General features: G+C 41.5%; 5 protein-coding genes across 8 annotated transcripts; 3 read left to right on the forward strand and 2 right to left on the reverse strand.

Annotated features, from left to right (window-relative positions):
* Positions 1–64,713: 64,713 nt before the first annotated feature.
* Positions 64,714–71,529, forward strand: CIMIP1 (ciliary microtubule inner protein 1). The gene is made up of 4 exons (XM_075438752.1): positions 64,714–64,792; positions 65,368–65,449; positions 66,502–66,600; positions 69,026–71,529. The coding sequence occupies exons 1-4, from the start codon at positions 64,731–64,733 to the stop codon at positions 69,176–69,178; spliced, it is 396 nt and encodes a 131-aa protein (XP_075294867.1). The 5' UTR covers positions 64,714–64,730; the 3' UTR covers positions 69,179–71,529.
* Positions 71,530–96,789: 25,260 nt separating this feature from the next.
* Positions 96,790–123,853, reverse strand: LOC104328794 (serine/threonine-protein phosphatase 4 regulatory subunit 1). Of its 4 annotated transcripts, none has more exons than XM_075439012.1 (20): positions 123,773–123,828; positions 123,606–123,650; positions 116,398–116,518; positions 115,982–116,088; positions 115,366–115,508; positions 114,926–115,072; positions 112,418–112,525; positions 111,256–111,321; positions 110,543–110,701; positions 109,819–110,012; positions 109,042–109,478; positions 106,952–107,184; positions 105,808–105,900; positions 105,095–105,280; positions 104,639–104,800; positions 103,917–104,017; positions 102,674–102,794; positions 101,846–101,980; positions 100,949–101,090; positions 96,790–99,997 (listed from the first exon to the last, which is right to left on the reverse strand). In XM_075439012.1, exons 1-20 carry the CDS (start codon positions 123,777–123,779, stop codon positions 99,843–99,845), a joined length of 2,862 nt encoding a protein of 953 aa, XP_075295127.1. In that variant the 5' UTR covers positions 123,780–123,828; the 3' UTR covers positions 96,790–99,842. The 4 variants fall into 4 exon arrangements, with proteins under 4 accessions (XP_075295127.1, XP_075295126.1, XP_075295128.1 ...); XM_075439011.1 differs by having other exon boundaries at positions 116,398–116,530; XM_075439014.1 differs by having other exon boundaries at positions 99,866–99,997; positions 100,998–101,090; positions 116,398–116,530.
* On the forward strand, positions 123,830–145,581 carry RAB22A (RAB22A, member RAS oncogene family). Its single transcript, XM_075439015.1, has 7 exons — positions 123,830–124,219; positions 126,036–126,115; positions 130,824–130,905; positions 134,868–134,939; positions 135,042–135,148; positions 136,990–137,099; positions 138,464–145,581. Exons 1-7 carry the CDS (start codon positions 124,184–124,186, stop codon positions 138,559–138,561), a joined length of 585 nt encoding a protein of 194 aa, XP_075295130.1. The 5' UTR covers positions 123,830–124,183; the 3' UTR covers positions 138,562–145,581.
* A 3,684-nt stretch (positions 145,582–149,265) lies between these two features.
* On the forward strand, positions 149,266–183,895 carry VAPB (VAMP associated protein B and C). Its single transcript, XM_075438436.1, has 6 exons — positions 149,266–149,591; positions 165,286–165,438; positions 173,309–173,412; positions 175,604–175,684; positions 177,113–177,289; positions 179,495–183,895. Exons 1-6 carry the CDS (start codon positions 149,534–149,536, stop codon positions 179,651–179,653), a joined length of 732 nt encoding a protein of 243 aa, XP_075294551.1. The 5' UTR covers positions 149,266–149,533; the 3' UTR covers positions 179,654–183,895.
* A 5,677-nt stretch (positions 183,896–189,572) lies between these two features.
* On the reverse strand, positions 189,573–207,653 carry APCDD1L (APC down-regulated 1 like). Its single transcript, XM_075438963.1, has 4 exons — positions 207,509–207,653; positions 195,065–195,194; positions 194,010–194,568; positions 189,573–191,724 (listed from the first exon to the last, which is right to left on the reverse strand). Exons 1-4 carry the CDS (start codon positions 207,543–207,545, stop codon positions 190,960–190,962), a joined length of 1,491 nt encoding a protein of 496 aa, XP_075295078.1. The 5' UTR covers positions 207,546–207,653; the 3' UTR covers positions 189,573–190,959.
* Positions 207,654–288,358: the final 80,705 nt, after the last annotated feature.

A 288,358-nucleotide genomic window follows, 5' to 3' on the forward strand; every position in this document is an offset into this window, starting at 1 on the left:
GTTTGAGGTTTGCCTGAGCAGTACACCTTCAAACCATGCAAGATTCAACTATACCTGTTAGCTTTCCCTGCCCTTTTGTCTTAACTTTGTGTGAAATACTTCGATAAATTCTGTGGCACTACCTATACTTCCAGGAAATCTTTCAGTACAGGCACCCACAATAACAAAGCATCACTTTACATAGCCTCAGTCTATGAATACATTTGAGAAGAGAAGTTTTTAAGAGTTGAGGGTCTCTCTTCTCAGGTGTTAATGTTTCATCTTTGAACTGTTACTGGGAAGCCTTCATCTCCCTAAAGAACAGGGAGATTTGGACTGCAATTTCAGAAGGCGCTGAGCATGAATGTCTGAGAAACAAGTCTTCTCAGGGTCTCTACATTTGGCACTTGCTAATTGAAAACATGAAAAACTATTTACCTTTTTTAAAGTCTTGACCAAAACCACCATTTATCATAATAGTCAGCTTTCATGATAAATGTCACAATAGTTAAAGAATGGCTTAGTCTGAAAATCTGGAACAAATTATATTTAGGTGGGCCAGTTCTAGAATATTACAGTTTCCATTATTGTCATTTCACTGTTACTGCTCCCTAAGAGAGTTTTGTCACTCACCTCAAAGGGACTACCCACTAGAAACAATGCAAACCAGACACTGATACCAGGTAGACCACATTCTCTACTAGCATTAATGTAAGCTCTGTTCAGAAAAGCGTTCTCTCAAATTCTCATTTGGTTTTCCCTTACTTCTCTGCTTCTCTGCACACAGTTGCCCTACTGCTTTGGTAAAGCCACGGCCTCATTAAGGACAATGGCAAACATGACATTGACATCAGTAAAACAAAGAGGTACTGTCATCAGAGAGGATGGTAGCACATGAAAACAGCACATAGGAAGAAGCATGGGAAAGATAAATCTTTCTGAGTAGGCGCCTTTGAGAATAGATACCCATGTGGTACAAAGCAGACACAAACACTGTGATTCTGCTGAAAGATGTATTTTGAGGGCAATAAAGGATATGCACAAAGGGAAAGAAAACAGTCCTACAACCAGCAACTATTACGCCTTAACACAAAGACATGGGGTTGAAAAAATAAGATGAGAATTCAGGTTGCATGGATAGCAGAGATTAATATATATAGGAAAAGACTAAAGTGGGATTTGTTCCTTTCTTTGTGATTTCCAAAGTACTTTTTAAACTGCTGGTCCATAGAGAGAGAAAATACAGCTGAGTTAAAGACCTCAAAAGCCTGATGCAGCTGTAGAAGCTCTTATAAGGAAGCTTACATCCAGACAAAATGTCATTTCTCCAGATGGACTTTTGCACATGCTCAAGCTCCTTCGTAAACCCTACCTAGGATTTCGGAAGAAGACAAGTGAAGACGCTCTCTTGCAAGGGCTTGGCTAGCAGTCAGCACGGCTCACGTACCTGCCAAGGGTGCCACCGCGTGGACGGTGAATAATTGCTCTATTGATAAACCCAGGCTGTGTTTCGAGATTAAGCAGTGTTCAGCCAAACTGAGTGACAGACACACGGTTTAACAGTACTGTATTTTGCAGGTTAGATATTTGAAATTATTTTAATGATCAGTATTTTAATTCTATCTCTGCAATTTCACAGCAGATTAGTGGAGTAAAATAAAGTGAATTTCATGTACAATAACCAAGCTGAATGTCTTTCCTATCTTTCCCAGCCCAGATAATCTTCAGAGAGGACAAACAAGCCATAAATCAGGTGCTGAAATACAAGTGAGTTCATTTCTCTACTCTGGGCAAATCACAATATATTCTGTGGTTCAGACTAAGATGATGATAGCAACACTCTGTCCTACTGCCTTCATATGTGAGAACCAAAGGTTTCTCTGCTGCTATATTAATATAGGTCATGTCAGTGCTAGAAAGATATGAAGATTCGTAGTGCAAGAGAAGAGTAAAGGTATGAATCAGAGAAAATAACATACGATTCAACTAACCCAGCATCTGCTCAAGTATTTTTGCAAAGGAATAGCACCCTATCTCTAGCAAGAGAAGGAAAAGGATAGAAAGAAAGTAGAGATGCTGGAAAAAGTTTCACCTCAGGAAAAACACAGCCATCTGAAACTCCTGGTTTGTGAGTGCAATGCAGGAAAACACACTAAATGACAAAGCAAGAATTTCTTTATCTGGACTTCAGATTCGAGGACCAAGTGTCATTTGCATCGTTTCCAGAAGGAACTATGTATAATACAGTCATAGCTAGTTTTTCCACCATCGCTTCAAAGGCGCTCGCTCCTTCAGACCTCTCTTGTGGAACACAAAGTGGTATAAAGAAAAGGGTCACAGTCTTAACCGAGAGCAGACAGAATTAGTAGAGCAAAATGCAGCAGCTATAAAACTTCTATAGGAAAATGGCATCCCATGGTTTGTAGATGCCTTCTTGATTTACAGTTTGAGGATTCCAAGTACTAAGTATGGTCTTAAACTAGCGTAAACCAAACCCTCGTATTATCAGCCTGAAAAACACATATCTGAGCAGTCATGTATGACAAAGGCATTTTGTAATGAATGTTTACATACAGATCTTTCAAAAGAGCTCATCTCCCTTTCAAACACCTAAAGGAGAGCCAAATTTCCAAAAAGGCTTCATGCTATCTGATAAAGTCAGCATTTATTGACATGTACTCTTTTAAAAATCTGGACATTTATGTGGGTTCCTAAATGGAATACAAGTTCTTTATCTAAATTTTGTCCCTCGAAGTACCGTATTTCTGTGGTTCAGATATAGTGGGAGCAGCACAGCTATCTGTTACTTCTGCATTCTAATTCTTGCCTAAAAGCAGCATACCCTTGATATTTTAGACATCTGTTTAAATGGACCTAACATGACTCTCTTAAATTGCCCCTTTGGAAGTGGATGTTGTCACCAAAACTCCTAACATCATGTCTTTGTATTAACCCAGCCCTTCTTCTGTTATCAATAGAGGGACATGGTGAATATTTAGCTACATCAATGTTTTCCATTCCTGCTCTTTCTACATATTATCGAGGTACTTAGTGGACAAGGACAAAAGATTCTTATTCACAAATCTGGCAAGCTCAAGATTTTGAACTACAAAGAGAAACATAGCTCTGTACATTCAAAAAATGAATTGGAAAAATGCCCTGGCTTTCCTTCCATTTCTGAAAGTCCCTTTGTTTCATTATCGCTGCATTTCTAGTGTCGGAAGTTTATGACCTATCAATCAACAAAGTATTAAGAGTAACTATTACGGACATATTTATTTGAGAACCATGCGCAGTTCTTGGCATCATGTATAGCCTTAGCCTCCCTTTGAGCCCACTCATTCCTCTCCGAGCATTTTATTCTTGAAAGAATGGCCTACTGTCAAATAAGTCATTTAACCATTGACAGAATGCCTGCTTCTCTGATTTTAAATTTGTAATCTGTGTAGGAATAATTGTTTGATTCAGGCACTTATGTGGGCAGACAGCTTCATCCAATGAATCGCTAATGGAGAGTGAATTTTAAGCATGAAAATCAGCAGACACACCAGAGTTCGGTCTGGTATTTATCCCTAAAATGAGGGATAGACTCTTTGGCTCTACCGCTAGTCTTGCCACAGGACAAAGGGCTCTTGCAGCTCATGGTTTCATTCAGCAACATTTTTCTTCTAACTAAATCCTGAGATTATTCCTCTTTCCATAAGAAATGCAGAGTTAATTCCTGGACCTAATGCAAGTAGGGCCATAAATTTCAAGCAGGGTATGTTTTCAAGATTGGCATATGATTATCTGATTCTTTAGCCCAGAATAGAGTGGAAGGAGTGAAGTCTGACACAAAATCTCAGATCTGAATAGGAAAGAAAGAAGTAACTAAGATACCAAAATGGGATTTAGCAGATCTAGTTTCAGATTTCCTGGATGATATAAAGAAATAATTTAATCATTTTTACCTTTATAATCCCTCAAGTCCCCATTTTACTTTCTTTGTCTGTTTTATTTATGAAAGTTAATTAAATCACAAAGGCAAGAATTGTTTTTACTACACAGGAGGACAGCACACCCGTAGGTATTCCTTGTCCTAATACTAACTAAATAATAATAACAGATCATAATAAAGATATAAAATTAGATCCTTCTCTCCTCCTGTTTGAATATTCTGAACTTTGGCAAGTTTTAATTTTGGATTTACATTTTGCAGTTCCAACCCAGATCTTAATACTGAAACTCTGGCAATGAATTCTCATTCAATGAGAAGGGCAGACAAGAGAAATTTAACAGTGACTGAAACAAATTATGCAGATCATAATGGAAACACACAGAATGGGGAACAATGGAGAAAAATAAGAGTTCAGGAAAGTTGTAGAAGAAAAAAAAAGGCAGGATATTAAGATAGGAATGGAAACAAACTTTAAAAAAAAAATCCAGAAATTGGAAAGAAATTTAGAGAACCAAATGATGGATCTGGGAAAAAAGAGAAATCCAGGGTTAACAAAGAATCTTGATTTTTTAATTTTGCCTCAATTAAAGTGCCATGAGTGCTTGGTTTTCACAAGAAACAGCAATTTTTTTCATGGGAATGAAAACCCAAAGTACAGAAGAGGACTTGCCAACATTTTCAGTATTTTGCTATTCTCCTCCGCAAAATGAGATACAAGAAAAGACATGGCCAAGCATTGCATCCCTTACCTCCAGTATCACTAAGACCCCTGATCACCAAATCAGAAATTCTGACTCTCCATTGCTGAGCTAAAGAGCTGCCAGCCAGAGCTGCAGACATACACCTATGTGTGTAAAGGTTCAGGTAAGTATCTAGCTACAGTGCTAAAAATACATGTCTCTGTACCTGACTCATATTGACTTCAAAGTAAATTTTAAAATCCAGCTAGTTTCTTTACCTGTTTACTTAAGCACCCAAATGTGACCCTAAAGCTCTGTGTAAAGAGGCCAGACATCTCCTGTGATGATCAGGCATAGATAGAGTCATACACACCAAGTAGTGGTTTACTACTAATGCTGCAAACTGCACATCAGTATACAGTTCCCGCCCTGGTTTTATTTGAACCTGTTTTCTTGAGTGTAGTGAAGAAAAGCTTTTTGCCCATTCAATTCTTAGCGTTCTGTTTCCTTTCAGTCCAAAACTATCCTCTGCTCCCACTGAACCTAATACAAAGCAACTTTGCACTGCTCTGGCAATTGTTGATAGCATAGCACCTGTCAGAGTAGGCAAGTGCAGCACATGTAACTTGCAAAGTCAATGTCCTAGTAGACTTTATAGATTTTACACATTTTGTAAATTGTATCTTTTAAAGAATACCAACACTTATATACTGTAAGTAGTGCATTAAATATTTAGCTTTGCTTTCTTTGGGTTTTCTCCCTTTGTTTTACCTCTGTGACACTAGCCCTCCTGCCTCATACTCCACAACACTGCAATTCGCTCAGGCTGTAACAATATGTTTGCAATGCTTTAGGAGAGAAAGAAGAGGGAGAAATGGGGAAAATGACAGCAGCAACAAAGCAATGTCACCTCCTGTGATTACAAGAGGCAGAAGATCAAATATGAACTTTAATAGTAGCAAACTCAGGACCAGACAATAGTTGCAAATTGTGCCAAGTGCTCAGCACACTAATGTGCAGCAATGCTCAGAAATTAATCTAAGCAAAAGCTGCTACAGGGGGACGGGGGGGGGAACCCACCAGAGTGATAATGCATCACGGAGAGCTGTCACAATAAATGAAACTACTGGAGCAATTAGCAGACACAGTACTAAGCACTGTGCCACTTTCCCCATTTTAATTGTACTTCATCTTAGTTAGAAGCTAAATTCAAACTGAACTCTGTTGGATATGGCAGGATTGACTCATTTTGAAGAACACAATGGCCTAACAGTTAACTACTTTTCTAATAAAATAAAGAGTAGGAGTTTGAGCAAAGAAAAGTGGGAAGAACTGGAAGAACTGGGAGTAGTGATAGCTCAGAAAAAATTGCTCAGGGTTCATTTTCTAAAGGAAACCCCTACAAAAATCTATAAAATACCTCACATGCTCTCTATTAAATGCTTTCTTTACATTTACCTCACCTAAGACACTGTTGAGAACTCAGCTGTTACTATGGACTGGGTACAGGATCACCAGTAATTTTTATTGTTATCATTTCCTTGTTGGCTCAGAAAGCCTACATCCTCTTATCCCTCCTGGAGAGTGAGCTCTTCGCAGAATCAGGCATGGACCCGATGACAACACCACTGGGGCCAGAGGAAGTCTTTGGGAGATCCATGAGTTGACGTGGGTACCTTTCTAGTAGGAAGGCAGCAGCACAAATAAATCCATTGGAGTGCAGTGGGCAAGCAACCGAAGGCAGTAACCTTGCATTGTAGCAGGTATGTGCCTAAACCCTCCCCCGTTTCTATCTTCATTGTACTTGGCTTGCTTTCATGACTCACAGAAGTCAGCCTGCCCTGGTACATCCCCAAAAGCGCAGACACTGGACTTCAGCAACCAGAAAAAAGAGAAAAATGCATTGCAACAAGTGGATGAAATGTTCTGTAATGAGACGTCACATTGTTTTTGAGGTTGCAAATGTTGTGAGACAGAGCTGTTTACTTCACAGTACCTACCACTGGGTATCCTGGCATTTTGTTCTGCCTGTGGGATTCTTTAGATGAGTGGATGTGATATGCAAACTAAGCCAGATTGTTCTGAGGAACCAGATTCAGATCCATATATTTAGAGGAATTCCTCTGCAAAGTATTCTTCCCAATAGGCATCATTCTGATGAGGAGATAGTTTTTGCTTTTGTCATGTGACAAAATTGTTGCAATTTTTAAATCCAAGATTAACAATTCTTCTTTTTCTTGACACTACATTCCACTTTTTTTAGTTTTCAATGAGTTTTAATAACAGAGGAGCAAAGAGAAAAGAAAGAATATTTTGGCGCACACTGATTTCTCACACAAAACAATAACTGTTTTGGTGTCCAGAGATGTCAGCTCCATGCTCAAAGATAATTTCACTTATTTTTTGCACAAAGCTTGCGGAATTTCCATTAGCAAATTAAAAAAAAAAAAAAAAGTACTTATATGAGACCTCCCACTGAATAGCTATTAGGTATACATACATAATGTTAAATGTTCACATACACATCAGCATGTTTGCTCAGGAATACATCAAATGAGAGAGTGACCAAGGATGAAGAGCCAGAACCTGATATGTCTACTGTGAAGTTCAATGAGCTTACATCTTCTGAATATTAAACCCTTCTTGCTATCTTTTTCTTCATATTTTTTTGCCATTAATAGGGCTTATTTTGTCACTAGACCAATAACCTCATCATACTCTCTCAGCTGAGAAATGTAGGTTGAAATATTGTGGCTAACAGCACAGAATGATAGAACAGTTTGGCTTGGAGGGGACCTTTAAAGGTCATCTAGTCCATATACTGTCCAGCTCAGTGTGTAAAATATTCTGGTGCTATTCAGGATCAGAGGTAGCTTTCCTCCTGTGAGTGCTGGAAACTAGCTTTAGAGATTTTTTTTTTTCCCATGACACTGCATGCTTATACTAATGAGTCTGGTATATGTGCACCTAGACTGAGAGCAGACATCTTTTTCAGTCTTACAGTGTGAACTACTCAGCCCAGCAGAAATAAAAGTGCAATGAACAGGTGTGGGAAAGTTGGAAATGTAGCTTGCACAACATACACCTCTACGAATCAATAAACAGGGATTATAAGTACAGCATTCTGTCTTCATATTATGAGGAGGAAACCACCACATCTACCACAGCACACAGCCAACACTTCATCCAAAAAGAACATCTCTACTTAAGAAGTTTCCGTCCACTAGAGACACATAACTGTGGGCCTGCGCATTCTGAGTCATTGCCTGACACAAGAACCTCCTCATTTGGCTATGTGGCACATTCCTGTCTAACAACTGCATATCTGGTTCTGAAGAACAGCTGTGTTTCAGCTTTGCAAAGACTTTACACTACCTTAGTACTCTTGGGCGTGTGACAAACCATTAAAGGAGACAGTGGTTCTGTTTATGCACATTGTCTCTTCAGAACAAAGAAGGGGCAACACGAGACCAAAATCCTGCAGAAAAGCAGTGTGGCTAGAACTGTTGTCAACATAGTTGGACTCTAATCCTCTGCCTGCCATCATTCCTCTGTAACATCTTTGGATCACTACTGCATCCTCATGTGCTACTTAGAATGCACGTTCTTCAGGATTAAGACCTACTCCCATTTTCCATTTCACAGTTCCTGGTGCCAGAGGCCAGAAACAGTAATAGTATATAGCTCTTGTACAAACCTTCATAGCTATATATCAAAGGAACAGTAATAAGTGTTTCATTTTACAGCTACATGTTGATCATACAATAAAGAATTCATTACTCATAGAAAGCTGCATTTCTCATTTTCCCGTAACTCATAGGAAAATCTGTTCACATATAATCCTCCTATATGTAATTTACAAATGCAGCATGTATCTTAAGCATGGTAGAATATTCAGAATAAAAATACTGTGCCTCAGCAGATCATTTCTCCCTGCTTCCCATGCAGCCTGAAGAAAACTCCTAATACATGAGCTATGCTGGGACTTATAGACACATGCTGTCTGCCTTCATTAATCATTATTGTCCTGCTGCTTCAGGCCTTAGTTGTGCTTGTGGATTTCATAAATAACTTACTTCATGGAACCATATCTCTTTAAAAATAAACTCTACTAAATGTATCACAGAAATAATTACAAGTATAAAACTTGTCTTATGCCACAGGCCAGGTCTCCAGACCTGCTGCATGTGCTCAGTTCTGTCCAGTCAACAAAGGCAACCAAGAGCTTCTGCAAGTAAACAAGCTCAAACTGATTTAGTTCTGCCTACAGAACTTTTTCTTCTGTGTTGCATAGATCCATTAGACTTGATAAAATGGAATGCAAGCTTTAAACTGTGGTTCTGTGTGTGCTCACAGAGAATATAGGAAACAATAAGACTACCTACAGAAAATAGTATGGCAGCCTTCCTGTTCGTGTTCTATGACCTGCTGGTACTGATGAGCTAATTTTCTGCTGAAACAAGCAAGAAAGAGATGGGTGTGAGTCATCTGGGTATGCCTAGGATGGGAATAACTAATTACAGTAACTGTTGCATGCTAAAAATGCAGTTATGTTGGAAATACTAGGGAAAACCAATGTCTAGATATTAAAGACAACCAGCCATGTGAGAGAGAGAAAAAAGGAGTCATCAAACTTCAAAAAAAAATGAGGCTAGATCATCATCACTAAAAGATCTTAAATCTCATGGAACAGTAAAAACAAAATCTATGATGGGGCTAGAAGAGCAGGATGGGAAGATTCACTTTGCTTTTCATTCCACACTACAAATCCTGAAATGGTACCTTCCATTGGCAAAGAAACATTGTCCTTCCAGGCAGAGACTAACTGTATCACAATAAACGTTGGTAGGTCACATACTTGTCAAAGGCAAAAAATGCCGCATAATGTTTGAACTCTTCTGGCTTTTTGAAGGAGAGAACTCTCTCAGCAATGTGCGAACACCTAAACCCCAGCCTTAACAAGGTAAACCATCTTGGGTAGATTATGATAAACTATGAGTCAAACTACAAAGACAGACTGCTAAAATTTCTTATTTTATACATTACAGGGATGAACTTTGTCCCATAGAGAATACCAGATAGTACACAAGTAAGCATAAGTAGATACTCTGAATGCACTCCGCTAAAATGGAGAAATTGCTTCATGCCTCAGGGTGTTTTGAGGAACCTGGCTTGACCACAGCAAACAGTGTTGCAATCATGAAGCTGTATTCATGAACCCTGAAAAGCTAATTGCAGATCTACCCCTTTTCTTTCTCCGCTCACACAAATGAACTGTGGAAGAATTAAGGTCACGAGGTATTTAAAAACCAATGCCCCTTCCATAAGCTGCAGCAACTTTAAACTCTTGTCTAAAATCTGCAGCTGAGGAGAAAATGAAGAAAACTGGAATGTACTTATAACACAATCTACAAATGCAGCCTGCAAATCCAGAGCAAAGAAAAATATTTTTATGCCAGATACATCTGATAGTCCAGATGACCAGACAGGTCTCATGACAGCTCTTTTATTGAGGAGGACTATAGGGGATTTGAGAAATAGCCTATAATACTTTTTTAAAATGAATTTACATATCTTCATCATATCAGATCAGATCCTGGAGTCTTCATTCAGTTTTCATTCACTGAATCCAATGTGAATGTGCCCAACAAAGCTGAATAAAAATCTCACAGATAGCTGTACAACTCTCTCGCAGTTTAACTTTTACAGTTTACCTTCAATATTTAATTCAAATCCCTTTCAATTTAAAAACCCAACTGGTAGAACTGTTCTACATTCCTTTGCCAAAACAAAGGCACTTTGCTGGAATGATTGTGTTAGTCTGCAGTTTCCTTTATTTCCATTAATATGTTGTTTATAGTAATGAACAGTTGCAAATGAAAATTCGAGTTTCAGTCCTGAAGTTGAAAATATTTTTAAATATAATAAGTTTCCTTTTTTAAAGGGTTGCAAGGTTTGTTTTGGGTTTTGTTCTGAAAGTCAAAAGCACTGAAGGGATGAGCCATGGAATCACACGAAATATATACTGTAATTCTAAAATTAGTACAGTCACAAAAAACCCTCGAGATTTCCCACAGAAAATAACTGCTGTCAATAAACTAGTCGTACTGTACAGTTCTGTTCACCAGTCAAGCTTTCCGTATACATAGTTGTTGCCAAAGACATAAGCATCTCAATTCTACACATAATATCCATTCTACAGAGCAATTCACATAAGTAGGGATTGCCTACATCTGAGTTCCTCCTGTATCCAGGTTTCTCCTGGATATTTCTTTTCCATGGAAATTGAAAATTTTGGATATTTGTTTCAGATTTCTAAATGCTTGGCAGTAGCAACACCAAAGCTCTAGCTCCAACCCTGTTGCCAGACGTCTGGAAATCCAGACATGTGGACAATGTGACTTCATATCAATGCTACTGCACAGGCACAATGGGTCCAAAAGCAATCCAGCTTCTCTCAGTCAGACAATTTGTACAAAGCATGAACAGAAGGTCTGATTTTTTTAGGAAGGACTGGACACACTGATCATGCTTCACATTGTGAGTGCTTATACATTTCTGCCAGTATTATAATAGCTCACCGTACACTTGGTAAGTGAAGACACATGCTTTAATTCATTATGACACTTGTGTATGGCTTCATCTTTCAATCCATTCCTTTACATATTCAACCCTTTTCTAGTTTTTAATGAAACACATTAATAATCTTCTTTTCTTTTGAAAGATTTTGTACTAAATTTTCTGCCAGGTTCCAACATTTTATACCACTTTTGCAATTATAACTGATTACCATGTTCTATTTCTCTTTTGCAAATGCATTGAGTTTTCACTGACACTAGCTGGGTACGCACACAATATGAAAAGAACAAAATTGTAAGCCAGGTGGAGAAATGTGGCTATGAAGCATAAGAAATGGTCTCCACTTAATTTCGTTTTGGAAATTAGACTTGAGGCTATAAACTCTATTTCTTGCAAATACAAGTAATATTTCCAGAAAAACTCCACGAGTTAGTCATCCAAAATTGATGCTGTGCAAATGGGAGCCTCATAAAGCATACCCTGCTACCTCTTTGAAGTCAGTTGGAAGGGAGGAAGCATCCTGTGCAAACAGAACAGCATTCCAAAGATTTTTTGACAGAAAAATGGAAACTAGGCCTGAACAGACAGGACATAATCTTAAACAAAAGCATATTTAAGTACCATATGACAAGGAATATACAAGATTAATAAATTTTTCTTGTCTTGTGCCTGCTCTGTGAAGTTTGGAGTGCATTTACAAAACAATGAACAATAACATGATTGTTATTTCGATTCTTTTAAGCCTTAGTTAATAACAAGTATCACCTGTAAGGACAGCAACTCCTTGTCTTGGATGTGATGAGGACAGCCACAAAATCAGAGACCCCCTGGACTAAAATAGTCCTTACCAGCACAGTGTGAAGTATAAGCCACGATGAGCAGGAAGAGTGAAAGTTAAGCTTGCTCAGCATAAGCCAAAGAGACAATGCAATTTATTTTAATAGGGCATCCTTCCTTATCCCAAGTATTAAACAATGGTTCATGGAGGTACAGAATTAAAATGACACTGGCAGAGAAGAAGTGTTTCCTAGGGACTGTCAGAGAGAAGAACTGGCAGAGTTCAAAAAGAGTAAAATAATAATAAAAGAATATCTTCCATAAAGTTAGTATGGATAGACCTCTACATGAAGGACACAAGTGAGGAAGCAAAGGAAAAAATGGAGGAATTCAGAGAACTGGGGGGGCAGAGAGAGGGGTCACCTGTCACCAGCTTTGAGAGCAAGAGATGGAATTCCAAGCTTCTGATATTTTAAGGCAGAGAATGATGAATCCACTGTGACTGAGCTCTCTGAAGTCAGAAAGCATGCTACCAACCACATTTGGGGCAGATGATGCGAAGAACATAGAAGGAACATTGCTGACTGAATTGCAGCATATTCAAATGAAGAGGTCAAACTGTATTTCTATCACCATGTGAGAAAGACTGTAATAGACAAACTTCTGCTCAGGAAGCAGCTTTAAGGAAAATAATTCACTGCATCCCAGCTGTAATACACCTTCCTAAGAAGTTAATGTCTGATAAAAGGTCACAAGAAAGGATTATAGTCTAAACAACAAAATCCATATAGGAAAAGGAAATCTACTATCCATAGATCAGAAGTAGTATCTTCTTTCAAGTGGGAACTACCTGGGCTTGATCTTGGCCTCACTTACATCCCCAGTAATTGCATATGCAAGCATAGTTATACAGATACATAAATGAGAATATGACTTATTTAAATTACTTAAGGGCTGTAAGTGTTGATTTTTTAACTTCTTTGATCCAACAGATTGCACAAATGGCACGTGAAATAAAGCTAGCTCAAATAGATCCTATAGATACACATAACATTATGGATGGGAATAATCTCACTGAAGTCAGAATAGAATCATAGAATCATTTAGGTTGGAAAACACCTTTAAATAGAGACCAACCATAAACTTAACACTGCCAAGTCCCACTAAACTATGTCCCTGAGTGCCACATCTACACATCTTTTAAATACCTCCAAAGATGGTGACTCAATCACTTCCCCAGGCAGCCAGTTCCAGTGCTTGATGACACTTTCAGTGAAGAAATGTTTCCTAATACCCAATCTAAACCTCCCCTGGCGCAACCTGAGGCCATTTCCTCTCAACCTATGCTTGCTACTTGGGAGAAGAGACCTACACCCACCCCGCTACAGCCTCCTTTCAGGTGGCTGTAGAGGGTGATAAGGTCTCCCCTCAGCCTTTGTTTCTCTAGGCTGAACAGCCCCAACTTGCTCAGCCTTTCCTTACAGAAGAGGGGTTCTAGCCCCTGATCATTTTTGTGGCCTCCTCTGGCCCCATTCCAACAGGTCCATGTCTGTTCTGTGCTGAGGGCTCCAGAGCTGGATGCAAGACTCCTTGTGGGGTCTCACCAGAGCAGAGGGGAAGAATCCCCTCCCTCGCCCTGCTAGCCAGCTTCTATTAATGCAGCCCAGGATACGGTTGGCCTTCTGGGCTGCAAGCACACACTACCGGGTCATGCTGAGCTTCTCATGAACCAGCACCCCCAAGTCTTTCTCCTCAGGGCTGCTCTCAATCCATTCTCCACGCAGCCTGTATTTGTACTTGGGATTGCCCCAACCCATTTAAGCATATGCTTTGCCAGGAGTCCGGGTTGCAAGTAAAGAAAATTAATCAAAGCAGTTTAAAAAAAGTAAGTTTCTGTGTTTTATTATGACAATGTGCTTCCAGGGTGTATATAACTGATCAGTTTGGTTAAACAGTGATATTTACTTAAATTCCACTGTATTTTAAATCTAACACCTTGCCACTCCTAAAATCACAATAGGATCTCAGTTAGTGCGTTCCTAAATATAAATACTAGGCACACAAGCAACAGTATTCACTATTGATGTTAATGCATATTTATTTAAAACAAGTTTTGAAAACCGAACAATTTCTTCCTTCAGATTTCTGTTGTCCAGAGAATGCAGAATAAGACAATACAGATTAGCCATTCAAAGTTCATCATTCCCTCAGTATCTAATTGCCTAGGACATCACCACAAAGAAGTACTAATTCTTCCTGCTAACCATCCAGAACCTAATTTGACTGACACAATATTTTACCTCTGAATCATATAATTTTTATCACCATTATTTTCATACCAGCACAAAACATCAGATATCAACAAAGAAGCAAAGAAGGAACACTTCCAACAAGAGAATAAAGAATGATTCAGAGTGGAGGGGGTTTTAGACTGGCCCTGTTCAGAGCCTTGTGAGCAATCATTTTATGTTAGTAACATGAAAAACTCTTAAAGGTCAGATTGATCGTCAAATGTCAGTTATACTCATTCCATTGGACCGGTTCCTGAGATTCCTGACTCACTTTTTAATCTGGCAAAACCAAAGTCCCAGAATAGAGAAAAAACTGTGTTGGCAGCATAAATGTTGGACCGAGACTGAAGAACTGGTTTCAACTCACTCCTTCACGAACAGAATTCCTGTCTTGTTTCGGGAGAATCACTTCACCTCCCTTGCCACTGATGTCCATCTACAACCAGCAACAATCATATATCTTTTGAGTTCCTGGTAGGTACCTGTGCAGCTCAATTTGTCACGCCTGTCAATATAAAGCAATACAGAAACTACTAATATCCATGGGTGAAGTTATTCATACGGGAGGCATACCAAAGTACCACTGCATTGGCATCTCTACTGCCATTGGCAGAGCACAGATACTGGGACTGATGGGCATTTGAGTTGACACAGCACAGCTGTTCATATGTTCTTGTGTTTCTACAAGGTCTTAAAAACATATGTTTAATTTTTGATTTTAAATTCTCATCTTTGACCTGACAATGCACTGAGCAACTCCTACAAACAGAAGAGCTTAACTCCCAGCAGGTTCACCAAGACCTGAAGACTTTCGTTTCAGCTACAATCTACTTCCAAATTAACCTCTTGTTTAACTAAAATCACACTGATAGAACAGAAAACAACAAAAATTCAGGTCTGTAAGATGACGGTGTCTTACAGGAAATACCACACCACACTTTCAATCAGGAAAACATGAAAACGCTGACTCTGATTTTCCTGATTTCTCTAAGACCACTGAAATTATATTTGTTTTAAATGAGAGTGCAAGTAGAATCAGGTCCCAGTTATTAAAGACAAACCATCCAATGTGTACCTTTATTACCTCTAACTGAGCACCGTAAGTGACCTGACTGAAGTTTAGAAAGCCCCACAGTATTCAGTTTCATGGTTGAACTTGTCATTCAAGTTCTTTCATACAATGAGTCTGGACAGGTTAAGAAACATACACCAATATCTGAGACACCACTGCCTGAAGGAGAAAAGTGTCCACTGTACAGTTACATAAATCCAAAGTAGTCCCATCGTCACTAACTGATACATAGCCACCTTTAGTGAAATTATTGCTATTGTGTTTCCCACGGAGAACTCAAAGTAAGAGCCAGATGTCTCTTTCTTTTCTGTAAAATCAAATCTAACTGAAGTGACAGCTGAATAACAGTAAAGGAGCTATTCTGAAAACTCTCATGTGCAATGTATGGAAAACACTTCCTTTGTTTGCAGGTGTTTGGAATGCTTTCTCACATGGACTATGACCAATAATTATGCCACTGTGAAACAAAAAGATGAACAAAAGTACACAACCCTCACCCACCCCAAAGTACAATTTTACAGCTAAGAAAAACTTTTATTACAGATGTCTCCAATGAAATCACTAGAATTTTGTCACTGTTACACCAATAAAGTTAGCACAGAACTACCACCAATTCCTCTGGAACAGTAAATTTTTAGCAGGTACCAACTGTAAGAATATTAAATATGACCATTGTATACTTCAATATAAAGTCTCCAAATTTCATTCAATGGTGTTTCATTTTTGTTTTTTCTTGTACTTGAGCTTTAACCATAAAGTGTAAACATTTTACATGGCAGTAAGCAGGGGCACTGATCACTGATGTCAGGAACAAGTTGCTAAGCCTGAAGTGAATTAGTCACCCAAGGCAAAGATGTGTGGGGTTAGCAACCTCACTCAAACTCGTTAAGAAAATGTGCAACATAAATAAGAATTGAGGAAATAAGAAATTATATATCCTGTTATAACTGCCTACCTCCTCAAACAGTAGGCCTTTTGAAGAGAAAGAAATATGTAACCTGGGGAGTAAACACCATGGGTTTTTTCCTGGTTTTGTAGATATTCTAAGCTCAAAAGATTAAGAGTTTGTTGTCCCCAAAATCCTTGTTTGTGTAGTAGATAAAAAGCATCCAGATGTCACCAAAAATATCTGCCCTGTTCTGTAGACTGTACTGTACATCACTCTCATATGCTGCCGAGTTTGACATCGATTCAACAACCCAGCAACAGATGGCTGAGTTCTATGCTTCCAGTGTGATAGTTTAATTCTTTTTTTAGGAGATATTGGGGCAATTCTTTTCTGCATTTTATTTAGACTAGAAATTAAATTCATTCATTGCAGAAATATTTACAATACAGAGGATGGAAGAGCTTGGTTATGAGGATTTTTTGTTTTGTTTTAAATTCTGAGAATTTATTACAGTTTTCTTTTTATTTAAACCTAGCAGCCAAAATTCATTGTGGCACTACCCTTCCAAGGACTAGAATTTATTTTTGGTGTGTAAAGCAACCTGCAAATTTATGGGTGTTATATAAATAAATAATCCAGTACCATTTTTGTAGCTCTAAAGCATGTTGGCTTTTTCAAATCCACATGAAGAACCTGGAGTTGGGCCCAGGGTATTTGGAGCAACAACTTACATATTGTTGCATTAGTGCAAGACAATTCTACAGATTAAAAGACACCGAAAACAAAAAAATCCTTGAACATAGTGGTGGCTGGGGTTTTTAGTATGGATGGAAATACCTCTTCCATGAACAATGTGTTCTGGGCTTTGTATTTACGGTGGGGGTTTGGTTTGTTCTGGGTTTTGGGAGGTTTTTGTTTGTTTGTTTAGCTTGGTTTTTATTTCCTTGCAATTGCCAAAGGGTTTCAGGATATCACAAGAGGTATCTGTTTATAGCAAATCATCCCTTTCTGCAGAAGACTGGTAAAACTTAGATCCTTAGATTTTACTTTTTTGTTAGAGCTCTGACGCAGCAATCTGATGGCTTTTCAAAGGGCTTAAGTTCAGCATTAAGTTTCTTGACTGAAAATACTGCCAAAACCGTGATCTACCCATCCCTTTTTGTTCCAATTTGAAGGAAGTGACATATCTGTTGTTTTTTTTCTAACCAGATCTTCATCCCACAGAATCTTCTTCATGCTATTTGCACAGTTTCACCTTTAAACAACTTATTAAGGCTTCTCCTGATGGAAGGCCAAATTTTCGTCTAATCTTACTTCAACAGAGTTCAGTAGAGATACTCCAGAAAACAGTTTAGCCTATGAACTTCTAATTAGCCTCCTACCAAGAGCCTCCTTTCTCTATGCATGTATTTATCTCCAAGAGAGCCTAATAAGGAATTACCTTAACATAATACCTATTCTTCACTATGGAACATTCTTTGCAGTAGATTAACCACTGTTGGAAAAGAATTGATGTGAAGAATGTAGCTCATGAACATCAGACATGATTAGGAGCCAAACAAAAGGCTTTCAGAACAAAATATATTCAACTCAGCCAAAGCCAGGAAAAAGTGCTACCATCGCAGAAAAGAGGATGAACACAAATGGAAGAGGAAAACAGGATTTCATTACAAGTTTGAATCTCTCTAGAACCCCAAAACAGGTTATAAGAATTTAAAATAAGAAAGGGTTAACAAAAGATTAGGATTTTGGAAGATTTAGGCTTTACAGTGACAGTTGCGACTTGTGCATCTCCAATTGGTTATTTTCATTAACTGCATTGCACTGAAGCCATCACATCCTTGTTGTATAACCTTAGAGATTTTCCTAAGAATCATTTAACAACAATTCACACTGGAAGGATCCATTTCAGCATGAATGGATTTATGCAGAGGTAAGAATTTAGATTTCTCTTCATTAATTTCACGAACAAAACAGAAAAGCATACTTCACAGAGATATCAAGAGGATAAATGAATGGACGCTGATGCCAATTTCGCCTAGCAAATGCTGAGAACCTGATTCTTTCATAACTTACAACAGTGTAAAGCAAAAAGAAATACAATAGAGTTTCAGAGATATAAAAGTCTTTTGGTATTTTTACAAGAGCTATTACCTAAGCAATGATATGTGAAAAAGTAATAAGAGATAATTACTAGCACTGTAAAAGACGTTCTGAGTCCATTTGCTCTTGTTATAAATACAAAAGGCTAAGTTTGTTTTATTTATTTGACTATTTCCCTTCCAGAGTACACACCTGAAGGACCAAGAGTGCTTTCTGCTGAGCTATAAGTTTCTCACAAATTAATTTTCTCCTTAGCAATATTCACTGACCAAATTAGAAGACTTGCCAAGTTTTCTCTGGCAGGTAATGTTGTTAAGTACTGTAAATCAGTATTTCGGTGCAAGGTTACTATCACAACATGCTTTTCTAAAATGTTTGTCAGTGTCTTGCTACAACTCTGCCTGATTCTTTTAAGGAAAAAGACATACCAACATTTTTATAACATAAGAAATCAGACTCAACAGAAATTCAGGACTTAATCCTAGAGATTAATATTCCTACTGGCTTTAAAGAGAATGTCCATGTAAGTCCCAATGAGCTGAGAATTATGATGCTTTATACTTTGTCAGTTTATGTCTTTGGAAGACCTAGTATTCAAATCCCAATTTTTCCACAGATTTCCTCTGTGATTGAAATACATCTATTAGGGCCAGCTACACAAGCTACTATGGTATTTAAACAGGGAACAAGGGAGGGAAGTATTTCTCTTAACTAGTCCCATCTAAAAGTTAGTGCCTGCTGTACAGATTCCCTCGATAGTCAAAGAACAGAAATAAGAACATCTGGAAAGAGTCAGCCCAGATAAGGCAAGGGATGCTTTAAAATATCACTGTTCCCAGCTCTCTGCCCTTGACCTTAAGACACCATTTTGAAACTAAAGACACCACCTCATCCACCTCTGTTCATAGCCTGGTGTATCAGTTTAAAGTGTGGAAAGAGGTGTTTTTTCTTTTCAGTCCAGTTTCAGCACAGTAGCTTTGGGCTACTAAACAGACAAAAAGCTGGGAAGAGAATGTCTAAAACTGCCCTGGTAAGAGTCACTCGAAAACTCAGAACTAAAACTAGAAACCTAGTCAGTATTCCTGAGAGTGTATGTGTTTCTGTACCTCATTTCTAGAAGTATAAAACAGAGGTGACAGGTCCTCTCTGTCTCACAGGAGCTGTATAAATGTAAAATGTTGAAGAGGGCAAGGTGCTGCATAATACAGTAATGATAGCTGTATGAACATCAAAGTCCATCATTTTCCATTTAGAATCCTATTACTGGCAAAGAAAACTTTTTAAAAAACTTTTTAAAAAGCTTTCTTAGTAGAAAATGCATGAAGTATTGAGATTTTTCCCAAGTACTTACAACTGCAAAAAAAAAAAATTCCAACTAGCTGTAGTCAGCTGAGGGCTATTGTTGGCATGGCTCCTCCACTCAGGTACTGGCACCAGCCAATCTTCAGGTACAAACACAGTATCTTAAGCAAAGTTTACTGCCTTCTAGAAAACGTGCATGATCCTGAAAAGATCGCAAATGTTTTAGAACATTTGAGAAATAGCTTTTTCATGCTGACCTACCCATTATCTGTGACCTCTTCGAGGAAATGTTCCTCTTTCAACCGCATCAGATTATCTACCTGGATCTGAAATCCCTTCTGCATCATAATTATTGCTTGAAAATTAACATACATTATATTTTAGGCTTAACTAAGGGCTTTGTTTCTGTGAAGATTTTCAAGCAGCTTGTATGTACAGAGACATAAGTAATTATACATGTAATTTGCTTGCATTTCTGCACATACCTTTGTCTCCAAGGCCAAATGGCTCTTTTGTGAGAAAAAGACTTGAAAAAATCTGAACATTTATCATCACCATTTCTCTGCCACCATTCTTTCAGGGGAATTCCCAAAGCATGAAATCCATAAGCTACGCAGAATTTGGGGGCTCCAGCAATGTAAAGGGCTTCTGCCTATCTATCCCATGCTTCTACAATGAAAGCTTTTCACAAGCTTCAGTGTACCATGTTACCAGGAAACAGAAAGCAGAAAGTGTTCCTACATTTTCTTAGAGCGTAGTGCTCTGTTTTCCCCTAAGTACAGTGCTTATGTGCATTATAGATGGGCTTCTACAGGAAGCAGGAACATGAAAAGGAAGAGTGATGATGCAGGTGTTGTTGTGAGTTCATGTAAGACGGTATCTATATTGTCTAATTTGGGGCATTCCATTTGGAAGCAAAGTCAGGACTGCAGGTTTCCTAAATTGCTTTCTTGAAGCTCCACTTTTTAGGTTACAAACCCTACAATATGAGTCTACTTTTCCCAACTGACCGTACAGTAACCTGTGTTCTTCTCTTTCTATGTTAGATACCAGAAATGAGATGAAGTGATAGCCCAACATGTTAACAACCCCAAAATCTTCAAGGGCAACTCATTCTCTTCAGAAAAATAGCTTTCAAAGTAAATGTTCATTAGAACTCTGGTCAAAGATGGGACATCTCCAATACAATTCAGCCTGTTTCCTTTCAAGGTTTAAAAAATAAATGTTGCTATTATGTTCTGAGTTATTTGGTATGTCAAGACATAATATGGCCCGTTTCTAAGAGAATAATTCTGAATCGGTTGATAAGACAAATAAAACAACTCTCTACCTCCTTATTACATAAAATGGACCTAAAACATTTCAAGGAAGTAAAGACAACATAACACATTGCCTGGAGACCTGCAGGTAAACCACTGTTTCTAAATAATTTCAATTTCTAAACAACACACTTTCAATATCTACCGTAATTCTCAGGCTGCATTCATCTGTTTCAGAAATTCTTTTACTCACTTTCAGTTTAAAGCTCAAACTCCCTGTTTTTTCTGTAGTCAGTGTTGCTTCTGGCTCAATGTCATACTATCTTACTCAAAAGCAGAATAAGACGTGAAAAACAACTCAGTAATTAACAGCAATTTGTATAAGAGGTAAAATATGTTTGTAGTAGGGGTATAATGGAATCATTATTGAAAGCTATCTAAAAGCACTACATAAAAATAGAGAGAAAGATGTTTGACCTCAACTACACCAATTTCACAAATAAAGCCTCAATAATAGCTTGCAATTACACTTGGCTGGGCATTGTTTCCCAGACACGCAAGGTCTGCATTACAGGGCCAGAAGCAATGACTCACTCTGCCAGCTGCCGTGATGGCACAGGGCAGCTTGTTATTCTGTCACAATTTGTTTTGTGCATGTTGTAAAAGCTTCTATACATCTGATCCCTCAAGAAAATATTTTCACTATATAAAAGCCAGAAGGTAGGGAGTTTTCCCCATTTCTGAAACATCATTTAAATTTAATTTTTGAAGGTAGAAAAGAGAAATCAAATTATCTTTTACTCAAAGGGCACATTTTTAAAGATGTGACTGAAAAAAAAGAGGTTGAATGCTTTCCACCCAAAGGCAAGAAACACATGCATTCAATGTTATGTGTACATCTGCATCCATCAGCACTGCAGGCTGTGTATCACTCTGCAGTTCTGAATTGTAAAACAAGCAGACAATGCTAAAAGGCTGTGCATCTTTTTCTATACCAGTACTTGTCTAGATCCTCAGCTGTTCAAATTTTCACAAGCTGAAAGCAGAAACTTGAAAGCTAGCCTACCAGTTCTATAATCAAAGACTGGCTAAGACAGCCTATTATTTGTGTCAGTAAAAGACTTGAAGTTAACGTTACTGTTCAAAGCCCTTGATTAGTCCAACCATATGATCACTGCCATGTTTTAGAGACTGACTTACTTGTGTTTATGCCTTTTTGCCCTCGTGGTATATCTGCGATCTTCTCTTGTTTAACAGGTATAACATTGAACATACTTGTAGCAAAAGGCACAGCTTTATTTGCAATGACTCTGCAAAGGTTTGGAAATGAACAATCACAATTTTGCAATTAACTAAAGCTTTATACAACTTCTCTGAACATCATCATTTTTGACAGTTTATCTGAGTTTCTCATAGATTGGCTTACCTCTTGAGGTTTCTAGGATTCCTCATTTCTGAAGTTCCTGGAGATAAGCCTGTCTCAGCTTGCTGACATTACTGAGTCTGATCCTGATAGTACCCAGACTTTTAGAGGAGCGATCTACGTTGGACATATTTTGCAATAGCTTCTTAAACATTCAGAGGGAAATCAGCAATATTTCTTGTTGCAAAGTGATAAGATCAGGGTCTTAGTTTTCCTGACATGTATCATCTGGTTCTTCAGCCTGATCCTTGCAATAAGAAAGTAAGGCAGTAGTCAAACTCTTCAGAAACACACTGCTGTTTTCAGTAGTTTTTACTATTTCTGATTTCCCACTGACATTCTCTTCAGATCACATGCAGTGTTCACACCTCTTCAATACCGTAGAAAAACTGAATAAGTGAGTTCTAGCAGAGTTGAAAAGCTTGTACTTTAATCTTTCTAAACAGGGAAAATCACAGATAAAAATTTCCTGGTTGAGGATATAAACTAGTCTCTACTTGCCTGAGGTTAGGACAGATGGTCCCTTTTGAGTGTATCATTCCATGACTGTCTGCTGTAGGGTTCCCTTGCAACTTTCTTACGTGGGACTAGTCACTGTCAGAAGTATGTATTGGACAAGATGGCCGTAGCCATCGTAATATAATAGTATGCTTCTAGTCTCAGCTTTATGATTAATTTCTTTGTAGCTTCATCTGATATGCCATCCTCTCACATGATAATAAACTTCAAAACTTTTAGCTGCCACAGGAAAAGTAAGTTTGTTCTCTAGAGTTAGCAACAATATTTGTACAGAAACTGAGGTTGGGGCATCATTTAACACCAGTTTCTTCACTGCCACAAAAAAACAATACGTGATGGGCAAGTCATATCTGGGCTTTGAAGCTTAAGTTTCTGCTTAAGTTCTTCAGAACCAGGGAACCTGAAGCAATAGTTTTGCAGATTTAGGCAAGAGTAGTATGAATGTTCCATCCTGAAACCCGTAGCTAAAGAAAAGAATCTTGCCTTACTTTCAGTGCACCTTCTATTTATAGTCTTCAGATGAAAATGCAGAGGAAGCAAGATGAGGAGGAATGGTTCTCACATAAAAGGACTATTGTACCACTGCAAAGTTGCATGTGACCCAATTCTGAGCACAAATCATCAGGAAAGAGCAAAGACAACTGAGACGGCAAATTCACAGTCTGAACACTTCAGAGAGTTTCCTGAAGGTAAGAGAAAGAATAAGACAGAATGAAAAAGAGAAAAGGACAATGAATGAAATTACCCTAACATTGTTTGATTGAATTCTAATAGTGAAGCATTCAGACACATCTTCAGTTAAACTAGGAATACATGTTGAAGAATCCCGTCTGGTTCACAACAGCTGAATGAACCTGTGCCAGTGCCTCACCACCCTCAAAGTAAAGAATTTATTCCTTATCTCTAATCTACATCTATCCTCTTTCAATTTAAAGCTGTTACCCCTTGTCCTATCCCTAGGTGCCCTTGTAGAAAGTCCCTCTCCAGCTTTCTTGTAGGCCCCTTCAGGCACTGGCACGCTGGTCTAAGGTCTCCCTGGAGCCTTCTCTTCTCCAGGCTGAACATCCCCAACTCTTTCAGCCTGTCCTCACAGCAGAAACAGGTGTTCCAGCCCTCTGATCTTTTTTGCGGCCTCCTCTGCACCCGCTCCAGTAGGTCCATGTCTGTCCTGTGCTGAGGGCTCCAGAGCTGGAAGCAGAACTCCAGTAATACTTCTTGTAATGTATGCATGGCTTTCTGGTAACAATGTTCTCTCAAAGATTTTACAGAATTTTAAAAAGCTTTAAAATGTTGGCCCATTGCATACCTGATAGATACGATAGATGACTGCATACCATCTTAGCATTGACTGTCTTTGAAGTGATATGCAGAGCCTAAGATAAAATAGGTGGCTTAAGAAGAAAGAATATTAAAAAAAAGATTTAAGGTTTTTTTGTCAGTCTTTTAGCTATAATACAACATGCATGTACTATTCTAATTGTACCTAGTTTACACCTCCTTTTATAGCAGAATATTATTCTGCAATTTATCAAAGACATCAGAGAGGCTACACGTAAAACTAAGTCATAAACACTCCCCCAAACACAACACCATAAAGGACCTTATGGTATCAGAATTACAATCTAGTGGGCAGTACTCTGCTCTCTGTGGTGTCTGCAAAGAAAACCACAAAACTTGTAACATTTGTAGTCTTTCATTCTGAATGGATGTCAACTCCTTCATTCACAGGCTCATTCCTTCAGGTGTCCCTCACTTACGCACCACTCTGAGCAGTTGCTAGGAAGCTCTTGTCATCTGCTGAGGCAGGGCCTCATTGACTGGCCAGGTTCTGTTAAAACCGTGATGGGAAAATGGACCATGCCCATTTGCATCAACACTTGCAACAGCACAGGTGCAAACGTATCAGGCATGTAGTCATTCACGTGATTTACAAACATCAGGACAAACCTTTTGTTAAACCTCATTCCAAATTTACCCTTTTACCTTTTTGCCCTCTGTTGTATTATTGGCTGCTACATCTCCTGCCAGATTGACCCTATAAATCAGGTAAAATTTCCCCGCTATTTATTTAACCACACACTAACATGAAAGCAGAGGTCATCCACTTATACTTGGGTGTCACCCATGATGTTGGCTCTGACATCATGGTGGATTCAGGAATTTTACAAAATACTTGGCAGTCGAAAATCTGTTTTTATCTCAAAGCTTTACTAAATCACCTGGATGTGGTAAAACATGCACTGTACGGCACACTGCAAGTTGCAGACGCGTTCTTAGTTGCACCTACAGACCAAGACCCTCAAACAACCACATTAAGATTTCAGATAGAACAAAAAGGTTGTCATATCACCAAACACCCTGGTGATAAACTCTGACTGCACTTCAAACTACTTGCTTTCAGCTCATAATTTCATGCTTAATTCACATTAACACTTCCCTGAATTTCACACTGGCTACTAGAATACCAGTGCACAAAGTGGAAATAGGGAATAGTATATGAAGACTGCAGACATTTACATCTATGTAAAGATCAATACATAATGCTTTTTATGAGATAAGAAGTGCTTTATTCCTCAGATTTTGTGCTTCATTTCTAAGATGTATTACTGCATGGATAAAGTTTAAGATATTGGCTTTACCCTTTTCAAGGACTATGGAAAGAAGGGCAGTTACAATTGCCTATTAACTGTCCACTTCATTTGACTGTAAATCATGGTGAAAGATTTCAATTCTATATATTTAAAATAGTGGAAAATATATATGACTGATCACAACTTTTTGTTAGATTTAAGCAAATTCTTCAATGAATGTGTTAAAAAAAAGATCATGATTTATTCTGCCTTATAAAAGAAAAATAACTTCAGCCAACCATTGCAGTTATACTGCTCTCATAGCTGCAAAAACATTGAAATGCAAAACAAGTACTGATTAGGAACATTTTCATTTTGAGAAGAATTAACTGTTGTTTCAGCTTTAGAAGAAAGGCCTGTAGCCCACACTGAACATAAAATATTCTATTATACAGGGATTAGCAATAGCAAAGACATACCACTCTCATCATGGTCTGAATTTTTTCTTTTCACCCCTATGTCCTATTAATCTGCTTTCACACTGTGGATATGTTGTAAGTGTACAGCACAATGGATGATGTCTTTCCTCAAAAAGAATACAGTCCTCTTCAGTTTCTCCAAACTGTCCCATGCAAACATGAAGTACCTCTCAGACAAGAGCATAAACTCTTCAGAATTGTGTCCAGACAGTTGATAGCTCTTGTTTCAGACAGAGGGAGTCTCTCACTACTAAAATTCACTAGCCTGGACATTTGCAATTCAAGATAATTCTGTTGTGCCTTAGACTAAAGGTGCAAGAAAATGCTAATGAAAGCTCAATAGATACTCAAAATCATTTCACAGAAACTTTCTCTCCGATTCTTCAGAAATAATTATCTCAGTCTCCTATACAAATTTTGATTTCAAATATATATTAATGTTACTAATTCATACAGCATGGTGTCTGCTCTGAGGTCTTCAGGTCAGAAACACAAATAAGCTTTTAATCAATTAAAAAGCCAAATGTACAGTAATGCAAGTGTAGAAACATAAGGTATTCTGGTTCTCTTAGCTCTCCAGGTGTCTGCCTCTCTTTTCACAGTAGATCTAGGAAGTTCAGCATATCTGCAAGTGGCCTAAAAAGACTTTTCAATACATCTTATAGGTTTAGAAGTATTTTCTTCCCTTTATTTTAATTTCAGAAAGTTGACAGTGTTAGGCATTTTTTCTCATGTCATTACTGATGAAACACTTCCGTGACTCTCTGCTGCTTCCACCACTGTTAGCTTTTTTCTTCTTTTGTTTTGTCTCTCAAATGTACTGTCCTTTGCCACACTGTTTATTGTTTCAAAATTTTAAGACGAATTCACAGAACTGAAAACAAAGTGATTCATGAGATCTTCTCAAGGCCAAAGCTAAAAAGAACTATAAACTAAGAGTATGATACTTCCAGACCAACACTCTAGTAACTATGTCTCAATACTCTCAGAAGTGGGGAGCAATGCACATTTTTATACTTCACAACAACGTTAAAGATTACTTCAGAAGCTTCAAATTCAGATTTTCCAGCAAAAGGACAGCCAAACCTAAGAATAATATTTCTGTTTAGGATAAGTTTCTGGTGTGCTAACTCACACTGAATGGTACATTAGCCCGTGAGAAGTCCAGTGGAACATGGCGGAACAAATCATGAAGGCAGCACACAGCTTGAGAAATCATGTTAGGCTATATCTGTGTTGCACAAGGAATAGAGGAGAAGAATGGGAAGAGTATTTCTCAAGCCCTAAAATTTCTCTGTATGAGAATCTTCTCAGGTAATTTTTTTGCTGTTCTAGCAACACGATTTTTTCAGTTTCCACTTTTCTTTGAAAAAATACCAACTAGACCCAACTAGATCTCTCACGTCCCAGACAACAACATCAAACCAGTACAGATTTTACCATGAGAAAAATATACTCCAAATTACCTTGTGCACATTTATCTACACAGAATAAAGCAGAAGGAAAATAAGTAGTTCAAATAAGGCAAACAGTATGGCGGACTGATTTTCTACAACACTTGTGTTCAAATAAATCTGCAATAAGTACTAAAAATTATTCTCAACTACTATGAGAGGAATTGATGTCAGGGGAGGGGGGGGAAGTAGAGGAGAGAAGAGAAATTTAAAATTCCAAAATAAAAATAAATTCAAATCCAATACATGCTACAGCTAAATCTGATCAGCTGTTGAGGACTTCATAACAGAGAGAAGCATCTTTATTCTGGAGATTATCCTCCTCTTCTTACAGACAGTTCTCTTCAAGGCACTTTTTTCTACACAAAATGCCTCGTATTGATAATGAAATTCAGTGACAAACCTGTAGGTTCTCCAAAGACAGATTGCACCTTTCGGTGAATTATTGTGTCTCCTAAAATGTGAACACAGACTGTTTTGCTCAACAATTCAGATAGATGTCAGGAACATGGTAGGTTTATGCATTCTATTTCTTTTGCATAACACATATTTCTGTAACATGCAGGAGTATATCTCTCTTTAAAATGCATTTTTTAAATTAATTTTTCCACAATTCAACACCATAATTCAAGTAATATAAAAGACACAAAGCACTGAAATCCCACAAAGAACATGCTATTATGCCTTGAAATTTATGAGATTCATATAACACTCTTTGCATTGTAGAAACAATTTTACCAAGATTGCATAATAAGTTTGATACTCAAGTATGGCTGTGTTCTATTATTCTCTGACGGGAAGCAATGTTTGGGTATTTTTCCACAGCATTAAAATAAAATTGACAGAATTCAGTGATCCATAGAATCAAACAATCATCCTCTTATCTTCAAAGAATTTTCAATCTGACCCTTAAGTCTACACTTCTGACAAGTGAAATGGTAGAACATATCCTGGTGGTGACAATGAAAAGAAATTGATTGTTAATATGAAATAGATCACATTTACAACTATGTGTCAGCTGCAAGCAGGTGATAGATGCCTAGGAGAGATGTTTTGCCCTACAGATGTATGAGTGATACATGAAAATTTTCAAGCAGAAGCTGCTTGCATAAAAGCTAAAAAACATAATGAAGAGGAAGTGGCATCTGACCTTTAGAGGGGAGAAAAATGCAGAGGGATTGTGTAGCTGACTGATGCTTTTGTAAAAACAAAAATTAAAAGTTCAAGCTGTGGTACAGTCATATTGGGGATTGTTCTTTTTCTTGTACAAATTACTGTTTTACCTGTGATCTCCAAGATATCATTAGTTGAACTAAGAGGTACAGAAAGGGTAGAAAGAGTTACAATATTACCCTAGGACTCTGTAAGTGTAAACATTTTATTATTCTTCCACTTTTTTAATGAGAGGGGGTGCATCATATGCTGTCTGTATAAACAATAAACAAAGGTAATTCTAATTCCTTCTTCTCACACATTGCTTATCTTACCTCATTATATCCTATGCTTTTTGCGATATGGATGTCTCCTACAGCCTGCATACAGTGCATACACAATAAATTCCCCCTGTAGGCTGTTGGAAGAAAGCTGGAGTGTATCTCTGAGGCTGGGAGATGCTTAAGGAAGGAAAAGCAGGGAGCACGGTGGAGCAAGTTCCTAGTCAACCAGACTCTCTATTGGCCCCAAATTTAAGGATGGCTCCTTCTTTCACGGGACTTAATTTATACTATTTGTCAAGAACAAAAGACTGTACAGATTAGTAGCTCAGTATTAATCAGCTGCAATCAGCATCCTGTCATTCTACTCCCACAATATTGAAAGCCCTTTCAAAGAATCAGTGCCTTGGAGCTCTGGATAATCATCATTTAATATTTGAAACCACCATTCAGGAGGTACCTATCTATGAACATGTCACTTTACACACTATGAAACAATTCTTCTTCTATTGTACCTGAATTTAAGAATCTCTGTTTCAGAAAGAGTAAGCCTTAAAATTCTTACAAGATTCTTGTGATTTCCAGTGAAAAAGTTGATTTGGGGGCTCAGTGCTTGCCTGATTTCTGGAAGGAACTCAGGTCTGACCAGTGAAAATTAAAAGTATGTTTAGTTTAACGCTTAAAACTTGAAACACCAAAAGTGGTCCTTCACCTTTAAATTTAAGCCATAGTCTATCAGGAGTTACTAATGCTGTCAGCTGGATCACCTATTAGACACAGAGCCTTCAGAGAACACAAAATACATCACAGGCAAACAAAATTTGTAAAATGTTTTATGCTACTTGAACATAACCTTAAAAAAGTACTGATTAAATTTAAGATATAAAGAAAAAAAACCTAACGACAGATAGCAAGGCTGCTGAGACATCAACATTCAAAAGCACTTTGCTGACTTGAGTATTTCTTTTTATCTATCCAGAATGACTTTCGCACGTTTTTATATTCTAAAAATACAGGATTAACTGCATCTGTTAAATCAATAGCATAAAGTAGCAATGCCGTCTTCCATAAACACCCAGTCAGTTTTACGAACCAGATTATTAGTAGTTAAATATTTAAAGATGCTTGCCCTTTGGATCTCACTTTGATGCTTGCAGCCAGAAAACACTATCTTCCAACACTACATCCAGGCTCCACAGTGTGGGAGGAAGATTCTGAACCAGTTCAAGAGCAAAATTAATTTTCCATCCTTCTAGACGTAAAAAGAAAATGAAGAATGTTTTCAAAAACAATACTGCACATTTTGGCTCATTACAGATTGTCTTCATGAAGTGATGCAGAATGAACCATATGAGAATAGGCACAACAAATTTAAGAGGGCAGAGAGTTAGGCATAAGGGTTTGGTTATTGCATGAGACACTTAACATACGCAAATAGAACAGCATAAGAGTGAATCAACCAGCCACGCTTCCTTTCTTTGTGTTATTTTCTGTTTCATGACTTTCTCTTTCCTCTGTTGTGTTTGGCACCCTCAATCCTTCTGTGTTTTAAGTGCATCGTATCTCAGTCTTGCCCACGATTTCCTCCCTCCATCTCTTTTCAGTTTTGAAAGCTTAATACTTCATGTGTACCAGGGACCATCTACTACAAGTAACTCCGTGAAACAATATTTCAATTAAATTAAAATGACTGGATGTCCACAAACTGGGAGGACATAGGCAGCAGCAGAACTAGAGGAGTTTATCGAGAGGATTCCAGGAGCTGATTCAAGAATCCCAGGTATGTCTATGGGAGAGAGGCAGAGAGGGGTAGACAGGGTAATGGTGATGCTGTTACAGAGGTCATCTAGTCTTTTCATTCAAAATAGGGTAAATGCAGCAGCGACCAAGGAACAACATGTATAACCCGGAAACAGGATTGTCTGCCTGGAATTGTGTCCATTTTCCCAGGGTACTAGGCAGGCTGTACACTGAAATATAACAGTTGGTTTCAAACAAACTGTTATACTACACTGAAATTTTAGTAGACTGAAATCCTGCCTCATTTCCTATCACAGTAAACAAGGAACAAACTTAAATGGCTACAAAGTAAAAATCAAAGCAGTCCAATACAAAAACATAGTATTTCTCTAATTCTTGTTGTTCACTTGTATTTAGAACAATCCTTTTCTCTTTCATCTTCTTCTGTTCCTTCAATTGCATACTCATCTTTAGGGGCCCACCAACATGCTTCCAAACTTTCTATGGCAGATTGGAGAATACTCCCATTCTTTGGGCACAAACATTGTTAAACTGTAAAAAAAGCACTCCAGCATCCAGGGAAAAGGGAGCAGGCACTGAGGTGCTGGAAAGGTTGCTTACAGAAACACATTTACAGTGAAATTAGGGAAATCTAAGCTAGACAACATCCGTGTACAACAAAGAAGAAAGTGTAATATGTGATTAGCCCAGATATGCTGAATTGTATATTGACTCTGTAGGTGATGCTCAGCTAGAATTTGACAGCTGAGGAGGACAGGACTGGTGGAATTCAGAGTGAGGAGTACAAATGTTGATTAGAACCATACCAAAGAGTCACAAGCATAGACCCCATTTCCAAAAATAAGGGATATATTTATTTAGCACAGTCCTCATGATTGCTAGTTAGCTGCATCACACAGGAAGCAATCCAATCTGTTCATACATTTGTACAAACTGTACGTGTAAATTAAATAAAACGTGCATCCCAAAAGACTCCCATTGGTTTAAAACCACATTGCACTATATTTTAAAGGAAAAATATGTGTGCAAATTAGATGTTTACAGTGGTTTCACATGCAAAAAGGTAGTGTGACACACAACCATTTCACTAGCTAATGGCAATAAGCTTGTCACCATAACAAATTAGCATATCTGTGTAAAAATTTACATGTATCTCCATACATATTTCTGTTCCTATTATAAAATTCTTTCATATAGTGTCATATCAAAAAAAAAAGTAGTCCATTCTAGTATTGAGATGAGGCCAAAGTAAAGATGCCAAAATACTGCTTTTGTTTCCCTGAGACTTCTCTATCAGTTTATTTCAATTTAAATGTAGCGTATTAGTTTTCCTTAAAAAAGAGGAAAGAGAAGTAACTGATCTTTTTGTCACTTCGAATCACATTCTCTCCTAAGTATAACTCACATAAAACAAATTAAGGGGCTGATCAAATGCTCTGTTAACATAATTCTTTAATAATAATATCACTTAGATCTTAAACTGCTTAATTAGATTTCAGTCATTGCAATCAACGGCCTCATTGAAACTGTTCATTTATAATTTATACTCTATGCATTTTACTGTTCATTTTAAAACCAGCATTAACAATAAGAGCCAACAGCAAGTAGAAAGAAACAATAGTAACAATTAAAACCAAGGTGATTTTATGAAGATGTTGACCCTTTAGGTTTGGGATGAATTTATTTCCTGGTTCACTATACATGAATGGAAATATTTCAATTGGCTTGAATGGATTCATGATTTCCCCTTAGGAAAAATACATTGGGACTTTAAACACAAATTTAAATCCAGTTTTTTGCATTTGACTACAAATCTGAATTGAATAAAGTTGTGCTTTTATTGAAAAGTTGACAAATTAAAAGGATCTTTCAGACACACTTGAGGCCTAAACACATTCAAGTTCCATACATTAATTAGATTTTTCTAGATAATGAAGACAAAAAAAAAAAGCCCTAGCCAATGCAACATTTACTGTTGTGAAGTAGTGTTCTTTATTTCAAGGGAGAATGTATTTGCTTAGAACAACGTAGATACACTCTGTAAAGAAGGCATTTGTGCATTTATGCACATTTGAACACAATCATGTTCACAGGCAACATTTTTTCTGACTGCAGCTAGAAACAGGTCATCCAGGGTCAGGTGACTTACTGTCTTGGGATAAATTACAATCATATCTACAATGGTAAAGCACGACCTTTGGGCCTGACCTGCAGGAAACAGAACTCCATATTTGATACCATCCACCCCACAGGGCAAGTGTAATATTACAGCTCCAGGAATTCAAATAATATTTATTGAGGATCATTGTTCCTCTTTGAAGAGAGAATATCTTAATGCTAGTAAGACAGGTGTTTTGCTTTTACTCCTATTATTTTAATAGCCAGATCCTTGTCTTCCCATTGTTATTGCAAGATTATATATTTATATTTTTGTATTTATAATTATGCTTCCTTTAAATAAGCAGTGATTGGTTAACGCATTGGTGTTTCCTCAGTAACTACTTTAGCTACTTACACTGAGCACATTTCACTAGCTTCTTCCTAGCATTGCCCACAACAGACCCCAGCAGAATTTTAACACCCATCGCTCTAGAGCATTCTGCTGATACGCTCAGAATATATGTGTAAACTAGCAGACATCTGCTAAGCTACTAGTGAAGTATCCAGTAAGTAAATAAATGCATCTGGGTTGCAGCCACTGAGATTTATAGCACTTTTCCTTGATTTCCTTTTTCACACTACAGTAAATACAGTAATGGTGCTGGCTAATAAACAGCCATAAATCTGCCTTCCTGTTTTTATGATGTTTGCAGATTGAAAAGTAATGCTGTGAAACTGATGAAGTCAGTGACTAATGCAGGAAGGATTTGTGCATTTGTGGGGGTATATGTTTTTAGTACATTTGAAACATGTTTATTTTGCAGGACTTTTCCACTCCCGCATCAATAAGTTGGGATTTTCTCATAACCTTCACCCCCTCTATTTTCCACATGCTGGAAGCTAGATTTTTATTCCTAATAAATTCAACAGATCCAGTGCAGATGTAGAATAGAAGAGGTGGTCTGGAGCTTTTTCAGACATGGCTTCTCACCAAGAACTTAATTCAGTTCCCATGAAGTCCTTGGAAAAATTCCGTAGACTTTCATGAGAGCTGAATTGGGCTTCTGTTGCTTCCTTCCTTCCACACTATATGTTTTATACCCCCTCTTCTATCCATGAAGAAGCAGGACAGTTTGGGAGCAGTAGTATACAACACACATCTGTTCTTACAACTCAGTTAATAGAGCAGTGCACAAAAACTTCTAAAAGAGCAGAAAACATTGCCTGCAGGACCTCTGCAGGCAAACCATGGCAGATGCACGCCAGAGATAACCCTTATAAGAATATCCATTCTGTTTCTGTCAACATCTCAGATTTTGCTGAGCCTGATCACACTGCCCATAAAAGTCAGACATTTCTTTTCAAGTGATGACACTTCTGAGACAGGTGATAGTGGTTTTTTCCTCAGATATTTCTTAGTGCTAGTGTAAGAACTAAAACAGAAGCAAACAGAAAAGGTGGATTAATTAGATGATTTTTATCTTTATCAACTCTGGAAACAACTTATTTGAAGTGCTATACACTTGTGAGAGATAGCCCAAATATTAAAGCAGTTTGCTGATGCAGATCTGCAAGATGTCAAGTGACAGTTACACGGAATTAGCTGTGTTTATATTTCAAAACAGGGGAAATATTTTTCCTTTCTGCCAATGAGAAGATAGACAGACTGTTGGCATCAGCCAACAGAAATGACTACTTCCTTAGCAGCTCATCTAGTCTTGCCTGTGTGCATCATTACCTCCTTCCCTCTTGCCAGATGCACTAATTTCAGGAAAGTTTAAAGTGAGTTCCTTCAAAGAAAACAGTTAAGACAGGCCTAACAGTACTGACCTGTAAAAGCTCTCCCAAGAGAAAGCTTAATTTCATTTTGACAATCTTTATCCCCTCCAGCAGTTATGGCTACCAACTTTGCAGGCTGATATAAAATCCCTGGGGCTACAGAAACTTCATCACAAAGGAAGAGGTGAGACCTCATGACTGACTAAATAAAAAAATCCCATTATTTATCTTCCACAAGAGCCCATGCTACAGTCTTACTCATCCCCTCACAGTAAAACATGCACTAATGCTAAAGGGGAAAAACCTCAAATCAAACGCGTAGCTACACAGTCAGAATGCCCACAGGAATTGCAAAAGACTCTTCTTCTCCGCTATTATTACCTCCTCAGAGCTGCTCAAGCACAGCAGCTGCTACACCCACAAGACAGGTAAATTGACATGAACTCATTAGAGTTCACAGAATGAGGGAACATCCGTTTTTATTCTTTTTTTTGACACTGAACAGAAAACGTGCAAAACAAGCAATTGTAGGAATGATGCTGGTAGAAAAAGCCTTCTCTTTGAACATGAGAATATTTTACTTTCCATAAGCAAAATATATTTTGCTCAGTATTATTTAAAACAGTATTTAAACTGTACATCAGGAGGACAATTAGATTCGATTCATATTTTGCAGGAGGAGAAACTAAAACTGTAAATTTCAAATGCAAAAGAAAAAAACATCTCTGTGTAGCTCTGTAATACTGAAAGGTCCCTGCTTGTCTTGCTTTATCCCTGGCATTCTCAGTTTATAATTTCTCTGCTGTACATGGATCTCAAGTCCCATTTTTATTAGTGCTAAATTAGACTGTTCTCCCACTGGCACACCATCTGTCTCTCTTCCTCCTGCCTGCCAGTATACAGAACATCTAGAAGTTGTTCTGATAAGAGGGAAAAAAAAAAAAAGAAAGAAAACTGTATTGTTTTGGTCACACACACTGCTGGTGGCAGCCTGTTTCCAGCAGCGAGTGCCTTCACAGAGGGACACATTTAGCCTTCGCCAGCCCACGACACACATTTAGTTAAAAAAAAACCAAACCAAAACAAACCCCTCACTGGTCTGGAATGAGGAGGAATGTGATTTCCTTTCTGCTCTCCCACTGTGTGATTTCAGAGAAGGGCAACTTCTCCCAATATCAGTGCTGCCTTGTTGACATTTCAGGTTCTGTATTGGAAATTTCACCCGACAAATTTCTGTTTCAGCCTATGCCTGAATCAGCAGCAACAAGACCTGTTCACAGCACACACTAAGAATGGGATTTTCAGAAAGTGACAGAAAACACAACATGGGCTGTTGCTGCCTTTTTAAAATGTACTTTGACTTTAAATCTACTAATGCTTTTTTTGGTCTTTTTAATACAAGCATCAAATTCTTTTTTCCCCCATATAATGGCCCTCTGTATGAGCAGCAATCTAGGAGATTGCAAATTCCACTACTTACTCAAGACAAGACAGAAATTAGAAAGTACTGAGTGGCATAAGTGGGGCAACAGGCTGTTATAATAAGGAGTGTCCTCACATATAATTTTATACCTGCCTAACACAGATACCAGCAGTCATAATCTCATGAAATGATTTGGATCAGTCACTTTGCACTATGTGTCAGAAATAGCTGTAGACATTTTTCTAACCAGAACAGGATGAATCAAAGATCTGTCAGCAGGAAAAAAAAAAAAAAAGTAGTAAGAGTACACCATTCAGAATGATTATCAGGCTGACCATCACTTAAGTCCTGTGAAGTAGTACTAGAAGAGTGAAAGGGACTGAGCAGGACAAGACTCCTGAAAATGTCAGTATACAGGGTCTCTGTCTACTACACTTAATACATAAAAGTTGTATCTCAAGAGAACATTAACTATTTTTAGTTCCTGGGTTGGTGAATGAACACTTCAGATGTCTCCAGTAACACCCCTGCTTTGACTATAGGATATTTCAAAGGCAATAGAAGTGTGAGGCATGACAAAGAAGGATGGATAAACTAGATCCAGAAACATACACAGGCTTGGAAAGTTCTAGAAGCCATATTTTCCACTTGTTTGCATGTGTGAACTCTTAGTAAATAAAACTTAGTTTCACAGAAATTAATCCAAGCACTATATGTATCTATTCCAGTACGTGGCAGCATCTCATAGGTCAGACTGAGAGGCTGATGGGGCAAAACTGAGAGGGACAGCTTTGAGGAGCTTACTGGAGAGCTTCCATTTGATTTTCAACCACTTCCAGAGGAATATGGCTTCATATTCTGTTTAATAGTCCTTGCAACACCCTAGTTTGTTTCCTTTGGGCTAAAAAAGAATTTGCATTGCAGTCATTTGACTTTCCAAACTTTCAAGATTTTTCATGGGAAAATAGCACCATCTGTAGGAGGAAACAGACCAAATTTCATTAAAATGGGCTTATATTTTCAAGCCATTAAGCAAACGTTGCTACTTTCTAAGAGAGTAAATACATTAATTTTTAAAGTAGGGTCACATTTTATCCACAGAGCAAGCCAAATGGACTTTTGCTGGTCTGAAGAAGGAAGGACAATGTCATTCCCATCCCACGATAAAGACAGAAGGTGCCAAGACAAAAATCTTGCTACTCTAACCACCTGCTAGCACAGTTCAGAGGGGCGGTAGTCTGTAGCCTACAAACCCCACATTCTCCTTTGGCAACAGCAACTAAGCCTTTACACAACTCAAAGTGGACCTTAATCAGTTTTGTTCCAGCAGCCATCCTCTGATGACAACTGCCTGCTATGTTTATGTCCAGTCAGTCTTGCAGACACTTAGGCTTCCATAAATTATAGTCTTCATTTTCCAAAGGACTTCATGTGATGTTATGTGATAGACACTACAGTGCCAGACGCTCTGCTGTGTAAATTGTCATGTTCCTAAGGAACTGTACTGACTGGCATCAGCCAAGAATCTGGCTTAATACTTCTTTAAATAAACCTGCACTAGAAGTCTTCTATATTTAACAGTGAAGTACTTTCATTTTCCCAGCCTTTTTAAAATGGCAGTATGTCCAACATCCCGGTTTACCACACATATAGTTCCATTCGCTGACGTGTTTGGGGCCAGAAGATAAAAATGCTTTTGTTTTTTTTCCATGACTAATATAAAACCATATCAAACATTTAATTCCTGAATGGAAGCTCACCTTTAACTACAAAAAGCTAATATCTGTAGCTAGTCCAGACCAGCCAACACTCTAAAGGATGACTATGCTCACAGAACAACTAACAAACAGGTTATATAATTCTGAAATAGTCCATGCAGATTCAACATCCATCTACAGCTGCAGCTACAGCCTAGCTGTTTGTAAAGTAGGTGACAATATTATGTACCTGACAGACTGGCACTACATCACATTTTTGATACTTCCAACCTTGCTGTGCAACACAAACAGCAGAGATCAGAAAACAACTGTTTGAAAAGAAGTTCCAGCAGTGAACTCTGAGCGGTGGCCTTGCAGATCGTAGACTCATTAGAACAGCCCACATTGGAAGGGATCTCAGAAGATCATCTGGTCCAACCTTTCATGGGAAAGGGAGTCTAGATAACATTATCTAGCACCCTGTCCAATTGCATGTTGAAATACAGTCCCTAGTGATGGGGACTCTACTACATACCAAGGGAGGTTGTTCCAGTCAGTGATTGTTCTCACCGTAAAAAAAAAAATTCTTATAACGAGCTGAAGCCTCTCCTGGTGCAACTTGTTCTTGTTGCCTCATCTTCTCCATGTGGCTCCTTGTGAATCATCTGTTGAATTTGTTATCGGACTACACAAGAAACATGCCAGAAGTATCCAGGTAAAAATGAACTCTCTAGCAGACACCTGAAACCTCATGACTAGCCTGCATGGGACAGTCTTTCATTTTGCTAAAAAGCAACATTTTAAAATAAGCAAGAAGCATTCATTTTTCAAATGTAAATAGATAAACAAAGTTGCTGGTAAGATCACTGCTACCCAGTCGACACTTTACAGACTATTCTGTTTATTAAACCACTTTCATAGCTTTGTTAAGCAGATTCTAAGCCTCTCTTCACAAATGATTAACAATTTTTATGTACAGATGACAATACTCAGCCACATTCAATAGATGTTTACTATTCCCATCCAACTACTACCAAAAGGTTAACTTTGCTGCAAAATACTACCCATGGTGAATAACAGCATTCCTAACCTAACTCAAGAGGTATTTTGTGCACTTAATGAGCATGCACATGCAGTACAATTCATACACCTCCCTCTGAACTCTCATTTCCATTCACTTCTCTCTTTGTTCAGAAAAGCACAAAATTCATACACACACTCAAAGAAAGGGCAACATACTGAGCAGCTATTTAGCAATGTTGCTAGAGTGTACTTTGCAAGGAGATGCCAGAAAATTCCATGCAGACTGCGAGCTAACACTGTTTGAACATGGCACTGAGCTTGAGCTGCTAAGCACTGGTGAGATGCAGGTCTTATTTCATGCGTTCACACAGCTTCTGGCTCTGAGAGTAAAGTAAGCGAATACTGTAACATACAACACAGATACAGTCAGTGTAAGTCTCTGTACGTATCCACACAGAATAGATCTAAAACTGAATCAAACTCACCCTCACATTCCTATGTGAGTATGAAATAAAAAAAGGAAATATAAGGGAATATTTATAATTTCCAGCATGTCTCAGAGATCAATATATAGGGAGAGCAATAATTTGTACAAGTCTGAGATGTCCCCCCCCGCTTTTTTTTTTTTTTTTTGTTATACAGGAGAAATGATTTGGGGGTGGGAGGATAAGAACTGATATGAAGTAATTAATAACTGATGCAAAAGAGCTCTTGGATATCTGAATGCAGCTGACAAAAGGGGGATAAAAAGCACACAAAGAAATCGATTCAAGCTTGATCCAATGTTCATTGAAAAAGCAAGTTGAGCCTTTAAGATCCTGTACCACCATGAGAGCAAACTTACATCAGGCTATTGTTAGAACTATTTTTCAGTTATTGCTAGGAAAAAAGAATCAGCCCCTTCAGTAAAGTTCCCTGCCTGTTGGTCAAATTTACTTCTAACATATGGATCCATTATCTTCCACTAAAGCATACATATGCACTAAAAAATTTGGCTGCTTGGTGTGAATGAGCAAAATGTTCAACAAGAGAAGGACCTGTATAAAGATTTAGAAGATTATTATTTCCATGTTATGATTCAGTCAGGAGATGAAACATTATCTCATTTGACAGGAATACACTAGTAGTGATAGTAACTATTCTGTGAGCCATTTGCTCTCTAAAAAGAAGAAAAGAATTTCCATTGCTAAGTAGTCCATAGGAAAAAAGTCACTACTCAGGACTGAGTCCTACTCCTACCCTCATCTTGCTGGGCAACACTGTAAAATCATTAAAATATTCTGTTTATAATACAAAGAAAAACTGTTGGCTTTGGAAATATTTATAGTTTATTTCATGCTGTTTGAAATGTTTCTATATACTGTACCTTATTTCCTAACAAGAATGTCATGCAATTGTTTGAAAGGCTTTAAGGATGTATCATGGTGTTTCTTGCTTTTAAATACACAAGTAGCATTTCAATTAGCCTAATAATGGTTTCCTAGGAGAACTGAAGATTCATGTAGAAACACTGCACAGACCAGAAAAGCAAGTCTTCAAGGAAATGTGTTCATGCAGGCACGCTTCTTTTTTCATCAGATAGTCAGAATAGTGTTGTTATTTGCCTGTGGACCTTTCTCTTCTTAATTTAGAGTTAGCATTTCACTGTAATTTCTACACTGACCTTTATTTCTTAGTGGCAACTGGACTATGCCTGAAGGAAAAATTTAAGACCCATCCTTGTTCACTTTGCCTACAGAAAATCCTTGTGCTTTTTTTCATAATAGCTGCAATACAGCTGCACAAACTGATAAGTCAGGAGATAGTCCCCTTGGTGTTCAACTGTTGTGTTGCATCAGATAACGTTACTAATGCCATTTTATTTGTCCACCCTTCAGGTGAGATGTGGAAGAGCATAGCTATCAAAACACCATCAGCTTATTCGAGTGGCACAGCTGCTTCATATGGTAATGTAAAAATATGACCAGCCTGACCATGTTAGCTTGGCCCCCCAGCTAAGGAAGCAGTCATATAGTAAGAGGGCTTATAGGAAAAAAATAATCTAACAAGCCAAAAAGGCAAAATAGCACAATTTGAAGAAGCACATGCAATGTGTTTTTCCCCTAGTCCTAGCAGCTACCTCAAAAAAAAAAAAAAAAAAAAAATTTCTGTGGAGTAAGCCAATCCTGTAACTCAAGGGTAACTGCAATTCTTTTCAGAACTACACCAGCTCCTCCCTGGGAAGTCAGAGGGGCATGCCTCATTGTTTCCCAAATACCAGGTTCAAGGCTACAGAACAAGTTGTGAAGAGTCAAAGAGAAACCTCTAGGTTCTGCTCCTTCCAAGATCCTGCTGAGGGCTAGTCTCATCTTAAATGCCATCCTATTCCTTTCGGGAGCATTGCTTTCTGCAGTTCATAAGAAAAGTTTATAGAATCAGTTTGCAGACAGAGAAATCGGGGGGAGGGACTTAAAGCAGCAGCAGCTGCAAAATCAAGCCTTGAATGAACTGAACAGAAAAGCTTCAGGACAGCATCTATGCCAGGTGGCATTAGCTTTCAGTGAGATCTGGGCATAAAAATAAGATACATGCTGTTCTCAGTGAAGCACAAGGAGTTTGTATTTAGTAAAAATTGTGAAATTGTTTGAATAGCCCAGGAGATAACTAATCAAAGACTAATTTGTAGAAATCTGCCATTCCTCATCTGTCTTGCATATCTGGCTTTGAAGATGGAGAGGGACTTTGAGCCTCTGAGTTACTTCCCATTTTATGTCATAACACCACCAGCTGTTGCCACCTTCTGGGATAACACACAGAACAGGTAAAATGCACCCGTGTGGAGACTGCTAGCCAAATGGAGCCTCCACTCCATTTACATGCTTGTTCCAGTACACATACCAGTACAGATACATTCTGCAGGATGTCTGCTCCAGTTCGATTTCACTCAACAAGCTCTTTCTGAATCTGAAGACCTTCTTACACAAAAAAAAGTCACATTTTCTTAAGCTCTTTCATGTGTTAAGAAGTCATGATGCTTAGGATGATCAGGTTTTATTAAAATGTTTAAATAAAAGTGTTATGTTTATTTTACTCTGAATTTCTAGCTTCTCAGTAGTCATAAAGGCTAGAAACTTAGTTCAAAAGGTAAGCTAAAACTACCACCACATGGATTCAAGAGCTTAAGATTTGAGCAAAACCTCAAGTATACAAAAAATAATAATGACATCAGAACAGTATGTTGATATCATCTTTATATTGAAGCAGAAGATATATAGTTGAGACTTGCCCATACCACAATTTCTAACCAAGTTTGAAACCAGAAACTGGAACAGTAAGTTTTCTATAATTTTACACTTCATGTGCTGAAATGTTTCCAAAGGATATAGCCAAATACAGCCAATTGATCGTGCCTATGGCCAAAGTAAATTTGGAACAAGGTCTGGCACTTCTGTTCATGAGGCATCTTGGATAATACAATCCCGATGCACTGCTAGAGGTTCCCAGACATTACTACAGCATAAGTAAAAGCCAGTTTTGAAATGCTTCTGGAAAGTCAAGAGTGCAGACAATACACAATCTTTAAATAGACAAAGAGCTTACATTTATTCACGAAGATTGCATATATAGAACAGTTCAGATTTAACAATGAAATAGAAAGCAGCACCAGCAAGGCCAGGGGCAACAGAAAACTCAGTATGGTTTTAGGACCTGATTTGAATGTGCATTAAGAACTTTCTGCTTCACTGCAGCACCACACAGCAGATTTCATAAAAGTGAGAATTTTGTTCTTACTGTTTTCTCTTGCATTCTTCTCATGCTCACCATTTGCAGCACCCTGAGATTTGAACAAATTGTGCTCAACCCGAAAATTTTCAGTTTCCGGGGCAGCTTCCCACCCCCCAGTGAAAATTTATTAAAGTTGTGTTTTCCTCTAGCTTTTTCCTGTGCAGACTAGTTAGATGTGAACCTAGCCTCCTCAAAGTGTGCTGAGTAAGAACGGAATAAATGGGTCAGGTTCAAGAGAGGTCTAGCTTGGAGTGATATTTGAAGCTCAGGAATGTAAACTGACAGACAAGCTGTCACAGGAGAAACACAGGAAGATCTCTTAGCATATTAAGTAAAAGCCTCCTTAACCACAATTCTTTTTGCCTTCTTCCCTTGCCTTACCTGCAACTAAGGAAACATAGTGAATTATAATAACCTCAACAGTTTCATGACTGCAATTAAACTTCCAAATTAGGTGACAAACTCAGGGTAAAAAGACTTCAATAAATGCTATATAGCTTTGTGCAGATATGTGACTTGGGCCTACTTAAGTGAATTTCAAGGCCTCAGTTTTATGCCGAGTCTGTAAAATTCATGTGTACACGCACCTTTTGAGCAGAATCAGATGAAAACTTAACTTGTCCAGTTGCATTTTACTTTCAGCCTGGGTCCACTGGCAACTACAAATGACAGTAAGATTTGGTGGAAAAAAAGTGATGCAAAAGGAATGAATTTACATAACACAGAAACCAAAGGCAATATTTGCACAAACTCCTCTGAAGTCCAAATGTCAAGCATCATAGAGCCGCAGTCAGCATGTGCTAAGAAACACAAAATATTAATGACAGATGTTGGGATCTCTGCTGCTCTAATTTGACTTGGAAAGGCACAATACAAACTGATGGATGAATACACCAAGAGTGATTGTCCCACAGAGACATTTTCATCTTTCAAGACCTATCACACTTCATGGTATTGCATTGTGTAGCATAACAATGATGTGTCTGAATAACAAATCACTGGCTGCCTGCTGAACTTGTAAAGAAATAACAAACATACTTTGCCTTCCTTTTTCTTTGGTACATATTCTTCCGTGTGAAAATTATACGACAGTATCTAAGTCAAAGGACCAACAAACAAGGCTTCTGTGCCAGCAGCCAAATTACCAAGGATGCAAATGTTTCATTTGTCTCTGTTCAAATGAGGCGGGCTGTTTTTATTTTTTAATGCCAACATAGACCTATTTCCCTGCAACTCTCTCACATGGCTCATCAGATGCATGCTCTACTTAGAAAACTGTCTTCTGATATTTAATATTGATGTCTCTGAAACTGCTTTCATTGCACCAATTAGAAAAGGAACAAAGCAACTCTCAAATTACAATATAAGGAGTCTTAAAGTATATGTAAAGGTAGTCTTGTGAAATGAGCTAGTGTAAAAACAAACCGAGTCCTCAGAATATCAGTGGACCATAGGGAGAATACAGGCATATACGTACCATAGAACTGGATACAAATTCAGAAGTTACCAACACTGACCCATGCCAGTATGCCCAGAAAAAGCAGAGTTGGAAGGGTGTACCAGCAGACAGTGTAGTCTCAGCACTACAGTCCTCAGTATTTCTAGTTGCAGAGCTGCACAAAAACAAGCTCATCCATCTCTGAGAACGGAATGTGGTCTTGCCTTAGATCTGTTACTCGAATATTTAACCTGTGATTTATCTTTTACTCTTGGTTACCATCTTGACAGTAGTGGACAATTCCCTGCTCTTCCATGAAAAAACAACTGAAACAACCACATTTCAGTTAAATAAACTTACTTTCAACTTTTATAGTTACAGAGAAGAGGGCAAAGGTCTTCATATCCAGCTAATCTTCCAAAATAAAAATATTAACATAATTCACTAAATGGTATTTTCTTCAGTCAAGAATACCCTTGTAAGCAATCACTCCCTATAGAATTACACCAATCAACTCTACTTGGATGCCAAGCCAAAACTCTAAGCTCTACTCTCCTTCCAAGCCTGTCTTCAATAGGCCATCTGCCTAAAATTTATTATATGGCTTCATCCCAGCCTCTTATGAAAGCCCAATCTCTTAACTCTGCTACTTGCCTTTCCCACACACACACTTTTTTTTGTTTGTTTGTTTTAAAAAGGGAGCAGAGAACCACCCAATTCATGCTCATAAAAAAAAAAAAATCACCCAGGATGCTTGTTATTGTCATAAGGGATAATTGTTGTCATTATAGGGATAAACAACCCATGTGTAAGGTCCAGATGTAACTGGTTTACCGTTCCTGACTGCTTCACAAGGAAATCCAAAGACACTACATTTTGAAAAAACAGTGTACAGTCAGACAGACTATTTTCTCTGGCCTCGTTTCTAAAGGCCACAACCAGCCTTTAGAAGCATTAATAGTCTTACCAGTGATTTATTTTATACAGTAGGAACAGGATTAAAGGCATTCAAACAAAATTATAAAAACAATCAACACAAGTCTTTAAATTTTTTTATTTTTTTTTTTACACCAGCCACTGCTTTAAAGAATCACCAGTCTTCACCATCTGACACAACATAGTATATCAGGATTCCAGAACTATTGCTGTGCTAAAGTAGTACCTTCCAAAGACAGACACTGGTTGCGAAGAACATTTTTGGAAAAGACCCTAACCAGAAGGAGCATGTAAGAGTCAAGAATGTGCCACTTACACTATCATCTATGATATTTTTCCAGTTGTATGACCTTCATTAAAAATTTTTCTACCCAGTCAAGGGATTAAAGTGATGAAAGGTCATTTAGCACTTTCTATTCCTTAAAGGCATTCAGTCACACTTTGTGCTGCAGAGAGTATTTGTCTTCTCTCAGAGTATTTAGCACTACAGAGATGGCAACCAACATTGTCACGATGACAGAGTTCTTCATTTCTCTGACATCAGTTACACTTTATTACTAAAAGCTTCTCATAGCTGACTCTTCTTTTGCTTGCTGATTATGGTGAAAGACAAATTTCATTCAAATTACAAATTACTCATGAAAGACTTCTTCATACATTGGGTCAGTCTGGTCCTTTTATATTCTTCCACTAGGGTCTTGCATAAGCTGCCATAGGGCATTTCCAGTCACAATGCCTGTTTTAATATAATTCTACAAGTATTGATGCAAATTAAGTTTATCTTGCATTGGTGTCAATTCTAAAAGCTATCACAAACAATAGTTTTTGACTATAACTACCACACTATTTAGATGAAAACCTCATTTCCTACAATAGAAAAAATATCCAACATTCTGAGGATTAGCAAGTGTTTTCCTGATTACCTGGTCCACTCTGCCAAATCAGACAACAAAAAAAATCTTTGAACTGGTGTAAGCTTCTGTGGCTCACTATAACCTGGCTGATGGAAGAAGAAACTACAAACACTCCAGCTATAAAGAGTGTGAGGATTAGAAAATTAAGTGCCTGGTTTAGTTGTTATTGATTATCAGTACTATACAGTGACACCTAAACGTCCCCTATTCCTTGTGGTTTACATTTGATAAAACACAGATTGAGATAGAGTTCCTGTCCTGAATACATAAGAAGGTACCAGATAAATCGACATGGAAGGAAACATTGTCATATCCCCTCTCTGTAAGAGAGGAACAAAAACTTTAAATTCTTTAACCAGACTAATACAGCAATTTACTGTCTAAGCTACAAAGAGATCTCAGGCTCCCTGAGCTAGACCCATGATCTAGGTACAAGACAACTCTTCCACTCAAAACACAGATGTGAGGAGATGCAAAGCAAAAGAAACCTTGAAAAAATAAGAAAGCCTGACTTCTGCACTTTCTAAATTTCCACATCATAGTCTGGACTAGATACAAATAACAAATACACTTTTGGAAGAGCTGTTGTAACTTGTCTTTATATATTACTGCCCTAGTTTGCAAGTATTTCATTTTCAAAGCTAATTTTCTGTCTGTACATGTAACAGATTTGCCACATCCACTGCAGGGGTTATTATTTGGTGAGCTTGCCTTGCATATGGATTTCTAATGATTTGCTTTAGGTCAGAAAATACAGTATCATGCTTTGCTAGATGGCATCCACAAGAGATTGGGACTGCAGGTGCTATAAGACCAAAGCAAGACTTACTAAGGATATTCACTGCAAAGTGCTAAGAAACTGCCTTAAAGGCCAGTTTAGTAAGGCTGAAAAGAATCAACACAGGTTCCCAGTAGAGAAAGGCAAAAAGTGGTTAGGCAAGCAGAATCATCTGGAGGAGGGTGCACACAGCAGGATGGGCAAATAGGTATTCGGTTAACTCCAAAACCATAGCATATGTTTAGCTAACAAAGGAGAAGTTTAGCAACAAGTCTAGATCTCTAGAAAGCAGTGTTCGTTTGGCCTGTATGTGAAGGCCTGAATAATACTATCCAGTTATGTCACTGTTTTTGACGTTTTCAAAGGATATGCCTGGTCACTGGAAAAATCAAAAGGAAAAGATTGAGAAGTTAAGGCCCTGTTCAGCATGATTTCCCTGCCTAGCATGCTCTGACTTCCCACTGTAGACAACTACTTCGAACAGAACATATGCACTCTAAAGAATCTAGTCTTTATTTCCAGATAAACTTAGATGGCAAATAAGAGTCTTCTCTCTAGACATATTATTTTCTTTCCAGGTTATAGACAAGAACTAATGTCTGAGAGATTAAATTAATCCTAATTCTATCATAAATTTGAACCTGGGGATAGAAAGAAAATTAATCCAGAACTTCATTTTCTTTACTGATCTTTCCTGTTTTAAGAAATTTTTATTACTTTTTATATTTTAATTTTTGACTCATGGATTCCTTTAAAGTTGATGTAAGCTATTTAAAAGTGTGGGCTATACATGGGGGATAATCTTCTTCACTTTAAACTTGGTTTTGCCAAGTCATCATTCTAACTGGTTTGTTAAATAGCTGGAGGTTTATAAGATCATGGAAGCTGGTGGTTATGTTTAAGCACTGACTAACCTTTTCTTTTTCTGCACAAATTGTTCTATTCCTTGGAAAAAAAATTAATACAGATTACTAAAAAAACCTAAATCCATGCTTGAGTACAAACAGGTTCTCAACAACCACCAACAACAACATATGCACACATACATCAATACAGAATCACAATCTCTCAGAAGTTTCTTAAAATTGGCAACGTAGTCTTTCCTCATACAGGGCACAGGTAGAGCGAAGAAACATGAAAAGAAGTTCTGATGGTCAGAACTACCAATAATCATGATTGCCAGTATAAAAATACCCTCATGTTTTTTTGTTTTACAGTACATTCAATATTAGCTTTCATTTTCTAGGAATTAATGGCATTGAGCACAACAGCTTGCAGGCATTCACATTCACAATTTCTAATTCTAAATTGACTTGTTTGGGAGGCAGCCACCTGTATTCTATGCAGTTTTTAACTCCATCTTTCTTAGACTGGACATTAAATATGTACATCCTATACTTCGCTTGCATTACACAGTTAATATTTTTAAATGAGAACATTCCTCAATACTGGAGAAATTCTTTTCTCTGAAAGATTAAATTCATCTCAGTTACACAGCGGAAAGCTACAGTTGATCTACCATATAAGAGGCAGAAGATATTTATGGATTTATCCATAGCAAGTCTTGTTGACTTCCATGGATGATAGAATTCATTGTAGAAAAAAAGTTCTGTAATGTTTTCATTCTGTGGCATTTATTTGGAAGTTGTTCACCAAAAATTTCTCACATTTGTATCTGCTTTTCCATTCTGTCTTACAATTCAGTGTTTCTGGTATACCTAGCCTTTCAAATGGAGTCTTCGCAGTAAGAAAAAAAAGACTGCTCAGCAATTCAGTTATATTCACACGCTTTTTATTTCCCTAATAACATAATGGAGACTACACTACAGTAGATCAAAATGCCTAATGTCTAAGAAGATAGACCTGTTCAGTAACCAGCACTGCAACTGTTACTGTAACCAGAGTTTGAGTAGTTACAGGTAGCTTGTTAGAGAATGGACATTGTCCAGAAAAAAAAAAAAAAATATGGAAGAAGGAATTAAAAGCTAATAAGAGCTCCTGAACTTCAAACCCTTGCAACTTGGAATGTGTTGGAGAGGTAAAATGTACACATAATTCAAAAGATTCCGAAAATGTTCACCCATAGTTAATAGCACTCTGACAAGCACACAAAGAATACACAGTTGGCACAACACAAACCAGAGCGTATCACACCCATTCATAACAGGGTTCAATGTGTTGCAAGATGGTTTTAGTTTAAAATCGATGGTCTTAGTGGATGTCTTCTCACATATGGTAAAGCACGTAAGTGCACTTTGGAATCAAGTCGTTTATTAACTGGCTTGAATCCTGGAGAGTATATAATTTCCATTGCTGCATTTCAAGGTAATCTCCCTTGGCACAGATTTTACCTTAGAGTGTTCTGTAAGATGATCTTAAAAAAATCCACAGAATTTTTAAGGAAAACACCTACCAGAAAACTTGAAAGAAAAAAATAGAAAGGAAGGAAAGATCTCGTTCAGTTTAGGGGATTTTCATGTTTTCAGGTATTTCCATTCTTTTCTACTTGTTGGCTGACTTGAGCTGCAACATTAAAAACTTTGGCAGAAGACAGCAGTACAAGAGAAATGTCACCTTTCTCGTTATTGCTAGTACTCTGTGGACTGCACCTCACAAGCATGAAGAATCTCTTCCAGATGAAATATTGTAACCATAGTCAATGACAGAAAAGCCACATCACTCTTGCAAATGAAATTTGGCTGGAATAGTAGCAAAGAAAAGAGTGCCAAGCATATTTTTGTTTTGCTAAATTAAAGGACGTTCTATCACTTCAGCTAGAACCCATATGTCACTCATACCAAGGGTATCAGTAACACATTTTCTTCTGAAGAAGGAACACAATGAACTGATTAATCAAACCTTAAAACTGTGAAGAAAATTACAGTCATTTGTGAAAATACAAAAGGGCATTAAGAAAACAAACAGTTCTAGTGATATTTGCTACGCTTAATGCAATGATATTTTCAGTGTCCTAGGTTTACAGAAAATTGGCACCTTCTTTCCATACTCCACTGCTTCTGAAGAAAGAAGTTTCTTAGCGCTCTTCTCTGATTCACTAAAAATGAAGAGACTCATTCTGTTTCTGTTTATATCTACATGAATCAGGATAAGACTACTGAAATAAACGTGTTTGATTCTGCACTAGCTCAAGTCTTTTTATAATTGTGCAAAGGCATTTTGAAACCCTCATATTTATGTACTTACTTTGCATGATAGATAGCATAGGTAGTGTTAAGAACACCTAACTTCAAAAAGAAGTTATGAATTTATTTGAAGCTGGCTGCCTAAGCTGTAGCTGTCAAATGAAACAGGCACTTCCAAAGGGTTGTGAATCCTATGATGGTTAATAACCTAGAGCAAGCGGAATGTACTGATAGTTCACTTAATCTACTTACCTCATTTTTAGACATATAAAATGAGGCAATGTAAACTATACAAAATACCAGAAAATGGAGAAGCAGTCTCAACCAGTAAGTTTGTTAAATACAGACGTATTCCTAAGTAGTCTCAAACACGTCTGTGGCATCAAGACTGCAGTACTACAGAGATGGAAGAAAGCAGAAAAGACAACTGTAGAACCATAAGCTCCACCTCCCTCATGGGATCAGAGTTCACACTTTACCAGGAAGCGCAGGTGAGATGTGTATTGACATCAAATAGATTTTTCCGAGCTGCAAACACATGTAAATGTACATTTTTGGTATTGTTCTTGTAGCCATAATCATCTAATAACATTGGCAAGATAAACTTCATAGACAGAGGTACTATCTCTCATTAGACCAATCAGTAATTCCTATTGTTATCTGTGTTTCTATCTGAGTCCACACGTAAATGAAGCATGTGGCTATGCAGTCATTTCTGCTGTACAGCTGTATGACTAGATCTTTTCCTCCAGCAAAAAATCTCTAGAGCACTTGCAATAATTTTGCTGCCCTTTTTAGCATCATTTTAATTTTTTTTAGTATGTCAGACAGAAAATATGTGCTAATTTCATTAATGATGAGAGTTGTTCTTTCTTTCTCAGTGTTGTGGTTTAACCCCAGCCAGCAACTAAGTACCACACAGCTGCCCAGTCACTCCCCCGCAGTGGGATGGGGGAGCGAATCAGAAGAGAAAAAGTGAGAAAACCCATGGGTTGAGATAAAACAGTTTAATAGGTAAAGTAAAAGCCATGCATGCAATCAAAGAAAAACAGGGAATTCATTCCCTACTTCCCATTGGCAGGCAGGTCTTCAGCTATCTGCAGGAAAGCAAGGCTCCATCATGCGTAATGGTTACTTGGGAAGACAAAACACAATCACTCCAAATGTGTGCCCCCCTTCTTTCTTCTCGCCCAAGCTTTATATGCTGAGCATGATGTCCCATGCATATGACATCCCTTTGGTCAGCTGGCATCAGGTGTCCCAGCTGTGTCCCCTTCCAACATCCTGTCCACCCCCAGCCTACTTGCTGCTGGAGTGGTGCAAGAAGCACAAAAGGCCTTGACTCCTTAGCAAGAACTAAAACACGTGTATTATCAACATGCTTCTCACACTAAATCCAAAACACAGCACTATTCCAGCTACTAGGAAGAAAATTAACTCTATCCCAGCTGAAACTAGGACACTCAGCAGTAGTATAGTAAAGCTGAAATGAACCAAAATGTATGGTGCTGTTAAAGCAAGTACTGGACAGTTCACAGCCCACTGCAGATTAATTTCATTCTATCACAACAATTTCGTTCAGAAACAGAATGAGGAGCCCTTCTATATCCTAGCAAGTGCTTCTCTGTAGTGTTAGTGCAACCAGCTGGATAGCTTACACAAATAAGCACTGATCTGGCCCTTGGACAATACTTCCCTTAGAGGGACTTTTTTTACAGATACATAGAATTCTAAAATATCTCAGGTATGAAGGGACTCATTAGGATCATGAAGTCCAACTCTCGGCTCCTCACAGGACTACCTAAAACTAAATATATGACTAAAAGCATCTTCCAGACACCCCCTGAACTTCAACAGGCTTGGTGCCATGACCACTTCTCTGGCAAACCTGTTCCAGTAAGCAACCACCCTCTCAGTGAAGAACCTTTTCCTAACGTCCAGTCTGAAATTCTCCTGATGCAGCTTCATTCTGTTTCCTTGTGTCCTATAGCATCTCCCCATATCTGCAGAAGCAAAAATATGAGCTGGTAGTTTAGTCCACTCCTATGTACTACTGAGGCTTTTAACCAATAGTCTTAAGGATCTTTACACAACAGAGTCACTGGTTTCAGCAGCATGTCCATGTGAGTGCTAAGGATTCCTTCCTAAATTGAAGAAATTCAAATTTAGGTCCTCATTCCAAATAGTTAAAACAGTTAAGCATCTGCATGCCTGCTTGAATGAGCAGTACAAGTGACTAAATTAGATGGCTAAATTTGAAGTTATACGTGAGCAGAACCTTTGCAAGAACTAACAAAAAAAATGAAAATTATCAAACTGGATATGCAACTGTCAGTCATTTAAATTACAAAAGACAAAACACTAGTGGTTATCAGCCTCCTTATTTAAATCATGTTTATTTAAAATAATTAATTAACAGAACCTTCAGATCACAGATAATGCTGCCTGCGTGGAGTTTTCTTCCACACCATACACACATGAAATTCAAAGTGAAAGGCTTAAAAGCCTAATGCAGTGAAGACAGAAAATATTAAACTTTTCAAATCCTCATTCCTCTGGCCTTTTCCTCACCCCAGTCTCCTATCACTTTTTTTCCTTAAAAGACATTATGTGTTAGGAGAGCAAAGCAGCCTGGGGAGGTGATATTTTACCATCATCTGTGCCATTAATGCAGTTAAAAAATCCTCAGACTGGAAAAATCAGACAGATGCATCTTCCAGGTTCACATGTGCCAACTCCATCTGTTAAATCATTAAAACACAGGCTTGGCAGATTCTGGAGAAAAACACATTTCCTTTCACCACAAAGCAGAAGAGCAAACTTTCTTTCTGTTCTTACAACTCGTCCCTCCCCCACAATTACTTTAATGTGAAAGCCTGCATGAGTGGGTACTATTTAACATACTACCGAAAGAGGTTTTCATTGAATTGGAATACACGTGTGTTAAATAATATGTCATAACCTGAGTTAGTCAAAGATCTGTTAAACCAAAGTTTATAGCTACATTAAGATGCTTCTTCGTTTGCCTTTTTATTGTATATATCTTGTCACAGCACCCAGTTAAACACTTTTATTTACAGGAAAGAACCTGTCCGGTTTATGTTTAAAGGTGCAGTTTACATAAGGACCAGCAAATGTGATCAAAGAAAGCTGCCAAACCTTGAATAAAGTAATTGATAACAATAAAGCTTTTTCATAAATTTGTAATGAAAAAATACTTTTTACTTTCAGGCTAAACAAAAGCAGCAAAATCCTAACCTAAATTCAATACCAACACCCCATGTATTCCCAATATCAATGCTACATTGATTTATGCATTATTTTTTCTGCTACAGTCACTGTACATCCACTCTTCACTATGGCAACATTACCTATAGAGCACATGTCTAAATATTGAGGTTTTTGAATGCAACTAAGTATGTCTAGGTTCATCCTATTTTGTAAGTATGACAGTGTAAATATTTTAAAACCCATGACCTCCCACAGCTACTATTAAAAAAAAAAAAAAAAAAAAAAAAGATTGCTGCTGAATACATTTCTTTCTCTTTGCATTCTAGAGAGGAATGGAATTTCATTCTCCAAGCAGAGCTTTGTATTCTATTAAGGAACTGAATTTCATTCTCCAGGCAGGGGCTTAACCTAAGAGCTTTCCAGATATTAATATCCAGAATATTTTTTGAAAAGAGAAGCATCTTTCATAGCACATCATTCCATAGATTATCAGAGTCTACAGTTTTATCAGCAGTAAGGTACGGAGATAATTGCTAAAATCATCCTCTACTTCGCACAATGCAGAAATACAACGACATTTGAGATGTACATGGACATTTTACATAGCTAGAAAAGGCCTTTTCATTTTCCCTGAGTAATGATAAATAAAATCATCATGTTTTTGGAGGCAACATCTTCCCACAAGACTAAACTTTTTCTAGACAGTAAGGCTTAAAAGTACATAGTGAAGAAGAGGGTTGTGAAACACTGGAATGGGTTGCCCAGAGAGGTAGTGGAGGCCCCATCCCTGGAAACATTCAAGACCAGGTTGGACAGGGCTCTGAGCAACCTGATCTAGTTAGCGGTGTCCCTGCTCGCTGCAGGGGGGTTGGACTAGATGACCTCTAGGGGACCCTTCCAACCCAAAACTTTCTATGATTCTATGATTATTTCTGTGAACATCTATCTCCTTAGCATGACTATCCATCCACATATTAGAAGCAGCAGGATCCCTTCAAACTTAGTACTAGAGAGATTCAGATATAGCTGTAGTGGTTAGAGGGGAAAACAGAAGATTGCAGTAAGCTGACATTGCAGAGCTACTAAAGTTATAGCTAGCTGTGCTAAAGTGACTTGGACATTTTTTACCATGAAAGGGAAAACATTTTCTTAAGGCACAGAGGAAATCACCTCTCATTATCTAGGACCAAAACAGTGCAAAAATTTTTATTGCCTGTTCAGCATAACACATTAATCTCCTCTCTGGGAAGACGTAACAGCACAGGAACAACTGACCTTTTTCTAAGGGAACTCAAATACAATTTTGCTTACAATGCTTTCTATTGGGAGAATTAACTAAGCCTGCTATGCTGAATAGCTTTTCCCCAGAATATTACTAATGATTTATCTATTTTCTTTCCCATCATTTAAGCTGCTCAAACTATGCCTTCCTCCCAGACCAAAAGATTAATTCAGTAGGTTTATTAGTGGACAGATAAAGAAACTATTTATTTCATAAGTGTATTTATCATAAAATTTAAATTTATGTAATGTGATAAAAATCCCATCAGCCCAACAGAAGTGGTTAAGTTACAAACCAGGTACCAGTTTTACTTCTTGAAGCCATGGTCTGACTCAGAATCTGATGAGCAAGCAGTAAAAATAGACAACATAATACAGCAGAGTACAGGGAATGCCTACTACTCCCGTATTACACACAAACTGATTCATTTGGTCTCATGGTCTTTTTAGCAGTGCAGAGGCCCTCTGAGGTTGCATTTAATATTTAACCAATGGATTACAACATTTTAATTCCATAGGATGAAACATCTGCTATCCCTGGCAGTTCCACAGACAGCAATATATAGCATTAAATTTTCTTAGGTCCTTAGTTTGCTGCCTGAAAAGGTTAGCACAAAGCCAAAAGGCTGCTTAGTCCCACATAAGCTGAACTCAGGAGTATGGAGGTCTCATAGAAGCACTCTACTCAAAATAAATATTCCCTCTTTACAGACTATAGAGCTTTACACACTGCAGGTGACCATGTTCCAACTTTCTGTATCAGACTGAACCTGTATGAGACTTTTTATTGCGCAAAGTGAAAACACAGCATAAGACTGGCTACCTAAAGTCATATGGTTATAACACCAAAAATTATGGTCACTTTAAAAGAAGGCTTTCTAGATTTAGAAGCTGGAACAATTTTATTTTAATTTCATAAAATAGGCTCAATGACGTCTTGGTAGAAAAATTACTCTCAATTAGTCTACCAAATCCACAGGAATTTTAGTTCCTTTAAGTTAAGAGGTACAATTTAAGGAAGATTTAGATTAACTCAATGCATGGAACAACAACATTCCCAAAAATTGAAACAGAATAGATTGAGAAACATTTGCCAAGCAGCAGATGATCGTGCATCAACATGAGACATGAACCCAGCACACAACTACAGCCTTATGCCATTGCAGTGCCAAAATCTGACCCTTCCTGTCTGGGGCGCACCATTCAGCAGGGGAGCAATTTTATATCCTGCACCAGAAAGCAAGATGTCTCAGCACAGTTCTGGACACGCCAAAACCTCTGTCCTTCAGACAGCATTACTAGCTGCTATGACTGCAAATAAATCTCACAGACATAAAGCAAATATAAATGGTATGAGAGCAGCAAAATATCTCTTGGAATCACTAGAATTCCAAGAAGCATGGAAGACATCAGAACTGTTCATTGATTAATGAAAGCCAGCAAGAAAAAAGGGAGAAGAGACACCCATATCATTTACTAAACATGATGTTCCATTCTGATCTCACCAGTGGTATTTGCAAACACCCTGACGTTGCTCTCCAACTACAGCTGAAAGCCAAAAACTTAGCTTTAAACCACACTGAGAAAAACAGGCATGATCAAGAAGCCCCAGGAGCTTAAACTCTTCTTGCAAGTCACAAATTTTACCTAAGATTATGATCTGCCTGCAGAAACAAAGATATAAAGCAAACTTTGCATGTTAGAATTATTTTGATGCTTACTGATGTAATTTTGTGACTTACAACACATTCAGTCTTTCAAAGTACCTGAAAGTTTTAACATTATCAAACCTAGCAAAAGTCACACTAGTCTCACCCATGAAAACCTACAGAAGTTGTGCAGCTGCTACCGAAAGCTGCATCTTTTTCACTTGTGAATTCACCAGCCAGTGATGATTTTGACACCATTTTTAGTGAATTCCACAAGAAGTGAAACATTCCACATAGATGTTTGCTTCATCACAATGCTTTAACATATCCAAAATCCCAAGCCTTCACCATTCTCAGCCAGTAAATGCAGTATGTCATTCTAACTTAATCGCTGCACACATTTCACTGCCTGAACAGAGAGTCAACTTCACTGCAGTAAGTGTCTTGAACTTCTTGCTCTGCTGTTACCTCGATGTAAATCCACAGCTATCAGAGTGGGCTGGTAAAAAGATATGGCCAGGACAACGCTATTGGAGGTTAATAGAAAAACAGCATAAAATGCTCCTAGAAATAATTGAGCTTTCCTCACACTTGCTATATATTAATTGTATTCATAATCTATAGATATGTACTGGAAAAAACATTTTATCAGTGCTCTTAAAATTCTTCTTAATGCCAAGATATAATTTTAATACTTTTCTATTGGAAATGTTGAATACACATCCAGTTGGTGTTTTACTTTCTTTCTGATTACAGCTTCCTAATTACTTGTGTTTTCAATAATACTAGTAATTAGGTAGGCATGTTTTAGTGAATAATTTTAAATCTATCAACAAGAGGTCACTAAGAGAAAAACATTCCAATGTTTGCCATCTTCCACTTCTTATGACTTCTTTGTTTTTTGGTCTTTTTTTAGAAGGCTATCTACTCTTAAGAGTTTAAGGAATTCTGGGAATTTTTATATATTTCATTGATACAAAAGAGATTAAAGGAGTAGGAGTATCTTCATATTTGTTTAGAATTATTTACTACTTATCCAGAAGTTCTATGTACTTCGTTCACTCCCATCCAAGATGTGCAAATCTCTTCAATCACAACAAAAGCTGAAATTTGACCAAAAGATGCAAATCTATCAAGCACTATAAAGTGAACCCAAAGTGATTGACATGTACCTTTACTGCCATTAACAAACACTTAAACCAATCTGCCACAAGAGTAGGCAAATTGTGTTCCACGTTCTTTAAAAATGCAAAGGAATATTTTATATTCGTCTATCTAGAACAAGTTTCTATTAATATTTAAATACATGTCAAAATTTTACATTTACAAATTCAAACAAAAAATGCATTAGTAGTTTGAAAAATTTAGTGGTATTTTTATACAAATTAACTCTACATTTGAATTGGATTCTGGTTCATTTTTAACTTTAAATAACATATATTCTAATTAAACCCAGCAATAGTTTTTGGAAATATTATCTGACTTTTTGTTTTCTTACATTTTTGTAGCTATTTTATATCATCATATTAACACTCATTTTCCCTTTACCATTTTTAACAAAGTGGAAAAATGAACAGCTATTTCACATCAAGATATCTGCTTTTACAAAATAAATACATTTTGATAAAGGATATACCATTGCACTATCCTGAATTTTCAGCAAGTCATCATCCCCTGCCATCTTGTGTATCAAGGCTCATAAAATAGACTTCAGCCTTGAAACGGAGATTTCATTTTACGTGTTACATAACTGCAACTTCTGTTTACTGTCAATCGTCCCCACAAAATGGTTGTGAGAGGTGTAGTTCTTTCCCAAGAAGGGGTTGGGACACTTCTTTGACTGGAACTGGTAATTCTTCTGCTGCTTTTTGCAACAGATGAATTACATCCTCATCTTTCACCCACCTCATCCTCCAAAAAAATTCTGAAAAATCTGATGGGATTTATTCTAACCAGTTATCTTTGCATAGAACTGATGAGGCACTATGTACTCCACTATCAACAACTAGAAGTATTATTCCTATATTTATGCAGTCCTAGGAGAGTTCTTAGAATCTGGGAAAATTGCAGAACCATTGCTTTGAGTCATCTAACACTTTCCCAAATATGCTCTTTCACATTAGCTACACACAATTTACATATGGCTGAGATATATACAGAGCAATAGTTACAGCTTCTCCACTGAAGATCAACCTTGGTTAAGATTAAGTAGAACAGAAGGAGTTCTACCAGTATTGAGAAATATAATATTTACAATATATTTACAACCTTACTGCTTTTATAGCATCAACATAACTTCACTGTCAAGGTTTTACCCAGGTAAGACTAGCCTAATACAAAAAAAAAAAATCAGGTATTTCAAAATAAATACAAGAGCAAGCAGAGTACAATACAAGTGGACCGAGTAGAAAAACCAAAACACAGGCATATCACAGAACACAAAACAGAAAAAGTACTTTAAGTATTTTCCAGCAAGAAAACCTGTTATCGTAAATACATAATTTTTTTCTAGCAAGTCGTTTAATGTATGTGCTCAGAGAATGCACAAGCAAATGTATCTGAAAGACAATATCTTCATCACCTTATGGCTGCAAATACAGAAATCTGAACTAATAACAAATACCCTCTTGAATTAGAATACAATTAGATGGTGATATCCGTCATTGCCTACAATCACTTACAAGGGAAGCAAAATTTGCATAGGACTAACAAAATGTTCACTTGTAAAATTTACAGGAGGCTCAAAATTTTCACAAGCATTTTACCTCAGAAACAATGTGCTACTTATTCTTCCTAGCAATTATATTTTACATAGCATTCTGGGATCAAAATGTAATTTCAACAATAACATATTTTCTGATGTTCTCCAAGGAAAAATTACTAGTTTCTTCCCTCTAAAAGGGATTTAGATGGAATAACATCTGTGTTGAGATTATTGTGAATATGTTAAACTGACAGCAAGTCTCTAAGGGGCACTGCTCATTAATGTTCTGTGCATAAAATTAAAACTTGAAATATATTTTTTCAATCCATTTTGAATCATTTAAGCAATTCTCATGCAAAGAAACTATTGTGCTGCAATAATGTATTTGCAGAGTTGGATATGAAAGCTATTAAAATGTCCTAGACCCCCTGCCTTTCATGCAAAAGAAAAAATGCGACTCTTTCTGATTTGAAACATGCACAGCATTGAAACAAAAAATACTTTCAAAGACCTTGAAGAGTTTGATTTCAGTTTATACAATGCAAGAAAATTCAAAATTATGTCTTTTTCCTTGATATTTAATTTATATTGTCCCTAGGTAATTCAGCATGTGTCAAGGGGAGAATTCTGCTAAATGTTGCGCATTAGCATATACAAGAATTTTTTTTTTTTTTTTTTTTTTTTTACACACTCAGCAAGCTAGAAGTGGTGGTCGTGTTCCATGGTTTTCCAAAATGCAGTAAGCTGGCATTCTGCAAGCTCTCTGCAACTAGAGCAGTTGAGTAGTGTGCTCAGAGACAATGCCTATTAACGAAGAATTTTAATGCAAACATGCCCTCCAGTTTGAAAGTGACAAAGCCCTTCATGTCACTAGCAGAAATAATTTTATTTGGAGGGCATATATACTTATTCCACCAGTCACAATACAAATGTAAGTGTATCCATCAGGTGTAATGTCAAGAATTCTCATTTAAATCCTTAGTTTGAACAAAAAGCAATAATTCTGCTCAAAACCAAATAAAACTCCAGGAATTATCGAAGTGTATTTAAATTCAATCAAGATTGTTCATGCCTCTCAAGCACAGAAATCAGCATAAAGCTGTAGCTGTAAGTGCCATTTTATGGAGACAAAAGAAAACATTTTATTATTTGTAAAGTAGACACACCACTCACTGTTCAAAAGGCACTGGATAATTACAGCCACAATAAGATGACAGTTCTAAATTTTGCTACAAAATGTACTGGTTCTAACCAGGCCATTGGGTTCCTTTCATAAATGGAAATTCAGGAGCTCCAATTAACAGATTCTTGATGTGATAGACTTTTAGCAGGTTTTCTTGGAGTGAAGCCAGAGTCTATAGTGTCAGTAGGACTTTGTTTACTTAAATCACAGTAATCATAACAAAGCAGTCTACCACTCAAGCTGCCTACATCTGAAATATTACTTAGAAACAGTAGCAAAAGACTAAAGTTGCATTTACAATCTCCTCTATTAGACTTCCACACTTAATATTGCAAACTGGGTCAGCAAGTACAGAACTGCCAGTACTAATTAATATTTTTTGGTAAGCATTTTCAATGCAAGAGCCTAAGCATAGATACACAAATGGATATATAAACACCTCATCAAAGAGCTTTATTTTCAGGTTTTGACACTGCTGACGTTGGAGGGGAAGAAGCAAGCTCAGTGTAGCCGAAAGAAAATAGTGAAGCTGCTTTTCAAGTTTTTAGATGCAAAGATAGAAATGCCCAGAATGTGAAGTGCAGGCCTTCAGAAGCAAAACCAGAGAACGTGGACTGGTATCTACCACTGTGTGTCTCCTTAGAGATATTAGCATTCTCCTCTCCCACAATGCTATTATCTCCCATCAGCACAGAGCATTTGTTCTGCTTTTTCAGCCATTGAACAGACTAGTCAGAGCACTGACAGTTGCCTCTACAGAGATGCCAGACATCCAGCAAAAGCTACAGCTCAGCAGGAAAGTATAGGACTTACTGGTCCCATACCAGTTAGCGACACAGCTCTGGGACAACTGCCCAAATCACTAGCATGTGCTAGTCATGGCATATGTGTTACACTGCACTGTCTGAACTTCCCAGATAGAAAACAGCATTTACAAACACGTATCCCAACAGGACACAATGCAACAAAAGTAGCACAGCCCCCTGTGCTGTAGCTGTTCCCATGAAGAAAGAATTACTATCTATAATGCTCATGTTTTCAGAAGAAAATGTACTTGTTATACCAGATCTTTACAATTGCTAGTTTGTTTCAGAAGTGTCTAGAAAACAAGTACACAATTCAAAGTTTCAGTGACAAATCATTCTCAACTTGGAGGCTTTTAGACCATAAAGGTGAAAAACAGTCATGCTTTTTCGTTTGCATTGTTGCTTTCCCGTTGACTATGACAGTTACTAGAGTTTATGATAAAGTACACTGTTATAACATGGGACAAGGACAGAGTTTGGTGAAGAGTCTCCTAAGCACTTTCATGCTCCTACACACTTTGGTCTACCAAAAGCTAAGACAGTCCTCAAATGGCTAAGACCTGCTCTAAGTCCCGCCAAGCAGATCAGTTTCTCGGGTATTGTGCTGGCCCAACCATGGTGTTACATGCTGTAGTGCCCCAAGCCAGCTCTGCCTACACTTACCTTGCATGTACGTAGGCCAGTAATACAGCAATAGCTTTTTTACATCTTTCCATACTTCTCAGAGGGTATTCTCACCTTTTTTTGGGGGGGTGGGGGGGCGGGTAAACCTGAACAATGCAGGGCTCTTCATAAAGAAATCAAGGATTTAGATCTAATTGTGATTCTGTGATGAATAACTTATAATAATAATTTATGGCCTAAGAACTAGCAAATATAAAAGCACTCAAAATACCCTTTACAACAACAAATAAACTTTTTTCCTACCCATTCTCTGATAAAAGGCAGAAGACTAGTCTCTACCAGTGAGGACATTAAGTACAATGAAACCTGTGTAGTTGACAACATAATGCTGGAATTAAGGATGTGATCTAGGTCTGGCCTTGTAACTGAAGCTGAAAATTATAGAATAGCTAGTTTAGAGTACTGCAAAGCATAAGGTATTTTATACCTGGATCTTTAGCACTTGAGCACAAATATCATCTAGAATTAAAACTCAACACATTCAGTGGAAGTGGAGATGTTCATGAACAGCACTTACAAATACTTACATAAAGCCCAAAAGTTTGTTCCTTTCAAGTAATTTCAAAGATTATCATACAGAAAGCTATTGTGTCTTAATTTGGACACTTTTCTCCATAAATAAGCAATAGAAAAAGCCTTAACATTTTCATATCAAGGTAGGCACCTGAGATTTCCAGAAACCAAAAATTAAATCTTGAAGACCGTGAATGACATTAACAGAGCCATCATTGCATTACACAAAGTCTTCTGCAGCAGCAGAGGTTTAAGATACCCACCTACCCTGGGTTGTTCATTTCAGCTCATGCATCACTTTTTCCTGTCTCCTCTCTGTCTGCTGCCTTGATTGCAGAAGCACAACTGCTCGTGGAGCTGTTCTGTGAAACAGATTAAAACCATGATCTGACTTTCTCTTTCTGCAGAGTCTATTTCAGTCACTTTGGTTCCCTGACTTATTTCGCAGAGCAATACCACCTATATATGTGCCATCACATCATCCTAAGCCTGTAGCTTCGTAACAACTCAGACGTAGCATTATCTTCCAGCACTGCCCTCCTCCAAACCCACATGTATTGCCCCATCGTGTGCTGGTGGAAGCATCTGTACTGCTACACCACAGAAAGCTTATTCGAGTTAAAGCATCATTTTCTACTTGGTTATTTTTAATCCACATCAGTACCCCAGCCTGCATCAGAATATAGCACCACCAGCACTTTTACTGCCTGCTGGGAGAAGGGAGTACAGGGTCTGTAAAAAAACCAAGACTGTAACTACTTCCCCAGTGGCAGGGTGATACTTTACACATGTGAAAGAATATCTGAAACTCAAGATACAAATCTGCAACTCTCAAGTTATATACACGTTGTAAATTCTTGAAGAATAGTTGTGAGTTCTTGAAGAAAGGCCATTTGATCAACAGCAGCACTACTAAGCATCCAAATAATTGGATACTAGCTAATTGGAAGAGGACAGAAAGCATTAGCTTTAGGATTTTAGCATTTATGGCCATATCTAGGTTAGAATTTACCCATCTTAGAATATCTGAATGATACTTGGAAGCACCAAGCATTCAGACATGACTATTTAAACATGCACCTTCAGTGATGTAGTATCTACTTCATCATTTGTCATGTGATGACAAATTCTGCTGCATGTAGCTACAAGATGCAGACTTTCAGCAAATGACTTTTGAATCTCAAGGGACCTGTATCCCCAAGTCATTCAGTATAGTTATTAGCTCATTATAATAGTATTTCACTTCTTTTCTCATAGTACAAGTGCAATTCTAGTACTGCCCTGTTCTCATAAGAACTTAATAAGATGTATATTATATATAAACTACTTATTTACTGCATTCCCTCATGAGAAAAATAATTGTTAAGTACAAAAAGAGAAAGACTGAACATTTAAAGTCCTATTTTCACAATGTTAGTATGAGGTTTCATACTTTCTTGACAAATGCTACTGCAGTTGAAATCCTGTCACATAGTAAACTATGAATTTGACTGTTTTCATTAACAAATTGCTTTTTTCACAGAAAGCGTCAAGGCTGTAATAAGAGGGCTCTCGAGATAAATGTGACTAAGCAGCAGGAGCTAATTAAGTAGGACAATGAGTAAGCATTTATGGGTGTGATAGGAGACAGCTGATTTAATTGCTAGTCTAATTATCAATTAGAGAATCAAGAAATTACATGTAAGTGAAATATTCTATTTGTTGATAGCTAAATGATTTTTAGAGGCCCAGACGAGCAGTATTCATTGCTATTTTAGGACCACAAGAGGTTTTTTTCCTCTTACTCAAATACAGGTTCTTTGTACTTCAAAAATGTATATACAGTCTTCTCATACTCAAATATTTAAGGCCTTTAGGTCATTTGCTCTATAAAAAAGGCAAATAAAAAGCTAGCAGTTAAGCATTCATACACACTACCTATAAACCACTCAGCTTAGGTCAAAACCTTTCTGCATTTATTTTATAATAAGGATAACAACTGCCCAATGGTGTGAAAAAGTCACATTAACTACTTGCAGTGTGTTTGCACAAGCCAGTTTCCAGACAAAAAGCAAGGGGTCAGGGAACTATTTAAACCCGTAAGGGCAAAGAGCCATTTAGCTACATCCATTGCTGAAATGCTTTATAAAGCAATTGCAAGAAAATAAAATTACCAAAAAAATTATGGAGATCCAAAAATATTAATATATTGGAACACAGTGAGCTTTTTACAAGCTGTAAGTGTTTTTTGGGTTCTTACATATAACCCATAAAGTATGTTGAGGTCTTTCTCAGAACCTCTAATATTAGCATGTAGTTTGTAAAGAACAACATCTACCAGAAAAAGGGATCAGAAAGACACTCTGCATCACAAAACCAATGTTATTTCCCCCTACAATTACCAAAAGATAATTTGGGTGCATATCGAAAGGACCAAAGCACTGGAAGGAGCAGGTTAAAAAAACTGAGAAACAAAAGCAAACACCCATCATAGCACATCTGGTCTAAGCTTTGGACACGTTAACAAGCTAATTCTTATCAGAATAAAAAACCATCATCCTTCAACCATTTTTCATGTCCATCACAATCAATTAAAAATGCTGCAAGTTTTTGGCTGTTGAACAACTCCCTTGTCCAGGTTTAAAATAAGACTCTTAAGAACTTAGTATCCAGAAAGGTGCCCAACTATTTGTTTTCTGCTAAGGGGAGCCTGGCTAATCAGCAAGTTACAAAGTCTAGATAGACATCTTATCCTCTGAAACATGGCTAACTCCTCAAGCAAGGTAACAGCTTTTCATCAGCTTAATCCAAAAATGTTTTCCTACTGAATGACATTTTAAAAAACTACAAGCACTCAAAAACACCCCCAAAAGATTACGGGCAACAGCAAGCGCATGTCTCCTGGTCTCTGGAGGGACATAAAGAAAATATAGCAAGGGCATTTTTAACCTTTCACCTGAGAGATGCGGTCACGGTGTCACCCGGGAGAGCCACCCGTCGGGGCGGGCGGGGCAGCCAGGGGCCGCCGCCAGGGCGAGCCACCGCCTCAGAGAGCGCGCGACAGCCGCAGAGGCCGCGAGTCCGCACCTGCCCTTCCCGCCCTTTCGTAACCGCCGCCCGCACGAGCTCCGCCTCTGCCGCTGTCGCCCAGCAACGCCCCAGCCCCGAGGGCCCGGCCCCGCTGCCGACCGCGGGACATGGCGGATCGCCGCACCGACCGGCCGCGGCTCTGCAACTTCGTAGCGCAGGACGACTGCTGGTAACGGCCCCGGGCCTCCTCCGGCGCTGCTCTGCCGCCGCCTCCTTCCCCTCCCGCCCAAGGCAGCCTCGCGCTCAGCGCCCACTCTCGGGCGGGCGGAGGCTGAGGGGACTTGTCCGTGTGTTTGCCTCGTGTGTGTTTGCGAAGGACGCGTGCTCATTCGGAGGCCTGCCATCTGCAAAAAGCCCGAGGTTTCGGTACCCTCCCGTTGCCTAGTCCCGTGCTGGTACCCGAGCTGAAGCAGCACACGCTGCCCGTGTGCTCCGCTGCTTCCCTCCATTTTCCCGCCCTGCCTGTGTGGCCTGGTGCTTCCTTCCATCCTCCCACTGGGTGCCAGGAGTGGGGAGCAGGGCTGGGACAGAGCGGGGGACAAAGGGTCGTTGCATCAGTCAATAGCAAATGAAAGTGTGTATGAAAGGACATTGGTGCTTACTTTTCAAGTTTTTCAAAAGATGTGTCCTAGAAAATTTGACCTCCAATTCCTAACACAAATGTAATTTGCAAGGAAATGCTTGTTATTTTTTTTTTTATGAAAGCTTTCAAAGTCGTCTTAAATATTTCTCTGTTTGTTTCAGGAAGAAATACATTGAACGTGAACAAGAAGCTGCAAGAAGATGGTCTCACAAATGGGGATTCCTGAAAACACCTCTTGAGGAGGTAAAGTTGAATGGCGTATAATGCAACACACGAAATTTACTTGTACACAAATTTATCTGGACACAAAATCATGAGGGCACAGAAGACTAGAAAAGTACTGAGTATGCTTTAGTAAGCTAGGTTCTAACATAGGAAGTTCATTACTTTTAAGATGGGTTCAAAGTTTCAGTTCTCTGAATAAAATACGGCAAGTGGTAATTTACATGCTATGCATCTTCTGATATATGCATCTTGAGAAACATGACTCCCAGTAGTCTTAACAAGTACTAGATGCACACTGACAGGAAAATATTTCCCCTTTGTCTATCCATATGGTAGTTTAAAAATCTATGGGAAAAGGTTCTAGCTAAATAAATTTTCAGTGGGGGAATTTACAACAAACGAAAATATTTTGAGAGATGTCTATTCTCAGTGATGTTTAGATATTAGAATATAGTAGCACATAATGTTACCTTTGGAATCAAACTATTTCATTGCTAAAGAACAGGACTGCCACTGAATAGTTATAAATGTAGTTTCCATGGGGCTAGAAGTACTTCATCTGTTCTAGGATTTATTGAAAATTCCTGTAGGCATCCAAGTTAGCACCTTTGGAAACTTTGGTCCTCTAGGCTTCAACATCCATCCTCAATAACTATGGTCTCTCATGCATGCCACCTTTGCACATTACGAACAGATCTACAGCTGAGACAAACTATGCATTGTTACTACTGGTGAACATGTGTATTTAGCATTTATTAATCTTTGTTTTGTGGTCACATAAGAGATACATATAAGATCTATTTCTAGCCCTTTTTGGACCAGTGATGTAGTTAAGAGAGTTGGAATCACTCAGCAATATTTAGCCTTTTGTCTGAAATTCAGAATGACATCACTTTCTGAAACAAAAAAATACATTACAATAATTTCCAAAGCACTACAATAAGTAGTCCTGTTTTAGATGGAAAGAACAGGGAGTTCAGATGCAATGAGGGGAATGGTGTAGGTATCAGGTATTACAGCATATTTCAAAAGATAGATTCCAATTTTTAATGTTGATATTTTGGTTTTAGTTGATTGAAGATGAAAAGACAGAAAACGCAAAGCCCAAGATACAGCTTCCAGAACATCTGCAGGTTCGACCTGTGACACCTGTGGAAAAATACATTAAGGTTAGAAAATTAGATTTTAAAATTGCAATACAGCAGTATCTGTCTTAAGAAACCACACAAGCTCTAAAAATCAGTTGTCTTGTAGAGGTGGGCCTTTAACTAAAGGTCAAAGTAAATTGTATTTGCAACCTGAGCAATGCTTTAAAAGCATTCATTTAAGACAAGGAATTGCCCTTTGGATGTGGTTGTTAGTTCACAGAGCTTTCACTGTACATAATCATCTTTCTGTAAAGCACCTCCCCCATGCACTCCTCTGTGACATCTAGTAACAGAACAGCCAACTGTACAGCTTAGTACAGAAGAGTGCTCACAGAGCCTTTTTTGACTGCTGACCATTCATTGCTCAAATATACATACACATGTCTTACTTCAAGGCTTATCATAACCTTAACTCTCAGTCTTAACTATTGGTTAAGATGCAGTCATTTTTCTAGCTTTTTTAAGACCATCTTCTTTTTGGCAGAGACAATGCCACTGTCCTCTTTAGTGGCACAAATTAGTAAGAAGCCAGTTCTAATAAGCCAATTCATAACTATTTCGGTTTATATTATATGATTTATATTCACATATTCAGAATCTAAAAGTTGTCAAACAGCTGGAAATCAGAGCGGAATGTGACTGATGGTTGATTTATAAATATACAGTATCAGAATCACCAAAGAATAGGATAACTATACTACAGGCAGCTAAATCAGTGACACTGGAAAGGGAACATATGCATAAAAGGAGAAGCAGAACATGCTAGCAAAAAGGAAGGTTAGTCCACTTGGAGAAGATTAAGGAAACAAAAGAGACTGGAAATTCCTACTTGCTGAACTAGCTTTCTTTCAAAGGATTCCAATGGTGGGGAGGTAGGTGAGGAAGCAGTAAAAGCTTTTACTGAGATTAAATTGAAACAAAAATTAAGAGCTAGTGCCGAGTGTGGCAGAGAAATGAAATGGCAGCATTTCTGCCATTAGTGCTACTTGTTCTTCAGTTTTGTCTCAAGCCTCCAATTTCACTGAAGTTTACCTCTGTTTCAGCATAGTGAGGGTGTATGTGTGTTAACAAATCGCAGTTACCAGCTGCTACAGTAGCATTCGTAGCCTGGTGCATACTGAAACAGGGATCATAGTTTCAATTTCACCTCAGAATTTTTATTTGCTAAGGAAGATACAGATTAGCTGTGATTTAGGTCACCCTTTACATATTCAGAGTGAAGTTTCTGAAGTCCTTGTTCAAAACTATGTGTCTTTCTGCACATTTACCTTCACGGTAACAGCCATCCTATCTGTTCTTCTCTCTAAGTTAGATTAATAATTGCTTCTTCATAGTCCCTTCCCCCAGATCATAAGTGGTACATGATTTCCTTCATTATCCTGCTCAGTGGGTGGCACTTTTGGCCATAAAAATTATCTTTTCAGAGGAACTGCCCCACCTAAATATCATAAACCTTTTCTAATCTTGGCCAAAGAACAAAGTGAAGCAACTCTGGCAAGAGAACTGAAACATTGTTCTCTTGCTGTGTGTTTCTCTGCTAAGTCCCCAGATGCTAAAATGATATAACGTGCCCAATTGAGATGATACAGCCAAAGTAAGCACAGCAGTCAGCGAACAGAGGCTGTTGGCTTTTGTTTTGTTTCCTTTTTAGCTAGATTAGTTGCAGATTAACTTGATGCTTACCCATCTTTTAAAGCAGAAAGAAGGTGGAACAAATAAGTAGTTCTTGATGCAAAAGCCAGCTTGGTCAATAATATCTTTAGCAATTGGCCACAGAACTATTATTCTGTAGCTGCATTGCTACCAAATACATTACAGCAAGTATAAAATGCTATTTCTCCTTTTTAGAGAAGTTCACTAATTTTAAAGATTATTATTATTATTATTCGGTAAGGAGCAAAGCTAAAGCTGAAGATAAAATCATTCTCCTAATAATGTAAAGCCAGTAAATCCCTTAGAAAGGTATTAAGAAAAAATGAAAAAAAAAGAAAGTATGCTAACATACGCTACTAAACAATAACTTTGCTTTCTAATTTCCTGTTATACATACCAATTTAGGCACTAGAAGACTTTTAGAAGGGTGGTGAATGAAAGTTAGTTACTTCATTGGAATTCTGCTATTTTTCTTCTCTCTTTCCCTATGCCTTGCTATAGAACAGGACCTAAATTATTCTAATGACTTTTAAAATTACAAACTATCCTGTATTATAAATCAAATTTGCATGCAACTGGGCTATCTTTTGAAGTTCTTGTTTCTTTCCATTAATGTCAGTGTGTGATCAGGATATTAATTCATCAGGTTGCGTTTAAAACCAGTATTTTTTATAAGTTCTCATTTCCACTGTATGTAATCCATACACTACAGCACAAAAGAGGATGTTGCATGACAGAAATTACAGTCAAAACCTTTTTAATCATCAAATTCTACATGTTACTTTTATTCTAGGTGATTCCATCTCCTCCAGTACCTAAGACTACTCAGGGATTTATTGGGTGGAGATCAGCTGTTCCAGGGCTGGAACTTGAACGTGTTCAAATCCAAAGCTGCAAAGGTACCTTTTTCAAGGATTTGAAGTGGCCATGTGAGCCCTCTGACTGACATCAGGAAGTAACAGTTAGTCACATAGATCCATTAGCACTCCTCAGTCAACATTCTATAGTGGACTGCTGGACTGTTAAACACTTCTGATTTAAAAATGATTTATGTAAACATCCACAATCAATTTGGTAAAGTGCGAACATTTTAATGTAGCATTTTACTTGTAACTGATTTTTTGAAATCTATGGCATTCAAACTGTTAACACTGCTTCAGGTTTACTTAGAGGTAACAGCGAATAAACTCATACAAGGATCACAGAGCAGGTACTACTTTTCTTAGCATTTAGTAAGACTATGATTTTGAAATTTTTATCGGAAGTCTTTAAAAACCTTGTTTTGTAATGACAGAGCACATTTTCATAATTGTTTCTCCATGAAAGCCTCCATTCAGACTCAGTTTCACAGCAGCTTTTTCAAACATAAATACAGACTGCCATGTTCCTGACAATCCTACCCTGCTGCTTGTTCCAAATTCATCACTTGCTAGTATTGGAATCTGTGCTTAGAATTAGTTTTCAATCAGCACTCTGAACTGGCTCACTACTGAGTTGCTCAAATGCCTATGCTAGCACAAAAACATCTCTTTTGTATAGAAAGGGGATGAGAGGAGACAGAGAAGAGTAGCAAGTATGACTTAAATTGGCTCAAGCTGCTATGAAAATGCATCCTTACATTCGGAAAGAATTAAAAAACATTAAAAAACCACAACACAACAAACAAGAACACCTGCAGAAAAGATAATTATCAGGCTTCATCATAGTGTATCCACTGCAGCTTGAACAAAACAGGCAAATGATACATATAGTTAAGTCATAATTATTAAATGCATTTTCTTTTGTGTTGTGTGTGCCTTACAGGTAGTTTGTGTAGTTACACACGTAAGTAATTGAGTAGTTTCCAGTGCAGCTGCTTGATTGGTATAAATAAAGCATACAAAGGCCATTTAGCAAAATGAAGTCACTTTTGAAAATCAGTTTTGGTATCAAAAGGGTTTTTTCAATTAGTTGATCGGAATGCAAATGTGTTACGAAGTGTTTATGTTGCTTCAATTTTCTTTATACCAATATTTATACTACCCAGGACTCAGGGTGAAAGACTCAGAAACAGTAGGGGATTGCACCGGGAGTTGCTGGTGTAGCTACCTCAGCACTATGGAGTTCAGTCTTGCACTTCATTACCTACCTGAAGATTTGCCAGGCATTTTGGAAACTCAGAAGGAGACTCACTTAGCTGTAGCAGCTATCTGCAGGATATAGTTCTAGTTGGCTAACATGTTTAAACTGGAAGATTGTTTAAACAAATAACAGCCTCTAAGAAATCAACACAGGCAGCTCCTTATACTCCTTATTACTTAAAGACGAAAGACTTCCTCTTTAATCCTGCTGCATGATCTCCTTTGTTTGCTGCAGCTATCAATATCTACTTCTTGAGTCAGCAGTAAGTCTTTGGCTTTCATAGCAGTAGGTCAGCAGCTAGTGTTTGTTCTTTCCTTCTTCCCAAGAAATGACTCACAATGATGAACATCCCATCTATTTTTTTTACATCGAGTTCCAAATGCCCACAAAATAATAATATTTTACTTTTTCCATATTCTTTACAAATAGCAGAGAAGTGACTCATATCCTTTGGAAAGATTACCCAAGAATGAGAATACATAGCAGAAGTAACTTCAGACACATTACTTAAAAAACAGAATAAAAAATAACTTGGAAACAGACTCTGGAAATATAAGCTAAACTGTAGTTTAGCTACTAAATATAATATGTGTAAACTGTTCTTTGAACAAGCAAGATAATTGTAAGAGCAATATTTTAAATCAGTGTCCTTTCTTGTCATTGCTAGGTTTGCATCTCTATTTTAATCACACGGTTCTTCAGTTTGTTTTAAGGTCACGTGTACATTCTCTTATTCTTGTCTGATTTATATAAACATGTATAGTAAAGATTAGTATGTAATTCAGCAGCAACAAAATTATATGAAATCAGGCAAAATGAAAGGGGAGCTTCAAGACCACTGTTTTTAAAAAAATGTTGTATTAAAGAACCAAAGCTGGCACCTAATATCCAGTAGATGTTTGTATGAAGTGAAATCCAAATCCATATAAGTCACAGTTTGATTTTGAAAACCAAAATAAACTCTCTGTCCAGCATCTACAGTTGGACATTACTGAATCTTATTCCCAATGTCTGAATATTAACTCTGTACTAACAGTAAGGTTTATTATACATTCCATCCTTTAAGGTACCTTTACTTCAGGAGATACTTTGATACAGCCTAATTTGGGATGTGTAAGGAGTATTCTCTAAAATTTGAACTAATTCCCCTAACATAAATCTGTCAGTTGTTAATTGATCCATGTATGTGAGGTTTTGGTGTTCAACAATATGTGAAACTATAAACCTGACTATTTCTTTTCCCAACACTTTTAGTTTGACCCTTTATACTTGAAAAAATTGTTTAGCAGTTGTGGATTTGCAGTAGACAAAGGACTGCCCAGTCAGCTGCCCCACTGTGAATCCAAAAGGCTGATACAGAATTATTAAATCACCTTGTAATGTTTCAAACCTGGCATTTAATTTGTGGAAATTAACCTATTTATTGGAGCCAAGTTGGGCGCATAAATGTCACTGCACACCATAAAATATCACACCATCTCCAAGGTCAGGACAGTGCTAGTAAACTCAGTGCACACACTGAGGAGATACTTCAAAACAAAATTAAATCACTTCAAAAATGCAGCACAAGTCAAGACAATTTTAATTCTATATAAAAGTCTTAGACCTGTGCTTCCGTGCAAGTCAGAGCAAAATGGGATGTTTCTAAACATATATAAAAAGTTACGCAGTTTATTTTTAACTAAAATTTGAAAATAAGATGCAAGTGTATTTAGATGTCTTCTATGCTTCAATCTAAACTTTGTTTGGTGTAGTCTTTCATAAAGCTTTTCATGGTCTTAAGGTTCATGTTAGCAAAGTGGCATGCATATCAATTCCTCCTTAGTTGACTAAAATTTTTCAGAAAAGTGAAGCGTTCTTGTCTTTCGACTGTTGTTTTCAGATAAAGTAGTTGTTTAGTAACGGGCTCATTTTAAAGAGGAACTATGGATGATGCTTTCAGAATTGCATATGCAAAAATTTTACAGTATTTGATACACAGTCACCACAGCAAGACATGAAAATAGGTCAGCCATACATCTTTTGCCACCATGGATGTGTGTCTGCATATACTTTCCTGGGTGTGTGATGAAAAAATAGTAGAGGCTTAAATGAAAGTTGTGTTTAAGTTAAAGAACTATGAAATCCAAATTATCTTTCTCACAAGCACTTGCTTTATGAACAACAAAACTGGGTGACAAAAACCTGGTGCATTTTCCTTCATAATGTGTTCTTTTCTGTACTGTTAAAACTGGCATAGAGCTGGCACTTGCTATTTATAATTTCATTAATATATGATATTCTACCGGGAGCTCATAGTTGAAAGATTATTATTTATTTAAAATGCATTTTTGCATCAGAGAATAAAGATTTTTCATTAGATGATAGTGAAAAGATTATTCTGAATAAGTAGCACTACTCAAATTACAGTCACCATACAAGTGTTGCTGTACCTTTTGAAAGAAACAAAATGAAAACCAACCACAGCATGTGCATAGCTAATTGATCTAGCTACTGTAAAATGTGGCTGCTTAGAGAATAAATCTAATCACTATTCTGCACGAGACATTTCTACAAAGTTCCATGCCGTGACTATCCTAATGGATACCCACTGCAGTCCTGAGTTTGTGCAAAAATTACTGTCTCCAGTTACAGCTGTTGGCTACTCTTGTCAGCCTGAAGTAACTTTAATTCTGAAATCATTTGCCGTACAAAACAGAGGAGGTAGATTTTTTTTTCTTTTCAGAGACCTAAGGCTCCCCATTCAGACACATCATTTCCCCCTTTAGTGAAGGATTCTTTGTGGTTTCTTCCACATTCTGAAAAGTACCAAAGCGACAAACACTAGTCTAACATGCTCATTCGCAACCAGACCAGAAATCTCTACTTCCATATGAAGCCAAGCCCAGGTCACTTCTTGCATTAAGTTCCTAAATATATTGTATTTAGTTCCCCTTGAAACCTTAAGTGTCAGTGTAGCAAGACAGATAAGGCCCGCTCACAGACTATTACCTTCTTCCTGACTCCTGTGGTTTTCACATCCCATCAAATTGTTATTTAACTAGTTGAAAGCATGTCAAACCATTTCATAGGACCACAGTGTAATAAACTGCACTGAAAGATGCAGTGAAACTGATCAGGTCGCCATTGCGCTGTGAAACTGATCAGGTCGCCAGTGAACAAAACATTGCCCCTCCAGTCTGCTCTATCACACATGGAAAACACCAGCAGTATTGAAAAATAAATTCAAAACAAACCCACAAACTCTGTGAAAACACCACAAATCTGATTCACCTTGCATCAGTGAAACAAATCAGTGGAAAGGATCGTTATTTTTGTCAGATGAATTGGAGATAATTTTGACCTTTTTCAGGTTTCAGGCTTCTCACCCATGTCTCAAGGCTCATCCTGTTGCACAGAGAATAGGTCAAAGAGATTAAAAGAATGCTTTTTCCTGTATGCCTTAGTGGTAGATTTATTTCCATAAGGGTTTCCAAATGGAAATTCTCCGATACAACCTGAAGAGTACCATAGGGCAGCTTTTCATCTCAGTGCGGAAAGGTGTAAAGTTGCCACCTTTGAAGACACACTTACCAGTCTGAGCACTGGATTTTACAGGCTCTGACAGAGTATGGAATGTCCAAAACCATCCCCCGATGGTGGTAAGCCACTGGACAGAAGCTAGAGGCTGTGTTCATGAAGAGTTTTCTGAAGCATCTGCATTTTCCTCTGCACCATCCACAAACTGCGATGGCTTCACATGGCCACCATGCAATGCTGTAACTTATGGACAGCATCTCAGCATTTAGGGAAAGAGTTCACCAGATGTTCAGAGAAGAAGGACGAGATGGGGTCAGACCATCTCATAAGTATAAAAGTGAGCATAGCAGGTTAATGTAATTTCTTATCATTTAAGCAAATGCAGCTGTATTTACTATAACGCGCAAAATTCTGGCTGAACATACAAGACAACGTGTTCTTCAGAACATCACTTCAAAAGGTTGTAAAGCAGGTTAGCAATAAGCATCATTATGTCTGATCCCCACTGTAAGATTTTTCCAGCCTTTAATGCTTTAGTTGTTCTTAAATCAGTATGTTGATCTCAAAAGTAACATTGTACAGCCTTAGTAAACCTTCTAAAAGTACAAAACAATCACTGTGTTTAGCGACAGCACAGGAAATTATAGATCAAAGCTGGTTGTTACTTCTTGGTGCTTTTTTTTTTCTCTTATAAGAGATGAGAGCATACGAAAAATTTGAGTTTAGAATAACCACGCTTCCTACTCTTCGGAAATGCATAATAGAGGTTACATTTTATGGAAGAGGTGTGCTAGTACAATTATAGTACAATACATTAAAATATCTCTTTTAGAGAGTATCTCTGAGGATAATTACCTGTCATATCTTTTATATAATTTAAGTTTATTACTCCTGACTTGTGTCAGTAACAAAAAGCTCAGGATTTTAAGGTTAGCTAAGAAAAAGGTAATCATGTTTCACACAAGAGTGATGCGTTTCTTTTTTCATTTCAGTAAAATTTCTTCATTTCCTGGTACAAACTAAGAAAGCTGTCCAAGTTTTTGCTTCATTTCTCCACAATTTAAAATGATCCATAATAAATAAATAACTTAAAAATATTAGGTTTACTTTTAAAAATAATCAGCATAAAGATATTACATGGTAAAGGTGTAAGCTGATGCTGCCACAGGCAGGGAGCTAAAATGGAAGACTGAAATTCCTTCCAGCCCTACTTTCCTATGTCTCTGTAAGACCCAGAAGACAGCAGCATCCCCGGGTGCCTTACATGTTCCTCAGGCATTTTCAGTGTTGTGCTACAAACCATACTGAAGCATATCTAAAGCCCTATGACACCCAAACCTTTGAATACTTGGATGCCTATCCAAGCCTTAGATCAGACACCGGCAAAAACATTTACCCAACTGAAGTTGCTAAGGCTTGCTCTGAATTCACTCTAAGCCAACGGATCTTAAATGTATTCAATAGCCATTGTACACTTAAGGCAATAATGAGGCAAGCTATTGTTTTAGGGATTTTCAGGTTTGTATTTATTCATTTCATTGTTTTGGAATGGAGAGAAGGGATTACATCGGTAAACCTGGAGTCCAGGAAATGAATGGTAATAAGGGAGATGCAGTTTTATCATGTTTATTGTGAAGCAGCTCACTGGCTCTCTATTGTTTCTTTACCACATGACAACCTTATGTATTCTGGTTTAGGTGAGGTGCACACTGCATATACATCTATGTTGAAATCTGGCTGAAATTTTGAAGTGATTAGTCAGTACACTGTGTTTTTATTAATGTAAATTACACCTTATGGTCTCAAGTTGCGTGTGTTGCCCAAGTTTGATTCAACTTTGAATTGGACCCTTTCCCTCATATTTCTCCCTCCATGCTTTATCTGCTTCACTAAAGAAGTGAAATAAACTAAACGAGTCACTAATGGTTAAAATAAACCTAGGAACTTCAAAGCACAAAAATAGATGCAACCATGAATAAATAAACATGAAGAATCTTCATTCCTCCCCCTGTCCTTTTCCGTTAGGTGCCTCCATGGATACCAGCTTCGCTGGGTGGAATTCACTGCAGGATCAGGCCTTGCAGGTACCAGGCTGGGTTTTTAACAGCTCCGATAACAGCATTGTTCAGTGCTCTAATGCAGGGAGCGTAGCAGTGGCCATTTTCTCTCTCTACCTCCTTGATAAAGGCTCTTTATGTGATCCATTTTTCTGAGCCTGCTTTCCAAAACAATCATTGTGGAGAGCATCCTCGCACCCAAACAAGATGTGGCAGCCGGCACCCCAGGCCCTGCACACCCCCGTCCGTCTCCCGCTTCTTGGGGCGCTGCCTCCCGGCTGCCGTATGACACCCAGCCCATCCATCCGCCGGGAGCCCGCTGCTCCAGCCCGACCGAGACCTGACAGTGCCTTCTCACTTCTCGCAGGCTGAGCGCGGCCCCCCCTTCTCCTCCTGAAGTGAGAGACGGTTAATGCTTTTATTCCCCACCGGGGAGCAAGATGAACCCAGCTCGCTAGTGAATCTCCTTTGCTTGCTGACATGCGTCAGACACAACATTCTCATCCTTAAAAGCTGGAGTGAAAACAAAAACAAAGCAAGAGCCCAAAAAACCCAGTGAGCTACAGTCCCTGTCTGGAAAAATTAAGCAGCCATTATGCTCTTATTGCCAGTGCACAGTCATGTCCTTTGTTTAAATGAAAGCTGTAGTAATTTCTTGTGCTCCCCATCATGTGCATTACAGCTTCCATCTTATCATTATACTTGCTTAATGAACAAACCCCACATATTTACAGTGCTTAGTAGAAGCCAAGATACAGCTGACAGGCTGGAGAGAAAGCGGGGAGGAACACTGTTCATCAGTTCACTTGGGCAGAGAGTTGTTGTCCCCAACCACATTTCCTTCCTGGCAAAGCTGGGAGTTCTCTGTGGCAGCACATCTTCGGGGGCAACAAAATACCCTTTCTTGCTCAGCACAAGTCCTGAGAAGTCAGGCTGGCTGTGCTGCTTCTGTCCCAGGAGAAATGGAGGTGTATGAGCAGTGGTGTTGCTGGGTCAGGGACTGGGAGGAGGAGGAACTCTGACACCCCCTGCTCTTTCCCTGCAGCGCAAAGCTCCAGGAGATGGGCCCTGAATTTTTAACATAGGAAAATTCACTTTAGCCTGCACTTCTGGGGGGTCTTGAGCCAGCTCTGACCAGTGCATAGTGCCAGGATAAAGGGAGCACATCGCAGTGTGAACTGGACAATAACTTGGCTCTCAAGCAGCACCGCTGATGTTTTTGTTCTCCTAGAAGCTGTGTCCTTAATAATTTGAGTTACTTGTATGCAAATGAGAAAAGTTTCACTAGCTCTCACCATAGTTCTGACCAAAACTGTTTTTTTCACCACCTTTGTTTGTCCCTCTATTTGTTTAACGTAGGAGTGCCAAGAAAATAAGCATTTTAATCAGATAGTTGCTAGCAATGGACAGCTCGAGACTTAACTCCTTCATCCTGGTTCAGTGCTATTTAACTTGAGAGGGAACAATCTTCTTCATGCTCAGCAAATCACAATTGAAATGTTCATCATGCATTTGTGCAGCATTTTATGTTAAGAGACTCAAGAAGGAGAAAGGATTGCCTAAAACTGCTTGCAGTTCTCCTTTCATTTGCACCGTTGGAGTCATTGCAAATCAGTCATTCACTGTCAATAGCGACAGGCATTACCAGGCTGGTTCTGCTCACGCTGTTTGCTGCTGGGGAGTCACACTCTGTAGTGCTGTGTGCACCTCTTGGCTTACTGGTGCTGCTGGAGTTAACAGTCTGTTGAGGCTTTGTGGAACACAGAAGACACCAAATTACAGAAATACTGCAATTATTTGAAATGTATTTTATATTCATTTCATGTCTGTATGTTGCAGTATTGCTGTCATTGTTTTGGAGCTGAATAATGCACATGCAGATAGTAGTCATGGATGTGACAGAAGCATCTGAATATGAGAAAGGGTCTTCAAACCTAGTGAGCCAAACCACTTTCTGTTTTGAAGAAGGGCTCCGTATTGATGATTTTCACATTTTTTAATGTGAAAAGGTAAATAAATACACCCTGCTGCCTTGTAAGCTTATGCCTACTGAATGGTCCCCGTAAGGCCAAGTGACAGCCACTTTACAGTTTGTCCTATACCTCAGGTTCCAAAAGGTGGTTTTGTTCATCTGGTCTCACCTAAACCCAGTGGGTTTTGGATACCTGACATAAAACACATCAGAACTACTATCTGGCAGCACTGGACTGGATTGTGAACCTTCCCGGGTCTGTGCTTCTAAGAAACAGTTTTGCTTTTAGACTTAGGCTGACTCTCAGATCCTCTAATCAAGTTGCCACTTGAGGCAGGATCATATCTATCCAAAATGCAGAGAACAGGTTTACAGCCATACTTAATCACAAATGCTCCTTAAATTAAGCCTAGACAACAGTTGACCTAGGGCCTGCAGAGCCAGAGTATCATAAAAGGATAGGAAGCCAGTAAGATTAGAGTACAGGGCAGGATATGCTACTTTACAAAAGACCCACAAATGGGTGAAATAGAGTTAAAAAATAAGTTCTTTGTAAGACATCATGAAATATTAAAGCTTGTAAGACTGTAGTTCCAGTTAAGATCTCTCACAACACCAATAAAACAAGCCAGCTTCACTTTCTCTCCTGATGACTACAGACTTCTCTATAAAGTTGCAGCTTTATTATGCATAATTCAATTCCATCAACTGCTTTTCTTTATTATCCCTACTAATTATGCACACATACACTTGTCATTTATTAGAATATATAAATCACGCCCAAAGAACTGCAAAGAATTGCGTACACATTTCCTGTGTAAGAAAAATGGAAAAATCAGTCAGGCCAATCAGGAATTTATCTACTCCCCCATCCCATTCTGGATTTGGAGGTGTTTGTACAGATTCAGAAGCCACCTCTGAATTCTGTCTGAATCTCTCTTTGGTACAAGGGCATTAATTAGCTGTATTACATAATGTATTACAACACCTTTAAATGGTTTTTATTTCCAAAAAATAAGGCTAGATGCACGGAATTTTTTGTGCTTCTAACAGCATATTGATGACAACACAGTAACTCAATTTGTTGCTTGATTCTGGCTCAGAGAGACTAAGGTCAGTGATGTTTGATATTTCACATGGATTAGTTTTAAACTTCTATGATCATGATTCAGGACTGCAGTCAAAATTCAGACCTTTAAATGATAGACTACAGGATCCTTGTTTTTTCCACAAAGCTACAGAGGGAGCTTGGGCAATCAAGTCTTCTCTTTAGACATCAAAGGTAGTTGTCTGAAATTAGTCAGTGTGGCTAACCCCTCCAAGGCGAGACACCAGGGCAGTATAGGAAGACAGCACACTGAACTTGTTCCTCCTGAGCCCACATTTACTGTGCTGACTGACTGCTCACCCTTCCCTTCCAGAACATCTGCACAGAACAAAACTAAGCAAAAGACTTCGAATGTTTTTTTCAGCACATATCTATATCTATAATCTATAGATTAACTATAGAATATAATTAGTCTCATCTGTACATCATGGGATGTCAAAAACAACAAGAAGGGCTTCTTCAGCTACATCAGCAGCAAAAGGAAGGCTAGGGACAATGTGGGGCCGCTGCTGAATGAGGCAGGTGTCCTGGTGATGGAGGATGCAGAGAAGGCAGAGCTACTGAATGCCGCCTTTGCTTCAGTCTTCAGTGCCAAGGCCGGCCCTCAGGAATCCCAGGCCCCGGAGGTAAGAAAGGAAGCCTACAGAGAGGATGACTTTCCCTTGGTCGAGGAGGACTGTGTGAGGGATTGCTTAAGCAATCTGGATGTCCACAAATCCATGGGCCCCGATGGAATGCACCCACGAGTGCTGAGGGAGCTGGTGGATGTCATTGCTGAGCCACTCTCCATCATCTTTGAGAGGTCCTGGAGGACAGGAGAGGTGCCCGAGGACTGGAAAAAGGCCAGTGTCACTCCAATCCTCAAAAAGGGCAAGAAGGAGGACCCAGGGAACTACAGGCTGGTCAGCCTCACCTCCATCCTGGGAAAGGTGATGGAGCAGCTTATCCTGGGGGTCATCAACAAGCAAGTGGAGGAAAAGAAGGTTATCAGGAGTAGTCAGCATGGATTCATCAAGGGGATATCATGCCTGACCAATCTGATAGCTTTCTACGATGGCATGACTGGCTAGGTAGATGAGGGGAGAGCAGTGGATGTTGTCTACCGAGACTTCAGCAAGGCTTTCAACATGGTCTCCCATAACATCCTCCTAGGGAAGCTCAGGAAGTGTGGGCTAGATGAGTGGTTGGTGAGGTGGATTGAGAACTGGCTGAATGGCAGAACTCAGAGGGTTGTCATCAGCGGCACTGAGTCTAGTTGGAGGCTGGTAACAAGTGGTGTCCCCCAGGGGTCAGTACTGGGCCCAGCCTTGTTTAACTTCTTCATCAACAACCTGGATGAAGAGTTAGAATGTACTCTCAGCAAGTTTGCTGATGACACCAAACTGGCAGGTGTGGTAGATACACCAGAAGGCTGTGCTACCATTCAGCGTGACCTGGACAGGCTGGAAAGTCGGGCAGAGAGGAACCTGATGAGGTTCAACAAAGGCAAATGCAGGGTCCTGCACGTGGGGAGGAACAACCCCATGCATCAGTACAGCTCTGGGGTGGACCTGCTGGAGAGCAGCTCTGCGGAGAGGGACCTGGGTGTCCTGGTGGACGACAGGTTAACCATGAGCCAGCAGTGTGCCCTGGCTGCCCAGAAGGCCAGTGGCATTCTGGGATGCATTAGGAGGAGTGTGGCCAGCAGGTCGAGGGAGGTTCTCCTTCCCCTCTACACTGCCCTGGTGAGGCCTCATCTGGAGTACTGTGTCCAGTTCTGAGCTCCCCAGTTCAAAAATGATGAGGAGCTACTGGAGAGAGTCCAGCGGCGGGCTACGAGGATGATGAGGGGACTGGAGCATCTCTCCTATGAGGAAAGGCTGAGGGAGGTGGGCTTGTTCAGCCTGAAGAAGAGAAGGCTGCAAGGGGACCTAATATATGTTTATAAATATCTCAAGGGTGGGTGGCAGGAGGATGGGGCCAAGCTCTTTTCAGTAGTGCCCAGCGACAGGACAAGGGGCAATGGGCACAAACTGAAGCAGAGGAAGTTCCGTCTGAACACGAGGAAGAATTTCTTCCCTCTGAGGGTGATGGAGCCCTGGAACAGGCTGCCCAGGGAGGTGGTGGAGTCTCCTTCTCTGGAGATATTCAAGACCTGCCTGGACAAGGTCCTGTGCAGCCTGCTGTAGGTGACCCTGCTTTGGCAGGAGGGTTGGACTAGATAACCCACAGAGGTCCCTTCCAACCCCTACTATTCTGTGATTCTGTGATCATATTTGCAAGGTGTCAAGATAGCACATACTCCAGAGGCATTTACGTACAGTGAAAAATACAATGCCTGCAAGTTTCTCTCTTCTCTCTCAGAGGAGAAAGACTTGACAGGCCACTGTAATGGATGGTTTATTTGTTTGTGGTATTGATTTATTAATTTGTTACATGCTAATCATTAATCAGCATCTGGTGCTCAGACAATACAGAAGGTCAGACAATCAGCCATGCAGTTTATTACCCCCTGGCCTGCCATCTCTTCTCCAGAACTCACAGAGAAGATTGAGTTTGTTAAAACACCAAACAGGCAGATGAATTGAACTTCAAGCCCAGGAGGGTGATGTTTCATAAACTAAATGCCAGCACTGTTTTGCACTCCTTGGGTTGAGCCCAGACATGAAAGCACTCCTAACTAGATCAGGGAGCGCTTGCCTCATGTCCCTAAGGTCAGAATTTGGCTAAACATATGCAGAACATGTTTGGCTTGTTACACACGTGCATATTAAATCTACATTCAGCAGCAAGGGATCGCAAAGCCAATATATGGTAAAGATACTGGAATTTGACTTCAAAGATCAGGATGCAATTCCACGGACTCCCAGGGTGACTTTGGCCACAACAGTCGCTCTCCCTACTTCAGTTCCCATCTGTAAAAAGCAAAAAAAACATCCCTCATTTTTACTTCACCCATCTTTGCCATTTAGACTCAGAGTTCTTTGTAGTGGTGTCTCTCTCTCAAAATACATCCAGCTCCCAGCACACAATGTCCTCCTCAGAACAGCCTTATGGAGATGTATGAAAAAAACCCCAAACCTTATAAAATATCCACTGATGAGATAAGACCACCAGCACAACAATGCAGTGAGCAGCTGTAATCTGTGGGAGGCTTATTTCTCTTTGCCATAAACGCTGTCTATTTTTCAAGGCACAAGTTATTCCCTTTCACAGAACAGTGAACTCAGTATCTGCAGACAACTTGCCTTCCAACCAGCACATTTTTCAAAGGCTCACAGTAGTTTGTGACATTAAATAGAAGGTGACACATCTTAATGACAAATATTAATACTAGCCTGCTTGATTAACATAATTTGTTTCTTCATTGGATATTTTATTCCAGATGAGCTGCTTTTCATCCATATTTTCTAGGGGTAAAAATATGCATTCTGACGCACAATGCTAATGTGGCCTCTGCAATGACCTCTTGTCTCTGTAACTTTTCATTCTCACCTCTCGTTCTCTTCAGTGCATGAAATGAGCTCTAGCAGCATCTATTGGTCAAGAGTCTCATACATTGGATACCCATCAAGGCTTTTAGGGTGTTTAGCACAGGCAAAAGGTCTAGTCCTATGATACACACATTTAAATTTAGCACTAAACTGGCAGAAAAAAAAAGAGAAAAATATGTAAAATGTCACTTTCTGACAAGCAGAAAATTAGAATTCATTCCCCTGAGAATTAAATGGACTTTTCTGCTTCCAGTCACTAACTATGACAAGGTTAACATTTTTCAGTCTAATGACTAAGGACATTAAGCGTGCATGTGACTAAGAAATAAAATTACTAGAGGGTATTAGCTAAGTGTGTGACAACAGCCCAAACTGACAACAAAACTCCAAGGATGCAGATTCTGACTAACACTGACCATTTGCCGTGGAGAACCAATGGGTAACAGAAACATGGGGTACAAGTACGTGGAGGTCATCTTTCTTTTATTATTACAACAACATAAGCAATCACAACAAGATGTACGTCTCTGGGTGGGGGTAGAGCGCATCTGAAAGTGCATCAGCATGCTTCCAGTATCCCAGGCAGGGATGGTGAACTGGGCAGCCAGTTAATCAGAGGCCACAAAAGCCCAAAGAGACCCAGAAAACAAAAAATTCCAAGTGCATCCCTTATTTCCTCAAGGATTCTTTCACCACTCCCCATTCATGACTTAATTCTGATATAAGGATTAGGGTATCAGATCAAGTTATCATTTGTGAATTGCCTTAGCTTCTGTCCTTCCTAGTTCAGTTTTCCCTGCAGCTCCTCACTGCCATACTCAACTGTGGTAAACACAACACATGCAGCTATGGTTTCCAGACAATAATGGATTTCCATCTAACACAGCACCGAGCAGGGAGGACTCCAAGTAAAAGAAAAGTCTATGTGTTGTTGATATGCCCTAGGTATTAAGATACTGGAGATTATCAACTATTGGGAATATTTCTGGATACAAATGAAATTGGGGCAGTAGAAGGTAAGACAGGAAGATTATATTTTGAAGTATCTAATGTGTTCTGTGAAAAATAAGTGTAAAAATGATGTTTAGAGATATGGGTCAAGTTTGAGAAAGCACTATTAAACAGGGGTTGTTAATGTGTTATCTAACAGAATGAAGAAAGCTGCGAGGTCATCAACAGACTTCAGTGCGGAGAGCTCTCCTTTTATTATTTCGGCCTTTGATTGGGCTTCAGAAGCTACTTGGCCACAACGGAGAAAAATCTAAAGCTTACAATTTTAGAGACAAATTAAACATTCAAAAAACAAAAATAAACAAAAATAGACATTAGAAGTAAAAAGAGAGAAAGAAAACCAGAAGAAAACAAGTACTTTCAAAACCATGGAATCTACCTCCAGGTTAGCCAACTGGAAAGATCCACCAATTTCTCTTTGCTTTACTGTGGCCCAGCAGGGTGCTCATTAGTCTGAAACAACACAGTTTTTGATTTTTCTAGTCTGAAGGCAGTGTGACCGACTATTAGGCAGCTCAGTTACAGATCATGTTTCCTGTTAACATCAAAAGCTGGATTCTCCTCTACTCATCTGCAGCTAGCAGACACGCATCTTACAGCCTCTGAAGGATTTTTGCTTGGTCAAACTAGCATGAAAGGATTCCTGTGTGTTTTTACACCAATAGATAAGGTCTGACTCTGTCCCTCTAATTCATGCTAGCATGGCTATATTCCTTCCATCTCCCTCTTTGCCTTGCTCCCAGAAAGAGGTACAACTGTATCTGAAGATCTTCACAGTGAAAGATCATTTTAAACCCAGCTCTGATTTACAAGCCAGTTCATGGATTGACAACGCTGAACAGGACCGGCCATTTCTCAGCCATGCAGCAAGCGCAGCTGTAGAGCTGAGCCTTGTCAGAAGGGAAGCATCACAACAGCTATTCTCCTTAGAGGAGGCTTCCCCCAGCACCGCATGTGCCCTTCTGCCATGCTGCTCTGGCTCCGACTGGAGTCCAATTACTTTTGGTCCCTTGCCTTCTTACCTCACACTTCCCTACAATAAACTGCACAAACCACTTCTCTGCCTGTAATCCTGATATATCCAAACCATTTTGCATGGGCTTTTGTTCCTCTGTCCCCTACCCTCCTGCCCCTCCAACTTCCTCAGCCTTATTGTCATCAGCATAGTTAAGGCACTTCTGAAATTACACTCTGCTCAAGGTTGCTGCACTGAATTTCATTCCCCCCCGCCCCATACAGCACATCAATGCTTTAACTCCCATCTGATTTATTTATACTGTTTATTATCAGAGACCAATTCAATCAATACAAGGTGGAGTTCAAACACACACACACATTTGAATTACGCATACAAACACTCATCAAGAGATATAAGACAACTGCGATAGTCCAGATCATTCCTCTAACGTATGGCCAGCTTATAGGTAAGGAGGCTCATAGCGATGAATTTTTGTACCTTGACTTCTGCTTGACCCCAATAGTTTGGTTACTAGAAACCAAAGGAATTGAAATAGCATCACATGTTCCACAGAAGAGGCTTGGCCAAGGGATCTTTGCGTTTCTTATCCCAAGCCAATAGGACAATATTTTAAGATGGGCTTTCTGAGTTGACAGTTCCTTTATTAGCTTCTGTACACACAGGAATTCTAGCAAAACACCATCAAACCATACCAGACAGTCACGTCAAGCAAATGTTGCAAACAGAATAGAGCATGGTGAACTGGAACTTGAAGGAAAACCAAAGCACTAACCTCAGTTGCAGCCTAGGTTAGGCATTAAACCAACCAAAACGGGATGCTGGAAGCATACTAGAAAGTGAATAGCTTTTGGCTTCCCTCAGCAAACCACAATCCTTTCTAACTGTTAAGGGTCAGCAGGATCCTCAGAGACGGTTCACAACCAACTTGTGGTTGTCTTTGAACACAGTTGGTGGTTACAACTCAAGAACACTGCAAAATAAAAAAAAACATAAAGGCAGAGGAAGCATGCATACATGGATTCTGCTATAGGCATAGAGAAACTATGCACACTGGGCTGCAACCTTCAGGGATTTGAGGCACAAAGACTGATTAATCAGAAAATTTCAGTGGGGTGCATGAAGTTTGGGAAAGAGGAGTGCACGTTGTTCTCTACAAAAATACTTTTGTGTCCACTTAGTAAACTTCAGTGCTAACAGGAGTCTATCACATTAAGTGAAACACAAAATGGAACACCAGTGTCTACCATCATCAATTTGGGGGTCTTCAGGACCAGAAGGCAGATCCCTGCATAGCTGTCACCTTTATAATTACGTTCTCCAGCTGATCTGCAGTTCTTTCCATTTCTCTTTGTCCTTTAGTGCCCTCCTTATTGCTCTTCCCTCTCCATACTCTTCCCTAGCACAGATCCTTTACAACCATCTCCCTTCTAACCACTCTTCTGAAAAAGTTGTTGCTCCTTTTCCTTACTCATACAAGGTCTTCTGTCACACCAGAGCTGCACTGGTTCATACCATATAGAGGCACAGCCTAGGGTGTCAGGGATTAAGTCACAGCCTCACTGAAGTCCTCTTGATTTTGATTGTGTCAAACTTCACCCTTGTGTCTTCTCTAGCCTATAGTTACGAGTCCCAGGAGTCTCTGAAATTTTGTTTTAATATTTCACCATTTATGCACAGAGAATATTTTGGCTTCTCTATCAATACATTTCTGCTTGGTAACTCCCAGTTTGAATGCTGATTGTGTTTTGCATAAAATTAACTAAATTGCAGCCCTTCTGTTTCTTTGGTACTTTTTGTCTGCTTCCTTCATGAACAATGTCAGGGAGATTGCAAGCTGACTACAATTCTCTTTCCTAAGCAAGAGGAAAACAACATCTAAGAGCCCAATCAGTACAAGTTTCCTGATGTCTGTTGGGCTTTATAAGCAATATTGTACTCTCGCATTTAGCAACTTCTGTTCATTTGATTTGCTTTAAGAAATGAATGTAATGATTGCCACAGTGTTCTGCACTACTGTTGTCTATTGATAAATATGGAACAGGTATAACAACAAGCTTGCTCTTTTTTCTATTTAAAAATTCACTGAGCTAACAAGTTATCTGTGCAATGCCAAAGTAATCACAGGCCTTTCCTCTCAAGTTTCAGCATTCAGTTTCCATAGGGGTGTCTGCTGTAGGCTGTATTCACAAACAAGACTAGATTAACAGTGGTGGTAGGCTTCCAGACATGTTGATAAAACACACGAGCACAAAACTCTACTCAGGTGTTGCCAGAGGCTGGAGGAGTATGGAGGCTCCATCAATAAATGGAACATTTTAGAAGAAATTACCTCTCTGTCTTCATTGAAAGGGACTTTAACAAATACCAAAGGCGTTTCAGGGCTGTGAACTGGGAGCAGTGGGAGAGGTTCTACTGCCTAAAGCGAAGCACAGCTCTTGGTCCAGCAGGGGGATCCACACGTTGCACCGGGAGACGCATCGTTCACCTGAGGGCCTTGGGGTACGATGCAGCAAAATGTCTGAAAATTAATGCCACAACATAGACTCCTCTGTACTTCTACTCCTTTATAGATAAATCCATTCACCACTAGGCACATCCTCGTAGCATCTCACTTTTGGCAACAGCACCAAGCCTCTCTCTTCTGCAGCATCCACGTGGGAGGAGCTCGGAGGAACAAAGTAAACATGAGGAAGTCTGGGGTGTAACTCAGGTGAAATTAGAAACTTTAGTTCCAGAGAAAGGAGAAATGTTTGGGGAATATCTCGCTAATGTTTGAAAGCATGAAAGGTGACAGTTCAGAGACATCCAAGGCTCTCCCTGGCTGCAGCGAGTCTTTCTAAATAGCAGCAGTCGCTGTGCCAGGCTTGCTGAGCCTCAGCTTCCACCGGGCTCTGGGGGAAGAGCAGTCAGCGTGATGGCTGCAAGCAATACTGGGCGTCTGCCCAGGCCAGGAACGCAGGCGAGCCGGTAATGATAAGAAAGTGTGATGAATTATTCCTGTGCTTGTCATCTCTATTTAACTTACTGCCTTTTGCATCCAGGGGAAGCACAGTCCTTCCAAAAGAGTTGCTTTGGATTTCTTGATATTAGGAGACAGTTGTGGCATTTGTCCTGCCTTGGGCATAATTAGACTCAAGGCATTCTTAGTGCATTTTCTTGTCCATAATGATCTCCCTGCTTCTTTATCTGAGGGTCCCAAAGTTCATTAACAAGTTCTCACTAAAGTCTGCCAGAGACTGATCCTTTCCCTGTGCTGTAGAGAAGAGAAAGTAATGGTTGCAGTGTAAAATGCACCAATCTTTCTTGCTTGTGTCTCCTTTCTTTGCGAAGGTTGTTACTACAGCTTCCCCTCTGCAACTGACTTTTGCATACCAGTGAGTGCAACAGAGAAACAACATTCACAGGGAGTCATGATACTACATATGACACAAATGAGGTTCTCCAGTTCATATATGAAGCAGCAGCAGAGCGGAGCACAGATTTCAGGAACGCAGAGCCTCAGTCTCCTCAGCAGCCACATCTGCGTCTGGCTCTACATCTCCATCGACTCTCTCCCCTGACAGTTACTTCTGGTGCGTGCTACAGCATAGCTGGTTACTGTCAGACAGGCGATGTTATCTGCTTTGTCTACATCCAGTTTTTATTCCTTGGAACAGAAACTTTAAGCAACAGACACACTGTGGCAACAAACACAATCAGCATGCTGCCCTCCAGCCCAAGCCGTTTCCCAGAGCACTGGATCACACTACAGCCTTCTTAAGGGCGCACACGTTTGGTTCGATCTCTTTGCCCCACTCCCCCTCCCTAACCAGAGCTACAAAATGTATTCTGATTTCTGGTCTTCTTATCCCAGCAGTCTTAGATAAAGAGCAATACTATCCTCGCATGGTCCTTTCTATCGGCTGTGCCCTGCTCTCCTGGCCCTCAAGAGAGAGGACCTCTCTCCTTTCCCCTGGTTGATTTAGGGGTCTCTTCTAGCTTGAGCTCACCTTTCTCACCTAAGCAGAACAGCAGACGCTCACCCAGACATCAATTCTCTTCTAATTTGCCCCAATACAGTTTTGGATTTGTGCACACCAATCCATTTCCCGGCTGCAACACATCGGCGACTTCTGTTCTTTCCAAAGGATGAGTCTCCAGCTTCCAGCAAAAATACTTTATGTTTGTCCCTAACTACATAACCACACAGTACATGATTTCCTGCCATTCTGGCATCCTGGTCCTGAGGTCACCCAGTTCTCTCCATACGACATTTGCTGTTCTTTCCCAGAGCTATGCAGCATGCTGCAGAATGTCTAAAAGCAACTACAAAGCCTCTCCCCATTTCTAGGAGCCTGTGTACAGATTAGACAGTCTAGACAGACAATAGGAAGAAAGAATAAAGGATTTCTAAGGACTTTTCTGTATAATTCTGCTCGTGATACTCAGCTGTGCAGCAAAATACCAGAAGCACCATCTTTTTACATCGTTTACTAATCACTTTGATAAAATTTGTGATCTTGTCATTCTCCTAAGCAGTTATTTAACAACTATATATTTAAGTCACATAGAATCAATAATCAGCCTAAAAGCTGTTTGAGTGAGCTTTGTTTAAATGCTACCATGAACCCTCAAACTGGAGGATTTCTGTGCTTTTGTGTTCAGACCGATGACGGCGTGTGCAAGCATTGCTACGTGTCCTCCCGAATCACAGTAACTGGCTTCAGAAGTGGTACTGCTCATAGCCTGAAGCTCTGGACCTTGCTTTATTACTTGATTAAAATAAGGAATTGAAAGATAAGAGGTATTTATCATCTTAGGTTTGAGAGACTTTAAGTACAAATATTTATTGCCTTTGATCTCTAAGCAGGTTACCTTCACAACTGGGTGGCACTGAGATGTGGCTCGGGAAAAGCAAACAGCGACTGTTCATACAGGAATGGTGAACATGACGCAGACCCGAGGAGGGGGCACACGCGTCCTGCAGACCACTCCAGAGGGCACGCTCAGGCTCTTCAAAACAGTGACTAGGGATTTTCCCTTTAGGGTGCGACCTTCTAAACTCAAGGAAAGGAAAGCAATTGCAACAAAGAAGTACAACAATCACCCCCAAACCCTTTCAGTTTACAAAAAGTGCTTTAGTAAAGGGATATTTTTCTTAGATGCTGTAGAGATTGAATCTGGGTTTTTCGCTTCTCACTCTCCGTTCCTGGTTCACGCACGCTGCCTCAGAACAGCAGACGGTCCGGTGGCAGGCGCACAGCCCTGCTTTCAGGCTGGGCATCCTTCCAACCCTCCACTCTGCATGAGGCCAGCAAGCGCTTTGGGGATGCAGCTGCGTTGTTAAAGCATTCCAGGTTAGTATTTTAACTTTGCTAACATGGAAACTAGGCTTAGGGACTTACTTCCAGGAAGCTGGGGATTGTGAGCACAGGGAAACAATTCCCTGGACAGACTGAACTATCTGTCTCTGAGCTAGGCAGCCGCACGCCTGGATGCCTGCCATGTCACGCTCAGCGTGCCTACCCTGAGCAACGCTCCACATTTCTGTCTGGGGTCATCTGACAAGAAACATACGTGGGAACATTATTCAGATCCCCTGAGGGTTTTTTTCTGGAATACCTTTGCTTGGGTACTGCGATGTCCTGCTTTGCAGCCCTTCCTACAGGACGAGGTCTGCGTAATTTGCCTCCATTCATTCAGTGCACACAAAGCAAAGCTGGGAGCAGAGCATTCCAGTCAATTCTTCGCCCGCAGCATTAGCCGCAATCTCTCCCTGAAGGGATATAAGCTGAAGGTATCCAAGGTCATAGCCAGCATCTTCCCGATCCACATTTCACCTATTCATAAAAGACAAAGCTGCACAACAGGGCACTGGTTTTTATCCCATTCTGGATGTGGCTACTCCCAGGCACTGACCTAGAACACAAACCTAAGTATTGAGGCCAAAATTCACTAGTTACCTGGATGTTCATACAGCAATCCTGGTATCAGTTAAAGAAAACGCTCTGACACAAGGAAAGAAGAACAACTCATGTTATTTATCTGTAGAGTCACTGGGCTATGCTTGGGGCTTTGCAAGCAAAAAGGCCATGGGCCACGTTCTCAGGAGTGCTCAGTTCCCACTGAGAACCACCTCTTCTGTGGTTAGCTGAAGGTCAGTGCTGCACTCTCCGGAAAAATGTCTCTAAGTAAAACAAGGGAAACTGGTCAAGATTGAGTACCTGAGTCCTTAAACAAGCCGTCAGGAACCAGACCAGAAACTCAGCTTCCTTCTGCTGATCACAGAGGCAGGAAGAGACCAAATAGTAGTTTCATTTTTAAAGCATCTGAGGAATCTGGGATACTAAGGAACTTTGAAAGCAGATGGGCAAGCCTTTCACCCCATCACTGGCTTTGGGAAGCCCCAGCCTTCAAAACCCTGAGGCTTAAAATGTTGGAGACGCTCAGCAAGTACTGGGCAATCATAATTAGCCACTTGCACACGCATCCGCTTCGCCTACACCCTCCCATGGCAGACAGACCGCCCTGCTTATACAGTAACCCTTAACTGACCTGCCAGGGCAATCAAGCCAGTCAGGATTAAAGCTCCAGGGATTTCCAGCCCCCTGGAACACCCGTTAAGCTGTATCGCCCTGGCCCGCTGCCAGCTGTTTGGGAGGCCAGGAGCCTTGCGGAGAGCACCCACAGGCAGCTCCAGCTCCGCGGGGTGGGTGAACCCCACGGCCGGGCTGGCCGGGAAGCAGGGCCGGCAGCACAGACTCACAGCATGGTCGGGGTTGGCAGGGACCTCTGCGGGTCACCCAGCCCAACCCCCTGCCGAAGCAGGGTCACCCAGAGCAGGCTGCACAGCACCGCGACCAGGCGGGTCGTGAACCTCTTCAGAGAAGGAGACTCCACAGCCTCCCCGGGCAGCCTGGGCCAAGGCTCCGTCAAAGCACCCCCGGTCCCAGCCCAGAGCCAGCTGGGGCCGCGCTTCGGGCTCTTGGCTCCCGGGCGCAGCATCCCCAGGGCGCCGGCTCGTCTCAAAGCCCGCGAAGCCCACCCAGGGGCCTGGGGCGGGCGGGGGTCCCTGCGGAAGCGGCGGACCCCGCCCCTCCGGACGCGCCGGGGCCCAGCGCTCCGCCCCCTCCCGGGCCAGGCGAAGGGAGGCGGCGCCACCTGCGGGCGCCAACGCGCGGGGAGGGCCCGGCCCGATGCGGGAGGGGGAACGGGACCGCCCCGCCCGGGAGCGGCCAGGCTCGGGGCCCGGGCCGGGGTGAACCCCGGGGGGGGGGGGGGGGGGGGGGGGCTGCCCGCCCAGCATGCGCTCCCCGCGGTACGTGACCGTTCACGAGCGTCCCTCCGCCCACGCCAGCGGGGGGACCCCGGCCCAGCCCAGGGCACGGTGCAAACGCAGAGTCCCGGGGCAAGGCGGCGGATGGAGGTGTGAAGCAACAACAAAACGACTGACGAACACTAAACATGTCTAGATCGTAAGAAAAAAGCCATAAATAAATGAGACTCAAAGAGGGAAGTGAAATAATCAGAATCCTGTTTCCCAATACAGATTATCTCTAACACCAGAAGTCACAACACTTAGCCAGAACAGCCATTTTCATTGCCTCCACGTCTCCCTCGGAACCGATGCGCTGAACACGTCCTCCACCTCCAGTACAGAATCGGCAAGGCCACTGGGGCAGAATTCGAGAGCCTGGGTAAGCGCAGAAGGTGCTATGGCCTGCAGGTGCAGCCAGAGAACTGCTCTGTCCCAGAACACCACCATGCCTCAGGAGAACCTGGGCAGCTTCCACCTGACCCTGTGGCTGGAAACACGCAGTGCCATGAAGCTCAGTGTGCTCCCCATTCCTTTTTCTGCTCTGGTCCCACTAATTGCACAGAACACGGTGCCCACAGAGCCCTCTGACTCCTAGACAGGCTAACGGCAGAGCACACACAAATCTTCCACTCCCTTTTCACAGGGGTCATCTGATCATTTTCAGGTATCACCAGAGTCTCATATCTGTAGTTGGGGTCACTTGCACACTGCATGAATCACTCCAAGATCAGCTAAACACCAACTGCTTCTTTCTTACTCGTCTGCCTCGCTTGAACCTCTGCTATCTAACGGTGTTGATTCATAGCCATCCTTTGGAGGAAACATTAATTTGAGTTTTCCTTTCCTATGCAGTTATTAAGCACCACAAAATCTTCTGGAAATCGTTTCTCTTTGCAATCCCTGTCCTTGTCTCAAATTTGCTGGAAACAGACCTGAGCTGCTGGGGAAAGAGGACGAAGAGCCAGCGCTGGCCACGTAAGCCCAGGTTCCTTAGGAGGCAGACTAGACTTTAGGCCTTAATTCCAGCAGGCAACTCATAAACCTGAGCTGCCTCAGGAAACAGCCCTGTGGCACGTTCTTTCCCAGAAGGAGCTTTTTTTGGTAATAAAGCCAAACACATCCATTCTAAAGTGTTGCCGAGAGGCCCTCTGAGAACAATTTTCTGGTGCCTCATGCCACTGTTCTTCTTGAGAAACCATTTCCCTGTTGGGCTACGTCTCCCACAGCACACCACGGTTTTCTCATCCCACAAGTGGAAGCACGTTATTAGAATGGCTGTACGTTTTCTTTCATTCAAGAATCTACAGTGTCAGCAAGCTTTCTGCGGGGCTCTTGTGCCAATACACCTTTCATTTCGAAGGAGACCATTTGTCTTTGGGACACATCCTTCTCTTTCCTGCTCTACGAGCAGAAGAATTTTAACACACAGAGACTCAAAACACGAGGGAAAACAACACAACTGATTTGCCCAGCAGCAAGCCGGCAGCCATTTTGTGGCAGGAGGCAGAGCAGCTGCTTGCCAGCAAGCCGCAAGGCTACACACCGGTTGGTGACAGGGATCGAAGAAAGCACCCTGCGGTGCCCATACCCACCTGCAGCGGTCGGGGAGAGGCAGAAGAACAGAACGTGATCAGCCGGGGTGGAATCCGGGCAGGGCAAGGGAGACAATGGTGCCTGACAGAAGGTGCCCAAGGCAATTTTGTGACCACATCTGCCCAGGCCTGTTACAGCACAAAGCAGCCAGAGTGCCCTATGCTTCTGCTGAGCCAACGTTTCAGCCCTAACATCAAGCAAGCAGTACACCCCTATAAAAACACCACAGAAACCTTGTTCTAGAAAAAAAAAAAATCAAAGCTTTCTTACTAATCAGGCTTGACAGGATCGCAAGCTCAAGGTGGTCCATATGCTAGCAGCAGGTCAAGGGGACGAGACAGGGAATGCCTTCTGATCCTTGACTTTGGCGCTGTCATGTATCCAGCCCCACTCTTACTCTGGAGTCTGCACAGCCAGAGGATGGGCTAGGGAACGGAGAGTTTGTGCTCCTGATTCTCAAAACACACAAGTCACTCCGCCTCACGCACCCAAGAACAGATCATTTCAATCTTCTACTGGTGTTTTAAGATAACTAAGAAAAAGGCCTTGTTTACATGCTATGTGTCATCTCTCCCAGCTATCCCAGAAACACTGCCATTAACTATCTTTTGTTGAGAACACATCAGGTAAAATGGGAGGCAGCTGAATAAAAACTGCAAACGTTTGTCAGACATCAGGATAAGCAGGGACAAGAAGAATAATCTAAAAATATCCTCACATCAGTGCTACAAGAAGTTGTAAAACAGTGAGAAGAGCCTGCACTCTAAGCATATGTGCTGCTTACTAGTAACAGCAAAAAGAAGTCTTCTTTCTAAATTGAACAGACTGCATCAGGGATTGACTGCTGCCCTCTTTGGGTCACCAGCCCCCTTGAAATTACCCTTTTATTGTGAACTGTTGCCAGGACAACCAGCCTGCTGCATGTCGATGGCAAGTCTCCTCCGCTGAAGACTTCCCCACCGTTTGCTCTATGAGGTCTTGCTTTACAAGGGTACTTAGCCCTTCAGCAACCAGCTTTTAGCTCTCCCACACACAGTGCCCCACCACTCACAGAGGCAACGGAATCAACTTGCAGACCCTCTCCTTTTGCAGCAGCTGCCACAAGCCACCCCAGCCATATTGTCACCAGATGTGCACTGTAATCGCTCCACGAGGGACAATATCATTGTCCTTAAACGCAGACTTGTCTGGCAGATCCACCGTAGGGAGTTAGAAAAGCAAGTCAACATATCCTCAGAGAAGACAACAACTAGCTTAAAAAAAAAAAGTTAGATGGTGACTGAATTTTTAGCTGTGCTGGCGTTCTCTGATTTTGCTGTCATAATGCACCAAGGACACCCTGTGTCCCATTGTGCTAAAACGATGAAAACGCAGAAGCCTGCCCAGCCTAGAAAAGGCTGCACACTACAGTGCTCTTGGGAGAATACGGCTGTAACACACGCACAGCTGCAGTTAAGTACCAAGACTGCAGGAAAAAAATACTTAAATATATCCATGCACACATGGTGTCTTTATTCTAAAAAGAAAGCAGAGTTTGTTTGATCTGAGAAAGCAAATAGTAGGAAGAGTTATTTTTTTTTTAAACAGCAGGTTTAAACAAGTTTCGAGGGCTATCTCTGCTTGTTACCTCCAAACCCAAGTACTCCAACACCACATGCTCAGCTGATGCAATGGGAAAACACCACCGCTAGGCTCCACACAATCAAACTGCGGAGAGGTCGGCCAGAACCTTGCTCGGGCTGTTCTGGGGTCAGTCCGCCAGGCACGGGCATCAGCCATTGACACAGCTGGGCAGGAACGTAGAGGTCAGCATTTGCAATCGCCAGCCTAAAGCGACCCTGCCAAGCAGACCATTATCTATCAGGAGTGGGAAGCAAAGGTAAGCGGGAAGTCAAGAGCTGAATTCCAAGTGCAGTACAGTAGAAAGAGGAAAGCAGAACCCTGACCTTCATCCAGGACCTAAACACAGCCATAACCAGCAGGTGATGAGATTCTGTGAGTAACCTCCAAGAGCCCCAGAGGTTACAGGTTCTCACCTTCACCCAGGTGCTGAAGCTGCTGGAAGCGCAGGGGGAATCCAGTCAGCAACTCTACACAGGACAGAGCTTCTCGAGTCCAGCTGTTCTGGCATGGAGGCAGTGAAAAGATCTCCATGGTTTCAGCTAGACAGAGCTGGACACTAAGGGTCTGCAGGAGCCAGGAAGGCACAGTGATGAAGCAGCTCCTCACCAGGACAGGCTCGTGAGGCTTGTCTCAGAAAAACCTTGCAATCATTGTAAGGACAGGGGTCTACAACTGGCAGTAATTCCTGCCTCCCCTAGACATCCCCCTTGCACCATCAAAGCCTGTGCAGACCCCCGCCCGCTCTGTACAGCAGGCACACTGGAGGACCCCAGCAGCAGGAACTGCCATCGCAGGAGTGCAGTCCAAAGCTGGGACGCAACAGCCCACACGAACTTACCGGAGAACATCACAGAAAGCAACGCACCAGCATGATTACAGAAAGATTTTTGTTCCTGCCCATCTTTTGATTTTCACTAGGATGACATAAATCTACTTGGAAGATGAGCAGCAGAGAAACAAAGTAGTAACTCAGGTACATACCCAAAGTTGCCCGTATTCTTTGTTAAAGTCTATACGTCAATCTAGATGTTTAGTCTAATGTGCAATAAAAAGAGCATATGGCTCTTTCATTGGTGTCCCCAGTTACTCCATCAGGGTCCTGTGCCCCAGCTCACAGTGCGTGGGTAGCCTTTACCGGGGGCTGCAGGGGACTGCTTATTCTCATTTTCACATCAGCTAAAATCCTGCAGAGAGAAGAGAGGGGAGGTCAGGCATGCTTTGGCAGCAGTTGGCAGAAGTTCTAGAGCACAGGATGGAGCAGCCAGTGAGAGTCTCAAACAACAGCCAACAGGCTGATTGCAGCAGCAGAAGATGCAGAAGACTCCTGCGATCAGAAGCAAAACCAACCGGCCAGGCATCGATTATTCCTCCCCACCCTCGACTCCCCAAGCTCTAACAACTACACAGAGTTCATTAACACAGGATGTCTGAGAACACCACCACACTGAAAAAACAGTCCAGAACATCCTTCCAGGCTGAAGGATTTAAGATAAAGATCTGAATGCCAGTCTCACCCAGCACACACAAGCTCTCTTCATTTAAAATACATCTTGTTAGAGCTTCAGTTCTGACAGAACAATTTTAGTTTCAAGGCAATTTTGGCACGCTGACTCCAAGTAAAAAGTGCAGGGAGAGCTACTTCACATCTCTGACATTGGATGGATTTTTTACTACACAGTACGACAAATGCCACACTCAGCCCTGGTTTAAGAGATAGCAGTGTTTATACTAGGAAAATCTCTCATTGACCAAAAAAATACACTCACATCCCACATATGACAGAAGTCAGTTACCACAAGTTGATTTATAAAACAGTCACAGGATTTATTGAGATAAATACAAAGTTACATAGATTCTCTATATTCTGACAAATGAATGACACTTCCAGAGTGTCCCCACTTAACTGGGTTCCGAACAACATGGTGTGCAGACACAGCCGCCGTGAGGGCAGCACCCCGACCGATGCCAAGCGTGTATCACACACGAGAGAGCAGCCAGTCCGAGCTCTAAGCAACATGACTAACGTGCTTTGGATTACAAGTGCTTGATAATTTCCTATAGCATCCAAGCAATATTGCACCCACTAACGTTATCTTCATGTTCCTTAGCTAGACATGTTTAAAAGTGATATTCTTACTGCTGTTGGGAAAGTGGATCCTACCTAACTCTGCTCCACCTGGCTTTTAAAATATTTATTTTTGCATAATTCAAACAGCCCAGAGAACTGTACATGAACACATCGCTTTGCTCATCATTGCATACATTTGTCTAGTACAAGACGTAAAGTGCGGTCTTTAGCCACGCTGAAATAATTTCTAGCTTAAAACTAAACCAAAGCGACAAACCTTGTAGAGGATAAACCCGTTTAACAGACCTGCACGTTGTCTACAAAAAACCCCACCCCAAAACTATGATGTTCCCCCATTCGTGCATGCAACTGTAGAGTTTTAACAAAAGTTTTTAAAGGCTCTGCTGAAATCCTATCATTTAAAGCAGACACGATCTCTGGAGCCAGAGAGGTACCAAAACATTGTTAAAAGCAAAGAACTTTGTTTAGCCTTCTAGTGAACTTTTACAGCTGGTGGCTTACTGTTTACACATATTCTAATTAAAACCTCTCAGTGAACACTCACCAAACATGCGAAAACATACGGAAGCTTGTGTTTTCCAGTGGATTATTGCAAGGTAACTATTTATCTGACAAACAGAAACCTGGGTTGGGTTAATGTTCAAAGTATTTAATTTATATACAGTACATTTCAAACATACTTACATATACACACACTTAAAAAAATTTGTTCAGTGCTGAGAAATTTAATGAACTGATAATAAAAAACAGAAGCCAAACCTTGTCAGTACGGCCTTAGAAAATCTGAACTGTTAGAAAATACCAGTATAATGCCAGCATTAGAAAAAGGTATTAGAACTAGAAAAAAATTAACTGGAGGGTCTTTTTGTTAAGAAATTGCAATCATAAAAAGTCTGTACTGAAGAAGCATTTGTTTAAAATTATAAAAAAATTGTAAAAAATTAAATGTAGAATGCTGCAGAATTTACAGAGTTTATACTGTTTGCTGTAATAGCAGTGATAGCCGTGGTATATTTCTGTCTGCAAATTCCAAAAAGCATTTTGTGATCTCACAAGAAAACAATTTGTTACAAATACTGTACATAGTATAATACAAGACCAGTTAAACTTCTACAAAACTGAGCCCTCCAAAATACAGAACCCAACTGAGGAACCTACTTGCTGTATTGCAGACAAGCCAGATTTAAAACTAAACAAAAAAGTAATTTCCGTAAAAACCTTCACCCATGTGAACTACTTTATACCAGCGTATGTGAAATAAGGAGAAATATTTACATGGGTCTATTTATGATCAGTACTGTGTTCACAGAGAGAAAGTAACTGTTACTACACGAAACCGATCCCTTAGTATTTAAGCATTAGTTTTTGAACAGGACAAAGTTCCAATCCACAATCTAAAAAAAGTAAGACTTCTTTTTTCCCAGGCCCCACACTATCTGCAGATTGGGGGCACAACAGAAGACAGGATCCACCAAAAAGTATGAGATTTGTAATTTTTCAAACTGGTCAGAAGCTACCTGATTTTACTAACAGAACTTTGTTCTATCCATATATTCTTTCTTTCTTCCAGAACACTTGTTTAAAGACACACAGAAGACATCTTACTTAAGCTTAAGGATCACGGCAACCTTCATTTGTTGTTTGCCCCTAACCTTGCCATGCAACCAATAGAAGTTACAGAGCAAACTGCATCAACAGATTTCCCCTGAACATCTGCTATTTGGTTGTTTTTGGTTTTGTTTTTTTGTTTTTGTTTTTTCCCCAGAATTTAGAGGTCTTTTGTTTCTTAGGAACAGAGTAACGGGCTGTTTGGGATTTGAATGTCGGACCAGTTAAAAGGTGTTTTTTAAGTGAGGTGTGTATGCAAAACAAAACCAAAAACATACACCTGTAAAATTCTCTAATAACCTTTTACAGATGCAGCGCACGTGGCAGGAACTGAATCCCTTAAATGACGTGAACTGTGCTGGGGCCAAATGAGTAATTTTCGGTTTGGGAAATTCACAGTCTACCTACCACTAGGCGAGCCTGCAGTAACAAAACCAGGCATGTTAACATCTGTAAGGGTATAGCTCAGAAATAAAAAATTAATAGAAAAGTCACATTATACAAAGAGTCTTGAGCTCTCTGTGCTTTGGAAAAATCTCACATTGTATTAAGATGAATCATACCTTAATTCTAGCAAAGTAACTATTTTATAAAATGAAATTATTTTGAGCTTTTTTCCACTGATACAGAATTTCATCATCTTCTGCTCAAATTCAAAACTATTCACATATATACACTTTTTCAGTTAAAATGCAATACCTGAAACAATACAAAAACTAAGATAAAAGTGAGGAAAGAAAATCTTTATGTAAGCTTGCTATAATCAGGTTTTAAGATTTCAAAACCACTTTAAGCTTATAGCAGGCTGCTCTACTACTGGAAATGTTTTGTTAAAAAATGAAATATGATTTCCAATTACACTGGAACACTGAGTATGGTGTAAGACTTTACATACAATACTTAATGGCAGGCAACAGCAGAGTTATCACCCACATTCACAAAGAAAAAAACCAAAAGGAATTACTCATGCATGTCAGACAAACACTCAGCTGTAGATGGAATGTGGTCACGAAATGAAGATTGCAGCATTTCTCAGCAGACCCTTTGCAGCTCAGGTAGGTAACAAAAACCTTCTTATGTGTCCAACATTATTCATACCAACCGCAAACGTTAAGGTGAATAACCATTCTGCTGTTCAGCGTCTACTGCAGAACTACCCATTAGTTTTGTTTTCCAATGGCAGTATTGTCCATATTACTCTGTTTTAGTTTTATGGTAGCAAAGAAGGACACATCTTGATCTCTGTCAGACTGCAGGGCTAGAATGGTCTCCTCTGCAGCTTCTAGATGTGGATTGCCAACACTTTTAAAATAAGCTAGAATAAAGAAAGAAAAGGACAATTTTAATCAAAGCCGAAAGAGGAAACCCTAAGGCATTAGTGCAGAAATACAGACGATGTCAAAAACATCCGACGTAGCTGATCCAATTTACAGGCTCCTTAGAGAAACTACAGCAAGATAAAGAAGCTGACAGAGAAAGACAAATCTGCTGCTTTTTTCTCATCTTACTAGGTATGTAAGTATTTCTAAGAGAAATTCTTCTTGCTGAGCCCTACACAGAAATGCATCAACAAGTAAAAACAAGCTCAGGAAGCTGCCACTGTACAATGCATCACAAAACATTCTCCATACTCTATTCTGAAAAAAAGACAGGAGATTACTGTGCATCTTCCTTTGATTAGTCAGAGATCAGCTATTTTTTTTGTTTTTAAGGAACTGTAATACACAAAATTGTAGCAGCACACAAAATTACATTCTTTCCTAGTACAAGTGTTCAGTTAAGACTAAAATGACACAGCAAACAATTTAAAAGAATTTAATCTGAAGGACTCCAAAAGACGATTACTTCATTAACATGAAGGCTTGAAATATATCATAATCTAAAGCGATGTTTAAGAAAAATTTGCCATACACATCACAGCTACCACAAACACCGCCTGCAGCCGCCGCCGGACTCGGTGCTTTAAACAAGGCCGCGAGTGCACTCTAGCGGGTGAGACACCGCAGCGCTCGGATCCCTCCACCCGTCCCAGGCGTCAGGGACGATGATGGTCACACGTTCTAAGACGGAAAAGCCACTAGAGTATACATTTCTAAATTTGAATTTAAATGCAGTATCCCAGGTTACAATGTATAATTCTGTTTTCAGTATGAACAGAACCAAATAGCCTTTTATCAGTTGAGCCAATTTATAAAGAACTGCACTGGCAGAGGAAAGACAGCAGTCATGAGACATTAGTTCTTTCAAAGGAAATTCATGACCACACCTTTCTCCAACAACGTCTGCCTTAGAGCCTTGGCGAGCAGAACTCTTACGTTTGGCACAGGATCTGAAGCAAGACTCAAAAGACTGGGGAGTAAGTGCTCAACAAATTGGTCGACAGGCATACATTCTTCTTCTACTACAGCCTACAGGATAAACACAGAACACGAGAAAGCAAGATTTATGTTAGAAATACACTATTTGCCATTCCTTTCCATCTTGTCCTTAACTTGGCCTATTAAAAAAAGCCAGTCTAACTCTGAACAAATACACCCTATGCTGAAGTACAACCTTCGAAACGCTGTTATGAAAACGTGTCTTACCATTCCAAAGCTCATCTGAAAATGACCCAACAAGAGCAGATAACTTACTTTCAATTATATTTTAGGAAATACTGCTCTCTTGTCCATCACCACCCTTTTGCCTTTCCACATTCAACCCTTGTTCCTCATCGCTACCGAAGGAAGCATTTTCGCTTTGGAGGGGGGCGGGCAAGTAGAAATCAAGAGCGAAATAGTTCCTGGCATCTAGCACCCACTGGTAGTTCGAAGAGCTCTTGTGAACCTCTATCTTGGCATGTCGAAGTATTACAAAATGCATCTCAGTTTAAGACTTAATTCTTGACTTTGCTATCAAGATACCAGAAAGTGCAAGGATCAGCTATTTCAGCTGCAAGCACAGAACAAAACATGGTCCACAGCTTCAAAACTGGACAGCCATATGCTACTGCTGAGACCACACCAGCTCCGCTACTGTCTTTTGTCAGCCCACAGGATCACAGAACCCAAAGAACAGCAAAAAAATTCTGAGTCCAAATTTCAGTTTTGCCCACATTGCTGAAAAGCCTCAAACTGGCTCCAAATTAAACGTACACACAGAAACACAGAGGGAGCATTCCAACCTGACAAATGAAGGCGAAAGCTTGTCTTCCAACCCACTTGGAGCAGTGACGAAACCGCACTACAAGTTCATTAATGAAATTTAATCCCAGCGCATTTGCATTGTTTGCATAGAACTTCTGTAGTATTGCTACAACCTGTGAATAAAAGGAAGGGGGACGTGGAAAACGGGGGGGGGGGGGGGAGAGAGATGAGACCTAACTATAGCCCTCAGAAAGTAGAAAAAGCATCATTTCATTTGAATCCTACAAAGGGACACAAAAAAGTGTATTCAGTGTCATCAGCTATGCTTGCAGAATGAAATTACTATGCTGATTCTGGAGAAAAGAAAGGATAAGCTTTAAAAGGCTGTTTGTTCAGGTGAAACAAAAAACACTAAAAGAAATTAAAACAGCCACTAAAATAATGCCCCTTTCCACGGTGCCAGGAAGAAAAAAGAAGAAATTTTAAAAAAATTTCTACTCATTCAGTACATCTATGGGATGATGGAGTTATCATGAAGTTCATAAGTTATACATAATCTTTGAGGAAAGATCAGTAAAATTTTTATTTTTTTTAAACTGGGTGAAGGTCTCCCTAATCTTCTATATCCTGGTTTTCATCCAGTTAAAAATATCATTCACATATAACCAACAGAGAAAGATTTTAAGCTCTGTGGAAGTCAGACAACTTCTAAAATTTTCATTTCACTTTTTTCCATATTGTTTACCATATTTATCAAAACATGCCTTTATTCGCCCTACTTGTCTGCAAGAAAACACTGATTTTGGGTATCCTTCTCAAGGATCATTTTCCTCCTCTCCTGCTAGGAAGTGAACTAAATCCCCTACCAGTCTGAAGGAGATCCACCGAACTTCTGAAACTTTATCCGAGCAGAGAGTTAGTGCAATATGTCTTAAGTAGTCGTAGACATCATTGGGATTGTAGAGTTCCAGTATCAGGATCAGCTGCCTGAAACACAAAGAAAGTGATTAACTCCAGCAGTGCAACACCAACCCACTCTAATTCTACCATCTGTTAAACGCAGGGAAGGATCATTTGGAGCCCTGAAAACACCACAGTTATTATAAAGCACTTGAACATTGGTTTGTCATTCTCTTTACTCTATGAAGGTGCACACACATATTAAACAGGTATATGCTTTAACCCATCAACGAGTCCAAGAGAAATTTTAATCCAAACTAGATGTACCAATGAATCAAAATTATCCCACATAATAACAAAAGCTACAAACAGAAGTACAATGAGAAGTTCCTTTGCGACTTCAGACCAATATCCTGTACATTCTTACAAAGCAAAAGTGAAAGATTCACTTCGGTGTAGAAATTGTTTACAGCTCAGAGCTGCACAGAACTCGTTGTAGCCACACCACTGCCAGCGTGCTACCAGCCACGGTGACAGCTGTCCACTAGGTGTCAGGGAACTGCTGTACAACAGTCTTGCACCAGAGCGAGATTTAGTTTGTCAAACTACAAGGGGAGAGTAAATCCTCCATAGCCCAAACAAAGCAACGAGATAAACACGAAGGTCAGATTTTAGCTGCAAACTATGCCTACAAACATTCTTCGGGTGCTTCAAATATCAACAGGTCTTGTGGAAAAAGAACTGTGGGATGTTACTCAATCTCCATTATCCACCCAGTCATGTGGAAATACCAAATGAATAAACTTATTTTTAAGAACTAGTTTTTCTTTCATACACAGTAGAAAAATGACTTTGTACATGCATTTCACCAATTTTTACAAAGCAGTCTAGAACTGAATAAAGTCTGAAACCTCCCTGAATAGTATCTATCCAATTGTCATATTTCCTAAGCTGCAAGCAAACCAGATCTCCATTCTGTTATAATCAAAAACACTTAAATTTCAGTCTCACTTGATCACAACACAACTTGCCGCTCCTCCCAAACCCCCTCGCCCCCCCAACAGCCAGTGGCTTTTAAGTTCAGTGCTTTAATAAAGAATGGTTGTAATCTTTTAGCTCCTAATTAGATAACTACATTCGTAAGTTAGTATACCTTATTTCCAAGTTAGTAACGTAGATGAAAAATCAGAAGTAAACAAAACTACATACTCTGCCAGCTCGTAACGAAACCTCCAGTTCCTGCTGTTATCAGTCACCACAAATTCTTGAAGTTGGTAAAGATACTCTCGCCTTTTGTCTGCATGAAGTAACTGAAGGAAAAACATTACTAGTGTCAAACAGATAAAATTCAATACTCACAGTTCTCTGGTATATTACTCTATTCACACCTATGTGCATTTTCCTACTTGAAAGGAAGTGATCGTTCACAAGATACTTACTAGAAGTTGTGCACAGCCAGTGAGTGCCTGGACACACAAGATTGACACCCAAAAACGTACATTAAGTCACCCCTTCTGCAAGGATACCTGTCAAAGCATCATCTCGGTGCATAAGAGTGAGCAACCAAAACCCAAGGATTTGCGTTTGTTATGCAGCAGCCCACCAAGATCTGCTCTCTTCAGTCCCAGCCCCAGACACAAATTGCTACGATCCAACTTCTCAGCTGGACTGACAAAATACTAATTCCCTCACAACAGCTAGGAGTATTTACAACCACATTTACAAATGGTTTCCTGTTTTGGTATTTTGTTGGGATATACAGAAAAGAAGTGAGGGACCTTAGAAAAGCCAGACACACACACAAAATGGCAGCGCTACACAAAAATAAACACGTAATTAGATATTGATACCTGCACATCTCCTTAAAAAACTCTCTCCATATAAGGGAGTTAGAAAAAAAAATCTTGAGAAATTTAATTACACTTTCCTACCTTTAGAAAGTCGTACAGATGTTTAAGGACACCAATGCGCACTTCATCCAGATCCTTCAAGAATCCATTGAAAATTGGCACCAGATCAGCAGCTGTTAGCTGATCCCCCAGAATAACTGCTAGTTCATGTATGGAGAAAGCTAGCGTCCGACGTACCTTCCACTGCAAACAGTTTAAGTAGTGAAATACATTAGGCACCATAACTAAAATACAGACTCTTTTGACCTACACCTATCTGAGGATTGGGAGAGCAGAAGAAACGGGGCTAGTTACACAGCAGTAGAAAATGTTAATCATACTTATGAAGTCAGATTTAAATCTTGAATTTCATATTTTTAGTGCACATTTAATCCCTTATAAAAAAGTGTATGATGTTTTAACTTCAGTGCAAACTGAACAAAAAAGCTACTCAAAATTCTGATTTATCATTAAAAAACTTTTTTTTTTTTTTTTTACCTGCACATCTGAGGCCAGCGTCTCGTATGTGTCTTTCAGGCAGTGCCAGTTCTGCCTGCCCAGTGTTAAGGCCACTCCGGGCAGACTATAGGCACAGTGCTTGGCTATTTCAGTATCCACAGTCTGGGCTCGAGCCGGGTCGGTCATTGACAAGTACTGGTCTAATAAAGGTTGAGGTATGATATCCTGCAGATAGAGATTGTACATTAACAACACACACTTTCCTTTATTTTAAGATCAGAAAGAAAATACACCTGTTGTGCTACAGTATTCTCTTCCTACCAACCACCTGGCAGCAAAACACAGAAAGTGGCAAGACGCACCTTCTGCAGACTAGCTTTACAAAGCATAAATGACCCCTACAGTCATTTGTCCTCTCATTAGGGTAGAGCAGTCAGCAATGAACAGTAATTAATACTCTATCAACACATTGTATCAAACCAAACTGACAATTTATGCTTTGCTGAAGGCAAACAGCAAATCCAGTGACGAAACAATATAGTCAGTGTCTACCTTGGTTGCACAGATTGTCTCTAAGGCACCAAAAAGGCAACAGAATTTTTTCTAGCTTTCCATTTTAAAATAGGGTTCTACTCAAACGCCCAGAGCATCACATTCTGCAACTGATCAATTGCAAAAGCTTTCCCTCTGTTAAGGATAAAACGAAAAGCATCCAGTAGTCAACTAAAGTGGTTAGATAGTATTTTTTTCACCTGCAATTTTGACTTGTCATCTTCAAATGGTGAATTGTTTTCTTGCTCTTTCTTTAAAAATACACTGGTTCCTCTGTGTTGTTCCTCTGAGTTCTGCAAAAGGACACATTAGCTAGTGAAATGCATTAGCCTTACTGCTGTTTGGGATATTCAAAGCATCACATACAGAACAATTCAATTCAGACACAGACAAAGCCCTGTACAGGCAAAGCCTTATTCAGTATGTTTCTGTAAGTACAAAAAGACAACAGAGTTGTACACCAAGACAAGCACTATTATGACCATAGCAATAACAAGGGGAACAGAAGTTCTACTTCTAAAAAAAGCAATCTAATGTAACACGATAAATCCAACATTCATACAGATTTTGGATGTTTACTTTTACTGTACTCTTAAGCAGTTTTTATTCTTGGCATGAATTTAAATTTTATTAGACAAGACAGCTTAGCATTTGCTCCACATCAGTCAGTACCATGATAAAAGCTTCACTTATCTTAGAACATACTGCTGGAAACTCCCGAGCCTACGAAATTATGAAGCATACACCTCTTCCCAATATCAAGAAAAAACTTCAAACTAATCAAAAGGTTTAAAAGACCAAAACCAGACGAAGCTCAACAGTTCACAGTATTTTACATTTTTGTTCATACAAGTTTTACATGCAATTATTGTTCACAGACAAGAAGTAGTTTTCTTTGTATTTCACAATTAGCGCCAGCAACATTAAATATCGTGCAAACAATTCTTTTTACTCCTATCTGTGCATCATAATCAAGAAATAGTAACCAGGATCTGTGTATGTGTCACCACCTGATTCAGCCTCCTGTCTGGAGATAAAAAGGCTAATTTCAGATTTGTTACAGGAAGAGGTGAGACTGTACTTGGTACACTTCATCTGGAAAAACCTACAAGACTATTGCAAAACTTTAACTCTTAGGTAATTTGTGTGCAAACAGAAATAATAGCCCTCAACAGTTTCTCTTTTTCTTTTTTAATTAAAATAAGTAATATGTGATAGTTATGGTATAGTAATGTTCAAAGACTTTAGATCAGAAGTGGGTCAGTTATGCCAGGGACTACATGAACACGCGCAATACTTCAGCGGGTAAGACTATTTCAGACACTGAGCACAAAGCATACTTACTGTGCTTTTCAGTATACTGGTGGTAGACTGGTCACTGATGTTATCCTGAGAGGCAGGGAATGAAAGAGCATCCTCCTCCACCTGGCTGCAGGTAGCATCTGAAACAGCCATTTCATCTGAAATAGTTTTGTTGTGAAGTTTGTCACTGCTTTCTTCCATTTTTTTGGTCTCATAGTCGCCAATGGAATCAAACTGAGCAGCTCTGAGAGCAGCAGACAACACTTGGACCTGAGCTGTATAAAGCAAAAAGAAGACTATTTAGCCTCCCTTCTGCACTTAAAAGCACTAAAAACTTGTAATTAGTCAAGCTGAAAAGATAAAAAGAAGCCCTGTTTGAGCTGCATAGAAACTGTATACCAGCAAACATTTGCTCTTAGAAAGAAAAGGCTCATTACTCTTCCACAAAACCATCACAAATTATGAGCAATGATTTGAATGTATTAACATTTTCAGCAGAACTAGTCTATCAATTTCTACTACTGAAAGATATTTCTAGTAATCCCCTCTAATGAGGTATCACAGCATACTGGCTCACATCCCATTCTTCATACTGTCAAATATTTTAATACAAATTCTTCTGTTATATTGTTTAATTGATTCTACTGCTTGGAAAAGGCATCAAAATGCATTTAAAACACTTCTAAGAAAAACTTTATCCAGAGGAGGGGATCAGTCAAACCACCTCTGAACCGTTTCACAGCAGTAGATAGAAAACAAAAGGTCAGGTTCACCAATAAAGTCAGGATAAACTGTATTTGCACGTTATGCTACATTGCTGCTAGGAACATGACATTACTGAGAGTTCAGAATGCAGAAACTTTGAGATAGCCACATCTGCACAAGCCTATGGCAAGTACAGTCTGAAGATGAAACATTAGAGCATACTTAAAAGGTGAAGAATACTAGAATACTTTGGAAATAAGGGGTATGGACAACACAGGCAGAAGAATGGATTAAAAGCATATTTCTGAGTGTTTTGGCAGTTAGAGCAGGAAGAAAACAGAAACCAACATCCACATCTTACTCTGAGAAAGGAAGCAAGACTGTTCTGCTAAAGTCAGAGGAGGGGGCGGCACAAAAGTCTTCTTCATTGCTTTCTCCTGTGCCTCTCCCAACCCCTCATTTCTCACTGTATAGCTCTCAAGCTAACATCTCTCCATTTATCTTAGTTCTACATAATGGCTTTTTTCTTCTCTTTTCTTTTTGCTTTTACTTTCTGCTTTTTCTTTCCAAAACCTATTTACATTTTTTTCCCCCTCCTTTCATTCATTCAATTTCCACACTTTCCTTTACTATTTCAGATTTTAATTTTTTCACCTCTTCCTTTATTAAATCTTTCCCTTTCTTTCTGATCCTTTGCCTCTCACACGTGAAGGATCCATTACTTTCCTGGTACCTTTCCAAAAGGCCATGGGGAGCCAACTAAATACGCCACGCTGCCAGTCAGCTTACTACTCACTACTACTACAGTAAGGAGTCCGAATGCTGCTGCAGTTCCTGCAGATACAACTTTGCATGCAGAGAAGGGATGAATAAACAGGTGGATGAGAACTGTCAATTCACTACAGTACTCAAGAGACTTAGTGGAACAAGAAACCGAGTTGGCTATGGATGACAGGCTTGTCAAGAGGGATTCGGCCCAGGAAACACAAACGCAGCCCACTATGAGGCTACCATCACTTCATTATGTTCATCAACAGCTTTGTATGGACAAGCTACGGAAAGATGACTTGAAATTAGGGCCACTCTCACTCAACCAAATGTTAGACTAATTCAGCTGGTAATAGGTAGCTCTGTCCCTAAAACCAGAGTACTTAGTTTTAACAAATTTCAACAAGCTCTCTTCCCTTTTGTAGTTACATCCAATTTACTTCTCATGTGAAGCGGAGCTAGGAACTCTTCCCCAACTGTTCTAGAAATAACTCGGGTCTTGTGAAAAAGCCTGTTGCATAACCTTCTACTATACTATACTACTCAAGCAAGTCTCAATCTTATGAATACCAAGCCAATTAAAATGCAGTCAAGGGTTTTGTAAAGGCCAGGAGAAAACCCTGCTCAGAAAACATGATTTCACTGTTACAGAGTCTCACCTTGAACATCTGGATCATCAATGTGCTCTTGTAAGCTTTCTAGAACTTTTTTTATTTCACTACTAGCAACACAGCTATTACATGGCACAGAACAGCTATCTTTGTGCTTCTCAGTCTTGAACTGAAGCAACTCCAGATCCTGACTTATATCAGGCAGAGGAGGGCGCCAGTATAGAAAAGTATTAAATACGTCCTCAGCAGACTGTAGCCTTGAGTTCGTTCCAGGAAAACTGCTGTCCTTAGTGACTTCTATGACACCAGCAGCAACTCTGTCACCCTGAGACAACTGAGACACATCTTCTCCAGGACTGGTACAACAATCTGAACTTTCTTCCTGTGTATCTTTATTTAAGTTCTCAACTGCGAGCTTTGTATTAACTTCAGCTGGATTCTCCTCAGTCGATGACACTGGTTTGATTTCCACTGGTTGTTCTGAACTGGTGACAGACACACAGAGTTATCCAAAACGTAAAGTACTCTGTAACAATAGTTTTCAGTGAAATACTTCATAAAAGACAGTATCAACTACAGAAACTTATTTTCTCTGCAGAAAGACAGAACTCATGTTACCACTGTGCTTTACTTCACCAGTTTTCCCTTTACCCTCCTGTGAAGCCAAAGTGAATTTTTAAGTAAAGTTGTTACACTCAGACACAAGCACGATCTTTCTCTCCACACTTTTTCTGGAACTATATTCTCAAGTTGAGATTTTTAGCCCTGAAGAGCAACAAAAATAATTGTTTCCCTTTTCCCTTCCACTACACCACGTGATTTTACCTGGACAACGTGGCATTTATACTGGAGGACGTTAAAGTTATATTGTTGCTCGGCTGACAGGAATTCGAATTCACATCTTGCGTTGATGGTTGGATACTCAGCGTCCCATCTTCTCGAATGTAAAGACCAGCAGTTGAAGGGTTTGCAAAGGTAGAAATAAACGGGCCAAGAGACTGAAAAGCAGCCTGACGAACCTGTGATAGTATAAAGACAACAGTCAGGACCCACGCACCTCCCACAGAGTTAATGCTGAAAAACAAAAATTTGGTTCAATTTTTTAGTAAGATCCAATGGATTCTCAGTATAACATCTTCATTTAATCCTAAATATAACCAATTATCAATCACCAAATAAGTGACACCTAAGCAAAGGGTGAATATTAGTTAGAATATTAAGCATATATCTACAATCGTAGCAAGGAAATTTTTAAAAAGTTGTAGGTTTGAAGGACATCACTGTCTACTTCAACTAATACCTTTAACACAAGCAACCTATTCTCAGAAGATTGTTTACACTTACAAAAAGCCTGTGTCGATAGAAATTCGAAGTATCAGTATGAGAGGAAAAATAAGATACTACATTAGAGGAGATTAGATTTTAGTAGATTAGATTCTAATCTCAGCAAATTTAGTTTAGAGAACTCTTACAGCATACTTCTGACTTCCCCACTCTTTGTGTATGATCTGCCTGGGAACATGCACCAATTGTGGAGTGAGTTACTTACCCATCTGCAAGTGTCACTAATAAGACTGATAAACAGTGGGGATAGTTTACTTCTGCGAACTTCTGGGGATGTGGTGTAAGAGACTGCCATAAAGCATTCAGCACAAGCTTTTCTCATTCCCCAAACACTATCAGAACAGAGTTCAAAGAACTTGGGAATCTGCCAAAACCAAGCAAAACCAAGACTAATTAAAGACTAAACAAAGACTGCAGCAACTTACTATCAAGGTATTTGTTTGGAAACTGGAGACAACAACTCAAGAGAGAATAAAATAAGTGAAGAATAGAAGAAACAAGGACTGGTTAAAAACATATTAATTGACAAAATTGGAAAAACTATCCATCTCCCATTTACTTCATTATGATTATAAAGTATATAATATATAAAGTATATAAGTGTAACTATACACACCAGGAAAGAACTGAAAGAATTATTAATGGCCCATTTTTCCTGAAATTGTACCTTGACTGATCATCTAATTCAGAGAAAAAAGAAAGAATTGGTAACTCTAATGTGTGTTATTTGCAAAACAAGAACTTCGCATTTCTAGTCATTCCCAGTTCTGCTACATAGTTGCAACAAACACCTTAGGCCAAATCAATTAAAAAAAACGCATGAGCAGTGATTAATTTACAAAGAAAACAACAAGAGAACTCATTATGAAACCTTCTGAACTGAGAAATGCAAGTCTTGTAAAGTAAATTTTTACATACCAGCAGTCTTTCTGTGGCTTCTTGCCCAACTGCATTACAAATGTCACCAAAATTAGCTGCACAAATCTAAGAAATAAAAAAGGGTCAGGAATAACATTCTGGCTCTTTCAAGTGCATGGTGAAGCTGGTAGTAAAACTAACACATTATTTCCCCCACGTAACAACAGCACATTTGACTGTTCAAATTTCAGCCGTGTAACTACATCCTGTAATATTAACTCATCCTGAACTAACTCATCAGAGCAAGCTTCCATAAGCCACATGCCTTTGAAATCTATAGTAAGAAAGGTTTCTGCATGAAGAGCATCATCTACTTCAGTTATCACTAAAAGAGACAATAAGTCTACTTGAAAGTTTAAATTACTTTGAATAGCAGCTGTCAAAACCAAAGCAGACTAAAATACGATACGAGGATCAGGACTTAGGTGTACTGACAGAACTATATTTGCTATGGCTGAGACTGGCTTGAGTACTTTGCTGAAGCAAAGTTTAATCAAGGTCTCAAGTTAGTGCCATTCACAGTACATTACAAATGCTACAATTAAGGCAAAAGGGACATTCCCTCATATCAGAAAAAGACACTGCCACAATATGTGCTTAATTAGAAGGCTATAATGCAGCTCAAATTTCAACAAGCACAGCTTATGTTAGGGACCAAGCTGAAACTCTGCGTGACCCTTAAGTCTACTCAAATATTTTAAGACTTCTTATACTACAAGTTTCCTTTTGTACTTGACCATGAATTAAATAAATCTTACAGTTTTGGGATTTCTTCTTTCAATAATACCAAATTTATTTATTTTAAAAGGAAGGATCTCTCAAATCGCTATTATTTTGAATTTCTGGTCTTAAAATAAGATGGCAGAGATCAGGTAACTTGTTTGCACCCTATAACCAAGCACAGTGGCTTAAATAAAGGTTGTGCAAAACTATTAAATACGCAAGATCAGGTTAACTGCTACACCAAAGCTATTCACCAAGGACTGTTCTCTATTTCTTTACTGAACTACAGAAACTATAACCACGTCAATAAATTAAAACTGCTCTTCCAGACTTTTTCAAAGTTCATCAGCTCAAGTTATGACTAAATTATTCAGGAAGACATCTGAATAGCAACATACAAATTCATTTTTAAGTGGTTTAGGGTTGAAAACACACGAACCTTTCGGACTTGAAACAATTTCCCATCACTGCACAGTTCACAGAAACGAGGAAGCAGCATGTGCTCAACTGTTGTTCTGCTCAACATAGAAGCCATTTTACAGATTATCTAAAAATGAAGATGCGGATAAGTGTAAGGAAAAGAAAATTATAAAGCTTGTAACCACAGCCAAATATTCATCCTAAAAACTACCCCTGAGAGCAAGAGACCAACTACTATCAAATAGATTTAAGTGCTATACATTATTCATATTTTCATACACCTGTTTTATGAGAAGCACAAATACAGTTTTTATTTAAAATAATTCTATGCCACTGTGCCTGAATATAACATTTCTGCACATAGTTCATCATCTTTTTTATCTGGTTAAATAGACTTTTACCAATACATGCATTTCCAAGGTGTTTTGCAACATGGCATACACAGTATGTACAGGGAAGACAAGAGTTCCATTGCACTAGGCAGCACACAAAATCACAATCTTTAAGCCCACTAGAAATATCTCAAGCTTAACCATGCAATAAGCCCCTCGGCTTTACCAGGACTGTGCAGATACTTAAAAACAAGCACAGCCCCAGGTCCTTAAAGGCTCAGACAACATGATAAAACAGAAATTTGCCATACAACTGTAGAGAAAAGAGGGAGGAAGACAAAAAGCTGTATACGAGCTAATGCACACTTTACAGGAATCATCCTCAGAAATTTTAGGAGTTCACATCACGCATAATTAAAGCTAACATGCTCATTAGTTCCTCGGAGAAAGCTAAATTGTCAATTTTAACTACCATTAAAAACCATGTTTCTGCTGTGAAAATTAGGTGCTTTGCATCGTACATTTCCTTTCAGCTCCCACTTTCTGGGATAACTTCCTGTAATTCTTATATTTGCAACAGTAAAAAGGAAGGGGCTCCCATGCACCTTTCTGCTCAACTGTTTCGCCTGCAGCACCAGGACTGCAACAAGTGTTGTCAGATTAACAGTACTCATCTATTTTTATTTTTCCAAAATTATTGAACCTTTGTACCTCCACAAAAATAAGTTTTACTCCTAGAAATGGTTGCCTTTGTAACAGAATGCTAAATAAGAACTAAGGAAGACACTCTTTAAGGACTTTCCTACAAATTTTCAAGCTCCTAAAAGGCATCTGGTGCTCAGATGTCACCCTGGAAAACTGCCCAAGCAATACCCAACTCCCAAATAAGGAAGAGGAAAATCTAGCTGGTAAAACTATTTTACAGGTCAAACGTCAGATATCCATGCTGAAATGTAATTACACACCAGCACTCTTCTGTGGAGTAAACCGATTACTTGAAAGTGAACAGGGAATGTTTTTTTTTTTTCAAAATGCTTAAGATCAGGTCATCATTCATACTTTTACAACATTAATGTGAAACCCGGTAGAGCAAATGTAAAGAAACTGTTCACAATGATCTTTAGAATTAAAGCAAGGCTGCCAAGAACCAACTGCATTTTAAAGTTATTTGGCTACCATTTTGACAATCATTTTAGCATTCTGAAGTATAAAGACTGTCTCTTTAAACCTGATCGTCTCAAAAATTCAGAATAAAAATTAAAGATTCACTGTGTTAAACTAAAAAATTCAAATACAATAATGAATAAACACAAAGGTTTGATTGCTTATTTTATTTAATGCCAGCACTATTCCTGGACCTGATCTCAATTACTGTTACAAATGGAAACGCACGGTAGTTCTTGTTAATACTCAAGTACTCAATATATCATCAATCATCTATAGGAAAAAGTCTGACATCATTTGGAGAAAATAACTTCTAAGTTTGAAGATACGACACTTTACATTTTTAAGCATACAATAACACTCTTGTTCCCGATTACCGTACTGTATAGCTCAATTCTCAAGAAGCACTATTTCAGAAAGATTCCCCAAGCACTTATTGATGCAGAAGCCCAGATTTCTGCATCACACAAAAGGTCTAGGACCTAGAGAAAGCTTACCTAAAGTGCCTGTACACTTAGCCAAAGGCATTAATAAACAGTACTCAGTACAACAGTCCTCAGGACAACCTTGTTTTCTTCTTGAATTCAGTTAAGATAATTTTTAACTTCTTAGTACGGTGCATCAATTTCTGACCCTGGTCAAATTCTTTCAGAATTCATATTGTTTCAGTGATGCTCAACACTACACACGACTAAGCAACCTACAAGTTCAAGGCTTAGCAGCTTAGCACACTTGAGCTTCAACTGTATCACAACAGCAGTTTCAATTCACAACAGAGAAACTAACAAGTAGAGGAGGAATAAAACAAACTGAAATAGTAATGGTATAGAAAGTTTAAGCTCAATGATTAATGTAGATCTCTCCGGACACTGAGAATGCAAGTAACTCTGGGTTTTATGCTCATGAAAATATCACACAAAGTTGTTCTATTCTACAAAAGCTTTATAGTAGCACTACTGAAAGACAGAGAACAAAAGCAATCGAGAAAGAAAAAAAAGTAAAGATGCAATATTTCTTCCAAATTCACTTACATTCACGGCTTCCACCTTGTACTCATCATCACTGTCAGGAGCAGAGAGGTCCAACAGAATTGGACACACCTTATTTTCAATGTCACTCTGAGTAACAAGATCTTGTTCTAGCAGTATAAGCAGTGCTTCTTGACCTGCCTTTCTAACCTATTAATACGAACAAACAAAACAAAAAAAGCACATTGCTGTAAAGACAACATGTACTGATATGAGAGCCACAAAAGGTATGTTTTAAATGAACACACAGATACAAGTTAAAAAAAAAAGAATTATTCAGACCTCCCTAGCAAAGTGTGCTGAAAACAATAAACACAAAGCACTATATAAAAACTAGGTATCCATCAACATAGACTTTCCTATTATTTCTCACCAATGCCTCAAGTTCACTGAACCACACAGAATTTTCCAATGATTCAACTCATGTAGTCTGTTTTTCCTACCTGATTGTTAACATCTGTGAGGTATCTCACTACTATGGGCATAAGGTATTCAAAAAATGCTGCTGGGAACTTAGGTCGACTTTCTTGCAGAAAAATGGCAATAGGAGGTATTTGTTCCATCAGCTCTGTACGTACAGTTGGTTCTAGTAATAAAAAGAAAGTCAAAACTACATCAGTAAATACAAAATCAAGTACCTTATGAAAAAGGTAGCTTTTCCTGTTTAATATTTCACAATAGAGGAAAACAGAAAGTCTCAAAACATCAGAAATATCACCACTGAGATTGCCTGTTCTTAAAGGAAAGCTGGATAAAATAGAACAGTCTTACACACATTACAGTCCACAGACTTGGGATCAGTTCCCAAATAAATCTGATAAAATGAGAGCACTAGCTAGAAAACCCAATTGCCATGAATGTATGCACATGAAGTATTAAAGCATACAACTGTTCTGCACCACATACACCACACATTCAGATGTAATAAACTCCCTGGAAATACTACTTTGGGCCTTATACTAAGTAAGAGGCTTTCACTTATACACCTACTATATAAAAAACTTCAAAATCAAAGAAAAAAAACACAAAAAAACAAAACACACAAAGAAACATTCAAACCTGCATCTTCAGAGAGCCTGACCACTATTTCCATTACAGTCAGGAAGTCTTCTTCATTATTACTGAAATCTCGAAAGACATCCAAAAGACCTCTGGCAATAATTTGCCTGTGGAGAAAACATATTAATTGCCTTAATATCCTGCCAATGACATACAGATGGGCTGCAAGGAGAACTTATCAAATGTAAATGTGCACCTTAAAAAGATCAAATTCTTCCCTGAACATTCAGACATATAAGTTATATAGTTTCTTCCCATCCCAACAAAACAAAGGTGAGTTGAGAGATCTTATATAAAAATTATACAAACAGAAATGACATGAAGCATGCACATAGGAGAATGATAATACATGTTATGACACCTTAACACCCACAATGCTACCAGACTCAGGTTATCATCAAGTGCAGCTGCTGTACCTGTTAAATATATTATCACTGAAGGCATATTTTTCTAGACGAGCCAGTGGACTTAAATTATCCTGTCCAGGAATATCCAAGAATGCTGTTATCCTCATGCTATCACAGTCTGGTCCATAATCTTCAAACCCAACTTGAAAGACAAGAAGAGTAACCCAAAAAAAAAAAAAAAAAAAAAAAAAAAACTAAGAGTCAGCAAGAGATGTCAGAGTGTAAAACACACTATACCAATAACTATTTCTTTTTAGAGCTATTCTTCAAAAAAAAAAAGTGTCTGTATGTCACTGTAAACAGCTTACAAAAAGATCATATGTTCAGCCTAATGAAGTCAAAAGCAACACTTGCATGTAACACATTTAATTCATTTCAACTGCCATAAAATCCTTGGCTTTTAACACATTTTATTTCACAATCTGAGTGGACTAACTACATGAACTACATGTTAAGAGAGCTCAGCTGAGAAAATTACATGCCACAAACTGCCAAACAAATTCAAAAGAAAAATCAGTCCCATTAAAAGAAACTGAATTTTTAACAATAACAGAAAAACCCAGTGTACTGCACACGTTTATCTCACTGTAGTTACTGATTTCCATACGTCTAAATCAGACTAGTAACTCTGGGAAAAACTTCAACTTTACATTACTTGTGAACATACTGGGAGCTTTCTACTGCAGACACACCAACTATAGACTTTCCCATACAAATCCACTATTCTAAAACCTTTTTTGTATTTGCAGTTTGAGAGTTTTAACAAAATACTACTATACCAATTGTTAAAATCTGTCCCACCGAGTCTTATAAGGCACCTAATCCAGTTGCATGCATCACAGTCTCACATTTTGCCTGAAACCTGTAAAGAGGAGAAGGAAGAGGATAACTGCTTCCCCCCCCCCAATTTTTTTTTTAATCCTTTTTAATCATTAAAACAAAGGCAATCAGATCCTGGGCTGCATCCCCAGCAGCGTAGCCACCAGCAAGGGAGGGGATTCTGCCCCTCTGGTCTGGCAAGACCCCACCTGGAGTCCTGCGTCCAGCTCTGGAGCCCTCAGCACAGGGCAGACCTGGACCTGTTAGAGCGGGGCCAGAGGAGGCCACAGCAATGATCGGAGGGCTGGAACCCCTCTGCTGGGAGGAAAGGCTGAGAGAGTTGGGACTGTTCAGCCTGGAGAAGAGAAGGCTCCGGGGAGACCTTAGAGCAGCCTGCCAGTACCTGAAGGGGCCTGTGAGAAAGCCCGAGAGGGACTTTTACAAGAGCACGCAAGGACAAGCAGTAGTGGCTTTAAACCGAAAGAGGGGAGATTTGGATTAGATTTAAGGAAGAAATTCTTTACTCTGAGGGCAGTGAGGCCCTGGCACAGGTTGCCCAGAGAAACTGTGGCTGCCCCCTCCCTGGCAGTGTTCAAGGCCAGGTTGGATGGGACTTCGAGCAACCAGGTCTAGCGGAAGGTGTCCCTTGCCTGTGGCAAGGGTTTGGAACAAGATGATCTTTAAGGTCCCTTCCAACCCAAACCATTCTACGATTCTATGAAATAACCTGCCTGCAACACAAACTCTCTCATTTCAGCAACAGATACAGGAATACATACAGCAATGAAATCCACAGAAAGAGTTGCACTAGAGTAGTTAATATTCCTGCTCTGGGTTTACAACTTTCCCAACCAAGCACTCCAAGAATTATGCACACTTCTTTCACATAAACAACATAGCAACTGTGATCATACTTAACTACATTCAAATTCAGCCAATACTGCTTCTCAGATGCAAGCAGTAGTCTCTCAAACCAGAGTATGTGCTGAGAGTGACAACCACTGAAGACAACACACCAGTTTCTGACTTGGCAGGACACAATATTAGGTATTAAAATCGGTAAAGAAAGCACAAAACTGGTAACAACTTGAAAGCATAATGACAAGCCAAGTAAGTTGTATTTGAAACTGTGTCTAAGACACCACAATCTAGGCACTCCAGGTTACACCTCCACTGGCAGATGCCTCCTGTCTTCAGGCAGTGGAACTGACTTGGAGCCTGAATGTTAAAAAATAGCAGACCTTTGGCTTAATAACCAAAAGCAAACCAGAACTAATTTATAGCACCTGTTTCCCCTGTTTGTAAAATGGCAGGAACAGGAATACCTGCTCCCACTGACACACTTTGAAGATTCAATAATGTGTATGTAAAGTAATATATAATACCTATCTTCAGTATTCTGGTTTAATAAAAAAAATTACAGTCCTTCCCAGTACAACACCCTAATCAGTACAAAGCTTTTGCACATCTTAAAGGCAAGTCAGTATTATTTCATAATGCACTCTGAAACTGCCAGTGGGTTAAAGTATGCGTATATGCAATTCCACGATCTCCAATACAACAATTTCTTCACGATTGAACTGGCTGTACCTTAACCAGGATAATTAAGCTTCAGCTCTACCCTCACTCTTTCTTTACCAGTTTTATATTACAAACAATCTTCCCTAGAGAATCCCTTAATCTGAGACCAAGCACAAAGAACTTTGGCTTGAAACTACAACACCACCCATTACAAATCACTTTTATATTAGAAAAACCTCTATTACCAAGAGGTAGCAAGCCTTAGCTTTTTCCCCTACAGAAAAATTTCTATTTCACATATAAAACTCCGCTTTCCAATTACTTAACATATGCCAAAACATTCTCAGAAATGCAGTTCATTTAAAGAAGAAATCATCTGAACACGGAGCAAAATGTTCTGCCTGGGTCTTCAGGGAAACAAACAGAAAGCACACCGGTTTAAGAAAGCACAAAGCCTCCAAGGAACCCAGATGAATTAGAAGACCAGAGCAATTCTGAATTCTGCAATTCTTGTGGACAATACACTCTGACCAACAAGTTCAATGGGATTCAAACAAAAGAAAATTGTGGAATTAGACTAAATGTTCACATTTCAAATGTATACACAGATATTACAAGTGAACATGACCAGAAACATAGGATAACTATTCATGGCTTTTTATAATGACTACATATTGTACTGACATCCTATTTCCATTTAACTAGTCATTATTATTTCTAATGGCTGCTCTTTATATATATTTTTATGCTCTGTCAGGTTCAAAACATTCATCTGCACAAGTGTATATAATTTACATTGCACGAATCTATCTGGGATCGATCTGTCCACACGCTCTAGGGCTAGCTTTCCCACCGAGCACAGTGTCTACAGAGGTAGCATCCAGTATTTGCTGCTTCAAAAGAAACCTGCTGCATCACTGAAAGCTGACAGGAAGTTACACAGCATTTGCAGGATTGTGGACTCCCTCTGAGGTTACAACAAGCTCTCCATGTCCAAACTTGACTCTGACCATCCTTATATCTATGCTATTGTAATGTACACATATACATATAAATCCACACAGACTGGACACTCTTTCACTAGCTAATTTTTCAGGCTAGCCATCTGTTACGCAAATAAAGATTTATTAGGGCTTAAAAAGCATCAATACACTTGCCATTAACTATATTTAGTGCCCACTTGTTCCTGAATTAAGAAACAGTTTAAAAATGAAGGCTCTCATCAGTTCACTTCAAATACTTCAGAATTCCTACCAACTCAAATGACAATGAAGTAAATCTCCATTCTAAGTTTGACTACAGTACTACACCTGGGACCAATTTTGTACACATGCTGAACATGCCTAATTTTACTACTCGTAGTAGTTCTATTATTCATTTAAACTAGCTAAACACACACCAGTGCTTCTAGGACCAGAGCAAAACCAGAACAAACTAGTTATGCTCACAATCAAGAGAGTTAAATACCCAAAATTTTTTCCACACTCTCAGTACACATAAGTAAGGAATAGTCATGGCAGAACCCACTTTGTCTTCTCTCAAGAATTTTAATTTTCTTTTTCCATAACATAAGAAGCCATAGGTACTTTCAAGTTTTAGAATACATCAGAATACTAGAAAGCAAATTACAGAAAAATAACGAACTAGTATTTCTTAACTTATCTAATGTTCTTTCGTTGGTGAATCAAACATTCAGTGTTTTCCCTCTAACAATATCAAACAAGCAAGCTTGAAAACTGTCCACATATAAACAAGAATAAATGTGACAGTATTCACAGCTGAACTTGAGTTCACCATGCCTCAGTTTGGCCTAGACTCAAAAGCTGCTTAGAGCCCACAAGAAACACCTGCAAGGTCACAGGATTTAACTGCAATTCAACATCATTAGCTAGTATCACTGTCCACTTCTGCCAACATAAAACAGAAAATACTACTGCAGAGTGATTTCATGAGCTCAAGGAGGTCATTTTCTCTCCCGTTGTTTTTAGAAGGAAAAACAATGCTTAAAAAACATTCTGTTTATTGTATAAAGGGCATAATTAAGCTAATTATTTTTCCAGATGAGCCAGTATCTCACCTTAAAAAAAAGTTTCAAGTTGTACTCAATGAATTTAGCTAGATTTTACTAGAGCTTTCACCCAAATTCAAAGGAATCCCCCAGTCTCTCCATTTGTTTCAATGGAACTGACCTTCAACATGCATAACATTATTTCACCAATTTAGTTAAGAAAGTCAAAAATTTGGTTCCAGTGATTTATTTCACTGAGATTTCCCCAAAATGCACCATCAACTCTTTGCTAGACTAGTCATTGGATTAGCACAATATCTCAGTCTAGATGGGATGTCTGAACTCTGCTGTAACACAAACAGAAGACAGTTTTCAATGCCATAACTCTAACTGCATTGCCAAATTAATGAACTTAATAAAAGAATATTTTAAAATCATAAAATAAGATTTCAATAATGCTCTAAAACACACATTCCTTTGTTTACATGTTCATCCTGCAACTGATCATTTCTTTTCCACAAATTTTAAGCTACCCACATAAAAAGCTTATGGCTGAATTACTGCTTATGGCAAAACTTTATCTTTACATTTTTATTAACTTCATTACTCAAACTATAGTTTTGCCTACAAGCACCAAACTTCTTAATGGACAAATCCACTACTCACAGTGTCAGCAAAACAGCCAAATACTGAACACTAACAGAGAACGAACACCGAACTCCTGGTTATGGTCACCCTGGTTGAAGGCCATACACATAACAGGACACTAGCGGAAGGTTGCATTTACTTCTGCTGCTTGCACCCCACAAACTCAGCAAACAGAACTCAGATGACACACTAGTTTTCGGGGGGTTCCTACTACAGAGAGGAGAAATTTGGAAAGGGAACTGGAAGCAATTCAGAAGGACCCAATCAATTCAAATGGCTAAACATTCATTAGTACTATCAAGGATTTTGTTTGGTGTGGGTTTTATTTTTAAATTTGGGCAGCAAAAGAAAGGTATTTTGAACTCTTAAATAAGGTCCTACAGCAACAACTGTTGTGGCTCATCTGCTAGAGTAACTCACTGCAAAACAGTCTTTACATCAGTGTAAGCACATTGAAATATATCAGCTAATTTCTTCTCACTTAAATGCTGCTCAATGCACACATGCTTTTTGTCACCCAAGGTGATGGCTTCTCACAAACTTCTCACATTGACTTACGGCAGTAAGTAATAACTTTTAGTACCTCTTTTTAAGCAACTTCTTACAGTGTTCTCAAAATTTTACCTCCTTATATATTAAATCCATATATTTCAAGTACTATCGATCACACTTCTTACATTTTTTTTTTTAGATTTCTAGCTTTTCAAATAGGTAAGTGTATCAATGAAGGAAGCTGCTTTTTAATTGTTTTGCATTCTTTAAAACTCACAGTTACAATTTATCTATGGAAGAGAAATATTAAAGATACTTTGCAATACACAAAAAAACAAACATAAAACAAGCCAAGAAACTCTTACATACACAATCCCACAATTTATACATCACTTACATCACAAAAGATCCCAAACTTTTCTTTCTAAAACTTACTCAAAATATAATGACGCATGGCAGCTTTTTTTGCTACCTAGTAGTGAAATGCAGAAACCTCAAAGACTGAGTGAGAGCAACAACATCTAAGCACAGCAACTATCAAAATCCCACAAAACGGCTTCCTGCCCGCAGCAGCGATGTCACATCTTTCCAGCGGAATACTTCAGATCGCACTTGTATTCCAACATCTTCCCTGGTGTTCCTGAAGACCACCTCCTTCCTAAATTAGCTTATTCGTGCTAGACTGGGGGGAATCCACCTATTACACAATTTCAAGTACTATTAAGCGATAATGATTTGGTGATAAACAAATACAGCATCTCACAAGAAAAATTCAAGCACCAGTTTTTATTTCTTTTAACAGTCCAGCATCCAAAGAGAAACCATCCCACACACAGTTGCTTTCCAAAGCAATACAAGTTCATACAACCACTGGACAAAGACTTATCTCCTTAGGTAACACTTCCCACCAGCCATCTGCCAGGTGCTCAGCTCTAATCCTGCAACACAGCTCCGGACCACACCGGCTGGAGGCGGAGCTGCTCCCCGGCCTCCGACGCGGGGTTTAACCCAAAGCCACCGGCCGGGACCAGCCCACGGCAGCACAGCCGCGGTCTCCCCTTCGCTCCCGCGGCCGCCAGCACCGTCCCGCAGGGAGCGGGAACGACAAAACGCGCTGCCTCCTCCAGCCTCCACAGCAGTTCAAAGCGTCACCCGTTAGAGCTACCGCAGCTGGGAAGTCCCTCGGCTACTCGACGCTAACTTCTACCGGAGCTAACCCCTGAAACCGCCGCCGCCAGACCCGTTTTCCTTTCCTAGGGCCCCACCGCGGGCCGCTACCGGAGCGGCTGCCTGCCCTGAGCCCAGCCGTCCAGCGGCCACTGGCAACGGCGGCGAGGGTCTCTAGGGAGGCCAGCTCCCAGACGCCGCCCCGGGCCTGCCCGCCTCCCGCCCGCGGGTCCTCCTCCTCCCCCGGCGGGAGGGCGGCTGGCCCGCAGAACCCCGCTGCCCGTCCCGGGGCCGAAGGGTCGTGAAACACGGCGGGGCCCGCGGCTGAGGGAGCGCGCGAGCCAGCGTCCCCGCCCGCCCTGCGCTCCTGCCGGCACGCAAACGCGCTCCGAGCGCGCCCCGGGAGCCCTCAGCTACCAGCACAGCCGGCCCCAGCGTCCGCCCTTCGCCCCAACCCGAATAAAAACGCGGGGAGGGAGAGAGGGTGACAGGAGGACCCCCGGGGGGCGAGAACAGGGGAGGGCCTGAACAGGGAGCAGAAAAATAAAAAACAGTTACTCACAATCATCTAAGTCATCCTGCAAATCCACAAAATACAAAGGGATCCCTACGAACAAAAACAGAAAAGAGACACCGGGGTGGTTGGTTTCGGAGGGCTGCGGCGAGGACGCCGGCAGCCCCCAGACCAACCGCCCCAGCACCCCCTGCCCGCCCGCCAGCCCCACTCACCGGCCATCTTGGAATGGACATGGGCGAGGAGGAGGGGAGTGAGAGGGCAAAGGGAGGAGCCGCCGGTACTTCCTGCTCCCGGGCCAGCCCCCACGCAGCCGAAACGCCACCGGTTTAATAAACATCCGCTGCCGGGGGGCGAATCGCCCCTCAGCAGCCGCCGTCGCCTCCTGAGAGAGAAGAAAACCACGGCGGCGGGGGGGGGGGGGTAGTCAGGTGACTCCGGCGGACGGCCCAAGATGGCGCCGTGTCCGCGGAGCCCGAGGAGGAAGGTTTACTGGTAACCACGGTGTAGGGGAGGCGGGGGGCTGGCTGCCCCTGCGGGCCTCGGGTGCACGCGTGCCTCGAGAAGGGCTATGATCGTTCTGGGCTGCGTCTCAGGCGCTCGTTAAAGGCGCAGCCTGCGCGGCCATGGCTCTGAGGGAGCTGAAAGTTTGCCTTCTGGGGGTAAGTGCTGCGGGGCCCCGGCGCGGGCCGGAGGGAGGGAGGCTGCTGAAGGGCTGGCTTGGAAGGCTCTGGCTGGTGATGGCGAATCTCTGCGTGAGCCCCGGCGAGGCTCTGAGGGTGGGGGCCCTCTCTCTGGGCGAAGGGTGGGCCTCGCCCCCGCCGCGGCTGCCCGGCCTCCTGAGGAGACCGGGCGGGCGGAAGGGCCTTCCCCTCCGGAGGGAGAGGCGTTTTCCAGAGGTAGAGATCGCTCCGCTTTTTTTCGGTATTTTGCTTTAAGAAAGGAAAGAGAGGAAGCAGGATCATCTAGTGTGTGCTTCCCTCTTCCTCGCAAGCTGTTTCGGGCTTGGAGTTCACAAGATAAATAAATAAAAGCACCTGAATTCAAACTCGAGGGGGAGGGGCCTGAACTTTTTTTTTAAAAACATTCTATTTAAAAGTGTCGTAAGTGTTGTAGGTGATGGAAGGAGACATTAAGCCGACTGAAGTAGAAGCTTTAAAAAAGTAAAAGGCTACAAAACTGTTTGTGGGCCTGGTTTTGTCTGGAGGCTTCCCTGGAGAGCCCCAGGTTGAACAGGTGGAGTTGTCTCCACCTGTGTGTAAATCGTGTGTGGCACAGAGTATGGCTGGAGAGTTGTCTTCTGCTTCTAAATGGCCACACTGCCTTTCAGAGGGAAAACAATGTGTTCCTGTGCTCTTGATCTTATAAAGGCATTTGGGGTAACTACTAGGTACTGTTCGCCTTCACCCGACCCGAGAAACCTTTCATCATGTAAGAAAAGGAAAATAAGCACCTAGGAAAACTGGTCCTTGAACTCCAGGAGTCAGGATCTGCATCTGTGTTTCTCTTTTTAAGAGTTGCTCTGCTTATTGAGGCTGTAAACAGCGTAAAATACAGAACTGAGATAATATGATTTTATCTTCAGAGGAAAACAGCTTGAAAAGATAAACACAAACATACGTTCTGTACCTAAATTTACTACAGTATTCAGAAGATTCAAGAAAATGCATGTATGGCATAAACGTAATTTTCAGTGAAGCAGTTGCCCAAGTGTTTTTCATTAAAATTTTAATGACTCAGGAGATGTAAAGCAACAAGTTTGTCTTCACCTGTCTTAATTAAATGACCATTTAAAATGTCCAGCTGCTATTTGGAACAGTTTCACTGGTAATAGTTTGTTGAGTTATTTCACTCCTAAATATGCCTTCTATATATCTTTTTATTTGACTGTGGAGTCAGTGGTGCAAATACATGCCCTGGAATTTTCGTGTTACATTTCCTCTTTTACCATTTATAGCTCTGTAGAGTTGCATTAGAAACGTGTTTCAGGTGTGTCACAGAAGAAATTTCAAGTCTTTCATTAAGCAGGGTGGGACAGCATTAGTCAGAGATTGAAACGTGTGTGTCACACTTGTATAATTTAATGTGCTCCATTGGCTTGCAAAGATGGAGTACCGTACTCAGTCGCTGTATATTTTATTAGAAACTGGTAGATGGTCTTTCCCTATTTCTGTTCAAATGCAATTTGTGCATAGGTTTAGACAAAAAAAATGAAAAAAGTTTGACTGATATAAGCATGAGTACAGAAGTCCTTCATAGAAAGATCTTAACAATTTTGTTTAGAAACCTCTAACTTACCAGACACCTTTCATTTTTCTACTAAAATAATATAATACCTGAAGTATTTCAGAATCTTCTCTGGGATTCTCTGTAGAAATGTATTACTCATGCGCAGTGTATTGCAAGATCTGAGGACAAAAAGAGTCGTCTGTCTATTGTAACTAATGTCTCTTTCAACTGTTTCTGTTCCTTTTTTAGGATACTGGTGTGGGCAAGTCAAGTATTGTGTGGAGATTTGTAGAAGATAGCTTTGATCCCAATATCAACCCAACAATAGGGTAAGAAACTAAATAAAGTAAATGTGACTTATTCAAGAATAAACCCAAATTGTATGAATATGTATTGGTACCTCCTGAATAGATCACTTGAGGATTCTGCATGTGTGGCGGGTAAATATGGTAATAAACACGACTGCAGGCTTAATTAGCTCATGAGCTACCTTAGGAAATGTAGGAGTGTATTCAGCACTCCTGCAGCTTTCAATTTCTAGACCCATTTTTTATTGTTAATCTAAGTTAACAAAATCCTGCTAGGAGTCACAAGTTATAAATAAATTACACTATAGATGCTTCTGTTAAAGGAACAACATGCTTTTCTCATGCACTACTCTTGCATTTCAAAGTCTAATTGTTATGCAACTACATGATTTTTTTTAAGTGGTGTTTTTTTTTTTTAAGAGTGAAGTACAATAACAAGTCTCCTAGGCTTTTGAATGTAGCTAATGTACTAATTCAGGTTATAGGTTCTCCTAATGAATTAGTTCAAATGTTATACATATACATGGAATACACACATGCAAGTAACTGAGAGAATTGTTAATGCAGTTCATGTCACAGGTAAGGATATTTGAAAGTTGAGCCTCGTAGCAGCGTTACTGAGCTCAGATCTTCAAATGTATAGAAGCGAGAGCAAGCATCAGGAATTCCTGGAGTGGTTGGATCTTTCTTTTGCTGTCCTTTTTGCTTTGCAAGTGTCCAATGGGCGGCTTTGCTCAGAAGCAGTCCTTTACTTGCAAGAGGACATGACTTCACTTGGTGCTGAGAAGTGTGGGGGCTGTCAGTGCAGCTTCCTGTCTCGGGTGTCACACAGGCTGTGCTGCAGCTTTGACCAGAAAAGGTCCTGCTGATACAGATCAGCTGTGTCTTATTCTGTCCCTCTAAAAAAAAGTGGTTTCCATGATCTCTCTCCCCCCACATCTTTTTTTGAGTGTAAATACTGGTATTGAATTGAAAGATATTCTACAGGAAGTATGCTTTTATTTAATTTCCCTGTTAGCAAAGGAACTTTTGGAGAGATTGCTAAGTAGTAGTCTTAGATCTTCATGGGGTGAACATCCTTAGTTAGTGTCAAATTAGCTACAGTAGAGGTTCTCTTGGAGGATCACATGACTGATGGGTTGATAGTAGTCATATTGCTGTTTACTTAAGTATGGGAGCAGGCTGTCTTAAACGTTGAAGTTTGTGTTGTGCAGGAAGTTGAGACCTACTGCTCATAGAGATATCAACTGCAAGCAAAACTTCTTCAGGTGGACACTGTTGAAAGATCCAGGTTTTTTTCTTACTACCTGAGGTGTTTGAGAAACTGATTATCCGTCTTCATTCCTAATAATCCAGATACATCTAAAAACAGAGTCTGTTAAATAGTTGGCTAATATGGGTGGTATCTATAGTGGCCCAAATTTAGCCATTGTGTTCACGCGTGCAGTTCCTGGGGGAGGAAAAAAGGAGATTAAAATCCGCTCAACTAGTAGTTGACCAAGTCTGGTAACATGGAATTAGGTTTTGCAAATATGAGAGGTGCCTATTTGGCTGAGATGCTCCGCTCTATCGTTGGACATAGGTCACCACACATCTAGACTACATGGGTTAAAAGTTTGAGTGAGTTTGCGTTGTGTCTCCAATCACATGTGAACTGCAGCTGCCTCTAGTTTGCTTTCAGATTCTAAATTCTAAAATACTGTGCTTGGTGGTTTTAGGCTCTGCATGTCTGCAAGACTGTCTGAAGCTGCAGAGCAAAGGTTGTGATCTGTGATACTTCCATCTTGGCAAAGTAGATATTTCTATAACCTGGAGAAAACTCAGGAGAGGGTTTTGTAATGGCTTTTTTTTTTTCCTTTTTTTCTTTCCTCCCCGGGAAGGGCTGAGACCAGAACGAACTTCATCAAATCTTGTTGTCTTCCCGCCCAAGTCAGTTTCTTTTAATCCAGTAGTTTTCTGTGGGTTGATTTCTTTTTTTAGTTTTTTTTTTCCTCCTCCCTCCAGCATAGCACCTGTCTGAAGGCAGGAACCCAAAGAGATCCCACACACGTCTTCCCAGGGGAATGTCTGTAACAGATACTGTGTAGTAACTTAAGGTGCTGTTAGAAGATGTTAGCCATTGTGGTAATGAGGGTAATGTGTAGAATGGAATTTGTCTCCATGGTTTTAATGACAGTACTGGGATTAATTTACTTTCTTGAAGTGACAGACTAAAAATCTGTCTTTTAGCAGTCCTAACAAAATCCTTCATTGGTCTGAGGATTTGGTCTCTTGCTAGTTTGCTATAGTAGTATAACTGAATCAAAACTTGCCCAAATGCCGGGATTGTGTAAAGCTTCAGTAAGATACAGTCCCAAAATTATAGGCAAATTAATTTTTAAATTTTTTCTAGACCGTGTTTTGATTTCATAATTGAGACTAGGAGGTGGAAAGAACAAAATAAGGATCAGAGAGGAGTGTTGAGCATCTTACAAAACTAAAGCTGAGAACGTTTCCATATTTACTCCTGGGTTTTTGAGTTCAAGAGATACAGTCTTATGTTTCCTGTCCTGTTTCCATTCCTCTTAGAATTATCTGAGCGATCATACTTTGTTGTCGTGAATGTTCATCATTCAGATTGAAATACGGGCAGCTGTAGAAACCCCGTCAGAAGTCTGCAACTTTTGTCCTCTGAGGATGCTGAGGACACATTCTGCTTTGCCTGACCAGTATACATCTCTAGGTACCGCAGAATATCTAGTCTTTCACTATTGCATCAAAAACAGATTATGAATAATTATGAAACTAATTTCAGGTGCATCTTGGTGATGTGGTTATAGTGCTTACTTGGCTGGGAGAAGCAGCTAAGAAATTTGGCAGGGATAATGCCTGTTTTCTTACTACAAGTCGTTGAGGATAGTTTTAGTTTGGAGGCTTTTGTTGACCCAAAAGTGGTTTGTCTTTGAGCTGTTTGTTCTCTTGTTTTGTTTTTTTCTTTATTGACATCTTTCACAATGAAAGCTTCCACTTGTCAGAGAATTTCAAGTAGCTTTTAACCTCTATTGTCAGCTACCATTTGGTATGTTTAGTTGCGATGTGAAGTAGAGCAACATAGCTGCTCAGTTCAAATTGACTGTACAGGAATGTTTTGGTTTATAGAACCAAGTAAGATAAACTTTCACTGAGACTGGATGATTTACGAAGTTGTTTCCATACTGGCCAGAGAATTCAGAATTGATGCTTAATTTGCAGCAGTTTTAAGGAAATGGAAGCCCTTGCTGTACTTTACAACAGATACTGTTATCACTATTTTCCAGTACTCATTGCTAAAATACATCATCTAGTTAACTGTATTGAAATGCATTGCAGTTAGACTCTTTAGGGTTGCCACAACCTTATATTTGGCTTCTTAAAAGAGTAATCAACTTTGGAGATTGACATACCTTTTTGGCAAACCATCTGAGCTTAAGGAATGGGGAGACAGTACCTCTTAACCGTGGAAAGCACTGTGTAATTGCTCCCTTTATTTCAAATGAAGATAGCTATTTTATCCTCCTATAACACTGAAATATGTCCAAAGACTCCAGTTATATTAACTACAAGTGTGTCATGGACATCATTAAAATCTATGCCCTGGTGGTACTTAAGATCCAAGATAAAGTGAAGTTCCGAGTCTTGGACTCTGGTATTTAACGTTGATCGTCCTGAAAGACTCTTGTTCTCTGACTTTGAATCTGCAGCAAGCTTAGTGTAAGAAGCTCCAGTACAGGCCACCTCCAGGATCCTCTCCTGCATCCTGTCCAAAACGGACAGTAGAACAAGTTTGGAAGTCTGGACTATTTTCAAGTAACAGGAATGAAGCATACAAAACGTGTTCAAGATTCTAATGTAGGATCTTGTATACTTAAAATAATAATGGCATCTATAGTTCCCACTCTACAAGGATATGAATTCAGTTTGTGGCTTTTCTGGTTAAAAATGTGCCTACAGGTAATAGATATAGCAAAGAACTCCCTCTTGTAGTAGATTAGGTCTCTGAATTCCAGTGCTTGTGGGAAACACTCATTCATGTAAAGCAGATCAAGTAAAGCACATAAGTACTTTATAGTCTTTCACAGTATTTTACTGTAAAACATTCAGAAGTTGAGGGGAAGCAGCTGGAGCATAGAGGGTTTTTTTGCTTTCTGGAAGTCCAAAAGCCTCTGCAGACTGAAGTATATGATGACAGGATTTGGGAGCTGTACAGAGTGCAGACAACAAGCAAGTTACTCATTATTGATTTCTCTGTCCTCTTAACACCTTCCAATAGTGATACAAATCTCCCATATTTTATTCCCAAGTATGGACTTACCAGCATTTATCTGAATGTTAGTACCAAGACAGAAAAAGCTGATGCAAAGGGAAAGAATTTGATCTCTTCCCTCTGGAAATTTCCGGTATACACTGAAGTGATTTGCTGTGGTGATCCCTCTACTTAGGAAGACTGTTTCTGATTTTTTTGGTCATACATCCTTTATTTTAATCAAAAGCTTATACATAATAAAAGCTTACAATTTGTGTTTGCGTACCTTCTGTTTTTCGTTGAATTTCATCTTCTGAGGTCCTTTGCATCATTGATTTCAGCCTTTATGTATGAAAATCTTTGGCAGTTTTGGGGGTGGGTGGGGAAGCACTTTTATTGGAATGTAAACCTTTTTACAAGTTCATGGTGGTAATGTTCTGAGAAGCATAAGCTGTAATTTTTTTCCAGAGCATCATTTATGACCAAGACTGTACAGTATCAAAATGAGCTGCATAAATTCCTAATTTGGGATACAGCTGGGCAGGAGCGGGTGAGTAGAATCAATATCTGTGGTGATAGCTCTGGCTAGAGTTTGGGTTGCTTTTCAGCTTCACCTCTGAAACGCGCAGTGTGATCTGGTTTTATGAATATCTGTTAGAACATCTGTTTCTGTGTAGGTTTCTATCAAGATATAGATGCTGTAAATATGTTTGTACTTTAACCATGATAACAATGAAAAGTAAAAAGTTAAGGATGATTACCTAAGCTTATAAAATAAAAGACAGGGTTTAGATTCACTGAAAGGAAGTGCTATTTTGAAAGATAACAAGGCGGGTGGGGAAGCCAGCAGCTGTCTCTAGTACTGTTTCTGTAGTTGAGTTTAAACATTCAACTGCAGTATTTGCAGCCAGTGCAACTGGCAACATGAGAATCCAAGTGAAATGAATGATCACGTTTTATACTACAAGTAAGGCCCTGAGTCTGGAAAAATATACAACCGCTGACACATTCTGTTAGCTTCGGTTTTAAGGTTATTAGTGTGAGTAGCATGTGGGCTTAGGCATTCAAAAGCAGTGTTTCAAGCAGTGTTATGGGTGATAACTCATCTTTTATTATTTTATAAAGTTTTACTTCGCAATTCTGATAGTGGTAGAAGCTATGTCAAGAAATCTATTTTGAAATTTAAGTTTTAATTTGGTAATTTGGTGGTTTGATTTCTGTAGCATGCATAGTTCTGAGTGGAGGCAATAAAAGCTTTCAAGAACATGACTAGTCAAATGAAATCACAATTTGCATAATTTTTAGTTAGAATTTAAAAGGAAAGCTAGTTAGATTGTTTATGAATTACTAGTAAATGTGATAGAAATTATAACAGGAGTATTAACAGTGCTTATTCTTACAGTTTCTTGACTGTTAACTACCGGCAACTGTCAGTTACTCATGGTGAGCTTATTAACTGTAACAAAGGTGGACACCAGAGTTGTCTCCAGTAAGAGACAGTTAAAAAAAAAAAACAAAAAACCAAGCAAACACAAAAAACCCTCCAAAAATTGAACGCCCTCTGCCCAAACCAAGACAACCCCAACCTTGTAAAGGCTCGGTCGTCCCTGTGCAGAGTCACGACCTTTTGGAGTGCTGATGGAACTGACTTGCTAGCTTTTTAGCTTGGTAACAGGCTTGATGGCTAGAAAGTAACTGGGGTGTATTTGTATTGCATTCAGTGCTCTGGATTTTACATGACAATTTATTTCCTTCCAGCAGCGCTATATAAAGCAAACTTAGGTTGTCAGGAATGTGTCCCAGGGATATGTCCAATAGTATCTATGCTATCGGAAATATCTGAGTACTTCCATTACTAGCAGCCAGTCAACATTTGCTGTAATTTGTCTTAATTGAATGTCCTAGCCCATTCTGAAATGTTAATGTTGGAATGTGAGTCTTCTGAGAGGTAGAGTATGAATTTTCAGAGGCTGGTACTCTAAATAGAAAGCTTTATAAACATGCCTGCCATAACTTGGCAGGAAACATCCATTACATAGTAACATTCCATCTTGTTCACTTTATTTGCAAGCGAGAATGCCTTAATTTGGATTCAGCTCACTACAGTCTGAGGAAGCATCTCTGTACATGACTAGCATGTTCCTTGTCTTTCTGTTCTGAGACTTTGAGTGGCACCTCTTTAATTTTCTTCCATACAAGTTGCATGATAGCTTTGTTGAAATCAGAAAAGGAAAGATGTCTTACCTGGGCTCTGACCTGAGAGCTGTGATGCCTGTCAAGCTTATGTTCCATGCCTGAGAGATGTCACTGTGAGGCCCTAATATATCCAAGGAAACCAGTGAAATGAGAACAAGGATATTTACTTTGAAGTGATGCCAGTATCTTTGTGGATGTTTTTTTCTCCAGAACAGATCAGCATTATCACTTACTGCTAGTCACAGATGGTTTGTAAACCTGCCTTGCCCTGAAATCTGTAGCACAGTTTTCTGGTCATGCAACACATCTGACAATTAATTATGGAAGGGATCCCCTCCATGGTGATTCGGAACACCAAAAATGTCCACACCATTCTTGGGACTAAAATGTCTCTGCTGAGCTATGATGTGTAATACACAGAATTTGTAGTCCTGGCTTCTCGAGGAGCATTTGCTATTTTCCACTTCAAAAGCCCAGCAGCGAATAGTTCTGCACTCCACTGGGCAACCCCTTGTTCTAAACTGCTTTAGGGAGTGGCAGGCTAGCTTCACGCCAAAGGTGGAAATGTGCGCTAATTCACACAGCTCATTTCCGTACACACATGCCTTATTTCCTCTCTCATTTCTTCTGCGCTGAGTAAAGTTGATAGGAGATTACTTATAGCAATTAGGATTTTTGCTGCCTTACCTAACAATTTTGGCAGTTTCTCTGGGTAGTTACATTATGTTGTCTTGGTAATTCTGTCAAAACACAAATTGGAGGCTGGAGGGCAAGCAGAAGTCTGGAAAAACAGCAAAAGGAGAATTCAGTGTTTCTTGTAACATCTGTTTTGTTAATGTACTTTATCTGCCGACTGCTCTTAGGTGGAAAAAAATATCTAAGTGTTAGCAGGCAGGAAATAAGAGTAATACAAAATCAGCAAGTGAAAGTTGGTTTATTCCCAATGTAAATGGTCAAATAATCAAAAAGCCAGGTTGCAACCAGTCCAAGTGGTGGTTTACCAAATATGTTTCCCTTTACATTTTAGTACTTAGGAGGAAGAGAGGGATTATGTCTCAATATGAACTGAATGCTTGCCCATGTTTCTGTTTCCCACTGTTAAATATTTTTATATTCTGAACTTTGTGTTCAAAATCCTGTTTTCAAAACAGAATTTGAGAGCCAAATGTAAATGGTCTGGAATTCTGCTTTACAGCAAGATTTTTATGATTTATAATATTGTTCTCAGTTGAACTGTACTAAGCAAAAGGAAATTGGTATTTTATTGGAATGAAATAAGCCTTTATGAAAAACTGTGCTCTATTCCTGATTTTTACCCTGAGTAATAAGATGCACAAAAGCTCTAAATCACGTAGGTTTACATCGAATTGGTTCATGCAGTTTACTCTATGCTTTGACTGAGAGTTTTGGTTGCTAAATTAGTTGTCTGGTTCTTTTTAAATTGGCAGAATATCACACTTTTTAAGAATGCTTGATTGGTATTTTTGATGCAGCTTAATCATGTGCTCTATCACTTTTTTCAGTCCTGGATTCATAACACTACCCATGCAAAGGTACAGGCCTGATTTATACCCTGCAAATGCACTACCAACCGAATATACCTGCTGTAGATTTAATTCAGAAAATCACAATAAAATGACTGTAGCCTTTTATTACCTAGTGTGTTCCTTAGAGGTCTGTTTGCAACAGGTCACATAGTTGTGGGCTTTTGCAGTTTTTAGTTTTAAACATGCTACTAACTTTTGAGTTTTGAAGAAAAACTTAAGCAAATTCCCTAAAGCCATAAATTGGATTACAAAGAAACCAACACTTCTGAGAGTGCTGTGACTGATCCATGGGGCTAGAGGTTGACACCAACTTCTGAACGTTTCAGATCAGCAGTAATATACACTAGTTTTCGTGAAATTACTTTTTGTTGAAAAGCATGAGTGTCTTAAAGAGGAAGAATTGAGTTCAGTTTTGACTGTTTTACTCAGTGTTTAAAGTTGAGCATATATCCTGCAGGTTTGTGTCTGTGTATAATCTGCAGGCTTTTAAATAAGATTCTAATCTAGTCAAAATAAGGTCAAGTTTGGCTTCCTGCTTTTTGCAGTAGATGTGCTGCTGATCCCTAAACTATTTATCAGTTGGCCTTTAAAATAATACTTTCATGGAAGTTTATGTACACTACTGCATAGACTCTCTGTAATTGTAAAGAAAGTTTTTTCACTAGTGCGAACTTCAAAGCTGGTTTTCAGTTTCCTCAGTAATAATAATAATGAAATCGTAGAGGTCAGTGGAGGATCAGATTCACAATGTATGGTGTCTTTCTTTCAGTTTCGTGCTTTAGCCCCAATGTATTACAGAGGGTCAGCAGCAGCCATTATAGTGTATGACATCACAAAAGAGGTAAGAAATTTGATCTTGACCCAGCATTACAATTTCTGGGGGTTTTTTGTGTGTTATGGGCCAGTTCTGTTTTTTTCTTTGTTTATTCTTTTTCCACATCAGGAAACTTTCTCAACATTAAAGAACTGGGTTAAGGAGCTTCGACAGCATGGACCTCCAAACATTGTTGTAGCTATTGCAGGAAATAAGTGTGATCTTAATGATGTCAGGTAAGTAGCCGTTGACAGTTCGGAGGTTTTCACTTAAGCTCGTAGTGCTAAATATTCTAAGATTTCAGAGCAGGTGAAAGGTATAGAGCAATTTAAGCTGTTTTGCACTAGCACTGTAGTTTCACAACAATGAGCTGCTTCTGCTGTCAGAAGATTTGGTTAGTCTGCCCTTGGACAGTCTTGCCCACTTCCTCCCCTGTGCTGGTGTGAGTGTGTGTGTGACCGGGCAGTAAATCAGGCTGTAAAATGGATCCAGATTAAAACTAACGATTTAAAAAAAAGGAAAACTGAACCAAGTGTATTTATCTTGCTCACACCATGAACACTTGCTGGCATGACAGAGGTGGGATAGCAGGGTTAGGAATGAGCAGTTTTCAGGGAGACCGGATTACCTTTTCTGGTGGCAGTGCCAAGTTACACAAGTCTAAACTGCCTGTGAAACTACAGTGTAATACAAGCTGTTTACCTCACTTTATAAGAAGTACCCCTGTCAGTCTGTAGCACCTCATTTTGTTGGGAAAAACATCAAGCCTATTGGAAAGCATTGTGTAGGTTTTTCTGACTTGCTTGTTCAGGTGCCTTCTTTCCCTACTTAAATATTGGGGTGGAATTGGCTGTGGCTGAAATAGTTGCAGGGAGCGGGAAAAGTTTTTGAGAAACTTTATGAGCAGCCAAGCTTTCAAGAAGGCATGTACTAAAAACAAAAGAAGCCTTTTCTTATTGATGTTCTGGTTAAATAAGCCAAAATTCAGAAAGAAGGTTCGTGCAAACTTCTTGGTTTTAGATTTCATTGGAAAAGGTACCACAGCTGGTGTCTCAAAGGAGACACCTGGTTATGTGTTTGAAGAACCACTGCAAAGTTGGTTCTTGGTGTAGTTTTACAGATTGTTAATATGTAGTACTTATTTAGTGAGCTCTAATAAATTCTGTTAGAAGTAGCATGTCTCTTGAAGGAAATACGACATAAAATTACTTAGACAAATATAAGGCATGCAGTATCAAGTGTCACATGCTTGTTTCTTGGTGCTTAGGTGGCATCGTAAATAATGTAAACATTGCTATTCAAGCTAATGACCAAGATTCCTTGTACTTTAGTCGCAGGCAATATTTGAGTCACGGATCCAAAGTCTGTGCTTTTTAGATCCCAAGTCCCTTGTCACTGAAAGTAGCCTGTATTTTCTAGAAATTGTATGTAAAGAGACACGGCATATAGTCCAGTCCTCTCTTCACATATTGAGGTTTCGCTTTTTTGTGTTGTTTAACATGACATACTTCATTATTAAATTGCCTGTTTAGAAGTACAGAATAACTCTTTCACTTTTGCCTTTGTTGTTGTGCACTCAGTCTAGATATGTTTCTGTTTATAGCTATGTCTTCATGTAAAGTAAATGCTGTACTAATGATCTGTGCAGTGTTGTTGAGATACTTGGTTTTGTAAACAGCTGTAGGAAATCAACTGGATTCATGGAATGAATGCTTTAGGATCTTTTCAGTATATCTAAAACTGTTCTGTCTGTGAAGTATAAGGCATCACCTAATCATTGATTGTAGTCCAACACTTGGAGCACTCAAGAAACAAACTCCACTGTAATGTCATATGGATTTAGGGCCTTGTTTAGTTTATGATTGTGCTTCAGTGATGTTCATACCTCAAGGCAGGGAGACAGCGTAGAGTAAAGAATGAGCATCAGGTTCAGGATGAGGGAACACTGTGATGCCAAACAGGTAAAATAGAAAATACTCATTTAATGAGACACTTGAAAGCTTAATCTATACCTTAAGATTTTGAATAATGGTTTGGGTTTTTTTATTCACGTTTTTTTCTCTGCTTTTTTTTCCAGAGAAGTCATGGAAAAAGATGCTAAAGACTATGCAGATTCCATTCATGCAATATTTGTAGAGACAAGTGCGAAAAATGCAATAAACATTAATGAACTCTTTATAGAAATTAGTAAGTACTAAAACAGTTAATGTGCTTTCTTCTGAAAGAAGTTCAAGTAGAAATTTGATTACGGTATTAGTTTTTGTGCTATTCAGGTGAGAGTATACCGACTTAAATTTGTTACAATCAAACGTGAATAGAAGCTGCAAAATGAGCTGTATAAATTTTTGGTCATGTAATGACCTCTAAATATTCCTTCTAGAGATTTTAAGCCTACTGTGAAGCTGCTGGATAAATAGCAAACGGGGCACTTATGTCAGCAGTCAGTGTCATCTTACTTCATCTGTTATTGAATGTTTTAATTAGTACTTCCAAGGTTATGGAAGGTAAAGGAAATGGCATGAAGATAATCTGAACTTTGTACAGCTAAGAAGGAACTAAAAACTCTCGTGTTTGTACTTAGTCTAAAACAGTGCATTTCCGAACATAAAAGAATGCATAAATGCCAGATTACTGCCTAGGAAATAGCAACTATAATGTGTAGATTTTCCACAAATATTTTTCTGATACCTTGGGGTTTTTTGACTAAATTGCAAATCTTTTCTGTCTCATTCATGGCGGGGACGACAATGACATTTTCTGTGTGTGAATGAAAAGCAGACGGTATTCTGAAGTGAATGCCATGCAATATTGTTTGCAGGATATCTTTCAGGCAGCAGCACTAATGTGCAGGTGTGTCAGCCAGTTTGTGAAAAAGAGGGCAATCCATTTTTGTGTGTGCACTGCAGTTTAGCTTTGAACAACTACAGAAGTATTAGACTTAAGAAAGAAAAAAAAAGTCCATGTAAGAAGTTGAATATATTGAAGCAGATGTAAAAAGGTATGTACTGTAGATTAGCTTCTTGATTTATTGACTGTATAGTTGCTCTCTAAAATTGATCTTGAATAAACTATGGAAAAAAAAAATTGTAAATCGTCCTCAGACTGAACCAAGAGTAGTTCATTTTAAAGACTGATTAGATGACTAAAGCAGCTATCTTTACAAGCGCTTCTGTGCTACACCCAATGCAGGTGATCTGCTGTGGAAATACAGGTCAAGATGGTAGTTCTCAATGAAGATATTGGAGATGGTAATGGATCCTGCAGAGTATATTCTCTGGGTGCTTTTGTATCTTAGTTCTCCAAGTCTAGATTAGCCTGAAGTGTAAATGCTGCAAAATTAGCTTAAAACTGCCTCTACTGTTCTTTTGTGGGACCATGCCTCTGACAGACATAGGCTAGACTGTGAGCCTTCTGTTATACAGGAATGTGGTCATTAATGACCTAGGACTAGTTGGAGACACATTTTTGTATAAAAAACATACACTGAATGCTTAGAATTACATTGTAGTGTGAAGTTTACTATGATTTTTTTTTTTCCTGTTGCCTTGTAGGTCGCAGAATTCCATCAACTGACACCAACCCTCCGTCTAGTGGTAAGGGCTTCAAACTTAGAAGACAGCCATCGGTGACAAAGCGCAGCTGCTGTTGACTGATCCCTTAGAAAATCAGACTTGTTTATACAGTAGGTGGTCTTGGAAGTTAATAGTTCACGCTGGGTTTATATTATCAGTCTTAGATCTTTATCTGCTGGTGGTTCATGCACCCAAGGTCCCACAAAAATGGACCATTCATCTGACATCTGTACACTCGCAGAAAAGACTGCAATTGTAATGTCAGCCTGTTTACTTACAAAAAGTGTAGTATCGCTTGCATTCAAAGGGAATCCATCATCAGTTTTTTGGCCTTGCTTGAAAGGAAGGTGACTATATGGACGGTAGAACTGAAGTGTTTGATAGTTTTGTAATCAAGATTTTAGGGTTTTTTTTGTAAAAAGGGAAATGAGCACTTTTGTGGGACTTAAAGGTGGGAGGAGTCTGGAAGTTAGATGTCATTTCTTCCTTTTCTTCAGTGAGCCTTATTTTAAATTTAGTTGTAGCTAATCCAAAGTACGATGAGACAGTTGAAGTGAGGTGGCTACAGAATAAACAACTGAAGACAAACAATAGGCGAATCAGACCATCCAGTCCCCAAATCCCATTTGCACTTTTTATTTAAAGATGATATATACTGGCCGTGGGGACACAAGCAACAGACCTTAAACCACAGACAATCTTTTTTTCATGCTGACTTTAATCACTTTAAGGCAAGTGGATATGCTTATAGGCATCTTTTTGTTCCTACAAGTTTTTAGTATTAAGATGTTGGTTGAAGGAAAGCTAGTTGTAGTTCTGACTAAATTAAGTGGTTACTGACTGAAAACTGATGCTGTAAACAGATGCGTCCGATAGCTCTGATATGACTTAAAAGGTTTTGGGGAAAGCTTTTAATTGCTTGGCATGTGTAAAGTGTTCGTATTATATTTATGAGACCAGTGTTTAAAGTATTATAAATTATGTAAAAACAGTAAAAAATAATGCAATCTTATACACACCTTCCATTCCACACCTATGGATAAACTCCTGGGCAATCTCCATCAGGGTTTTTTTTTTTCCTGCATTTTAGGTATTGTCACTGTGAGTTCATCCAGAGGCAGACTGAAATTCTTTCAATCACATTTGAAAGGGCCAATAGAGAATGCTGTTGGTGCAGTGAGGTCTGTCTGAACAAGTTTTCATCTGTGGTGCACCTAGTCTTTCTTGTTTTGGGCACAAAAATACAAATAGGAAGAAACTTTAAGACGTGGTAATGTAGATCATTACCTCTTGGTTCCTGTGAGGGCTTTTAGCAAATCGGTGTTTAGCTTATACTGTGTTGGTTTTAGTATGCTTTCAATTAAACTATAGGTTGACCATACCCATTTGTGCTATTTTATTTATTTTTATTTTTTGTTTTCTGTCAGCACTAGTGAGAAACTTTACACTTTTGAAGAAAAAGAGCTTAATAGCCTTGAGTATATACTAAAATATGCTGTTTAGCTTTAGTATCAAAATGAGGTCATGTTGATAATGCTTATTTTTTGTTTGTAATCTGGTTTTCTATCATCTCAAGTATTTTCTCTGAAGAAAATACAGAAAAGTTTGTAAGAAATGAAAGGGCTTGTACTTCAGATTAGTTCATACTAGTGAAAATTCTTGCTGAGCTATTCTGGAGCAGAACAGGTGAACTATTACAGCGAGATTGTAAATGGGTCACTTTAATGAAAGTTGGCAACAACGTTTTTATCATGCCCTTTACTGACCCTGCATTGTCAATTATGCCTTCTTTGCCACAGTTGCACAGGCTGCGTGCTTACAGAGAACCCAAGAAGTGTACCTGCATCAAATGAAGGCTGTTTGAAGCCCCTTTGAAACATTGGTCCTTGACAAAACATCTCATAGTAGGGATGGATTTGCATTTGGTGTTCAGCCTGATGTTTGATATACTTTTTTTCTGTCACTCAAAGCAAATAAATTATGAACAGAAAACTCTAGTATGCCTACAAAATGTTTGATGGAAATAGTAAAGAAAGAACAGAGTAAGCTTGGTCGTGGACATATTTTTAATTATAAAAAAGCAGGTTAACAATTAAATGTAGAACTTTCCCAGTGGCAGCCATGGAAATTCCTAATTTCTTTGGGAATCTCAATTCTTACTCCTGGCAAATTTTTAACAAATAAATTGTGTGGTTATGAACTACATTTTTAAAACATTTTATGTTCATCATGCTTCACAAGTCTATTCTATACCAAGATAGCAGGTCCTTTAGTATCTTAACTGTGATACAGAAAGTACTACTTTTATTGAAGTTGGTTAGTAATAGATCTGGAAATTATTGAACTTGGAAAGATCATAGCAGGAGAAGGAAAGGCTCAGATATTGGGAATATTTTTCATGTAGATTAGTAAGAAAAGGGATTTTGGACTTCATATATTACTGTAATTGTCTGTTAGCATGTGGTAAAAATGGAATTTAAATCTGTTTTTAAGTGAGATAACAAAAATGGTTTAATAGTATTTACCCAAGATTTACTGACTTGGGAAGAAAATACTGGACTCTAGGCAAGACTGGGAGCTGGGCTGGTATTCAGATTATGATAGTTCTCTCCAGTCAGGGGAGAGATCCATATATCTTAGCAAATCTTGATGAACTACTTTCTGATCTATCCTCACTTATTCTCTGTACACCAAAATTAAACTTTAAAAAGAAACAAAAACCCCCCACCCCAAAACACTAAAGAAGCAGCAACAATCTGGCCCTTCTCAAATGTAGTTAAATCTTCGTGTCTCAGACTCCTTTTGTTTTCGTACCAATCTGAGTGGAATGCCAGCATGTTTCATATCCTTTTTGCAGTTCTGATCTTGAACTACTGCAGTTAATGAAGACATGGAAGTAGCCAGTGTTTCAGATTGTCCAAACTATAAACACTGAAGTGAGGCTGCTTTTTAAGACATGCCTATTTAAAATGACAGACTGTTGATGTAAGTTCTTTTGAGCCAAGATAACTGTTTATTGATCAGTTGGCCCTAGCTGAAAGCCGGAATGCAGTATTCCCTGGATGAGATGCACGTTCATTGTTTCATTTTAGTTAGAGAAAAATGGTTTCTTCTGTATTAATAATTTGTTAGGCCATCTGCTTTCATCTTGCACTAGACTTGCTAAAATTGCTTATATTTTGTCCTAACATAGCCTCTCTATTTGGAGATAAATCAGCCTTTGAGTGTTCAGAGTGCTGATAATCAACCATTCCAGCTAAATTTGTAATAACTTTTTTTTTGTTAAGAAGTTGTTGAAAAAGCTCAGGACTGAAGTTGTTTTCCACTATGCCTTTCTGTTTAATGAATGGAGCTCATTGTAGAGAGTAGATGTTCAGGTTCTCTCAAAGGGAATGAATTGCTATAAAACAAGTTTGGAAGGGTAAAGTATCATGTATGCAAAAATGTAATGAGGTATATGTCATGTCACTGATCCAGATCATTTTTTTAACTGACAAAATATGACTGTTGAAACTTCAAAACACCACCACCAGTTCTTTCCCATGAAAGTTATAGATTTGTACCAAAATATCATTTGATAAATGTTCTTAAGCTGTAAAGCAAGTTAAATGTGCTCCTCACATTCTGGAGGGTGTCTTCATCTGACTCTTCTAAATCACAACAGTCTCTTAGCTGACTTGCCAGGCTCCTGAACTGTGCTGTATGTAGTTTTGTAGTATATTTTGTATACGTGCTGAAAACTGGCATACTAAATGCCTAAATAGGTGAAATCTGGAAGCTCACGTTTAATAACAGAATCGTCCAGTGGTCAAACTACTGAAAACTATTATAGGTGATTTGAAAAGTTCTAAGAATTCTAAGAACTTTTGCTGTTGCTAAGAAGGTAAAGACTTTGTGTTATTAGATCCATGTTGAAATGAAACAAATCATTGCACCTGAAATCCCTGCTGACATCAGTGAGACCCTTTAAGTGCTACTGGATCAGACAGTTAATAGTTTAGAGGGGCGTTTTACGCAGACTTGAGTCTTTGATGTGTTGGTGTACGTAATACCAATTTAATGCTGCCAAGCTGCTCAAGAAAGATTATTTACATGCTTGGGAGAAGAGAGTAAGAGGAGAGTAGGCAATGCTTACTTACTGGTTTGGAAGTCTAATCCTTTAACCTGGTTGAGATGTGCGATTCATTGGGAGCTGTCTATACTCATGGTTAAAGCTTTATTTTAATTATCAAAAAATAATTCGGGCTGAATATCTTGAGTGGTTTAACAGTTTGCCTCAACAAGTTTTTATCAGTGATGCTTGAATAACTTTCTAGTGAAACAATCTTTAGTGTTTATTAAGGATGGTGTAGTCTATTTGTGGTGTGCTATGTGAGCAATCTGCAAAGACTGTCTTGGGAATTGATGATTTACAGGACAGAAGCTGTCTGAACTGTGTAGCTAGTCACACTGTAGCAAACCTCACTTACAAGCAGCAATAGCTACACAGAAATAGAAAAAAAATCATGTCAAACATGAGCAGAATCTGAGTAATTCACGGACTTAAACTTCTACGCTGCCTATTCATTTTCTGAAAAGCTTCGTGTATGTCTCTTAAACACTTTAAACCTCTAAGAAAAGAGGCTTTTCTGTTCATGGGCCAGAGAGAAGGAATAACTTTCTTAATTTTTTTTAGTAGGAAGTTGTTCTACAGCGACCTGAGACTGTTTGTGTGCCATGAGTCAGTTACTTGAAGTAGGAGAATTGTGTGCTTGGAACTAAGCTTCTAAGAAAATCTGCACAAAATTCTCTAAAGAAAACTGTTAAAACTTTGTGTTCAGATCACATTACTAGCAATAGATCACAGCCCTAATAAAGGTAGGTGACAGAAAATTAGTAGAATTAAGATATTGGTGTGAATCACCAATCTAAGCTAGAAATACAGGTTATAGTATAAAACAAAAAGTCATGTCAGCTGTCCTTTTCAGAGCCATATGGCTCCAGCTTGTCAAAAGAAATACGCTTGAAACCACATCTTTGTTTCTCATACAAGAATTCAGGTGCCAAAATGTATTTGCCTAAAATTATTAGGCCTTCTGACACTAGTGCTTGTTTCCAAAAAATCCCTTCCAATATTTTGGAGGTCTTAAAAGTTTAAATGCACACGCTTTCTTGGGTCATGCAAAAACGCATGACTTGGAAAAATCAAACAAGCATTATCAAACTTTATCTGTGAAGTGTCACAGATAAAAAAATCTTTCAAGGGATATAAGGCTATCCTGAAACTCAGGAGTACTGATGGGCTTAGTCTCTGGCATGTCAAAACGATCCTAGGGTCAGCTTTTTCCTCCTTCCCCCTCCCATTTTACCCTACCCTACCCAACTCTGAATTTTTAACATAGTGCTGTCAGAGTGTACGTGCTATAAACAGCTATTTAAAAATACTTGGAGAAGTTATGGTGGCTTAGAGTTATTTGGTGCTTCTTATTTTACTTGGAAAATCAAGGCAGTAGGATGACTTGTCCCCTTAAAAATTGGGACAGAATTTGTTGAAACTGTTGTCATTCTAGAATAAAGACTTCTTGGACGAAACAATCGTCCTGTAAGTTGGGGTTATTATATTTTTGCTTAAACACTAACAATGAATTCTATTCAAGGAACTATACCTTTGTAAAGGTACTCTTCTTTCAGGAAGGTTGGGGTTTTCTTCATTTCTGTTGATGTTTTCACATACGTGTTACCGAACAAACCAACGGCTCATTCTTTTTCAAATTTGAAGGATACAGACCACTCTTCTGTCATGCTTTTCATTTGTGTGAGTGTGATACTCCATCCAGTTGTTGCACTTGGTTATGCTGTAACTCTGACAACTAGATAGGTTCACTGATAACTGTCTTGCCTCACTTCTACTCATGTTACAGTATGTATTTCTTATTAAATCTATTATATTTTCTTGACCATTTGTTCTTTGTTTCCTTATGGGGTTTAGCCAAGAATAGGTGGTGAGTGTCTTTTTCTTCTCAAAGGTTCTAGAAGTATCTGTTACAGCAGCAAACATTTGTAAACAAAAAGATAATTCATTACTACAGCCTTATGAAACTGTTGTGAAAACATAGCAGCTGAGACGTACCACTCCTATATTACACCGGATAACAAAGGCTAAAAGCACATTGACTTGAGGGAGCAAAATATTGTAAGGCTTTAGTAACATGACTTAAACTCTGTTATTTTAACTGTCTCTTTTGTACTTCCTATTTCTGAATATTGTGTATCCAACATTGAAATTGTGACACAGTGAATTGATTTAAGACACCAGATCCCATTTCTGTAGCTGTGAGACACTTAAGACTTCCTGGCAATCTTTCCCCTTGTACCCCCTACTGCCAGTACAATGAAGAAAAAAAGAAATCATTCTGAAGGTTTCTTCTGAACAAGAAACTTTGTATTTTCATTGGTGTATTCAGGGCACAAAAATAACCTGATATGCATATAGCTCTTGCAGTGTAATAAGTGTTTGCCTGTAAAATTAAGCGTGAAGGTTAACCTTTGTATCAGCAATTCTTGTCCCTCTTAAGAACGTTCTGCCTTTTCATGGTAGGATTGGGTTAACCTGTTACAAAGGTTGAAAGGTCTGTGCCTTCTTATTATAGTATCTCTTATTAAAATAAACTTAAGCCGCTCAAAGTTACAGAGCATTTGCAGCACTGTAAACTGCACAGTTCTACAACCGTTGCTTCACTGCATGAAATGTAGTCAGGTTGTGATGAAACATTGTAGTGATGAATTCCCAAGCTTATGAATGTTTTGAGACTTTTTTTAGTCTTCTCTTGGGCTGGTCCTGAGAGTGTGTACAGGTTTGTCTGTATTGTTGGTTTGTAGATGCTAATGAGGAAAACCAGGCTTTTGTTCTCTCCTTTTTGTTTGAATTGTTACATTCCCATATAGTGCATAGAATGCAAATAAAGATATGTTGATTTGGCATAATGTAAACAGCCTTTTCAGCTTAAGCATTCATAATAAACTTTTATAGTGTAATAACATGCTAAATCACTACCAGTCTGATGTATTGTGCAAAAAAAGGTGTAAACATTTTATTAATAAAAAGCTTTGTTTATAAATGTGCTGGCTTTGTTCATAAATGCTTCCAAAATTCTCAACACTTAAAAAAATAAAATTATAGAAAAGGAATGTAAGCAATACCATGGTAGAATTGAGTCTAAGTGACGATTTGAATAGCTTTTTTCCAAAGTACTGACTACTGGTGATTCAGAAACTGAAGCTTTTCCCTGGTTTATGTATACACAGACAAAGGCGGAAGATGAACTTGTATAAAGAAGGGATGGGGAGAAACAGCAGAGAATGCAGCTTTTGTGTAATGCTTCCTTTCTCTGCGGCATGATGTCTGAGAAACTGCAGGCCACACACAGTCCTGTCAGGCCTTGGCCTGGTTGACAAATTCTACCAGGGTCAAATTGTAATATATTGCTTTTAGCTTAGACAGCATGAAACATAAAATTCTTGACTGCTCAGGCCAGGTTTCTGTCAATCAAAACTGTAAAGTGCTTTGAATATCTGCACAGTGTTGTGGGGACCTGTCATGCTGGGAAGGGATCCTTTCTTATTTGTTAATACAGCCAGCTGGTTGGTAGCTTGTTCTTTTTAAACTACTGCTTTGCTGGTTCTGTAGAGTACAAAAATAATGGAGTTGGTTACAGTTATCTCGCTTGTCTTATGTGATGCTTAAAAGATGTAGTTTTCTTGTTTCAACATGTGATGCAAGTCTAACATGTTCAGTTAATAGCAGCCTTCAAAAGTGTAAATAAGCAAAAAAAGTCTTGTTTTTGATAGTGCTTTTTCACCTAAAAATGTTGGATACAAATTTCTACTGAGCAACTGGCTGCAGTTCATATGCAGGAAACACATACTGTCATCTTTCTAACAAACCTGGAATAACTTAAATTTACTGTGCAGTACCTGCTATTTTTAAATTATCCTCTTCGATGTGCGTGAACTGCTTTCGAAGAGTGTCAAATATGTTTGTGTAAGGGGATATGAATGCATTGGAGAGAGCAGGAGGGTAAACACAAGGAATGTGCAAGAAGAGAGAAAAAAACATTTCCATGTGTTTGTATAGGGAATCTAGATAACTAAATGCAAACCACCTAATTTGCACACACACAGTATGAGAGAATGTTTCACTTGGATCAAGTATTTTGTACCCTTTTAAGGTAAAAGTTTTGTAACAGATGGAACTATTCTTTAAAATTATTCCAGTACAAAGCTTTCAGGTGCTCTTTAGAGTTTCCCCGTAGTGTTCATCTCTATTTTCTCCTGTTCATCAAAAACGCACCTTGGCAACAAGTTGTTTTCTAGTCTTCTCACGGCTGAATTGTTGATGAAGTGAGGGTTGTTTTGTGTAATTGATAAGGACGCAGTATTGCAGGTGGCCTTCAGGCATGCCCATTTCAATGAATCTGATCTCCACGGTATTAAGCGTACACACATTATTTACATATAACAAAAACCTGACAATCTACATTCATTAGACTTCATAAATTTTCAGTGTAAACAACACTGTGCTTTGTAAAAAAGCACTGCCTGGCTGACAATGTGGGCGAGTCCTTCAAACACAAGCAGGTAAGTTCAGAGCCACCAGTTGCGGTAAGATGATACAACTTGGCAAACCCTTCAAGATGTGGATCATCACATGTTTCGGGTGTTCATTGTTCTTCTTTCAGGAAAAGTAGAACTTTGAAAGGTCTGGGCAGCAACACTGAACAGTTGCTTACCTTAGGGCTTTTTATTATGTATGACTATATGTTGTATGAAGCTTCTCCTGTCTTAGTCCTCACTGTTAGTTTTCAGTTCACTTGCAGATAGGTATGAAGCATGTCTTTTCTACTAGTTACTGGACTGAGAATGAGAGCTTAATGAGAGAATTATAAAAACAAAACTTAAGAGATTACATGGAAGAAGATAACCTTGCCATAATAGCAGTCAAAAAAATATCTACTCCAAAGTGTAAGTGAACTCAATTTTCTCCTAATTTGAGATCTAGTAAAATATTATGGCATAATCCATAGTTTATTTGAGAAATTAACCCTCCAAAAGTAGCAAAAATAATCAGCTAAGAACATCCTAGGCTCCAAGTCTAACTAGGCAAAGTAGAATAGCAGGGACCTGGGGGAAAAAAAAAAGGCACCACTTTGTCACATTATGTGACCATTTTTTCTCCAACAGAGAGGGAATTTAAGGAAAAACAGCAGTACAGCAGTTATTTGAGCACGTTGCTGGATGTTGCTGAAGCTTCTAAAAATTAGTCCTGATGTATTGGTTAGAAGGAGTTAGCAGGTTTCACTTGCATGATGCAAAACCAACAGTTCTACTGAACACAGACATGGGTTTGTTTTTTTTTTGCATGGAATGAAAGACATCTTGCAACAAAAACAAAAAACAGGATCGGAGGTGGTTTAGGAGCTGAGAAACGGATTATCTATGGACAAGGGCAGCTGAAGTATTGAGATGAGGTATAGCCACTGTAGGTGTGCTTAGAGCATTTAATGTCATCATCCTGTTTAGTGGCAATTAACGTATACATCCTGTCATTTGCCATTGCTTTTATTGCCAGAAAAGAGAACAACCCTGTTAAGAATTCCCAATGGTTTTAGCTACCTTGGGTGGTTTTGGCAATTATGAAGTAAAACAACATTCATGATACAAAGAACTTGTATGGAAGTGAGGTACACTGCATCACACAGATTGTATTGGTGTGATAAAATGAATTTTCAAAATATTTTACTGTATTTTTATTCACCTCTTACCTGTTTGCTGATTGGCGGTGATTAGGACTTAAAGTAACAGTATGCTTTGAGTTGTTACTCTTTGGAAGTTGATTGATGTCAGTGCACGTTTTATCTCTGCAAAGGGTATCTGCTCCCAAAGTCCTTTATGTCTAAAGTCCAGTGGCCTAATGAACAATTACTGCTGTATATAAATTACCAGTTTTTAAGACCAGCGTGTTTCTGCTGGTAGTATTGGTGTCCCAAACTCCTTGCTTCATTGTTAGCTCCTGCTGAGTTAGACAGGTTACAGCAATACTTTTATAAATTCTTAGGAACTTTCAGAATGTTTAAAACAACCTGAGGAGGGGAGAATAAAGGCGTACCGCTATCAGAACTACAGCGGCCTAAAGCTACCAATAACGCAGTACCTCGTGTTAGAACAACCTCCAAATTTTAAAACTGTTTTAAGTCATGGTTATTTTATTCCAAAACACCACAAACCTACCCAAAGCAAACAAACAAACCCCCAACAAAAACGCCTCCAAACCAAACAAAAAAAAAAAAACCCTAAACAAACAAAAAACGACCCAAACGGCCTCAGCTCGCGAAGGTGACCGTAAAGCTTAGAGTCATAGAGCCAGTCCTGCCTGAGCACCAGGCGCTCCCCGCGGCCGCCCCGGGGGTCACTCCCGGCGGGGCACGGTGAGGGCCCGGAGGCACCGCCCTTCCCGGCCGGGGGCAGCCCCGGGGCGGTTCGGCCCCCGGTGTGCGGACCTCAGGCCTAAAGGAACGGGCTGCTCCCGGAAAAGGCAGCGTTTATTACGAATCACCATTTCTAGTGGCGGCTGAACTTCACTAACGCGCTGGATCGGGCCCCTTTCCCCCCGTGAGGTGACGGCGCTGCGCGGCGCCTCCCGCCCCGACCCCCTCCGCCGCGGCGAGAGGCGGGCGGCAGACGTCAGCCGCAGCCTCTCTCTGGGTCCCTCCGTGCTGCGTCATCCTGCCCCCGTCCCGCCTCCCGCGGCCCCGCCTGCACGCTGGGAGCCGCCGCCCGCCCGCCGCGGCCCGTCCCGTCCTTGCTGCGCTCCGCTCCGCCGCCCGCAGCGCCTCTCCCTCCGCCGTTCCGGGGCCGCTTGGCCGGGGGTGAATTAACCAGCCGGGCGCGTCCGTCCCCCCCCTCCCCGGTGCCTGCCTTCCCTCCTCCCCTCCCTCCTCCCCCTCCCGCCCCGTCCCTTCCTCTCCCCGCCTGGTGCCGCCACCGCCGAGCCGGAGGAGGAGGAGGAGGAACATGGCGAAAGCGGAGCAGGTCCTTAGCCTCGAACCGCAGCACGAGCTCAAATTCAAAGGTACGAGGCGGCCACCGCCACCCCCCGCCGCCACCCCGCACCGGGCCGCTCTCTGGCCCCGCTCCCGTGGCAGCCATTTTCCGGGGGCCGGGCACCAGCCGCTAAAATGTCCTTCAGCGCCGCCGCCCCTCGCCCTGCCGGGCCTCGCCCGCCCGCCGCGGGGCGGAGAAGCGCTGCCCTAGCCCCGCCGGGCCGCCGCGGAGCTCCCCGCCGGGCCTGGCTGCGCCGCCCGCCTCCTCCCGCGCCGCGGGCGGCTGCTGCAGGGCCGAGGGCGGCCTGAGGGGAGAGCGCGCGCGCGGGAAGGGGGGGGAGGGTCCCGGCCATCGCCTTCTCCGGGCGGCGGAAGAGGCGCGGAAAAGCCCGCTTCTGCCCCAGGCTGCACTTCCCCCGCCGGGCGTGGGTCGGGGGCTGCGGGCAGCGCCGGAGCCCCGCGGGGCCGCCCGGGGGTGGGGAGACACCCGAGGCGGCGGGAGGAGCCCTCGGGCCCAGTGGCGGGGGAAGGGAATGGGACTTTTCCCCCGGCGACTCCCGGCCCCGAGGCGGGGGGCTCAAACACGGGGCCTCCGGGCAGCGTTTCGAGGCGTTTTCTGTTATTGTTACGGTTCGACAAGCTGTTTAGATAAATTAGTGAAGAATACCCTGCCTGGGCGAAAATCTGTCCTTGATTTAAATAAAATCTTGAATGGGTTTGAATTTTTGCTAGCATTGAAATTCCTGTCTCGTAGCCTGATGGATAGCACTACTGTAATTCAATATTCTGGGATTACAAATAAGCATTCGGCAGGTTTATTTATGCTGCCAGGGTCAGAGGTGCTTTATAGCTTCATTTGAATATCTGGCAAATATGCTTTTTTGAAAAAATAGTGATTTATTTACTGGCTTTTGGTAAAAATAATACTCTTTTAAAAAGCTCTCATGCACATTTTCAAATGTGGGGAAAGTCTCTGCCTGTTTTTATTAGTAAATATATGAGAAGTGATAACATAAAGTGGGCTTATCAAAAAGCGTGGTAATAAACCCAGGGAGAAATGAATATATCTTTGTTGCACACTGATATTTGCATGTTGTTATGGCAGCAGTATCAAACATGCCAAGGAAGGAAACTATTGTTGTTTTAACATTCTTTATGTTAAGTATAGTTAGATGAAAAATCAGCTCTTGCTCTGGGTCATACTGCTTTCAACAGGCAAGCAGATCCAAACTCAGGTGGGCAAAAAGTGGAGCCCTCATTGGCACTGACTTGCCAATGAGACAGATTTGTGATTCAGGGTGATTTGGGTTTTTTTTTCCCCACTTCATCACAGGTAGATATAAACCCAGCCAGACTCTGTTTTTTTGTTGAAATCAAGGTAGCTTGTTGGGCTGCCTGTCCTTCAGTTGAGGTTCTAGACTAAATAATCAGTAACCATTGAAGTTAAATCAACTAATTGTATAGATTTTTGCTGCCAGATCTTTACCCTTTCAATGTAAAATGTTACTCGACTAACAGCAGCTAATAAATGGCTTAGTTTAAAAGTGTACTTAAATATTAATGTTCGAACAGACTTAATGCTACAGATGGCATTCATATGCCTTGGCAGTAAATTCTGTCTTACGGTCCTTTCTAACAAGCAGTGTTGACCGCTGTCCTTTGTTCAGGAAAGGCCAGTTTGAAGTATTCATGAAGTAAATTCTGCACTAAGCGTGTCTAGTCCTACTGGTTTGTGATGGTTTATTGTCTAGTAATATGGCAGTCATGATTTTCTCACCTTGGTAAATAGTTGCATTTATTTCCAGAGCTCTACTTTGCACTGTACGAGTAGATACAAACTGACAGAGGTCAGCAGTGCTGCTAAGTGGTAAGGTGGTGCTTCCTTGCTGGTGTGCTGAAAGATCTGAGGCTTAATGTAGGGCAGCAACGCCAACGAGGTAGGGCTGCAAACCAAGTTTCACAAACACTGGAAATGGATAAAGGTCTCAGTCAATATGCAGACAGGTAGAAAATGCAGAAAACAGCTCCGATATGCTGTTGAAGTGCTCTGTATAGTTATTAAATATAAAATCTAGAGGGAGGTATGATCTTCACAAAATGATGTGGGGAATATGATACCGAAGTGAGGATTTCTTCTGTAACGTGTCCCAATCAAGATGGGGTCACAGCCATCTCTCTCTTAGCCAGCACTTTGGCTTGTGAAGGATTTGAAGACCTTTTTTAAGAAGCTTTTGCAGCCCCTTTGTTTGCAGTGAATCTCCTAAATTTGTTTGGATCTCTTTATCAGAGTACTGTGTTTGTGACTTGTTTGCAAAAATACCAAAGGAGTTTCTCATGCTAGAATTTTTTTTCATAGCATGTGAACATGAGCAGGGGTTATCTTTCCTCTGCGCCTCGCATCTCCTACACTATAACACACAAGCTCCAAAATAGCATCAGCATGTGCTGTGCTGAAATGCAGCTGTGAGTAGTGGGAGGCAGGATGCTCTCCTCTGCCCACCGGTACGTGGCCGGAGGTGCCCGTTCCCTCGCCCTGACCTTTGAGGCCATGCGCAAGTGGAGCTTTACTGTCTCGCCAGCAACTTCCTCCGCTGCTTGGTTGATGTAGACTTGCAGCCTGGGTGAAAAAGCATTGAACTAAAGGTTTATTGTTTGCACTTTATTGGTAATGAATGGTGAAAAAGAACACTGTTGTTATACGTGACATTTCCGTTTAAGTTTCCTTTTTATTTTGTTTCTAGGAGATAACATCCAGCATCCTGCCAAGAGTGAGTTAGATTACAATATTCAAGGCTCTGACTTTAGGAATTACTGGACATAAACTTAGGCAAGGATGTGTAATTCTGGCCCCTTTTGTTAGATGTGTTTCGATGCAGCTGTTAGTGCTGCAGTTCTGCTGCAGGACGCTGCCTCGTGCACTGCACGGGATGGCTACCCAGTGAGGCCGATCTGTCATTGCAGCGTGATGTGCCCGTCAGGAATAGAGGTCGTCTGTTTAATGTCAGCAGGCAAAATTTTGGTGGAAGTTAACTTATTTTAGAACTTGCCTGGGTTTTTAGGTGTTTGAAGTGCTGCTGCATTCTTTGCAGATGCAGAGTGTCAGAGGAGCGATGTTTCATGGGAGGCACGCACACAAACAGAGGTGCATAGGCTGAGGTACACTTCAGCAGTGTTTTTAGAGATTTGCTACAGGTTAGGCTGGACTTATGACTCAGCACTCTGTTTCAGTGTTCCCCAAGTGGCAAACAGCAGTACTGCCAAACGCAGGATTAATTCCTCACAAAACTGTGAGTTGCTGCCAATTGAACTACTGTTTCCTGTTCCCGGTATGTGATTTTGCACCTGCATATATGCAACGTGTCACTGTGTAACTTTGCTTTCTGCAAAGGACACAATAATAAACCAGAGTAGCCAATACTCTCCCGTCCTAATCGTAGTGATTCAGACCTGGCCTGAGGCCTAGCAGTGTTGTTTCCAAGCTGTCATCTGTCCCTGGCTCCAGTGAATCCCCTGGGCACGTCGGAGCTGCGGTCGAAAGGTGCGACCTCGGCCGGTATGAATGTGCTCAGTCCGATAGTGTACCTGCAGCGCCGTGGGTGAAGTATTTGGTATTTAGCCGCAGACTCGTGCAGCTTGTGTAACCTGCACTGCCGTGGTTAGGTGGTTGCCACTCCCGGGTGAGATAGTTTGGGCTCCTGCGGTTAAGGCTGTGTAAACTACAGTCAGATCTGTGTGTTGAGGTGTAGTTGTGCGGACACTCCTGGGTCTGACGTGACAATCTGGTTCTTACTGGGTACCAGGCTAAAGCCCTTCAACAGTTCAGTAACGTTTGGGACTTGTGATTAGTCCTTACTGAACCTGCAATTGTCAAGTCTCAGAAGAGAGGTTAGGAATGTAGTCAGACATTGCAACTAAACTCTGTAATTACATCCTCGTCCCTGTCATGGTCTGTCTGTGATGGCTGAAGCACTCCTGCACCGAAGTTATTTGGAGGGATTTGACGCCATGCTTGTTCAGTTCTGTATTGGGTAAATAGGGATTTCTAGTCACTGCCATCAGAACAGACTGTGTTTAAGAATGTAAAATACTGACAGTGTTGTGAGAAGTTGCCTGTTTAGTATAATTAATATACATCTTTTAAGGTGAAAATATACACACTCTTTTCTTTAAACTGTTAGAGCCCTTCTGGTATTCACAGCATAGTGGCAGTCAGTACTAGGATTTCCTTACTCTTTGAAGGCTATCTGCTTTTCTACTGGAAAATGTACCAGTCCATGCTTCCCTTTGTCTAGCCTGATTCCTAGTCAAATCATGTTACTACATTAAATACGAGTAAACCTGCACGTCTCTCTGCATATTTGAATTTGATTATCAAGTTATACACTTAAAAAGAGGACATAGTACTTAAATAACAGGCAGGCTTCCTAAATCTAAACAAATCTATGTAGCCCAACTATCAAACAAAATTAGTCACTTTCTGGTGACACTTAAATATTTGCAGTTGATGTTATGCTCACTGTTGTTGCAACTTAGCTAAAACCAATAGCTTATTCTCTCTATTAAGTGTTCATTATAGTTGTACTGACTTGCTATATCTTGCTGAATTATTCTAATTTCACGTGCACCATTAGTTTTATAATTACTCTATCACTTTGTATAGACTCCAAACTTCAAAGAGCAGTGTTTGGAGGAAAAGAACTGGAGATAAAGGCAAGATAGTGATGCATTGTGCGTGTCTCGTGACACATCCTGTTTTTTGAAACGTGGAATAAGTTGAAGATAGTGCTTCTGTTGAGCTTCCTTAATCTGCTGGTGTCCTGTACGCTAGAGACATGATGCTAACAGCTCCACTGGGAAATGGGGGAGGAATTGTACGTGTGGGGGCTAACAGAAGTTTGAAAGTTTGAATTAGGATGGTTAGAGAGTCACAGAACAATTACTTGAGATGGGGGAAGCATTCAAGGAGGTTTAACTGCATTTTCTGTTAAATTTAATTAATGTATTTAGGTCTCCCAAGACTATTTCCAGAAATCTCACAATCTGCTTCAAGGCTTTGGCCGATGTGATTTATGGGTGAAGTGCTTTTGAATTATTTTGTGCTGCCTAGATTTTAAGAATTGCAGTTGAAGTAATGAGCATTAATGGGTTCAAAGTATTGCTATTTAAAGGAAGGTCCTACTGCAGTGATAAAATCAGCATGAGCAACTGTTATTCGGTGGTTACTTCTCTTAGTTTTATGGGATTTTGTGGTTTTAATATGATCAGGTGCTTGCCCTTATTGTAAGGGATGGGGCACATACACTCGTAATTTCCCGTTCCTTGGGAATCTCATGTTTGTGCACAAATTTTCAGCTCGCTGTGAGCTATGGAACCATTGCAATGATAACGTGAACATGCTTGTCAAGTTTGTTATTAAAAGCTCATCAGTGTGGCGGATTGCCAGTCTGATTTGATTGATAGAACGTGTCCTTTATTCATCACCTCAGAAAATATCTGATTACAAACTATATTGAAAATACATATGTGTGGGAGGCTGTCTCAAGTCCGAGGATTGCAGCTGTCACATCAAAGTAAAGACACAGGTAGTGTATCAGAGTAGGTGCAAGTTCACACGGATGCTTAGCAGTGAGTTGTGCTTACCAGCTGCTACCCTGCACGCCGTGTGCAACATCTTGTCACCAGTGAAATAGGAGTGTGGAGTAGAAATTTGCACAGGAGTTTCTGATAGTTTCTTCTCATCAGAAACAACATTACTGTATTTTTTTCCTCACTTCACAGGTTCTGTAAATTAAAAACTTATCGGTAGTCACACAGTGCTTTGTTTCTTTTTAAATAGGCTAGCTGCTTTCGAATACAAGGCTGATTTTTGTTTAACTGCACTCTAATTTGGAATTAGGGTTATAAAAATTAGAGTACAAACCTTTAAATAGATTGTCAGATCTGTTTTGAAACTCAACTGGAAAAAAGGCATCATCACCATAGTGAATGATCCAACTTTATGAGCTCAGATCAGCTTACACCTATGAACAAATACCCATTTTTAAAAGAAGCTTAGTATGTTGTATGTGCCCAGCTATGGAAGGTATTGATTGCATCAAATGAGTTTTTGAATCAAATGAGCAACTTCTACGTACATTATAATGTAAATTTTGTAGAAAATGGAGTGACCAAGGGTTTGTCTTGTTTCTTGCTTGTGGAGTGCCTCTGAACAGAGCTTTCTGCTAGCTGGAGACAGTGCAGGAGTCAAATGACCCTCACTAATTCTGCCTGCATCTTGCAGTCACACTCATTTTCTACTATCTTGTTACCATATTGGTCTTATGTTTGCTCCCTGCAGGGAATGAGTAACTACTGAATGCATTTCGTAGCTGGTACAACAACAGTCTCTTTTTCTGCCAGTGTAGTCGGTTGGCTTTGAAAGCTTAATTGACGATGTTTGCAGCAGTTTTGTATGCGGTAACAGCTGTTGTTTCAGACTTAAATTTCATCTTTATATTTGTAGGGAATGTAATCTTTAAGATTACCGTTGTCCTGCTGCAAGCAGGTTTTTTTTCCTCCAAGTAAATTCTCACTGATTTGAGTGAGAATCTGGTTCGGTCAGGAAGTCTTTCCCAGTTAGACCTCTCACTCTCCTCTCTGAATGAGGGACTCTTGGCACTGGTGTGAGTTCCTACCACAAGTAACATGGGAGCCTCCTTTCATTGTCTTCCCATCTGATGACCAGAGGCAGAAGGGAAGCCTGTTTTACATACATATGTCAATATTCTCATACCAGTTTATCTAAACGAGGGGCCAGGTTCATGCTAAGTCCCTTCCTCTGGCATGTGACCCAATATTTATTCAACATATAAATACTTTCATACTTGCTTTGTAGACCGAGATGTCTGTAGAGGAATATAGGATATTTTCTGATAGATTGTCCGGGATGCTGATGAATTTAAAACTTGGCCAGCTAGGCAACCTTTCATAAAGAGGGATTTGTGGCATCAGTCTGGAACAGCTGTTACAATCTCGCTGTCATTGAAAATATATGCAAAGTGAATCACCGTTCGCATGTTTAATTCAGTGCAGGATTAAAATGCACATGGATTGAAGTGATTGAGTGTTTACACTAGCAAGACAATCCAGACTGAGTTGACTGAGTCTATCCTTTCTGTGTTATAGCTGTTCTGAAAATTGCTTACTTCAACTGTAATTCTTCTGGCCTCAAAAACATTTGTACAAATTGGGTACTGCTGCTGCCTGCAGTACTTTATCCCACATTATTATAAATACTTTATGAAAATAATCTCTTTACTAAACTACTTTAGTGTCTAGTTCTCTGAGCTGTAAACGAAGTCCCTCATACCATGGTGCTATGGATTAAAGATTTTTATCATTCTAAATTTAATCCTGTTCTCTTGGTTAGTTTCCATGAGGGGTGGAAAAAAATAGAGAAGGGGGAGGTTTGCCTGGTGATCCAGTTACTTATGATGCAGATTATAAAATCGTGTAGGTGTAGGGCTCGCTATGGAGCCAAATCTTATGTTTTTATGAACAATTTTAAAGACTCAATTCAAATTAGTTGTGCCTTTAAAAGCATGTCAAGTGACTATGTAATTCTTTAAGACGAAAAAAAAGTACTTTTTTGTTTTTCCCGTGGCTGCTCCTTTTTGTCTAACCAGTTACTTCATCCTCACTGGTGCTTCTAATGTTTCTCAAAAGCAGCCGTCCAGCCCTCCGTATGCAGTTTCATGTTTGGACTGCCACTGTTGCCTGTTTATGTTTGCAACTGCTGCTTCTTGTGATACCTGAATTAACAATGTATTATGCTTCTTTTCAAAATACTTGCATGCATAATTTTCTCTGGTTTGCAATGTTTTCTCTTCTCGCCTTCCTACATTTTCACCAGACTAGGACCAAAGGTGTAATGGCAGTAAGGGTTTTTCCTGGTTTGAGGGTTTTTTCTTCTTTTTTTGTGTAGCTGTTGTTTATGCTGTGCTTACTGGTGGCATACGTGGTGCAGATAATGCTTACGGGAGTTTAGGTTTGGACAATGCAACTTCACATTTGTATCTTATTCTGTGCCAGACAATATAAGCTGTCAAGTATTTTCCTCCGTATTAAGGCTTCTCACTGCTTATGACTAAATTTCTGACTTGGTTTTGGTTTGGTGGGGTTTTTTCCTTTGATTTTGAAAGCACAGTTAATAGGCTAGTTTTCAAGTGGTTCCCCAGAAGTGTATCTTGTTAAGTTCAGGATTCCCTCCTTATTTGTAGCTACAATTAGTTTCTTGCAGCCTATTTATTTTTTTTTTTTTTATTAGGAAGGAAGCTATGCATTGTGCATACCAGAATCTCTAATTTTGCTTGTTTTCTGGTATTTGCAATTTATGCATAGTTTTGTACTTAAAGTATTTGCTCAGTTGCTATTTAAGTTACACATCAAATTTATCTTTGAAGAGTATATATGAGCATAAAATTAGAGTAATTAAGTTGCTCCTTCACTACCATATTAATGTGCAGCTGTAATGGAAATTAGTGATGAAATTAGACCAGGAAAAATTACTTCACCAGAAGTACAAGAAAAAGTCTAGTTTGGGATGATGATTAAAATCCTGATGCTGCTTCCACGGAGATACTTTACACTGACTTCAGTCGTCAGCACTGGTTTTGCCAGGGAAGCCTGCGCATCAGGCCATCGTCCTGCTGCGCTCCCCTCTCCGCTGCTGCATCCCCTCTTCTCCCTGGGGGGCCTGTGCTTTGTTTCGGTATCCTTTCAATACCCACCCAGCAATCCCCATGAATGAGGCTTCTAACTGTGTGGAATAAGTAGGTGTCGTCTCATAAGTAGGTCTTACTGTGCCATGCTTATTGAAGGAGACGTAGCTGCTATTCCACTATCAAAAGAGAGTATGTCGCTATTTTCTGAGCTGTTTTCATACCTGGAGAGAGTTGGTACGCGTGATGTTTGTGAGTGGAATGAACAAAGTAAGACAATATGTTTGGCATTCGGTTCTAAAAGGATATGAAAGCACAGTTGAAACAGAGATACACCTCTAAAAGCTAGCCAGCTCTGCTGTCAGTCTCTTGTTTATGCAGTTGTGTGCAGAAATCTGTTTGAAGTTTAGGATGTAGAGAAAATATTTCACGTTGTGTGATTTTGTTGCTGAAGGTTGCTGTAAGTTATGTTTGGGTGTAATAAAACTCTGAGGAGATCAGTTGGACAAAAAGCAACTGACATTTGTACGAAAACTATTTGAAGGACATAGTCTTCTGTTTCTCTTGGCAAGCTCATGTGTGGCCTCGCAGTTCTTACAGCTGTGAAGTCACACTGTTAATGATCCTCTGAGGAATAAAAGGTGGTAAAAATTACGTACTTATAGATACCCTGAAAATAGCCTTCAGTCTCATATTGTTTTTTTCTCTTTTTTTGCCATTAAGCATGAGGCATGCTCTGGCAGAAATAGTTTATGCCAAAATAGGCCAGAGAAGGGCACTGATTAATCCATCCAAATGGAGTAGTTTACTGCCAACCTTGCTCCAACTTTAGCATCTGGATCATGTGATTTTGTTGGGTTTCTACATACTTTTTTAGACTATTTTATTGATTACTTTTTTTTTTTTAATTACTACGCCAGCTATTGCATGGGGAGTGATTTGGATGGCACTTCTGTTTTTGTAATAGTTTTTTCATCACGCCTTCTACTACTTGACACAGCAGAAGTGGAAATGACCACTTCCCTCCTGTCACTTTGCTTCAAGGGCTCTTTTCAGTGAGGATAGTAGTGGTAAGACTAAAGACATTTCTTCCACAGGGATGGGGTTTTCTAGCTACTTCCATTTGAAATCTGAGCTGAGATCGAAAGGTTTGTGAGTGGTTTACACAAGGATTAAGAGCGGCCTAAGTTTTTCTTAAAAGTAATTCCCAAATTTGGAGTTGTTGGCTTCTCTCAGTGAGTTACTTGTGAAATCAGATGTTTATGCAACAGAGGCACATCTTATTTCTCATTCTTCAGCTTCTTTGATTTCAAAAGTTGCAGATGCTCACTTGATTATGAATGTCTCCAGAGCCAGATGATGATGATTAAAACTTGGCATACAGTACTTTTTAAAACACTAATCTTCACAAGATATTCTGTAATTAGATAAGTATTCTCCTGACTTCACAGAGAGGAGGAAAACTATAAGGGTCCAAATCTGCTTCTGTTTTGGAGTTGCTGTCAACTCTTGAGGCTCTTAATAGCAGAAGATCAAGCCCTTAAGTGATTTGTCTAAAGAGAGTTAAGATGGTGGGAGAGTTTGATTGGGTCTTGGGTGTTCTTCATTCACTGGCACCTGGCTGATAGCTCAAGATGTCTTGCTTGACATTTCAGCTTTTTTCATTTTAGTGTTTATCTTCAAAGGTCATCAACTTGTATATAACTTTTTAAAGAAATGTACAGTAAGTCAAGTTCTACACCTGTTATTGAGCCCTGTTGCTCATCGCTAGTGTTTTTAGTTTGACTGTTTCTCTGTTGCTGATAGACACCTCCAAAAATAACATCAGTGAAATTGCAGAAATAAAATGAAATCACTTGATACTGTCAGAGGCATAGAAAAGGAACTGCGAAACAACTCGGATATGATGATAAGAGAAGTTGTAAGTAGAAAGGCTGAAATATTCAGGTGGCGAGATGACTGTTCCGAGGCGGTGGTTGTTTTGTGAGTGGTGCTCATGCACTCTCGCGAGGACACTGCAGTTGGTTTGTATGTGCTAGAGCAGGGCCAAGGACATCTCCAGTTTGTGGGGCTGGCCAAGCTGGTGGGGAGGCACTTCACGCCGGGGGAGCCAGAGCTGGCCTGTTGTCTGAAGTATCACGTTCAGCCCCCACCCTCTTCATTCACACATGCTGGGTCCATGTGGCTCTTTCACTGGATGAATTATTGCTGCTTGTGGACATCTAGTTAGGGCACAGCAAGGTGTAGGATTTGGGCTCTTGGGAGTAGCCACAAAACAATTTAAGTTTCCCTCTACTGCTTTGCATCATCTCCCTTATTAAAGATTCCTTGGTTACCTTTCTGTGGCTGATTAATATGTCAGGTGATGAATGAGTTTCATCTGACACATTGATGGGATTAAACCACGGTGAAATATATCCTTCCCCTCCTATTGTTGCATTCCACTGCTCTTCACAAAGGATGTACAAGAGGGATTGTCTCACTTGAAGCTTGACTGTATTTCTGCCTGTTTCCAGTTACCTTGCCTTTGAATACGTGTCTGTGGTGCTGAGTTGGGCTGGCAAAAAATTGTTTAGGGAAAGATGGTGAAAGTGCATCTAAAACATTCTAGGAATAACATGGGCATCTTGATGAGAATTTATTCTTAGTCTTGCTGATCAACGATTGCCAGTTTAACGTGATTGCGATTATATCAAGTGCTGCTGCAGCGCATTTGCTCTGAAAAGCATCAGGTCATTAAATTTTTTAGGGGATGCCTGGCTTTAAGCAGATGAGGATTTGCATTAGATTTAAGCACCCAAAAATTAGGCATGTGCCTTAATTACCTTGAACAACTATGCTAACACTCCCAGGGAAGTGTGACTGCAGAGTGTATGCCTAGATCTGCTCTCTTCAACCTACTAAATAAAAGACCTTGTTGCCTTAATTTGGCGGAATGCTGCGCAGAAAGATGCCATTTCCCTGATGCCAATGTCTGACTGCTGCTTGATCTGCCTGAGATCCAGTTGTGCTTTTTCTCTGCCCCACTGCCCCCTCCCTCGCTCCCTGTCTTGTAAGTGATTAATTTTCAGCCCAGGCAGCTCCCTGGCTCAGCTCTTGGTGCTAGCAGTGAACGCTGTGCAGCTAGCAGGAGCAGTTGGTAGAGGGGAGAGGTCAGACCACCTCCCCTTTCAGCAGTGAGACAGACTGGTGCAGGAATAGAGCAACCCTGGACCCTGCGGCCCCACTAATGCATGTTGTTAATTACAAAGATGTAGTAGTATTTGCACGTGCAGATCTGCAGAGGACTCTGCCTGTTTGGTTTGAATGTTCCTGCCAAGCCTGTGCCATCAAAGCTCTACCTCTGCTGATACTTGCGCTAACTGCTTTCACATGCCAGGCAGCACTACAGTAGTGTTCTTGCCACATTGAAAGTATGTGTGTATGAGGATTGTTTATTTGCCATGCTAAAGCACAGTATTTTGGTTAAGGTGAGAATAATTGTACTGAGATTCGGTACAAGTGGCGTAGCTGTGTAGTGTGGTTACTGTCAGTAGTGAGTACCAAGAAACTTAACAGCAAGCACTATGCTGATCAAAAAGTTACCAGCCTGGATTTGCTGGTACAATTATGGGCAATTTTTATTGCAATGAGAGTTATTTAAAATTTAAATACAGTTGACATCGTGTTCTTTTGACCTAATTCTCAGGCTTTTGTATTATTACTGAAATTATCTGGGATATTATAATACAGTACACTGCAGAATGGCACTCTTAGGAAAGATTGATACGGCACTGGTGTTTGAATAGGAAATGGAGCATGGCAAATTCTGAGATAATGCTGTGATCTTCAGTTGTGGAGGGTTCTATGCGTAGCTCCTGGGTGGAATGCCACAGCTATGGTTTGAAACAAGCCCTGCTGAAAAGTGACCTTATGAAAAACCAGGATACCTCTTACTGTTTGTTGTTCATGAGTATAGGAGTTGATGTTTTCTTTTCTTTCGAGTAGTACTGCTAGTTTGCGCATCACTACATACCCAGTTTGCATTAACACAAGTTGACTTTATTCTGACTAGCAGGAAAAAGTCATTGAGCCCTTGTAGAATATTCAAAACTTTCACCACCAAATTCAATTTACTACATTTTTCCTTCTAGACAGCCTGTTCCCATGACAACCCCATGTCAGATGATGCATGTGCAGACCCCGAGTTTCCTGGAAGTTTGTGCTTGGGATGACACCAGTGGCATTTTTCTCATGATCTTTAAAAACACAGGAGAAAAATAGGTTTTTTGGGGTTTTTTGTTGGTTTATTTTTTTTAGGAAGTGTAAATTGTCATTTGGAAATCACCCTGCCTTCATAATATGTTTCACTTATCTAGAAATATTAAGAGCAATCAAAAATACATTGTTTTGTTTTGAAAGCTATGAAATAAAGATTGTGGGGTTTGAGAGTGTGACTTCTGTTTAGGCACATGCTAAGAGTCAGTCTTCACTACAGAGTCAACTTGTTGCTTTCAACCCAGGTACCATCCAGATGCACCAAGCTGATTGTAACTGTGCTTACAGCCCACCCTAGGGATATAGGCATTATCCACGTGTTGTGTATACTTGTATGAATAGTCCGTCCACTTGCAGTGAGGACAAAGGCATTGAAAAGAAGTGTAGAGCATTTTCCTTTACTGTATCTGTGGGTATGATTCCATAAGTCCTAATGCCATGCATTAAAAAATGAAGCTCCAGGATTTCAAACCACCTATAATGGCACTTCAATACTGTATTTGTCTGCTCTGGTTTGCTTTGCTGCAGTGTTTTAACAGCAATGCCATAAGGAGTATGCCTGCTGAAAGCAGACGTCAGCCTTCTAGTACAGTTGTGCTGGCTGATCTGTAAAACCTTTAATTTGGGGAAAATGTATCTAAAGAAACTGTTTGAAGTTTAGCAGACAGAAAAGAAGAGGAAACATCAAGCAGACAAGAAGAAATGAATTTGGTCTGCTGAAAGGTTTTGCTGCCAAATATTTTTATATCATCCATCTTAGCAATAAGTAACTCCATTTGGAAATTATTTTACTTGCAGAATTGTCGTACTATGGTTACAAACAGCAGCTCTGTGCTGGGGTGCACAAATCCCGCATGTGTTCATGGATCAGCCACGTAAAAACATGTTGTTTCCCACAGGAAATCTCTCACAGCATGCAGACCAGCGAAGCACTGTTGAGGGCGCAGCTGCGTGTGTAGGGCTTTGTACAGGCGACCCTCCCTCTGTGCTGGAATAGCTCAAGCTGTCATTTTTTAGTAAAGGCACATCCTTAGTGCTTAGTCAACAAGTAATTTCTTCTGAAATGTTAGACTTCTACTAGATAGAGCTGTCTTGAAGATCTGCTACTGTCTTTACACATCTAAATGTTTTCTGGATTTTTCTGACAGTTTGGCTTGTTTAATTTCTTTAACAAGTCATGGCTGCTTCTGCCCAGTTATTTTCCATTAGACTTAAAGTCTCTCTCTGCACGCATAACACAGAGAAAACTTGACAGCTGAGTTTCATTCTCTTTCACATCTCAGTGTTTCACTAGGAACAGGTTTAGTGAAATCTTTGTCATGGAATCTGAAAATTTTATTGCTTCAATTTTTGTGCTACCAAATTGCATTGTAAAGGCAAAGCTGGCTTGTTCAGAGTGCAGGCAAAAATGGTGCTACACTTGTCTGGTTGGAGTTTTTTTGTATGTTTGATTATTTTGGTTTTGTTTGCCCTTCTAATTACTTAAAACAAATTGGATCAAGGATAAAGGTTGCAGGAGTGTAATGCTTTTAAAGCTGTATTAAATGTCATCTTAGGAGACAAATTTGTGTGATGACTTTGTAGAAAAGGAAGCAAACTTAAATTATATTAAGCCAGCCATGCTGCAGGAGTAGAGTGGTGGCATGTTGTCTGCTAGTATTTGTACTATCGTCATCATTCACTCTTTAAATTTCAGGACTGTCATTTCTGCAAGGAAAGGTTCAGTGTGTTTTTTGACCAATTTGCTTTTGCTCCTGAGGATGGATGAAGGTATCTTATTCAGGCATCAATTTAATCACTTTTATGCAAAAGACAGTTGATCAAAGTGTGGTTACATTTCTTTTAATTTTGCTTCTTTACCATCTGAGCAGGCACTACAGTTGCATGCTACCTGTCTGATTTATCAGTGTCTTGTAGAAAATCGGTAACTAGGCTTTCCTCTAACCGGAGGGATTTTGGCAGTTCCAACTAGGTAGTGAGGCTGTGAGAATTCATTTGCCTGCACTTGATGTTGCAGAACATGACAGTGGTTTGATTCTGGCTTTGCTAATATAGAAATCTTTGGCAGTGCTCTCAGGATCCAAGAATTTTCCTATTTCCTGTCTTGGGTGAGGTAGGCTATTTTATGAAGATTTCTTCTGGATTATCATTTCTAGTAGCCAAGAGAATTAAAAAAAAAAAAAAGGACTTGGTAGGATAAGGGACGCACACTGAATGCTTATCTTGCTGGTTGTGGTATGGCATTTCTGAATAGCTGGTGGAATCCTGCTTCTGTGGAGGTACAGCTTGCATATGCAGATGGATCTGTAGTAGCCACTTAGTTATCGTCTCCTTTCCCGTTAACGTACTGTACTGTACTCCCCTATTTATCATCTATGACACAGGTATATATAGTATCTCTGTAAGCCTGGGTTTACTGGGATTCAGTAGTTAGAATGGAGTAACTATGATACAGCAGCGAATGTGGCATAATTTGAATGCCATGTTGTTGTGTTGGCACCATGTATAGATGATTTCCCCCTTTTTGTTTTGCTGTTAATGATCAACTTCAGCTCACTGTGAGTGCTGGAGCGTGCTACACTTCAGACTGCTCAGAGGCCTCGATGCATCCTCAGCTTTGTGTGCAGTTATCTGTACGTGCCATAGCTGGAAATTGAACATCTAATTACTTTATAAGATTTGTGAGCAGAGATTGAAAGCCTGCTTAGCCTCTGCTTGAGAAGTACTTTCTATGTGATTTCAAGTCTGCTTTCGCTCTCCTCCTCAGGTCCTTTCACAGATGTTGTCACTACAAACCTGAAACTTGGCAATCCTACAGACAGAAATGTGTGCTTCAAAGTTAAGACCACAGCACCACGCAGATACTGTGTAAGGCCTAACAGTGGGATTATCGATGCAGGAACATCAATTAATGTTTCTGGTAAGTCGTTCAGTCAGTTTTTTGATGATTGGAAATAGCTTCTTCTAATCAGTTATTTCTTGGAACGCTTTGCAATTTGAAAGTATTTTGGTGAATATTTGTAAAAGCAAGAGGTTGTGATTTCATGGAAAAGCAGCTATTTCGTGTATCCTTACTTCCCTTATCCCTGGTCTAGCAGTAATAGGTTTGGTTTTACATCTTGTTTTGGGAGACGAAAAAGGGAGAAATACGTAAATGATTATGTAGTTCAATGACAGCCTTAGCCAACCGATCCAAATCAGCCCTGCCCTCCCTGTGGGATTATTTTTGTACAGTTAGTTTATTGCCAGTTTAGCTTCCTGAAGCAGCTCACCGCAGGGTCGGACGAGTGCTTGGATGGGCACGTCAAGGGAAGAGTAAAACTGGGTGGATTGCAGCCACACCAGCTTAGGCTGAGGTAGGCTGTTGCTGAACTGTCTAATATAACCAATAATGAAAACTTTTACTTTCCAACCATGCTTTTTTGGTGTTCCTTGAAGATGCGATATGCTTTAGTCTTAGAAATGTCAAGTGACTAAATCTTTGCTATTCATAGGAAAAATCTTCACTAATGAGTCAGGAGCTCTTGACTGGCCTAAACTTTGTAATGGAAAAGCAAAGAAGTGGCTTACTTTGAAAGCATAAAGAGCTGAGCATTTCGCATAAACAGAATGTCTGTACATTACTAACTTGCTGATGGTACATGCTTGAAAGCAATGTATTTTCTCAATGGCTTCTACGATCCATGTTTTTAATAAAGAATTCTGTCAAAGCACGTAGTATTGGCATACTGCATGAATAAAGTATGACTTAGTTAAGAAAATTATTTCTGTAAACATGCGGATTTGTTTTACTATTTTTAATAAATTTTAATGCTGGCAAGATAAGAAAAAAATACTGATAGGTTGTATGGATTGCCATTAGTCTCTTACCAAACTCTTATAGCCTGCAATAAGAAATTTCAGGAGCTAAAACTACTGCCTTTTACTTAAAGAAGAAAAAAAAAACCAACACCAAAATGTAAAAATCAAGACTTCAATTTTTTATTTAATAAAATGTAAAATATTTAAACACCTCACCTTTGGAGAGCTTGCTTCAACAACAAAAAAGTGATCCCAAGAATACTTTGTACTGTGATGTTAAGAGACTAATCTTGTAAGTCTTCTTGTGCATGCCAACATTTGAACACTCATTGATCTGTTGTCTTTGGGATTTCTGTTGTGTCCGATTGAGCAGGCATACGATTGCAGAATTGTGCCTTGCTTGCAGTTAATCTCCAGGGAGTGTCACAGGGAGGAGATAACCAGTGCAATGTGGTAGCTGCAAGTGGGGCTGGAAAAGCACTGCTGCTTCAGAAGTCTAGTACGTATCCAGTAAGCTCTGAAATGACTAATATGTAAATGAAAGAGCTTTCTGGAGAGAAATTGAGAGTTTTAAAACTCGGGACAATTCCCAAGTAAAGCTGTCTGTCTTCTATACTAGCTGCAGGCAAGCATATTAAATGCATAAAAATCAATGAAGTGATAATGTAAATTAGCAAGGTTTCTAGCTATAAATGATCTTCATGCTATGAAGATGTGGATTCTTTCATCTTTCAGATTAACTTTCAGAATTAAAAGCCCTCTTCCTTTGCAGGCACATACCATGCTTTTTTGAAATGTCGTTTTGATCTCAACATGGTTTTCGTAAACTTCTGCTTACAATGTCACTTCACTCTACCTTGAGTAGAACATCGTATGGGCAAGTGTTGTATGAGCCAGCTTATGTTATGCTACCAGCATGCCTACGCCTTAGTTGCTTTTCCAGCCCGACTCTTCCCAGCAGCATACCAGATAGAATATGGATCTAGTCCAGGACTTGACTTAAAGTATCCCATTATGAGAGACTGCTGTGCTAACCCTAAGCTATGCTTTGCTCTTGCTCACATAGCTTTTGAAAAATTTCCCTTTTCTGATAACTTTATTTATAGTGATTTATGATTCAGTTCTGCAAATGGCTGTGGCAGATTTAATCACAAGCTCACGTTTATGTTGTACAGATTTTCATGCTGATAACAACTTGGTAATAATAAATAATGATCCTAAATTGCCAGTCCTTGCATTAACATTATATTTTAAAATGCAAGCAGTACACTTTCATTTTTCTTCAGGTAATATATTAAGGTAAATTCATAGGTAGGTATGTTACAGAATTCTGGTGTTACAAACACTAATTCTGTATTTTCTGAAACCTTCTAAACTGAAGCTGTCTTTATCTTGTGCTATGGCTGAATTTCTCTTTAGTAGAGCTGTATGTATTGCACTCCTGGTAGCTCCTTTAAACCACGCGTGGGACTTAATTTTGGACTTGAAGATGACACTGTCTTTGGTTCTGATTAGCAGAAGGGATCTTTTGGACGGGAGATCAGAGGGGGGACTTTGATTAACTTACAGAACAGAATTGTTTTTGAGTTCACAAGAAGAGGGGAGACGTGGTTAACCTTTGCTTTGGAGTAATGTTGCTTAAGAACAGAGGGCTGATTTTGGAGTTAATGAATTGAAAAATTAATAGAATTTATTTCTTTGCTTCTGAATCAGTTATTTTTCAGTCATGTCATTCAAGTCTTGCACAGGGCATAAAAATAGGACTTGAATTCCTCCAAACCTACTGAAAATACTTCTGAGGAGAAAGTATTAGAATATAGTTAATTCAGTAATAACTACCAGACACTTAAACTAATTGAGCAGTATTTACTATATGCACTCTGTCCTCTTGAATTGCTGACTGGCTTTAGCACTGTCGCTTGATAGCACTGTGTTGGTGCTGCACCTCATCTCTCCAAAAAAATCAGTGCCTTCGTGGCACGAAGCTCTGGAACAATTTATTAGTTTCTCAGAATTTTACTGACTGAAGCTGAGTTTGGGGTAGCCTTATCTTCCTTGTGCTGTAGTAACCGCATGCCTTTCTTACACTCCTGAGAAACTATCTGTACTATTTTGATGCAAGTATATGAGAAGATACTCTGCTCTAAGACAGAGGCAGCAATCAGAACATTATCCCACTTTATTTCATACTAATATGATGGCTCATTTAAAGCACATAAAATGCTAGAAAAGTAAAGCTTGCTTTTTCCTAGTGGAGTGTCAAATACTGACTTCTTAGGCCATATCACAGCTTTTCCTAAATATCAGCATTTAAGACCATGTCAGCATGCACTGCTTGCTGCGATGCCAGGTTTGTAGCCCGTGTTTTCACCTGTTAGATAATGGCATGTAATTTTAGCAGCGGAGTTTATGTAACTGCCGGGAAGTGTGTGCGCGCTGTCATCTGACTTCATTGCACTTGGGCTGAAAGACTTTGAAATGAAGGGTATTTGTACACATTCCATTTTTGTGAAACAAGTCGTATTTCAGCAGAGATACCTGATTTTGTGGCTTCTGAGAGGTTGAAATCTAAATAAAAGACATGAATGGATTATAAAGGAAAAGTGAAAAAATATAAGCAGGTGTTGATGAGTCTGCAGATAGGTGTGTGATGAGGGGGAGAAAGGGAGTACAGATGGTGCCATCTGTGCAGTGTCCTGCTGAAGAGAGCAGTCTGAACATGCTTCCTAAAAATGGGGAGAAGCCAATGTTATCCTTAGGTTGCAGTCGAATATCCTCGGGGGGGATTTTTAGTCTTCTGTAAACTTGCCTGACTTTGGAAAGGCAGTTTGCATTGTCTTCAGGAGGGCGCTTCTGCAGCTGCTGTTCTCTTCGGTCCCAGCGGGGCTGCTCCTTTCGCCGACGCACCGATCGTGTCCCATCCGCTGCTGCAGCCCCCAGCTCTCCCGAGGTAACATCACTGCTGTGCCCCGTGCCCCTGGGCATTGAGGCCTGTGTAGCGACTGCCAAGGTTTGGTTTGATTTTGTCTGCTTGCTTTAGAAGAACCAATCTTGATTGTCGCAGATTCATCATTTTTTACTATTACTGAAACATTTACAGTAAATACCAAGTGAACAGAGAACACGTGTGAAATGGTGCAGTGGATTCTGCCTGTTGCTGTAGATGTGAGCGTACTTTGCTCACCTCTGGCAGAGCTGATCAAATTGCACAGTGATCTTGAGGCTTGCCCCCGTAGCTGGTTGGGGTGTTTTGTGTAAAGGTGATGTAAGTGTCATAGATTTGATCTATCCTGACCATAATGAATTGCATGCATTGCCATTTGGGAAAATTACCAGTAAAGCTAGAAAAGAAAAATAGATTCACAGACTATTGAATAGGCTACTTAAAGTGTAAACAGTGATGTGGTGGATGGAAATGTAATAGCAGGAAGTTACTAGTGACGTTTCTGGAGAATGATTCTTGCTACTAATCTTGTTTAATGCTTTTATAAGCAATTCTGGCACAAAAAGAGTACACAAAAAGCCCTGATGATGTAAAGTTGCGAGGCTGAAGATATGCAGCAGCAGAACTGGGTGTCCTTGAAGGCTGCAGTAAAAAAAAAAAAAAAGGATGAGTTTCATCAGAAAAACTGCAAAATCACATACTTGGAGAATAGAATACTGCTACTATAATTGCAAGCTTGTTAAGTGACGGAGGCTTGGTAGGGTGACCAGGGTGCTGACATAACGTGGCTATGAATAAGGCAAATGTAGTAGGTGCAAACAGGAGCAGGCTGGTAATGGAAGAGATAAGAGAGTGTAAATGCTATTGTCCAAGGCACTAGTAAAATTTCCTAGATGTATAGTTAGAGTAGCTCATATAGAGGAGTTCCAGGCAGAACAGGTGCAGGGAATGAATGGGGAGCCTGGCCTGGAGAAGACCTTCCGAGTCTGGCTTATTTACTGTACCAGAAGGCCAAGAGTTACTGTGATTGATGTCTTGGAGTGTAACAGAAGTAAATGACTCTTCCCCTTCTTTGATATTGAAGCAGAAGGGCAGTGTTGGTCCAGGACCAAGTAAACAGGCCATTAATAAATTTATATGGAAACTGGAGGAAGGTTGCTGACTAGCCAAGCAGGGAGACTTTACTGTTCCTTCTGCTCTTGGAAGGGAGTGCCAGATCATAGCAAGCATTATGAGCAGAGTTTTGCCTCCTTCCCTGTTCCTTGCTTCAAACTTCCTCTGTTGCTTGAGAAAGCAGGCTTACTCTAGTGAAAACCAGAAGAGTTTAATGCTTATGACATTGTTATTAACTTTGCCAGTGAACGGTTTTAGGAAAAAGAAAGAGCATATTAGGTGATCACCACCTCTCCTTCTCTATCTACGGAGGACCTTTCGTAACAGATGTGGGGTATAGCAGGAATGTGTGAGAAAACTGGTATCCATTTCTTTGGAACACTTCAAAACAGGATGTACATGAGGTCAGTCCTTCATGTTTGAATTTTGAGAGGTGAGTGGGCTAACAAATACAGCTTGCATTATTCCTTATTCCATTGGTCTCTCAATGACTTTGCAGTTTTTGCTTGTGGTAGGATACTTCTGGTGCTTTAGCTGTAGGGTGATCAGTTTAGGAAGTGGTTGAAATGCGTATCTGTGCCTGACGGATGCTGGTGCTAGTGAACTTGGAAGATCGTGTTAATCATTTTGTGTCTTAGAACTTTGGATTCTGATGAAAGCTGGTCAGAAGCTTTTGACCAGATGAGATGACTGATTTGATGAGGCATTTTCTAGGAACATAGACTTCTCACATTGTTCTTGCATAAGGTATGGCATTTCCAGTCAAAACAAAGGAGCCATATTCACAGTAGCAAATTCTCCAGCAATTAAGGCAGTTACATGGAACTGAGCTTTCACAGAAACTCCCAATAGTATGTGGATAAATGATGAAATGGTTTGGTTTCCACTTGAGCAAAGTACATATTTTTGAGCTTCCCATCTGGCTTACAAGACATTTGCTGAGTAATTTGTGTCAATGTGGCTTTCATGTATTGATCTAAAAATACAAGTGCTAACAACGTTGTACTGTTGAGCCCTCTCTAGCTGCCTGCTCTTAGGATCCAGTGAATGGATTTCAGAGCAGCAATCGTTTGGCGTTTGAGAATGGCTTCAGCACTATCACTTGGGAAGTAATGATTTTCAAATGAGCTTATAGCTGCACTCTGCAAAGCAAACTGAAAAAACAGCAGATCTGGAGAAGTTCCGTAAACAGTGGATAGTTCTGACTACCCAGTTGGAGCTTACACATTATATAGACTTGAAATAAGTGAGGTGTCTACCACAGGGGAGAAGAAATTATGGTGCTGCTTCTCAGTGATGTATCGTGCAATGTTGAAATATATGTGCTTTTGCAATGCAGTCTCTTCTGTTTGTAAAATTAGTTTTAAAAGTAGCCTGTTAATTTGCAAATGTTTATTTTGGACTAATAGTTGATTACTGCAAGGTGAGTTATAAATATATAATAATCTTTAAAGCTCTTCATCTGAGAGAATTTGCCATCTTCCTTTTCTTCCAGCTTTAAAAAGCATGTGGTTTTTGATAGCCGCAGATTGCGTGCATAATAAAGATGGCACAGCCATAACATATCCTACTCATTGAAGGAGGCAAATTAGTGTGACTTGCCTTCATTTGCAATAAATGAGATCTTTGGATATCTCTTTTATACGACAGACCCCTTCAATCGGAGCATATGAATTGGGGCACATAATGTTGATAGCACTAGTACTTGGAAGTAATTCTAATTCTTGAACTGCTTCTCTTCATAGTGATTGGATTAAGGGACTGAAGTAGCCTCGTGGGTCATAAAATGTGAATTTCTAAACCTTACATCATATTTTATTATAACAGTAATTGCAATATATGCAAGCTTCATTTGAAATTGGGGGGGGGGGGTAGATTTATGCAGTAACTAACAACATGTTTATGTAAACTGCTTTGCTTATTTTTACTTATGTACTGGTTCATGTTGAAGCCAAGCCTCTGTGTATTAATGTCACAGTAGCTGAATATCCAGGTGTCATTTGGAAAATGTAGCAGTTCTAAGTGACTGCTGTGATTAATGAATATTCCGTGTAAATGAAAGACAAGAACTCTTGCTCTTCAAGTAATTTTAAGAGGTTCTTTACCCAGAAAGAAAAGACATGCAAATTGCTAATATTAAATGAAAGAGAAAAAAAAAAAAAAAAAAAGGCACTCCAGACCTGCTGCTCCTTTCTCTCTACCCCCTGAACACAGTCATTTTCTGCATACGTAAATTTTGGAATGTTTATGACTTTCAAATCCAGAAAAATACCTTCCTTTCTTGTATACTTTTCAGAGGCAAAGTTTACATAGCGTTTAACCGTAAACTTTGTGCTATAAATTGGTAACAAACTTTCAGCAACTTATTTTTGGAACAGAAATACTTGTACTTGATAAACACCGTGAGACTCTTAAACTTTGTAGAGGAAATTTCCATCTTGAGACTTGAACCTCAAGGTTTCAAATGTTTGACTTTGCCTCTGTAGATTTTCTTGGGAACCATCAGCAGTACTGTGTGTACGACTAGTCAAAATGCCAGCTTGTTACTTCTGCCCCAAGGATGGAGGAAGAAAAAAAAAATATACTTTCTCTGAGAATTTTTCGCTCTGCCGCAAAGACATGTAAATTATCCTATTTACCATAAATTACTATCTTGCCATAGTTTTGTACAAAATATTGTACAGTGCTCAGCATTTCCAAAATTCTCAGACAAGAATCTAGGGAGACAGAAGAAGTCTGTTTCTCTTCTCTTCTTCGAAAATTTTGTTTTAAAGTAAGGTTCCTGATCTCAGCTGCTGCTTTGGTCATAACGGACATACAGCTTGAAACCATTTGAATGTTTGTGTTACTCAAATCTGGTAGCTGTATCATCAGTGCGTGACTGTGTCTCGATGCAATGTGAATGTAATGTGTTTTGGGGTTTTTCTTCCAGTGATGCTACAGCCTTTTGACTATGACCCTAATGAGAAAAGTAAACACAAGTTTATGGTTCAGTCTATGTTTGCTCCAGCTGATACTTCAGATATGGAAGCAGTAGTAAGTATTAAAATTAACTAAAATGAATTTCTTTCTGATTGTATAATTTTGTAAGACCTTTTACTGCATTGCTTAAGGGCTGTTGTCAAACCGCACTGGAATGATCCTTGAAAGCTTTGCCAGATTTCCATCTCTGTGTATGGCAAGGTGTTTTATGTTTATTTCAAGCCCCAAGAATCTTGCACTGCTTCTTTAGGATGCTGCTGTGAGATACCAAGCCATGAAACAAATGTTAAGCAGTTGTGGTTTTTTTCAATATATAATTTTTTCGAAAGGCCAAGTTGAAATATAGATTGTAAGAATATATAGAATATATTCAAAGTCTCTGGCATCTTTGTATTTTATGCCTCTGTACTCTGTCTTGAGCCTTCCCTTGAGCAGCTCCTTTTCCCGGCAAGAGCTGTATTGTATTTTTCTTTATTCCCTGCCTGTGTCTGATGTGGCTTAGGTAGATGAAAGGCCCTCATAGTTTGTCCTGTGGATTACAAATGAGAATAACAGAGGCATGTAGGTGCTGAAGCAAAGAAGGACAAACAACCTAGAAATAAGATGTCAGGCTACATTAAGACAACTTGGAAAGGAACAAACCAGTATGTCAACTGGTGGCTTTCTGATAGCAGCAAGATTTGCTACTGCAAGAAGGCACAAGGAATCTGCCTCTAGTCTAGCTTTTGTTAGCTTGGGAGAATATGCAGTAGCTATTGAGGACACAATAAAAAAGAAAAAAAGGCCATTAGTCTAAAATGTGCGGCTTGTATGTGTTTGTATGTATGCTTATTAGTTAAAAACAAAAAAGCCAACCCCAAAAAACCTCAGAGTACCTGTCATGGCTTTTTTTACAGTAGTATTTATAGTATGCATCTTCTTCTGAATAGCTATTTAAAGCTGTGGAAGTCTGCAGAGTTAAGAATTCCCTTCTGAAAGAGATTTATGGAACTATATTTGTCTAATGGCCTCAAAATAAGATCCAGTGGGAGAAACAGCAATAGTAGTAAAATGTCTTCATTGCTAGAAAGTTAAGCCAGTGTGTCTGCCTTTCTAACTCTTTGAGTTACTTGTACCATGAAAAATGTTCTTCTGCTAGCAAAGAATGCTTTTTAGGACCTAGATGGCCATTTCATTTTTCCAAACCTCTCTAGACCAATACGGTTTCTTTTCCTATGACGCTTGATCAGTTCTCAGTTTTGTTACCACTCTCCAGATCTCTTCCTATTCTGGATAAACAGGTGAGACAAATTATTGGAGTACCATAAACCTTTCAACACTTCACAGGCAGCCAGCGAGCTTGAAATAGAATTCTGACTTGAGCCACAGAAGAGCTGAAGTACGACTCAGCTATTTAGGATGAGTCAAATACTTCTTCAGGTTGCACAGGGTTTAGCCGTAATTTGACACCTGCGTGAGCTGTGCTGAGCAATACCATGCTACCAGGAGTGTGGTCAAAGTGAAGTGTGTGAGAGCTCCAGGACATAAATGTGGACGCTTCTTGCTCTATATCACTACCATGAATCAAGCTTTTTAGTCACTACTGTAAATCAGTCTTTTTAGTTCAGGGTTACAGCTGATACGAGTTTATAAATGTTAAGCCCTATTAAAATATCAGAAGGACGCTTTTTAATGGTAGACTCCCTAGTTGAAGGGGGGAGAAGGAATGAGAGGGGAAGCTATCCCTTTCTGTGTAGCACATCTGTTATTGTTTAGATATTGACGCTGAAAAATGAAGGAGCTGGAGAACAGTCCTGTAATTGGTATCAGTCAGGAAGAAAACCTCATGTGCAATTTGAAAAGCTTGAATAGGATCTCCGCTGAAGACTTCAGAACTAACATTGTTACTGATTTGGGTTTTGTTATCTTTCCCATCCTTTGAATGCACCCCTCCTTTTTTTTTTTTTTTTTTTTTTTGATTCGGGACCATAGCTCCCTCTGTCTATGCTAATTACTCTTACACAGTTCCCAGTTCTCTCGTGAATTACCTGTGTAAGTTACAGACTATTTAGAATGATTACCTTCATCGTATCTGGTCTTTGATCAGTTACCTATTTGGTCTCATTTTTCATCATATATGTGGTTAACGGTAACATGATTAACATCTGTGGGGTTTTTACCTGAAATGATGTGATTTGTTTACATAATACCCTGTGTATTCAATCTGCCTTATTATATTAATACATTTAATATTAAATTGTTCCAGTGGAAAGAAGCAAAACCAGAAGAACTCATGGATTCAAAACTTAGGTGTGTGTTTGAGCTACCGGCAGAAAATGACAAGCCTGTGAGTATTTTCAGATCCATATTGAGTGTTTTAATACCACAGTAAATCATGTAAAATGGCATGTTTATAAAGGCAGTTATATAAGCAAAAGACAAAACCCTCCGTTTCACTGCCTGGATGGCATCACCCTTTGAAAACACAATATAAACTGTTTAAAATCTTGGTGATGCTTACTGGAGCTAGCAGCTAAGTTGAACAATGTAAGTGCAACACAAGCACAAACAAATCATTGAGTTGATCTGTTTCCTTTTAGGATATCAGAGGATAAAGAGTATTTCAAAGAAATTTTCAAAGAAAATTGAAAGATGCTGATTGATGGTCATAAAACTCAGAGTTTATACCGAGGCAGTTATAACCGTCAGCAATACAAGTTTGGCTGTCCAACACTCCCCTTTGCTTCCTTGACACAACACTGGTTTTAGCAAGTAAATTGGTAGAAAGCTAGTAAGGAAGGCACAAGTGCAGTTAGGGATTATATTGCAATTAGCAGCCGTAATATTGTAGGATCCTTTTTTGTTAGGGTAACGGCATTAATTTCTAACGGGAGCATGTAGTGTCAAATGTAGAGTTACTAATGGATTGAATAAACTGGAAAAGATTTCCGATTATGCAGGTACTGAAGGCACAATTGTTCTGCCTTGGCACTAGACAGCTAGTAATTATGATCGTGTTGTTACAATGCCACTACTGTAGTCTCATTATGACTGCTTTACCTGCTCCAGACAGCGAATGTTTGCTCTAAAAGTAGTTTCTTTTCTTGTAGGCCAGGGTACCTTCTGTGTTTCCGGTTTAGTGGTGTGAGGAGATGAAGGAAAAAATCTGAATTAAATGAAACTTAACAGCTATTCTGTTTAGTCATATTTTTTTCCATAATGCCTAAAATTTACTAGGACAAACCAAAGCACAAGTCGTAACAAGATCCTGTTACTTTATTTGTATGAATAAAGTTATGTTAAGTCATGTGAAGACTTTGATGGCAGTTTGGGTGGGGAGAGAGTGGTTTGTTTCTTATGAGAGCCAGTCTCTTTGCATTCTGAAGTGCAGAAGATAGAGAAGATCCGAAGGCAGGACTCCCTGCGGTTTGCTTGAGGAGGGAGAGGTGAGGAGAGCACTAATTAATGCTCCATGAGCAGACTGTGAACAAGTAAGTTCCTGTTCATACTGTGGGACATGGTCTAAGGATACTTCCTTTTCTATATATGCAGGGACTGAAAAGTCAAGGTCATTCTGTCTGCACTTACTGCTGCTGATCTGGTGCTTTCTGTGAAAGTCAAAGGGGAAGTAAAGTTACAGAAAGAAAAACGTTATTTCTTTTGATACAGGCATATTTCAGGTGTGCACAGATAATTTTACCTGCTTCTCCTAAATATCAGGTGTGTGGTGTGTTGTTAATGACTAACCAAACATCACTCTATCCTTTTTTAACAGCATGATGTAGAAATAAATAAAATTGTATCCACAACTGCAACAAAGACAGATTCCTCTGTAATGTCTAAATCAATAAGTTCTTCTTTGGATGACACTGAAGTTAAGAAAGTAATGGAAGATTATAAGAGGCTTCAAGTAGAAGTTCAGAGGTTACGGGAGGAGAATAAACAGTTTAAGGTAAAGATGCTATTTTTTATCAGATTTATCCCTTACCTGAAAAAAAAGAAAGCTTCCAACTAAAAAGGTTTGCTTATCTGACCTTGGCACAGTGTTTTAATGTTGTCTGTAAATTAAAAGATAGTTTAGGTTTCTCTCTGTAAACTTTGAAAAAATGTTGAAATCAATGCTTCCTTTGAAAGGAGCTTACAAGTCATGCAGACAGAGAAACTGATTGGAGAGCAACACAGAGTAATAAATTCCCTCTCTTTTTTTTCTGTTCCCACCTAGTTTTCTTAGTCTGAATTAAACATTCAGTGTTGGATTTGGCCCTGTTCTCTCAAACTGATGGGAGCTGGAGGGCAGTGTTGTGCAAATACTGAGTGTTACAGTAATTGCACCTGTAATATGCAGTTGAAATGACTGAAGTAAGACAAATTAATGGATATATGCTTCCTGTCCTATCCAGCACATAGCTGTGAAATCAAGTAATTGAGAAGCCCTTATCACCATGCTGAAAAACTCTTTTTGCAGTAGTTTCATTTGTTGTACATGTCTAGTTTCATAGATAGCAGCACCAAAGAAAATTGAGCCCAATGAAAGGAACTCTGTTCTGTCAGCTTTGATGCTGCTTGGCTGGCTGATGTGTGAAGAAATTCTTTAAACGTTTGTAGCCAGTTTTGTTTTGCATGTAGAAATAATATATAGAATATAGAAATAATATATGTGTATTTAGCTGAGATGCGACCTAAACTTCTGGTGTTCTTGTTTTGCCAGTGTCTCACAATACTCTTTAGTACTATATGATTTTACTTTATTTTTTTGCAAATCAGTCTTGAATAAACACTCTACAGAAGATACCTAGAATTGAGCTGATGTCTTACAGTAATGTCTTAAAATGGTGAGCTGTTTATTCCCCTTGTGGAGCGTTAGAAACATCTGTAAAACATCAGAAAACAATATTAAGTTACTGCCAGCGACCAGGTGCTGTCAGTGTCAGGCTAGAGTCACTGTCAAAAGGAAGTTAAAATATTTGAAATGAAAAAGTGTTGTTTCGAGCAGTAAATTTACTGTATAGGTAAAAAACGTTTTATTGTTTACAGAAGTCAGTTGTCCCCATCCAGACTTACAGCAGTAGTGAGGTATCAGGTAGTCTGTGATTTCTAATAAGTAATTTTTTTTTTTTTTAAAAGGAAAAACCCCACATTTTCCTCCACAACGTTAGATGCCCCATTAAATTCAAAAGTAAGAAATGCTGACATACACTGAGCCTTTTGAATTTCACTTCTCTGACAATTTTTAAGGCTGCAGTCAGTTTTATTACAATGTTACTTCTGGAATATATTTCTTTAATGTGTTGACCGGAAGCTTTTGCTTCAGTATCTTATATTTTTGCACTGTAATACTGTATCACGTAAAAGAAGTATCACACTGTTGCTTCAGCTGTATACAAGTTAGGTCACATCAGACTCCCTTCACCATCTCCGAAAGTTGCTCGCTGTGTGGAATGGAGTGTGCCTAACACAGAGATGCGCTGCATGACAGTTCAGGTCAAGATGTCGGGAGCACCGTCTCCACTTGAAATGATGATATCTGGTGTTATGATGTTGTTTTATCTGTTGTCTCACACATCTTTAAATCAAGAGAGCTGTCAAACTCGTGCCAAGAAAGTATCCTAATTATTGCCATTAGTTTCATGTCAAAATGTCACCATTAATATGATAGGGGAAATAGATTTCCCTTCAAATGCTGGTAAAATTTGCTTGTGACGTCTAACTAGAGGAATGATGAGTATAATTGCCTTAAAGTTGCCTATTTTTCAAAACCTATCTTAGGTATATTGAAAAGCATTTTCACCAACAGCAACTGTATGTGCTTACCAAGCAAGAAAAGCATCTTCATGCCATTCCCTCCATCATTGTTTCTGAAGTGCCAGATCTGTCTCCACACTTTGGGCAAGCGTTCTTGCAGGCTTCCTCCTTGCTTCCCCTGTTACCTTAGTTAGCAGGAGAAAAATTCCAAGAGCCCGTGGTGTTTGCTCTGCTAGTCAAGTAGATGCAGAATTCCTCTGCTGCCTCAGTAGCCTTTCCTTCTCAGGCTTATCTAGGGAATAGATCTCTTAAATTAGCTTTTGCCTACTTTATTATGCCCACCTAAAAGAAATATGAGAAGGGTGAATATTTAAAGCTTTTTTTCAGTAGAAATAATCAATAGTTGTTTCTTTAGGAAGAAGATGGACTGCGGATGAGGAAGGCACCCCAGACAAACAACCCAATATCTGCTTCTGCAGCTGCTGTCAAGGACGAAGGGCTCAGCTCCAGACTACTTGCTTTGGTGGTTTTGTTCTTTGTCTTTGGTGTAATTATAGGAAAAATAGCCTTGTAGAGGCAGCATGCTGGAAATTGTAAATTGGTTTGATGGTTCTGCCATATCATTGGATTAAATTTATTCATAACAATGTTTAAAGAAAAATTAATGTATGACATCTCACAGGTCTTGCCTTTAAATTACCCCTGCACAAATACTATGTAACATAATCTAGAAAGTTTAAAATGTACAATGAGTGAATGAATGAAAGAGAATATGCTTCAGTGATGAAGAAGGGGAAAAAATCATTATTTAACACTACAGTGGAATATTGTATATGTCATTTTAAACGTTCTTAGACCCTGGTACATGTTGCTGGATTACCTCTTTTTTTAAAAAAAAAAAAAGAGAAAAAAAACCCAGGAAAAACAGAAAAAACTATTCCTCCACTGCTGGAGCTGGCCCTATTGGATGTTTGGAGCTGGGTTAGGCAGGAGGTGTTGATAACTTCTGTAAAATACGTTAATCCACCATTCTGCTCATAAATTTAACAGTTTCTGTCAGTGTCTTTCAACTCTGTGCAAGTTACCAATTTCTTGGCACTTAAATGAATAGTGAGAAGCTGAAAAGAATTGTATGTGGCAATGCTGAATGTGCTAGGCATCATTAAGAGGCATATATTGACTGGTATGACGCTCATTTGGAATAAAGGTCAATGCCTTGTTCTCATAAAGGGACCAAGCTACGTTGCTGTTGGTTCATTTAGTTGAATTAAAATGTTATTCAGAGATGTTTAATGCATATTTAACTTATTTAATGTATTTCATCTCACGTTTCCTTAATGTCACAAAATCAACTAATACTATATGATATGAAAAGGCACCTGTTTAAAGCCAGTGACTAGAACTAAAAATTTGCTGCTGTAGTGATGTGAGATTCTTCGGCCTTCTGGTGTTTTGGGCACTACACAATTGTTGGGAGTTTTAATCATCTGAGCATTGGAGAAACAGTGGTCAGGAAACTGGTTTTTGTATGTAAATAAGTCTATCTAGGGGAAAAAATATTAGTAGTAAACTAGTCCTATGCCGTAAAAGACCAATCCTGTTTGACTATGTAGCATCTTAAAAAAAGGGGAAAGAAAAAAAAAAAAACAAACAAAAGAAAAATAAAACCCCCAAATTAATGTTTCCTTTGTTACTTTTGTCATGTTCTCACAGTTGTAGAGGGGGGGAGGAAACAGTATTCTCTGTCAACTTAGTTTGTTTATGGCATGAGGAAACTTGCAGCCTTGTTTCAGGATGAGCTTTTTTTTTTCCCCAGCCTAATTTTAAATTCAGTCCAAACCACCCCATCGTGAGCCTGATATGCGTAAGCGTTGTTCAGAGTAACCGTGCTGACTGCTGGGGTGCAAGGTAACTTCCCATTTTTCAGTTTAGTTGGGTTCGGTAGCTAAGAGCTTGACAGCAAGTTGAAAGTAAGGTTAAGGTAGTTTTGTCTCTGAGCATACTTTCAGTCCAGAATACATAAACTCGGTGTGTTTTAACATGTTGAACTTCAGTGGATGAAACCGTTTTAGAGCAGGTCAGTTCCCCTGTATTCCTAGATGGTAGGTCCAGGAACCATCAGTGACAAAAGTTCTTGTAACACCTTTCAGGATGGAGATCCGTCTTTTAAAAGTGACTTCTTTCATTCCTTGGTTGTTCCTGTGATTTCTTGAGAAGGCTGTTCGGGCTGCAGCCTGTCTGCTGCGCTTGTCGACCTTTGTATTTGTTCCACTTGTGTCTCAAGGGTTTCCTGCTTTGCAAGTGCAAGTAAGTGAAATTTTCTGTGAGGTTTAGTAAGAAAATAGGTGGGAAAAAATCTTCACTGGTGTGTTCAGCTTATGAACACAAGTCTGGAAGTACTTCTGGAAGATTCAACAGAAATGAGAGGTGTATTGTCAGCATTTTCAAATGCTCGTGCCTTGTCTGCTCAGGATGGAAGTGACCGACCTATTAAAGTATGGCTGTAAAGGGCAGAGAAGATGGGAGATGAGCTGGAAAGAACGAAGCAGTGAGTTCAGTGTGACAAATTGGGCAGAACTGATCAAGAAAAAGATACTTTCTGGGCAGTAGAAGCTAATGAAAACTTTTACATGAAACGTTTTAAAAGAACCTTTTCAGAAAGACAGGGTCTAAGGGATGCTGCAGAATTAGTTTTCATGGCTTTGAAGTATATATTTGATAAAACCTTTACTGAGGGGAGACTGAGCTATGCAGTGTTTTTTTTTTTTAGAGGCTGTAAATAATCTTGATCTCATTAAAAATGTGTTATCAGAAGAGCTGAATTCCTAATTTGCTTTAAAAAAAAAAGATACTAACTTTTTCTGAGAGCCCTTTGTTCTGCTGAAAAACAACCTCAAAAAAAGTTTGTTTTAAAAAAAAAATAATCTCTGTCTTTGCTGGGTAAAAGGGGAGGATCAAAGCTTTAAACTGGTCTCTTGTGAGTATGTCTGTAATAATGTTCCGGGCAAATTTTACACAGGCTGTTAGCTACCACAGTTGCCTTGGCTGGCACAGGCAGCTCCCAGGTGAAGGGGAAAGCCAGCAGAATGTCTGTCCTCCTTCCAACATTCAGTAGGCACTTGTAAGTCATCCGTGGCAACTTGGAACTTCATTTGTGAGCAACGTTGTTCCTGTTCTTCACGCTCCACGATTATAAAGAGGTCCCAGAAAGCCCTCTCATGCTTTGCGAGATGCCTTACAAACGCATGACCAAGGAGACCGACAGACAGGACCTTGGTTAGTTAAGGATCTGTTGGTAACAACAGTACTCTGCAGCTGGGGCCGACCCACGCCATCGGTCCTAAACAAGACTGTTAAATTACCTGCTTGTATTTTGGAACTTAACAAAATTCTGAGGTCTTCCCTAACTATTTCTGACAACAGCCTGACCAGACAGCAGCACTGAGTTGCCTGTGGAGTGCTTTGTTTTGACTGAGCTTACAAGAAAATGGCTGATCGGTGGAATCCTTGTTGCCTGTCTGTTTGGCCAGACTCTTCCTTCATATGCAGTAGAAAGAAATCTAAGGATGTTTTTTCTTCCAAGGCCAGGTTGTAGATACGTTGCAAAAATACGTTGGATGGATGTTCTTAAGCCACGTGGATCTTTTGTAAGTTGTTCCTTACATGATGCCACCAGAGCAAATGTTTTCGTGAAGCATTCATAGAAAGTGAATTAATTCTGGAGGGCGTTGTATATCTGAGGAAGTTATGCATGAAACATAGGGTTTCTAAATAAGATTGTTGTCTGGTGTCCTCACACAACACCAGATATTAGAAAACTAATTGATAGTAGAAATCAAGTTATTACTTAATCTAATTATTATCCTTACTGTTATTTTAAGACGCCCACTTGCATATCCATCTATTGTTAAATTCCTTAAGAGCCAGTAGAGCCTGCTTAGGTAGCCTTCATTTTGTGGAGCTTTGCACTCCAGTCTGCACTCTTTGGGCCAATTTGGTATAAAAAGATATCTAAAATGTCCTGAGGCCTAGTACAGGGAAACGAATGGAAAATGGTTTCTACTGTTTTCATGTAGTTATCCACATCTTAAAGCAAATATTTCATGCATAAATGATTTTAACTATTGTTCTTCATTGGCAGTTGTCAGCTGTGACCGCACAACTGGAACCATTGCGTACGCAAGGTGGGCACCCAGTTTTGGGTTCTTACTGAATAGCCTTAGGGACTGAAGGGCAAGGTAGTGCCACGCGTGTCACGTTGGGAGGGAGTGATGTACCATAATGCCATTTTCTAAAATTATGGGATTGTAATAGCTTGATGGCGGTATTCCATGTTACTTTTTTGTCCTAAAATGCTGTTAGTGGGATTAAGTTGGAACCACACTTTGCAAATTGCTAGAGTTTCTTCTCGCTGTTAAACTAAAGGGTTTCTATTCGCTGCACCTGTAAACTTTTGCAATTCTTATTATGATCTTGACTTAGCAGTCAGCATATTTACATAGTGGTGTGCACACAGAAATGGATTGTTAATGTCTTAAAATACTTGATGTTGCAGTTGCCTAATGAAAGACAACGATGTCATCCCTTTTCTTTAGAAAATGCATATGACACTTTCTTAATTGGAACACTTCCTTAATTCTCGGGCACAATAGTGACTTGGCTGTAGTATTCTAAGTTGTTGAAACTATACTTCTCTTGCTCTACATGATGTCCTGATATGCTGTATCCTGAGTTCTGTTTTCTATATAAAGAAATGGAGAGGAAAAAAAAACCACCAAAAATCTCTCTGTTGGAAATTAAAGAACATGTAAAACAAGCACTCGGAACTTGCTGTTTGTTGTGGCTGGGTTACAGCTGCACTAGGACTTCACAGCAGCGCCAGCGCAGCTGGGGTTGGAGAGCTGCTGCTTCACTGCTTGAAAGTGGGTTAGCATCCACTGCTCACATCCTCCAGCGGGCAAGCTGAGAAGGGACAGGTGGGGAGTGAATTTCAGTGTATGTATTAGAAGTTCGGGGGGGGGGTTGAGTCAGGAACACTAATATATAAAAGAAGAAAGTAGTCAGTACAGGAGTGAGACTATTTCAGTAGTGTATGTGGAAGTTACTATTCTTTGTAATCAGACACAGTCTACATACTCAGTTTACTAATTAGAAAATATTTGTATAAACCAATGTTTAGGCAATTTAGAAAGAAAAGCACCTACTGAGCAAGGCTGCTTGCTTGTAGTGAAACCTAGCAGTTCTCTAGATTCACTTCATTAAAAGATGACAGTGGGATACAGTGCTAGTATAAATCGTCTGTTACAGTTAGACAAATAGTGGGATTTGTTGTTCAGGCAGGGCAATGCTGATCCTTTGACCATGTCCAATTAAGATTTCTTTGTATTATGCTGCCAGCTGCATGTATGCCAAATCGCGTTGTCAAATGGGTGTCGGTGCAAAAGTGACATTACTCATTGTGCCGTTACTTTTATTTTGATAAGCTTCAGAGCACAAAAGTAATTGTGTGTTTCCACTACTCAAATCTGCTTAACTATAAAATTTGTTTTATTAATGGGTTGTTTGGGTTTTTTTACTGGAGAAATTTTTTTTTAAAATAACACAAGTAAGAGCCAGCCAGAAATCTCTTACACGTAATATTCTAATAGGCATGCACTTGCATGTTTTCAAAATTGCTTTGTCCCTGTCATTTACTCCCCAGTTTCCTACGGCTTTGTTTCCTTTTATAGAACTGCTTTCACATTTGTACTTTGAAGAGTAAAGCTTTTGAAAACTTTACTAAACTTCCATGTAGATCTTTCTGCCTCTCAGTCCAGGCCTAAGTTTGTCCTGAAGCTTCTGCATGAGCGAAAACTACAAAAGGAACGCTGAGACGACGAGTGCAGAAACAAGGCTGCTTTTCCTTGAAGCAAACTTGAACTTTGGATCTTTCCTACTATGATCTGTCATTAGAAAATGGCCTTTTCCAGATGGCAAAACAAAAGAAGTTAAGAAAACAAATGAATGAAGAAGAATTAATTGAAGACGCATATTACAAGCTGACATTATACATCTGGCGTTTCTGTTTATGTTTCTGCATCAGTACATTTTATTCCTATTTAATAAGTTCCTAATTTTGTGATTTTTTTTTGTTTTGTTTTAAGATATTGGAGTGCCTCTGAAGAACAGCCCATAGTGAAGTATTGTTCCCAGTTTAGCTGTACTTCATTTTTTTAATCAAATCTTTTTCTTTGGTGGATAAACTCACAAGATTAGAAAAGCCTCTTGAACTCCCTCGTGTTTGAGTTGGCAACGCTCCCACACACAATTATCCACACACAACTACTTTTAAAAGACCATTATTAAGGCTGTACAAAGCCAAGCACTGAGAAGTTAGGAAATGGCAAAACCAAGTTTGTGCACTGTTCGTTTGGCCACTTTCTGTGAGGACGTTGCAATGACTGATGGGAGACTGCAGCACCTGGTCAAGGAGTGGGCGAAGGCTGCCTAGAACACAACTTCGTGTCCATTACCTTAATGGAATCCTAAGTTCTCTTACGAAACATACAGTTAGGTTTTTAAAAGTTGAACTTTAAAAAATAGCATCGTGGTATTAGGAGTAACGGACGCGTGTGTCAGGATTGAACCCTTGGTGTTCCACCTATGGGTGCCCGCTCCTGACCCGAGCGTCCCGTGCAGTGGTGAGCAGCCCCGCGTAGAAGCAGCAGGTTTTGCTTTCACATTTCACTGGCAGGCTATGCACGAGTGTGATTGGAGCCAGAATTTTTGCTTCAGTTCTGAGCCCCGAAGAGCGTTTCTGTGGAGGCTGCAGGCTCTCCAGCGCAGTTTTGTTCCTGATCTGTTCTGCCTGAGCTGTCAAATCTCACTCCACTCCCTCTCTCAGCCCTTTGGCTCAAGCCAAGACATCTTGTTCCTTCACTGCTCCTTGGCAAAGAAAGCGCTGTTCAGCGGAGCGTCTTTAAATGGCTGTTCTTCTCTGCTGCCTGTATCTTCCCTCTTGGTCGCTCTCTGCCCATCGCCCTTCCAGCCTTGCTCTTCCCCGCCTGCCCGTCCCAGCTGTGGGGCCCGCGGCAGCACCCTGCCTGCCCCCGGGCTGCCCGGCAGGTCCGGCCCTTGGCACTGCCGGCTCTGGTCCCGTCCTGGGGAACCGCTCACCTTCCGCTTCAAATTTGTTCCTTCTTCCTCTTCGCTCTCTGTAGATTTTGGAGCAGTGAGTATTGTCAGCCGTCTCCTGTCTCCAGCTTTCTTCTGCTGCTTCAATGCAGCATATTTATTCACCGTAATTAGCATGCGCTTCTACTCCTGTGGATGGTTTATCAAATGAAGCACTAGCTCAATGCTGTTCATATCTCCAAAAGCACTTCAAAACCTCTTTGTGTTGCTGTGTTTCAGTTTAAGAATTGTTTGGGAAATCTAGAATGCAAAATACATTCTGAGGTATTTTAAATGGGGGCATAAAGGTGGCTAACGGGAAGACTAAGTTACTGTTAATTGAGCTGTGAAGATGAGATCAGATCCGTGACTGTGTGTCCAGCAAACTCAGCTCATGCTTTAAATTTTTGTGCCTGCTAGAGAAGCAGAAAATTGCAAAGGCAACTTGTCTAAGTAGCTTATGATATTAAAGAAGGTACAAAAGGCTTTCATGATCAGACTTAGTGCAGGAAGCTAGTGAATGTATTCAGAGTGTTTGAAAATTATTTTTCTGTGCTTTTTGGAGTGGCTAAAAAATGATTAAACTTTTAAAAAGTATGATATAAAGTGAAGGGGGAAGAGTTTTGCAAGACACACGTGCCTGTTATCGTTGACTTTCAGCTGGGACTAACCTGCCAGTGCTTCTGTCAGCCCGGGTTTCTTCACAGGCACAATAAAAAGGTACATATTTATTTTACAGTTGGAAGGAATCCAGTAGTCAGGACTAATGTTGTCTGCGTCCTTGAGCTGTTTTTCTAATGCAATGTTAGATGTGAAACATGAAGTTACTTGGTTTTGTCTTGCTGATGTCAGATAAATAAATCGCAGAGCTAGAAGGTGGCGGTTACCGTAGAATCCTGATTACTTTCAAGGTAGGCGTGCAGCAGTGGAAGCTGCTAATAAATGTAACTGGTGCTTTAAAAGGGCATAGCTGAGCAAATTTCATATCAAATCTGGTAGTGAAGAAGAAATTAAATGGAAAGCTGAATTTGAATTGGCAGTTTTCTCAGTGAAAGCTATTAAATGGCCAAAACCCCAACAATTTTGCAGTTGAGAGGGGGGACAGCTTTGGCTAACCACCCATCCTGTTTCAGTGATGAAATGAAGGGAAAAATTAAGGTAAAGTAATATAAAACAAATAAGGGAAACAGACAGCAGTCAACTCAAAATGAGAGTTATGAAGTGTAGAAAATTAATAAGGAAAGCAATAGCCAAAAGAAAAGAAAAATGTGTGGGTGCGTGGAGAGGGTGCTAGAGCTGAAGCTCAGAGGAGATCTGTCTGGTAGGATGAGGACCATTACTGGATGCAGGTGGTAAAACTGCTGGGGATGATGTAAAGAACTGGAAAGGTGATGTCATTCATGAGCAATGCTTAATATTAAAAATTGACGTCTTAGAATTCCATAGGTCTAGAAACCTTTATCGCTGTTCCTATGGGAGATGCTCGGGGCAGTCTCCGACCTGCGGATGAGAAGGATGCGGACGGGACAAGGGCCGGGTGAAGCGCGCAGCCGCCCGACACCCCAGGGAAGGGATGGAAAAGGAGATGAATGGTAATGAAGGAGCGTGATGTAAATCATTTCATTCTGTCTTTGGTTCTCGGTTCTCTTTGGGATTGGAGTATATCGGGGCGCCTGCAGAGCACAGTGGTTTCTGCCAATCGCAGCTTTTAGGAGGTCGTTCAAACAGAACCAGAATGAAATGGAGGGGCTCACAGGAGAGCCCTGCTGGGACCTGATACAATTCCAGTGGTTCCAGATCACTGGTGAAGACAGACATAAAATCACTGCTGATAAAATGTTAACATGCCGAAAATATCTGTACTCGGGACCAGAGTAAGAGCTCCACACATGCTCCTAGTGCAGGCCCAGGGTGAAAGACTAACTAATGTGTTCTTGTTTTTAATTAACATTGGCAGTAAGTGATTATACTTCTGTGTGTCTCAGCTGTGAGAGTTGGGAATTTTGGATGCAGTTTGGATATTTACATTTTAAAAGAGAAGCTGAGTAATTGGAATGGATGCAAAAAAAGGTTCAAAAATGACTTGTAGAGTGTGAAAATGCCTTAGAGAGGGTGAGAGAAACAACTCAGTCGGCTGAGTTTATCTACCAGAATTGAGAATGTCTTGATTACAGTGTACAAGTACCTTCCCGGGGAGAAAACACCGAGCACTGCAGCTCTCTGATCTTAAAAAGAGCACCACAACAAGAATCACTGACTGGCAGTTGAAGCCAGGCAGATTCAAATTGGAAAATGGCACAAATTCTGAAGAGAGAATAACTGTAATCTAGGAATGTTTCTCAAAAAACTGTGAACAGAACAATAAAAGTTATGATATTTATGCAAATAGCTTTTGCATGGCTTTTTTCCTTTCAGAAGTGTACTTAAGGGGGGGAAGCAGAGGACCCAGAGGCTCCTGAAGAGCCTTTCGTAGGGAGCTGTAGTCAGCGTAGGCCATCCGCCGTGCAAGGTATGGAGCTGTGTCTGAGCGTCCCGTGCTGCCGGGGCCAAGCGGCAGCTGCCCGGCTGTGGGAGGCGGTGGGACCTTTCCCAAGGGTTTGGTGTACAAGTCTCTGACGTCATCCTGTACCTTTACATCATGTTAATCCTGTCACCGCCTTGAAAGGATCTGTGGTCTCGGAGGATTTTGTACACCACGCGATACCTGAACACTTGCTAAGTTTAGTACATTTCCATACTATGAAAAAAATCTGCGCACAAATCTCATCCTTGGGGGTAAACGTAGGGTGGGAACTGCCTTCCCCCTCCTCCACCCACCCTCCAAGGACAGCACCAGGCTGTTGCCCGTTCTTGCCGTGGTCGTCTTTGGGTCCTGCAGAAGCATATGGCTCTGCTGGTTGAGTCACGGGAGCCTTTCCTCTAGGCTGCGGTGAGCGACCGCTCCAGCCCGGTGATGGGAAGCAGCTCTGCTGGCGAATAAGCTCTGCCACGGGTATGGCTTATGTGAGGTGCAGCTGTGCTGCCCCGGGCTTGCCCCGATTCACAGCATCTCCTGGAGGAGATGTCATGGTCTCTGAGATGCACTTCCAGTTCTCCAAACGTTTGCCCATGGATCTCCACACAGCAGCCGGCAACAAAACCCAGCCGCCCTCAGGAACAGGGAGGCATTCTGCCTGCTGAACTGACCCCGGAGAAGTCGTCTTCTCCACTGATGGCAGAGGGACTCAAAGGCGAGGTAGTCAAGCCTGGCCTTTTGTGTGTCCTCTTGGATGTGTAACTGTTTGTGATTAATATTCGATCATGCCTGGAACATGTGAACATGCTGACAACATTTATGTCACAATTGTATGCATTTAATAAGCATCTCATCTGAATTATTAATGTACAGATCCCCCAAAAGTATTTTTATGTTATAAACCCCATAATTTATCTAAGGACAAGCTGCAAGTTCGTAAATAACAGCATTAAGAAGGTAGCTATTGCATAGCTGGTTTAACAAAATACCCTTTGTGAGTAAGATATATAGGCCTATTTGGAGAGGATTTAGCTACTGGGAGGAGGTCGTCTCCAAGCAATACGCTTCTCAGCTGCAGCAGGCAGGGAGTGCAATTTCTGAGTTTGTCCTTCTGGCCAGTAGGAATGGGTCTGCCCTGACTGTGCTGTCTGATCCGAGTGTCTCCCCAGCACACGGCTCACTGGAGGCAGATTTATAAAACATCTTCACAGGAACGAGGGTGGAAGTGACACTTGGATAGAAAGGAGAGCTGGGTGAACAACGGGTCTGCCAGTACGCTTCCTCAAGAGGAGACGGTGAAAAACACGGCCTGCGAAGACTTGTAAGCAACCTTCTGCTTCGCTTGGCGCGTGGTGAGGGGGAGTCGTGGTTGCCTGGCGAGCTGGAGCAGGCGGGCAGTGACACGGGGCCACTGCCGACGTACCCAAGCTTAGGCCAGCCCTGCGCTGGAAAAGCCAGAATAATGCAGCCAGGATGCGGTGTCTGTGGCCAGCTGATGCCGAAGGTTGGAGCGGTTGTGCACAGACGCCTTTTCCATTTACTGTATCTTCTTTTATGACCAGGGTCAGGCATAAGTCTGTCAGGCGGATGCTCTCTGAGGGCTGCTTGTTGTACGTACGTAAGGGGAAGACTGTGTGTTGCATCTTTGTGTGCGTACATACACAGCAGAACTACAGAAAATAGCTGTAAACTGAAAAAGGCGTGATTAACCGTGCCCTTATCAAGAGCACTCGCTGTTTATCTATTGCTGACTGACTCTGCAGATTAAATTTGCAAGAACAGCAATAAGGAGTGTGATGGGAGGGAACTTAACCTCAAAGAAACTTGGCAGCCGACACTTTGGATGTTTGAATTACGTCTGAATCAAGCTCTTGATTTAATCTTAGCAATGTCAAAAGCTCAAAGCAGCAATTGTAATTGATGTCGCATTTCCCCCCCCTCATATTGCTAAAGTATCTGTTGCAACGTGCAGCACATCCATGTCACTACATTAAGTCCGTACATGAGGAAGAGGGGAGACTGGGCAGCAACGCCACAGGACAAACAGTATGTAGCCAGCCGTATCTTCTTGGCTTCGTTCGCTGTTGTTCGGTGTTTTTAAAAAATGTTTCCAAATCTGAGTAAAACTGGTTCCAGATGTGCTCATTTGAAGGATCTGAAAGTCACGCTAGCACCAAGACTGTCTGAATTCTGTGCTGTACCTGAACAGAGAACTAGTCCCATCCTAAAAACACAAGTGCTATAAACAGTAAAAAGGCCACAGGCAGAGGTTTTAGTGCTTCACTCCCATTACCATCATTTTTTCCCACGTATTTTAGACTGACATAGTTAGAGAATTCCTCTGACGCTCCAGCACACTGAATCAGAGGTGCCTGATACGACGTGGGTCGCTTGTCCGGGCTGTCGGGGCTGGATCCGTCCGTGGGCCTTTCGCCAACGTACAGCAGGCTGCGGTCTCTCGTGTCGTGCTCCGTTTTGAAAAGTTCGTACTCGGTGTGGGGCAGCTTGATGCCCAGAGCCAAGCATCCATTTGTGGGTGTAATATCCTGCTCCACCCCAGCGCTCCAGGAGCGTGTCAGCCCGCAGCTTCCAGGTTTGGAGGAGTTCAGCATTGTCACCGTCACCTGGTCCATCGGCATCACCCGAGCCCGCGTGACTTTAAAAGCCAGCTCGGTGCCACCCCTCACTTTGGAGGAGGGGATGCCTTGGGTGTAGTGCCCAGACGCGTAGATGGTGAAGGTTGGCTGTTGGCAGAGCGGGTCGGAGTAGTGGTAGTAGTAACCTTCCCAGGTGTGGTTGTTGCCGTGGAATATGAAGTACCTGGTAAGGAAAAGCACGGCAGGTCGGACCTCGCAGTGGGTGCTCACCCAGCTGCCGCTGAGCTGCATGGGCAGCTGAGCGCTGACGGGGAGTATGGGCGGGTGGTGTTCGTCAGCTCTGTATATAATCCCACAGGCCGGGCACGGGTGCACGTGGTGCTGCGGAAGGCAAAAAAACAACATTTTTATAAACCGATAAGCACAAAACCCTTTCAGAGCATTTAAAAAGCTCCAAGTCCCCTCTCCTGCACCAGGGTGCTCAACGGCAGCGAACCTGGCCCGAGACACCCCAGCAGGTCGGTGAGATGAAGCGCGGCTCGTTGGCACCCCGGTACGCCGGGACAGAAGCAGAGGTCTGTGCCCCGGACAAGGGCTGGGGATGCTCCCTCGGGTCCCCCACGAGTCTGCCGCGGCGAGGTGCCGCTTACCCACGGGTGAGGATGCGGGTGCTGGGAGACCTCAGCTACATCAGGCATTAGCGCACCGATGCGGACGAACCGCGGCGTTCTTTCTGGCAATCGAAAAGGCTGTGAAGCCTCGCCGTGGGGAGGTCTCTGCGGCTGCACTCAGCCTACGCGGCCGTACAGAGCCCCTGCCCGTGCTCCTGCGGCTACGCTGGCCAGCTGCTGGCCGGGCTGCAGGCGAGGCGGGCGTTTGCCAAGCGAACGGGCACGGTCCCGGAGACGGGGAAGGAGAGGACCTGCCGCGAACCGGGGAGCCAAGCTTGGCTTCTCTGCCAGCGCTGCATGCAGAGCCCCGAGCCAAATCCCCGCCGATCCGATGCCAGGAGCAGGTTTGTGCCCCTTGGAACTTTTCCTTATACTTCCTATATCACAACTGATTTATTTTTAACTAACCAGGGTTTGAACATTGTATCATGTTCTAGAACACAAGCTAATCTTTACTGAACTGTCGAACACAACGAGGTGAAATAACTCGGTAGTTAACTGTAGGGTGGGTAATTTACATGCAAGTTGATTGGAGTCTACTGTAATTTAGTAATTTTCAGCTTGCTTTACTGCTACTGTCACGTTAATGAGTGCTGACAGTACACAGTACATTATGGCTAAATAATCCCAGAAGTTGGCAAATATATATGCTCTCCTTAGACAGGAAATTCTTTGATAATGAAAGGTAATTTGGGGAGAATGGGTTTCTTTAAAACAGATATAAATTTGAGGGAAAAGAGTGATGTTTTCATAAAGAGGGTTAAAAATAATTCTTAACATAGCTGCGCAACCCTCACTAGCACAAGCAAAGGGATGTTAGTTCAGGGGGCGAGGGGGCGAAAATCCTGGGCCCAACAAAATTATCACTACAGACACGGAGCCAAAACTCTTGCTTGCTTAAAGCAGTCACGTGAAGTTATTTCTAATGTATGGCGGCTTCTAATTACCGCCAAGTGGTGACATCATGTGCTGGTCCATTGGAGAGCTGTTGGCTGATTAATTACAGTGCTACATTCAGAGAGTGAATTTCAGTATCTTTAGGTTTGGTTTTAAATTAACTTTTAAAAGTGTTTATGTTTACCATCTGGTTTTGCTCATATATATGGTTTTGGCCCAAGATAACACAAATTTAACCCATTTGAGAATGTTACTTTTGAGGGGGAGAGGGGTGTTGCTCTCTGTTTTTCAGAGGTCCATTGGTGTAGTTTGGCGTGTGGGGAAATGTTGCCTCCAAAATACATTTTTTTCAGTTAATTCGGTTCTATCTGGTGAAGTTCGGGGAGGATTTTTTTCACACCATCTCACTGCTCGACCACTTCTGAATGGGTTAGCTGCGATTCAGATAGAAATGTGCTTTCCTGGCAATGACCTAACCTGCTGCAAAATCAAATCAACAGCACCCAAGTCTCTGTTCAGTTTTATTTCTGTCAAAGCCAAAGTTTGATTTCTGCGTAATAACGTAATTGTGCTCAGGGTAACTTCCTCTTCTAATGGCATTACCCCGAGGACTAATGATTTCATGGCAGACGTTTCTTCCTCGCTCCTCTCAGCCTGGAGGACACAATGGATTGCACCAGAGGGGAGGAAGGCAAAGGCGAGAGCAGGCAGCCTCTCGTGGTGCGCGGCCCGAAGCTCTCCCTGCCTCTGGTGCAGGAAACCAGGGAACCGCAGAGCCCACGAGAGCACGGAGCCCAGGAACGGCTGCGAACTCCAGCGCCATGCCAGCGCAGGCTCGCCTCCGACCTGGGTTTCGCTGAGCTTCACCCGCCCCAGCCCCGCTGCCTCGGTAAGGAGAGGGTGAGCCTCAGGCGCTGCGGAGCACCCAGGCAGCTCCCCGGGAACCCGCACCTCCAGCCCCGCACCTCCTCACCCGCGGGTCCTCAGCGCAGAAGGGGCTGAGCGCAGGCAGGCGGTTATTTTACCAGTACGGAAATACCACGCGCTTGGCAAAGCTCGCGAACCGCCGAGGGGACCGCGTAGAGACGTCGTCCTTACCACCGCGCTCTGCATCGGTCGCTGATAGCCCGTGGGTCGGTAGTGGACCCTCTCCACCCACTCGGTGTGGATGTCCCCCAGGTACAGCTCCTCCACCAGCCGGCCCCCGCTCTGCTGCGCCGGCAGCAGGGGCTGCTGATGCTGCTCCACCCGCACCAGGCTCAGCTCGTGCATGGCGAAGCCCAAGGCGGCCGTGCAGTCGCGCTCGGTCTTGGCGCTGAGCAGTTCGTAGAGAGCTCCAGGGGCCCAGCTGCGGCCCGGGGGCAGGAACCCGCCGCAGCCCTCGCCGGAGGTCTGGTTGATCCGGGAGGCCACCTCCCGCATGGCCTTCTGGCTGTGGAAGACAATGCCAACTTTGTGGAGGTGGTAGTCGGCCTCAGTGGCCCCGCGGGTGATCCAGGAGGCCTGGCGCAGCCGGAGCTTGCCCTTGATGACCAGCGAGTAGGAGGGGTCGCGGCAGTGGGGGTCCCAGTAGTAGAACTGGTAAGCCTTGAAGAGGCGGTTGGCGTAGAAGAGGTAGGATCGCGTGAGGAACTCGGGTCCCGGCCGCACCTCGCACCTGGGGAGGAAGGCAGCGCTGAGGCGGGCGACGCAGGGCCGGACCCCTGCCCAGGGGGAGCAGCACCGGGGCCAGGAACCTCCTGCACCCCGTGGCCACCCTGGGGGGCTTTGAGCTCTGCGCACCCGCTCCCAGACGTGACAGGGCCGGACGGAGGGTCTTGGCCCCATCCCCGGGGAGGAGTGCGGCGGGCGGGGGGGGGATGAAGGCTGCTCTGCCCGCCGGAGCCGAGTGCGTTCACTCGCTGCATCCGAACGCAGGGAAGGGCGAGCGGCGGGCGGGAGCAGTGCGGGGGCTCTGGGGCGGGGAGGGGTGTCGTGAGGGGGGGTGCCCGCCCGGAGTGGGGGAGCCCGGGGTGGGGGGTGCCCGGGGTGGGGGGCTGTGCCCGCCGGGGAGGGGGTGCCCGGGGAGGGGGGCTGTGCCCGCTGGGATGGGGGGGTGCCCGGGGTGGGGGGTGCACGGGGTGGGGGTGTCCGGGGGGGGGGGGGTGCCTTACCCGGTTGAGACCCAGCGCCCCTCCAGGCGGGGCGGCAGCCGCGCGGCGATCCCGGAGCCACCCTGCAGGTGGCGCAGCTGCTGCCGGCACCGTGGCTCCCAGCGCAGAGGCGGCTCCGCGGCCGCGCAGGCTGCCGGGGGGGGCAGAAAGCGGGGTGAGCCGTCAGCAGCGCGGGGGCTGCGCCTGCCCCCCCCCCCCCGAGGGTCCCCGGACTGCCCCTGCGCAGAGCCCCGGGCCGGGGGCAGCGCGGGGTCTGCGGGGGCCCAGACGGGCCCCTCGGCTGCCCTGACGGCGGAGCGAGCTGCGGGATGGACCCCGCGCGGGCCCGCGGAGCAGCCGGCTCGCAGCCAGGGACACAGGCTTGTTACTGTTTCCCAACCGGAGTCTCCTCTGAATCCCACTATTTTTGAGACGAAATCTTCAAATCAAACTGCGACAAATAACAAGCTCTTTGTTCGCGTCCCCTCGCTCGCTATTGTTGAAGCGGTGACGGACACAGGGAATTACGGCATGGGAACATTCGCCTCGCCTGTCGCCCGCCCTAAGGACAGGGATTCTGTCACTTACCTCATTTCCCATAACAACGGATGTTATTGGCTTAGGGAATGTGCGAACACTCCGCTAAATCCTGAAGACCTTCACGTGCACACATGCGTACGTATGCATATTCCTAGATGTTACTCACTCTTTACTTCAGCAAACTTCTGTTGCACTCATCACGAGTTTGCTTCAACAAGAAACCTGGGACTTGCCTCTTTGCAACGCCACGAAACCAGCTCTCGGGGAAGCCCCTCCTGAAACGCCGCCAATTCCCCGCCATGGTACAACCGTCCCGGCCGGCAGAGCCCTGTCCCTCGGCCGGGTGGTGTTCAGCCCAGCCTGGGGCTGCCTGGGGTTTATGAGCCCAGCCGGGCTTCGCTCGCTCCAGCCATACTTTGCACTCTGCCTGGCAGCGTGCTGGGAATTTTCAAGTCAATTTTTATTCACTCCGTACCAATGGCGAGGGGACAGGCTGCTTTTCAGGCTGCCCATCATCTGGAAAGAAAGATCTAACGTAGATGTATCCCGTTCCCACAGAGTGAGGATGCTAAACGTTTGCACACCCTGTGCCTCAGCCAAGGAGATCAAGCTAGAGAGCCACAGCCGCTCCTCCTAGACCCTGCATGCCACACACGTACTTCTGTACGCCCTGAACCACCCTGTGATCTTTACAGGGAGATTTGCCTAAACCAGAGCCTTCACTGGGAAGAGACACCAAAACCACCTGGCTGCACGTGAGAGAAGTGACCACTGAGATCGTGGAGGGCCCAAGCCCGGTTTGGGGAGTGCAATCACCTTCCTAACGAGACGTGTTTGCAGACGAAGCTAGCACATACGGATCTGCTGCAAACCATGGGCAAGACTACGAGCTACTGAGCAATGTCAGCAGAATTCCCTGGCTCACAAGCTCAGGATATAACACAAATATAAACACCCAGGGTGAGAGTCACAGCTGGGCTCTACCAGGGAGGCTCCCCAATTCCCACAGCCAATTTATTCCGAGACAGCAGCCTCTCGTCCCAGACATCAACACATCCTACACACTCACACAGGGTTAAATCCCTGTTACAAATATTCCGCATCCAGGTTTGCCACAAACGCAAGCCCTAGACCAAGTCAAATGGGAACTCGGTAATTAAACATCTGCTGTGCAAGCCAGAGGCTCTTGAACACGGGGCAAGGCAGAGAGCCTTCCACTCAAATAGTGTTTTATTACTGATCTAGTAATACAGAACTTACATCTGATGGACAAATGCAGTCACTTCACCATGGCGCTGCCATTTGCAAAGGTTTTACACATCACAGTAACAGGGTCCTTGAAATGTATTTGCATAGATTTAAGCACACAAACCCTGAAACTACCACAAAGGGAACAAACACATGGAAAGCCAAGCCCCCAGCGAAGCAGGAGAGCAATAACAGAAGCAGCCTACCTACCTCAGGGCCAGTGAAACCGGCCTTGGGTTTTCTGTTACCTCACAGTGCACTGGAGTGCATAAACTAGCTGGAAAGACACATTATTGGTGTTACGGGGTCTTTCCGGAGCAGCCTCACAATTGTACTGTTTTCATCATCTCCAAGGGCTGGATGTGGCGAGCAGGCATAGCCAGCTCCTTCACAATTGCTTGCTTCCTAATAAGCAGTTCCGGTGAGTCTTCGTATGAAAACAGGAACGTATTGGATGACAAGACCCGTTGCTATTAGTTAAACCTTTCATGTGGCAGCTGCAGCCTCCATGCAAGCTGCCCCACGGGTGCCCATTAGTAGAGCACATTAGGAGTTGGGGCTCTGTGTCCTCATCCTGGCTCTGCCATGACTTTGCTCTGTGGCCTCAGGCGTATTTACTGCTGTGTACTTCTTCCTCCTGGGTCTGTTTTTTACTCATCTGCAAAATACACCAACTTTCATCTGACTGACCTATGAAGAGGCGTAACTACTGGCAAAGCTTTTGGAGAGCCTTTGGTACAAGGACAGTCCAAAGTGAATTACACAAAATAAACATGAAATCACTCTCCTAGAGAATACAGTAAACTAAAAAATAACAGTATTTGTATTAGAGGTAATGGACTGTAAGGGTCAAATTTGCTCTTGCTCATAAGCACAGAAAGACTCTGGTGGTGTCGGTGTAGTCTATAGTTACACAGAAATAACAGCACAGAATACAGCCCCGTTCTCAATTCGTTCCCTGCGCTCTGTGTGTGTTTACTGCAGCAGAAGCTTCAATATTTAACAGAACCCTTACTGCTACTTTTGGCAGAACCACTAAAAGTCTACATTGTTTGAGAGCACAGACACTTTGGCAATGCAATCACTACATTTTGACACATTCAACAGAAGAGGGAATTTTTATAATCAGGATCAAACTCGGGGGGGGGGGGGGGGGAGAAAAAGCCTTCAGAATGTAAATATTTGACATGATGGGAATTCCTAGGGATTTTGTCTTACTTAACTGTATACAAGACTCCAAGCTGGATGCATCCTCAAACCAAAAGCTATTGGCTTGTATCCAAATTTTGTGGCTGCTTTTTTCTCTCAAACACCCCAGCCCAGCCCCACCAGATGCAAACATCCTTTCAAGCTGGAAAAGTTCAGTTCCAGACCTGAAATCTGCAGTTAGGGCACATCTCTATTCCAAGAGCAGTATAAAGTGGCTGTCACTCATTTGTCACGCTGCTACTCAACACTAGTGAAGCACATCAGAGCAGCTCCTCTCTCCATCTTCCGAGAGACACAAATTGACTGCTTTATAGAGTTCTAGGGCAGGAGGGAGGAATTATTCACAATTCATCTTCAAGACAAAAATACTCATTCACAGGAAAATCTAAAAAAATCCCCAACTGTGATCTCTTCCACTCACTCGTTATCCCGTCTGTCTGTATCGATTAACCACAAGCGTTTCCAGAGAGCTCCTCCGTACAGCAGCTAGACAAAACAGTATCTTTTTCCAGCTTTCCGGTGTGTGCTGCATCCCAAGTACTGGCCCAAAGTCTCTGAGCGATGGGGCTGCACAATTAGCAACGCCAGCAATCAGGAACAGCGACTGATCCCTGGAATCAGCAGAAACTGGATCAAGCCTTGACACAACAGCAGCAGCAAACTCTGACCAACTGTTCCATACGCTTATTTGTATAAGCGATTTTCAGAAAAATCAGACCCACAGCATCAAATGATAGAGAAGCAGAACTGGAAATTCTTCGCAAAGCAAATTTTTGGTAAAATTAAGACAAAAGATTCCTAGGCAATGGCCAAGCCTGAACATGAGAGCCTGCCAGTGGGCCTGTGCTACATAACTGCTGCGTGCTCCAGCTTCAGACCCGCTTCCCACTTTTAAAGGAAAAAAATACCAGCCAGGAGAGAAATACTGTAATACGCCTTGTTGGAAACAAATCTTGTTTGTGTTCCTCCAAGCAGATCGACTTTGGAGAAAAGCTAACTTGAGTCACACATCTGTTTCTTTATAAATGGAGGAGAAAATGCACACATTACAGTTTGCACCAAATTAGTTACTGTAGATCAGCTCTTCTCCAGAGCTAGATTGCTTAATCTGTTACATGTTATTGCCTCCTATGGCCAGAATTTATTATTCCCATTTATAATTCTAATGTTTCAGTTAGTCACCCATTCACAGGGATAAGATCAGTGCCTGAAGTCATGGAGCATTACACATTTCTTCATTTAGAGATGACATAAAACCTTTGATATTTTCTGAGGAATGTTCAGACTGGAATGAAATGGACGATAAGAAACATATCAATATATTCTGTGCAAGCGAATTATACTTACCACACAGACTTCATTAACAGAGCAAAATAGTGTTTCTTTAGCATTTTTCCCTCCTGAGAGCACGCAGAATGGATTTTGGGTTAGCCACTAAAGGAGTAAGCATTCTTTTAAAAGCAAAGAAAATGTTTGTATTTAGCAAATCCATTTTTCTTGCATTAGTGTGGAGATTAAGTTAGCAGTGCTTTTAATTCACTCAGAATAAGGCATTCCCAAGCGAACAATTCTGTGGGAAGAGATACATTTTATATTATAATATTATAAAGTTATAAAACCTAAATATAAGCCACTGGGGGGTGGAAACTGTATCACAGCAGAACTTTGCATTTTCCCTATCTGCAAACTGAACCCAGTTCAGGACAGAACTTAAGCACATGCTTAGTCTAATTGGTTTCAGTGAAACTTCAGCATGTGCTTGAAATTAAGCCAGTGCATGAGCATTTTTCCTGATTAGTAATGCCTCCCTGAACTGAAGCCAGAATGTGGTCAAGCGGTTGAGGGAGGATGCCAGCGCTTTCACTGGAGTACTGTTTGGCTTCTGGAAAAGTATTTCTATTATTCATCCCTCCTCTTATTTGTCTGTAAAATGGGTATAATTACATATAGCTGTTTCACCAGTCCAATGCTCAGTTCCAGCTATTTGTAAAATGCTTCAAATTCACTAGATGTTTCTCAGTTATTCTTTTAAGGATGGCACAATAAATGTGTTACGTTAGCTGTCATTGTAGAGCATCACCTTGAGTTTCTTGCACATAACACAGCATAACCATATACGAAATTCTGCAGATCCTAAGAGGGAACTCAGCCCACTCAAAATTCCCAAGCAGCTCAGGATTTTAGAGAAATTTCCAAAACATACTTTCAACACTTTGGCAAACAGATTCAGACACCGTATTCTATACCTTTAGCCTAGCTTTGTTCTGAGGCTGTGATCATTGCCTAAGTTGTCTCAAGTCCACAATTAAAATAGTGAAGCACTTGTGGCGAGTTGACTGGAGGTTTTTAAGGCACTAGAGAAGCAAGTATTTTGCTCCTTGGAATCACGGAATCATTTATTTCTCCTGCAAGTGTCATGCCAAGTGACAGACAACAAGACAGACGGAGTTTGTGGTAGGGAAGAGGAGAAGGGAGAAGGTATTCTCTCCTGCACCTCAAAGGTCTTCTTCAGTATAAATGACATTTAAATAAAGTAGCTTCTTAAAATGGCCCTCTCTAGCTGTTTGCCTCAAAGAAGACAACCGGGCCTAACACTGTAAACAGGATTGCAGGGCTTGAGCCCAGTTTCATTGGAGTCCATAAACAGGACAGATCCCATGGCCGTACCAACACAGCATCAGCACCATCTTCAGAAAACGCCCATCCCCAGAAACTGACAGTTAACACTCCGTTTGGAGAACAAAGTGATACTAAGAAGAAATGGGATACGGGATATTCTCCAATGGAGTGAACTAAGCAAGTCATGTAAGGATTGGCATAAGTAGTGCAGTGAGAAAGAAAAGCACTCGAGGCGGATGTGAGTACATCTTCCCAAGAGATCTCCTACAGTTCATGTTCACCAAAATGCCACGCTTTCCAATTACACAACAGCGCTTTACTCACCACATACTGGCTGTCCTGACAGCTACAGGAGCCATTTCACTTTGTGTATCTCCCTCCCATCTCCCAGAAGATATTGCGCAGACTCAGAAAGAAAGAGGAGTCATACACTTTTTCCACAGCTAAACTGGTCAACGTCAAAAGATTTACTGGAGAACAGTTGTTGGCCCAAACGCTCTGGTCAGCTCAGCGGTAACGGGCCCTTAGCTTGGAGCCCTGCCCCACGCCAGGCAGCCCAGCCCAGGGGTCCAGGAGAGCAGACAAGAGTGCGAAGAATGGGGTCTTGCTCTGAGCCAAAAGCAGAGAAACCACAGGGCTCCCCTGCCACAGTTCACGACCTCCACACAAATCTACAGGGCAGAGGCTGGAGGGATAGGGATGGTTAATCAGGAGAGGTAAGAACTGATGGGATAATTGCTATGCGCCTTCTTTTTTCAGCATTGAAAGTACAGAAAAAAGCAAAGGGGTTCAGGCTATGCTAACCCGTGATCTGTGTTAAACTCTGATCGATATTGCCGCAGAAGTTTGGCACAGAGCAGTATGTACCCAAAAAGCAAAAGAAACCAAAGAAGGACAATGCTAGAGCTTTTTCCCTTGAACATCGGTGAAAGGTTAAATTTTAATTTGGTGAGATAGGTGAGACCACAGGCAGTTGATCTCTAATCCCCTGGGTACCTAGACGGCGAGAGATTGGTGAGAACACACGGGGCAAAGCGTTTATTCTCAAAAACGAAAGCAAACCAAATCAGTCCAAAGCTGAACAATGCCCTGGGGGTACAATCGCGACTCAGATAAATTCTAAGTGGAATTCATCTTACCATATGGGAAATATTACATCTACCTTCCTCAATTGAGATGAGATGGAAACTCATTAGAAAATACAGCACATGGTTTTGAAATTAATGGCATACTGTCATTTCGAATGTATAGAGCACCCATGCAGTTTTGGCGATTCCCTGGAAGCCCTGCACAGACACTTTATTCGTGGCTATCGTGGCCATTTTTAATAGTGATGGCTAAGCATATTTTTTCCCGGAGTGCTTTGAAGAGTGGAACCGGTAATCAGGCCATGGCTTGGCTATAAAATGCCAACCACATTTTGAACATCTAAATCACTCACATGGACCATGAGCACATAGAGGACCACCCACCACATAATATTAACGTAAATATAGCGTTTACCCAAAGCAAAATGAGCAACTGGAACTGGCGGGAGTTGAGAGTAGAACAACAAAAAATGATTAGAAGGTGGCAGGGATTGAGTTACGAAGCAAGATTAAAAGAGCAGAGTACATGTAGCCTGGCTGAGTGACAGCTGGGGTAAGATGGACGTGATAACAGCCTATAAATATTCACAAAGCATAAACACCAAGGAAGGGGAGGAATTCCTTGCGGTGAATAAAGAAGTTCTGTTGGGAGTGAATGAAGAGAGGAAAAAATGTGGCTTGTATATCAGGGTGAAATTGTTGAGGCACAATCTAGCAGGCAGCCTATGACCACTTGCTTGGCAGGATTTTGAGAGATCAAACAAAGCAGTAGCACAGCAGGGAATAACCCGCTCTTGGCAGGGAATCGGCGGGATACTCTGAGTGGCCTTTCAGTCTCCCACGGCCATGGAGCCGTCCCAGTTCCCTGCTCCCACGGGAGACAGCTGGTCTCCTGTGTAAGCACATTGTTTGCCATCCCGCTCATCGAAATCACTGCTTGGCCTCCATGGGACTAGAAATACAGGCCAGATGCACAGAGGCATTTAGGTGTGTAAAGACACAAGAAACTGCAATAGGTACCAAACTGCTGGACACAGTTGAGAATCCCAGTAGGTCCCTGCAATGTCAAGGACTCACCATTACAGAATCACAGAATCACAGAATAGTAGGGGCTGGAAGGGACCTCTGTGGGTCATCTAGTCCAACCCCCCTGCCGAAGCAGGGTCACCTACAGCAGGCCGCACAGGATCTTGTCCAGGCGGGTCTTGAATATCTCCAGAGAAGGAGACTCCACAACCTCCCTGGGCAGCCTGTTCCAGGGCTCCGTCACCCTCAGAGGGAAGAAGTTCTTCCTCATGTTCAGACGGAACTTCTACTAGGAAATCAGATTATAAATCCACTAAAGCAAGAACAATCCTTTTGTTCTCCACTTATTTAGCACCTAACACAACAGGATTCTTGGAACTGCTGCAAGGCTACCATTTATAGTAATAAAAATAGGATCTAATACGATCTAATACGGTCTAATAGTCTGAGACTACTTGGCTCCTTGGAAGCCAAGGATGAGAAGGGCTTTCAAACGCAGTCATAGTGGAAGGTATCCTCAGAAAAAAAGCTCTGCAGAAAGGTGGTAAACTGATACACAGCCCACACCAGAAATAAGCACGCATGTTTAACTTAGAATCACACGTGACCACAGAAAAAGGTTACTTGTTCAGCTGAAGCACAGAATTAAAGTTACTTCTAACATGCATTTTGGGGTCTGGGTGTGGTTTCTAGATAGCCTGAAATTTCAGTCTACTGTTTTGCCTGTCAACATTAGCCGAGTTTTGATGTGTTCCAGTTCTCTTAAACACTGCCGACAGATGCTAAAATCTAAGTTGACATTCAAACTACTTGCTGCATAATCTAATAACGGGGCTTGTGCTACTCAAAACTAACAAAACTTGGGAGCTTTTTTGCAGTAAAACTTTGCTGCCATTTATATTTTCATCCATCTTTTCCAGGAAGTCTAACTGGAAGTAAGATTTTTTTTTCTCAAAAAAAGCTTCTCTGAAAAGCTTCAAAAATAACGTGTTATTGTGTTTTTGTATCAACAGGGGAGAAGGGACACTTAAAAGCCATAACCTGCCAGTGTCCAGCACTTGTGGATCTAGTAAGAGTGTGAAAAAGGTGAACCCAATTGTCTCAGTGGGGAGCCTGGTGTATACATTGATCTCAGAGTATGGGGTGAAAGCCCGCTTCCAGGGATCTCCGTCTTCAACTTGGACAAGGCCAAAATGTGGCACGTTTGACAGTGTTTCTCATTAACCCAGCAGAAACCATGAGGGACTTTTTCAGTGACTGACCAAATGCATACACTCAAGTTTAAAGCATTATTTTAAAAACTAAACTCAAACAAATCTCTTCAAACACTCAGTAGTGAGACTTCTCCTGTTCATTTCTGTACCATTACACCAGTTTTAAGTTGAGAGCTGTTGTTGCACTGATCCAAATGTCTGCCTACCAGTGCCACAGGAGCTGAGCTTCACTGCAGCATTCTCAGTTTCAGCACAATTCAAACTGTGATGATTTAATAAGCTATTCACTGAAAACGAGAAAACATCAGTATGAAAGACACGATTATCATACTATCACCCTGCTAAAAGTCAAAAATAATGATGGATTTCAACCCTCTTATCACTTAACACTCGGGAGCTTTGGCATTTCAAATAGTCATAAGAGTTTCTTTCCTAGCACACAGAAACAGGACTTTCCTAATTTTGCATTTTAGAGCATGAGACCTTTTAACTCCTTAAAGAAGAAAAAACCCCCACAGATTGCAGATTACTAACCCCTCAGATCTTACACAATTAAACCTGGGTAGAGAAGGAGCTGTTCTATGAATCATATTTTCAGTTTCTGGCAGCTCTCTTAGCCTACAGAAGAGGGGTTACACATTAAAATTCTCACATTCTCACTGTCAGTTTCTTGGTACTATTACACCTGAGATGCACCATCTTAAAATCATGAAGTTTAGACTTCTCTTTTTTCATAGCTTTATCTTCCTTGGCAAATACATAAGAAAACCAAAGGAACTGTGTAACAGCATCGTATAGGTGCTTCCTAATTTCGAGGTTGATTTTAGCAGTGATTGTATCTCATGCATGAAAGCGTTGTCTTTATCGATGACATATGCTATGTTGTGGGGAAACACAGGATCCCATTGAAAGCAAAACCTCTTTCCAAACTTTGTTCTGCCAGATGCAGCCTCCCCTAGCACTGGATTCCAGCTTTGGTTTTCTTCACAGCAATTTCTGGCTTTTGAAAATCTCCTTACTCAACAATTTGTGCTTGTGGGGAAAATATAGAAACCACACGATATTTTTTTTCACTTGTGCTTTTTTTACATATCTGCCCTGTTTTTATCTATATCCATATATTTTGAAACACGGCTAACCTATAATTACGGAAAGAACAAATAGAGTCATATCACATGATCTGGCATAATACATTTGTTGTTGACTTTTTGGCTAGCTTGAGAAATGAAGAATAAAAACTGCCAATTTGGTAAAAATATATTAGCTAAGTAAACATTGCCCAAACAACTATGTGAACCAAAGACAATGATGTTAATTTAATAGCATATATACACACATATCTATATTGAATATAGTACTATCATTTATGGGATTCTCTTCCTAATCTCACAACTGAATGCAACTGCTGGTCTTGTCTTCCCTCAACACTGTAATTTTCAAAGTTAAAAATAAACATTGAAAGCAAGAATAGATCTTTTAAGTTAAAACCATGGAGAAGCTACACATGAACAAAAGCAGTGTGGTGTTATTGGAATGCAAAGACTTTAATGAAAGCTTAGGTAAAACTCAGCACGTCTCTGGGGACATCTCCAGAAATGAGGGATTCTTTTCTGGAGGAGATTCCAAAATCAGATTCAGTTACCTAACTAAAGTGCTTTTTCAACTACTTATGTACTGGTATCATGCTGATGTTCAGTTTTATGCAAAATACAGAATGCCAGTCTTGCTCACAGTGAAGCAAACCTTGCTTTGATTTTAATAAGTTCTGGATCTGACTTAGCTATTTAAATGTGCGTTTTAAGGTCCAGCTTCTGTTCTTACTGAAATCAATGGAAATTTCCCTCACTGACATCAGATGGAAGAAGCACAGGGTTTAAATTAGATTGGACTAAAATAAATTGTATGAGGATTTAAGGAAGAAGTATTCTAATTAGACTTAAGCAAGTCATCTTACATAATGCAGTATAACAGATCTCTAAGCAGTGCCATTTGAGCTAATAAAATATACAGAGAAGAATATGTATTTCTCAACCTGTTTAGCCTTGTCTTTGGGAAACAACTTACAACAAAGCCCCTGTGTAAGGAGAACAGAAAAGTAACCCTATAGAAGTACCATGCTTAGAGAGCTCTTTCTGTAGTCTAGTCCTTTACACTTCATGCAAATATTGCCCGATAGCTGTCACTATACAATGCTTCTTATCACTAAACTAAGCCCTGAGCTGGAGAGGCAGCCAGTGTGCTATTTCGCTGCCCAAAACCTCAGATGAGTAAGTGGCAGAAAGGAAGCAAGCAGTGGGAAACCCAGGTGTCTGGGTTCCCAGTGTGCAGACTGCAGGGGGGCCTCGGGGGCACCCTCCCACCCATCCTTTCACCTGCCCCTTCTGGTCAGGGGTGCAAAGGCTCAACCAAGGGTCTCCCTTACGTTTCCTAGGATAATACACTGTGCGAGGATGGACGAGCCTCCTTCAGGCTCCACTCCTTGTCGTAAAGAGAAATCATTTTGCGTTTTTTCACAGCACAGTTGTCTTTGTTCTCCCATATGGTCTCCTAAGCCAGAACCTTTTCTTCTGAAACCGCTCCAAGAACTGTGGGGTTGAAAGCCGCCTTTCCGAAAGGGAGCCGCAAAGATGCAGCCTGCGCTGCTCGGAGGATCTGGGCTGCTCGGAGGGTATGGGCCGCTTGGAGGGTCTGCGCTGCTGGGGCTCGGTGACACGGCCCCGGAGAAGCAGACTGCTTGTGAAGTTGTCCCTTGCTGGGGCAGGTGATGGATCCTCCCAGGGATAATTCCCAACTCCCAGTGAAACACCACTGAGAACCACCTCTGACCCCTGGATCCAGACCGAGCTGAAGCGCTCCCCGTGTCTGCGCTCCGGGCAGGAGCAATGGGGAAAGCCCTAGAGGGGTTGGGGGGCGCCCTGAGCCCCAGCCCAGCACCGCCCTGGGCACCTCGGCACCGGACCTCCAGCCCTCCCGGCATCGCCACCCGCCGCTCGGGGACGGGAAAGCCCTCGGCTGCGGGGGCTGTCCCCCCTCCCCGGCCCCGCAGCATCCCCGGGGCTCCGTGCTCCCTCCGGGGCTCTGCCCAGGAGCACGGCGGACGCTCCGGCCGGGCACCGCGGGGAAAGCCGCGCCGGGCCGGGCCGGGCAGCGTCGGCGGGGAGAGCCGGGCAGGAAGCGAGCGAGCGGGGCTCCGGGCGCCTGGTGCCCCCCGCCCCGCCGGCAGCGTGGCCCGGGGCGGCTGGGACGGCCGGGGACCCCGGCCCGGAGCCGGCCCCAGGGAGACCCGCCCGGCACCTTCCCTGCGCCCTCCTCGCACCCTCCTCGCACGCTCCTTGCTGCTTCTTCGCGCTCTCCACACAATCCCCTTGCCCCCTATTTCCCTGCACCCTCCCGGCGATCCCCCGACCCTTCCTGCCCCTTCGCAGCGCCTGGGAGGCGGCGGGGAGCCCCCCGAAGGGACGACACCCGCTCCCCCTGCCCTCCCCCCGCCCGGCACGGCAGCGGCCGCCGGTGCCACCTACCTACGAGCAGCCCGGCGAGCCACCAGCACCGGACCATGGTGTCCGCTCCGCTTCCTCGCCGAGCTCGGCGCCAGGAGAGGAGCGACCGCGGCCGCTGCCCGCGGAGCTCAGCGGGGCGCGGCGCCCGGCGGCGCAGCCATGGGCCGGCTCCGGCGCTCCGGTGCCCGCGGTGGCGGGACCCCGGCTTCAGCCCGCCGGCGGGCGGCTGGGCGCGGCGGGGCGGGCTCCGGAGCAGTCCCGCTGCTCAGCCCCGAGCCTTGCGAAGCCGGGGGAGGGGGGGTGGGGGGATATTAAAATATATATCTTTTTAAAACCACCACAGCCCACGGCGCCTTCGCTGCGGAGTGCGTTCCCCCGGCTGCCGATAGCTTTAATGGAGCTTGGCAGCCACAGGTTCAAGTTGCCAGAAGAGGTGGAGACTCCGCCGCCTGCGCCCCACATGCGGCCGCGCATCGCACGGGTGGGGGAGGAGGAGGGCTGCCCCGCCGCCGGCACAGCGGGGACCGGCGCTTTCCCCTCGGGGATCGACACTTCCCCCACAGGGACGGGCACTTCTCCCTCAGCGATCGGCACTTTCCCCTCAGGGATCAGCACTTCTCCCTCAGGGCCCTGCACTTTCACCTCAGGGACCGACAGTTCTCCCTCGGGGATCGTGAGTTTCCCCTGAGGGACTGGGCCCGACGGACGCCTTGGCCGTGGGCCGCCATGGCTGCACCGTGCCGCGCTGTGCCACAGGGGCCCCCACGGCGGGTGTCACCCCTGCCTCACCCCCACCCGAGGCGGTGGGGCTGTCCCGGCTCTCCCAAGGCCGCTGTGGGGGTCTGGCCAGCTCCCTTGAGTGAGGCTCTGTGAGGGGATCATCCCCGTGTCACCAGGGCCTGGCCCTCCTGCCCGCCGTGGGCCACGGCTACCTCAGATGCAACGGCCATCTTGGCTTCTGGGGCCATCAAGAGACACCAGTGTGTCCCCCGAAGAGCCTAAAGCCCTTTAAAATCCTCTCAACGTCCCATGCTGAAGAAATGTAGGACTCTCGGAAGGCGACTCCGAAGTGCCTACCTCAGGCGGCACTCACCCATGGGTCTCGTGCTCATGCCAGACCAGACCCTTTCCATTACCGAAACGGCCCGTGGGACGGAGCCGCCACCGATAACGGACTTATAACCAGCTCTTGGCACAAAGCTAAGCACAAACCCGAACTCAGCCATGCCTCAGACAAAACAACACTTATATCGATGATTAGCAATGAACTTGAAGCGAGATGTTAACTGAAGATGAAGCTGGTCCGTTCACTGCCCTTCAGAGACAGTAAAACGATGGGTGTGCAACAGTGCAGTGAGCGGGCTGCCTTTGGAAGCGGCGAGGGTAAGAGGCCGTGCCGCGATGGCTCTGGTAGTCTAACACTCATGGTTGGTAGTCTAACACTAAGGGTTGGGGTTTAGTGCATTTTTCCGGGCTGAAAAACTGGGTTCAATTTTTGAGAATGAGGCAAAGAAATCAAACACCCCCAGCAGAACCCCAGGACCCTGCAAACTCACTTTTCCTGGTGAAACGGGCTGTTTTGCTGGGTAAAGGGAACCCTTACAAGGAAAAAAAGCTAGTCTCCAAGTTCCCAACAGTAGTCCTGTTGATTGCAGCGGGGAGGAGAAGCCAAGGCCTGATTCTGCAGGCACAGATGTGCTGAGCAGAGGCTTTAGTGTGCTGGGGTGAGGTCTCAGTGCAGTGGTTTTATTACATTGTCAAAAATAATGCATAACATCTTTAATGCAAAGTGGGACAAACTTATCTGTCATGGGTGCATAAAGAATTAAAGTTTAATGATACTTGCCAAGATACAAATAACAAAGTCCATTTGTAATGCAGGCACTCCTTTTTCGAACTGATGTTTTTATCTCTTTCTGTTTCTCAAATTCCCCAAACCAGTCATTCTCAGTAAATGTCCAAACCACTGTAGTTTTATTATGCTTACAAATACATAAATTATCAAATGCAGAGGCAAAAAAAAAAAAAGTCCTTTATAATGATGGTAGAAAGAAAGGAATAATTTTGCAAGAAGTTACCTTTGCAAAGCAGGACATATGCTTTTCAGATCTACTCCAGCGAAACCCAGAAAAATGATGGTAGAGGTAATCTTCTGCTGGTAACAATCTCAGTTTTTGGCTATGTGTTTTTTATATGACACTCTGATGTCTAATGCTAATCATCTTCATTTCTTTTGGAGTATTTTGAAAGCATTTTTTTGAGGGAAGGAATAAAACCAAAGCAGAGGAGTTTTTACATGTGTTTGAAAATTCTAATAATCATATGAAAACTATCACAAGCTTTTATCGTATATCAGACTAACGGGGCACAGCAGTCCGTTTCATTCATATGGCCTCTCTCATCCCTGCAGCTCCCAAGGGGCCTTGTCAAAGTCACCAAACCATAAGCATTTTTTCTTTGGAAGAATTCTTCCTGCCACCATTGTGTTGCAGAGCTGCCTGAGCACGGCAATGCAGCTGTTCCACAGCGTGCCGCCTCGGGAGGATGAGAAGAGTGCCACAACCCGTGAGAAATACCAGGAGGATTTAGACAGGCGATCGAGTCTTCCAACCTGGAAGTCTGCCAGAACATCAGGCTGAAATTCTCAACTCGTGTAAAAATTACTGGGTAATCTTCAGCTCCTGCAGAGGACCAGTGGTGTAAAAATGCCTGTAATTTTTATTATCAAATAATTACAGACTACCTGCTGGGCAAAGCATGTGAAGGGAGATAAATGATTGCAAACAGCTTGTAATTCCAGCAGAACTACGTGGCCTGATTTATGCATGCAAAGTGAATAGAAGTTGTTCCTATTCTGATTCAGGAGCACTTTACTCACAGTGCTGTAAATACTAACACAGCTGCAGGGTAACTGGGAACCAGACCAAGGTGTTTTTACATTAGCTATGCTTCACTTGCCTGGCACCTTGTGTGATATTCATTCCTGTGCAAAACAGGTACAGAATATTTGAACTCAGAATCATGCACTCTTGTCAGCAGTACAGGGCAATGAGTTGCCTAGCCCCTGAAGGCAAGGATAGGCAACCACACATGAAGGCAGCAGGCCAGGAAACCAAAGATTAATAAACCACCACATCCGAAAATGCCATTTGTCTGAAGAAAGGGATCCTCTGACTGGATACTTGGGTCCCCAAAAAGCCATGTCCGTAAGCCATAGCCACTCTGCTTCTGAAGTTCAGCCTCTAAGAGGTAGTACCAAGAGATGTAACATTTGCAGAGCTGAAAATACTGGGTGACCTGAAAGTGCTGTGTATGTGCATTTGCAGCTGATGTTTACGCTGGAAAACCACCTGCACCCTGTTTTGGTTTCAGGGGTGTATTTTGTGGGGCTGTGAGAATTAGTATGCCCTGACAGCTTTCTAGGATAGCCTCTATGTTTAGGCACAAGACTGCTGCAAAAATATTAGTGAAAGTACAATATTAAAAAGAAATGTTTTGTAACATTCAGACTCTGTTTTCATCCAGTGATTTCAACTGCTATGGATGGCCACCTGTAAAATGTTGTTCTGCATCAGGACAGAGTTTAAAGGCACAGCCTTCATCTTTCTCAGTGCCTGTGAATGACTTCCAGTCTGCGGCTTCTTTTGTCAAGTCTCAGCCAAGAGCAGATGAATAACAAAACCCTGTTTTGGGGGGCTGGTGGGAGGAGAGCTAGGCATCCCTCATGGCAAGGGCTTCATTGAATCTCGCTGAGAAACTCTGGAGGGAGCTATATACATTTAACACTCTTTGACTCACCAACACATGGACCATGAGGCAGAGCTGGCAGATGGGGGCAGAAAAAAGATATTAAAAATCTATAAAAAATAAACAAGTCTGGAAAGGATTCTTAAATTTCTCAGAACAAATAAGTAAATATAAGGTGCAGAATCTATTTGTTTCACTCTTAAATAAAAAGACGTTAATATGTGCAGAGGATTCTTCATCAGAAGTACAACGTATAGAGACTTTATTCATTAACTCTCATAACATGGCCAGAGGAAGACAGCATTATCTTCCCCACAGGGACACCAAGGCCAGGGATGATACAGTTTGCTCAAATAGTGTCTTCAGTGCCTGGCTCAGGACATATCCCAGCTCTAACGTCAGTAACGAGTATCCTGTTTTTCTCAGTTAGCACAGAACAGTACTTCCCTGCTGTGCAATGTGCTGTATTGTTGCCACACTCTTCACCATTAGTAAAGAAAACGTAATGTTGCCATCCTTGATCAGCTCTCATTTCTTACATCAGCCTGATCTCAAGCAGGTAATTTCTTCTTGCTTTTTCATGATTGGTGACAGCCTATTTGGACTCTGCCTTTTGAAGCTGCTGGTGGATATGGACAGAGATTGCTGGGGCTTTGGTTGTCTTTATTAGCCACCTGAGAGGAACACCTTCTGACAGTGCAGCAGTGAAGGACAGGTGACCTTCCTTTAGCCTGTCACTTTGAGCTATTCACTGAGAAGTAGCATTTAAAAAAAATATTGCAGAGTCATACGATGCATACCCAGTGCACTTTACAGAGTAACAATAGGAAAATGTGAATAAACCTTCCAGGGTACCTGGCTCAGTGTATGTATTTATATGCTAAAAAGCACCAGAGTATTATTTACATGCTTAGCTGGGGTTTGTCCTTTCTAGAGAAGTCTGGACTGCTACCTGTTATACTTGGCTCATGGTGATTTAAATAAGAATTTATAGACCCTAAACCATCTGCAAAATGTCCCGGTTCTTCAAGGCCAATGTAAATGCAACGAGGGGGGAAAGCCGCAGAAAGAAAAGGTTAACAAGGTTTCTCCTTGCCTCCCTCTTGGCACATTTTATAATTAACTTTATAATGTCTGAGAGCAAAGGTTTGAAGCAGATAAAGCTCCCACATCCTTGGAGATAATTGCAACATTTTGTGCAGCACATTACACCAGAAGCAACTTGGTTTGGTTTCATTGCACTGCGAGTTGTTGAGAATATGTGCACTGCAGGGCACTGCGGAGTGCTGGCTTCATGTCTCAACATGAAGGCAGCTTGCTGTGATTTATGTCATCATACTAATCAGGAATGCACACGAATTCAAAGTCCCTTTTGGGGCTAGGGGAAGAAGAAGGAATCAAAAATGAGCCAGCTTTCTATCTTGTGCAAGGTGCCACAGTTTTCCAGAGTGTGAGGGAATTTAAGTGTGCCATTAGTTTTCACAGGCACTTCAGAGGGCAGCTAGAAGAGAGATTTTGCTGCGTGCTGCAGTGAGAGCCACAGGTGACGGAACCTTCTTCTGCCCCCGGACTCTATCAGCATTAAGGAAATTTAAAATTTAAATAGATCTTGAAACTCTACCCTACGTTTTCTTATGAATGACAGATCCTTCCTGCCCTCAGTCTGCCACATTTCTCCAAGCCTGAAAACTGACGCTTCCTTCTTAACAGCAAAAAGTGGGAAAGACGTTTGTGGTCTGGTGGTTACACCATGGGGCTGGAAAGCAGAAGAAGTGTTGTTTCACATCTGAGCCAAGTCTCTTGTTCACCATGGACTTGATCCTGCCAGATACTGAGCACCCATTGATTTTTCAAGGCCAAGCCCTCACACAATTCATGTGAGTCCAAGTTCTTGTTCCAAAGCAAAATCTGGGCCCGTATTCAAAAAAATTGGTGCTGATTCTGTGGTTATGCTGCTTCCTTCACAATCCCAGCAGCCCAGCATTAATTTCCATTCTCCCTTCTAGTGGCATGAGAGCTGGGACAGTCATACTCTAACACTTGACACCTCTAAAGCCCTGATTCCTCATTAAAATTTCAATTTTCTCCTCTCTGGGGTTTAGCTTTTTCAGATTATTGTCCTGTTCTCTTCTGTTCTGCCCATACCCAGGAAGGGAGAAGAATAACAATCTGGAAAGAAATTGTTTTTATTCTTATGAATTGCAAAATCACCACTAGCTCTGACTTTTGCTAGAGGAGAAGCTACTATAGATACAGATGTAGTCTGTGCTGAGGCTGGTTTCTTTAGGGCAGCATGCAACTTAGAAAGAACAAGCGAGCATAATAATGTGTCTAGTCTGTTTGCTGGGCAAGTGATGAAACTTCCCTAAGGTTTGTTAGTGTTCACCAATTAGGATTGTAGGAATTTAGGTGCTAGCATCTTATACATACCTTAGATTAGTGATTTTATGTGTTTTCCATGGACCTTGTGGTGACTGTGAACTAATTCTAAGGTTCTGCAAAAAATAACCAAGAAAATCAGGTCAATCGTCAATGGCTCCATGGGGGTCCATGAAACCTAAAGGACTGGAAACCACCACTGAGATCAATGGATGGATTATTTAAATTGGATATGGCCCCTTTTTTGTATCCTTATATGTAATCAAATTTTCGGTGTAAGATTTCAATGTAAGAAGTGCCAACTGCACCACTGCATGCAGAAAACTGCACAGATCTGGCTGACTGCAAAGATCTGTGGCTCCAAGCATGGCCTCTGCTGATCTGCAAAGACAGAGAAAATAGGAGGGAACTTGGGCCATCAATAAAGGTAAAATAACCATATCTTTGTTCAGTGACTTTAGTAACCATAAGCAGCTGTTAAAACAAATGGGAGTGTGCTAAAAATCCAAGCCTTTCCATGGTCCCTAGTCCAGGGCTGTTATAACAAGGCTTGTTTTCTCCTTGTTAAAACAATCATTTACTCTTTACGTTTAGGAAGATAAATGTTCTCAAGGCATATAACGATATCAGCAAAGATAAATTACAAAGGCCACTAGCCAAATCCACGCTACTGTGAGGAACGCTTCATAAATCGTTGCAGCAGACACATGTCTGCTCTAGAAGCAATGTTAGCATGCACCTGCTCACGGCTTGACACCAGCCCCTTGCATGTTATATTTCTGCAAAGCATGAGAATAATCTTTACAGAAGTCTGCAAATAGCAGCAAAGACTGGTGCCTTAATCAGGAAAGCACTTTATCACTTATTTAATTCTTGTTCTACCCAAAAAGTATTTATGGATACAAACTTTAGTTCAAGCCTTACATGTGTAGTATCCTTATATGCCCAAAACATTATTCCACCGTGCGCATTTTTTCTGGTTTATATATATTCGCGCTTTCCCTGCCACTGTTCAAACCTATCGCGAAGTGTTTTCAAAGCTTTTTTTAAAGGTAGAAGGAAACGATGGAATAAGGGATGTCTTTTGAGTGCCATGGATTATACAGCACGCTTTCATCTGTGAGTGCCCCGTGGGTACCGGCGTGTTCCTTGTGCTTGCCAGCACGTCTCATTGCACAAACCCTCCTTGCTGCCCTGTAACAACCACCAACTGTCCCAAACTGCTGACCTATTAACCAAACAAACTCAGCTAAATTTTGCCATCTGTAAGTGTACTACTATTTTTCTAATTGCTAAAAACCTGTCCTTCCTGCATTCATAGCGTCTAGAAGAGATTGTTAACATCTGGATATTTAGCACAATAGAGGCTTTAAACTTAAAGGAACATTGTCCAGGTTAGCCAGTGGATTTGGCCATATGTATTTTTCTTACAGATGATTCTTTTAATGTTATCCATGTTACACTGAAACCATGAATCAATGACTCTCATGAGGATTAAGTCAGCAAAGAGCATAGTTCATTATCAAAAGAATAGACATGAGAGAAGATGGATGTCACCTCGGACAGGTGATAATGGATTTGGACTGCTTTTTGACTGGATGTACAGCCTTCTACTGGGGGAGTGAGGTGGGGGGGAACAAAACCTGTGTTGGTATTTTCTGATGTGGTTGTATGGGATAGCTGTGAGCCTTATGACCCAAAAAGTCCCCATCATTCCCAGCTATTTGTGTATCAATGTATGAAGAGTACTCCAGACTGTGTTTTGCCTGTGGCTTCGGCGGTGAGGGAGTCTGCCTTACATATGGCTGTAATAATTTTGAACACCTGATTGTATTTTCCACCACTAATTGCAAGAGGTTTTTTCCTCCTGCTTTTTGCTTGCCATGGAGGACAAGTCATTTTTATTCTTGACTCTAGACAGCTTCAATTCCTGCAGTTGTGAACTGTTTTGCTGTCACAGCATTTGTATTTTAAGCACGAAAAACAGATGTCTAGACCCAGTAGTGCTGGGAAGAGAGATTTCTTTGGTATTTGAACTGTAAATATGGCAAATTTCCACTCATCTTATATTTTGTAAAGCTTTGTTTTTACAAAAGTATCTAATCTTAAATCAAACCGTGTCTCTGTTTAGCTACACTAGTCCTTTGGAGCCAATACAGTCTATCACATCAGTGACAGTTTAGGTATTCCAAAAATAAAATGATTATAAATCTGAGCTCTGTACCCGTGTGTCCCAAAACCTTAGGGAGAAAGCAGAGATACTCTCCGCATTTACAGAAGCAAAATTTAAACCTCAGTATCTCAGTGAGTTGCATTGTGTGCTGTAAACAATGTTATTGTTAGGCTGGAGAGTCAAGCTTTCACAGAAAGAGGTGACTTGCGTGACTTTCAGTGCCCGCCTTTCCCTTTTTCTCATTACCACTGCAGCATCGTGGTACACAGCTGCCTGACTGCATGGGTGCTGAAAAGTCACAGCTACACAAATGCTGGAACCACCTTGCAGTGCTAGTGGCAGGAGGCTGCAGAGGTGCTGCAGGACAGAGGGGAGACGGAGACCTGCATCAAGAGCCCAGCTCAGCGAGTTACTGCCCGGCCTGAAATGCTGAGCTGATGGGGGACCTTTGATCCTTCGAAAACAGAACGTGCAATTGATGTTTTTCACTTAGAGGCATGACCGGTGTTACATTTCCTGAGCTGGACAAGGGTGGTCCAGATGTCCATGACAGATTTTTGCATAAGCACTTTACATTTTTGTTTTTCTAGCTGTTTGTTCTTCTTCCCTGGTTTGAAAAAAGCTCTTCATACACAGTCGCTGTTGTTGAAATCACTGCCCTAAAAAAGGAGTTACATCAGCCTTTAGCCTTCAATAGTTTATTGGATCTCTGGCTGCTAGTGGGGAAAATAGACAAAATTAAACATACAGGAAAAATTGTGGGACAGTTATTTACGGGGATTTGGGGTCATTTTTTCTTTCAAACAAGTAGAAAGTTTCAAACAATTAGAGACATGTGCTGGAAAAAATGTGCCATGTTTTGCCCAATCTACTCACAAGTCAAATAATTAGACGTATGAACTGATTATTCAACTGCATGTGCATTTTGAACAATCTGGAACATTATTTTTTATGGACCAAATTCCAAATTACTCAGACAATCTGCAAAGAGTCAAAGTGCAATAAAAATGTCATGATTCTGTCTCCATCTTTATTCTCCTCCATGTTTATGTGTCCACTCCATAACCGCTGTGTACACAGAGGGCCCAGTCCTACATGCAGCAAGCTGCACAGGATCCCTACAGAGGAGGAACAGAGACTAACTGCATACCTCTAGGTTTCTGTAGAGATGGGCAGGTCTAAAACATAGATCTGTTCACGGTTCAGTAATGAAATCAGAATGATCTGAATGTGTTTACTGTGTACCAGCGTGTTCCTACTATGGAAACGACTGCTGTCCAAGCACCGAGTTTTCTGTCTGTATGTACAAGTTGTAATATGATCAGCAAAAGCAGCTTTGTTTATGAAAGACAATGCAAGAGCACGGGTGATGGAAAAAGCTCTTTTTCTGCTTCAGTTAGTAAAAATCTCAGTGACTTACAGTGTGTGATCTCAAGGCATGACCCAAAAGTGAAAGTTGGTCCTCCTTGGTCTGAACTGGGGTCACATTCAGTTGACAGGGCATCCAGATGGGGACATTACTGCGGGGCATTTGGCTTTCTCTGTGAGCTGATGCTAGCTTGCTTTGGTGAGAGGAATCTTCTCTGCGTTGCCTCTGTTTTTTGTCTCTGTAACTGTACATTGAGAGGACTGGCCTCAGCAAAGGACCTGTTGCCATCAGTGAGTGTTCCTGTGTGGACTCAGCCTGGCTTGACTCAGGGTATCCCGGTCAGCCCAACATAGTCAGTGGTAGCAAGTACCTGTTCATCCAGGTACCATGCCAGCAATGTCAGAGAGGTGAATAAGTCCCTCAAGCAGAAAAAGCAATGGGCTTTCAGCTATGCTCATGTCTCTGGTACTCGCTCTCTGGATGTCCCAGTGTTTGTGCGCTTACTGGGACAGTATATGTGGAGATTAGCATTTACTACCATGCCCAATGCAACTGAAAGGACATAGCTGCTCTTTAACATCTTTTTGACCTTGGAGAATGTAAATGCTGTTTAATCCTTTTAGGTAGGTTGCTACAAAGGTGTAGAATTCATACTTCTCATTAAATAAATAAATGTTGCTGGGTGTGTAGCAGTACACTCCCTTGAAAAATACCATTCTTTATCCTGGCAGTGCCACCTTACTTAATGTATCATTATGCTCAGTAGTGACATATTTCCTTCTGGAATTTTTACAGGATTGTTTCTTCTTATTTCTCTTTGTAAAGCTTCTAAATAAAGGATGACAGAATATAATGGCCTTCATAAATCTCCCCACTGAGCCTTTGAGAAAAAAGGTTTCTAGTAAGCACAGAAATATTTACCTTTTCGAGGCAACTCCAGGACAAGGACTTGCAGGATCACCAGGAGGTTAGTGTCAGATCATCATAGTAATAAATAATATATTAATATAGAACATCATAAGCAATATTAGAATTTGAATCTCACAGGTTATCACATTTGAATTCCTTCTTTCCTTTAACATCTCAGGAAAATCAAAATGTTGAGTGTACAAATGTCAGTCCATCTTTCGAACCGTGCCCCATCCCAGGCCCGCTGAGTTCAGTGGAAAGCCTGCCATTTGCCTCAGTGGGCTACGGCCACCCCTGTACATCTGCAAGACACTTACTTCTCTGACAATAAAAATAAGCTGAAACAGTTTCTGAGCCACTTCTGCATTTGCTTCTGGAATATCAAACATAAGTTTACATTCACTTATTTCTTGATTAATGCATCGAACATCAACTTTTTTTGGTCACTTCTAAACTGTAATCAGGGAGAAATGATCCCCAATGGGCATTTTAATCTTGTTTCTATATTTTTAAAGGAAATTAAATGTTAATTTCTGCTAGGTAAATTAATCTAAAACAGTGATTTTCAATTCATCCCACAAACAGTAAGAAAATAAAGATAATTGTGTGGCATTTCCTACTGAATAAAGGGAGCAAGACTTTTTTTCCCAAATAATATTTTTAAAATAAAGTATTTTTAAAGATTACTGTTATTGTATATTTTTCAATGTCTGTTACTTTCAAACGCTCAGCTAAGCCGACGGCAGTAATTGTTAGGAAAATATTTCTCTCCCTGTCTTAGGGGTGACTGTGTAAGAACTATGACTTTGTTTAAGGAGAGATTAAAAAGTAACAAGAAATTGCCATTGTGTATTCAATGGCAGTCTGAAAATCTAAAGCCCAGCTGCAGTAGCAGACTCAGTATGTGACATCCATTCTGCTCCAGTGTGTGTAGCTCGAGTCTGCCGAAGGAAATAATCAGGCACTGGTTATAGCACAGCCTATTATCAACTTGCAAGTCAAGACCCTTGATTTGGGGATCTCGCCACTTGTACTTGCCCTTTTATTATGTCTTGGGACTGGTCCTCAAATGGTCGGACTACACCACCCCAGGAAGTTGGGAGTTTCAACAGATGTTGCGGGCTGGCTACCCTGAAATCAAGGGATCCCAAAACACACACAGGTCAGGACCCACACATCTGGATTTCCAGCAGCGCTACCCACAACTGTCCAAATTTTAGGACAGAGCTCTTGTATTGCCAAAGAATTAAACCTAAAAAATGGCTTTGGACTACATTTCTATAAGATTTACCACTAAAAACATCTCTGTAAGCAGCAAGCAAAATCCTCATCGTTTCAAATATTACTTTTTGATCTTTTTGACAAAAGCATTGGCATTATTCTATGAAGGAAAGAAGAAGCTGTGAAGATCACATCTTCCACATCATTGCAATCATAAGAAGAAAAAAAAAATAAATTGAAAAATTTCTTCTATTATATAATCTACACATTAACAGGTGGAAAAACAGCAATGTAATTTAGCTTTCGACACAGAAATGTCTTCCTTGGAGCCAAGCAAATTCACTCTGGTGTTTAGTCTGAACAGTTGCCAATTTTCTGTCTGTAATGGGAATCCAGTGGAAACTCTGGGGGAGGAAGAATTAAAGATAAATGCCACTTGCAGTGCAGAAGCTTTGTCTAAGCAAGTTTCACAGGGCCTAGCAGAGCACAGTCTTGGGGACCAGTCTCAGATCAGCAGCAGAGTTGCCTGAGGGAGGAGTGCGTTGGTTTGTGTTTGGGAGTGTCTGCCAGAGTATGAAGGTGGCTTACCTAGTGTGTAAAATCATCATTAGCAGTTAAAACTTTAGCACAAACGTAAGTTCAGGTTCTCTTGACTCCCTTGCTCTCACACACACACGCACACGTGCATACACACTCAGTGCTACCATCTTGGCCATGTTCTGGACCAAACATTTCAGTGATGTTCTGCAGCCACCCCGTCATGCGGTCCTTGATGGAAGCCGATGCTCCCTGCTCCCTGTCTCTGGAAATGATCAGAGAATCCACCCACTGTGGTCCTGAAAGTTTCCTGCTTTGAAGAAACATTGGACTGCAATAAAAAAAACCCCTAGGACTAAAAAATCCTGTTCACAGGAAAGTGAAATGTGCAAGAAGGCCTTGCGCGAGTGGAGGATGGGTTTGCATTGGGTCAATATGCCCATTTAAAATCCAGAGGGGGTCAAAATTACTATTTATTTCTAAATTTCACAGATGTTTTATTAATAGAAAACCCTGAGATGTTCAAAAGAGGCAGAGAGCTAAGCTGCCAGTGTCATTGAATTTTAATGATAGATGTATTCCTCAGGCTCTTTAAAATCCCAGCTTTAATGTGTTGCTTCATGCAAGGCTAGAAAGCTTGCTTCCAAGCAATAATTAAAAGTCTCCTAATCCCAAGAAAAATAAGATTAAGCCAGAATTTCCCTTTATAGTGATTAGACTAAAGCTACTAAAATTGAAGCTTCCTCATAGAAATTACTTTCCATTTTTTATTGTTAAGGTTATGCACTCAACACACTGCCTCACTCTGAATCGAAAGCTGCTAAGTGGGGTAAATATAAGGTTAAACATGCTAACTATAAAGTTTTCAGTCTAATCAATCTCTCTGTTACTACAGCAAATGTAATTATTTTAATGGAGTGCCAAGATAAGTAAGAAACTGAAAGTAATCTGAAAATTTCTCTAACTGCCTGTTAATGGTGGACATTCCTTCATTTTCTCCTTTGAAAACATTCCAAGAGTGTTCAGAACTTGAGTGAAATATCTCCTTAAATATTAGCTAAGAATGACTTTTGTGCTGGCTGGTTTAAATGAAGGAAAAAAAACCCACAAAACAACTTTTTAAATTACTGCAGTCTTTCCTTCTGCAAAGATCACAAAATAAAAATCTGGAACTTACTTCTCCTTTGTTTGCACTGACAGATATTTTATTAGGTTACTGGAGACTGAACAGACATCGATCTTTTTACCTTCAGTATAAAATCAGAGAAAACTTAAGAAAATAAATAAAAATACAGGAGAGAAACTTATAAAAGAAATTAGTTGGGCAGAGCGATAATAATAAAACAAAATGTTTCTGATACCAAAGTTACATGGACATAGCAAAGACTCTTCAGTAACATAACCTTGTTGGAAGGATCACCATGAATTATCAGTAAATAATTTTAAAGCTTTCTTGCCTATAGGATAAGAGATGGAGCATATATAAAGACATGAATAACAGAGTTATGTCCCAGTCGGTAAGTGGTATCCCATCTTTCTTTTGAACTGGCTACAACTGGGGCAGGCTGTCCCAGCTCTGCTGCTCAGAAATCCCAGGATCCATCCTCAGGGACAAGGTGCAACACAGAGCATCAGACTCGTGGATCTGGACCATATGGCAGTCGTGGTTTGATGGGCACATTATATTTTAACCCTTCCACAATAATGTGCCTCAGCAGGGCATCAAGACCACACACTCTGAGCTCAGAAGTTCTCCCTGGCTGCAGCCCTCCTCTCCCAGCTCCTACGAGAGCCTGTACGCTGTTGGGCACCAGGCTTCTCCCTGGAGCCTGATCCTGCTGGAGCTGCCCTGTCCCGGGCATGGAGCAGGGACCAGAGCCCAGGCAGCTCTGCCAGAGCCTCCATGCACCACAGCCTGCCAAACATTTCTCTTTTCACTGCTCACAACCAGTACTCCTCTCTGGTTGTGGTTTGCTGCTTGCATGCCCTCATAGAGGCATTTGCAGGAGGAGAGTCAGGATAGAGAGGTTTTCCACAAAATTCCTTGGAAATGCTCCATCTTGTTCAGAGAAGGACCTCGGTATGTCTGCCATGTCACAATGACAAACAGCAAGAAATCCTTTCACACCATTTGCGCTTCTAAATGCTAGCCACGCTGCACTGCCCACTGAGACATCGTGGTGCCAGCCTCTGCTGGAAAACCCCTCAGCAATTTGCAGTTACCACTGAAATCCATCAACGACCGAGAGTTACTGAGCCATAGGTACCACTGCCAGAGCTGCCATGGCGTGAGTGAGCGCCCCGCGCCATGGCATTGCTCCAGTCAAGACGTTTGCAGCTATCCTCCCTGTCTTCCCCCCAGCACGCCAGCGCACAGCGTGCCATTGGGAGATGTTGTTGTTGCAGCCTGCAGTATGCTTTGGATGTTGCTGCTGCCATTAGCCTCTCGGAAGCAGGCTCCCTCTTGAGCCCCTCGCTGTCGTGCCTTAAATCATGTCTACCATCATTCCAGTGCTTTGCCCCAGCTTCTGAGAGGTATTGTCAGTGACAATAATGGTTCTCAGTGCAAAGCTTATAAAAAGCATCCATTTATGTGGGTTTCTTATACATACCACAGTAAAACATGCCCATTTCTGTGGTTTCCTCCTAGCGAGCAACTGAGTTCCAGCAATCAGAGGAAAATGGGCCAGGGTAATTCTCCTCTATCCTAGTTGTTCTTACCTGTCATGTTACTCAAAGATATTTTCAACATGCCAGCCCTAGGACAGCTATAGCCGTGCAAACCTCAGCCGTATGAATAGTTCCCAGAGCTTCATTTCATACAGCTTCTTCCTTTCAGTTTGTTTTTTAAAGAGGAAGAATTTCCCTGTGGAGAGTAATTTCATTGCATTTCTTTGTGAAGAGAGTTTCTCCTAAGCTTTTCAGTAAATTGAGAGGCCAGGAAAAGAATATGATATGCCTGGTGTTGAGCAGATTTTCAATGCAGTCTGGGTGGGAAAACAACAGAGGCCCACAAGGCACCAGCTAGGCCAGTTCTGCTGTGTGCTCTTTTACACGGAAGGACTAAACCAGGCTGTTCAACATCACCTGAAGAAGAAAAAAGTAGAATGCAGGGAAGTGTAGGTGCTCGAGCACCTAACTGTGGTGCAAGGAATCGAGGCTTTGGTTTGGTGTTTAGAGAAGCCAGGCTCATATCTCCTGTTGCTGAAGTGCACATAGCTGCAATATAAATACTAGCAGCTACGCTCACATGGAAGCAGGTAGTCAGTAATTGTGATAATTTACTTGCAATATCTGTTTCTCAGTGCTTTTCCTTCATAAAGGTATGTGAAGTCTAGTCTCAATTCAGGCAGAACTCCTCTGCCTAACTATACAGAAAGCATATAGCACTTAGTGCTGTGTAGAAGTACAAGCGATGCGTACTGCACATCTCAGTGGTGGGCTGGACAATATCCCAGACACTAATGTGGAACTTTTAATCTTAATGCAGTAAACATGTTTTTCCCTAAAGATAGCTTAGTCTACCAAATGACCCTGCTTATTGAAATAATCCATTGGCTTTTTAATAATAAGTATTCTGTTCCAATGTATGTGTGTGTACAGAATAGAGAAGGATTTCCAGTTGCATTTTTTGCTGCGCTAGAAGAATGTAAATAAAGAATGTAAATAATCAATCAATAGTTTAAAATAACACTAAAATCTAAAGAATTCAACTTGTGAATGTTCTTCAGCTGAAGCAGTCTTTCTCTTCTTGCATATAGTTTTCTTCCTGTAAAATCCTTTTGACACATTTTATCTGTTTATCGAAGTCTATTGATGCCTGATGCAATGAACTCAAATTTGTGGAGGGACAGGGCATATCAAACAGCAGAACAGGTCATTCTGCATGACTTAGGTTTGGGAGAGTTCAAATGCTCAAGACACAGATGAGTATTTCACACCTTTGTAATCTGGAGCATCAGTAAGTGATGCTGTGACCTGTGCTGTTTTGAGCTAGAATGCAAAAGAGTAAAACCACAAAATCTGTTCAATCTGCTGACCTGAGCAGGAGGCAGGTGCCCCTGAGGGTGTGCAGAAGGCAGAGGCATTCTTCTGGGCTGTTTTAAATAGTGCAAAGGACTTCGATGTATCTCCCTGGCTCTTTGCAACGCCCCTCCTTTTATCTATCCCTTACACAGATGCAGTTTTAAAGAAGAAGATTTTAAGCCCTCCCTGAAGAGCCAATACCATTAAAGGGCACTGAAAATCACTGCCTGTGTCAAGTTCAGACCAGTCCTGATAACAAAGTTCTGTTCCTGCTTTGCATCCATAACTGCCTCTTTATCCCCTCTCTCCTTTGCTCTCTTGTCCATATACATATAAGGATCCCTGGCACAGGAATGGCTTCTTGTTGTATGTCTGTGAAATCCTGAGCATACAGAGCCCACATTCTTTTAAACTTTTTTAACATAAGAAAAATGAGCAGAGTAAATACTAACGCAGGTGCTGACCTGGCTGACCTTGGTCAGCTCTGTACCTGGTTACCCAGTCTGAGCACTCAGCTGCACACTCAGATCTGTCTGGTTCCTCTCCCATCATTGATACACACACACACACATCTTACAGATTCAGAAAACCAGTACAGACCCAATAAAACATTTCTGCAGGCACTTTGAATTGGAATTGAAAAGGAAGCATTTCCAATCATCTTAAGTACTTACTTTTCCTTTCTGGCATATTTAGCCAGGTGAGAATTTGAGGCAGGTGCCCTCCAGTGTCTGCTACTATTATTTGCTGAATCTTGTAGTGTAAAAGTAATTCTTTTGCCTTAGTGTGTAATGCGTGTTTCTGTAGACATCCATGGAAGCTGAAAACAAAAATGGATTCCAATGCTGAAATCTTAACCCAAATTGCTGTAGTACTCTAATATTAACCAATTATAGAAAAAGAAATGTTTAATTTGGAAAGAGGAGATACCAGTTCTATGATGAGTTTTGGGGCTCTAATTACAGAGCAGTATTCTCGTTAAATTGGTATCACATGACATGTGAGTAAAAGTTCTTAGGATTTAATAACCTGGTCTTCCTGCATTTTTCAGTTCTCCTGTTTACTGAGAAAAGTGATCTCTTTGCTTCCTGGATACAAGACCAGTGTCAGGGATTTAGGAGCTGGAAATAAAAAGGAGAGGACAAGCAAGTGGAGATAGGGAGCCAGTGTGCTCCTAAACAAACCACAGCCAGAAAAAATGCAACTGCACTCACATATTGCTCTGTTTTCAAGAACGCACTTTGTTCCTAGAAACTTTCGATTCATGTATCAGTTAACCTACTGAGCAAAACACCTGCCAATACAGAACATAGATTTTGTGGCAAGAATATTCTGAACTAAATTTTATCTGTACAGTAGAAATCTCTGAGCAGGATGGATTTATCCCCCCTGCTTCTGGCCGGGGTGATGGAGCCAGGGGACGATGGAACATCACTGCCAATCCCTTCCCCGGGTGTGCCAGCACCACCAGAATCAATGTAATTTTTAATTTTCTTTTCATGTGCGAGCATGATAGGCTCTGGCTTAAAATCTCTTCCCTGGTATTTCCAAAATTTGGAAAAAGGCAGCTCAAAATCTGGGCTTTGAAGTAGTCCCTTCTAACTCGGGTTGGCAAGGTGACGTTACTGTATGCCAGGTGCAGAGACTCAGTTGCATATGCTGGTCCATGCAGAGTTTTCACGGGCTAACAGGGAGCCTAAACATGGGATGTGCCAAAGTCGGTGCAAGCAGTAAGCTCCCACTGCTGTGGAGAATCAAATTCTCTTTTTAAAATGCATCCCTTGCTGGTCTGTATGACAGAGATAGGAGAAGACAGGGCAGTGCAGTGTTTGTGTCAGCTATCGCAGGAGTGTGATAAATGTGCTGTCAGAGTCCTACGGCTCTATCTGTTTGCTGTCTGGTGGTTGCATGATTCAAGATCAGTTTATGAGTTTCTGCTAGAACCAGATGGTTGCAAGGCAACAAAACGAATGCCAGCTACATATAAATGTCAAATGTTCAAACCATTACATGTCAACATATACAGGGTGTGCAGCCAGCAGTGCTGCAAAGCACAGAGCCAGAGACAGGCAGCGGGTCTTGTTTAGCCAAAGCAATATAGAATTCAGGAAAACTCTGATTCTAGTAGAGACACTTGGTGAAAATAAATTAGCTCCTTATAACAAAAATATGGCCAGGTCTCCATGTCATGAGATAGCCTGCAATAGATGTCATGAAAGTGAGTTCTGTCAGATTTAATTACTTTTTTCTTGCAGCTTTAAATGGAGCTGGCTTCAGAATCAAGGCAACTCCTTATTAAAAACTAAATACAAAAGATGAGATTACTAGCCACGAAGAATTTACCAAAAGAGACAGTATCTAATCCTATGCAATATCCTGTGCAATCATGCAATATCTGTGATATCTGCAGCATTCCAGAGAATTATATTTTGGCATTAATTAGTCTTCTTAATTAGTCTTGTCAGACAGAACCTAACTGCAAGGTCTTTGCAGTGTTGGAGAGCACACTTCAGTGGGTTACATTAGCAGATATGATGTGCTACTTTATTCCAGATCAAAGTATTCTGCCCAGTAGTTCTGTCTTTTTATGCCAAACCCTGATCCCACTGAAACTAACTTTAAAAAATTCCATGGCCTTTGGGGGGGGGGGGCAGATTTTGGACTTTGTCTGGTTTCTATATGTTCTGGCAGAGATGAACGCAATTTTATAATGAACTATTCAAAAGCTTTCCAAACAAACTCAGGAATAAAGGGATTTCCCCGCTGTCAGAAATGAGGTATTTAGATGATTCGCGATGAGTACAACCTTTTCTAATAAGGGCTGGATATATTTTCTTTTGAGCTGCACTTCATTCATTTGCGAGGAATCCAGGAAACATTTGAATTGAGTTAGGACCAAACAGTGCAAAGGCTGAAATGTGGTTATCATCATGTCATGCACAAGGCAACGACTCAGGCAGAATCCACTCCCTCCAGAATGTTCTCATCGATATTATGGGTGTGAGCAGGAACCTGCAGCCATCTGACCTCTATTAGCTGCGTTTTCAAGCTTGATATACATGAGGAAGAAGTGTAAGAGACAGTCTCTTACAGTCAAAGATTTGCACCAAATGCCCAGTACCTGCATGAGTGATCCCAGGAAACTACCTGCTAACAAATATAACATGGCATTTTGCACGTAAGATGTGTTGAACTGATAAGCTTTAAAGTATAGCTTATGATTGTCTCCTTTTTTAAAATTAATCGGTATGTACTATTCACTTCAGAGTCTTTATAACCATTCATTTTTCTCTGCAAGTCTTAGCAAGAACAAGTCTTTTGGTAAATTTTGTGTCATTCTAAAATTTGTTTCTCACAGGCTTTTGCAAAATTGTTTGTCCTCCCAATACATCAAGTTTTATTGCCATCCGTTACAACAGGACAACAGCGTAATATGATTATATCCCATGAAAGTGTCAGCAGTGTATCACTGTGGGCATCTCCAAGAACCTTTCGAGGTAAAGTGCCGCCTTGTACATGTGTGTTAAACAGTCCAGACAGTGACCTAGTGCCTGTACATGGACACCGGACTTCTCCATCCTGAAAGCTGGGACAAGGGTGGATCAAAATCCATATTAGCCTTGACCTTACAAGACCTCTGCACGCTAAATTCCTGCTGACTTTAGTGGGTAGTTGAATGTGAGAGACTGGCAAGACAGAGGCTGGGGTTTTGCTGCAGGAACCATTAAGCAACATCCCTCAGTAAGCCCTAAGAACTCTTGCAAGGGCTTAATTAGGGCTGGGCACCACCTGGGTTGGTGGTTACAGAGGCTGTGGAGATTTATGTGGAGTCCTCAGGGAACAGGCAGCCACTCCATCATGGTTGTTCCCTGGGTTTGTTTTCCACAGCAGTTTGCACAGCGTGTGAGGAAATGTCTACCAAATCCATCAGAACATTCTGCAAAACCCTGCTCCAGCTCTGGATGGGACGGTCATGGGTTTGTAATTACCAGGGGTCTGTAATTACAAATGGGGTCATGGTTCTTCCCTGGACAAAGCATGAGCTTGCAAAATCTTGGCTCAGAAAATGACATTTCTCTCAGCATACTGAAAACAGCAGTTCTTTTTTTAAAAAAAAAAAAGTACCAATTCTAAGATTGATGTGTAACATAAATCAGAACTAATCCAATCGAGACTGTTAAAATACGGCTGCTTTTTGTTACCAGACTGAAACATTTTGAAGTGACTGAAATGAAAATGGTAAATGCAGAACTACTGCTATCGACTATTTTAAATGAGATTTTGCTTTAATCAATGAGATCCTGCAAAATGTTTCTGACTTGTTTTCCCTGGCTATTCACAGAGCCTTGATGTATTAATATTTATTACCTGTATTTTCAAACCTGGAAGACTAGGTTGCTCCCTACTGTCAGTGAGCTACCATAACTTTGAATTTCCTATCAGGGCTGTGCTGTTGGGCTGACTGTTCCCAGCTCCATGGTTAGTGCAGGGATGGGAAGAACCAAGCTTTAGTCTTTCCTGTGGTTTGAGTTTGTCATCTTCAGATTCAGATTCTTGGCTGCAAAGTGGGAGATGATGTGTGCAATTTTACTTATCCAGATGTGAAATTTTCTTTGAGATGCTCAGCTGAAAATCTGAGAAATTAGGGTGACTTTTGTATCATTTGCCCTGGTGCAACAGGAGGTTTGTCTACAAAAGACAGAGCATCCATCTGTCTGTGCATCCTGCTGACGTGCCGTCAACACCTGTGTGCATGGAGTTGCCTTTACCGTGGTACTTCAACTTCTCCTGAGGAGCAGGGTCTGACCCAGCATGAAGATAGCATAGTCCACAGTCAGAAGTGCAGAGCCCATTTTGGGACATTGAAAGGAAGAAGAAGCTCCTGTGCTCACCAGAAGTGAAGCTGTCTTTCTGGAAGTTGTCTGTTTGTTCCTCCTCCAAGGACAAGCAGATAAAAGCAGCCAGAGTCATGGAAACCACCTGTGATTTCCACAGAAAATTCTTTCAGAGAATTTTCATGATCAAAAAATGAAGAAAAGGGACTAAAGATTTTTCAGTTCTCAGAAAGGTGGGACTCTGTTGAGATCTTTTCTCCTTAAAATAATGCTACTAACTGAAAATTTCTCCACTGAAACCCCACGTTGACAGCATCCCTTCCAAGCCTCCCACATCTCCAGGTCAGTACCTACTTTTTGCAGCCTTGAGGAATCCCCAGAGTGAAGGTTCCAAGCACCCAGCACTGGTGGCAGGGCAGCAAGGCCGGGCTGTGCTGGGGAGATGGGGCACCTCCTCATCCCCTCTGCTCATCCCGGGAGGTCAGAGCAGGGACACGTGCAGGGAGGCTGCTCTGGGGCAATGGAGCTGCTTTATCACTCTGCTGTCTTCCACGACTGCTGCCTTCCCACTGATAAATCCTCCTGGCTTTGTCCTTGCGCTCAGCGAAAGGCTTTTCAGATTGCCTGCACAGTTCATTTTATCTCCATCGCTGGTCTTCTCGTTTCTCTTCCCACACGAAGCGAGCAGCCTCACAGCAGAAATCTAATCAGGCAGAGAGCCAGAAGCGGTGCGTGCCAGCGCCCGTAGCATGCAAACAGCTGCCGCCTGAGCTGTGTCAAAGCATTACCGCGCACTGCAGGGAAGACTTTGTGATGCCCCAGACAGATACCTGAGACAAGACAGCACTTATGTACTTCATTATCTGTCAGAGAGAGATGGAAAATGGGTGATAAGGGAAAGAGGTGGGGTGGGAAGCGCTCTGTTGACATTGGTAGTAAAGAGGTGAACGTGGAGGCTCCTGGGTGGCCTTGGGAAAGCCACAGTCGCAGGTCCTGGCTCTCTGAGAGGGACAAGGCTTGTGTCTCCTCAGCCCAGCAGCACATATGGAAGAGACCCAGAGGACTGCTAAGCACAAGCCGTTGTACAGCTGGGGCAAAAGATTTACTTTGTTTACCAAAGAGAGTGAAGACAGTTAATGTAGAGGCCCAGCCCAGTTCAGTCTGAAGAGAAAAGAGCAGGGACTGGGACAGGGACTGTTACCCTGGCCTGCAGGCTACAGACATGGTGTCTGCTCCTTGCTGTGATGGTGCAAAAAGCTTATCTGTTAGTTTTGCTCCTCAGCTCTTAGCCACTGTCCTTACTGCAGGAGAAGGTGTCAGACCATCTTTCCATCATAACATGAGATCAGTCTATGGGCGCGCCTGGGAAGCTCTGCTTGGTCCCACTCTCCTGAAGTCTAGTAGATTCACATCAGCGTTCTGTGGTTTGATGAAGTCAGTATTGTGAGACAGCCACTGCTATGAGTCACGGACTTACCAACATGGTGCCAGGCCAGCACCGTACCCGGGTGTCTCCAGCATGGGTTCCCATGGGAGAAACCCATGGATGTGATCCCTGAGCAGGGACTTGCTTAGCAGACACTCACTGACAGTAATTGTGTTCCCCAGAGGGAACTGGGCTGACTCATACTCAAAATTTTAATACAACATTTGGGATGGGCAGTGTTTCTGCTCTGAGTCACACTAAGCCATTCCTCTTTACAACTGGAAAGATGCTACCACAGGGTTTCAGCAGAATGCTGCAGTGCAGAAGATTTCACGCAGTTGTCACAGGGCCTTTATGGCAGTCACTTTGTTTTCAGAAGGATCAAAGTCCCTCTGCTGCTGCAGCCATTCCCATGGCACACTCCAGGAGTGAAGTTTTGCACAGGAAATGCTCAAAGCAGTCACTTAGCAATTGCAAGCAAATACGTAATTGGAGCTCAACACTCAAAAGTGTCAGGAGCCAATATCACCACCCTCCCGAGTCATGCTTGCATTAAAAGACCCCAAGGAGGCCCTTGCTGGCCTTATTATAGTCCCGGACAAAGACTGAGCCTCTCTTTCTCTCTCTGAAGAGAGCAGCTGCTCTGCTGATGCTAGCGGAGAAACGGCTGCGGAGCTCGGCTGCTCAGGAGGACCCCAGCAGGCTGCCTGAAACTCCAGCCAAGAATAATAGTACAGTACAATGTAGTGAGTTTGTTTTTCACAAGGTTCTCCTAGCTTCCATGGGCTGGGTGCATGACTCAAAATTAATGGAATGCAATAATTAATTTCACTTGTCAAGCCAGTATTACCCTATCTTCTTTGCTGAAAGTGGTGTTGCATCACACAGGGTCTCAGTTTAGGGTGGAATCCTGGAGGAAATTGTAGCCAGAGAAGTCATGAACCGGCCTAACCTGGGACTGGATACAGCATATCTAAGAGGGTTACTTTTATGTCTGATAGTTTCCTTTTAATTAAGTGTAAGCGTGCCTAAGAAAATAGAACTTGAGGTCAGGGTTTTTGGATGGAAAACCGAATGACCGGGCCACATGTCATATTTCACAGAGGGAAGAAGCAGTGCAAGGATTTTTTTATTTAGCATGTAGAGATTAGCTGGTTTTCTGTGTTTTTTTGGATAAATTCTTCAAGTGAAAATACCCAAAGGATGAAAGCTAATAGTGTCCCTCCTTCAACAGCACCTTAACTGAATCACTGCTTTTACTGCAGGGTGTCCTCAGAACTGTGGGGAGCATTGCTCGGTCCCGGGTGAGCAAAGGGGCAATGAAAACTGTGGGTCTGCTCCCCTGCACCTAAGTTTCCTCACTCTCCCTCTTGCAAACCCCAGTCGGCTCTTGATGTAGAGGACTTGAGCTCAAATGTGAGCTGGACACTTGAGTTCACAAAAAAAAAAAAAAAAGATTTGATTAAATACTTGGGTCTCGACAACTATACTGCAGATTTCCCCCCAGGGTGAAGAGGAGCACCTGTAATGCTGTGGAGAGCCACGGCCTCCAAGGAAGTACTGCTTCCCTCTGTGTAGCAGCAGGTAGAGCTGAAAGGTTTGGAGACGTATGAGCCACTATCGTGATTACTGGTGTTGCTGGATGAATGTTTTCCTTAGTGCTGTGCAGAGTTGGATTCTTTGGGGGAAAACCCAAACCAAACCTCCTCAGAAACCACTTAAGACATGAGATGCAGGGAAAGATTAATGATAGGAATGAATATAGTGCAGTTTCTCCAACTGAGGACATGGCTTGGTTCAGCTGCACTAGAACACAGGCTCAGAGGTATCCTCAAGGGCTCTGGGAAGCTGCCTTCCACACCATGGGTTCACAGCACGCCTGTGATTTTTCTCTCGGCAGCATGTGCATGCCAGTGCCGGAGAGCAGGTGAGGCACTGGCTTGTATCACTTGCACACTTTCCTCCTACCTTCAGGACAGATTTAGTCTTTTTTATTTTGGCGAAGTCCATCCTTCACTCCCAGGAATCAAAATTATATTCCAGATCAACTTTGTTTTCCCTCCCTTTCTTGCTGCAAGTTGTTTGCTTCAGGAGTGAAGAATTGTGAAACCCATGAAAAGTTATTTTCTTTGAAGGAAACAGCCTTACACCAGTGAATTTTCTGCATGAATAATTGCTTGCATCCCTCATTTGTTGCACTCTGAGTCAAGCATTTGGGCTCTGGCAAACTGGAGAGACATCGAGGAGCAGGAGACCACGGCGATCTCTGGTGTCCTGGAAATCACAGGGAACACCGCTTCACTGCAAGAGTTCTAGCTTGTATTTGATTTCTTTTTTAATAAAAGATCTATATTTAGGAAGATCTGTTCCAAATCAACTCCAAAAAAGAGCAAGTGCATTATGAGAAATGGATCCCATTATTCTCAGTCACTCTGGGAAAAATACATTCAGTGGTACATTCAGTCCAACACAAATGTAAGTTACTAAACTGATCGTATAAAGCTGCACAATCGCTAACTTTCTGCTTGGCTTTATGAATTTCCTGTTGTTTAACCACCTATACTTTGGTGTGGCATATAATTCCTTCCAGGGAAATGCTGTGATCTGCTTTATTAAAATCTCTGCATACCTAGGGAATTCAACTTCTTTCAGATAATTTATCAAGCAAATGAGGATTTTTTTTTAATAATCCTTTTAAATTTTGTGCTAATTTTGACCCTGATTTAAGATTATTGACATTGAGATTCATCCTCTACGGACCTTAAAATTCCAGGCTCATGAAAACTGTTTGATCTCTAGCAATTGATTTCAATTCTTGAAAGGCTAGCACACACCATGGGGTCATATTTGTTTTATGAGATGATTTTTTCCTAGTGAGATCAGTTAATGGAGCAGCCAGTGTCGCAAAATGTGGAATAAATATCCAATAATATACCACAATACTCAGAAAAGATCTCACCTGTCATTTAGTAGTCAGTAATAGGTGCATTTTAATAGCTTGCATTTTACATATCTCTCATTTCATAACTCCCCTGCCCTACTATATCTTATATATATATATGCATATATATATATAAAATGGTTTCCTGCTTTCTTACCGAACACTGGGGAATTAAAAGTCAACTCTGCTTCCTTGAGTTGCTGAAAGATTGCTTTCAGGTGCTATAGGAGTTCTTCCCAGGGTTTACTATAAATCAAGACAGCATCCACACAGGCCACTGCATACCCCAAATGTTTGCATAGCAGCAGGCTAGTTACTTGAAAGACACTAAGGAGCAACCCGCACAAACCACAGCTTTATGCTGAAAAAAAATCCAATAAGCATTGAAAATTTTATTGTGGTCTTGGAAGATTCTGTTGTAGGTGTTGCCAATATCTGCTACAGAAATCCAGAAAGCTGTTTTTTCCCTTGGCCCTCACACCAGCTGGTACCCAAGGCACTTACACAGCTTACCGGAATAATTTTTTAGCCTTGGTGCTGCAGCACTAAATGATTTAGTGCCAACCCCCCACATGGCCATCAGATCGAGATGTCTTTCTGAAATGTTGCCTTCTGTCGCCAGCACTGCCTCGTTTCTAGCCGAGTTATCCTGTCTCTGAACACACCAGAATTTCAGGAAAATGAGCATGGCAATTTACAGGCTAGTGTTAGATGCTGGCTGCAGAACTGTTAAAAACTGTGCACTGGATCCATATCACATGTAAATCTGCTGGAAACCCTCCCTGCTTTCACCAGCAGCATGAGTAACACACTTCACCCACCCCACTCAGGCAGGAGACCCCGGCTTTCACCCGAGGAGGAAAGCTCTCTGCCTTGGGGATGCAGGCAGAGCCAAACACTGCTCTTGTTCACAACTTTCTCACTAACCTGACATTCCAAAAATGGCATTTTTCCCCCAATAAAGTTTAAAAAATGCCAGGACGCTCCCAGGCAAACGATGCACGTGCATGTTGAGGGGGTGGGAAGCGGATGGGGGAGTGTGGACATTCACACTATCTAATTTTAGATGTCTAATTCAATTAAGATCTGGCCTGGTCACATAGCCAAAGAGACTCACCTTCCAATGGGGGTTACTCAGAGCTCCTAAATTAGGAGCCTGCTGCTCACTGTGAGCTGGGCAGGCAGTGTAAGCCTGCGGTCAGACAGCCTTTGCACATCCTAGACGCGCTAGTTTGTTCAACTCTCTCTCCACTGTGGCATATTGAAATACGCCCTTCTTATTTTGTCTCAAAAAAGGCTTTATTGGCTTAGCCTTATGCCCTGCTTTAACCTCTCCTTCCCGTTTGTTATTTGTGAAGAGTCAGCCCTGATTAAAACCAGCCCCATCTTTTATACTGTGTGATGGCTGTTGCTTCCTCTCCATGGATTTCTTCCACAGCATTCAAAGTTTCCTCAGCCCGGCACGTAGGAAGCCAGCATGCAGAGCAGGCCAGAGAACGAGATTTCCTTTGTAGCTTTACTTTAGTTTTCCTTCTGTTTGATTTCCAGGAGAGAGATTTTATGTTGCCTGTTTTCTAATATTAAAAAAATACTCAGGGCCTGGCTTGCTCGGTCAGGGTGCCAGACAGCCCAGCAAGGCACTTAACTCTTGGTGGTCTTCCACCACTGTTAGGTGTTTTAGCAAAAGTTTCTTTGTCCTTCACCTTTCCTCACCTTCCCTCTCCAAAATGAAGTGATCATGGATGGACTGATATTCTTTTTCTCTGTTATTTCAATCAGAAAAAGTATTTGCTCATATTCTGAGCACTGTGATGCCAGAGATTAAAATGACCAAAACAAAAGTGCATTTTCAGCCCCTCAGCTTTTTCACCGTAATTATAAAAACCCCCCACACTCTCCCATTGGTGTTGCAGAACTGAGAGTAGACTGGTGGTGTCCCAGACACCAGTTCAGTGCTTCCCTCCTCATGGCCAGCAGACGATGGGAACCCACCTCGACCTCAGAACAGGAACCAAATTAAACCCTGTTGACCAACTCATTATTTTCAATTCGCTCTACATTCTTCTGGTCACTTAAACCAGCATGTGCATGGGGTGTGGGTTTGTCAGATACAGAAATAATTAAACGTCTGCCTCTTGACTCTACTGTTCATTGCACTGAAAAAGTCCTCTCTTCAGCCATGGCAATCTTCCACGAGTCTAAAGAGCTAAGAGTCGTACACTGGGCATAGTGTACCAGCAAGAGTTTCCTGATGCTTTGAGCAATTCCTTTTAAAATTATGCATAGGAAACCCAGGCTGTAACCCTAAGTTACGCCAAAACAATCTCCCCCTTCTAGATTTATAAAGTTTGCCCAGCTTTCTACCACTGCCACCCAGGTGGTACTTCACCCTACTACAGAAAAACACCTATAATTTTATTTCTTTGAAAAACATGTGAAAGTTTTGGCTCAAAGGCTGGGTGGGAAAAAAAAGTACATTTCTTAGTGGTTTATTGCCCTTAGGAAAACATACTTCAGTTATGAAGTATTCCCCCCTGAAAACTTACTTGACATTTTGTCGAGAAAATAGTAACATTTCTAAAAAGTTAGCCAAACTACTTAATATCATAGCTATAAAGCAAAGACCTATAGAAATGTCAGTGTGTGGATGAGGCTAGTGACCTGGATTGTTTTTATTCCGCCTTTATGAGCATGCACTTCTGCGAAGGGACTCATCCTGCAAGGATTTACCCACGGTAGCAGAAGCCGTGTGGGTGCTTCCCTGCAGCAGCACTGTGGCTGTCTTGCCAGGGGCCTGTTTCAGATCTGCATAAGGCTGGAAGGTGAGGGAAGTTTGGGCATCATGGTGAAGCTCCCAAGGGCCTGGACTGGGTCCCTGGAGGTTCAGGCAGGCTTTGGACCCTGTTCAGTGTGCAGACCTGAGCACAGAACAGCTTTTCTCTGTATCTTGGGAGCCTCAAACCACTCCAAATCTTCGGTCCTTCCCCACCTCATGCTCCCAAACATTTGCCATAAGCAGTTCATGGGTATAATGACACGTTTCTGTCAGTGTTCACTTGTATTTGAAAGAAATAAGCCTAGCTTAGCTCAGATGAGTTAATTAGTGTCTGTCTGTCTGTCTGTCTGCCATCCATCTCTTCAGCTTGAGTAAATCCTGGCGATACTGAAATCAATGGAAGTTTTGCTTTTCATGTATATGGGACCAGAATTTCACTCCTCATCTCTCTGCCTTTCAGTCTCAGAGCAGAAAGTAAAACCCTGTCTCAGCTGCCGCCGCTTCAGATCCCCTCTGAACAGGCACATCTCAGGTGCCCCGATGTACACTCATAGCTGTGGTACCACGATGCAAATCCCAGCTTCGCAGTTGCTCCATCTTTCAGGAGCAAGAGAGTTAAATGCTGCGTCTGAATAAATCTGAACTGCAAGAAAGTTCAGACCCATGCTGGGATGTGAACTTTATGTCTCGAGCCCATTTCTAGTTTCGCTGTAAACAATATCAGAATGTGATTAGATTTTAGGGGCAACTTGTAATAGAGCTCTAATAAGATATGATGTAATAGGTAATAATAATAATATATAGCAGCTGTTAAGTAAAGCTTTTTCTGCATTTATCCCAGAAGGATACAGAGAGTCAGCTGCAACTTCATATTTTGAAAGAGGGAATATTAAACACTAGGACCATGATGCAATGAAGTTATTGCAAATGCTAACAGGAAAACTCACAAGTGTGAGAGTTAAGACCAGCAGAAGATGCATGCAAACAGCTGTTCTGATGTAAATTCCCTCAAGTTTGGTTCATTTTCTTTTATTTAACTCAGAGTTAATACATTGGACTCACAGATACTGCTTTTGATATGTTCTGGGCTGCTGCGAATAGTGGGATTTTTGCTCTTTCTTTCCACCAAGGCCCGAATGAACCCGCAGCGTGCACCTAAAGAGTTTAATACGAGGTGTCTCTCCAAACGCCTCTCCGAAGCAATGTCACTCAGCTTCACGCGACACCCTGCCCTCAGTTCATGCCTTTGAGAGAAAAGAAATATAAAGTCAACAGGAGTTAGGACTGGAACATCAACTTCAAAACGGAATTTCCTGGCGTTTTTTGCAGTGTGCCATAACTTAAGTGTTAACTAATATTGCTCCGTGTATTTAATCTCCATGTGTTGAAGGAAAAAGATCTTTAATGGAAAGACTAGAACAGATAAACCTATATTTAGCCTTCCATAAACACCTCCTAGAGTCACGTTTCTTCAATGCAGAGGCCAAGGATTGCACACAGAAAGTTTATGAACACAGACACTCTTATATTTGACTCATAAAATGAACATTTCTGTGTATGATGGACAGAGCCCATTATAAATTACACAATGTATTAAACCAAAACTTTTAATTGTTGACCATAATGAGAAATGATCCAACGGGGGAGAAAAGGAAATACATTTTTTGTGTCGTTAACCTGACAGAAGGTTTGCAGGGTGAAGTTACCCAGCAGCAACATCAAGCAGAAGGAGCGGCTGATTCTGCTGGACACAGCTTTTCTTCTCCACCTGTCCTTGGTAGAGAGCAGTGCCAAACCCTGCCTGCCCTGAGCTCTGCCAATCCATTTCTGACATCAGCTTTGCTTTCCACATAACTCATTTGGCTTCTGCAGCCCAGGACAGAGCTCTGGGTGCCGTCCTTACTGCCAGTGATAGGGGCAGTTGGGACCTCTTGGTAACAAGAGGACCCCAGTTCAGCATCTGCAGCCGTAATGGAATGGTGAGGTTTTTTCCTTCCAAACTTAAGGACACACCAGGATACTCGTGGTGTCAGTGCTAGAGAAGAGAAACAGAACCCAGTGTCCCATTACACCGGCTTTCAGCTGTGTTTGGGAGCAACCATTACGTGAGAGGCACTGCCTACTGCCTGCTCTAAGTAATCCAGGCCTGATCCAAAGCCCCAAACCACCAGCCCTGCCAACAAAAGCATGTTAAATAACTTACCAGAAACTACATTAAAACAGTCTCCTGTCCTTGGTGTTATTTTGGTATTTTGCAGCCTGTGCAATGTTACCACATTGTGCTTGCTGCTCAACTGCATTTTTAGCATAATAAAACTAGAAAAACACCTTCTGGATCTCAGAAGTTGAGTAATTTTTAGTGTTTGAAGATGTCCTTCAAGCTGGGATTTGATTTTTCTGTAGATTTTGCTCTAAATTTGAGGGGAATTTTCAGTAAGTTTTGCAATCTTCTTTTACTGTCTTTTAAGAACCGAAGGTCTTTGTGTCATATTATGCCAGCTTCAGGGAGAAAAAACAGGTATTGGTAAGTGTGCTGATGAATCCGGAAGAATGTGAGAGTGATTAACTCCAAACAAAGAAGTTAGGCTGTTTTAATAATGAGATTATTATCTGAGTTGAATGCATTTAAATGTGTATTTTACAGTCCACTGGTCAAATCATAAAAGTACAATAAACCTTAAAAGCAAAACTGAAGGTTAATAGGTCAGAAATCAGTCACAGGATTTTATGGGTCAGGAAACAGTAGGGGTTTATTCTTTTCAAGGTACCCTGCAAGACAAGGTGGACAGAGGTCAGAGAGTTGCATGCAGCATGGGGGTGGCTTTTCAGCAGTCACCTTCAAGGGAGGGAGGAAGATCATGTCACAAAATCCGGGCTGTCATACTGAAGCGAACAATAACGGCAAGTGGCATCACCTGCAAATGTCTGGTGTCATTTCCCAGTGACACAGCCCTTGGTTGATGCTGGCTCGATGCCATTTTGTCCTTTGAAACCTCCACAGAAGACCACAGCGCAGAGGAAACACCATGCTGCTGCCTCTGCGGGTGCCAAGCCTTCTTCGTGAAGATTTGACGGAGCATGTTTCCCATCTGCAGTGGAGTGGCTGCACGTTCCCATTTGTAACGGGGAATGTTGTTCTTCTGCGATTGTTGTATTTATTTTACGAGTTGTGCTAGGAAAGTTGTGTGGCACTCTCTTGGCCGCTCTTGCCTAAGATTTACAGTAGTTATAAACATTCCAAAGTATACATGTAAGTTAAATGATACATTAATATTATAAAGTTACAATTCTGGTATAAATGTGTCATCAGTTTGAAAATTCAGTTTTTCCTTTGCCCAGCTTTGTGATTAGGCTGACTGGAATCAGCTTGATGCAAAGGCACTACAGACATGAATTCAGTGTGCCTGTGTGTCCCCAAAGTAAAATGCTGTGAAGACAAGAAGAGAAGGCTATTCTGCCAAGCTGAAACAGTTCAGAATATTTAACCGCTTACACGCATTTTTATCATATTCTTCAATAAATAGAGTGAGGGGGAAAAAAGTAATTGAACCTAAAGCCCATGACAGGAAGACAAATTAGACCCTCGGCAATGCCCTCCAAGGTCCAGCTCTTCCCGCGGGTCCATGCCATTGAAGTTCTTTCTGCAGTGCCAGAAACCACAGAGCTGGACTCACTGCTTGGAAGGGTAGTCTGCACCGATGGCCCCTCCAGACCTGGCCGCGCGCTGCCGCAGCTCCAAGTTGGTCGGATCCAAGCCAAGTCCGCAGGCCAACGCCTGGTCGCTGCTGGCCCGAGCACACAATGCCCCTGGGACGCTCCTCCAGACACACCGCCCAGCTGCTCTGCGGCTGGTCAGGGCACGTCAGCACTGCCTCTGGGCTTTGCTTCCCCACTGCTTTCCACTTCATGAAAAGAAGCACTTAAATCTGCTAGGAGGAAAGACCTGGTCTAGGATTTTCACAGGATAATTTTCACAAAATTCAGACATCTGGATCTCCTGGATTTGCATAATAACTGCCACAGCAGCAGTGAAACACTGCGAAATCAGATGGTTAGTTCAAGATCACTCAGGAAATCAATGTCACTGGGAGGAATGAAACCTAACGCTTAAGATCTATACACCCAGAGTCTAACACTAACATACAGAAACTTGACTGGCAGATATTCTCTAAAATATAATGTGGCTATGCAATTAAGACTAATTATTTATATCATGGATGCAATAAAATAGATTAAGATGAAAGAGACTATCAAAGGAAAAGGAAATTTGTGGAATTAAGAATTTACAGGATCAGTCTCAAAGCCTGATACAGATAGCTTTATTCGGAAGGAAATGAAGTAACCCATTTGTTATACCTATCCAGCTATGTACCATTAGTCTGAAGAACCCCTAGGAATGCTCATTTTCAGAATAAAATACACCAGTTAACCATATAATAAGAAGAGGTGACCTAATTCTTTACATTCACGTCACAACTCTGTTTCAGCCTGGTTAAGGTGACTAGTTCAGCTGCTTCATGGGCCGGGTGGAATGTCCCTAAAGCCCTGAAAATATCACCTGCATTGTCTTAACAGTCAACTTTTCATCAGTCATTCCTTAGGAAGGTTTTTACTTTGTATGAAATTTGTGAGAAAACAGCTTAGCATTCAGAAGTACGGCTCTTGAGAAACATTTCTCTCTCCTGCTGGACCCAGTAAAGGGAGCCGGGTGAGCTCTCAGATCAAACCAGCCTACCACAGAGCAGCTTCAGTTTTCATTGTTGCAATATGAAAATATTTATGATGTCTCATAACTCATGCATGAGGCTCTGATAATGGTCACGCCAGCCCCCACATTTCACACTGTGTTTAAAAATACAGCTTGTTTATCTACCACATGGGCTTCAGCCTGCGATCAGATTTACATTTGAAAACACTCAGCACCCTCACGCAGCCTCAGGGACTGTCTTACGAAACGCACCCTAACACAGTACAAAAATCGTCGCCCTCCACATTGTAATATACGTTTTAGAAATTCACATTTTTTTGTCTCCGGGTCTGGAGACAAACTGAGCCAAATCTGTACTCGGTGTCATTTCAGGAAATGCATGTAAGATATTTTGCACACCCACTTCGCTCTGGATCCCCTGCAAACTGGGGCTGAGCAGGGTGGGTGGGAAGCTAGAGGGGGCAGAGCCACAGTGTGTCTGTGCTAAGGGTCCCCACGTCCTCTTCGTTTTATCATGTTTTGGTGCATTTAACATTTTACTTACCGTCCAAATCTTACAGACAATTGTGAGAGAATGTCTGCTCTCACCAATAAAAAATAGCCTTGTAGCCCACATGATTGCTCTGAAAACCTTCAATATGCAACTGAGATGAGCCTTTGGGTCTTAAGGCAAAAGCAGTGAACCTCAAACATGCATTTAAACATACAAACAGATAAAAATAAAACAACATAATGAATTCTAAGCCAATTTCACAATTATGCTGTCTGAGTCACAAAACTAAATTGCTTGGAGTTGGCAGTAACGTATGAATTTTTATTTAGGTCTGTGCTCTCTATATTGCATTACTCTATTAGCTCCTTAAATAGCAAAATAAAGTATGACTTAGTATTCAGCAGTAAATCCTTTCCTTTTTTGTGTTCTATGCTGCAGTAGCATAGCTTAAATGAAAATAAATTTTTGACAATGACAAAGGCAAGATATTGCCTGACTGTAAAAATTAGGTGGTGTTTCTGTTAACTATTTCTTTCTTAATGCAGAGTATTAAATGTCAACCAGAGGCATTAGCCAGTGGTTTAAAGGAGCCTGTTGATGGTTTTAAATATTCAAGCAGTGTTTTCCTGCCTTGTTTATATAGCCGTTGGGCAGTTGACAAGTAGTTTTGCAGAGCATAACGGTTGCACTGTATCACACCAGAGCTGCAAAATAAGGGACGGGGGCTTTGAGCAGGCGAGCACATCTTGTTAAAAATGTGGACCTTGGTGCATTTATCATTAATTCATGCTTATTCAGGGTGTGTAACCTCCTCCCATGTCCCCAGCTGGCCCATTCCCCAATGCTCCTGGTCCACCCCATGCCCATGCCTCCTCCAATGCTGCCTTTATCTCCTCACTTGCTGAGGCTCGTTGCCCACCGCACTGCATCTCTTTAATCTTTGTAAACCGAATTCCCAGCCAGAACAAACTCTGTGTGCTAGAATGCGTTTGGGAGGGATGGCAGGGATGAGAGGCAAGAGGCTGCATGGCAGAGGAACTGGTGCAGGGGCCTCAGGAGTTAATTTCTGGTCAGGCGCCTTCTTCCACAAGGCAGAGCAGGCAGCAGAGAATATTAAAAGCCCCTTGGAAGTTTTTCCATTGATTATGGCACTGGTCTAACCTGTATTCTCAGGCTTAAAAATCATACAAAACCGCTTTGATGTGACCTGAATCTCAGCCCTGAAATGTCTCCTTGTGTGGAGTTCCTGGCCAAGGGTCGCTTTTTGAGTTGAATTCAGGCAGGAGGGCAGGTCGCTCTGCAAAAGCTCAGCCTGGATGCACGGAACAACAGGCGTTCATTAAAAGCTTATTCTGAAAAAAAAAATACTGTCTATTGTATTTGGAAGCACGTAGGAGGTTATCCACACAAGCCAAGTGTTATGTTTTCCAATTGTCCAATAAAATAGATTTACATAGGAGCAAGGAAGAAATAAGGTGTTTTATAAGACTATACCTAACCTCCATGAACTAAGACATCTTGATTTAAAACCACTCAGTGCCCAGCAAGAGGAAATAGTTTAGACTATATGTGAAAAGAGAATAATGGCTCCATCAGGTAGTCTGTCAGCTTGTGTAAATAGGCCCAGGCTGGTGTGAATGATCTGCTCTCCCAGGAAAGGGCTTCAGTGAGGCAGTTAATGAAACTAGAACAGACTTATTGTTTTATGGGACTCGTACGGCAATTCCCCTGGGTCCCTTTGAAAATCACAGCCTGAATAGACACAACAGGAAAAATAAAGACTGTATTTACAGGAGAAAAGTTGAGTCCCAAGGCATTTACAAGCTCAGTCTAAGGCCTTTCAGAAGTACAAGATGAATCCTTATTTCTTAACACCTAGCACCTTATCTACAGGAACATCTCCCCGTTCAGCAGCAGCAGCACAAGATGTACCATTTGACAGTGACACTGCATCCCATGCAAAATAGTATTGAATTTATTTTTCAAGGTGTCTCTAATCTTTATTTCAGGCAAATCTCCACATTGCCAAAAGATTTCAACGCGGAACAAAGTTTTATGAACCTAAAGACCAAGGTCGATTGAAAATCAGGAATCATTTGTGGAAAATTAGCAAATGTGACACACATGGAGTGAAATCTGCATTAAGAATTGCCTCCAACTGGCGAGGGCCTAACCTATGGGACAGCTTTATTGTATCTCCCAAGATTATAGCATAATTTTTCCCTGACAACTAGTTCATGATCCAAACTAAGCAGAAACCCTTTTTGGGGGTCAGCTCTGAGGCTGCCTACTGCGCTGGGGTCTGTGAAAAATATCAAGACAAAAACAAGCAGGAGGGATTTTTTTGCTTTTTTGTGCAAAAGGAAGAAATAGACCTTGAAACGGCGAGAGCTTCCATGCGCCGAGGCGTTGTTTTAGGCTCTGTAATTCTTCTGTCCTGATGCACATGTGACCCCAATTACTGCCAGCAGGAGCTTCATGTGCCGCAGCAGAGGAGCAGACCCTGCAGCAGACGTTAGCACGCAACTGGGCCTTGGTTTCCAGATGCCGTCACACCTTAGGGACATCCAAGGCACTACGCCATAGCCGAGCTCTTCCCAAACCTCCGCCATCGCTCCAGTGCTCCTCAGTTTGCTTGGCTTTTTAACCAAAATCCTGGCCAAGATAGAGCAGAGCTTTTCTAGGGCCAGTCAAAAATCCTGGGAGAGTCCATCCACTCTACGGAAAAAATTTGGGGCTCTTGGGCATCACCCCACACCTATCGTCTTGGGTGATCCTCTCCCCACAAAAGGGAAATCCGGTTGCTGTGGGCCAGAGGAAGCTCTTTATACAGATACTAGGCGAATGGGGAGGACCAGGAGCAGGGTAGCTGGTGGTGGGCACTGGCCCCACAGTTTAACAGAGTCTGTGTTGATTTTGGTGGGGGCGGGAGCCATCTCCAAATGACAGGAGGTCCTCAGGGTACACCGTCCCCACTGCGGGTGCCAGTGGGGCCACACACATTCTGGGTTATTGGGCAGCAGACAGTAGCAGTCCCCACATAAATGAGAGGTATCTTTGAAAGGAAAGCACAGAGAGGCTCGCTGCAGAAGGAGGGGTTGAAGAGGGGATCTGGGGGCAGCTGGGGCTACTGCATGTCATACAGGGCAGAGCCCCATCCACACACGGGGAAGGGGATGCTGTTCCCCACGCCACAGAGAACGGCAATGGGATGCAACCCGTAGAAAAAGCGGCGATGCACGGAAGGTGTGGCATGGGAAGGTGTTGCAGTCTACACTCTGCCGAGATCGGCATGTGGATTCAACATCAATAGATGAAAGGCCACATGTCTGAGGAAGACCAATAAAAATGCAAAATGTATTTTGGATGGAAATGTTCATGAGGGAACTAAAGAGGAAACAGACCTGCTGGCAACAGTAGCTGCAAAGCAGTCAAATAGGGCTGGAAAATATATGGGTGGGGAACTGGGTTACAAACCAACGGAGATAGCTGCTCCCCTCATCTGGCCGCATCAGGAATTCTTCTGTAATTGGTGTTATGTGATTTGCTTTATAAATTACACTGGGGAAGAGATTCAAAAGGAAAAAACAGGCCTTGTGATAGGAGAGGTGCTGCTTTTCAGAGGACCTACTCAGCAAAGCAGTTTTGAGCAAGGCAAAAGGCAATTTCCTCCTAACAGGATAAAACCTCCCGAAGGGCTTATCCAAGAGTGCGGGGGAAGAGGTGTTCTGCCTTCAGGATGGGTATCACCGCTTCCTTGAGGCAGGGCTGCCTTTCACTGCTCTTTATGCCAAAGGAAATGGCAAGAAAATATTTTGCCAAAGTGTTGTAAACAGAGAAGACACAAACTTTTCCAGAATAGGAGATGCGGCTCCTATCGAGCACTCATTCCAGGAGGCAGAGGACTGGCTGTGTACGCAGACGTGAGCTGGCAGGGATGCCCACAGCTCTCCGGGCAGCAGCCATGTACTCAGGATGATGAAATTCAGCAGTAAGCAATGGGGACTGCAGGAGGTGGCACTGGTGATGCTTCAAGGGTAAATATTCTTGCAGTTGTCTTCAGACACAGTGAGGTCATTGGGGTGAGGGTAGATTCAGACAGGCTAACAAGTCTCCGTTCTTTTCTGTGATCACATCTGGTAATTGCAGGGGCTGCAGTCTCAGCAAGAACCACCTTCTGCCTTTTTTTTACTCGCACAAGCAGCAAATGGGGTCATGAATGGGAAGTGCCAAAAGTAATCTTTCAATCTCTTGTTTTCTTAATATGAAAAATGTATTACATTTTTCTAAAAGAAAAAAAAAGACAGACAAAGAAAAATTACTTTGGAACCAAAAATTAAAAACCCCAAAGCCTTCCTTGTGAAGTGAGCTAGGAGTGACTTGGATAAACACATCTATTGACTTTAAAATATGATATTTTTCTTCAGAAGGAATGAACGACACGAAGGGGGTGTGTGTCTCAGAAAGTTATTTACATTACCTTAACCTGGATTCACCTTTTTTTCTCTACAGTAATCATTTTCTTTGCATAATATTCATCTTCACATTAGCCCTTCTGTCATAATTTCATAAAAGGATTTGCAAGAATGCAGGTTTCATTGTCTTCAATTTTGCTTTAACCTTTATGCAACTTTTGTTTCCAACAACCTCTTTCTAACTTTCTGCATTCTTTGTTGTTCCTTCTCATTTCATCTTCTCTTCTTAATGATTCCTCTGCTCTTCTTGAATCTTTTTTCTGTTAATTTTCAATAGATAAAAACTTTAGGACCTTTCAGCAAATTAATGTTGGCTTTTGCTCAGTATGAGCCAAAACTCTTACCCTAGAAGACTGAATTTCTGTCTTTTCTGTTTGTAAAACTTTGGTAACACAGTTTCTCATCATGTTGAACAAAAATCTTCTTTAAAGAACCACATAGATTCAATGCTCATACGTTTGATTTATTCATAAACCCACTGGAGGAGGCTTTGCTCTTACCAGGCGGCTGCCAATGCACAGTGGTAACTGCAGGGCTGTTCCTCCCCTCGGCCTCAGGATGGGAGGGATCATTGCTCCTTTACAGTGTTGTACTTCGCTTCCCTGGTGTCAGGACATGTGTGGGATGCGGCCAATGGCCTCAACACTCTGCAGAATAGCTTGCTAAAATTTATGATGGAGAGGAGCTCGAAGTGTCTGGGCTTAGTTTGTAACCCCAAGCATGGCTACAAAGAGATTTCAGCATAGCTCTGTGATCAAGGGGGAAGACTTGGGGATGCTGCAAAAGTACTGCAATCACTGAGATACAGGCAGGGAGAGTGATGGCTTGGAACCATTGATTTTAAGCCAACATGATCTCCAGAGCTGAGGAGCTCTGTGCTTGCTGTCTCATACTAAGAAAACAAAGTCATTGTGCATCCAGCCACAGTAAAAAGAAGTGCGGTCAAAACTGATTCAAGGATGTTTTTTTCCATGTGAAGCCTGATTATAAGTCAGAATTTAGTCCCAGAGGAAGCCTTTGTGGTCAAGAATTAAGCCATGTTCAGCAACCATATAGGATAATAAACTTGTCCAGAGTTATAATGGTTACTGCTAAATCCTAGGAGTATTTTTCAACGTAATGCTTCAGAGCTGAAACCAACCTTCAACCATTCCAGATTAAGAAGTCTCTAGAGCAGGCCAACCTCCCACACCAGCATCGTAGGCATTTCATACCAGCATGGCTGGCGGCTGCACAGGGAACAGGATAGATTTTATTATTTCAATGCACACCTTGAAATGAAGATGCCTCCATTAATGCTAAAATCCTTTAAAGGGCTTGGCCCAACCCAAAGAAAAAGCAAGGCTTCTCCAAGGTACGGTTATTTCTTCAGGCTGTATTGGGTAGCTGCCAGCTTTATTCACAAAACTGCAGTTTTCCTCCTTCTGTAATTGCAGTGGGCAGCAAGCCACCTCACAGAAAAGAACTGGCACATCCTTGAGCTCCGTCCACTGCCTCAGCAGACTTCGTTGGGATGAGCTGGCTGGCAGGTGCAGCCACTGTCTTCCCACAAAAAAATGCTGTGTGGCCTCTCTTTGCTCCTTCAAGCTCAGTGCCATCTCTCAGAGTCGAATTTTCCAGTGTGAATGTCAGCCTCTAGTTGTTCAGGTGCCTTTTCACATCAAAAGCTTGAAATTTTGCTTCTCCAGCATGTGAAAATTAATTATTTATCCTTCCACTGCCGAGTTTGATCCTGCCTTATGTCACGAGCACCATCAAACCAGGGGCAGTTATATCCAAGTCACTAGCAAGTTTTCAGTGAATTGGGGTTTTGTGTTGTTGGAAAATGGAAGTTAATTAGAACTAAAGCTTTCTGTGCAAATATATTGGGTTTGCTAAATTTAACTCAAGAGAAGGTGTGAAACTTCTGAGCAAGGAGGCAGAGCTGTCTCTCCTGCCCTCATCATCCAGGAGAGTATCTGGTGTCCAGGCCCCTCACCTGCGCTATGGAAAGTGATTTTCAAGAACTTTTTCTGAAATGGTGCCAAATCTTTTGCCTGGTACCCTAACCAATGGATGAGGGAGCAAAGAAATGGCTCCTTTCTGCCCTGTGAGAGATGGATCCTATAGCCTGCTGCCTCAGACATTCATTCAGAATAAGAAAACAATTCCCTTATTTTTTCTGAAAAAAACCCAAACAAATCAGAAGTTTTCAATTACATTCCTTCGCAAAACAGAGCAAATATTGACACCTGTATGTTTCACAATAGGTAGCTGCTGGTGTTTTGGTTATCCCTGGCATTGGAGTGGTGGGGCAAAGCTTTGATGTCCCGCATTCATACCCACCATCTTCTCCCACGACCTGGCCCCAGTGCTCCTGCTCCATCAGTCCTGCCACATCTGAAACTCCCAAGGTTATTTGCAAGGACAACCAAAAGTTTGCAATTAATAAACCATTTCTTACAGTTAATTAATAACAGTTCAGGTAATTGGGAGACCTGGGTGAGGAGCGAGAATGAGACCTGTGTGTGTTACCCTGACTCCCCTCAGCTTTTACACCTTCACGTCCAAGTGAGGGAAAAGCAGAACAGCGAGTTGCAAAATCACATTCTTTGCACTAAAACATGAAGGGACATGTTGGCTCCAGAACATTGGGTTTCACAGCGATGGAGTATAAGCAGGTTAGGGAAAGAAGCCTGTCTGCCCTTGGTTATCGACGCGTCTTCGTCTTCATATTACTGTAACTGGTAACGTGAGTGCAGAACCACGTCGCCAGAGCACTGCTACCTGCCTGCAAGCAGCCAGCAAAAAGCCCTCAAGAGGCCAAAGTCTTTCCTCTCCGTTTGCCCAGGCAGTGTGTCTCATTTGTACGTGTTGAAGAAAGTTTGACACCTTCTGGTTTCTTGAAGAGTGCACACCGGAGCAGTGGGAGAGGAAAGGTGCGGCAGGAAATGTGGCTCCCTTTAAAGGTGCTTTGATAATCTCATGCACAAAAAGCGAAAGCCCTCAGGTTTCTCATGTTGTAACGTGGAGCATGCACTGCTTGAGACCTACATTTATAGCTCAGTTACTAGGAGCGAAATACTTTACATGCCTCTGGGGACATGTGAAAGGAGAGCTATCCCCAGTGTACTACTAGAAGTTGTGCCAGCAGTTCAAATAAATTTTTTCCAAGATTTTATGATCTGATGCTTGGATTACATTTGTTTAGCTGTAGAGGTGTGAGGTCTGAACAATTTGTCAAAGGAAAGAATAGCCCTAGCTCCAGATGGGTTTGCATTTGGAGTTCAGCTTCAAGCATGACACTGTGGAAATCCTTGAGGAGGGATGAAGCCATAGGACATCTTGCCCAAGACCTAAAGTGTAGGAGAGCAGAGGGACGTGAATGGTGGCACAGAGCGGGGAGAAGTGTCTGTGAGCCACCCTTCTGTCCTGCAGAGCAGACTGGGGACAGTGTCTGCATGGCCCTGGGAGGAAGCCCGAAGAGCCATTGCCTGGTGTTGGTGAGTGCTGTGCACCCACATCTGGGGTGAATCCAGCACCAGGGTGAAGTCACCTAAAGTTCGCCTGGACATCTCCCACCACACAGTAGTCTGCAATGCCCATCTTACATCCCTACCAGACATCCCGAGTAGCAGGAGCCGGACCTGTCTCAGCCACCTGCAGTGCTATGACAAGAAAAACCTTCTCCTGCAAATATAATTTTATTAAACTATTTAATTCCAACAACTTTCTCCTCAAATTTCAGGCTTCAAACCTTTATTTCTGTTGTTCCAAGGGAGCAATTTAATAACACAACATGATTTTCTCCCTCAGTCTTTACAGGCGTGAAGTGAACCTCACAGCTCCCCAGACTGGAAGGTGACTATGGCACTCATGCCTACGCAGGAAGGGCATTGAAACAGAGAAGCTGGTGGCATTTCCAAGGCCACAGAGCAGAGCCACCCTCTGCCCCAGCCCAGGGAGGAGTTGGCAGCAGACAGGGCAGAAATGCAGAAGTGGCAGTGTGGGCAGGTCTGGGGGAATCCCCTCTCAAAGGCCCGATTAAGGATTAAATGACACGGCAGAAACCCCAGCACCTCCACCCTATATCCCTCTTTGCGTCCCAGAGCCTCCTATCCCGGAGCAATCTGCTTTTCTCACCTATCACATTTCCATTGCCTTTTTTCTTCCCCATTTCCTCACCCCCAAATATCCCCTTCTCCCCCTTATCAACCTTCCCAGCACAAGTCCTTCTGCTAGCCCACAAACCTTCTTGTCCTGCACTGACCCTCCATCACCTCCCCACGCCCATCAGCCACCTGCACCCACTGACATACTGCATCTGTCCATCATGGCAAATCAAATCCACTCCTACACACATGCATGTGCACTTCAGGGTATGGGAAAACTTGGATGTGCGCTGCACCTACCAAAAATCCAGTGGAAAAGAGCCTGGGGGCAGAGAAAGAAGACAAATATAAGAAAAAAAGGTGGACATATGGTAGCCCTAATAAAGAGTGATAAAGTCCTCTGATGTTGCTGGAAAGACTCCCACTTAATTAACCGAGCTTTAGACCAGACTCCAAGGCAGCTCACTTTCCAAAGCTGAGATAAGTTCCTGGCTCCTGTTTGCAGCTCTTGTGCTCAGACTGCTCGACAAGGCCCACCCTCCTGCTTTTATTTATATTAGGGAGTCACTCATTTGTAATTCATCTGGGACTGAAGCTCACTTCCCATGTCAGGATACAGATCATTTATAAGGCGATAAGGGACTATATTAACATTGTAACTCGGTGTTTGTAGATGCTCACATTCTCTCTCAAGATGTTTATCACCAATAAACACAGCAGAAAATCTGACTTCATTGACCTTTGGTTCACAGATGATTCTCTTTCACACTGGACATAAAATCCAACATTTATTTAATGTAGTGCTGTGTTGGGTCCAGTCAAGTTCAGTATATAACATTGAAGACAACAGGAGCTGTATGTGCTCAGTGCCTTTGAAAATGCTGCTTTTATAAACCTATTTAGGGTTTTTAGTTGTCACAGGGGGCAATAGTATAATTTACTTGACCGTCAGGAGTTTCCCCTACACACTGTCCACCCTAAAACCCAAATTCTTTCATTTTCATTTGTAGAACAACAAAACAGATAATTACCAAGCATATGACAAGACTTCATGATGAATTAACTGCATTTCCCAGCTGAAAAGTAGGCCTGTAGATAAGAAGCACAGATATTCACTTAGTGAACTCAGAATTTCCACCCCATCTCTAATCGCACTGTCATAGTGTGTGCCGCGTTTATTGAAAGGAGTAACAAACATTCATCTTTTACTGAAACTTATTTAAATGACTTGTCCTTTTCATGACCTGTAAAAAAAACAGTCTTTATATACTGGGCAGGTAAATAGCGAATCAACCTCTCAGGGAAGAACTAACTGGTACGAGTACTAGCAGCAAAGATTGGGTATGGATGGCTCGTACTCTTGGGACTACTCTTTGGTTCGTCTTTTAGGAGCCTTTCATTTCCAGGAAGCAGGTTTGACCCTACCATGCTCCACACTATGACCAACTGACAGTGAAGAGTGGAGAGGAAATTCAAATTGCATCTGCTGCTCTTACAATGAAACAGCACTGGTGGGTCTGGGACTCAGTGGGTCAACCCTACACGCAGCAACTCTGGGGAGCTTCTCCTGAGCTGGGGTGGCAGGCCTTGGGGAATGGTCAAGGCCCAGGGTGACAATCCCACCACAGCCCTTGGGTCACCATTGCTCGTGACCTATTAATGTGGAAATGACAGAGCAAGATATGGGGTGCCCAGCTTTGAAAAAGTGAAAGAATGTGACTTCCAGTAAGTGGTCAGTGCTCACCTCTAAAAATAGAGGCACTGAAAATCACTGGTGACTTCTGAGACTCTTGGCCAAAATCAACTATTTTTAGCCCATCTGTTCCCTCTGAGCTCAGTTCTCTCAGGAAGAATGTATATTTTGGGGGAAGGGGAGGAGGCAGAGGTTCTTGTCATAGAGTGAAAGTTGAAACACTTTCATATCAAGAGCACTAAAAAATGACAGAACCACTTAATTTCCTTAAATGGGTCCAAGAATGTTGCCAAGTTTCGTGAGCAATTAAATTTAATGCAGGATAAGATGGCAGGGATGAAGGATAATTATATGCTCTCAAAAGCTTGGTCTTTTTGTAAATGAAATGGCCTTAGGGAGTTTTCCAGCAAAGTTTGGGCTCAGCCTTCTAGTTCCAACAAAGCCAATTGCCAATTGTGGCTCTGCACCGGGCATATGTGACATGATTTTTAATGAATTCCCTGTCAGAGTCCCATTCAGTTCCCCACCAAACCTGAGAATAGTTTGGTTTTTCTTTTGCGGTTTTCTGCAATCAAATCTTGCCTAATTTGTTAGCTTTCCCACATACCTGCACTATTAGCAAGTGACAAATTCAATATACCTGGCACAGAAATTTCTCTGACAAATGAACACTGGAAGCCTTTAAGGTGACAGTGTAGCATGGGCATCAGTAACAGCCATGGGAGCACTAATTACAATTCTTGCTAATGGGCCCAGACCTGTGAGGTGTTGGATAGTTCATCAGAGGTGCTCAGTGCCACCATGCGCTTTGCTGAAGGTCGAGAGAATTAGTTCATTCTTGCTGAAGGGAGACACCGGTACTGATTTGCCCTTACACAGGTCGTTGGGCTCGGCAGTGAGCATGTGTCCAGGCACCATCCTGGAGCAGCATGAGAAAGAAATCTTGAACAAGATTAGAGGCTAGTGGTAGAGGCCCTATTCTTCAGACTTTGAGCACATTACTGACTCATTTTTTTTGACGTTATTTGTGGGTGTTATATGAAATCATTAATTTATCAGTATTCAGACAACGTAGATTACATATTCATGAAAAATTTTTCAGTTTTCAGAAATGCTGTAAACTCATTCCTACTGATTCTTCAAGATCGGTTATTTAAGAAACTGGAGGAGGTGATATAATATTCTTTGTACAATGCTGACCACTGTCCTGTTTGAAAAGTTTCACTTAGCCAGACATGTAACAGAAACAATATAATATGATTTAGAGAGTATGTTAAAAATATCTGATAGTCATTCTGAACAAGTTCATGAATTTCCCAGCAATGGAAATTTTAGGGGGGATAGATTATGATAAAGGTCATGAATTATTAAAACATCATAAGAACAAAGACTAACAAACTAAAAATGGGTAATCCCTTGGATCGCTCATCTGATGTTTGCTGTCCACTCTTACAGGTCACAGTTGGAAAGGTCACAAAACAACCTTAAGCCAGCCACCAACTAGTTGATTCTAACAGGAGAAAATATTTATAAGCAACTTGTCTAACCATGTGAAAAAGTTATTTCCATTTTTTATTTTATCTTATTCCATTTTTGTTTTTGATTTAATAGATCTATCTTGTGTTATTCTGGCAACATTCTCTCCATGTAAAACATATTTTATTTGCAACTAACTATAAAAATATTTCCCAAGTACATTCCAACTAGCTGCAAGGATGATAATCTTACAGACATTTTTCTGTTTATGGTTTAATTATATTTATTTTTAGTTGAATTGCTGGGCTTATTCATGGGAGCCTGTTGGATCCTGATGATGCTTGCATTTGCTGTTGGGAATATGGCACAAGCAGCAGCACTGAACTGGATAACATTTATAAAGGCTCTAATAGCTTCGCTGCTGGCGAAGAGCTGAGAATGCCGTTTTCCCAACCCCACCTATAGACTTCAGGACCTAACAAGCTCCAGAACAAATGTTGCATTTTAATTTTGTAAAAATGATTTTATCTATTGCTGGAAAACCCTCCAGCATTTTAGGAGGGGGGGGAAGAAAGAGAGACGTATGATTATATCTGATACCTGCATTTGTTTCTCCACAGGTTGAACATACATCAATCTGACTAGCTGAGTGATATTTCCCAATAGCATAACCATGCTCCTCCATTGCCACATAACCGATGTGACCATGCCACCATCATCTAGGACTTAATCAGCTTCTGTAAGCCAGATCAGGCTGGAGCAGCGCGTACATGCAAACCGGGAGGCTCCAGAGGGATGCTCTAGTGGCACAGTCCAGGTGGACCATCCTTCTTCTCAAGGAAATGGATCGTTGGAATGGATCATGACCCATTGCAAGTGGAAGAGTTGTCTGCGGCCACTGTGTTGCATGGAACCTGTGTGACCAAGGTTGGTGCACCGTAATGTGTGTGACAGGCAAAACAGTTCATGGGAATCTCATCTTTTCATGATTAAAGACACTACATTCTTTTCCATAGGAAACACTTAAGACTGGGCAATTGCAATTTCCTATCAGTGTTTTGCTCTAGTTTTCGCTTTGGTCATTTCCTAACATTCTTTCTTGAAGGAAGATGCTGAACATTGTTAAGCAACTTCTGTCTGAGATATTTACATTTCAGTAGCTGATAGCTGGTATAGAGTAGAGTTTGCTGATGGATCATTCAGGAAGAAGACACTAAATGTGAGGTACAACAAGGCATATATTAATAGCGTGTGTTCGCGGTTAACATTAGTTTGATGTTTTTTAAGATTTTGATGAATAGTTTCACATTTGAGAAAACAAAAAATAAGTAATATGTGAGTAAAGATTTCCTGAGTAAATATGTTTCACAGGAACTAAACCTGATATCAAAGCTGTCTCCTGGGTCTGTACTTAACATGCCGTTAGCATGTTGCACATGGGGTTGACTGTTTGCCCATTGTTTATGATTATGATGTTTTAAATACCAAATAACAGCAACAATTTGATGTTTTAATATGCCATACACCTCACATCCCTGAGCCTAACCATTCATCCATTCTCTGTGGCTTGAAAACTCCAGAGGTAGACATGGTTCTCATGCGTGTGCATCAGTGTGCAGCAAAGTGTGTGACTAGAAGGCTTTCTACTCATTGCCTGGAGGGGTCCTGTGCGTTTATATTGGCATAATTCACACCAGAATCCTGGTCCCTGAAGCTTGAAAATAAATACTTTGGTTTCAGGAAAGAAAATGGATCCACAACAAATGGTATAGTGTTGCTTAATGGTTTCCTGACAAATCCCTGTCTCTGCTTTGGAGCTGTGAAAACAGACGCAGAGACTGCTCTTGTTTCAGTCTCAGGAGGAACCTGACAGGTGCAGTGAGCAAGCTGGGCAGGATAATAAAAGCCATAGGTTCAGTACTCTGTTCAAAAACGCATTATGTGCAGCTCGGACACTTAGCTCAGCTAAAGAGCTGTCTGTAAAGCTGCCATAAGATGAGAGGTCCTGTGCTGCTGGTGTGTGTGATGCTTGTGTGTGCTCAACTCCCTCGAAAATGTCAAGAATGGAGAAGGAAGACAGGTTCTCTGTTACATGGCACAAGGCAAGTTCCCCAAGATCGCAGTGACACAGAATGGGGGCAAAACAGATCTGAAGATGAGGGGAACTGTTCACATAGGAAATGCGTACCTGGAGATTGGGTTTCCATACGTTTTCTTCTTTGCAATGGTTTTTCAATTTACTAGGACTCTCACCATGAGTTCAGCCACAGGTCAGTCACAGCCTGAGATTTCTTCCCCCTTAACACCACATTACACATTCACGTCTGCCCTACGCTCAGATTTTTTGCCATTTGAAGGATGGCATTGGACAAAGTTTTCTTACTTTGTTGAGAAGTCTTACAGAACTGAACAGACCAGATCCAACAACCTTGAAAATCGATGGCTCTCCTCTTGGTCCAGCACAGTGACAGAGCTGGAAGGGAGTGTCTAAAGTAACAACCCATCTGTTCCTCTTCAGCCGTCCAGCCTAGATCAGTCCACCGAGGTCGCTCCTCACAGTTTATCTAGTCTGCTTTGAGAGACAGCTGCCTGCACAGCCTGCAGCCGTGCTTCTCAGCCCCCACCCTCAGAGGCTTCTCCTGATGTCTTGCCTAAAACTCCCTAGCTGCAGTTTGAGCCCACTGCTTTTTGCCCAATCCACTTAGTTGCAGAGGAACGCTTTATTTCTAAAATACTTCATAAATCGGTAGAAGGCAAGATGGAGCCTTTCTGCCTCCATTGTTACTTATTTTCAACCAGAAATTTGGAGGATTTTTTAACTTCCTCAGAGTAGTTCAAATAAACCACGCAGAAGAGCAATAGCTTTCTATGGAGTGCTTTAGGGAAAAGCAGTCTCATGCGCCAGTTAAATCTGGTGTACTGAATTCATGGAAAGTTTTGCCATGGAGCATAGCAGAGCCTGGATTTCAGCCAGTGACTGGCAGTTTCCATATTCATATCTTCGTTAGGGTTTATCGGGTCATCCATCCTGAGAGCATCTCAGTGTCTTCGAGGTAACACGTAACAACTGCAAAGCCTCCAACAGGTCTTGCTGAGCTATGGCCCCCTCACCTCCCTCCAGGGGAGAGAAAAGGTCTTCTTAAAACAGGGTTGTGTGGTGCTTGGTCAATTCGCATGATCTTGACTTTAGGTAGAGAACAGTGAGCTGAGAGTGTAATTCTCTTACAATGAGAGGACAGGTTTGAAGGAAGAAAGGAAGAAATACAGATTCTGGAAGAGGTGGAGACTCCTGGCAGAGCACCGACAGTCTCAGCCCCATCCACCCAGCACCCCAGGCACAGACCAAGAGTCTGTCAGTCACAACAGTTTATTCATGTCAAATGATTCCAGCTCCCAGCAGGAATGATCGGACTAGCACCAAGAAGAGGAGGTTTGAATCATCTAAGCTTATCACACAGAGGTTTCAGAAAGTTCATGTTACAGAGCCCCAATGCATTTTACAGCTTACTTGAAGGGAAAGGACTGAAACATCCAATATATTTCCCATAGGCTGACAACCTAGTAAACACTCCAGCAGGATAACCATGATCCTTAGAACAATGGAAACATTTTAGTTAGAAACTGTAGAAGTTACAAGGCGAAGATTTATGTGCTGTGGGGTAAATAAATATTCAGTTCCCATTAATGTTAATGGGAGTTAAGTGGCTAATTCCCCACACATCATGCTGAAGATTTACTTCTCTGTATTTTATGGAATAAATGAATTTATAGTCTTCCTGGAGGTTAGACCTGAGAAAAACAAAGACCTCAGAGTTTACTCCATTTTTATGAGGTCATTTTTTTTAAAGGAGGTTTATTCCCTGAACAGAAGGAGAGGTTAGAAGAGCACCAAGTTAAAGCAATCCCCTCCGTGGGATGCCAGGGAGATTTGTGACAGGCATTTAATCCAAACTCACAGATGGAGAGACATGCAAAGATCCATATAAAATGTCTTAATAACAGAAGCCGGAAATTTGTAACAATAATAAAGGCTGACATTTATACAGAGCCTTTCATCCACACATCTACAAGCTGGATTTTGTATTCAGAGGCACTCACAAAATTCTCTTGCAAATCATGTGTGATTTCACACTAAGAGGGCAAAATGCATCAAGTAGGATGATTTCAGCATTACCGAAACTCGGCCAACATCAGGGCAGCCATTTAATGCCCCGGGGAAGGTAGTTAAGCATGTTTCTATTTTAGAGCTCGGAGTATTCTGATTAACTTCAACAGATATTTCAAGGGGTATAGTCAGAAATGAGTGAAGGTTCCTTGATGAATTAATGCCTACACCAGCACTTAACAGCCATTCCCTGCATCTCCTTGTAAAAACCCCACAGAATTTGTAATTTTTTTCTTGTGTTCCAGTTTCTAAGCTGACCCCATAAATTTTCATTGCTGGTTAAAAACATTTAAAGTCAGTTTTATCAACAAGATACACGTTACAAGAATCCTTTGCCCAAGATGCAAACAGTATGCCATAGTGTCTCTGTTCAAAGATGACCAAACATTCATTCCAAACAATCACATTTTTCTCTTCCTCTGTTAAGGACTACTACATATTTTTGCTTAAACTGAGATCAGAGATTATGTATGAGACAATTACACATTTGTTTCCCATTCACATGATACGAAAAAGAACAGCTTCAGGGAGAGGGAGAGAAAAATTCATAGCAGCGTTTTCAATAGGGCACAGTGATCTGCTACAGATAAGCAGCAGTCTTTTTTCCTTATTCAAATGTTAAGCTTTCCCAAGCAAATAATATTTTCGCCTAACTGGTCATTCACTCCATGCAAACAAGTCCTTTTCATTAGCAGGGTCACGCTCACAGTTTCATTTAGATTAGACATTGCATTTGTGTTGCATATATTGGATTTTTTTTCCTTTTGGCAGCAAAACAGCCTCTCAAGACCTTTGACAGTAACTCTGTGCACTCATCTTTTGTTAGGGCTAAGCTCTTTCAGATCAATTCATGTTTATGAGAGCCAACAGTTGAAGAGGTACTCTAGGATCAAGCAGACCGGGCACCCATGCACCAGCTTCACCCAGCACCCTGGTGCCAAGGCTGGGTGGGCCATGGCGCTTGTCTGCGTCCTCTCTCTCACCTGGCCTCTGTTAAATCCTCTTGATGCAACCGGTTATCTCCAGGCTTACCTAGAAATTACAAAATGGGGTAACACACACAAAGTGAGTTATAGTCCAGGCATATTATGCTTGGCCTGGTGCAAACACAGAGCACAAATTCAGCCCCTGCAGAGGTTAGGGCTGCAACGTTGGAGAAGCGACAACCTATGGATGGCGAGAGAGCTGATAGCAGGGGGTGCTGATGGGAAGCCAGGGCTCGGAGCTGGCCGGTCACCGAATGGGAACATATAGTATAAATGCAACCCTTTCATCCTCTCTCTGCTGGTTTTCTAGGCTATACATGCCCAGAGGAGGGCAACAGCACGCAGTGGACCACAGTGTGCCATAAGAGGCTGGATGGCTTCCCCTGCTACTCGGATCAGGGCAGCCGCTGGACTTTGGGGGTTTTCCAGTGCCCAGTGAGAGCCTCCTCATGAGGGTGATGGGGAGCCTGAGTGAGGCTCCTGCTTTGTGTCGGGCTTTGGAGGGTCTGTCTCTTCCCATCGGCTGTGAAGGCCACGTAGGGAGTCCGGCCAGCCAATAGAGACACCTAAATTATGTCTTGTATGAAGCGCTGCAAATATCCCCCAGAGTTATAACTGCTTGAGTTTGCACTGGACTTCCCACAAGTAGAGCAGATCCTGGCATGAAGGAAGGCAGCAGAGAGAAAGCAGGACTGGAATGTGATTCCCTTGCATATTTGAAATGTTATTTACTATCTAGTAAACCCATTTTATAGCACCCTGCATTTTATTTTCAAACACTTGTATCGACATGCAGTGTATATCAGTCATTATCTGATTATGGAAGCTTTCACAATGGTTTCCGGGCAGTTTTAAAAAGCTGCCAAAGAATTCAGTGTGGCAGAGATTTGAACTTTATTGCTGCTTTTCACAAAAAGGCTGAAGAACAAATAACAGAGACGGAAAAAATGGATTTCAGTGACCTGTGTGAATGCAGTACGCCCCAAACCATGAAAAAAATGACCTTTTGAGGGTTATACAGTTCAGATAACCTGTTCACAACTTGCTGCCAGTGGATCATGAGATCCACAGCCCCTCTGGATTTTTATTAAGAAAGCACCTACGAGAGACAGAACAAATATACTTAAAGTAGCCCAGTTAGATGGTACAAGCACATCCTAGAGAGATGATAGACAGGTAAAGAAAGAAATCTCTCCATTTAAAAGAGATAGTTGACTCAACCGTTTTGTTTTTGCTGGCCACACGTGAATAGGATTGCGCCTGTACAGATTACTTTTACATTCTCTGCTTCTCCTCAGGGACAATACCTTGTCCTTTTAAGCCATTTAGTTGTGTTGATAATTTTTATTCTTTACACTAGGCTTTTAGCCAAGGCAAATGTTTGTGTTGTTTTAAAAACTTGAAGTGTATCACTGTGGGAAACTTAAAATATACAGATAACTTCAGAAAGCACTTTTGAAAGAAATTGTGGTAATATCCCATGTTATTTCAGTTTCCTTCTATTAGTGTTACACGTAGCAGTGTTCCGTGCCTTCAGCAGCTGTTTTTCTGTCCTCCCTTCCCATTCCAAATATATGAAAATACTGATACGATGCTAATTGAACTGAACCATCAACATTTTTGTAGCGACAAAACTTACAGAAGAAATCAAGAAGCTAAAATCAAAGACTATTTTTATCTTTGAAAGAATGTATGAACTATGTAGCTGAAATAAGAAAAACACTTTGAAGTGGGTGTATATTAAATATTAGCACTACACAGCACTCAAAATGGTAATGGAAGGACAGGCAAAGTTTAATTGAAAATGACAAAATTAAATAAGACACAGCCTCTAAGTTCACACAGAGAACATTTGTCTCAGTCAAATGCTACCAGCGCTGCATACCAACGATGTGCTGTGTGCTGCTGAGCACGCAGGGACTCAAATCAAAAAGATTACAAGTTTGGCTTGTGAAGCCGGCCTCAGACTGTAAGTAAAACAAAGTCAGACTGAAAATATTCTAGGACTGCTAAGCACTGACTGAGAAGGCTCTGAGGAAGGAGCAGAAGCAAGGAGGAAGGTGCCCAGGCTCTTTGCTGCATTTGCAGAGCCACTGGCCCTCCCAACAACTCTCCTTTACCCTAGGGGCGAAGGCAGCAGAGGATACCCCACCGCGGGGTTAACATCTATTGCCTGCTGTGTCTTGGAGGTGGACCCTAGCAAGATCCACCAGCCAAGGGGATACTGCTTGCTGTAGAAGGAAATATTAATCAGGCGTGAACCTCATCTGCAGAACCTGGGCTTGTATATCTGAATCCAGCTTAATCCAGAGTTCAAGCATGCAGGTTTTGATACAGCGTTATCAAATAAATCAAGCAAGCACCTGCTGTCAGCCCACTATCCCATATCTGCCTCATTTTTCATGGTGAGGGCATCGCTACGTGTTTAGACAAGCCAGAGGCTGTCCTGCCTAGAGCCTGACATGTATGAACTATACACGTGTCTATCCATCAGTGGGTGATCGAGCCCCCACGTGTCCTTGAGTGAACAGTGGTCCTGGCATATTCCTTGTGGACCCAGATCTACACACCAGCTTGTCCTCCTGAGTCACCATAGCCTCAGACCTACCTTCCTTTTCCAAGATACACAGGCACAAGTCCCCCACAGGTTTGTTGCTGTAGGAGCAGATGACATTAAAGCAGTACGGAGTTGTGTAACGTAGCTTTAATAAGCATGTGCTTTGTATTTGTCACTGCTTAAACTGCACTTTAATACAGACAGCCCAAGAGTCTTGCTGAAATCTGAAAAACATTAACGGCAGCAAAGATGAAGGGGTTTCCAACACTCCACAGGATGGGGAGAGTATCTGGCTGGGGAGGCTGTGTTGGGAAGAAGCCACTTTGATGGAATTAAAGGAAATAGTAATCAGGGTTGTAGTGAGAACTCTCTTCCTCTAGTTAATGTATTTTCTTAAACGAAGAACAGGAAGTTCTAACAGAAAGCTCCTCTGTGCTCCTTAGGCACACAGCGACCGGCATCCTTTGGCTTAGCACAAATCCCCCCTGACCGGGGGCAAATCGGAGATCCTCTCCATTAGCAGCACACAATCCTGGGCATGCTCCCTTCAGTCCCTCCTCTTCTCACTCCAGGGATGCTTTTCCCCTTCCTTTTACCTGCTTAAATAGATGATCTGTTGGCAGAACAGAAGGAGAAATGTCACTTTTTCCTCCTTTTTGCTGAACTCCGTCCCTGCAGCTCTCTCGTCGGCTGTAAGGGTTCTTAGAGCGTCTGTTTTTCAGCAATAACCATTCCCTAACCGAGGTCACACATACTGTCTAAGTGCCAGCAATCAGAAACTTTAAATAAAGTGTTACTGAAGTAATTGTGCAAATACCTATTTCACAATAATCTGTTCACTGTCTTTCATGTGTTTGCTAATGAGCTTTACCTCCTGTGGAAATTCAATGAGCTCTAGCTGTACAATTTTCCAGCATTCAAAAAATATATCAGTTTTGCTGTAAGGGGAGCTAGTGTTTGTTTTTCTGTGGTGAATTTTGTTTGTATTGCTCTAACTACAGTTTCAGAAAATGAAATATCTGTCAAAACAAATCAGGAGTAGGAATGCTTGAAACTTACATTTTTGGCACCATTCTGCAACATCAAATGTTCATCGTCTCAATTTTTTGAAATTCTGAACAGGGTTAAAATGAACCTCAAGATCAAAAATCAGTAGATGTCCCATTAATTATGTTTTAATGTGCAGTCAGCTTCCAACATGGAACTCGAGGCCATACAGATTTTTCTGATGCCAAAGCCTGAGGGCTTCTCCAGCTCTGCTGTTGCCGCTTTAGTCAGTCTGAACACATTCCATCCCCACAACTCACTAATAGCGGAGGAGACTGGAGAAATCCCAGTTCTGCAAACATGTGCCACTGATCGCATTAATCATATCGCTAGCTCAAATACTGGTAGCATTTACCGCTGGGAAGGATAACACTAGTTGCCATGGGGTTACTCAGGCCTATAGTATAAGCATGAGAAATATTTGCAGGACCGACAAATGTTCTTCAAGCAATTCAGCACAGTGAGCTGAATTTGTGCAGCCTGCTCTGGGTGACCCTGCTTCGGCAGGGGGGTTGGACTAGATGACCCACAGAGGTCCCTTCCAACCCTGAATATTCTGTGATTCTGTGAAGTATCATGGCTTCTGAGCTGATAATAAAAGCAGAGATGCTAATACACAATGCAGTTGGTCTTCACAAATGAACCTACATCAGCTTCTAATTAAGCACAAGCAAGTCAGCGTGCATGATTAGTTGGTCTGGCACATGTGTTCTAGAATACAGCTTCCTCAGCACAGCCCCATGATTTGGGTGGAGGATGGCATGTATGAAGGCTAGAGCCAAATATTTCCAGCGTAGTAAGTCTTCTGCCAATTAGTAAAGCAAGTCTCAAGAGGGAAAGTTATAAGATGAATGGCATTATCAGGATATGTTGATAATGCTGAAAATTGGTCACGTTTATGACATCACTTCCCATTGGGGTCTAATAATAATAATAATAATAATAACAACAACAGCAATCAAATATCAACTATGAGCTAATAGTTGTTCAAGGAGATGTGTGCTTAGGCTTGTGTGCCACCAGACAGCACGTACAAACTTTTATGTGCAAATTCCGAGTCCAGGACTGAATGGATGGCTTCAGAGAAGTGTGGGTAAAGGCTTCTCGAAACTAAAAAATAAGTAATGGAAAGCATAGACAGGATACCATGTTTAATATTTTCCACATGCAACTGCAGAATCACAAAGTCCAGAGATTAATAAAGGGGAGTCATTCCATGTCAACACTAGCGGAAGTTTTAGACGCCAAAATACTCTTGAGTTTGAGTCCAGCCATGAGAATATTCCCTCAGTGAAGAATCACGATTCTCTGGTAATCAAATAATGGGAAGAATAATGCATTGCACTTGCACGGTGCTGCATGGGAAGTGGCAAATAAGGACAGCAGTTGCATCTATGTAAAAATAAACCCCAGGCTGGGCTCAAAGCCAGCTCTGCTGTTCACCTACACCTCTTTGCTGTTGTAGCAGCCTGAGTCAGCTCCGAGGTGAGCCATCTGGCAGTTCAAGGGAGAAGGGGAGAATCCGACATGCTCTCTGCACTGCACAGCATGCCCACAGCGTACGTGGGGCCCAGAACCTGTGCCTAGCTCTGCAGCTTCCCTCTGCCCCATCTGCCTGTGAGCAGATGCCCCGTTATCAGTGGCAGCCAGAGAAGACCGCTTGAAATCTCTCCTAGAGGGCCACAACGTTAACTGCCTACCTACTTCTAGGCATTTCAGGCTGAATTCAGCCTTCATACAAGGACAATAATGAATGTAAGGTTCTGGGATTTAGGAAATACCCCAGAATTCTGGACAGCCCCAGACTAGTCAGTTAAATTTTGAAGTAGCCACAGAGACAACCTCTATCTAGATCTGTAGGATGGATCATGGTGTCCACTCTGGCCAGTTTCTGTCCTTCAGCAGTGCAAAGGAAGGGAGCCATGGATGTAAGGAGTTGCACATCACCATTCCCAAACAACACACAGGCACAAGGCTCAGCTGGGACATGGTGAAGGAGGAGGGGTGGCCAAGAGAGGCTCTGCTGGGCATGCGTCGCCTCTGGCTGAGGGCCACTGCCCCTGAGGTGGCTCAGTCACACTACAGGTCAAATAGCCATCCTGGAAAACCAAGAGTAGCTGTTTACTGCTTCCCCTCCTCTCTGCAATGTGCTGAGCAAGCATTTGGACTGATAGGATATGTTTAATCTAAGGAGGAGAAGTATCTTTATTAGTTTGTAGCATCATTTTCTTTCACGTTCCTTTAAAAAGGTTTTGTGCACCTTTAGATGGTGCTTTCTTACAATTTTCAAGTGTTGACATAAACCATGTTGTTCTGCAGTATATCTGCACTAATCTGATTTCATTAATTCCTATCTTTGCTCCTTCAGATTTTATTAATTTTAGTCAGTATATAATTAGATTTTAAAGAGCCTTCATTAAATTTCTAGCATTTGAAATAGTCCTCAGAGAGTCACTCTGTAAATGTGACTGGCTTCCAGCTCTTTTTTCCCTTTCTAAGGAGTGCTGTAAGATCTTTTGTTTTATTCATGAAATGTCACGTTGTCTGATATCACAGCACTACATCACATAACACATCCAGTTCTGTAGTGGTAAATCCCTTTGTGTTTCTACATTGTATTCCAATTTGCAATGTTAATGTTGTAAGTAACATATAGTGACAACTGAAGCTTTCAAAAGAACATACAATTTCCATTCCAAACACCCACTATCATTTCCAGTAATGGGTATGCAGTCTGAGTGCATGTTTCTGGCAGACTATAACAGTACAACCATTAAAGTACCGGTGGTACTTGTGAAACTACAAATACACAGGTAATTTTCTGCGAGTGGTAAAATATTTCCAAGAACTTTCACTTTTCCATTTCAAATCTTAATTTCTTGTTATTCCCCCAAAATACATAATAATAACAACAATAATCATAATCATAAAAATAGCAGCAGTCAATGGCAGAGTAACTGTGAAGTGTCTTCCAGTAATACATCAGTGCACAACTAAATTTCTCTACGTGGCAGAGCAATTCATCCTGCCACTCCTGTCTAGAAAGACATAAAAATTTGATGTCTAAACCATGGATGTTATCAAAAAGCAATTTGGATTTTATGTCTTGAAGATCTCAAAGGGTTTCTCACTTCCTTCTGTGTCACCAGGTTTACGCAAGCATCGCTACCTTCCCACTAAGCGACCCTTCCACCATACACTTGGGGGAAGTCCCTGCCTTCAGGGTTTCAAATCAGCCTTATCAGAGCCTCCTTTTTACCTCACCAGAAATAGCTCAGGCATCTGCATACATGGTGATCCTGCTCTGCCTGCAGCTGTACTAATACCTGAAGATGTAAGAAAAGAAAAATGAGAGGTAGCTTTTGAAATGTCATCGCTGAAATTTAGAAACTAGTTGAGATGAAGATAGCCCCATCCCCTCCTCCTCACACACCTCGACCACAAGCTTAGATTTGTTCAAGTTCTGGATTTTCTTGAGGCCTCCTTCTCCATTAGGAAGTTTTATCCTTTCTTTACTAATTGTTTATACCAGAGGTAAATCCTCCCAGCTGCCCATGAGGAGCAATGAGGTTCCCGTAGCACTGCTATCTCAGGCAGCACTGCAAGCATCGGGGGAATGTTCAAGGGGAACATTTAAGAGGAACATACAGACTGCATGTCAGGACCACATTTCTTTCAGGCTCCAGTGATTTGAGCTTTTAATTATTTTCTTAGATATGTCAGGAAAGGTGACAACTTCACAGGCAAGGCTCACAATTCTCTGCTGGCATTACATCAATGGTAAAGCCTGGCTGCAAAGCTACGACGTTGCCTGAAGATAACTCAGCCCCTGCATCCCACCCTCGCCAAGTGTAGCCACTTTCATCCCCAGGATTTCACAAGTTGTGTTGGCCTCAGCAGGTCAATAATTCTGCCCTGGGGATCCATGTTTACCCATCTTTTTTTTTGCACCAAAAGGAAGTTCCTAGCAGGCAAACGGTCCCTGCTGTGCTGCGGGGTGGCACATTCAATTTTTCAAAACTCGCAGGTGAAGAACAGCCATCATCACAAAGCCTGGCTGAGCTCGCAGCTGCACCAGGTTCATCCTGTAAACTCCACTTCTGTTTCCCTGAAGCTGAGCAAAAGTTCGGCTGAAAGGGTTTCCAGCATGCTTCAGGATGGCCCCTGGCTGCTGGCCCAGCAGAGGAGCTGGCTAAACCCTCCATGCTGTCACCCATGTGTGAAGGCAGGGACAGGGGACAGGCAGCAGAGAGCCAGCCAGGGCAGCTCTGCTCTGCCCCAGAGCTCCTGTGTGGGAGAATCCTCCATTGCTCTGCATAGGCAGCATCTTGGCTGCTTTCCGCTGCCTCAGCAGAGAAAGAAACCTACTACCTGGACCAAAGTCCAAGGATTTAGCCCATATATCTCAGGGCTTTGATTAATTCCTTTCCTTTTGTTTTTTTAGTTCCTTTGCAGATGTTAACATTTTCCAAGCAGTTACATGCTACCTTGGTGAAGTGCAAAGAAAATAGAAACCACGTCTGAAACTACACAAAGCATAAAGTAGAATAGCATGCATTGGTTTAATGCAGCAATCAAGATTAGATAAGGAGCATATGCCCAGTGCTGGATCTGAGAAATAAGCAGGAATGCAAAAGACATTTTTAGCATGTATTTCTGATGTAAAGTTACTTTCACTCCCAGTGGAAATAGATTATGCACTGATACTGGTGTTTTCTTCTCTGATCCATCAGGTAAAAACATATTGGAAGGAGCAGGATAATACTATTTCACTGACAGTACAATTTTATTCTTGCTAGAAACGGATTTATTGTGCCTTCTCAGTCAAAATTGATAGTATCCAGCACACTCCCATTTACTTCTCGCTGCTTCTGTCATCTGACTTTTTTGTGTAAACAGCTAATGATTTAAGGTTTCAGCAGAAATTAAGTAATTTTGCCTGGTAGAGGATGGTAAGCTTTGAGGCTGTGTAATCTTGATTATACCAATTTAACATCAAAATACAGCATACAACTAAAACTTGCTTCCTTTTTTTCCAAAATTTAACAATTCAAGAACATGGTTGCTTTCATCATCCATCATCACGGTAATGGTGATGATGAAAAGACATATTAGCCACGCTTAAGTTATTTACTCAGAAAAGTAAGTTTTAATATGGAAGTACTATAATAAAATTTGGGAACTGAAAAATAAAGGTTGTCATGTTACAGTCCGTTAGCTGAAATATGGCACAGATGTGCCTAATAGTTCAGAGAAGTCTGGAGTCTCAATAACGATGCGGAAGACCCAGTCTCAGCTGCATTCAAATAAGCAGATTTCACTGGGAATGTTACGAGTTTGCAGTCAAACTGACACGAGAAAATGTTCATTTCCACCCTTGAGGGGCTGTACAGAATTGACGGCGATTTTTCATAATATGCTGTAGGAGCTTGATGTTGGTGCTCTGGATCCGGCAGCGGGGGACTGCTCTGTCCCTCTGACTCACCCTCCAGGGGAGCCCCGGCCTCCCGCTGTGGGAGTCTGGCAAGATGAGCCGTCTATTTCAGGGACTCAAGCTGAGCAGGAGAGAATACTCCTACAGATACAGCAATTTCTTTTGCAAGGAGTGGCTGAGTAACTGGGCCATTTCTGCATATTTTGCACTTATATATAGGCTCAGTTGTTTTGCACATTCAAGTGAGATGTGCAGATAAGCGCATGCTTGTAGGCATCTATCCCAGCAGTACAGCGATGAACTACCACTGCCAACCCCAGGGCAGTGCTCTGAGACTACTCCTCTTTAAATTCCCAGTTTTATGTCTGTATTATGTTTTATGCAAGAAACAAATTACTCCCCTACCGCACAGGCTTCCACAACACAGTCATTAACCTCGCATATGTGATGCTCACCTGATGCTGCTTCCAACACATCAAAATCCCAGAACTGGAATACACGACCTCTTCCTTCTCCCTTCCCACTAAAGGCAATCACAATACATTTTTTACAAGCTTGTATACTCCCACATAGTGAAGAAAAACATGGTGCTGCTCTTGTGTGTCTATATCTTATAAAAGAAATTCTTTTGTCACAGAAGCCCAACAAATTATAGCCTAAGGCATGAAAAAAAGATCTAGATCCCAACAGAGATTTAGATATGAACACACTGTGATCAAAGATCTTGGAACTAAAGATAATTACACCCTACTGCAACCATCATTGCTGCTTTAAAAATAAATCAGGCTGGTTCAAATCTTTTCACTGAAAGCATTTCCAAAGCAAAAATGGGAGTTGGGTCAAACACAATTTTAGGAAAATGTTATTTTTTAACTATTAAGACATTAGAAATTTCCAGGCACAATTCAGATTTTTGTATTCATTATATTTTCACTTGAAACAGAGGTAACATTGACATCTTGTTACCTTTAGAAAAACATTTCAAGTGAAAAAAATTTAATTGGAAAATTTTCAGTTAAAAATTTTACAGGAAAAAAAAAGCATAACTGGAGAAAACTAAGCTTCTAGATTCATAAAAATAGGATGAGCTTTTATTTGTAAAAGCATGGGCTTTAAATAGACATCAACCTAGCCTTTAAACGTGTGAGCCCAACATACCGTCACCAGCACGACTATAACTACAGTCATTGCTAAAACTGACTGGTGACATACTGCTGTACTGAAGTGTTAGTGTCTCAACACGTGAGTTAAGGAAACAATTGCTGTCCTGCACAATGCATATGACTTATAAATTAGATGGATGAAAATCAAAACCCCTTATTACTGTAAGCACAAAATTACAGGGATAAATTTAGAAACTATTTTCAGAGTTTTGGTATTCCTCTGCCATTAATTCCTCTCTCTGCTTCTCCCATTATTACCACATTAAGTTAATAAGCCTATAGCCAGAAGAACCATCACAAACAGAGTCCACTGGTAACTAATATAAATAATTTATTGCAATTCTGAGATTAATCAATATATGGCCTAACTTTTCTCACAGTGTTTTCTTCTATATGTAGAAAATGCATAGAATTTCAATGGTCATTCCAGAATCCTTTTTAAAAATCGAGCACCAGAGATTATATTTTCCAAACCTGCCTAGTCTGTCTCTTCTAATTAATTATGTGGTGCACTAAAATAGATTGCTGTGTATTTTGCGAAGTGTTGCTTGAAGTTTGACTTGTCGGACTGCCATTGGCTTTCACGGCTGTTGCCATGAAAACTCCAAATCATTATAAAAAATACAGGTGTCTGTACAGAAGAATAAAGGCAGAAGTTGCAAATAACTTGCCAAGAAATGAATATGCCTAAGTAGGTGTGCCATCACTGCTATACACCAAAGATCGCTCCTCCAACCTGAGCTCCATCCAAGAAGAGAAATGGCAGTGACGAGTTCCTGTGCCATTTAATCCTCAGCCTTGAGCTCAGCAGCAGAAGTAGCACCGGCACCTTTTGAATCTATTTAGCAGAATGGACAGCAGTGAGTCATTTCACAGGAGAAGTCAAAAACCCATCAGGTGAGAACAGCTTCGAATCAGAATCCCTTCTGTGGCCCTTCCCCAGCCGTGGGCCACCAGCTCACCTCCGTGTCCCCCGCGAGAAGGCCAGTGGCCTGCAGAAGCTAGCAGCTTCCACCAGAGCAACATGCGACTGCAGATTCTTTTGCTGATGGATCTATTAATAAATGAGTTCTGTTTAAAACCATCCAGCTGCAGAAATTTGGCAAGGGGGCTGCTGCTCAACACAAGCACTAACTCAGTTGCCACTCTGGATACAGGGCTTTTACACAGTGTGACATTTCCACTGATGGATGATGTACCCAAATGTGGTGTCTGTGTAATAACTGCATATGAGTGAGTAAGCACCTTTCATTCCCAAACAAAAATTATGCCTAGGAGAACAAGAAATCAACAAACACATTAGGGAAGTGAAAGGTCATGGGAGGGAGCTTTTCTCATTAACCCTTTAACTACTGCGAAGCTGAAAAGAGTATTCACTTAGTCAATGTATGGAGAGCTAAAGGTCTCCATTGCCTTCTTCCTTCCCATCCATACCAGCATCTAACAACAGTATACACAGGGAGTTCTGATACTGCAAAACGTTTCATGTCTTCGCATAGACAAGAATCACTGAGACTGCTACCTGCAGTAGTCAAGGTCTGAAAGATTCTGGCCTGTTGGTTATGGTGTTAGCTTCTGCCACTGAGCCATAGTAAGTGGCAGAGGTGTAGCATTATCACACCTCTGTTAGTATACTCATGATTTAATTCAGCTAGTGTCTTGTGTAAATGACCCACAAAGGATGAGTGTATGCTCTGCTAGGTGAAACCTTGTCCGTCGCACACACTGCACGATCAGGGGCCCTGGCCTGCCCACCGACTCCTCAAAACCCCTCAGGGTTTGTTCCACCAAGACAGCACATCTACCTGGGTGCAATCTGCTAAGCCAACCTTTGGACACTATGGCTAGGGAGTCCTGGTGTCCTTTTTAGCTGGGTTACAAGGCAAAGCTTCACATACAGCCAATGCCTGTCTCTCTCTTTTCCGATCCAAATGCCTTCAGGGCCTTGGTATTGTGAGTTACCTCTGTTTCTGAAAAAATCTGCCATGTTTACTTCACCACTGCATGTCTTTCCCATAATGTTTCTTCCTGCAGATCACAAATAGAAGCCTGGCTTTCTACAGCTCTCCTAAATTCCCAGCCACTACTGGCCACCTATCCTTTTCTCCCTGTATTTTCTGCGTGCTGTTTCCATGACTTCTGAGGGAGGGGCAAATTCTCTCCCTTCTCTCCATCAGCGCACACTCTTCTTCTTCCCCATCCCGCTGACAGAGGCAGGAACGGGGCAGGGGACTGCCAGCAGAGTAAGCGCAGAGCTGTGCGTGTCTGAGGAGCAGCCCTTTCTGCAGTGTGCTACGCCCTAGAAAGCTCTCTCCAGCCATCGGGTGGTCCAGGATCCATAATTTGAGAAACACTGACAGGGAGAAACAGGCTTTCTCTGTTCTAGTCCAACACCATTTGGTGTTTTCTCTTACAGGCTGTTCTCTCCACCTCACTGCACAGAGAAAACACCCCAGAGTATCCTGTTCAGAGCCACTTCCTTGCCCTACATCCCAGTGGATGCAGCTTCTGAAAGGAAGCAGAGTCGGCAAGGATGGAGTGCTTTTGGGAATCATTCCCAGCATATGGAGACTGCATTCTGCAGCAAGCGAGGGCAGTTCCCTCAGCAAGTGGAAAATGGGCTTCACCTCCCTGTGGTCTCACTGTGGTTTGCTTCTCTTGCGATATTATTTTTGAACAGCAGGCAGGAGCTCTGTGTTTCTTGTTCTGTTTAGTAAATCCAGTAACCAAACCTGGCCCACTTCTGGGTGGTCCTCGCGAAATACCAGAAAACCACGCCAAGGCCATGTGATATAATAATCATAAGAAATACAGGGATTGCTTTGACAGATACCTCAAAATCAGTTTTTGGAGAAATGGGATGTTCCAACCAATGTGTCCCTTCCATTTTTTTTCCCCCCCTATTCCTTTTTACTTATTCAGTGCCTTTGTTCTTCATTCTGGCAAGCCAGGACTACCAGCCTGGAAAATGAAGGTCACTGATGCATGATGCTTGACTCGGTCTTAGGCTGGGAGACGGTACAACACAAAATGCCTTCCAGGTTAAAGAATTCAGATCTGAATTTCTAGGCAGACTGGCTGCTTTCATGACCAAGAATAAGAGATGCAAAAAGCCAGCCATTAAAGCCCAAATGTAAGCACAGTTTCCTTTCATTTTCCTGAATACTTTGTAGGTAAAGTTAGTGCTCAAGGACTAATCTCAGTGCATAGGTCCAGCCTGAACCTTGCCAAGCCGAACGCCTGCCCGCACACCCGCAGGTCTGCCAGCGGGCTTCCCTTGCAGCAGCCACTGTCCCATCGCGGGCCCCTGTGCTCACCGCTTGCCAACGTGCTTCAGCCACGACTTCCAGCACCTGCGGGCCAGCTCTGGCTCTCCTGGCTGCCATCTGCCCCAGCTCCACCAGCATCCATGCCCTCCCACCTCTAGAATTGCTCTTGGAATGTATCAGCCTGCAGGCGGAGATGGGTGGTGTGAGATGGGCCGAGGGAGAGGAAGTAATTCGGGTCCCTTCTGACCTGGGCAGATGTGGAACCAGGAGCAGAGGCTGCTCAGAGCTTACTCTGCTGTCTGTGCCTTTCAGAAGCAGGGGCACAGTGGATCACCAGTCAGTTCATCTCCCTGCACATTGGGGATATCTCTAAACATGCTCAACTCAGAGGGAAAATAAACATTATAGTTCATCACTAACACGCTCCTTCCCAGCTACCAATTAGTAATGGTGTTATACTTCACCAACATTTTTTCGTTCACAGCTTTTTACAACTGCATTGTATATATGCATAGTCATTTCTGGAGAGGATGGGAACCCAAGTCTCTTCAGAAGAAGAGGACGGGCTGGCCAGAGATGCTGTAGTAAATTCCTGTTCTGAATGCAATCAAATTAAGCATTAATTGGACCAGAAAGCCTCTTCCTTCTTAGGGGCCTGATCCAAATCACATTACATCAGACGAACTTTTTTCTTTTCTTCAGTTGCCTGTGCAACAGTGCCTAATTGGGCATCTATGCTCTTATTTGTCACTGCCCTGATTTAATTAATTGCTGTAGGATTAAAAATACTTGTTTAATTCATGCTCACATTAATATTAATCATTCTTGTCTCTTTTTATAAACACAGGCTCTAATTCAAGTATCAGAATTTTATGCAGTAAACATAGCCAAAAATGTGATAAAGGAGAATTTTGTGATCAGAACTGGCCGATACAGACGCACAGCACAGCAACATGACCAAAGCAGAACAGTGCGATATTGATTTTTCTCTTCCTTTACTCCCAGCTGCTGCGATTCATGTGAAATCTGTCTCGAGACAATGGGATCCCATGAAGGGAGCAATCAGTGCCCGGAAGAAGCAGTCAGCATAAAGGGCATACACATTCTCCCTTGCCTCCTGGCACGGATATACATCTGGACAGACAGTCATTGCACTCCTGGATGCGTCATCATTTCCTTGTTATCTGGGAACCCAGCTGCTAAGCTGCACTTACAGAGATGCTCAGGGTTAAATGAGCACACCCCAACCCTCCCGAAACCTTCATCCCACTGTCACCTGGCGCTTCACAAACCTGCTAGCTTTCCTTTGCCAAGTTACTTTCTCACAGAACCGCCTCCACACTCCCAGCATGTAAATAATGTAAAAAAGACTGTTCCCTTTGTATTCAATTAGCAAGGGAAAATGGCTTTGTGGTTAATGGACCAGGTGAGGACTCAGGAGATTGGAGTTCAGCTCCCAGTGCTGCCACACGCTTCCCATGCAACCTTAGCTTCCCACGCAGCCTTGTCACATTCACCCAAGCCGAAAGGAGAGTAACAGAGCAAGAGAGATTTCAACCACCTAGCCCAGGGTGCCAACCCCACCAGTGACACCAATACCCTGCTGCCCGCACATAGCTTTGTGCAGTCAGGGTCACAGTCTAAGCAGAGCACAGTGCGGTGCCGTCCCTCCATCTCTTCGGCAGGAAAACCCCACCACAGTATTTCTGACTACAATGATTTAGTGTCTGTTCCCTCACACTGCATTGGACTGAGCCAGCCGGGGTGCAGGGAAGCCAAGGACAAGCTGCAACCAAGGGGCATCATAGCGAAGACAGAGAAAGGTTTGTATAACTGTACGGGCAAAAGGTCAAATCCTTTATTAAAAAAATCTGTAAACTATTAAAGTAGCCATGAATATGGGCGGTATGAGTGCAGCCATTAATACTTAGGGGAGTGGAGGAAGGAAGACAGAGAGATGAAAGCTGAACACCTTTTTGAACCTCAGCCAAAGCTTTATCAACCATATAACTAAGAGAACATATCCTGCTCAGCAAGACACGTATTCACCCTGTTTCATTACATTCTTTTCTGTCCTCAGTCATGATGGATCCTGCTGAGACTCGTGTTTAACAGCTCCTTCCTGGAGTGGCTCAAGCAACAACAAGAAAAAAAATATTGTGAAAGTCACACCCCATTGAAATAGCATCCTAGAGGGACCTGGAGAGTGCAGTAATTACCAGGATGACTATGAACACCAGGGCCACACTTGGCTCAGAGGCTGCTGTACACGTTAAAATTAAAAAGGACTTTAAGCAGATGCAAGAAAAGTGGAAATTAGGGACCACAGTGTCGGCACAAAAGCGATTCATCATTCCTGATAAGGAGCCATTAGGCTGGATTTTGATGGGAGCAGAACCCAGAGAAGCCAGCCTTTCTAAGCTTACAAATGCAGTGTAATCCCCAACTGTTTTCAGATAATGGAAAACTGCATTAACCTTGTAATGCTTCCCAGGTGACTCTGTCACACTCACTCTCTTACAAGCCTCTCTGCTACTCTTTTTGCACCCTCTGTTTGCTCCAGATTCTGATTTCAGTCTTCTGGGGCCAATGCAAAATGCCTTAATACATGAGATCAGAATCTGGCCCCTTGTTATTTCAGCCGAACAAGATTTCTGGCTTGTTTTAGCCATCAGGATAGCCTTGACATGCTTGACTTGCCTGCATCAAAAACGTAAACAGCAGCACTAAGTACAACAATTAACATTGTGTCTCTGCAGATGTTTGTTTCCCTTGAAGGAGCTTGGAATTTGAGTGGGGAAAAGTAGGGCAGGCAGCGAACAGAGGCTAATGCAGGCTGGGGCAAGCTACCCAACTGCAGTTTTATAAACAGCTCAAGCTGCTCCCCTTTCTATCAGTGATGTCACTCCTAACCCTATAGCAGGCTGCAGTGTTGCCATCCATCATCTGCCAGCTGCTGTTCCTTCCCCACCAAGTAGCAGGAGGCACACAGTGCGCGAAGGCGGCTGGAGTCTTGGAGCGTTTCAGCTTCATGTGAATGGAAGCCACTAAGCTTCAGATTCCCTGGATTTTTCATACAAATTATCTCACCCAAGTCTGCAGATAATACTGGCTAACAGTTGTAGGTTATAACTTCCAAACAGCAAGATAACCTTCATCATCAAGCAAAGGCAAAAATGCCATTAGCAGATAGAGAGGCGATTTAACTCGATCTAGCCATTTGCTCACAAGTCTGAATTTATGTCACCAGCTGTGATGAAATGAGTGTTTTCTTAGATAGATATGGATGACTAACACAGCGCAGAACTCGGCAATCTTCAAAGGACTCGGAGTTTTAAATTCCCTGGCTAAAGTCAAACATTTGTCTTTCTTATCACTTTCACTCAAAGGATGTGTTTTTGCAATATTACATCAGGCTCCTTTGCCCACAGAAGAGGCCAAAAGGTGAGGTCCAAGAGATGAACGCTGCCTTCACTTACACAACAGTAACCCATCAGCTGCTCTGGAATTAGTCTGGGTTTCCCCAAAGGACTTGACAACAGGACCATTACACCCTGCTGGAACATTCCTTACACCACCATTGCAAGAGCTCCCTAAATCCGGCACTTTCTAGCACTTCAGACCAGAGCTCAAACTTGAGGTGATCAAACATCTAGCAAAGAGGCGACTGAACAATGAACAGCAGTAGGACGCTCACCTCACTGCCCCTGTCCAAAAAATGTGTTAAATTAGAGTGATACTGAATGCAGACTTATTCTGTGCCTGAACCTATTTCATCTGCAATCATACCTGTTCGCAGCACGAGTGCTGTAGGCTTTGGGAACAGGACATATTCTTTAACAGGTCACCTGCATTTTCTCATTCTCTTCTCAAATGACAGCACACTGGATGCTCTTGTATCCTCCTTTAGACTGTTTCTGAGTCAATCCTGTATGATTCCTTGTGGTGCTGCTCTCATCCCTCAACAGGCCGTGAAAATCAAAGCAAATTTCATTTGCTTTGGAAGCAGGTGCCTTGTGAAAAAGCCTCTGTCTGTTTAGCAGGATGGCAGATTCATTCCTTCTGAAGTCAAAAGGTTTTAAGTTTAGTGAGGTCCCACCATCAGAAACTGGCCAATTGAATACTCACCAAAGAACCTCTCCAGAAGTCTGATGTGATTCTACAGGATGGAGAAGTACCTTGGGCGTCAGGTAGAATATTAGGACATCTCACATTATTCAAATACAGTGAAGTGGTTTCACTGCAGTACGTTGTTATGATTATATACAGCAAATGTTGCTACCTCAGTTTTACTTTCCTGCAGCCTCCCGTGGGGCTCACGGCGAAAGCAAATGAAGTGAGCGAAGAATGATTGCGGGCTGAAGGTGACTGACTGTTTTATGCAGGACATGACTACAAATCCTGAGCAGGTCATTTGCCACTTTTCTACCAAGATAAACAAAACATGCCCTTACTCAGCGCATGCAGTTTTCCACAATGCCATGAACTCTGCAGGTGACAGCCTGGGCAAGGGAACAAAGCCAGCTCTCTGCACACATGCTGATTGGATTTCAATACACAGTTGTGACAGATGTGGATATTTTTCAAAGCTGTCTGTGTACTGGAGCATTTGAAATGTTTCTTACCTGAGGCTACCTGCCAACAACTACTACTATTCTTTGCAGCTGCAAACACCTTCAAAATGAAGGCAAAGTTCCAGCTGAGCCTGATGTTCAAGTTCCAGATCCAGCTTTAAGGTATGTGAAGAATTCAGTCAACCTACTTGTGCAACTTGTTGAACAAAGTTGAGTTTTATTTCGTGCCCATAGTTTCTGGACAGTTTTGTCAAGCTTTTCGCTATACCTAGCCAAAGACTTGCCTAAACCTAGAGGCGTCACTAGGTCAGTGAAATTAAGTCATGCCAGTGTCTCCACAGTGACATTAAAGAGAGCAGCACTCTTTGCACTACAAGTAGACACCTTCATGGCTTGAGACAAGTGGGTCAGCTGGGAATACCGAGGCAAGGAGTACCAGAAGGTTTCTGCACAGAAGAAGCTAAAGAAAAGCACCCTAGCACAGTGCATTTAGCCATCACTAACACTTATCAAGTGCATCATTTGAAACAAAAATAAAAGTAGTTGTAATTCCAATCTCTGCACTCCCTGTCTTCAAAGAGCTTCCAAAGGCAGCTTGAATTCTTCACCCTTTTGCTAGCATGCTCGGAGTGACATTCGAAGCCACTTCTGGCCCTAGCTGTTATCACATCCCTGGAACTGCAGCCCCCAGCTAGCCACATGTTGGCAGCAGCAGAGGAAGGCAGCTGTAACACTATCTCACACACACCAGGAGAGTTTGCACAGCCCCACTCACAACTCCACTACGCAGCAGATATCAGCCCTACACGCTAACTATAGACTTGCTGAAACATTATCATACATGAAGGACTAATTAGGTGTGCTGGGCCATTAGCCATCTCTGAACATTGACTGATGAAAAACATAATTAATGGCAGCTTTCATAAACAGACTTCAGAATGGAGAATTAAATTAAAAGGAAAACAGCTGCTGCTAATGGAAATAAGGAGCATTTCTTGATTAAAATATCTGCCTGTCTTTCTGTGGGAGTTTTTCCAGAATGGTGGGACGGAAGAGTGTAACGAGATCTGGGAGCAGAGAATCTGCAAAGCTTCCCACTGAAGAAAATGCAACTTCTCTGGCTGATGAGTCACAATGTTTTCCTTACGCAGACTTGAGTAGGGGAAGGAGCTATACAATTGCCTTGTTCATCTTGCTGCCAGTCTGAATGGCTTTATAAACCTTGGAGATCAACCCTGACATAAAAGAATTCAGTTCAGCTTTAACATAAGATGATATGTCACATTACATGAACCCACAGACATAGGAGGGTCTAGATTACCAAAGCTACTCGCTAAGGCCCTGCGTACTCATACAGAGCCCTGAATCCAGAAGACAACGTCTCCACAAATCTCACTTAAGCACATATATTGATCCTGACACCAAACTGCAGCAATGAATGCGCAGCTAAGAACATCTATCAGACGGAGACTTCCACCCAGAGAGAGCTGCTGCGGACCCAGTAAAAGTTTGCTGACATAAGTGAAAGGGTCTGAAGGGCAGAAAATGTCAGAATCAAGACTTTTTCAGGTCATGAGGCCTTTTCTTCATGCTATGATGACTCCAATCCTCTCTGACAAGTAGTACTGCAGGAGGAACCTACAGCACGGAAAAGTTAACATCCAGATTTTCCTAATTTTCATAGGCACTGAGCAACACAGCTTCATCTGCCTCCTACTGCCATCTGTGTGACAAGTGTCACACACCTGTGGGGTGAAAGTCTTTTCTCTGAGCCCCGGAAGTCATTTACTTCTACATCTGCTTCATTTAGAATAAAAAATTTCAATGTGCTTCCAACTCCCATTGGGACTTCTGTGTCATTAGATGTGGCCTTCTCACAGTTTTACCCTGTGTGTTTCAGTGTGTCCTCTCCACGGCTCTTTAGTCTGTCTTCATATAAGGTCTTGAATCATGGGTTTAATTCTCTGGGAGGGCACTGAGCACTGCACGTTACAGATTAACACCGGTACTTAACTGCTGAGCAGCTCTTTGTAGATTTGCATCCTGTTCTGCACCTGGGGCAGGAGAGCCTCTGCTCTGCCGCACCGACTCCATCAGTCTTGCTCTGCCTTGCTCACAGCGATAGATCTTTTCCATCACTCTGATGTCCGAGAGCTAAACCCTGGAAATCCTATGCCCCACGAAGCTCGCTGACAAGGAAGTACATGCTCCATACCACCTGCGCCTTGAGGAATGAAGGCATATGAAAGGCTGCGTTCAGGCTGCATTATCAGATTCAAAGCAGAAACTTAAAGAGAGAGAAAGGTCTGAAAGATGAGCCAGCCGGGAATACCTGTTGCTTTCACCTTTGATCCACATGGTGCTTTGATGTGGTATTTCAGTCCTTCAGACAAGGTAACTTAACCTAGTCTGCAGCTCACGGCACCTCCGATGGATATAAATGAGGCCGCAAGCCGTGCTCTTTGGCTCTCACTGAGGCACTGCCAGCTAGCAGCATAATTCAATCCCAGCTCCCTTCCCATCCCCATTTTTTTCTCTGCCTGCAGACTCTAGAAGGAAATTCCCTCAAACACATACAAAAGCACCTGACGTTCATCTAACGGCATTTCAGGGAAAGGAAGCGTGAAAGCACACGAGTTCTTCATCTCCATAAAATTGTTTTATCAGGGGCCCAGAACACAATTCCTTAGCCTGAGGAGGTCTGATTTTCCTTGTGAGATGTAAATGCATGACATTATGTGCAGAATGGGTGCTGTTTGAGAACCCAGATAGACAGAGAGCTGGCATGTGGGAATGATCAGCATAAAATATTTCCTTTTAATGATATGCACACTTCTGCTCCTTTGAGGGAGAACAATATGTGCACTGAATGCTGCAGCACTTTCTCCTGGTGGTACGGAGGTCTTGATCTGCCGGTGAGGGCTCAGACTCGAGACGTTATTGGTAGCATTGGCTCAGCCAAATGTTTACCCTCCACTGCTCAGGATCACTCAGCCTCCCTCTGCCAGTGATTTCCCACCTGCAAAACAGAAATGAAATTCATGTCCAGAGGTCCAGCATCTGGGGCAACAAGCTGAGTTGGAAACCCTGGCTCTGCACTCCCTGGGATTTGCCCCACTCTACAGTCAAGAGCAGCAAGGAATTTCTTTTTCTCCCTTCAGGTTATCCCTGCTTCTTCTTTCACTCTCACAATGGCACCATCATGAGCCTGAACTCTCGAAGTCGGGATGACTAAATCATGTTCAAAGGAGCCCAAAACCAGTGCGGGAGCGCAGACTTTCTTGCCTGGGGCCCAGGTATTTGGCAGAGGGTTCCCGCCGAGTGGGAAAGGATTTGTCAGGCTCAGATGCGGTGGTCCAAGGTGGTGGCACCAGTGCCAATCACTGCTCCTCCGCTCCAAGCTGCTGTCACAGCCCAGCAGCTATGGCAGGAATCACAGCTTGCAGCCACTGCAGTTCACAGTTCGTTGCCATCAGTTAAATCACCAGCGTAAGGTAACACAGCAGACTGGGAACTGCAAAGGCCGAGGACCTGGCAGAAATTTGTGCCTCTCTCCCCTTCTGTTATGAAACCAGAGGCTCGTGGCTTCGCCACCCCAGAAAGATTTGGCACCGTTTGCCTGTCAGAGTCCCAAGCAGCTCGCTGGAGTTCATGCAGGAACTGTGTCGGCACAGATCGTCGTGCAGGGTGTTGGATTTGGGTCTCCGGAGGCCCAGGTAAAGACTCCACCACAAGACTAACCTTTTCCTCCAAGCACGGGCTGGCTGGAAGCGCCAACCCCAAGCCCATTGGTTACCACTGCTGTTGCCTGCCAAGCCGCCTTGCGAGCGGCTGGCACGTGTGTTAGGAGGTGCATTACTCTGGAGCTGCCTTTCTACAGCCCTGTTGAAAAATCTGTCCCAAAGAGCAGAAAGAGCGGTATTAGCTCAAACAAGTATTCTTTAACATGCACGTGAAACAAGCCCTGGAAAGGGAGCAGAGCTGGAGCTATTCTTACGTGCTACCTCCTGTGCAGGCTTTAATTGCATGTTATTCATTAATCCTTTGCTCATCAGAGCAAACAGATCCGTTTCAAGACACTTGTGTTACATAAACAGCCAGAAATCCTTCTGGATGGGTGCGTGTACACAAGCACCCAAGGGAGTGAAGCTGACACATTGGAGGTTCTCATTTCCCTGTGCAAGCGCTGTGCTGGAACGGACAGAAATTAATATTCATTGTGTGGCTTTGTTGGGCTGTTTTTGAAATTGGTTTTACAAAATCTGCATGGGAACCCAAAGAACATTGCCTAGCTCTTGGTTAAGTTTGGAACAGAGACACTCTCAGGAGTGGTATTTGGAGGGGGGACAGATCCTTGCAGCACTGCTCTGCGGTACAGGAGGCATCTCACCAAGGGGTGGTTCATCCCACAGTCCCTGGCAGGAGGGAGATTCCTCCTGTCACCCACCAGCTGCTTGTGCCTGCTGCCAGCTCTGTGCTCTTGCCCTGCTGTCAGACCACATGCGGATTAGATGTGCAGTTGTGGGTCTACAACTATTAGCGCTCAACCGCAGTGATCCAGTTTCATGATTACTCTATAGACAGCATCATTCTGGAGCTGGGGCCATGAAAACAAAATGAAACCAACAACGGAGCTGCAGGAGAGGGTGAATTTTCTTTGTTCGCAGCTTTGATCTCTGCAATGCAGGTGCCACCTTGCTCAAACAAAGAGAAAAGTTATATGGAAACAGAAATGAGGGAGAGAAAAGTGGAGAAGCAAAGGCAGGGAGCACAGAAAGGCGTTCACAGGTCTCTGTCACGCTTGGACTGCATGTTTAGGAGAACGGAACACAAATGCTGCTCTGTCATTTTTCGATGCAGTAGGAAAGCAGGCGGCTGGTCCTGCGGGGAGGAGGAGGGGGTAACTGGCAGCCAGTGTAGCAGGGAGACATTTTGAGCTGGATCTGGAGCCAGACTAACTATTGGCCAAAGTCTTGTCTGATATAACACTGCCAAAAGCAGCTCAGCATTCTTCACCTCCCTTGAGCTTCACCAGGGACAAATCTGGCCAGGATGTGCTCAGCCTGGCTAATCCAGCTGTGGTAGGACCCAAGCTCAGCAAACCAAACGGCCTTGCGGGCACTTGCCACCTTGACACGTCTGTGTTCGCGAACTGCAGATGGTGCTGGCCCGCATGTTTCATTCTCACATTTCCCTTGACATCCCCAAGCAAAGTGGGTCGAGCATGCCTTACCACAGTGCCTGGGAGACCGCGGGCAGGAAGGGATCAAATTTTCCAGCTTTGCCTCAAGCGTGTCACCACATCAGCAGGCAACTCCTTTGCCTAATGCCAGTGTATTGTATGTCACCTCGTATTTCACACGATACAACACAGTCCAATGATGCAAGTCCCTTCTCCTGCTGGCCGACCGGTATTTATGGAGATAGCAATTACCAGGAAACCAGGATTTAGGGCACGCAAGGGCTGGTGGTGGCACAGAGCCCTTGCTACTGCTGGGTGGGATTCCTTCACCTCTCCCTGAACTCCTGCCAGGCCACTCAGCACATCTCTAGCCGCAAGAAGTTTGCAGCTGTTTTGGTTTGGAGCACCAGAGGGGAGGGAGAAGAGAGGGAGGCTCTATCAGCTCTTCCCAGGGAACGCGGTTCAGTTCCTCGCACCTCATCTTTGGTCAGGAAACCGAGATGAGGATAGGCAAAGCTGCTGAGCCTACTTAGACAGAATACCTCAAGGAAACACGCGGAGCCAAATTATGTCCCATTAACTTCTCCCAGCCCACCATCTTCCACACCTACACTGCAGAGAAAGCAGGTCAGCATTTGGACTATTACCTAGGTCCCTGTTACCAAATACCTCCGGGTCTCTAAAGTGCTCTCATTCACAGTGGTGGGGAAAGCCAATGCTCTTAGCTGGGACACTGAAGCACCAAGAATAACCCAGACTCAGGCACCCGAAATCCCACTGCAGTCCTTGTGCTAAGTGTTTCCTGCTGGCTGAGTACTTCTGATGGTCTCTTCTACAGATTTTAAGGGAGACACAGTGGACAGAAGCCACGGTAGACATTCCCATACAAGGAAAATGGGGTAGCTGTGTCAGGATAACCAGCCACCCTGGACTGGCACAGGCTGGATCCATCCCTCCTTCAGGTACAACACTTCGGACACAGGTCTCTTTTTTTCTGCAAGTCAGCTCAGGGCTCCAAGGATCCTGACCCCTCTATGGTCAATGGTGGATGTAGTCCAAGCATGGGAAGATGGGACCACCCCTGCAAAGCACAGCCAAAGGGCCCTGGACTATGTTTCCCAGCAGGGATGCAACAAGGACCGCAGAGCACAGAGATGGAGCCACACACCCTGGAGACCGCAGACCCTCCCAGACCAGCCTGGGTGGGAGATCTGCAGCACTGCAGTGGGAGATCAGAACAACCGCCTGCCCACTCTGCCCGCTGCTGCCGTCATTCACAGTGCTCTGGGTGACCCTCTCCCAGCAGTGGGAGTGAGTGGGGAGGTCAGGGCGCAGATGGTTGAAGGGGATATTCACAACCGCTGGAGACGAGCTGGAACCCACAGGTGACAGCTGAAGGGTCCTGGCCAACAGCCAGCCACTGGGACACCAATGGGAGGTGAACTAGTTGAGTCTGGGCTGCATGAGTCGTGCAGGGTCAGACATCCACGTCTTCAGAGGGATCAGATGAGGATAGCTTGGAGAAAAACTGATTGTCAAATCAGCATCATGCTCCCTTGCCTCAGTTTCTTCACGTATAAGCTGGGGACGTGAGGCATGTTCCTGTGAGACCTTGCTCTGTGAAGTGGAAGTTTGCAGGTGGTGGTAAAAGTGTTTCTAGAGACACTATAATACTTTCATCTGAGCAACAAGAAGAAAAGAGGAAGAAACAAGAGCAGTTCCTTTCTTGGAGCTGCTGTTCCTTGCATCCCCTTTGTTTTGATTTCAGATGTATCGTTTGCTCTTTTTTTTTTCCTTTTTCTTTTTTTTTTTTTTAAACTGTGATGCTATTTAAGGCAGAAAGAGGATTTCATCATCTCCCCATGGCCATTCTCAGCTGCAGTTCTGACCCCCTCCCCCCTCCCTTGCTCCACTTGGTCTAATAAACTTTTTTTTTTTGCTTGGTCTAGTTTCCTTCTTTGCACTCTTACATCATCTTTGTACTTATCTCAGATTCTAGCATTTCCCATTTTTAAGCACCTCTGAGAATAGCAATAAACACCATGTACTGCACTATCTTGGCATAATATGTCAGCTGCAAGCAGCAGTTCTAAGTGACTGAAAACCAGCCTGGATATCTATGATTCCTTCTTTAGAGAATACCCACTTGCTAGCCACTTGGCACCAGTTCATTAAGAAAAATCAGTATTTACAGTTCCTGATTGTACAGGAATATCCAGGCCACAAAAGCAAAGATTTGTGAAGTAGGAATCTGCTCTTTTGTGCCCTCTGCTGCTCCCAAATGCCATCGAAATTAGCAGGGTCATGCCTTCTTTCCCTCTTGTTTCAGAATGATTTATGGCTAAATGCTATTCATAATAAAGCAGAGTCAGACTACGTCTGTGCAAGATAATAGTCATTATGCAGACTTTCTGACTAGATTTATTTCAGTATATCATTTATTATTTTTACATTGTAATGTGCAAAAACCTGTTCATGTCTTTATTAGCCTGACTTGTTTCCTACGTATTTGAAAAAGATCTTTCTTTGATAACAGTTGTTATTGCTGGAATGAATGCCAGTGTGTGATCTACTGTAATACATCTTTCTGAATTGCCTTCTCTAATTTTATTAGTTGAAAAAAACACCACCTAATTTAAAGAGATAAAACCTTCTGGAAGTGGAACATTGCCACTAATTAGGATAACAAGAACATAGGTATGAGTTGCTGGGGATACTGGAGTCTAAGTTTCTTTTTCTGACACAAGCACAGGCATCTTTTTCTGGAACAGTTTTCCTCCTCTTTCTGAAATTCTGCTGCTGTTGGGAAAATATTGACATTAATATTATCTATGATTCCCTTGGGAAAAATGCTGACCAGGACTCAGCAGCTCCAGATTCAGGTCCTGGGTTTGCTATAAACACCCTGTATGACCTTGAGCGAGCCACTGTTGTTCTGTGACTTGGTTTTTCCATCTGTAGAATGGCAGTAATGATGAATCCTGTGGTTTTTTGCCAGTTCTTACATTATGCATATCTGCAGGGGAACTGCTCTCTGAATTTCTTCATGGCTTCGTTCCTCATCTCTAAAAAAGGAATAATACTATTTCCCTTGTCTACTTGTTTTGATTACAGTCTTTTCATATACAGATGTACTTGAAGTACTGTGGGACTCTGCCACAGCAAGCAAACAACACATTTTCCTCCTCTCTTACTCCAGACACGGTAGCGTTCAGCCCTCGAATGTGGGCTTGCAGAGTGACTTGGAGCTAACTGCCCTCAGCACTCCAGCGTGTCAGCTGCGGTGGCTTGACCTCTCAAGGAAAGCTGCTATATTAGTAGCTAAACTGTTCGGCTTGCACTAAAGCACAAGAGAAGCACTCACGGAGCGTACTGTGCTAGTTAAATTGCAGGGTAACGTCATTGCCACGGTCAACAGCAAACAGCGAGGGGGCAGAAACATCTTGAATTCACACTGCTATTTCTGTGGATAAACATCTAACCCCGCTGCTGTTCATCCAGCCCCACAACTTTTGCTCAGCTAAAGCATACATCCGTGATAGCTGGGTATCCCATCTTCATCTAAAATCTTTGGATATATATCTTACAAGAAAGAGACCAGTAACAAATTTTTACATTGGACACACCAATTTAAATATGGAATATCTTCACATGACTACTGGAGAGGTAATTAGGATAAGCAGAGATATAAATGCCTACAATGAGCAATCTTTTATCTTTGCTGCAGAGGTGACCTAGCACCATGGTGACACAGAAGATTTAATGTAGTGCCCAGCTGAGGAAAGGAATTTTGCACAATATTAGATGACAAATTTGTTCCATTGTTTGGGTACCACAGGCATTATTAGCCTGTCATGAGACTGGGGTATGAGCTCATAGACTGTTAACTCTCACATCTGCCTTTGAACAAGGTTGCCTGTCTAATTATGTATGTGAAGTATGTCTGCCTATAAACACCAAATTTTTTCAGCTGAATTTTGATTAAAAAATTCCTCCCGGCCCTCCAAACAGACACAGCAGTCTTCACTGCCTACCCAGCTTGAAGTAAGACTTCATTCCACCTGGACTGATTGTATTTCAGTAGCAGGGGAGGAATACAGACACACTTGCAGGATCCATTCTACCATTTTTCAGGGTGCAGAAAAGCAGCTGAAAGCAAGGCAATTTCTGAGTGTAGAGCAAAAGAGGACAGAGCCCACTTAGAGATGTGAATGTCCTTCTCTTTATAATTTAACCATCCATTACTTAAGGTATCCTTGTGACCAACTTATTATTCTTTTTCAGATGTTCTTCTGTAATTCATTAGATTCTACAGTCTGCTGTTAAAATTCTGGTAAAGTTAGATCAATATGAAAAGACAGTTTGTTCAACTGCAGTTTTCGAGGAAGAGTACATAAAGCCAGCAGTTCAAACCCAGAGAAAATAACAGTTCTCCTCTGTTTATATTTCCAATAGGTGCATTCAGATTGTAGATCGTCAAAATGAAGAAATTACGGGCAACTACGTCTAACTTTCTTTTAAGAGAGTTGGAATACCGAGAGCTGGTTAAGAAACCAAAGGAACCAAAGGACTGCATTTTAAAAATAGCTTAGGCGAGTCCTACTCCCATCTCGCTGCCTTGCAGCACCACCTACAGAGAGGCTGTCAGAATCACACCCACTGCCAGAACTCGGGAAACTCCCAGTTCATCGGCCAAACAAATCCTACTTCAGGGGTTAACATACTCTGGAAACTACGAGTTTGACAGCCCTGAAGCCTGAAAATTTTCTGCTGCAGGATAAAGGCAAGAATGTGGTCGATTTTTTCCAAAAGCCCCTGAATTCCCATGCAGAAAATGTACCTCTAGCAATGACAGAGCTAACCCAGCCACTTTGCCAGTTTTTTCTTTAGAAACTTTCCTGCAGAAGAACTTTTCTGGCAGCCAAGTGTCCCAGCTGCAAAAGGATGGTGGGATTTTCCAGGGCAAAATGCACTTAATGATCCGTTAATCCTACCTTTGGCACAAGCTGATTGTTCAGGCTTCAAAAGACTGCAATATTTCACCTCCTCCGTGTATCTGCTCAATTACACAAGATAAAATGTCACGGGGACTGACCTTCATCTGATCACCGAAGCATAAGGTCTGTTTGCCCTTGGCTTAGCCTGGGTAGCTACACAGTGGCGATATAGGGACTGGACTGCGAGAAAGGCGTTTGCAAGCACAGATTCAAAGCTGGCTTTTGAAATATGGCTCTGATTATCTTCCCGTTTAAAGGAAAAGCTTAGCTATTCACCTCAAAATAGAATGTTCTTCTGAAATATGGAGTATTTTTGTCTTCCTCCACAAGCCTGATCCAAATGCCACAGCAATCAACGGAAAGTTCCCACCGCTGTGGATCAGGCCCTGGCTGTGGGAGGCAGTGGGTGCGGGTGCAGGCAGCACTGCTGTCTCACTGCTCGTTAAGAACAGCAGAAAAGAACAGACCTTAAAAAAGCAGATGAGAGGGCAAACGAAGACACAGGCTCCAAATCTATGGTAGTGAGCTTTAGCACCAAGAAGCAACAGCCCAAAATATTGATGGTATATGCTTAGAAGGATATATTTAGGGATCTGTGCTGTTGGGGCGGGGGGGGGGAGGGAGAATGTGATCCTTTTTCTGAATGGATTGACTGTTACCTTACAAGGCATTTGTTTGCCCTTGCCAGGTCTGTAGGAAAGATGTACCAGGACCTCATTCCTCTGATGGTTAAATATTTTCTTCTAATTCCTGGCCTATACTTATTCATTGCCAGAGAGAATAGATCTACTATCTTTTCTGTTTAGAAAACTAGTTACCTTACAAAGCCATCAGGATACTCTAGCACCTTCAGCAAATTCACACTGTATTTTAGCCCATTTCTATCTGCCATCATGTCTGGTATTACTCTTCCCTGCTAAATTTATCCAAAAGTCTTGTATTTTATTTGGCTCTGACTTAGATAATTTTTCCTCTTTTTAAATGGTGGAGTAATTTTTCCTGTTCTCAAATGCTGTTGTGTTGCTCCTGCAGCGATGCTGTGACACAGCCAGATACTATCTTGATAGGCTGTCTGGGTCAGAAATCAGAACATTTCAGTTGAAAGGGACTTACAACAAACATGTAGTCCAAATTAGCATCACATTATGATCTATATGATTTGTTCCACTCGGATGAGATAATTTCTATCTCCATGCATTCATTTCCTCTATGTACATTTCCACTATATATTATGCATTCATTTGTGTCGCCTTTCTTCACCCCTACCTCTTCTTTCCTTGGTCTCCTGGTATGATGCCTGAAGAACATTTTTCTATTTGTTTTAATTTCCTTTATGAGGTCTAACTCGGCTTTGCTTCTGGCACATTTCCCTTTTTATACTTCCTAAATTCTAAGACGTAGTTTTCTTTGATTAATCCTTTTTTTCCATTCCTTCTACCCCCTTTGCTGATTCCTAATATCCTCTTTGAAGTGGTTATTCACCAGGTTAGGTCTGGACCCCTTCCTTACAGAGTTTTATCCCTCTGTGTACAAGATCCAAATACCTTTATACCCTCTGCTTAAACTCCAAGCCTGCCCAACATCCAAACCTTTTCAAGCTGTCAAAAATCAGGAATTAAAAGACATTAACTCTGGCATACACCAACTTCCAGCACATTAGGCTTCCCATTGGGTTCATGTTCGCTGTCCCACTGTCTGAGATATTCCAACCGGTTTTCTCTGCACACACATCCAGAGCTAGAAGATCATGGGGAGACCGCTGACAGCAGGAGGAATTCCTCTCGACCTACAGCCATGGCAGCAGTGCCAAGAGAAGGCTGGAAGGTCATTAGCTGAAACTGTTCTCATAGAATAAAAAATTGTTACAGTAGATTAAAAATTAGCATGAAGAAATGAAGTATGCACATATATTTTTAAAGCCTCTGTCAGGCAGCCAAAATGAAAACAAATTTCACCAGACCACGAAAAATGAAATGCGTGCGTTAGTCCTTGTATGACTGGAGCTTATTTCCTTGCTAAATTCCAAGTTTCGGGTCCCTCCCGCTGAGGCAGTAGGGCTGCTCAAGAAAACTCCCCTAAATGTCTCACAGTAGCAAAGGAATACCCTTTGCTGTTTCTCACCGTACAAGTTTGCCCAGGCAGTTGGATAAAATGGGGTGACATTTCCAGAAAATGTGGTTGTGATTAACACCACTGTTCCCACCAGATGTGTAAATAGTAGT

This window comes from Opisthocomus hoazin, chromosome 18 (assembly GCF_030867145.1).
Source record: "Opisthocomus hoazin isolate bOpiHoa1 chromosome 18, bOpiHoa1.hap1, whole genome shotgun sequence".
Lineage (NCBI taxonomy): Eukaryota > Metazoa > Chordata > Aves > Opisthocomiformes > Opisthocomidae > Opisthocomus > Opisthocomus hoazin.

Bases quoted from the DNA above. Each gene is read 5' to 3' on its own strand.
- RAB22A (XM_075439015.1), top strand. From the start codon at position 124,184: ATGGCTCTGAGGGAGCTGAAAGTTTGCCTTCTGGGG. The intron at 134,940-135,041 runs GTAAGAAATTTG...TTTCCACATCAG, and splicing joins TGTATGACATCACAAAAGAG to GAAACTTTCTCAACATTAAA. The intron at 135,149-136,989 runs GTAAGTAGCCGT...TTTTTTTTCCAG, and splicing joins TGTGATCTTAATGATGTCAG to AGAAGTCATGGAAAAAGATG.
- VAPB (XM_075438436.1), top strand. From the start codon at position 149,534: ATGGCGAAAGCGGAGCAGGTCCTTAGCCTCGAACCGCAGCACGAGCTC. The intron at 175,685-177,112 runs GTGAGTATTTTC...CTTTTTTAACAG, and splicing joins CGGCAGAAAATGACAAGCCT to CATGATGTAGAAATAAATAA. The intron at 177,290-179,494 runs GTAAAGATGCTA...TTGTTTCTTTAG, and splicing joins AGGAGAATAAACAGTTTAAG to GAAGAAGATGGACTGCGGAT.
- LOC104328794 (XM_075439011.1), bottom strand. The intron at 111,322-112,417 runs GTTCGTGTGTTT...TTTATTTCTTAG, and splicing joins AATTGTTTCAAGTCCGAAAG to ATTTGTGCAGCTAATTTTGG. The intron at 109,479-109,818 runs GTAAAATCACGT...GTCTGTCACCAG, and splicing joins ATAAATGCCACGTTGTCCAG to TTCAGAACAACCAGTGGAAA.
- APCDD1L (XM_075438963.1), bottom strand. From the start codon at position 207,545: ATGGTCCGGTGCTGGTGGCTCGCCGGGCTGCTCGTAG. The intron at 195,195-207,508 runs GTAGGTGGCACC...CCCCCCCGGCAG, and splicing joins GCTCGCCGGGCTGCTCGTAG to CCTGCGCGGCCGCGGAGCCG. The intron at 194,569-195,064 runs GTAAGGCACCCC...CTTCCTCCCCAG, and splicing joins GGGCGCTGGGTCTCAACCGG to GTGCGAGGTGCGGCCGGGAC.
- CIMIP1 (XM_075438752.1), top strand. From the start codon at position 64,731: ATGGCGGATCGCCGCACCGACCGGCCGCGGCTCTGCAACTTCGTAGCG. The intron at 64,793-65,367 runs GTAACGGCCCCG...TGTTTGTTTCAG, and splicing joins GTAGCGCAGGACGACTGCTG to GAAGAAATACATTGAACGTG. The intron at 65,450-66,501 runs GTAAAGTTGAAT...TTTTGGTTTTAG, and splicing joins TGAAAACACCTCTTGAGGAG to TTGATTGAAGATGAAAAGAC.